The sequence below is a fragment of the Canis lupus genome, chromosome 23, assembly GCF_011100685.1.
Source record: "Canis lupus familiaris isolate Mischka breed German Shepherd chromosome 23, alternate assembly UU_Cfam_GSD_1.0, whole genome shotgun sequence".
In the NCBI taxonomy this organism is placed as follows: domain Eukaryota; kingdom Metazoa; phylum Chordata; class Mammalia; order Carnivora; family Canidae; genus Canis; species Canis lupus.
Window position 1 is genome coordinate 49,828,630 of NC_049244.1, and position 248,390 is coordinate 50,077,019.

The following is a 248,390-nucleotide window of genomic DNA, read 5'->3' on the forward strand; positions in this document are numbered from 1 at the left end:
CCCAAGAAGATGTTAATAATCCTTAATGTGTACACACCTAACAACAGAGCATCAGAGTGAGAACATGAGGAAAGAAAATGAAACAGATGAATGCACTCTCATAGTTAGAGACTTTAATGCTTGCCTATCTAGTCATGGACAGAGACAATAGGAAGAAAACCAATAAGGACATAGTTGAGCTCAACAACATCATGAATCAACTGGATATAAATAATGTTCACTGATTACTTCATCCAAAAACAAAAGAGATGACACATTCTGCTCAAGCTCCCAACAGAGTTCATGGAGACAGACCACATTCTGAACAATAAAACACATCTTAATAATTCTAAAGAATAAATATCATATAATGTCTGCTCTAAAAACCACAATGGAATTAAACTAGAAATCAGCAGTTGGAAAATCCCCAATCCTTGGAAATTAAACACCACACTTCTAAATAACCTATGAATCAAAAGAAAAATCTATATTCATTAAAGAAATTGAACCAATAGGGGCACCTGGGTGGCTCAGGTCGTTAAGCACCTGCTTTTGGCCCAGGTCATGATCCTGGCATCCTGGGATCAAGCCATACGTAGGGCTCTCTGCTCAGCGGGGTGTCTGCCTCTCTCTCTCCCTCTGCCCTCCCCCACCCATGCACATGCACATGTTCTCTCTCAAATAAATCAATAAAAATCTTTAAAGAAAAAGAAATTGAACCAATAATGAATAACTTTCCAAAACACAAAACACCAGGCCCAGATGGGTTCATTGGTGAATTCTACCTAACATTTAAGAAGGAAATTATACCAATTCTCTACAATCTCTTCTAGAAGATAGAAGTAGAGGGAATATTTCCTGACTCATTCTATGAGGCCAGTATTACTCTAACACCAAAACCAGACAAGACATTTGAAAACTATATAGACTAATATCTCACTTCATATCTCTCATGAGCATTGCTGTAAAAGTCCTTGACAAAATATCAGCAAATAGAATTCAACAATGTTATGAGAAGAATTATACACTATAATCAAGAGGGATTTATACCAGGTATGCAAAGCTGGTTCAACATTCAAAAATCAATTAATGTAATCTATCACATCAACAAGCTAAAGAAAATCACATGGTCATATTAATAGATGCAAGAAAAGCATTTGACAAAATCCAGCACCGATGCGTGATAAAAGCTCTCAGAAAACTGGGAATATATATATAGTTCCCTATATTATTGGGGGACATCTTCAACTTGATAAAGAACGTCTACAAAAAACCAACAGCTAACATCACAATGGTGAGAAAATCAAAGTTCTCCTCCTAAGACAAGGAATAAGGAAAGGATGCCCACTCTCACCACTGCTTTTCAATATTGTACTGTAAGTCCTAGCTATTGAACATAAGACAAGAAAAAGGAAACAATAAATGGAATAAAATAAAAAGTAATCAGATACAAAAGGAAGAAATAAAACTCTTTGTTTTATGACATGATTGTCCATGTTAGAAAATCTAAAAGAATTGAGGTAGGGCCTCTTGGAACTAACATGTGATGACAGCCAAGTTGCAGGATACAAAGTTAATATACAGAAGTTAATTGCTTTCCTTATACCAGGAATGAACATATGGAATTTGACATTAAAAATACACCACCATTTATATTAGTATCCCCCAAAATGAAAGGTTTAGATATAAACCTAACATAACATATAGAAGATCTATATGAGGAAAAGTATAAAACTGATGAAAGGTATCGAAGGAGGATGAAATAAATGGAGAGATATTGCATGTTCACGGAAAGATTCAATATTGCCAAGATGTCAGTTTTTCCCAATTTGATCTAAAGACTTGACACAATCCAATCAAAATCCCAAAAATTTATTTTGTGGACATTGACAGACTGATTCTAAAGCTCATATGAAAACCAAAAGACCAAGAATAACCAACTCATACTGAAGAAAAATAATAATACTGGAAAGGATGTGGAGCAATAAGAACTCTTCTTCATCACTGGTGGGAATGCAAAATAGTACAGCCACTTTAGAAGGCAATTTGCAAGTTTCTTATAAAACTAAACATGCTCTTATAACACAGGATCTAGTAATCAGGCTCCTTAGTATTTACCAAATGAACTGAAAACTTATTTCTATACAAAAGCCCACACACGGGGGGTCCGGGTAGCTCCAGTTAGCTAAGTGTCCAACTCTTGGTTTCGGCTCAGGTCATGATCTCAGGGTGGTAAGATCCAGCCCCTCGTCGGGCTCTGCACTCACCAGGGAGTCTGTTACTCTCCTACTCCATCTGCCCCTCCCCCTGTTCATGCATGTGCACACACACACACGCTCTCTCTTTCTCTCTTTCAAATAAATAAGTAAATCTTAAAAAAAAAAAACAAAACCTGTACCCAGATATTTATAGCAAATTTATTCACAATTGCTGAAACTTGGAAGCAATCAAGATGTCCTTCAGGAGGCAAATCAATAAACTATGGTGTATCCGGACAATGGAATGCTATTTAGCACTAAAAAGAGCTATCACACTCTGAAAAGATATGAAAGAAATGTAAAGGCATATTACTAAGTGAAAGAAGCCAGTGGGAACATGCCCTATGATTCCAAGTATGTGACATTATAAAAAAGGTAAAACTAATGGAGAGACAGTGACGAGATCATTGTTTCTAGGGTTTGTGAGGGTAGCAATTAACAGGTGGAACACAAAGGATTTTTAGGACATTGAAACTATTCTGTGATACTACGACGGTGGGTACCTACCCACAATGGCAGACATCTATCATCATACATCCATCAAAACCCACAGAATGTTCAATACCAAGAGTGAACACTAATGCGTTTAAAACTACGAACTTAAAATCAATCAATCAATCAATCTATGAACTCTGGGTGATAATGATGTGCCAATGTGGGTTATAAATTAAAATAAATGTACACACTGTAGTGGGTGATGTAAGTAGTGGAGGTCGTTGTGTGTTATCAGGGAGGGGTATATGGGAAATCTCTGTACGTCCTGTTCAATTTTGCTGTGAATTTAAAACAGCTTAAAAAAACGAAAGCTTAGTAATTTTTTAAAGTGGGTATTCATGGATATCATATGTACAGGGACATAAGTTTTAATTCTTTCCTTATATTTTCAACTACCATATGTAGTAAGTTTCTAATTGTTTGGACATTTGGAACGAAACCAATAGATTATGTCTCAGCATCTCTATCAGCTTATGGCTCCCTAAAGACAAGTCCCTATTGTTGAAATACTAACACCCAGATGAATACCTAGTCCAGAATAGATGTCACTAAATGTTCATTAAAAGCTTTAGGGAGAGCAATGATGGGTAGGGGAAAGGGGGCCAAAGTAGGAGTTGGATTAACCTCGTGTGGCTATTCCTTAGCTTCTATGACCTTGGGCAAATCATGTGTTCCCTGAGATTCATTATTGTAATCTATAAAATGGAGATAACCTCATGTCTTTGTGAAACTGTTGTAAGGACCAAATGAGATGTTCCACCTGTAAGACTTTTTAAGTTGCATAAAGCTTTCCAAAAAATCAGCTACTTTTACTCATGGTAAATGCCTTAGTAGATACTACATTAAAAGGCAGAGAAAGGAAGGAAGTGCTAGATAGAAAAATTAAAGGAAAACAAAGATAAACTCGGTCATTGCCATTCAAATGACTTGGAACAAGATTCTGAACCTCTTCTTCCTTCCTTCCATGCATATAACAAGCAGATGTTAGACACATGCTTTCTCTCACATCTTCCTCAAGTTCTCTTATTCACCAATTTACCAAATATCTACCCAATAGAAATAGGTATCAGGCCTTGAGCTAGGAAAAGGAGCACAAGGCACAATCCCTGTCCTCAGAGAAGTCCACGTCTAGTGGAAGAGACAGACATGTGAACAGATTGATACAATGGAGTGGAATTGAAGGCCCCCACCCCACAAATCTAGGTAATTCTTAATAAGTTGGGTACAACTAGGGAAAAGGAGATGACAATCAGCAAAGGGCTCTCTAGACGAAAAGATCCTCCAGGATACATCTTGGAAAATGAAGTGAGCAAAGGAGGAAAGAGCATTTTAAGGCAGAGGGGATCAGGTAATGGAAACAGACAGGGGCAGCAAATCAGAGAAGACCTTGGATGCAAGGCCACGGAACTTTATTTCACACGTGATGGGAGATCCACTAAAGGGATTCACGATGGCTTGCTGTAAATATTAAGAAGCTTTATTTCTACCCCCTGTGGATATGCTACTGCAGCAGGCAACTCTCTCAGCCACCTGTTGCTGCTCAGCCGTGGCACCGTCTATCTAGCCTCTAAGGAAGGAGTCAAGTGGGAAACTCTCACACTTCACAGGGCCTGCTCTAGGCAGACTTTGCAGAGACTGGGGGCTCCCTGCTAGCTCTCAAAACAAAAGAAAAATTAGAAAATCTGTTAATATATTCCTTGAGATCTTACTTGCTGTGCAATTTCCTTGTGACTGATGAGTCCCCGATCCAACCTCCGAACAAGTGAAACCCTGATTAGGAGTCTAATCCGAACACTCAAAGCTTGCTTCCTCTTCTTTATTAGCAATCCCTAGATAGTAATCACGAAATCATTTGCCTGTTTTCCTAAGTTCTATCGGTGGAAGAATGGGCAACAGATGCACATGGTGTGCATCACTTGGCATCAACCCATCACTTGGCATCAACCATTTATGTCACTATTAGATCACTCTGAGACAGGACTGACATCCAAATGTAAACTCTTGGATTTTTGGTTAAAGAATATTGATTCTGGGACACCTCGGCGGCTCAGTGCTTGAACATTTGCCTTTGGCTCGGGTCATCATCCTGGGATTCCGGGATTGAGTCCTGTATCGGGCTCCCTGCAAGGAGCCTCCTTCTCCCTCTGCCTGTGTGTCTGCCTCTCTCTGTGTGTCTCTCATGAATGAATAAATAAAATCTTAAAAGAAAAAAAAAAAAGAATACTGATTCCACCTAACAAGGCAGCAAAATTCTATCCCTCTGCAAATGAATTTCAACTACTTTCAATCTTTTTTAAGAGGAGGATACTTTAAAAACAAGCCAAGGTCTAAGGATAGAACTTTGTGGGTTCTGAAGCCCCAAGAAGACAGATCTCTCAGGTTCACTAAGGGAATGAAATTGGGTCCTTCTCCCTTCCACCATTACAGTCCTACACCAACCAGCAGCCCAGTGTTCGTCCAAACAGAGGAAGATCCTCAGCCCTGGGGAAAAGTCCAGAGCTGGGTACGGAAGGTAATCAGGATCTGACTGCTTTCTTCCCCACTCTTCCCCCAGACAACAAAGCTTCAAGTAGTCTGACTTGCCAAACACAGCGTTTTGGCTGCCCTCACCCCCAGGGCAGGATTTGGGCAGGATTATTTTTAAACAAGCAATATCAACACAAAATGCAAAGAAACTAAAAAAAAAAAAAAAAAAAAAAGCAAAGAAACTCATTACATTTGGTTTCTTTTCAAGTCACCTTACAAATACGGTCTTTAAAGCATAATGAAAACACTCGGAGACATAAAGTGCTGTAGAACCCATCTCTTCCTCTACGAAGAGATGAAAAAGGAAATAGTTCTGAGTGTGCTGGGTCCCTTACCCAGCAGTCATTCTATGACGTCAGTTGAAAAAAAAGTTCACCAAGTGCTTAAAAATCTGCTTTAATTATATTTCCATGAATTCCAAGAAGGACATCATTGCAGTTAATATTACAAAAAAAGCAAAGAGGGACATCTGAACATGCAATAAAAAAATGGATTCACAGTGAAAATAACGTATGTCGGTACTAAAATATAGTTACTTGGCTCCATGAAGGGAAAAGGTTTCCTCTAATTTATCTGTTTACTTGGATTTCATTATGAGAAATTTCTTTTTTTTTTCTTTCTTTTTTTTTTTCTTTTTTTGCTTGACAGCTTTGGGGATGTTTTCAATCTGTGCTATTACTGTCAGTATTTGACAGAGGTCCCTCGTTCTGAAAGCCATTATTCGCAGTCTATAATTTAATCAGAAAATCCGAAAGTACAACAAATAGCTTGGCAACTGTGTTCTTGTTACATACAAAGCCCATTAGCAAAAATATGTAACAAAATTTATGTAAAACAAACAATTTTGTGTTTATATACAGAAGTTTGCTTTATCCTCAGGCTACTCGAAAATGAGAGGGTGTGTGTGGGGGGGGGTAGAAGGGAGGGGGACAGCTACCAATCTCCTTTGGACTTATTCTGCACAGGATAGAGAACTCTTAAAACGTAGGGGGACTATTTTGATTTTTCTTTGAACTGAGTCCTAAAAATGCACGACGGCTTCTCAACGAAGAAGGGGGGAAGCTAGGAGTGATGATGATGGCTTTAAAATAAAGAACTTATCCCTCCGTCCTTTGCAAGGTCTCCTAAATGACCTCCGCGGGTAGAGGGTAAAACTGAGCACATTTGTGCCTGTGACCCGAGGGCACAGAGTGGAGGGCGCGGCGGCGAAGCAAGCAAGGGGCTGGAAGCTTCGCATCTGGGGCATGCACGCGTTTCCTACTGGGAGCGTTTACACCTGGGAGCAGAAAGATCACACGCACACGGGACAGGTCACCCTGGTCTACACACACACGCACACACGCATGCGCAGCGAGACTCGTGGAGGTGAAGGGAGGCCAAACTACGCGTCTAGAAGTACATCTTGAAATCAGGTCGGAGCCAAGGGCGCGCTTCCGGGGCTGACAACGCTGCGGGGCGCCTTGTAAACTCCGAAAAGCTGCAGCTTCGCGGCATTCAGAGCCTCAAGATAAAATAGATCTCAGGCTTGTCGTCGCCGCTGGGCTGGGTGTGCAGGGCGGAGCCGGGGGAGCAGAAGCTGCCTCCGGGGGGCGTGGCCTCCATGCGGGGGCGTGGCCTCCATGCGGGGGCGTGGCCTCCATGCGGGGGCGTGGCCTCCACGCGGGGGCGTGGTGCAGCGCTGCGCAGGCGCCCTCGGGGATGCCGCGGTCCTCGGGCCACCCCCGCGCAGGAAGCCCTGGATGTACGAGCCGGTGGAGTGCCGGGTCCCCGCGTTTACACCCGGGGGCAGAAAGATCACACGCACGCGGGACAGGTCACCATGGTCTACACACACGCATGCGCAGCGAGACACGTGGAGGCAAAGGGAGGCCAAACCACGCGTCTAGAAGTACATCTTGAAATCAGGTCGGAGCCAAGGGCGCGCTTCCCGGGCTCTAGGACAACGCTGCGGGGCCTTGTAAACTCCGGAGAGCTGCAGCTTCGCGGCATTCAGAGCCTCAAGAGAAAATAGATCTCGGGCTTGTCGTCGCCGCCGCCGCCGGGCTCGGTGTGCAGGACGGAGCCGTGGGAGCAGAAGCGGGCGGCGGGGGCGGGGCCTCCGGGGGCGGGGTCTCCGGGGGCGGGGCCTCCGGGGGCGTGGTCTCCGGGGGCGGGGCGCAGCGCTGCGCAGGCGCCCTCGGGGATGCCGCGGTCCTCGGCGCCCCCGCGCAGGAAGCCCGCGATGTAGGAGCCCGTGGAGTGCCGGGTCCCCGCGGGCGGCGGGGCGGCTCGGTGGCGGAGGACCACCCCCGCCGCGGGGCCGGGCTTGGCGCCCCTCTGCTTGCCGGCCTCCTGCTTCTCCCGGGCCCGGCTGGCGATGTTGCGCACCCTGCTCTGACTGCGCGACGACAGCTTCCGGACCAGCGCCCGGGGCAGCGGGCTGGCGTCGCGCTCGGCGCGGAGCACCTGGCCGCCGTCATCCTGCTCCAAGGACACCAGCCTCCGCAGCTGCTCCGTCAGGGCGTCCATGGGCTCCAGGGCGGCGGCCGCCAGCGCCACGGCCTTCTGGTCGCGGAGGCCGGTGGCGACAAAGCTCCTGCTGATGCACTGGTACTTGCTTTCGAAGTTGCAGGCGATGTCCTCGGATGTCAGGTCGCCCAGGCTCTTGGACTTGCAAGGGCTGGGCAGCTTGAGGGCGGGCCCCGGGGGCGCGTGGCGGGGCGCGGGCACGCGGGCCTGCTCGGCGTGGGCATCCGGGTGCGAGCAGCGGCTGCGCGTGGGAGCGGCAGCACCTGGGCAGGTGAGGCCAGAGGTGCTTTGGGGAGCGCTGTGCGGCGCCGCGGGGACGCGGGGGTGCGGGGTGTCTGGGCAGCGGCCGTTTCCCCGAGCTCCGGGGACGTGGTCCACCGCGTGCGGGCTGCGCCTGGGCTGCAGAGGAGCCGCGAGGGGGCCTGCGTCGTCGCCGGGGCGTTCAGCGGCAGGTGCGGGCAGGTCCGCGGGGCCTGCGGCGCCCCCCGCCCCCACGACACTGCGGTCTCCAGGATGGAAACGGGGCGCGCGGTCGGCTGGCGGGGCCGCGGGGGCCGGGGCGGGGGTGGGGCTGCGGCTCCCGGGCGCTCCTCGCACCTGCCCGGCGCCGGGGCTTCGCGGTGGCGGGCAGGGACACGTGGCCGAGGCCCCGGGCCGGTGGCTTCCCGCGGCGAGCTGGTCCTCCGGGGGCGGCCGCGGGGCAGTGGCGCAGGTGGTCTGGTGAAGCGTGTGCGCCGAGGCCTCGGGGCCCTTGGCGGGAATCCGGGCGGGGGATGCGCGCGCGAAGCAGGGCTTGCATTTTCCCGCGGCAGCGTCGGGCTCCACGGCCGGCTCGGGGTCCAGGGCGGGCAAGGGAGGATGACCTGCCGCCACGCAGGTGCTGTGCGGGGGAGGAGCCGCGGCGAGGCTCCCCGGCTCCCCGGCGTCCTCACACTGGCCGACCAGCGCCGAGATGGAGCTGCCCGGGTCGCCCTCGGTAGCGAGAGGGACAGTGTCAAGAAGATGGGAGATGTCGCTCTCCTGCAGAACGGCCGCGGAGTGCGAGTCGGGGTGCGCAGCACACAGCAGAGACACGTCGGACAGAGAGAGGGACGCTGCGGCTCGGCCCGTCACCCAGCTGCCCTCCAAGTCCCTGCCCTCCAGGTGGCTTTGAGAAAACCTGCTTCCTGACCGGGGGCTTCCGTCCTCCCCAAGGCCTCCAGCGCGCGCAGGTGCCTGGGTGCTCACACCACCTTGCGCTGCGGTAAGTGCAGGTTCCAGAGCCAGATGCTGCCTTGGGGAGCGGGGTTTGCGGGGACACTCCTGCTCCTGGCAGTCACCTGGCGCAGGTGATCTGGTTCTCCCGCCCCGGAGGCCCGGGGCTCCCAGCTGTTCCCCGGTGACGGATGCGCTGGATGCGCTGGCGACAGAAACAGCGGAGCCCCCTGGGCGGGGGTCTTTGTGGAGGAGAGCGCTAGAGGAAGAGGATAACTTTTTGTTGAAATTTGGAAAGTGTTGGTCTTTTATACTTGCCTTCCCTTTTCTTCTTCCATCCTTATCTTCTGCTGAATGAAACAAACAACATGTTAGGTAACGCGCATCACTCTTTCGCAGAACCTGCAAACACTCATGTTTTGTCTTCAGACAGACAAATGGAGAATGTAGGTCTGTTAACGTTGTGACAGAGTTATGGATCGCAGAGGTTTGCAACAGAGTGTCTGTGTGATGAGTAGATGGCGAAATATATTTATAGGAATTTCACTGAAGCTTCCCTTTGGGCGTCTATTACATCAGCTGAGGATGTAATATTCATTGTCAAAAAAAAAATGTCAATGAGTTACCATACTTTTACAGTGAGGATTACCTTAAGTTGTTTCCTATTCAGATTTGTACTACACAGAAGCATGGCAATAAAAATAGAACAAGACAGTTCTGTTAAACAAAGTACTGTGGTACCTGTAAGCAAGATACTATAAACTTTCAAAGTTACACATGTATTAGTAAAAAACCACAAATCATATTACTGAGAAAAAAAAAAAAGGCAGAAGAACTAATTCAATCAGTTTCTAAAGCAGATTGGAAGGGGCAATAAATGTATTAAAATACCAAAAGCTGTTGACTTTGAGATGTGAAAATAAGAGTTGGTCACCAGTTCTATGCCATTGCTAGTTAATTTTTTTGTTAATCATATTTTTGTTTTAAGTACACAAATTTCATATTGCGTTCTCTCCTTCTCAAAGAGGCAGTAAGATACCAGGCACGGTATGGAAGGCTATAAAAACACACAGTTCACGGTAATTTGGAGTATCCCATCATGCTTAGGATAATGCTAAGACAATATGGAATGTTCAATTTTCCTGACCTCATTATTTTAAGTTTTTTTAAGATGTTTTCAGACAGAATATACAAGAAAGGAGAATTTATGTAACTCATTAAATATCTTCCTAACTAAAGAAAAATTCATCCTATAAAGTTTGATAAATCCTAAAATCATCAAGAAAAAAATTAAATATCCTATGATATTACCACTCAGAGATAGGTACTATAAGCTCTTTTCGGGGGACAGAATTATATACAGAATTTTGTATTCCACATTTTCTCCACTTATTTTTCACCTCCGTTTAACTTGAATCATTGCATGTCTCTGTTCTGTATTTACCACAAGCCTCATATAACATATATGAGAGTGACAAACTTATAAAGCTGTTACAGGGAGGAAATAGGCATCAACTCAATATTGCTTTCTGGATTAACCATTGTTTATTTCTATTGAGGAGAGTTTTATTTCCCCCCCAAAATGGGGTTTTTGAAATAAACTTTAAAGCACATATTTTTATCTCTTCTCTGACATTGCTCTTGGCAAAATTTCAAAGTTTTAAACTTCCTTTTTTCTCTTCAAATAAGCTATTCAAAAATTTGTCTCCTTAGAATATCTTATAACAAAAATCAATATAAGCAAAATGGAGTTTGTGAGAAAACAGAACACTGAAATTAGATTGTATGATAAAAGGAGAATTTTGCTAAAGTAAAAAGGTATCACATTGTCCATGTCTGAGGTGATTCTGATTTAATTAAAACACTTTTGTTGCGGAGACCATTGAAAGGACAGAGTTTGGGTACTTAAGTTACCAAGGGCAGGGGAAAGAGTCACTGACACAGCTCGGGAGCTCTTTGGTACCTTGCAAAGCAGGCATCATTCTTTATCAAGTTTTTGATATGAGCGTAGCATCATGCTCAAATTAAGGAAAAGGGCAGGTAAAAAAAAAAAAAAAAAGGAAAAAGGCAGGTAAGGCTTGGACCCTATGCTTGTGGAGACTGCAACTGGACAGGAGCCACAGACATGCTTCCTTTCCTGCCAATGTCCAGGGATCAGGGAAATGAGGCCACAGGAAAACATCACCTGGGCTGCCTCCTGAGGAAGCAAAGATTTCTCAAGTGGAGAAGATGACCTGCTTCTAACATCTGGCTTCACTTCTTTCTCCATAAACATTTCTAATCATGGAAATGTGTTATATGTTGGGGAAAGAAATACAGCTATATTCAACCCCAGAAAAATCAATAGAATTCTATTTATCCTCAGAACAATAGTAAATATTACACCTGCTTGGAAAACCAAGATCTCTGCTCCTCTTTTGCAGGTTTCACCTCCCTAGAGGGCACCTCACAGACTGTGGGCTCCATACCATCAAACATGATTATCCCCCTCATCCCTCACTACCAATTCCAATTGTCAACGTTATTTTGAGGCTGTAGGGGATTAGGAAAGAGTTCTTCCACCCTCTTCCCAAAGTTTGAAATCTGGCCTAAAGAGAACATTAAAAATTATTTTTATTATTCTTTTGTATATTTTTACTTCGACTGTGGAACGTCAACCAGGTCACAATGGTAACCAGGGACCAAACTACGGCTTCAAAAGATTTATTCTTAGAGAAACCTAAAGCATCTTACCCAGAGAGTTTTCTTTTCCTTCAGTGTCTTTCGCTGTTTCAGATAGGGGCAGTGACAAGGCCCCCAGAAGACTTTTGTCAACAGGTAGAGAGACAGGGCGCTCTTGCAAGCTCCGTGTGGTCCTCCTCAGGACACCATCCTGATCTCTCGCAGCCTCAGATACGGAATCCTTTATCTCTACCATCTCTTGGAAGCCCATTTTGCTCTTCTTTCTGCCTTTGGCTGGAGCGCTGGCTGTGCGGCGTAGAATTCTATCTCCAATTGATCGTTTCCGAACGTAATGGGAATTGTTCTCTGAAGAACCATGCCTGGGATTCTTATTGAACAATCCCTTCAGACCTTGGAGCTGTCTGCTCTGAAGACACAAAAGAATGAAGCACAAGTTAGGCCAATCCCATTGTGTTGACAACTTGCCTTTCCAATGACAGCTCCGTGAAAAATGGACACGAAACAAAATCTGACGGCCACTGGAGGATATTCCAACCAAGAGAACGGCAGCTCACAGCATGTCTGCACAGTATCATGCACGTCTCAGGGACCTTACTTTGTGGGGAGGTAGCCTTCCGTCTTCACAACCAAGCTACCCAGAAGCTTCCTACCCAGAGATGACAAGGTGACAGGAACATTTTCCACACTTAAGAGACTGTTACGAACTTCAGCCATCCTAAAGCAACAGATGCATGTTTCAAAGTGGGAAGCAGGAAATGGAGTGATGAGAGAGCATGCTGCCATAACCATTTAAAAAAGAAATGTGTCAGCAACAACAAAGCACCATGCTGAGAAACTACCTTTGTAGCTCCTAGAAAGTGCAATATAGTATAACTGGGGTTGAGTATTAAAGGGCTCCACTGCAAGGGAAGAAAACAAAACACAATTTGGGCTCATTCAAGAAAGTGGCACAAGTAAAAACAAAAGAATGCATATGCTTCCATAAACCCTTTCTTCCACCTTTGGTGATTTTTTAGTCACAGGTTCTTTCATTGCTCAACTCATCACTACCACATTGTGCACATTATGCATCTCAACATAAATACGCCTTGAAAGTGATCTGTACCGCGACTTAGCAGTAGACCTGTCTTTAGGAGGATGGAAATCCCAAGGGGATGCTTTCTTTTCATATTTTAATTTCTTTCTGGCTCAAGTTTTAAATAGATTCTGAATTGTATTGTTTCTCTAGAGTAGGATAAAATGCTAGAGTTGCTACTTAGTTAACCTGGGATTCCTGGAAATCCAAGAATCATTTTCAATCATTAAAATGGACAGTTTAAATCATTAAAACTTCAGTTGTGTGCATTTATGCCAGAGGAAGCATCCCAACAAGTAGCAAAGGCAGAAACCAAGGACGAAACATAGAAAGTCCTAGAATAAAACCTCATTACTCTTAGAATATTGAGCGTCCCTCCCATACCAGTTGGGGATGGGACCAACTGATGTAAGGACAAACATTATACCCCCTAATCAGCCTGAATTGGCCCACTCCCTAGAAATTGGCTTGTAGTCATAAATTATTAATATTAGCCAGTATTTTTGAGCATTTACTATTATGCCAGGCAGCTTTCTAAGGATAACATAGCTTTTTATGATGACAGGTACCATTTCTGCCTTACATTTAAAGATGGGGAAGCTAAGGCACAGAGAATGTCTATAACTCTACAGGAGCAGCTCCAAGCAATGCAGACTTCCTAATACAGAGCACTAGACATTCCTAGGTGCTAGTCAAGCCTCCTATGGTCCCTGAAGATCACATCTGGTCTGGAAATCCATTCCAGTGGCCAAGGCCCCAATTCCTTGGCATGACTAAAGGACAGCCTACTGATTTGTAGACCTCAAGTGAGTCGTGTAAGGAAGAGAGCTGCATCTGCAGAAAACTAGAATACATTTTTGGAGTCTATTTCTTAAAAGTAAGTCCTTCAAAGTCCTGTGAGGAGCTTTAAATTCATTCCCGGAGTTTTAGGGTTATTCAGCTAAATACAATGGCACCAAATGAAGGCATCCTGCCTAGAACTGGCTGGACTCACAGCCTAGTTAGTGCTGGGAATTCATCAAGCATCTGCGACACCCCATCGCCTCCTGCAGCCAGCCAGGGCTCTTCTTAAGCACTAACATACAGCTCAACATTTAAGTGTATATTTATTGTTTTAGTGCAACAACTGATCGTCGGAGAGAATAGCAGTTTTCTCATAAGCCCAGAGAGGTCCCCGAGGGGGAAGGAACAAGTACACGCCCCAAGACAACGCAAGGATCCACAATCCCGTGGGTGGGGACGGGACACTGCACACTGGACCCGCTGGGCTTCTTTCTGGTTTTTCTGCCAAACAACTTTGTCAAGATGTATGTTCCTTTTAAGCAATTAGTCAAATATTGACCTTGTTAAGGACCGTACGATTGCCGCACGTGGCTCTAAGCCCTGTAATCTTTCTCACCTTCCCATAGATTTCATTGATTGTTATGTGGACAAATATCGATGCCTCTGTCAGTCCTTCCAAGTAGACGTGCCGGTAGCCTGAGAAAAGCAGAGAAAATAATTGCCTTTTACTCGGACTTACATTTGGCTTTCCCCTGGGTGCAACTAAATGAAATGTTTGACTTTAAGTCTTTCCATTTCACAAAGCACGTTAACACTCATCATAGAACACATTTTTCGTGTCATATATGCCGTATGTTGTATGTAACACATGTCCTATATTAAGTCTTTCGAAGAACCCCCCCCCCCAAAAAAAAAAAAAAAAAAAACGGTCAGCCTAGAGAGGAAAGGCCGGCCCATGCGTACCAGGCACTAAGCTGCTGAAGGTCACAGTTCTTTGTCCAACGAAGTCTCGTCCAATCGGATCGTGATCCCACACAAGGAACCGAACCAAAGCTATGTCTGGCATGTGTACTGTAAACGTCAGGGTTTCTTCCCACACAGGGTTAAATCCTCCGAGAAATAGGGAGAGAAGAATCAGAAAAGCAAAGGGCTTGGCTAAAAGGAATTGACAGCAGCATCTGCAGAGCCAACTGACAATTGCTTGCAATGGTTATTAAACTCTTGAAGATGACCAAGCCACTCCGGGCTGCCTTATTGAAACAAAGTCTTGGAATTTGTCCCATTGCTAGAAAATAATTGGTAGGAAGATTGTCCATCAATAATTACATCAATTCTATTAATCTCTGACGCCCAAATCACACGGTAGGGAACATTTCTTTAGGCAATTTCAGGATGCTTCAATAAGCTCAAAAAGTATCTTTAGTAGTGATCTAAGAATAATGTTTTAGCAAAAAACTAAACTAAAAAAGAAAGAAAGAAGGAGGGAGATCCCACCTTGCCAAAAACAGAAAAAAAATTATGCTTTTCACCCACAAAAGATTCTGAAGCTATAATAATCACCAGCAAACATTTATAGGGTGCTGCACAGGTTTCAATACTACTGTACATATAGCATCTTATTTATTCTTAGAGCAATTCTCTAAAAATGTCAAGACAGAGTTTTTTCTAATTAAGAAAAGACACATTATTCTTGGCTTTCAGAACTATATAACCTTTTAAAATTACACAAGTAACAAATGCTTTAAGGTAAGAAATGTCAGTATTTATAAGTCTTCTTGTTGAGAAAAAATTGATACTCAGAGTACATAATGCACCTAAGGTCACACAACTAGTTACAGAGCAAAATTAAACTGTGCACTATTGTTTCCCAGTGGCTTTCCATGAAGAAGACCTTAAATACATCAACAATAGAGTTTCATCGCTATTGAAAATAAGTAGGAAGATATGTGATTCAACTCCTATTCTGAAAGGTAAAAATACATTATTTTCTTGGTAAAATTTTCTCAGATAAAATAATTACATAAACTGATAAAAATTCACATACTTCGTTGGACAAGTTTGTTTTTCTTTTCTACAAATGAAAATAAATTTTATTACATACATGTATTAAGAGGCATCAGCTACTTAATCTTACTGTTAAATGCCTCAGCTAAGGAAATAATTATGGACTCAAGTCACTGAAATGTCCCTCCTAAACAAGAGAAGAGATCATGTTTTTATTAATAGTCATGACCTCTCAATTACTTCTGAGACAAAAAAAAAAAAAACAACAAAAACGGAACAATGGGCACTGGTGGGAGGAAAATGCAATATAGGAAGTCTGCTTCCTTTAAGCATGTTATTTCCTAATAGGTTTATGCTATTCTTGAAGCCTTTCCTTAAACTAGCACTAAAGAAAAACTCCTCCTAAGGGGGCGCCAAGGTGGCTCAGTCGGTTGAGTGTCTGACTCTTGATTTTGGCTCAGGTCATGGTCTTGGGGTCGTGAGGCTGAGTCCTGCATCTGGCTCTTGCTCAGTGTGGAGTCTGCTTGAGATCCTCTCTCCCTCTCCATCCACCCCCCCTCCCTGCTCATGCTGGAGCTTGCTCTCTCTAAAATAAATAAAATCTTAAAAAAAAAAATCTGAAACTAGTGCTGTACAATATGTGGGCTAATTGAATTTAAATTTAAAAAACAGAAAAGAAAAACTCCTCTTAAGGTTTCACTATGGACCTCTAATTTCTTAAATGTTTTGAGGCTTATGGTTTAGATTTGGAGTATTAATGACAAGAGATTGAGAAAAATAGGTATGCCATAATGTTTGTCAAATGTATGAACAGACACCATTTAAGAAGATTACCAAGAGAAAGACATGAGGCTTAGGTAAAGAAAGTTCTTTTTACATCATGGCCAGAATAAAAGAAGGCTGCCTATCCACCATATGTACATATTTAGAAGGAAAATTGCCGGAGCCTGCTGCACTTGCCTTTAGGGTTTTACATGCTCCAGAAAAAAATGAAAAATCCTCAAAACATAGAGGCAACATGAATGAAAGCTTTGAAGTAACTTACATCATGAAAGCACAATATAAAAACTGTAATGGAAGCATTTTCCTAAGTTTTAACCCTGCCCTTTAAAATATCATTAATTCTTCATTAGAAAAAAACATGCTTCAAAAGCATTTAAATAAATAAATAAAATAAAATTTAAAAAGCAAAGAATTTAAAAGCCTAGATTACAAATCCACCAAAACATACCATGTATCAATCCCGCATTTACTCAATTTTGTTTAAAAGATTTTGACATAAATTCAGATGGCAGTTATGAATTCTAGGAATTTGTTTCTCCTCTATATAGATAAATTTTTCTTTTTCATTGCAAACTTTATTTCTAGGGCATCTTTTTTTTTAAGATTTTATTTATTTATTCATGAGACAGACAGAGAGAGAGAGGCAGAGACCCAGGCAGAGGGAGAAGCAGGCTCCATGCAGGGAGCCCAACGTGGGACTCGACCCCAGGACTCCAGGATCACGCCCTGGGCCGAAGGCAGGTGCTCAAACACTGAGCCACCCGGGGATCCTTCTAGAGCATCTTGATTAAAAGTAAACAGATTATCATCTTACCATTGTCATCTACTACACGGGTTTGATCTTTACAGCAATCTACTGGCAATCCAATAATTTCAACTTCAACGAAAGGATCAATGATCTATTAAATAAAGAGAGAGTATTAGTACAACCCTGTGGTAAAACTAGACCATCGGGTATATCAGATTTTGGGGGGCGAATCTAATGAGTATGACTTCTATTCATAAGGAATTCAAGAAGACCATAGCCTTGAAGAGTAACTTCCTGCTTGGAGACTGGGCTCCTGTGTCACCCTAGGCAAGCTATATATCCGGGCTTCAGTTTCCTCATCTGCAAACCTGAGACCCCAGTGTCAGCTTCCTCAGAGCGTAATCCAGGTGAGATGCTGGGAGAATGGAACTGGATGGTGGCAAATATATTTCTTTTTATTCCAGTCATGAAGAAGCAATCAGGTAAATTCAAATTGGAGGACTGAAAATAACTGGCTTGGACACTTTGTAAAATGTCAAAGCCACGAAAACAAAATAGGAAAGCTAGAGAACTGTTCTAGATTTTAAAAGGACCAAAGAGAAATGACAACTAAAAGCAATGTGTGATCCTTTACTGGATCCTGAATATATAAAGCATAAAAGAAGAAGAAAAGAAAGAAGATATGAGGGCAATTTGGGGACACCTGAGAAAACTGAATATAGATTTTATATGAAATAATATTACTATATTCAATATTAAATGTCATGATTGAATCATGCTTATAGAGGAGAATGTTCTTTTTTTTGAGGAGAATATTCTTATTCTTAGGAGATAAATGCTAAAATATGTAGGTATTGAGGAGTCAAGGTGTTAACTTATTCTCAAATGACTCTATAAAGAAATGCGATTGTGTGTGTATATACATGTATATAATTTTTGAATTTTGTTACATTTGCTTCATCTCTCATGTATGTGTATGTGTATACATATGTACAAATGCGTGCACACATCTATACATAAACAGACATACACATACACATCTACACGTGAAGGAGAGAAAGTGTAACAAAATTTAGTGATTTTATTGGTCAATCTAGATGCCGGAGACATGGCATTAATTTGACTATTCTCACAACTTTTTCTGAGGTTTAAAATGTTTCAACATAAAAGGTTTGAGGGAGAAAACAGAAAGCGAGTCTTCACTTTTGCAGACAATGAAGAAAAGAAGAAAGGAAAGAAAGGGTAAGGGATACATTTTCTGAGCCTGTCCGAGCATCACTCTTGCTGCTGCTAAGGGGAGGACAGATGGGCAGCGGGGAGACCAGTCACCCGGGGGGCGGGGATCTCAGCGGGGCGGACGAGAGACCGTGGTGGTGTGGGCTAGGCTGGAACGGTCCCTCCCGTATGGAGCCCCTACTTTCTGAGGAGTAGGACACGGTGCCATCTGTTGAAGACAAGAGGGAAGCCTGGAAATAGCCCCTGCGGAGGACGGGCTCAGAGGCTGACGGGGTGAAGCGGGCGGTCACACGGCGTCGTGGGCCAGCTGAGATTTGCAACAAGGAGCCTCCGACGGAACCCAGCAGCAGGGCTGTGGGTGTCTCCCATCCGCAGCCAAGACCCCAAAATGCCAGGTTGACAAGCAGGAGCGGCAAAGAGCCTGAGGATATAGACCGCGCCTGCGAGGAAAGACATGCCCTGCCTCCCAAACAGGTGATGCCCTGTACTCCAGGGCAACCAGTAAGCCGGTGGGTATCTGATGAGCTGACATCAGTATTCGTTTATGAACACATACGCGGGGCGGGGGCGGGGGAGGGACCCTGAAGATATCTCAGATACAACACAAACACCATAAAATCATTGTGGCTTACCTCGCCTCGGTCTCCGAACATGGAGTCTGGAGGTTTGGGGAGCTGCTGTCCACTGATCACTTTCAGGATGAGCTGCTTTTTGGGGTTGGCAGGAAGTGGGTCACCAGAGTAAGGGTTGAAAGTACCTAAACCAAGTAAAGCAGAGTTTAAAAGCTGAGGCTCGTAACATGGGAGAACCCAAACACACACACGCACACACACACACACACACACCGTTTAAGCATGTAGAACAAAGAAACAAGTGCTGAACTACTACAGTGTTTCTTGGAGCAAAGAAATGATCACATAACGATCAGTGTGGCTTTTACCTGAGGGCAATGCCAGCTGGCATTTCTGCAGCTGAGGTTTTTGCTAGAATCCATGCTCCCAGAGGCAAGGGCCTGGGACAACTTAAAGTGTCTGTGGTGCAATTATCAATCCCGGCAAGGGGGGGGAGAGGCATTTTCTTGAAATGCCAACAGTGGAGGGAAGGGGAGTAGTTATGTCAGATTCACATAATTTTCTGACTTAAACTATCATAGGGACGGAGGGTGGATATAACAGAAGACTTGAAACGAAGTAGTAAACAGCAGAGTAAGAAAACACGCGAGGCATCAAATCCTAAAGGCACATTTGTCGCCACTTCTTTACCTGAACTGTTAAAAATCTGATTTGGAAAATGTTTAAAGAATTTTAATGAGCAGAACCCAAACAAGAGTTTTTTTCGATCTAACACTACATTCTCTTTTTCCTTTTTTGTTAGCGCTATTCTGTAATGGGACTGCACGGACTAAAGGGGCTCGATGAAGTTGTTTCGGGTGCTATTTTAATTTTGCTGGCGGGTTTCAGACTCCTCAAAGACGGGGCTCAGGCCTTACAAGGCAGTACAATGTAGAAGTAATGCCCAGGGGGTATCAGGCTGGGACTCTGGAGCTCAGAGGACAATCCCTTGCTACCCGTGTCCCTCTTTGTGTGCATCACCACACAAGACAACATTCTAAACGTCACGCTGCCCACGTGTAAAAAAGTTGTGACGAGAGTTCTACTTTAGACGCCAACACCTTAATCTAACGCTTTTTATACAATCATGTTGCAAAACGCTGACGTATCACACTTTCCAGAGAGCTGCTCCACTCAGGCGACCTGCATTCAGAGAGAGGACGATGAAGTGGACACACACCTTTGCACATTTGCTGGGGTTTGAGGACGTAGCCACAATTGCCATTGGTCTTGAATTTGGCTCGATTTAATTGCATCATTCGCCCTTCGGACTGGTAGTTCAGAGCCACTGCGCAAGTTCAAAGTTTGAGAGAATTAGGCAAGGCAGCAGCGTGGAGCCAGGGCCTACAGGGAAAGGCTCCGAGGCATACGCACCTAGCTGGCAGCCTGCGTTCCAGTAGGGCAGAGGGTTGAAGTTACTGGAATCGATGCGGTAGGCAGACGGGTAAATCCTCGTGAGCTGCTTTTGGTTGTAGATCATGAACTGCTCCGATTTCTGCTGAACCACCTGATGTGCTCTTGTTTCACTAAATGATAACACGTTTCCTGTGGTTCCTGGCAGTTTGTAATAAAGAAAAAAGAAAAGCGAGAACCTCAGTCAGGGAAACAGCACCCACGAAAGACTTTCTAATACATCAGATTATGCCCATAAGAAAATGCAGAGCAAAAGACTGAATTCAGACCGGACTAGAAGTAGCTTCTGACCAAGAAAGATCCATAAAATCCCATTCTTGAGACTCTCTTCATGGTTTTGAGGTCAAATCTGAGCTGCTCATCTTGCAAGGATAACTGCATGTTTCTGAGTCCCGCGTTCTCCCAGAAATTCAATCATCCCACTAATTCACGTCTATCTGGCTAGTATGAGGAGGGCTGGCAGGAAAATTATCTTCTAGGGGTGTGATTCCAACAGACTCTCTTTGCCAAAGATACAGACAGTCATGGATGAATAAAACTATGTAACTTATTCCTGATATTCATTGACAGCATTCATCCTAAAAGCACACATGTAAAGCACCTATTAACTGACAGCAGAAAGAAAATAAAAGACCAATTCCAAAGGAGAAAAACGGAGTTTCAACGTTAATTTGAATAGAATTGTGAAACTAGTCAAAAGCTATTTGGATAAAAGGCATAATAATGGAGAAAGATTTTGAAAGAGCATTATAAATACATAAAATCTCAGAAACAAGAATAATCACCCACCATCCACATAAACCATGGGAAAAAAAAATAAAGGGAGGTAAAAGAATAGGAAGCCCGTGCTAAAGTTTCTGCTTGGACTGTCATCAGAAGGTGTCGATCCAGGGCCAACGAGGCTCCAAATCTAGGGGTCGTGATGGATGGAGTTAACCTCCAGGCATTCAGTATCCCACCCTTGTCTCCCAATCCCGGGTCTACAATGCCCCTACTACTCCTACCCCTTCGCCAAACGTCCTCACCCTACCCCCAAAGTGACCCCTCATAAGTCTTCTGGACATGCTGGGCGCAGCCGGCCCGAATAAAGACCCAAGCTTGCCCAGAGCCTCGTGTCCATTCCAGAGTTTACTGACAAGCTCAGTGTGTCTGAACCCAGACGGAGGGACACGGCTCATGACGGCAAGGAGCTGAACCCTACGGCCCTGCTGGGCCAACTGGGCCTGAATGGTATCCACACGGTGTGTTAGTTGGAGCACGTAGCATCATCCCAGGGCCCCTGGCGTCCTCAGGACTGTCTGACCTAGGACATTAAACGCTGGCCAGATGACTACTGACTACACTGTAGAGATGGATCCTGGGATGATCGTGACTACCAGACGGAGGCCAAGAGATTAGGGAATTACAGTTTTTAATCTGACGATTTCCCTCAGGGACACTCTTTCCTTACCACATATATTTTATTGACACACTTACAAACCATAGTTTCTGTTTGTCAAGCATACGAAAAATAATCTTACTTGCGGGTTTTGAGGGGCAATGCCTTAAAACATGACAGGAGAAGGTATACTGTCTTTTTGACAAGCCACAGTCAGATGCAGTGACACCAGAGCCAGTGCCACTCTTCTGTCTCTCCACATAAGTATGTACACCACATCCTCCAGAAGGTGACCTTGCTAATTAGGCACATGCCAATTAGCATATGAATAGATCTGCGTTGCTTTGCATTGGGATAAGGCATGCATTCATTATTTATCGCTCACTTTGCCACGCGACACGGCGGTTCAAGAGCTAGAGAGTACTCAATACTATTTTCCATTAAGCTAATAGAATTATGGTTTCTTAAGGTATTTATTAGAAATCATACTCCTGGGGGAACCTGAGTGGTTCAGCTAATTAAGCATCTGACTCTTGGTTGCCACTCAGGTCATGATTTCCAGGTCCTGGGATTTAGGGGACCTCCTGCCTGAGGATTCTCTTTCTCTCTCTCTCTCTTCTTTCTCTCTGCCCACTCCCGCTCATGTTTTTTCTCTCCCTCTAATAAATAAATCTTTTCCAAAAAAATTACATTCTTCTAAACCAAATACACCTTTAGCTCCACTAGACCACTCACTGGGTTGATTTCCTAGCTATGGACGGTTATTATAAGGACAGGTTCTCATGTTCTCGCATGTGAAATCATTATTTTTTTTATTGTCTCCATTTGAAGAAAGAATCAATATCACACGTAGGACAGAAAAAGATACACTTGTGGAATGGTAAAAACAAAAAGGAGAGACCTGAAGGGAGGGATCCTGGAGGTTTGACACAGAAGACTTGGCACGACGTCATCTTTCCTTTACTAAGATTTGTTGGAAAATGGGAGATTTTTAAATTTGCATTTCACTTCCACTAAAACTAAAATTAGATTGCAAGGCCGCACGGCTGTCGTTTATTTCTATAAGCATTCAGTAACTGAACAAAACAGAAATGCTAAGGGAAGAGGATAAAGGGAAGAAGAGGAGCTAGCAGGAAGGTGCAGGGTAAGAACACTTGTGACTAGGATCTCTCAACGCAACAGGATGCAAATAATAGATGGAAAACAGTGAAAGAATCAGTGCTTCTGAAATTCCCGCTCTTTCTGTTAAATCTTCAATCCGTGGGCTAAATCATTTTCACCAAAGTCAAACTTTCCAATCAGAAAATATGGGACTTTTCAAGGTGTTATTTTTTATTATTATTATTATTTAAGCTCAATTTGCCAGCATATGGGATAACAAGGGCGCATCGCGTCATGTGCCCTCCTTAATCGAGGTGTTATTTTAGCTTTCTGCTTTCTTCTGGTCATTCACACTGGCCACGTCCATCTGCGACCTGGCCGCCAAACCAGGTCAGGTCTCCACAGTTCACGCCTTGGGCGAGACGTTGCAGTAATGCACTTGTCCTTATACAATCATGAAGTCTTCCTCTGCCCTCCCTGTGAGCTAAGCAGTGTTACACTGGCGGTCAGCTTCCTGACACATCGGACGCTACGCAGTTCCAGAAATGTGTGCTGATGATCTGAGTGAGAAGAGATTAGTAAACGGCTGACCAAGAAAGGTCAAGAATGTCTACCCAACAGAGGAACTCACTCCTTACCATCATCCACGATGTCCTGGGCGGCCACGGAGTTTGTATACACCACCAAGTCAGAGAGCTCTCGGCAGAGCTTCATGGTTTTCCTGCGCCGACCCAACCTGGGAGTACACAGCCAAGGACTCGTGTCACTGAGAGCTGGGAGGGGTTGGGGTTTGTGTTTACTCCACCTTCCCTACCTGCTCCTAATGGAGCCAGGATTAGAACCCAAGGACGATTCCCAGCTCAGCCCTCTCTCCACCACAAAATCCTCCTGATGTGGTTTTATTCACTGCATGGCCAAGAATCGGTGCCTTCTCGTGCATGTGTGAGTTCTGTTGGGAAGGGCTGGACTGCCACCGATCCCCCGCTAGCCAGTAACACCGGACGTCACCGGGCATCTCGTCCCCGTTGGCAGGAGGAGAACCTGGACTTCTATTTGAGAACATTCACGGCACAGGTCCCCTGGGAGGTGACCCCATTCCTCTTACATCCTTTACCGTCCTTTACCGTAAGTACATATTGAATTTTGTGTACCCTGAGGGTAGGAAGCACACACATCCTCTCTGCCCTTACTAGTTACTATTTTATGTATGGACATTCTGTTGAAGTGAAGCTAAATATAAAATTTAACTGGGTGCTAAATGCCGTCCATTCCTACAAGACCTCCCTCTATGCTTCTAATTTCATATAAGTTCAGTCTTTCAATAAAGGCACAGGGCTGTGTGTGCGTGTGTGCATTTATCTGTATATAATTTCCATTCCTCTGTGACTTTATTGTATACACAAGCTGCCAGAAAATCATCTTATTCATCTCAAAATCCATCTGCAATAGGGACGCCTGGGGGGCTCAACAGTTGAGTGTTTGCCTTCAGCTCAGGGCGTGACCCTGGGGTCCCAGGATCGAGTCCCGCATTGGGCTCCCAACATGAAGCCTGCTTCTCCCTCTGCCTGTGTCTCTGCCTCTCTCTCTGTGTGTGTCTCTCATGAATAAATAAATAAAACTTATATTTAAAAAAATCTATCAGCCATAACAAGGAAAACAGCAATTAATATTTTTGAGTGCTTAGTTAATTGGAACAGGGCTTATCAGGCTAAGCAGTTTAATTCCTTTAGTCCTTACAACGACCCTAAGAAATAGAAACATGTGAGAAGCCTGACTCATCCCATGTTAGTGTTGCGGGAACAAGAGTTTCAAGTCGGCCTGATGTGAGGTGCTAGCTCTTACCACGTGCTCACCGTCCGTCTTTTCCGCTAGCCTCCTAGGAGAGCCCTCTGTGCTAGCTCTTGCGGCCCCTCTCTCCCCTGAACACGCTTGCCTCTTACCTGACAGCAGCCACAGCTGGCGCTCAGGAGGCGCTCGCGGTGTGCCAGGCCCGGGTAAGTCCCCCACACGTATTCTTGTCTCCGCCTTGGTTGATTTTCACATGTCCTGCTGCACTGAGCCCCTGACCTCGAGACCCACCCCACTTCTCTAGACACATGCGACTAAAGCAGCCCAGCTGATGGGAAGGAGAGGGCCCAGGAGCCTAAGCCAGGAACGGGCAGACGCACTCTTACCTGTACAGCTGGCCGGTTTCCTTGCCGGGATTCTGCTGTGTGTCCTCCTCATCGTCAGTACTGTAAGACTTAGATCGTGATTTTGTGGTTTTCTGCTGGAAAGTCACAGTGAACTTAACAACAAACTCCCCACATCAGGTCCCTCCACAGCATACAGAGAATGGGTGGGGTATTACGATATACGCAAAAAGGACAATTACTTGGAAGAAAACACATTAACCATTAATTCATTGCCTTACCATTAATAATAATCGCGTCTATGATCCTAATTATAATATTAAGGCAAAACTGAGGGTTTCTTGCTCTAAAGCTGACTTCTAAGCCACAGAAGATGTAGGTTTTAGAAGGCTATTTAGTTTTGCACTGAAGGTCTCTATAAGCAGGAGGGTCATAGTTGTAATATCTATTCAAATGACATTAAGGAGATAAAATGTTCTTTTCTTTAGGAAATTTACTATTCCTGCTGACTTATAAAAGACAGGTTTGACAAAAAAAGACAAGCAGTATTTTTTTTTTTTTATGAACGACTTTTTCCTGCTTTTGATTGGCGTCCACTCAAATAACTGTCTAAATCAAACTACGCTTGGAGATTTTGACCCATTTTAATTTCTACCAACAGAAGAGAAATTATTACCCACAGGATTCAGGCTGAAAGGCGGCAGGACTAAAGGCTGTCAGAAATAAAGACTTTTTGGAAGGATGCAGTTGTGTCCCAGCACATTAGAGATAACCCCAAATATTTGGCAATACGGAACAGAAAAACAAATGATGGGGAGGGACCCCATAACTATAGAAAACCCTGCCACCAAAGAAAACCAGCTTCCACAAACAAAGGTTAAGACCTTTAGATAGAGAACCCTGGACATCTGAGGACTGCGGCTTAGAAAGGAAAAGGGAGCCCACTCCGAGGTAACTGTGGGACCACATCACCCTCCAGAATTTTTCTTACTCAACAAATAAAACGCCCGGCCATACTGCCGGCATAAACACACTCAAGTCCATTGCACTGACAGGAAGGTGTCAATTTGGTCTAGAACCTTCTCAGGTATTACTGATGTTTTGAGAACCTCAGAGTGCACGGTGTGGGGACACTAGCATCTGATGATCTCACGTTCCAGCTTGGCCTCTCACCCAGCGGGTAGGTTTGCTAACCTCTCGCTCCTTTGTGTGTGTGTGTGTGTGTGTGTGTGTGTGTGTGTGTGTTTAAAGGAAAGGGCAATAACTATTTTAAAGGATTATTGTTATGATGATTAAATAACATGGTGTGGAAAGCCATTCTCTAAGCTACAAAATACTGACTTTCTCTTTTTCTTTTTTCTTAAGGATTGTATTTATTTGTTCATGAGAGACAGAGAGAGAGAGAGAGAGGCAGAGACACAGGCAGAGGGAGAAGCAGGTTCCATGTGGGAAGCCCGACATGGGACTCGATCCCAGGACCCTGGGACCACGAGCCAAAGGCAGATGCTCAACCACTGAGCCTCCCAGGTGCCCAAATACTGATTTTCAATATAAATATTCCTCATATTTAGAAAAATATTACTTTATGTGAATATACCATAATTTTTATTCATTCTATTGTTGACAGATATTTGAACTCTTTCCTGTTGGTACTATTACGACTAATGCCACTATAAACATTAGGTATATGCCACGAGGCTGAAACACAACAATGGAACTGATAAGACACGGTACGTAATACAGCTTTAGGAGATAGTGTGAATTAGTGTGAAGTGACTGCACAAACGCACACTCCCATTAGCAGTGTATAAAGTTGAAGTTGCTTGGCGTCCTCACTAACCCTTGGTGCTGTCAATCATTTTATTTCTACTATTGTGAAGGGTATATACGAAATCTCATCATCATTTAATTTGCACTTCCTAGAGGATTGATAAGGGTGAGCACCTTTTCTGTACTAGCCTTTTGGAAATCTTCTTTTGTGAAAGGCCACTTAAGTTTTTTGCCCTTTTAATAAAAATTATGGAGGCGCCCGGGTGACTCAGTCCAATAAGCATCTGACTCTTGGTTTCGGCTCAGATCTTGATCTCATGGGTTGTGGGACTGAGCCCCTCCCCCCCCCCACATCAGGCTCTGGGCTCAGCAGGGAGTCTGCTTGAAAATTCTCTCCCTCTGCTCCTCCCCCTGCTTGTGCATGCTCTCTCTCACTCTGTCTCTCTAAAACAAGTCTTTAAAAAAGATTATGGTATCTTTTTATGGATTTGTAAGAGTTCTTTATATATCCAGGATAGAAGTCCTTTGTTGGATATGTGTATCAAAAATACTCTTCCCAAGTAGGCTACTTGCTTATTAAGTAACAGTAGTTTCTCAATCTTTATCTTTATCAATTTTTGTCTTTTCTGGGGTCCTATTTAAGAAATCATCAGTTATTCCAAGGTTATGATGATACTGTCCTGTCCAGTCTCTTGTTTAATTGGGTTATGCACATTTGTCACTCTTAATTCATACCTTATGTTTTCCAAAGTTGGTCATGAGGGATCGTCCATGTGATTTCTTCCCATTTTCCTTCACATCTGGATGCTGAGTAAATAAAAACATGATATGACTATTTTTCTTCCTTGCTTTTGTTTTTTCCTTAGTTCTGGTGGAATGGCAGGGAACCCTCTCTGCCTTCTGCCTTAGGTAGAACAAGCAGGTCCTGTTCATTTTTTTCCTGTCCCACACCATCACTACCCCAAAAGTTGTGGAGTCTGCCTCAAGAGAGGGAGACGCTGGAATGGAGAAGTGTGGGCGCCAACCGGGAGATAGTAACTGCCAACAGCTTCCCCAAAACTGGTGTCAAGGGCCTCTCAGGAATGTCCAGCTGTGCAGGATCTCTACAGCACACGATGTATTCTTTTGAATGCTCTTAATGGGGATAAGTCATTTTGAGTTAAAAATAGATTAAATTTTGAAAAATCACCAAAAGTCTTTAAGTACCAAGTCTGTTGAATAAAAAATAATAATAACAATCGCATTGATCGAATATTGCTACTTGGGATTTTAAAACATTAAAAATAAATAAAACCCACGTGCATCTACTAGGTAGTAAGATTGCTTTTGTTTGTTTAAGTTAACCACAAGAGAGCTTATCTGTTCATTGAAATTAACTCCTGTAGTTGAGCATTTGGAAGAGGTATTTGTAGCCTCTGACATTTTCTTCATGTGGCTTAATTTTCCAGGGTAGAGATCTCATCGCTCAAGTCTATTTCTCATTAGGGGAAAGAAAAGGCCACTCTGCCAAAAGGGTTTAGACTCTTTCTCAATTGTCATCCCTAAAACTCTGTATTAGCTGGTTCGTGGCTAATGACATGCTGCAAGGAGAGATCGGCAGGCCCCATCTTCCTGGGACTTCTGGCCAAGCAAAGAAGCAGAGACAACCACAGAAATGGAAATAAATGTGTGTGAGCAAAACTACCTAAAACCAAAAGGCCAGGGAGGCGCTGACATATATCCATAGAGACTAACTGAAGATGTAACTGGCAGTGGGGACAGGGGAAGGTTAAGAATTGGCTGGGGAAAGGGACAGTTCAGAAAATGCGGGGCGGCTGGGAGGGGGTTTTTACAGGGTAATTTCATTTGCCTGGTTAATGTGCATGGACTGCTTTTGAAGATCTACTCAAGCTGATCATCAACTGTACAAAAACCCTGGAGTTAAGAAGGTAGCTCGATATGGTCACAAGAGCCACACTGCAACAGCAGTGGTAAAAACCTCAACACTCTACAGCCCAGTGTATTAAAGTCACAGGCTCCACTTTATGGGTCTAATGCATTCTTAGAGTCACCCAGATTTAACGGAAAGGAAAAAATAAGAAACAGGGGGATGAGGTTTGCTCCACGACATCTTGGAAATTTGAGATCCCTTACCATCTTACCTGATAGGCAAGTTATCATTAGGATTTCTTAACGTGAATAACAAAAGGAAGGTGGGTTTAATTTGTTTCATCCCAAATCTCCAAGACCCGCGGTGGCCTGTCCAATTGGAGTGATCTAGGAGGATGGAGCAAAGCCTTCTCCAAAAGCCTTCAGGGGAAATGAGTGGCCCAGATTAGCCAATGAAAATTCACTAAGAACAAGAAGCAGAAATTAAGGTGAGCCAGCTGAATGAGGTAATTTTACAGACATTGGTGTGGTTAAAACTAAATGGTTGGAAGGGGAAAGTGGAAGGGAAGGAGTTTATTGCTATTTACAGAAATTTTTAAGAAAATTCAGAGCGGGGGGCACCTGGGTGGCTCAGTCAAGTTAAGCGGCTGCCTTCGGCTCAGGTCATGATCCCAGGGTCTTGGGATCGAACCCACGTCAGGTTCCCTGCTCACTGGGGAGGCTGCTTCTCCCTCTTCATCTGCCCCTCCCTGTATTCATGCTCCTTCTCTCACAAATAAATAAATACATAAAATCTTTAAAAGAAAAAAAAGAAAGAAAATTCAGAATTGTATGATCAGTGGTAAGGGCAGTCACACTGTAATTCATATTTCAGTTGCCTCCCCAGTGTTCCATTCTGCCTCTCTAACATGTAGCGTCAGAGGGCCTAGCTAGCCTCGGCACCACTTCCAGGTAACTTCTCTTTGACACTAACCAGCCAATATTATCCTATATCCTTGGCAAGCTATTGTTCCACGTGTTCGAGGCCACGGTGATTAGGTTAGGGGTGGGTGCATGAGCTAAGCTGCCCAACCAGAGCTCAGCACAAACTCTAGAGAGGAAGGGTGGTCACCCCATATGGTCCTCCCTCTGCCTGGTGATCCCTGAGTCCAGGAGGACAGGCCGCAGGAGCAGGGATGTCTGCTACTAGCTGAGCCAGTAACTTCCCAAATCTCCTCTGGGCCAGGATAAGAGCCCTCAATGCCCTGCAGTGATAATATCAATAAGCCCACCCTCCTTTTTCCTTGTCCATTTCGGATATTTCTATTAGAAAGCAGAGTTAAAATATCAGCCAGAGCCCAAATCATTTATTCACTCAACAACATCTTCTGGAAGCTGTACTACGGCCCAGGCACTATAATGAGTTGGAAACATAATGGTCATTTAAGACTGGCGTGGTTCTGGTCTTCATGGAACCTATAATCTAGTTGAGAAGATAGATATTGAGCAAATAATTGCAAATGTGTTAAAGTGTTAAAAACAAAAAAAAGCTTCAGAAAAGAGAAGCTATCACAGGCTATCACGGACGATGTAAAGTGGACAACGAATCCAATCCCGGGTCAAGGCAGGACTCATTCGGGGCTTCGCACTGAAGCTGGAATTTACAGGTAGGAGTGTCAGCCAGAGCAGATGTAGGAATGGAATGTTCCAGGCGGAGGGAAAGGCCGTGAGGAAGACCATGGCACACAAACAGCTGTGGTCGGTGGGGCGACTGTGGGAAGCAGCGTGACAGGAAAAAGGGAAGATCTGAGCAGGAGACAAGGATGCAGTGACGCAGGTCCCTGAGAGCCTGGTTAGGGTTTGTAGTCACCCTCATCACAACGGAAGCCACTGAACACTCTGAACGGTCGAGGGACGTGAGCAGATTCACATTTTTAAGACATCACGCTAGTTTCAGAGCGGAGAGGAGACTGAAGGAGGGCAAGAAAGGCGCAGGTGACGGCTGACACGGGCCTAGACAGGGACCCAGCCACGGACCCGAGGAGTGAAAGGGATGGAAGATGCGCTCAGGGTGCACAACCAATGCAGCACGGAGAGCAACGGGTGGGGAGGGGTGGGGGGCACCTGGGGGTTCGAGCCCGCCCCCCAGCTGAGCAGGCAGGCAAGCAGGGTGCGGGGCCACTGTGTTTGGTCCCCGGGGTCCCGGTGAAGCAGGTTCTCCGGTAACTTCCACCTCCCGCCCGTGCGCGTCTAGTAACTTCTCGCATCCTTTTGCCACAGGGGGTTTTCACTTCTCGAGGGGTATGAGGATGCAAACGGAAGAGACCGGAGAGGTTCGCAGGTGGCAAATGACCAGAAACAGGAGTACGAGGTTCTGTCTTTTTTTCCTGCTGGAGGACACGTACGGGCGGGAGTCATACACCTGTTTCGGGTGTGCGTACCTGCTTCAGGTGTGCATTTAGGCCTTCGTGTGTGGCCCTCAGTAGCGCCCTCACTGTGAAGCTATCGGGATCTTCCTTGTCTCGGATTTGAGATTCTTTCAACAGTGACTCCAGTTTTTTCCTTATGAAAGACTCCACCTGATGCTCAGTGGTCCCATTATTCTGCAAAGAATCAAGCAGCAGAAATTATTTCCCTTAAGAAACACAGAATCAGAACGCACCCTACGTTCACGCCGACTTGGCTTCTATAATCTGATTAGCTTTCAATTGCCTGTAAGAGGGTAAGCACATCGTATCGTTTTTGGTCCTTCCCGCTCCTCCCCGAAACAATAATCCCCCCCAAAAAAGTAATGATTTCTATGACCCTATTCCACCCTCAAGAACCTGGCAAGGTCTCCTTTCAGAGATGCAGCACCTGATGTTCCAAGAAATTAAGTTGCTCGAGGTCACAAAGCTAGTAAGGAGCTGAGGCAGGATTTAAGCCCAGGCCTCCCAAGTCCTTCCCACCAAGCTACGTTGCATTTTCGAGAAAGAGAAGGTGAAGGAGAGAATTTGAAAACTAAGTTTTCTATTTCTACATAGGTAACTTTGAGCAAAAAATAGGCTACTTAAAAAAAAAAAAAAAAGCTGCTTTGTTCACTACGGGAGTGAAAAGAATGCGATGGAAATCTCCGGAATTGAGGATTATTCTGAGATAACATTTTCTTTCCTGTGTCTGATCCCAACGTGTAACTAAAGGGAACTCACTACTGACCTGTGCCACGATTCGGCATTCACATTACTTTAAGATCACAAATAACTTCAAATGTTTTGGACGATAAAGCGGTGCTCAGGTCCAGATGGCAATTTAGGGGATCTTGAGGTGATCAGGGGACACAGATTTCCTTGAAGCCTTTCTTAGCACGACCTTTTGGCCACCCTGCCCTGCCCGACACCGGCGGCCCCGGGCTCCTCAGCTCCTTTCATGTCCCCCGGGACCCAGCCCCGCCGACAGTGAAGGAAAGCGGTCCTCCTGCACGGCCACAGCGCCCGCATTCCTCGCCCAGAGCTGAAGGCCTGTCTTCTCCTCGCACGTCTGTTGCTAAGACATCATTCTATCTGAAACCTGTAGAACCAGGCCGCTGCCTAGCCACGTCTTCTATTCTCACGAAGTCTTGTAAGAGGAAGCCCTATAAATGCCCAAAGGGGAAATCTGGGAGAATAAGCCTACATCAGAAGAGGTTGCTGGCCGTCCCTGTGTTACAATCCCACTCGTGAGGGTCTTTAAACTTAGCCAGCTAACAAGGCACCTCACTGCAGCGAAGGCCCTCGCGTCCCGGAGGCGATGCGGAGACGGAAAAGCTGATTTGTCTGGACGCCAGTGCCCGCACCGAAGCACGGACGGCCAGTCCAACTGCAGTTCTGAGGAGCACCGCGCCCCTGCCCGGGCGGCCAAGACGATCTCTAAGCAGAGGGCGAGATGTCTAGGGCTCCGCAGCAGCGATGGAGAGAGCGGCTCTCCGTCGTCCAGGGTTCCAGGGGCGCACAAGTGAACTTGGAGCACAAGGCCACGGAGCAGCCAACTGGCAGATAGAGCTGGAAGTGTACTTTAGGGCCCAATGGCAGAGGTACGTGAGTGCCGGAGGCACAGAGCTGCTGAGTAGTATTTTAGAAATAGTATTAACCTGGCCACGTGTGCAGAAAAACAGGACAGGGGCCTAGGGAGGCAAAGCCAGACACGCTGGCTCCCGCTCCCAGCACCAAGAGCACCTAGCACCCAGCACCTAGGCCAGGGTGCTAGGGAGGGATTTAACAAAGATGAGAGCTTGAGAGCAAGACTTCAACAAACCCACGCGGCTGCTAAATGCCAGGTGAGGAGCCAGGACTAAAGCCCAAGCTCAAAAAAAAAAAAAAAAAAAAAAGGCCAAGCCCACCGTCGCAGAACCCTCGCTGTCACGGAGAAGACAGACGCGTGAAGGGCTAACTACTCAGGCAGGTGCAAGCGATGGACGTAAGGTGCAGCGCACACAGAGGAAGGGCTCGTCCTCCAGCCTTGGGGAGGACTTCCAAGAGCCGAGGAAACTGAGCCACGTCTTAGACGATGGGTATATTAATTTCCGGGGGCTGCTGTAACAAGTTGCCACAAATCTAGTCGCTTAAAACGGTAGAAATATGTTGCCTCGCGGTCCTAGAAGTCAGAAGCATGACATCAAGGTGTCAGCAGAGGGAGACTCCTCCCGCCCCCTTGCTTCTTCCAATTTATGGTGGCTCCTAGCGTTCCTCAGCTTGTCAGCCTGACTCCAGTCTCTGCCTCTGTCTTCACGTGGCCTCGTGCGGTCCCTGCTTCCGCTGCGTCCTCTCCTCTTCTTATGAGGACGTTGGGCCTGTCATTGGATCTTTAAAGCCCACCTGGTGAATCCAGGGTGCTCTCATCTCCACAGCCCTCACCTAACAACATCTACAGAGACCTCTGTTCCAAACAAGGCCACAAATCAACCTCCTACAATGAAGGAGGGTTGATTATAGGGCAGAGAGTAGAGTGACAGCATCCCAACACGAGTGAGAGCGTAGGGAAGACAAACAGGATCAGTAAGAACTAGGAAATCAGATGGACACGGGGGGGGGGGGGGGGGGGGGGGGAAGCACAGGAAAATACAGAAAAAAAGCAGCTAAGACTGTATATATCGTGCAAGGATTCACAAAATACAAGCATACGATGACACTTCGTGCAAGCTGCCCAACACCTCTAAAGTGGCGGCCGCTGGGTTAGCCAAACTTAGTCATGACGTAGAAGCAGAAAGATTCAGAACTTGTCCAAACACACGTGCCCGGGAAGCGGCCGCAGACGGACTCGAACCTAAGGCTCCCGATTCAGAATTCTGGGTGCATCTCGCCGCATCATGCTGCAGCCACCCCTCGGATACTGTCACAGAGAAAGACCAATGCCTGGGGCAGAGGAGTGGCGAGCAGGCTCGTATGTCGACGACCGTTGTTCCTACAGGACATCCGGGGAATGCAGCCCCGCGATCCCTCTGGGGGAATGGCAGGCTTCACTTAAGATTGGGAGGAGGAGAATCCCAGGGGCCCGACTCCCAACACAGGATCGGGTGAGCGGGGGGCCCGGCGGGGAGCACGTCTGTTGGGGGGAGCAGCTGGCACGCCCAGGGCACGCGGCGGCCCCCGGGAAGCCTCGGTGTGCTCCCCCGACTCCGGGGTGCAGGGAGGCTTAACACCGAGGCCTGGGCTATTCCTTCACACCCTCCAGAGTCTGGGCGCGCTCGGGGACCGCATCCCGCTGCCCTCGGGCCCTGGGGTGGCCGCTGGGCCCCACGGGGCCGTGGTGCACCTGCAGCGCCGGGCTTCTCCCCTTGGCTCCCTGAGCCAGCGGCAGAGGAAGGAGGCTGCAGCTGCCGGGGGGGTGGGGGGAAGCAGCCCCTTATCTGCGTGGGAGTAGTCACCACCGGAGAAGAAATCAGGGTCCCTAATTCCCGTGTCTGCGAGGTCACTCTCATCTAGGAGAATCCACCAGAAAGCTGGAATTCCCCCAAACGTGTTCTGGTTTTTTCTCCAGGGTGAGATTGACAGGCGCCCAGGAAGGCGGAGGGGGGCGGCGGGGGGAGCCCAGAACCACAGGCCTGGCTTGGGGCTCAGGAGCAGCAGGGAAGGGGAGCCGGCCCCGGGCTGCCCCCTCAAGAGGGGCCCTCCTCAAGGGGAGCCCCCGATCCCACGGCCAGGCCCAGGGCCCTCGGAGGCCCCGGGCCTTCCAAAAGCTCCCCTGTTGCTCTGCCACCCAAGCCGAGGACCTTCACCCCGAAACCAAGCAGGAATTTGGAGGATCTCACCTCCCCGGATGCTCTGTCCCCTGCCCCAAGGCTAACGCCCCGGAGACACAGCACGTGTGTCAGCCCCCCTGGGAAGGCCTCAGGGCTTCCCGCGCCTGGGATCTCGAAGTCTTGGGCTCAACGACGGCTTCTCTGAGGTTCACATCCGGGCGTCGGCTCCCTCGCGCCTTCAGCTCCCTCCGAGCACCCTCTGGCCCGGCCTGGCCGGGACCCACGTTGGCAACCACGGGGCTGCTCCTGCCGCTCTTGTCACTGATGGTATCTGATGTCACGTGCCAGGAGTCGCTCGGGGTTCTCCACAGGGTGACCGCACGAGGGCTCACTGACAACCTGTCGGGAGGCCTGGTGTTTCTGGGGTGGGCGGCACGTACAAGACCCACCGAGAGCTAGGACTGGGGCCTACGAGACCGGCCCCATACAGGCCCCCGGAGCACAGGGAGGAAGACAGTGAATGACTCGGCGAAGGGGAAAAGAAATACAGGGGTGGAGTCTATAAGTCACCCTGACATGAGAGGACCCCGTAGAGATGAATAATGGTGAGCGGGCCCCACCGAATCCGATCTGTTAGATAACCGTGCCGCGCTTGAAAGGAAGCTGCTTTCCCCTGTGTTTTTGAGCCGTTGTGATTCTTGAGGCACTGAACACACTGGCTTGTCCGTGGAGCTTATATATCACTGCCTGGCTTCTCTTGATGGCTGAAGCCACAAAATAATATGAGGCAGAAGCTTAAAGGGTTCAACTAATTCAACAACAAAGAGAATTTATTACACGCCGCCTCTCCCACCCCACCCCACCCCGGTCGTGGGATCGAGCCCAGCGTCCACTCAGCACATAGTCTGCTTCAGATTCTCCCTCTCCCTCTCTTGCACTCTCTCTGTCTCTCAAATAAATAAGTAAAATCTTAAACACAAAACACTATTTAGGAAGTAACAGCAGACCAGGGGGAAGAAGAAGCCCGGAAGGAACCTCCTGCCTCCCATTCTGCTTCTAATGCTAGAGAATGTGCAGGAACCTCAAGCGTGTCTTCTGACCTTTGCATTTGCTGTTCCCTCTGCCTGGAATGCTTTTCCCCACACATCCACATGGCTCGCTCTTCACTACTTTCGGGTAATTGCTCTTCTGTTATTTTCCCAGTGAGACCGTTGCTGGCCATCCCATCTTCAGTAGACTTTTCACACTGTACACACAGGCACGCCCACACCAGCTCCTTCCCTCCCTTTTATAGGGATTTCTTTATTTTTATTTTAAAGAGACAAAGAGAAAGCGTGTGCAAGTGGGAGGAGGGGCAGAGGGAGAGAGAGAGAACCCTTAGGCAGACCGCCTGCTGAGCTCAGAGCCGACATGAGGCTGATCCCAGATCCCCGAGATCATGACCTGAGCAAAATGAAGAGTCGGATGCCTAACCAAGCAAGCCGCTCCTTACCCCCCCTTCTTTTCCTTTGGCACTTGTCACTTATCTGTCTTATTTCTTGTTCATTCTCTTCTTCACCCATTAATGCATAAACTTCATGAAGGCAAAGATTTTTGTAGATTTTTGTGTGTTTTGTCTACTGATAGGTGCCCAACACCTACAACATGATGGCTGCGTTTCCAAAAGGAGATGCTCGGTAAAAAAAAAAAAATGTGTTCAACACGCCCAGGAAGCTTGGATAAGCCTCATGAGGGTTAACAATCTGATGCTCATGAACGCTAAGCTAAAATTTTTATTTGTGGCAATAATTCAGATATAATTTGTAAAGCTAATCGCATTCTGTTAACTTAAAACTGAGGGTAAGAGCTCCACTACGGTAATTATTGGTTTCACATAAGCTATGCACAGTACATCCTCTTTTGCAAAACTGCGATCGGGCAATTTACATTCGACACTCCGATAAGGCATTTGAGCCCTGTGCTGATAATAAGACTATAAATTGCCTGATTACAGAGTAACTCTTTGGCTTTCTAAGCACAACACTGCCTTTTCTCAGAAGAGCTCAAAAACAAGGAAAAGGGATTCGAAAGTGGAGCAAAAACTTTATATATCTCCACTAGAATATTTGTTCCTAAAAAAAAAAAAAAAAGAATATTTGTTCCTTTATGTATATTCTCTTCCTAGAGTCTAACAAAGAGATAACCTGTAAAACTTCACAATTTAGGTGCTCTTTGCTTTTACTAAAGCCCAAATCAAAGGATCCGCATGAAGGATCATACCTATCTTTACAGACTCATGTTCTGAACTACCTACCTGTGTGGCTTGCTAGAAACCAACCAGGAGCCTTTGAAGACGGGAAGAATCAGCGGGGTTATTGCACAGGTGAGGTTAGTGACGTGTTTCCATAAAACGACAGCAAGCTCTCCTTCATAGTCACAGATACTTAACATGAAAAGTTAGGAGCTCACTGATATTAGAAGAAAAATTATATAACTGGGTGGATTTAGAAACCAGGACGACTTGGCTTTTACTCAGAGCAATAAATGACTATGTTGTGATAGTAGCTAAACTTCCACTACTAGTTTTCACCAAAAACAGCATTCCCTAACTATGTAACTTAGTCAAGCCGCTCTGTTCCCTGCTCTCAAACGATAGGCTACTCTGAGGCTGGCAATCAAGAGATTTTGGAAATAAGATGCAAAGATAATGGAGATCAGAGGCTAAAATTTGGTTTATAAAATATAGCTTAAAAAATAGAGCTACATTATCCATAATTGCATATTGAGTGATAATAAAAATAGTAAGTTTCCGGAAGGGTAAAAAAATCAACAATTTAATATATTAACCATTTTTGCTTGTATAAAATCTATTCAGATTAATCTTCTGCAACCATAGCCCTATTAGTGGTATTTGAGCTGATATAAACTATTAAAAGGCAACAAATTAATACAGATGGTAATTTTTCCTTTTCAATTCAAGCTGAATCTTCCCCACTTCATCCTTTTTGAGTCGCACTAAAGCCAAGAAAAAAAAGTGTCTGCTGAGAGGTTGGCCGTCTTTAGACTCATGTCCACTTTGGAGTAAGGCTGGCTCCTTCGGTAACCACAGGAAGCCATATTAGTTACTATTTCAAAGAGAGTGCACTGTTTTTAGCAATGTAATAGCTGAATTCAGGGCAATGATGCAAATTAGAAAATTCTGTGTAAAATTTCTCTGTTTCAGAGGGAAGAATGAGTCCCGGTCTCTAGAGGAATACAACTTTTCCACAAAAGTCAAACTGCAAACACTACAAACAAGCTAATGTGAGGGGGGTACTGCTCTCAGGCTGCCCTGTGATCCTGACAATCCTAGGAGTCATAGAGGTGGGGGAAGGGTAAGAAATCCCAAACCCTCCACGAGGAGATGAGGGGTATCTCTTCAAGCTTTACATTTCCTCTAGGTTTGCATAGGTTTGCATTGCATTTACTTTGGATTCCCTGGTTAAATGATGCTTTTTTTCTTTCTTTTTTTTTTTTTTTACACAAAGGTACCGCCTTGATCCAGCCACAGGGGTCTGAAGCACCATGCAGAGAGCAAACTATCCGGTGCCACTTTATCTAAGACGTGGCAAACTAAAGATTTAGCCAAGGGTCTCAATTCTGGAAGAGCTTGGAAATCCTCTGATCCAAGGTACATTTTCCTAGGGCAAGAATGGGCATCCTAGAGGAGCAGCCCACGCATCGCTGGGTCCTGCAGGCCGGCCTTGACAAGCAGCATAGTAGGGCTGCTAGCAAGAGGCAGAGGAGATCACGCTAGGGCCAGCTCATTTCATGTCACCATGACATTTCCAGCAGCAATTTGAGTTTTGACACAGCTGAAATGGGGAGAGGATTTCTCCCTCGAGACAGAGGGTCAGACAGGTTAATCATGAACATTCCTTCTAATGCAAAGCCCTTGACTCAATAAGCATCTGAGTGTCTTGCCCCAAAACAAAGTAACTTTCCAAGACTATCCCTTTTGCACCACGGCCACCATATTGTGAGGATTCCAACACAGCAGCAATTTTTACTGCCGCACTTTGGGGTCAACAATTATAACTAAATCTGTGACTCACGTAATGGAGCTTGAACTTGCACTCATCTTCAATTTCATCTGCGCTGTCTTCGTCGGAAACTTCCCCCTCCTCTGCATCATCCCCAAGATGATAAGGCAGCTTCTTGCCCTGAAATGGAGCAACACACCCAATTTAAAAATGGAAATAGTGCAGGTGTCTGATATCCGGGGCAGGTTCATTTGATTGGGAGATGCATCTAGATCATGTGCCTACATCCTAGTTCTGCGACCAAGAAAAGCAAACATCTAGCATTTTTGGCCACTATGAGGGGATTCCTTAAAATACAGGGATGGAGGAGGATGGAAGGACGTTCATATATGTTTGACAGCCAAAAATAATGATGAATTTTTAAATATCATCAGCAGACTGCTATTGAGGCTGATGTTTTCTAAACTCTAACCCCAGTGACTTTTAGTATTCCCACTCTCCACACCATCAATGGCTTTCTGCAGCATGCTGGGTTTTCCCTCCACCTACTCCCTCCCTGCACAGGGTCACCAGCATAGTCAGGTTTCCAGAGAATTCTCTGTCCCCATTCTCCTGCACCTTCCCTGATACCCAAAGCTCTTGACCTTGGGTCCTCAGCACACTGATCATTTCAAAGCTGATTAAATCATTTACATAATGAGAGCAAGATGTATATTAAGACTCCAAACTCTTAGGGTTTGTATATTTAAACATTTTCTTCAACTTACAGAGGGTCGCTTATAGGATTAAAAGTGTGAGATTTAATTTCCCTTTATACTGATATGTATTACACTCCTTATTTGTACGCGCGGTCTACAAAACTGGAAACTACACTCTTCCTTTTTCACACGAACACGTTTAGAGATAGATGCAGATACGTGGGTAATACTTACCTATAATTCTAAGTAAATGTAACAGAACGTTTTTTCACTTCCTCCCATGTGTTGTTAATAACAAAACAGCTCAGAATTAAAGAATCTCTGCCTATATGTTATTTTAAGTCTTTTCTGATACAGAAGGCTTCTATAAAATGAATTTATTTTTCTTTATTTGAGAGGGCACACTATGGAGTAGCTATGTTAATATAGCAGCCCCAGAAATAAGGTTTTCAACTAAGCAGCGACCAGACACGTTCAGGAACATAGACGTTGAGGTCACGACCTCCTTCATTTATTCACCACCGATTACTTACTCAGAGTCATCTTTTGTTTTGGGCACAATGACCGACAACCAAGATGGACCAGTACATAAGACATTTAAAATGTCATGATGGCAATTCCCCCTTTTGAAATAGAACGGAGCCAACATATTTTTTAAACGTTAAAGCAGAACACAGCTAACAAATATGAGAAGTAACATCCACAGGGAAGGAGTAACAATCCTTGAATGACAGGAACAGTTCTGATACCACAAGATGGAAACAAAACTGTAACCGTGATGGGCACACAGTGATGAGCTGATAGGGCAGCCACACCAAGCTCGAGCTTCCTTTCAGGTACGTGTGGTGGTAGGTGAGGGGACAGAGAGAGAAACTGGCCTGCTCTGAGCACCAACGGGTGCCCTAACTTTCCATCCATTTAAAATTGAGTTAAAAGACACGAGGGCCATATTTTTTTTTGCCAACTCTTCCACATTCCTGGTTCTCAAAAGATAATTTATCCAGGCAGACAGGAAGAAAAGCAATGCAACAGAACATGGTTTCTTAAAGCTTCTTATCAACGGGTACCCCTAAGGAAAATTATAGAATAAATTAAGGCACAACTTAATGACTCAAGGACCTGAGTCAAAGAATGTCCGGGTGTCTTGAGGGGTCTCTTTCTGATCTATGGACTATTGCATGCAGGAGTGATCAAGAATTAGATTCATTGGTCCATGATACATGGAAATATTCTAGAGACTAGAACCATAGCGGCCGCTCACCTCCACGCTACATGATCCAAGGAGTGTGGTAATGACGCTATGATTTGTATCTGTAAAAAGTAAGAAGCCTGGACCAGATACAGTTTGTTTCAGCAATAAAAGCCTATGGAAAATTACTAAGTTTGTTATAATTTCTGTTCAAAAGCAACTTTTTATTTGCTTTTCAGGAGATAAGTGTGGGGATATAGATATATAGATACAGATATGAATATATGATTGGAAAGTATGTATATTATAATAATAAACAACTTGTCAATCTCTAAAGTGGTCAGGAGCTGCTAAAATGGTGGCTTTTGGACCAAAGATTGCTCTCGGCTAAAGGAACATAGGAAAACCAGTTCTTTTATTTTTGCTTCAAATGGAAACATGTTGGTTCATAGATCTGGGAGGTCTCTTTAAAGTCTGAAGAACGTTGCTACCAGCAAATGAACCTTAAATGCCCTGAAATGCTTGCAGGCCCATGCTGTTGCCACTCCTCCCAATGAGTGTCCCGGATCATCTGGTTCTGGCGCACCCAGCGGCCCAGAAGCCCCAGGACATTGTAGGACAAATGGCCCAAAGTCCAATCATGCAGAAGGGACTCAATTCATATCAACCTTCTACCTTAAGTTCCACTGTCCAAAAGGGAAGCATTTCGATCAAATGGACTTACTCTGCATTTAACCTTCTGACTACTGGCTAAAGACTATAGGAAACAGGAAAACTATTAAGCAAAACTATTAAGGTGGCATTTAGCTTTTTTAACCCAGCAATTAGTTTTTACCACAAGAGTTTGTTTTATCAAGACTTCAGGAAAACTGACCTTCATGCTATCTCTCACATTATTTGGAGCTTTTATTCAAAATGCTTTCACACGTACAAATGCCCGACAGATTCAGTCTATGATTCTCATTTAACTGATAGAAAAACCAGTTTTGACCAATTCCAAAGATAAGTACTTCACATTTTTCCCATTTGCTGACCTCCCTTAGAGCCCCTGTTAAAGTATTCCTAGGAAATTACAGTTTGACTTTCGTATGCCTCCTTTGTGATATTTGATTTTTTTGGTACACGTTTCTTTTAAGTAAAATGTAACCCAATTTGAATATTAATACCCTGCTGCTCTTCCTTGGATTTTTAGTCTCAAAATAATACAACTATCCAAGATGGATTTAATGCAAACACACAAAATTAACTGGAATTAAGTAAAATCACAGAGTCAGCCATGTGAGATCTCAAATAACTGTTTTTTTGGGTTCTACTTTGTATGAAAAAATATTCATTGCAGGTAGTAAATTTCTTCCCTTAGAAAATCTGTTCATAAAATGTCATTCTATTCACCTACTGCTCCTTCGCATACACACGAGTCCTGTGGGCATTTTGTCTGTGCCTATGCTCTGCTTTGAAGCAAGCTCCTCTCACTTACATAACCAAGGCTGATCAACCGTAAAGACTGTCGTTTGTTTGCTTTTTCTTTTTCTTTCTCTTGTTTTGGTTTTTTTTGTTTGTTTTTTTTTTTTTTGACAGACAGTTATTGGAGCTTGAAATGGGAGAGAAGAATCTGAAAGAAACACTTTCAGATATGGACACAAAAAAAAAAAAAAAGAAAAGAAAAAGATATGGACACACAAGGAGCCTTCCCTTCCCCTGTGCCCCATGCACCGATACATATACTTCTCGCGAGTGTAAACTATTACAGACTAACATATTAAACATTTGGTTTACAGTATCGATCTTCTCACTCCACAAAAACAAATCCCAGAATACGTGATCAGTCAATAATAAGCTCTTTCTGGAGGTATAATTATTAATAAATAGGAACAAGGTGCATACACAAACTTAGAGGATCCTTCAAATATTGATTCTATTGTCCTCTTGATAAACCAGTTTTCAGGCCTTAAGGGAAGAAGGGCTTCTAAATGCCTTTTACTGCATTCCATGAGGTAATTACCTTCACTAGGATTTTGCCTTTCAAACTTTGAGGGCTTGGAAGCTGTTTGGTCTCTCCGGTGTCTACAGATGACAGGTCCAGTTTGTCTCCAAATATTCCTTTCAGGTACTGAGCAATCTTCCTCTGCTGCTGGACACTGCAGTGATTCTCAATGGACAGTATGACCGGGAACCTAAGAGGACAATGACATATTCTAAAGGCATCGAGTACAGGCAACTTCCAGGGGTGTTTGAAAACCATTCTATTTTATTATGTTCTTACAATCCTAGTGACAGAATTTGTGAAAGCGGTGGTGATTAAAATGAGAAAGATGGAAGATGCATTTTTAAACAAACTCTGCTGACCAAATAAATATATTTTGCCTGGCATAATGGCTGCACAAAATACCAACCATGTGGGATGACTTCCATTAATATTTTGCTTTAAAAAAAATGGTATATACAGTATGTCTCTTTTAAAAGAAAAAAAGAAAATTTTGAGAGATATGCCCAAAGAAAGAAAGCTCATTTAACGTAAATTCATCTTATTTATTCAAAAATCTAAAGGAGCCAAAAATATATAATGGAGAAAGACAGTCTCTTCAATAAATGGTGCTAAGAAAACTGGACAGCAGCATGCAAAAGAATGAAACTGGGCCACTATCTAACACCATGCTCAAAAATAAACTCAAAATGGATTAAAGATCTAAATGTAAGGCCTCAAACCACAAAAATCCTTGAAGAGAGCACAGGCAGTAATTTTTCTGACATCACCTGTACCAATATTTTTCTAGATATGCCATCTAAGGCAAGGGAAATAAAAGCAAAAATAAACTATTGGGACTACATCAAAATAAAAAGCTTTTCCACAGTGAAGGAAACCATCAACAAAACAAAAAGGCATCCTACTAAATAAAAAAATATTTGCAAGTGATACACCCACAAAGGGGTTATATCCAAAATATATAAAGAACTCATATAACTCAACACCAAAAGCCTCCAAAAAAATCAAATTAAAAAATGGGCAATGGACCTGAGTAGTCATATTTCCAAAAAGATATACATATGGCCAACAGACACAAAGAAAGATGCTCAACGTCACCATCAGGGAAATGTAAATCAAAACCACATAAGAGATCACCTTACACCCATCAGAATGGCTAAAACGAAAAACACAGGACACAAGTGTTGGTGAGGATGTGAAGAAAGAGAAAACCCTCAAATGCTATTGGTGGGAATGTAAACTAGTGCGGCCACTGTGGAAAACCGTATGAAGGTTCCTCAAGAAGTTAAAAATAGAACTACCATATGATCCAACAATTCCATTACTGGGTATTTACCCCCCAAAAAACCCAAAAACATTAATTCAAAAAGACATAAACCCCTATGTTTATTATGGCATTATTTACAATAGCCAAGAGATGGAAGCTACCGAAGTGCCCACTGATAGACAAATGGGTAAGGAAGATGTGATGTACACACACACACAGAAATATTACTCAGCTGCAAAAAAGGATGAGGTTGTGCCATTTGCAACAACATGGATGGACCTAGAGGGTATCCTGCTAAGTGAAATAAGACTGAGAAAGACAAATGCCTTATGATTTCACTTATATGTGGAATCTAAGAAAAAAAAAAAGGATAAACAAACAGAATGCAGAATCAGACCTGATAAATACAGAGAATAAACTGCCAGAGGGCAAGGGGCACGAGGGGCTAGGCAAACTGGGTGGAGGGGGGGTGGGAGGTATGTGCTTCCAGTTATGTGGAATGAATAAGTCATGGGAATAAAAGGTAGAGCATAAGGAGCGGAGTCAATGATACTGTAATAACATTGTAGGGTGACAGCTGGGAGCTATACTTGTGGTGAACACAGCATGATGTATAAACTCAAATCACTACTAAGCTCTACACCTGAAACTAATGTAACCTTGTGTGTCAGTTATACTCAAAAAATAAACTTCAGTGTAAAAACTTAAATAAATCCAATTTAAAGAGTGTCTAATAACATCTAACAGACCACTGAGCATCCCTAAGAGCAGATATTTCAAAATCAGCCCCCAGCTTGAAAATCACTATTGAGGATAAGAGATCTTAATGGAATTTGGTGACTTAGAGCATCCTATCCCAAGCACTAAAAAATCAGCTGTATAGAATTATATCCTAGTCTTCATTTGCAGAAAGGAAAAAAGGCCAAGCATTCACTGTCCCCCAGCCCTTGGGCTGCTGTGCGCAGAATGTGAACCTCAACCAGACTGCTGATCTTACTCTTCTTCTGACTTCATTCTTTCTTCAGAATAAGAGATTATTCCAAATTTAGCTTGTTGCTATTTCTTTCTACTTTTCCATCATATATCTTCTGGAGCAATAGGCCATATATATTTTCCAGAGTATATAAAGCAATATTTAAATTGGCTCATATATATACTAGGGAAAAACAATTTTACTCCTGGGCTGTTGTGACGAGGACCTCCTGAAATTACTCTCTCCTCTTTAGTAAAACTGGATGCCAAAGGAAATACAAGAGATGAACCTTTGTGACTGGAGTGTGTTACCCTCCTATAACCTGTTGGCTCTTGTGTTCACGTGGGTTTCATCCTGGAGTGTCAGAAAGAGAGAAAAACACGACAAGCTAGCAAGAGATTGTCTATGCAATCACATCAAGGAGTTTGAACAATGAATATATTTTTTAAAAGATTTTATTTATTTATTCATGAGAGACGCAGAGAGAGGCAGAGACACAGGCAGAAGGAGAAGCAGGCTCCATGCACCGGGAGCCCGATGTGGGATTCGATCCCGGGTCTCCAGGATCGCGCCCTGGGCCAAAGGTAGGCGCCAAACCGCTGCGCCACCCAGGGATCCCCTAACAATGAATTTTTAAGTCATCAGTCTGTTTATAAAAAGCCTCTCAGTGTCTAACGATACTCAAAGTAAAGCAGCGCTTCTCAACTGGGGACAAGGGAGTCTGTGGGGCCCTTCCCAGGTAGATATTTGCCGATGTCTGAACACATTTTTGGTGGTCACAAAATGGGAAGTTGAAGGGAATGCTAATGACACTCCACGTGTGGAAGTCAGGACACCGCTAACCATCTTACAATGTATAAGCCAGCACCTCGCAGCCCCAACAAAGAGTTCTCTGGTCCAAAATGTCATTAGTGCCAAGGTTGAGAAACCTGGGTATAAATAAGGTCTGAGAAAGAAAAGAAAAAGACTGAACTTTTAAAATGGGCTAAATATTAATTAATTGATTAATTAATTAATTAATCAATTAATTTTAAAAATGGACTAAATAAGCATATTAACTTTTAAGTAAAGTGCTTTTCTCTTCTAAGTATTCCCAAACTTGAAGTAAGCACCAAGTCATCAGAGGATCCTCCAACGTGGCAGCCTTTTCAGCACCCAAGGTCACATTTTGGAAAACAACGGCAAAATCATTTCCTTGACTTTGCTAAAACTGGTAGCAATCAGGGTAGAAAAGACCTGTCAGATTCCAGTGCTTGGGATTCCTGCATGGGGCAGATAGCACAAAACAAACCTGCCACGCAGGGCGCATCTTTCATTGTAACAGCACTTTAACCTCATGTTTTTTGTTTTTTTTTTTTTTAAGATTTTATTTATTTATTCATGAGAGACAGACAGAGAGAGGCAGAGACACAGGCAGAGGGAGAAGCAGGCTCCAGGCAGGGAGCCCGCCGTGGGACTTGATCCCAGGTCTCCAGGATCACACCCTGGGCTGAAGGTGGCGCTAAACCGCTGAGCCACCAGGGCTGCCCAACCTCATGGTTAATAAATATGAAGACTAAATATTAAAGATTTTAAAGGCTATGAACTTTCATTAAATTAATTTTATGCAATTGTAGTTTTGTTTCTTTTAATTACAAAAAAAAAAAAAAGCATTTCTTAGCTGTCCAGTATGTTGCAGGTACCTGCTAGGCAATAAAAACATGAATAAGATACAGACCCATATTTCCAATGAGCTCAAGGTCTTAAAGACTCAAAAGAGGGACGCCTGGGTGTGGCTCAGCGGTTGAGCATCTGCCTTTGGCCCAGTGCATGACTCCGGGGTCCCAGGATCGAGTCCCACGTCGGGCTCCCTGCATGGAGCCTGCTTCTCCCTCTGCCTGTGTCTCTGCCTCTCTCTCTCTTTCTCTCTCTTTCTCTCTGTGTGTCTCTCATGAATAAATAAATAAAATCTTAAAAAAAAAATCAAAAGGAGGCAGGAAACCAAGAGCTATAAAAGTACTTACATAGATAAAATAGAAATATGCTCAGGGTGCCAGGAACAGAGAAAAGAGCATTTACATCAGCTGGTGTATCAGTAAGTTTGCCAGAGGGACAATGTCTAAGCAGTCTGGAAAAATGAATAAGGATTAGGTAGGTGGGAAGAATGTACCAGGCAATGAGGTAAGGAGTTGTGAAAGAACCGGGGTCACTAGGGAATCCAAAAGACAATAAAGGCAGAAACCTCCATCTCTGTGGAGCAATGATGGAAGATCCTGGAAGAGAAAGGAGAGGCCAAGCCCTGAAGGACAGGAAGACAGGACTGTACCACAGGGAGCTTCTGAAGGACTTTAAGAATTGTAACATCATGCGTTAACTTTTTAGGAGGGGAAATATCGCACCTGTGTAGAGGATGACCCAAAGGGAAATGAAAATGGAGTCAAAAGATAATTTAGGAGGTACAATTGCCAAGAATTGGCTGAATCTAGGATGATTTGGTTTTTGGCTAACGACACTGGTAGACAGGGCTGCCCCTAAATAAATGGAAATAGAGCCAGAGGAGATTTGGCATTATGAGACGCTGAGTTGAGTTTGGGATGCAAGCTCCATGATGGTAGGGGTCTTCTTTGATCTGTGCCGTGGTTTGGTTTTCTGCACCTATTGCAGTAGGCCTGGCTTAGAGCAGACACCATTAAACACCTGAATAAATAATGACATTTCTAGATTTTGAGGTACCTATGGGATACTCAGGTGATTTTTTTTTTTACTAAGCATTTTTCTACATAGCTCTGAAACTTGGGGGAAAGTTCTGGACATATAATTAACCCAAAGGTAGAACAATGGCAACAACTTAAGAAACAGTGACTATTATAGAGGAATGGGGAAATGGATTAGAAGACCACGAGCCAAAAAGAAAAAAAAAGAGTGCGAATCAATGACAGCATAGAGGGGAATATTATAATAGAAGGCCCCAAAAAAGCAAGTATTGAGGAGAAAAGAGTCACCACTATCCCATGCTAAGGAAGAGACGAGTGACACAAGGATGCTAGACATTTCAGTATGTTTAGGACATTCAGCAAGCTGATGAACCAAGCTGTTTTACTGTATTGTAATATAATATCAATAAACTATTTATCATGCTCAGGAACCTACATTTCCAGACTTTCTGAACACTCTAGAAATGCTGAAGTCTATCTTTGCAAGAACATGCTTCAAGGAACCAATGTTTTGAGATAGAATGGGGTAAGAAATAAATGGAGCATGAGGAAGTACAAACATGGAGCCCATTTTATTTGCTCACAATGTTTTGTTGGGAAGGAAGGAGGGAACTAGGGTCATAGGAAGGGAGATGAAGGCTCCCAAGGAGGGTGTGTGGTGTTATAGTTGTGGTGCATCAGCCAATGCTCTGTGTGCAGGCTTAGCTCCCAAATGTTGCTGTACTTACTCGTTCTTCACAAAGGCATGCTTGTTGATGGTCTCCACAACATCTCTGAAGAGAATTTTTGAAGTCAGAGTGTAACCATGGTGGACCACTGGCTCTCCATCTGGGCCATCCCAACAGTCAACTGCCAAAAACAGAACTTCACATCAACAATGCAAAGCTGCTGGTATTTGCTAATGTTTCTGGAACTATCAGGCGAATGTTATTTTAAGTTTATTATTTGAGATTATACATGTTACGATCACAACAAAGATTATCAGACAGACAGATGGGTGCTCTGGCATATTTATCAGAATAAGGAATTAAAGATAATAAATGATTTCTTTCTAAGTGCTTTTAGTTAGCAAAGATGTCATATTCACAAGCAACCAAGCATTTACTAAGAAAGCTCATTAGAAATCAATCTAAATCCAATCAAGAATGCCCAAGGACAGTGACACTTCTTAACAGGTGGTTTCTCCAATTTCACTTCTTCATTTTCAGTTTACTAAAGTCCTTTAGTAAATTGCAGTGACCCTCCCAAATCGGTAAGAGAGTTTTTCATTACTATTCTCTTAAACTCATCGTGTATCTATTAGATTTTCATTTTATTAATCTACAGTAGCTACAAAATACGGGCAAATGACTGAATCATTTAAAGCCTTGCTTTCCCCCATTGATAAAAGGAAATGATGGTCGCATTTGCATCATAAGCTTGAGTGGTGACTATGTAAAGCTGCTTATAATCCTGCATGATACATAGTAATTGTGATGTTTTTTTTTTAAGATTTTATTTATTTATGACAGACACAGAGAGAAAGAGGCAGAGACACAGGAAGAGGGAGAAGCAGGCTCCATGCAGGGAGCCCAACATGGGACTCGATCCTGGGTCTCTAGGATCATACCCTGGGCTAAAGGTGGCGCTAAACCACTGAGCCACCGGGGCTGCCCCAGTAACTGTGACTGTTATTGATAATATTGATATGGGGTTTTTAAAAATATTTTTTTTATTTATTCACTAGAGGGACAGAGACACAGGCAAAGGGCGAAGCCTTTTTTTTTTTTTTTATCTTCAAAAAAAAAAAAAAGAATAAAGATGCTATTAAGAAGATTGAAGGTTTGGGGATAGGAGCATAAAGAGCCACACTGTCCCTTTGGGCCTTGCAAATGAGGTCAAATGTACCAAAGACATTTTCTTTTCTTTTTTTTTTCTTTTTCTCCCAAAGACATTTTCTAAGAAGAGAAGCTCTGTCCATCTTTTGACATGTACTTGACATTCTTTAATTTGTCTTTGGATATGGGTATAAGAAGAAGGAACAGAGGTTTCAAAAGTATGTATTTGAATAATTTAGACCCTGAGTTAGCCCCGTTGTGGAGGAAAAAGGGCATAACAGGGTTTCTCATGAACTAACATCCTGACAAAAAGAACTGCTGTGGACAAGGCAGCGCCATGCCTGACTCGATCACCACGTGTACATAAAAGGAGCCCCTAAAACTACACTGGTCATGCGAGGAGGTGCTCTTTTGCTAACATGTATCACAAAGAATAGCCATAGTCGGGGACGGTTCTTTCTAGATCTAACTTCATCACCCGCCTGCTGAAGAGGGTCACACCACTCCCAAATTGTAACTGGCATCCAAACACGTGGCAATCGTAGCCCAGTCCAAAGGACAGCGAAGGTTCCTGTAAGAGCTCATGCTGTGATGGCCATGCTGGCAAGATGGAAATCCTCTAACCAATCCTCCTAGCCACCAAATCACCAGGGGCCCGTTTTTCAATCATGTCACATATTAGAGGCCCCTGAAAGCCCCGACAAAGAGTTGGTCAGTCCCGCAGGCCGGCCGAGCAGCTAACGTGACAGCTTTTCGTAATGGAACTTCGAATGTTCCATTCTGATAGCGCTCCCGGAGGTAACAGGAAAGGTTGTAAACCGATTACAGCAGTGATGCGACATCGGTTCCATAATGAGGGTGAAAATCCCCCGGACAGAACATCCATATTTATTAGGCAACCTGGGCTGAAAATCAAGGGAATGAAAGGCCATGTAAAAAAAAAAAAAAAAAAAAAGTTATCCAGTTGACTTGCTGACAAATCCACTTCACCAAAAAAGACTTATTAGTCTTCCCAAGACACTATATATATCCTGACCAAGGACATTCCTACAGCTGAACTAATGGAGACAGAAAACACAACATTATCAAACTAGAAGCTTGGAAGTAGAGAGAGTCTTCAGGTCACAGTAGCATGAAGGGCCTGTCCAGAATCATTACTCTCTACCTCTAAGTGCTATGCTTGGCAAAAGCTGCTTCCAAAAAATATCTGTGGGACCTGAAATATTCAATCCATGACCTGCTACATTCCATAAATCACATTCTTTAAATATTCTAGCTATAGCTATTTAAGGGTAAAAACAACTTCATCTGGACCCGTGGTAGAGGACATAGCACTGGGGGTAGGTATGCCAGTGCCTCTGAAGCCCAAGCTTCTTCAGCTGTGAACGCTGATCTTCAAAGCACACGGCTGACAGAAGTAGGTAGGAGAGCACAGAAGACCCTGTCATCAAATTCTCAGTCTTCAGGAACAGATACATATTTAGGTGGTAGTCCTAATCTCAAACCAAGCAAATTTAAAGCCAGCCTCCCCTCAGTGCCGCACTTCACCTTCTCTCTAGCCTTCCTTATGTGACCTGGTGGTCCTCAACTGATCCCTCCTAGGGCTCATCACGCCATTTGATGTTTGCTCCTCCAGAAAGCACATAGACTTCCCGGAGAACTGCAGAATGGGGGAGTTAAGTCAATTTGAGTTCAAATCTCTGGTCCCAAACTTCCTTGCTTATACGAACTTGAGCTGCTTAAACCCCTCCAAGCTGGGGTGTCCTCTTAAGGCAATTATTGTATCTCCCTTAATGTCATAAGAATCAAATGAGAATGTATGGAAAGCACTCCATCAGGTCCTAGCTCACAAAAGGGGCTGAAAACATGGTAGTTCTCCTGTTCCTTCCTATAGTACATCCAAAGCCAAAGGGATAACCATAATTTTGAACAGAAAATAAATCCCAGACAAAGATGACCAAGTCTCTCAGATAAATAGAATTCTTCTCCTCAACAAAAACCTCCCAGAAATAGTAACTGGACTTTCACTGCCCACATATAGACTATTCCAGTAGTAATAGCTTCAAGGAAACCAAATAATAGGGAAGAAATCTGCTGATACAAGCTGGTAAGGGAGGTATTGGAGAGATTGCATGTCCTTTAAAGTTGCACCATAGCTGTGCATAGTCTAAGTTTGTGGGAAGAGCTGGAGCTAAGTAATCTTTTAGAAAAGGAGAACCAGGGCAGCTCCAGTGGCCCAGAGGTTTAGCATCGCCTTCAGCCCGGGGTGTGATCCTGGAGACCCAGGATCGAGTCCCACATCAGGCTCCCTGCATGGAGCCTGCTTCTCTCTCTGCCTGTGTCTCTGCCTCTCTCTCTCTCTGTGTCTGTCATGAATAAATAAATAAAGTCTTTAAAAAAAAAAAATAGAAAAGGAGAATCAAGTAGCCTCTTTCTATTACTTTGCTCATCGGCAGTTAGGAAGAAAGAAGGGAGGTACAAGAGAAGGCCCATGTCCAATATCATCTACCGTACACAATTAAAAGCTCTCATGTTAAAATGAAAAGACCCCTAAAAAAGCTAAGATTAAAAATCCTTTGTACCTTGAAAAAAAAAAATATTTGTATCTTGCTTTGAATTATCTCAATCAGATAACTTCCCTTCTAATGCCCGAAATAAAACCTGGAAGATTCGATGTTCTGATTCAGTACAAGGAGCTGATCATGCGAACATGGCTGGGCTTGGGTAGGACACTGATTTTGGATAGCAAACCAAAAAAAGGGAAGACGGGGTACCTGATGGACCTGGAAAGCAAAAGAAATACTGCACAGGACACAGCCAAACTGGGTTCAGCAAAACTGCAAAAAACGGTCTGGAGCTAACGATCGCGTCATGGAGTCATCACAAGTCCTGCTCCATACTTGGCCTCCAAGGAAATGTCACCATTTAATATGACAGGCAACCATCACTGTGACTCCAATGAGGGTATGTGCCCAGGGAAGCTCCAAGCACGTCAGACATGTGGAACTTCTGGAATGTTGAATGAACAAAGGGTTGAATAATGGCTGAGAGCGGAATGTCATCTCGAGACCTCCTAAAAGGTTTTTATGTTAATATTTTATAAGCTTCTTCATTATTCAGTTGCTTAAGCTACTCAATTGTCAGTCACTTGTGTCAGTAGATGTTCTCTGCATCAACCGCAAACATGCCAGGGCTTAAAGCATGAATTTCCAGAACACGGAATGTGCAGTGTCCTGATTGTTCTGTACGTAGACACTTTTTAACGCCTGTCCAGTTTTTTGTAAATTGACCCTTAAAACATGCCAGAAACTCTGACAAAGACCCGTCCAGTTACTAGTCTTATGGCCCTACTGCTCTACCTGTTCCCCCCCCACTATTCCACCCCAAGAACCTGTTCTCTACCAGCACACACACCCCAAAAAGAGATGCCCCTTTGCTCCATGGAATCTCCATCCCATCCCAGACAGACCCCCTCTTATCATCAGACTCTTTTTTTTTTTTAATTTTTTTTTTAATTTTTATTTATTTATGATAGTCACAGAGAGCGAGAGAGAGAGGCAGAGACATAGGCAGAGGGAGAAGCAGGCTCCATGCACCGGGAGCCCGATGTGGGATTCGATCCCGGGTCTCCAGGATCGCGCCCTGGGCCAAAGGCAGGCGCCAAACCGCTGCGCCACCCAGGGATCCCCTCATCAGACTCTTTTTGGAGTTCTCTTTAACCTCCTTAGGACAGTTGCCTCGAAGGACACTACCTTTCTCTGCAGATGCTTTTTTTATATAAATCACAGACCAGGAAGCATTCTCTAGGACTCTATAACTACTTTTAAATAATAATTCTCCTACATTCATTTACAAAACAAACAAACAAGCAAACTTTAAACTTTATCCAACTCTACCTTTTTGGAATCTTCCAAGTGACTTTCCTATAGCTTGTTTGTTTTTGTTTTTGTTTTTGTTTTTTTTGCACTTAGGTATCTGGATTACAGTTTTTAATCTCCAACTTTAATCTTAAAATTTTTAACATTTAATCTACCTGTCAACATCCTTTGTGAGTTAAAAGTCCATTGGGGGCGATTTACTCTTAGCTTTGACCCCCCAAGTGCTAACGATCCCATCTCCACTCTATTTCTTTTTTTTTCCCCACTCTGTTTCATTCATGCTCACCCAAGACACGCCGTGGATACAGTCATCACCTGTAACTATATCCAAAAATCCCACTCTGTGATAACAATTCTCTGTTCTTATTTTTTGTATGTCTGATGACAGCTTTCTCCATATTTCTAGCTCTTGGAGTCTTCTAGTCCCTTTACCTTATCCTGTGGCCCCTTATCCACTTCTTTTCCTTTCTTAGACTCATGGACCTCTGACTAATTCCTTAAAAGAGCTCTCACCAACACCTCGAAGATATTTTATGTGACCTAGAAATCTAGAGGCTTGGATCAATTCTACAATCTATCTTCACTGCTCCTACATCTAATCTGCTGGGAATGGGGTGGGAGGAGTCTAAGCATGCAGATTTTGTATAACAAAAAGACCGTTTTAAGACTATTTTTGAAATTAATTAGGACTTCCCCAGATTATCTTGTCAACTCCTTTCTCATTGTTTGTTGATCTTAAGCCCCCAAACCAACTTCCACCCATTTTACACTTAATAGATGGTGCTCTCTTCCCAGAGAAAGGAGAGGCTATCAGGTATGGACTCCTTCAAAATCTCATCCCCTTGTCCCATCTAAAAATAAAACCCATGTCCTCATTTCTTCTTCTTCCAAGTCCCAAAACCTCCCCAAACTGTATCACTCAGTTTTCTCTGAATGCAGAAAAATGCCAAGTGACAACCCACAGCAGCTGCCCCCAACTTCCCACTAGCATGTCTCCAAAACTACTCTAACAAGAGACACCAATAAGTTTCCAGCTGTCAAATGCAACCAGATTGGATAAATTAGTCTTTACCTTATTTTACTTTTCTGTTGCATGGGACATTTTTGATCATTTCCTCCCTGAGGTCCAGGTGGCCATTCTCTGTTAGTCCCTGTTGGTTCCCCTCGCTCCTCCTACATCTAAATGCTGGATCGCTTACCCCCTCAGTCCGCTCCTCTCGGTAAGTGATCTTATACACTTTCAAGATTTTTAACTCTCACTTACAAAACTCAGAACGATGGAATCTATATCTTGCCTGGATCTTTTCATTGAGTTCAGATGTTATTATCCAACTGACTGACAAAAATGTCCACGTAAATGTTACAAAGTCACCACAAACTCAAGTGATGGAAAACCAAACTCGCGAACCCTCTTCTTCCCAGACTGCCCACAGTGTGTGGTGGCACCATTCACTCATTACAGCTCTCACCCTCATTCCTTACATCCTTCACTTCTTGCACCAGGTCCTGTTGAGTTTGCTGCTTTAACATGGATGGAATCGTCTCTCCCCCTCACTTAGTCCAAGTTTTTATAACCCTCCCTTTGAATCATTGTTAATAGCCTTCCCACCATTCTCCTTGCTCTATCTAGCTTCACCCCCCTTTCCCTCCACAAACACGTGTTCTAAAAAAAAAAAAAAATGTCCTCCTACACGGTGACCCAAGTGATCTTTCTAAAGTTCAAGTCTGATCCTATCACTATACGTATTAAAACCCTTAACTGGACCCTTGTTACCAAAGGCTAGATCTGGAATTCCTCAAACCCTTTAACCCTTTATGACTGACCCAAGTTTACCTTCCCAGCCTACCTATTTCGTATCACATTTTATCTCACACCTTACTCTCCGTACCACCTTTCTTTACCATGCATATGACTGGCCTGCTGGAATTCTCACACTGTACTGTTTTTAAGGGTCACCTGTTCTGCTAGACCATCAGCGCCTTGAAGACAGAAACCAATATTCACATCTTCACGATCAAGATGCCACTAGAAATTTAATAAATGTTGTTGATTGATAGACCATGAGGTGTCTTAAAAACAAAGAGTTATCCTGAACCACTTTTGCCATTGTTTAGTCAAAAATATCTTTCTAGGAAAATGTCCATTTTCATCACAATTTTTCAGCAATAGCAGGTATGTTTCCTAACTTCCAGTACATCCCTCTCTCCTTCCTGACTGGATAATAAGGAGGAGCCAGAGGGCATTATGAGTTAAGGAGGACTCTATTATGAGCAGAAAAATGGTTCTGGTTGGTGTGAGTGCGTATTTCAGGTCTCCACTATTTATACTAGACTTGACTGGCCGACTAAAGGACACGGTCACCAACACGCAGCAGAGCTCAGGCAAAGCACAAACCTTCCACGCAGCGACAGCCCTCCTGTAGCACCCGTGCATACATGTCCACTTTGGACTGGGAAAGGAGCTGGTCCCCGGTCAGGTATGTGTTGTGAGAGGAAGCGATGTAGTAGTTGCACAGAGGCTGATCCATGTCCTGGTACACCTCATGGTGCAGTGGGTTAAATATGTCACAAGCAGGACTACGCATGAAATTTGTGAACCCTGTGGAACAAAGAAAGAGTAAAATACTATAGCTTTCAAAGCATAGGTACTTAATTGACTCCAACAGAGACAACAGAGATTAAAGTATGTTCGTAGCCACCAGCTTACTTATGCTCAGGACAGCTACTGCGAGGAATACTAAAGCGATGAGATTTGCCTCAGGTCAAACTGTGTCAACAATTTGAAATATGACTGGAGAACAGCAGTTTAAACATAACCTACAGAAAAATAAGTCGACTTTTCAAGAGTTTTGATTGAGTGAGGGAGAGGGCTTACTGCAAAGCCACTCAGGAATTAACTGAGCTCCAGCTATGATCAGCCAGCGTGAGCTAGTGGGTGACTGAGGCAATGTTAAAGCCATAGTGACACAAAGTGCTACACTGATCAACCAGCCACTATACGTGATTAATTTAAAAAACAGTATTGTTAGTGCCATAGTTGAGGTCGCAGGTCAAAAGTTAGGCACAGCCTAAGTGTGAGTGTCATCGTTTGGCTACGAAATTGGTTTGGGCCGGCAACTTTTTACAACTTTAAAATAGTGTTTAAAAAAATAAATAAAATAGTGTTTACAGGGCAGCCCGGGTGGCTCGGCGGTTTAGTGCCGCCTTCAGCCCAGGATGTGGTCCTGGAGACCCCAGGATCGAGTCCCGCGTCAGGCTCCCTGCATGGAATGGAGCCTGCTTCTCCCTCTGCCTGTGTCTCTGCCTCTGTGTGTGTGTGTGTGTGTCTCATGAATAAATAAATAAAATCTTTTTTAAAAAAATAAAAAATAAATAAATAAATAGTGTTTACAGATTATGCAGAAATACAGAGAACAAGCTAACAGTTGCAAAAGGGGAAAGAACGAAGGGGGATGGGCAAAATGGGTGAAGACAAGGAGGAGGTCCGGGCTCCCAGTTACGGAATGAACAAGTCACAGGAATAAAAGGCACAGCACAGGGACTACAGTCGATAATATTGTAATAGCGATGTGACAAGACAGACAGTAGCTACAGTTGTGAGCACAGCATAACGTACAAACTTGTCAAATCACTAAGCGGTGCACCCAAAACCAATTTAACAGTGTGTATCAGCTGGACTCAGATAAAGAAATAAACAAATACATATTATGTAGAAAACACGATCCGTTTTCTACAGTTTTGCAAAACAGAATACCGGAGTAGAAGAGGCATTCGTTAATAGAGGAATAAATACAGGAGGGACCCACAAGTACCTACGACTTGTTTCAAGTCTTCAAGAATCATGTGGTAAAGCTGTATCTGTAAATATCCTCTAAGACTCTGGAGAATTTCTTCATGCCTATCCGTATTTCCACAATGTAGAAATCATGTTTAATTCCATTTGCAGGGTCGGGGGGAGAAGGGCCACCAAGGAAAACATTTATTTCTTAGTAAAGGCCCAAATTAGTTTATCTTTTCTAGTTCTTTTAAAAATGGTTCTTATTGATATAAATTTTAAATTATTCCTTTCTTTTAATTACCTCCACCCCAGGAAGTAAACAGGTGGCATCAAAACCCTCTTGTCCACACTGAGCCTGAAAGAAGAGGGAGGAATAGAAGGCCAACAATCTAAAATAGTAAGAAGACCATGGCTTTGGATGCTCTTGAGGACAATGGGGTGCCTCAGTTTTCTTCCATGAAGATTGTTGGTTCTGACTCAGACTTGATCTCTTCTTGGATACCAGCCTGCTGTTTATTTTCCCACATATTTTAAATATATATAACTTACACATACATGTAGCTATATTCACATTCATGTGTAAGATCCTCGAAGCTAGATTCTAAGTACATAACAGTGGGCAAATTACTTAATGTCTTTGAGAGCCTCACTTTCCTCAACTATATAATGAAATAGTTGTATTAACAAAATTTGTGGTTCCAACAACCTCTCCACTGCTACCAGCTAGGTAAAAGAAAAGTTCTTTGCAAATATTTTTAAAGAGACATGTACTTTCAAGTCGCTAGTGTCACGGATCAGTTATTTTAAGATCAAATTTCCTTTTTGAAATTACCAGGTTGAAGTCTTCCAAAATGAGCCATTTGAGAAAAGTCTAAATATTTCTTGACATCTATCATATACATGGTGGGATCAAGCTGACTTGGAGTGGAAAATGCATATCATCATTACAAAACGAAGAGAAATAGCAATGTCATGGCATCTGTTTTGTAGAAAGATAAGACTGTATTGTGAGTTTTATTTGAATCATCTGTAATCCATGAACATTTCTGGATTTTTTTTCTACAAATTTTGCTAGAATGTAATTTAGTACTAACTGCATTGAGAAACAAGAAATTAAGAATATTGGTTATTTTAAGGGAGGCAGACCATAAGAGACTCTTAACTACAGGGAACAAACTGAGGGTTGCTGGATGGGAGAGGGCCAGGGGGATGGGGCAATTGGGTGATGGACATTAAGGCAGGCACATGATGTAATGAGCCCTGGGTGTTGTATGCAACAGATGAATCACTAAACTTTACCCCCAAAACTAACAATACACTTTATGTGAACTAAAAAAATTTTAAATAAATCTTGAAAGGAAAAGAAAAAGGAACATTAGTTATTTTACCTTCTATGCCAAGAACATTTTTTGCCTTATTTTCTTCTGAAACTTCAAATTTTCTTACGATGTCAAGACAATAGTCTGTTGTCACATTACTCATCTAAACGAAACAGAACATTAGTAGAGCACCTGCAATTTCATGAGATACTTTCCTCTGCTAAAAAGGGCACACTTTTTAAGCATCCCTGATACAGTGCAAAGTGGTTAAATGAGCAATGTTTGAGATTACTGGTGTCATAGCAACTTTGGAAAATGATCATCTCAATCTTCCCATGTTATCTTTCAGATTTAATCCGTAAAGACATCCCTTCAGGTACTAGACAAATGTACTCTATGAAGCAAAATTAATAAAATTAAATCAATAATCAATGCAAACCCACTGCCAAAATCTACTTATCGAAAGCTAATAGCAATCTGCAAGTTAATGTTTTCTACACAAACACTAAAATTTGCCAATCATAAATATATAGAGAAAAAAATGATTCCCTACCAAAACAGAATGCTCTAGGTAAATCCACACATGTGTGTAGATCTATAGATCTTCCCACTGAATCACAAGAGCAAGGTGCCATGATGATTCAAGATCCCAAAGGTTAGCAAGAGAAAGTGAAACCAGAAAGCTAGGTGAAGCACCCTAGCCTAACAAAGAACTCTGGAGCTAAGGGCTTGTGCTCAAATCAGCAAGCTTATATTATTATTAGTGGGATCTTGAACGAGTCACTTACCTTCTCTGTGGCTATCAGGTAGTTGTGAGAATTAAATGAATTACTATCAACATGTGACATCACAAAGGCAGTGCATGCTATTACAAGTTGTTCTCAAGGTTGCCGCATTACATACTTAGTGTCACTGGGAAACGCAAACTCTTCGGGAATAATTTCTTTAATTAAATAGCAACATGTAGGATGTGATGGTTTGATCAAAATTCCTTTGAGCTCCAAGGTCTAACAGTGACATTTAAAAATACTAATAAATAGTGATAGAGGAAGCTAATCCTGTGAGCCCGTATTTCATATTTCAATGCTGTTTCTCAAATATTCTATTATCTCTTAGGTTCAATATTTATGTTTTAGTGAAATCTAATTTTTCTAAACTGTCATTTAATGGCATTTAAATCTTCTGCAAGGGAACAAAAGCTCTGTTATTCAGTATTTTTTTGTCTGCTAGAAAGAACATAGAATGCTTTTTTCCCCCAAACTAGCCACACAATGGTTGATGCATCCGTTGAGTAAACTTTACAATCCTTACTACACTCAGAGGCTTATATTATCATATAGCATCAGAAAATACCATAGAATAAGTGAAATCATGCGACCTATAAGAACTCTGTTGCCCTACTCAGGCTTTGAGCAGGTCATTAATTTGTCTACTATATACTAGAGAGACTTACCACATGCAATCTAAAAAACAAATAATTTCCCACAAAATAAAAAGAGCCAAATTGATAACAACAACAACAAAATCCATGTGCCATAGGAAGCCTGAGTTTACACTGCAATTATTTGGTTTATAAGGCTCTTTGTTCAGAGACGTAGGGGCCTGTCCCGAACAAGGACAGGAGCCCCTGAGATCTAAAAAACAAATAACAAAACACTGTCATCCTGGGATAGAACTAACTGGAGATGAGCGAGAACATGTTACTAGTTCAAGATACAAAGCAGAATGTGTTAACAAAAAGCAACCTACTTGGGAAATATTCAGTAAATTGGCAAAAAATATCAGTAGATGTTCTAGGAAGCTCACAATTTTCTGGGCACCACATAAAAATAAATGGGGGACGGGCACCCGGCTGGCTCAGTCTGTAGCACATCTGACTCTTGATCTCAGAGTCATGAATTCAAGCCCCATGTTGGGTGTGGAGCCTATTAAAAAAAGAAAGAAAGGAGGGACGCCTGGGTGGCTCAGTGTTTGAGCATCTGCCTTCAGCTCAGGGAGTGATCCTGGGGTCCCGGGATTGAGTCCTGCATCAGGTTCCCCCCATGAGCCTGCTGCTCCCTCTGCCTGTGTCTCTGCCTCTCTCTCTCTGTGTCTCTCACTGAAGATAGATGAAATCTTAAAAAAAAAAAAAAAAAAAAGGAAAGAAAAAAGAGGTAAAAGGGGAAATAATCTATTTTCCACCCAAATTCTTATTTTTATTTTTTTTAACTTTTATTTATTTATGATAGTCACACAGAGAGAGAGAGAGAGAGAGAGGCAGAGACACAGGCAGAGGTAGAAGCAGGCTCCATGCACCAGGAGCCCAATGTGGGATTTGATCCCGGGTCTCCAAGATCGCGCCCTGGGTCAAAGGCAGGCACCAAAAACGCTGCGCCACCCAGGGATCCCCCCAAATTCAAATATTAAGGATTAACTCCATGAAATACAGGAAAATCTCATAATCATGAGAAATAAAATATACAGTTCATTCAGCTTCCATGCGTCCTCCATCCCTTGGCCTAGTTTATTAACCTTCTAATGGCAAAATCCTACATTTCATAACTGAATTTTTCAGACCTTACTTTAAAAATTATTGTGAGATTTTACTATATGAATGAAGGTTCAACATAGGTTATTGCTCTTTATGGTTCCTTTCCCCTTTGTTTTGTGACATAGCTAATAGGGTGAAATAGAAAACAATTTCTCTCTACTCCTATTTCTCATGGAGCTCATTTAAAAGTTGTTGTTTTTTTTTTTTTTTCTTTGCTGTCAATATCTGAACCATTTGCTGTTTCCAACACAGAGAACTGTTCTTTCTGTACCAGGCAATTGGTGATAAAAGAGCTTTAAAAAAAACTGAATATAATAATGATGCTTTACATTTATATAATGCACTAAATGCTGTGCAGTTTATAAAGAGTCTTTGCACACAAAACCTTACATAGTTCTTACAACAAGTAAATTGTTCTTGCAAACTTGGCATTTTAATCCCCATTTTAAAATATGAAAATTGATGTTAGGAAAGGTTTATTATCTCAAAGTCATAAAACCAATAGAAGGCAGGACCCAGGATCAAATTTCAACCCTCTGACTTCAAATCCAAAGCCTTTTCTTTTACACTATGCCTATCTTCTAGGAGTTTTCTTTTATTTGTACTGAAAACTTGAAATTGTTTTTTCAAGATAGCTAAAACTCCTAAATCTTAACTTCTTAACTTTTGAGATGTTTTAAACTCTCAAGTTAGTTATTATAGCTCGACTTCTTTGATTATTCAGGTTGGACTCCATCCTCTTTTCCTTGTTTGCTACAATACTTACTTTCATTCAAAAAAGACTAACCGGCCCTCATATCAAAGGTCAATCCACTTCAGACGAACTAGTAGAAGTCAAAGTCATAGGTCTCCACATAACACACTAGTATTCGGATACTGACTTTTCATCCCCAGACTTCTTGTAAGTTGTCTGGCAAAGCTTTGACAGTGAGTGGGAATTTCAAGACAATGTCAGAAGTAAAATAATTCTATTTCTTATAGCTGTGATTCCCAAAGCACACCAAACACAAAAATCATAATATAATTTGCAGAATTTTCATATTGCTAAATTCTTTTCAATTCATTTTTTATCAAAGTAGTATATTCTTAATTAAGAAAGTCAAAACTAAGATGCTTATGATTGGAAACAGAATTCCTTCCCTCTCCTTTTTAAAAGATTTTATTTATTCATTTGAGACAGAGACACACAGAGAACATAAGCAGGGAGAGGGGCAAAGGGAGGAGAAACCGGACCCCAACCCCCCTGCTGAGCAGGGAGCCCGACATGGGGCTCGACATGAGGCTGGATCCCAGGATCCTGGTTTCATGACCTGAGCCAAATCCAGACACCTAAACCAACTAGCCGCCCAGGCACCCCAGAATTCCCCCTTCTATACTGAGAACCACTCTCCAAAAAAAATAATGTCAATATTTCGAGATACTTCCATTGGAAGGAGTCTTTATATTCCTAATTATTATGTTAACGATGCTATTTTTTGTTTTTATACATTGTAAGCATTATGTCTTGACTTTTTTATTGTGTTAAAGATTTAGCCCATCTGGGCCCGCAAACTTTCTCCCTCTCCCCCTCCACCCAGGTTAGCTATGTCTTACTTTTTATTAAATTACTATTCAGTGTTGAATTATTCTGATTGTGCGAATATTCAACACTGAGTCTACAGTATGATGACTGTGTTTCTTATAAAATGTTTTTTTTCCAATCTATTAGTGCAACTCCTACCTGTTTGGTTAATTTCTAGTGTCCTCTCATAAATTTTTCCCAGTGACTCTAAAATGGCCTCTCAGTCACCAAAGGCAACAAATAACCCATGAACTCCAATTTTTTATCCCATATCAAGGTCATCCTTCCTCCAGGACGGTGGGATTCCAACACTTGGTTCAGCTTCTGTTCTGACTTCACCCTGTCACGCTCCTCAGAGAATGCCTGGGAAGTAAATTATTTATTTGTTGCATGTGTTTTCGTCTTCTTCCATGTGTCAGGTAGAACATTCTAGGTCAAAAATCGTTGTTCCTGTGTTTTTGATTTGCAGAGTTGCTGTTGAGAAGTCTGATGCCATACTGATTCCAAACCTCACAGGAGCTGGTTTTGCTTGTTATTGGTCAATGGTTCCCCCCCGCCTCTTTCTTTATGTAAACATTTAGAGTTTCACTTTATCCTTGGCATTGTGAAATTTCAGTATGATTTGTCTCTGTATGGAGAGAGAGAACCTGTGCAAGGGGCAGGGAGGGGCAGAGGTGGGGATGCAGAGGATCTTGCAGTCTCCTTGCTGAGCACTGAGCCCGCCTGGGGCTGGATCTCACAACCCTGAGGTCATGATCTATGCCAAAATCAGGTCTGATGCTTAACTGACTGAGGCACTCAGGTGTCCCTCTGTAGATCTTTATATATTCACTGCACTTGACACTCAGTGGCCCTGCCAATCTAAAGAATTCTAACTTTCCATGCTAATCATTTTTGTATTATTTATAATTTCCCCCCTTATATATTTTTTTTATCTTTTTCTGTAACTCTGATTATTCAGAGTGGACCTTTGGATCAATCCACTAATTTCCTTATCTTTTCTATTTTCCATTTCTTTGTTCTGTTTTACAGGCAATCTTCCCACTTTATCATCTAAGCCATGTATTGAATTTAATTCTCTGCTCTTTTCTGCCTCTGAACCGTCTTTTGCCAGAGCACATTGCTCTGGCTTCGTGGCTACAATTTTGTGTTTCATCACTCTGATAGATTAATGGCAGTTTTAAAAATTTCTTTGTCCCTGCATTGCCTCTATTCTCTCCAAGTTTCTTGATGTTATTTGTTTACCTTGGTCTCTGTATTTTTATAATAGAGGAGTTCCTCAAACATGCGGTAAACTTGCCTATTTAAAATCCATTTTTTAAATTAGCTGTTTAAAAATGTATTTAAGACCAAGTCAGTAATAGATTAGTTGGAAGCTCTGCATTCATGAGCAGAGCTGATTGACTGGTGGGCTTCACTGTAAAATTCCCTGGCTGTCCTATTTTACTAGATGCCTGATATAAATATCTTCAGGTTTGGGGTTTTTTTCTTGGGGTTAGCTAGTACATTCATTTCCTAGGGCTGCTGTTAACAAATTGCCACAAACTTAGAAATTCATTCTCTCACAGTTCTAGAGACCAGAAGTCCAAATTCCAGGTGTTGGCAGAGTCGGTTCCCTCTGGAGACTGTGAAGGACCATCTGCTCCACGCCTCTCTCCTTGCATCCGGCGGCTGCTGGCAAACCTTGGCATCGGGCTTCGTAAGCACAGGCTCTGCCTCCACGGCCACCTATGGTGCATCTAGGTCTTCTTTTCTGCCACTTATAAGAGCGCTCACTCATCATTAGATTTAGGGTCTACCCTAAATTTCAATTATCTCATCTCAACATCCTTAACTTTAATTACATCTACAAAGACCTTATTTCCAAATAAGGTCACACTCAAGGTAGTGGGAGTTAGGACTTGGGCATATCCTCGGGGGCCACTATCCAACCCACTATAACTTGTAACATTCTCCTATTTCCTATTTGTAATGTCCCCTACAGAAACCGAGAGCAGAGTATTAGAAGAGGCTTGTGGTTCTCCCACTTTAATACACAGATGTTCACTTTGTCCTTGCACTCACTACCCATTTCTCTGAAATAAGACACCCAAGGTTTAGAAGCTTAAAACAATGACTACTTTTTTTCTTTAATCACATTTATGCAGGATGGCAAGTGGGACTGAGTTTGGCTAGACAGTTATTTTGCCTTTCTCACCTGGGGGTTATTCAAGTGACTATAGGCACCCAGTCCCGACTCCAGTTGAGTGGTCTACGATGGCCTTGCTCACATGTCTGTGGTTGGTGCTGGCTGTTGGTCCTGGGCCTCCTTCTCTGAGTGGTCTCTCATCCCCAAAAATGCTAACCCAATTTCCTCATGTGGTAGTTGCACAGTTCCAATAGGGCCGGTGTGGAATCATCAAGCTCCCGGAGGCTCCTTGTTCATCATTTGTGCCACAATCTATCAGCCAAACAAATCCTGAAGCCAGCCCAGATTCAAGGGGCAGGAAAAGAGAGTCCACTTCTTGATGGGAGGAGAGGGAAAGTCACATTGCCAAGGGGCATGCATACAGGAATGGGGGAATTACTACAGCCATCCTCACAGACCATCTACCATGACCCCCGCGTTTCCAGTACTCAGATGTGCCCGGGATGCCTCGGGCTAGACCCTTCTGGGTCATCCTTCACCAGTTTGGACTTTCACGGCTATGCCAGGATGGAGGAGGGACAGTTGCACTGCTGCGTGCGGTAGGACAGAGGATCTAGAACCCTACTTCCAACCAATGCTTGTGTTTTTCACCCCTCCTCATCTCCTATTTTCAAGAGCATCATGTGACTTCAATTCTCAAGCTTTTCTGGTGTTTACCTGGGTGAATGGAGTTGCTTTGTGTTTCTTGCCTTGCGGGCTTGAATTTCAGTGCTCTTGGGTCTCCTTTGGGTCAGACAAATTTCACGGTTTTGTTGTTCCTGTCTCTTCCCCTGTTGTCTTTCTCCTTGCAGTTTTGCGCAGAAGAAAAAAAAGGCTTTTTTCTGTTTTTTGGGGTAATTTCAGAAGGAAGTGGAGAAGCATCTCTAAATGAATGGTCCTTCAGTTATCAACTGAATAAGTAACAATTTACCTCTCCAAAATGGCTACCTCTAACCCATCCTAAAATTAAACCTCATATTTCAAAGCATTTCAAAGTATGACTATTTCACAGAAAATGTCATTTGGGAACTATATTCAAGGCAGGAAAAATATTATAAGATGTAATTACTCTGAAAAGTCTCTCAATTGCTTTAACTGTGAATAATTAAGTAAATGAAACAGAAACTCAGGAAGGACTCTGAAAGGAATGCTTTTATGATGAGGAAAATGCTTTTTTAAAGAAAGATAAAGCTACGCTAGCACCAAAAGGGGTAGTTCTAAACAAAGAAGAATTTATAATTATTTCTCATTGAGAGATAAGGTTAGAATGACCATGACTCTCACCAAATCATTCTGGAGTCAGTAAAGGATAATGAAGAGAGATGGTACAAGTGACACTGGTAACTGATGGGAAGAATTAAGGAATATTTTAGCAGAAAGAACAAAGACATAAAAGGGGTAACTGTTAGAAGCATCACAATGAGATAACGTATAGATCTATGTCAGATAAACACGGCAATAATAAGACCAAGGCCCCCTAGCATGAGATCAGTAAAGCCCCGAAAATTCCCCTGGAATTAACCATCCATATGCATATTTCAGATGAAAGTGCTGCATAAACAGAAGTCTGCTTTTGATTTATCCATGGAAGTGTAGCCTTTGCACTCGGTAAACAGCAAGGTGGTTTTTCAGACTGCAAGGATGCTTCAATAATCCTGCCTTCACTTACTCTCTCCTCAAAAAGGAAACAAAAGGACAGAAAGAAAGTAGAGGCTTGTTAAGAAAGGCTGTCAGGGGGGAAGGGGGAATGAAATCCAATTATCGCTCCTGAACCAAAACTCTGAAAAGCACTGAACACAAAACACATTCTGCTCCAGTGCCAGGAAATGGATAGTAAATCTGGAGGAGACACAGATTGCTTTTTTGGCAAACACGAGGGGACAAATGAAACCAAAACACCTCAACCAGACCTAGTACTTTGGAATCACAGACTAGTGGGTGTCGGTGATCTTTATTTGTGGTTGCAAGGAAGTAGTGAGAGAGAAATGTCAGCAAGCTGGTTTCTTCGTAACTGGCACTTCTTCATGGATATGAAAGAGAGAATTTCCCTTAGCACATCATTTTAAAAATGATGATGTTTTAAAAATAAAAGACTTAAATCATACAGCAGTTAGACCTGTCAAAGGTATGAATTCAGGTTTCAAAGAGCTTCAGTGAAACAAAAATCTGGCCCGTGGGCCAATATTTGATTTCACATAATCTCTGACAACATATGTGACCAGTAACATATGAAATGATATTTCATTTCACAACTGAGTAAATCCATAAAAAGTTGAATACTCTGGTGTCTACACCAATCATATGCCATCAGAAACGAATGAATTACTGCCATATGAATCGTCAAATTGCCTCCAATTTGTTCCATTGTGAAAATCCCCTTTTAAAACTCAAAATCCCACAAAACTCTTAACTAGTGACTCTCTTGCCGCACATTTAGATTGTGCCCAATTTTTCTCTATTTTAAAGAATGCTGAAATGCAAAACTTCATATGCTTTTTTTTTTTATGTATACAATTATTTCCTCACAATGAACTACCAGAAGTAAAACTGACTGGTCAAAGTCTTATAAATCATATAAAGTTTGATAATTAAACTATCCCAAAGAAAGATTATACCATTCCACAACTTCAACAGAAATGTAAGAAAATGGACATCATGTCTGATAGTATTTATTTTATATATTTTTTGAAATTTTATTTATTTACTCATGAGAGACACAGAGAGAGAGGCAGAGACACAGGCAGAGGGAGAAGCAGGCTCTATGCAGGGAGCCTGACACAGAACTCGATCCCAGGTCCCCAGGATCACACCCTGGGTTGAAGGCAGGTGCAAAATCGCTGAGCCACCCAGGGGTCCCTGATAGTATTTTTTTTTAATAATTTAGTAGATGAAAAATGGTCTTCTCATTTTATTTCATATATTCGAATCACTAAATAAGGGTGAACTTTTCAATAGGTTTATTGACTTTTTATGAAATTATTTGTTTCAAATGTTCTGCCCATGTTTCTATTGGGTACTCATTCAGTAGTGTGCGACAGCACTTTCCATATTAAGGAATTTCACTGTTTCTCCCTTTGTATGTTACAAATATTTTCCTAGTTTGTGCTAGACATCAATTTTACGGTGTTCAATAAATTGAACCACATATAAACTTAAAAGTTTCAAGACACTGATATTTTCCTTTATGGGTTATGCGTCTTGATGTATGATAATGGTTTAAAAACTTCTTTCAGATTATGCCCATATGTAGCCTCAAGCTAATTGAGCAAATTAAACTGGATACAGGTAATCACCTGCCAGGGGCATATGTCATAGAACACTGGCTTCTGTTTTCCCCAACAAAAATTTCCTGGTTGAATGTCAATATAACCAAAACACATGCCCCTTAGCAAGTGACATCCACTATTGCTATTCAAATGGGCTGGGTTAATTTCACGTGTCCAAATGAATTTGAAGTCAGTAGATTTAAATATTGTACTTTTAATTTGTCACATTAATGCGATGCTTCTGAACATCTGTCAAAGAGCCTTCACATTCATCATTACAATCAATGTTCAATTTGACACTGTGAGATTGTAAAAGCAGATATCAGCTTCCTTTTATAAAGTAGGAAACAAAGGCTCGGAAACAGTAATAAATGACCTGCCCAAGATTCTCCAACCAATAAAGCCTGTAGGCTGTGGGTTGTAGGTCTTCTGGGCCCCTGGTCTAATGTTTTTTCTACTGTGTTGGAGGAGTTCTCCAGGTGAGAGTGGAAAAGTAGTTACAAAAACAGAGAACGGAGGAGTAGAGATGTATGTAGTCGGGCATATTTTCTGCAAGGGGAAAAAAAATTCTTCTAGTACTCCGTCCCCATGTTCTACTTGTGTTATAGGAACTTTGTTAATGGAGAATTTCTGCCTTTAACAAATTAGCAAACTAATCAAAACAACTGATTTTGATAGAAACATTTTGCTCACACTCCTTAAGAAAGAGACACCAATGGGCAGCCCCGGTGGCTCAGCGGTTTAGCGCCGCCTGCAGCCCAGGGTGTGATCCTGGAGACCCGGGATCGAGTCCCACATCAGGCTCCCTGCATGGAGCCTGCTTCACCCTCTGCCTGTGTCTCTGCCTCTCTCTCTCTCTCTCTCTGTGTCTCTCATGAATAAATAAATAAAATCTTAAAAAAAAAAAAAAGACACCAAAACCTATCAAATCTGAATCTGTTATTCCTTAAATATATGTGACTGTGGAATGGGGAAAGTAAATCATGACCAAATCTAGTGTATCTTTTCCTGACACCAACCAGGTTTTCGATTCTCCAACACTAACTGGGTGTCCAGCAATGCAATTTAGTTCTGACACTAACTACCTGGAGTTAGGATTAGACCCCTCAGCTTAAGTTTTCAGTCCTATGGACCGTTCCACATCAGATTCTAGTTGCAAATGCACTGTTCAGGCTACCCCCGTTTCTGCTTGGCCTACTACAAATTTAGGGGTCTGTCAAAGAAAAAACAGACAATGGAGCACCTGGGTGGCTCAGTCAGTTCAGTGTCTGCCTCTTGGTTTTGGCTCAGGTCATGGGTCCCGAGATCTCACGGGTCCTGAGATCCAGCCCTGCATCAGGCTCCACACTCAGCAGGGAGTCTGCTTAAAGATTCTCTCCCTCTGTCCCATCCCCTACTTGCGTATGCACACAGAGGCCTATTCTCTCTCTCAAATGAATAAACAAATCTTTAAAAAAGGAAAAGAGAAAAAGAAAAATTAGACCTAGAGAACATTTAAAGCAATAAAAACAGATTTTAATCAGTAACTATTTAATCAGTAATAGTAGGGGGAAAGGGGACTCATCAGTATATAGTACTGGTTCAGTTCCAAATACAGGGTGGACAAGGGGGATTTATGCGCAAGGAGCAGGGTTGGGGCCAGTGGAGGAAACATCAGGGAGGCTAAACCTACCTAACGGAGTTCTTGCTGAAGGAAAAAAAGAGTGACCAGATATCACCTGGGAGATGGTGAAAAATAAGGAATGTTCTCAGATATTAAGGTGATCAAGTATCAGAGATGCAGGTTTCGGTTAAAGGGACTTAGCAGGATTCTAGCTACAGCTGGACTCTTGAGGACAAAACCCAACATCAAGATCTAGTCACAAAAAAAGGACTCAGAAGAGCCTGCCTAGAGTTTAGTCAAGGAGAAAGCCTCTGTAGGTCCCCATGATTCACTAGAATGACTCACAGAACTCAGAAAATTGCTTTATTTACTAGGACTAGTTTACTACAAAGTAGACAACTCATGAACAGCCAAATGAAGAAATGTACAGGGCAAGTATGTGGGAAGGTATTCAGAGCTTCCATCCCTCTCAGGGCACACACCTTCCCCTTCCCAGTATGTCCATTTAGCTTCCCCAACCCAGAAGCTCTCCGAACCTCATGGTGTAGGGGCTTTGGTAGAGGTCCCATTACACAGGCATGATTGATTAAATCGTTCCTGCCATTTGTGACATCTTTAAAACCTAGAGGAAATTATGCTACGTGAAGTGACAAAGACAAATCCTGCACGATCTTGCTGATAAATGGAACCTAAAAAAGTCAAAAATCATAAAAGCAGAGTAGAGTGTTGGTTGCCATGGCCTGGGGGGAGGGTGGAGGCAGGGGGGATGTTGGTCAAAGAATGCAAAGGTTTAATTATGCGGGATGAATATGTTCTGGAGATCTACTGTACAGCACGGTGACCATAGTCAATAATATTGTGTTATATGCTTGAAATTTGCTAAGAGAGTTGATCTCAAGTGTTCTCATGACACACAAACAAAAAATCATAACTATGTGAGGTGATAGGTATGTTAATTAGCTTGAGTAATCATTTTACAATGTATACATTGTTTCAAAACCACATATTGTACACCTTACGCACATAAAATTTTAGTCAAATATAAATAAAGCTAAAAAATTTTCACTTATTCTGTTAGCAAGAAACAGAGTTTAAGGCAATATTAAAAAAAAGCAAGTATGAGAAGACTAGCCTTGTTGACCACAATTCAAACCATACAGTACGAAAATTAAAAGGTCTTATTTTAAATATATTTAGGGGTTCTCTTTGCTAATCAGGACTTAATTAGTCTCCTGATATGATCAAATGTCAATTTCCCATCAGAATTATCAATGAATTTACTCTATTGCTAGTTAAGAATTATGTCATAGTTAATAGCTACCTATATTATTAGTGTAAAGAAAACATAACCTCCTATCTAAAATGAAACACATAAGTTAACATCCATTACTTTGTGGAAAAATGTGCAGACCCATATTCAACATATTTAAGTTAATTATGTTAAGTGTTCAATTTATCACTCCCTCATAAAAGCTGCTAGAAACACATTGTAAATAATTCATAAATAAGATTTTTTTTGTGGAATTGTGATATTTACTCCTCTGTCCTAAAAATAGGCCTATACCCAACAGAAGCCTGTATATTCGAAAGCATTTTTAAATAAAACTTTAATTCCACAATCTAATGATACCTTTTGCTCCACCTTCAAAAACTGAGCCAGTTCTTCCAGAGTTAGGTGATCTTTCTTGTCACTGTAGTTCAAGAGCAACAAATAAAGGTCCCGTCTCAATGACATCATTTTGTAAAAAACACAAAATTCTTCAAATGTCAAAGTTCCCTGATTCTCATCTGTATCTGCTTCCTGAAAGAGGCATAGAAAAACCAAGGCAGTATGAGAGTTTGAAAAAGGAAATTCAGTACTGAGAAAATCATATTTACTATAAAAAGGCTAGAACACAGTTCACAAATGGTACACACATTCTTTTTAAGCACACGTGAGTTGATTTAAATTAACTATTATTAGGCCACAAAACAAGTTTCGTGTTATAAAGAATCAACCTTATAAAAACCAATTTCTCTGATCAACCACAGTAAATTTATAAACCAACAAAGAAAGCTTTAAAAAAAAAAAGTCTGAAAACACCATAATACATTTCTAAATAGGAAATGAAACAGAAGTGACATCCATATTAACATTTGTGTCATTTAGTTAAAGCAGTAATTAGAAGGAAACGGAAATTGCAATTTATTAGAAAGCAAGGTAGACTGAAAACGGGTAAGATAAAAATTCAACTCAAAAGCTAGAAAAAATTAAGCTAAAGAAAATATACAGAAATAAATTATAAACAGAAGCAAAAAGCAGTGAAATAGAAAACAAACAGATATACCATCAAAGGGTGAGCAATTAAACCGAAAGCTGATCTTTTGAAGAAACTACTGAAAAAGAAATGTTGGACAAGATGAATCATGAACAAAAGGGAAAAAAAAAGATATTTAACACAGTATGAAAATACCAGTCTCTAACCAGTTTCTGAACTGTAATTCAATCAAATATAATTTTTAAATATAACAATCTCTCTTCAGTATAGGTAGCTTATTACTCTTAAAGCCATCAGGATCATTGGTACCTCCTTGTTTTCCCTCCATAGAAGTATGAAAAATCCATTTGGACTGATTTCTCGTTGAAATCATTTGTTTCTAGCAATTATTGAGCAAGAATCTTTCAACATGGATTTTCCTTCTGACTGGTTGAATTTTTCAGAAAACCCTAAAACTGCTGGGGATATGTAACGAGCAACCAATCCATTTCCACGATCTTCATTTTAAGTGAACACAGTTGTAACTGAACCAAAACTGACTGGGAATGAATGGCTTCTTGAAATGCGTGGGTTTTGTGACATATATTCAGCTGTTATGGGGTTTTAAGCATAGCTTTGAAAGTCAACGTGCTCATAAAAAAATGTATTTTTAAAAACTCTGCTAACCTTCAAATAATTATGAGCACACGCTTTAACCAATATTTCAATCATACATAATTTGGTTGTGGAGCCTTCTGTCCTCTTAAAGGTAGAAGGAGAATGGTCTATAGAATATCCACATTTTTGGTGTGTGAGATGCTTGTTTGTGGAGTCACTCACTGCATCTTAAGAAGCTGGGTCTAACCTTCAAATTTCTGCCATAACTTTGTTTCAAAATATCTAACCCTGGATACAGAGAAGAAGCATTTTTCAAGATTTCTTTATAAATGCCTGAATAGCTATGAGCAGAGAACTCTGACATTTAAACAATAGCATCTAAAGTCTTCAAAAGTAGCTAACCAGACTTAAAAGATTAACAAACTTTAGTTGAATCTTGCTCTGCAACAAAAAAAAACAAAGAAAATTCTAGGCAGGCTTCAATGTCTGCACCAGCAAATCAGCCAGAAGAAGGATGTTCCTGAAATAATACTAATAAGACCTTTGGCCCTATCACTCCTGTCAAGAGCATTTACACAACCCTGCTGGGTACCAGGCCTAGAGTGGAAATGTTCTTCAGCAGGTCCTACTGCTTATCCAGTCACTTCTGGCTTGATAAGTCTTTAAACCTAGGGCCACAAAAAGCGACCCCTCATGTTTTCTTAAAACTTGTCTGAAGGATTTACTTTGAACGCATAAGACATTTGACACAAACATCTCCTGGTTGGCAAAATGCTTAGTGCATTAGAAATAAAAGGTGTCTGAAGGGGGAAAAATCCAGACATATCGAACTTCCAAAAAGTACCCCCACATCATTATTTTTGTAGGCAGAGACTTTGCCTTCCTCTTTAAGCTTGGCCTCTCTGACTTAATCAGCAGCTTTAAATGCGCAATGAGCATTTTCTATGGAAAGGAACAGCTGGGAGTGTGGGGTTCACAAGAGGGTAAAGGTGAGATGTCACAGGGAGTGCCAGGAATGTGGCAAAGCCTTCCATATAGTTGAAAGACAGTTTGCTCTACTTGTGACAACACATTTCCCCCCCAAAGTCCCTCACTCCATCTCTGGGGTTCCTTCTCCAGCATATGCCTTCCTCTTCTCTCCTTTCTCTTATGCTGCTCTCCAGTGCAATGTGACCAAGCTCCTCTCATTGCAAACCATGTCCATCTAAGAGCTTCCCAAGGACAGGGCCACCGTAAGAGGTCACAGAACGGAACCAGCCTCCACCTTGAAAGCCATTATGGCAACTCATCCTTCATGTCGTTTCTGCCCTTACCACCTCTAAGAACAAATGGTTAGAAAACAAAAGAGGCACAAAACATTAACCGTCATAAAATATCACACCCTCTGCTTATTTTTACATGTACAAAATACCAGCCGATCACTTAGAATAGAAAATTATTGCAAAACATGGATTGTGCATATGACTTATGTCCAAATAAGAGCACTTCCTAAATTAATATATTAGCAATTACTCATAATCTAACATTGTCTTGGCAGTCACTTAACGGAGCTCACTTCTGCACCTTGGAAGGAGGACTACTAGATACAACCCCAGCTGGGTGCCACAGGGGAACTTCGGGCCCAAGGATTTTCCTCAAGGGCTGACCAACAGGGAAAGAGCATCTCATCTAATACCAACAGGCAGTTGGAGAACTTCTGGACAGCTCCCTAAATCATAGGAGTGAGTAATACAGCAGCACGTGTAAGCATCATGGATTCTAAATCTTAAACTCCTCTGAAATGAAACAGAGCCTCTTGAAGACCAGTAAGTACTGTTTTCTCATGTCACCTCGTCTTTATTCTAATCCTCACAAGAGCTCTGTGAGGTAGGCACATGAGATGTGATCACTCCCTCGAAGGGGCCTTGATCGAGTTCACTCCATTACCTAAATGCCAGGTAACGCGCTTATAATTACCCTCTGAAAACAGCAACAATTAAAAAAAAAAAAGTTTAGGAAGTGAAATTATGGATATATGTTAAGTTTATGAAATTGTTTTTTTTCCCCCTTCAAGAAACAAAATGCCTCTTTTCATCAAAGGAAAACAAAACAATACAGAACAGGTAAGATCAACTTTCAATGAAACAAAATAGCCTTTGAAACACCCCCAAGTACAACAATAACCTCCAATGTGTTGTTGTTGTTTTTTTCCAATGTGTATTTTACATAAAGTCCAACTCAACTGTGAAAACGTACCTGAAACATTTGTCTGACTTTTCTTCGGGGCAGATTGACATTTAACTTGTGCATCAGTTGGTGTATCTCTTCAATATTCAATAAGCCATCACCGTTCTTATCAGCCTCCTCAAAGGTCTGCTTCACCCACATGAAGAAAGGTCAAGAAAAACACTTTTTTCATCGAAATAAAAACAGCTCTCTCACAGAATACTCACAAAGAGGTTTACCACGAACATGGGACTTGAGAAGAAATTCTTTTGAGGAGGCCCTGCCTGCAACCACAGGCTCGTGAGCTGCCAGTAGTGACAACCACCGCCAGGGGAACGAGCACTTGTACGTCATTCCCTTCACTTTGAAATGAGTCAAACCGTGTTCTCCTGAGAGCTTCTTTAACCCACACGTTCTTATCCAGTCCATTAAGGAATATGATGTGATGAAACTCCAAATATTTACGCCTTATTTTCTTTCTCCATGACCTTCCATTTAGTATATTTTTACCTCCACAACACCCCACACTAGACAATTTTTTCAGTTCCCTTTGCTTGGCCCACTCCTACCTTTAGAAACTTAGACTGTCTAGTTCAATCTCCTTATTGTCCATGAGAATATATAGCCAGAGGAGAAGGGGAAATCTGTTTAGGATAAATTAGTAAGAGATCCAGATTTTTGCCAACCTGGTCTAGGACTCGACTCGTATACAGAAGGCCTCTCTCTCTAGACTATGTTCATCTTCCTATTACTAGTCTTGAGGTTCTTACCTATTAGCACCAAACTTCTAACTCCAGGGCAAGCCTGATATGCTAGAGGTTACCCTCAAAAAGCCAGTATGATATTAGGTGGCTGAGGGTAGGAAGCTGAGTTTAGATACAAAAGATTTACATCATGTGAACTGAGGTTTTAAAAAATCCTCAGGGGGAATGACTCTTGGGTTGCTCTGCATAGTAAGGAAGCAGAATAAATGGTAACCAGTGGGTGAACTGAAATTTTTTTAAGAATGGATGATTCATAGTTGTTGGGGGTAAATCACAGAAGGCAAGAATCATGTGTATGTTTAGAAAACCAAACTGAGCTTCAAAATTTGAAGGCGGATGAAGAATCAAGAAACAATGGTGGTGGAAGAAACCAGAAAATCAAAAAAGGGAAAGGCATAGGTTTAAAACCAACAAATAGGAGGATGGGAGTAGGTGACAGAAAAGGGTAAAGGGTTAATATTTCCTTATCAAGAAGATGATGTCAGACTAATGTCCAAAGTCAAAATATTAACAGTCTTCCCAGGGGTAGCACAGCTACACATTTCTTAGGTGATTCAAATTATGATTGTAGGAGACTATACCTCAGGAAGTAAAAACAACCAGAAAGTCTTATTTCTTCTAATTTTATATAGATAGGTCATTTTCATACAGTAAATACCTTGTTTCACATTTTGTTCCCTTTATAATATTTGAAAATGACCAGCCTCATTCTTTCTAATTCAATTTCTCCTCAGGTAGGAGCTCATTATACATGACACCTGGAAGTTAAGTGACCCAGGATGAGGGTAAAAATAATTGAAGAATCAAAAGAGTGAAACATTTGAGCCAATTACTAGTATCTGATTCTCATTTTTTTCTGTTTTCTGGGCACACAGTGCCCATCCCTGTCTATTTCTTTTGACTGTGGACACTGCTCTGTACCCAACAATGTACTTTGCCAGAGTTCAAAGAAGTGATGAAATGAGTTCAATAGTGATAATACTCTCATCTGTGGGATCCCTGGGTGGCTCAGCGGTTGAGCTCCTGTCTTGGGCCCAGGGCGTGATCCTGGAGACCCAGGATCAGGTCCCATGTCGGGCTCCCTGCATGGAGCCTGCTTCTCCCTCTGCCAGTGTCTCTGCCTCTCTGTGTGTCTCTCATGAATAAATAAATAAAATCTTTTAAAAAAAGAAACCTTTAAAAAAAAATACTCTCATCCGTTTATTTTATACTTTTTTACCAAAGCCTCTCAAAGACTTCTCCAGAGAAGAGGCAAAGACAAGCAAACCCTAAGTATGAGTATTTTGCTGATATAAACCCTAAGGGTGGGCCTGTGTCTGCAAGGCCTTCCGTGTCAACGCACAAGCTGGCCTTGACAATTGGTTTAGGGGATATGGAACTAGTACGGCATAAACAGAAGTAGAAGCAGACCTAGTGCTGATTCCTTGTTGACCTGGCCCTGTGACAAGGGGTCACTTATGTCACTTCTTGGGCCTTCCATTTCTTCATCTATAATGTCAGTGAACACAACTAAATGACCTTGACGCCCCTTCCAACTCTAAGATTCAATGAAAGGAAAAAGCATTCTCTTCCAGTAATAGTACACATGGTATACGATACAATTACAGGTAAAAGTATTCTGATACCTTAAAGCTATTCTTCATAATTAAGATATGAATGCCCATGAAAGCTCTATATTAGTGACTTGCATCATTATACAGGACAAGTTTGAGAAACTATCATTCTGTAAAGAAAAACTGGGAGAGTAAAACACAAAACAAAACAAAACAAAAAAACTGGGAGAGTAAAAACTGAATGACAAGTTATGGCCTAGAAATTTCTATCAAAAACTATAGGAAAATGTAAAGCATTGAATGGTATTTTCTGTAGAGGTGGGCAAACTTTTTCTGGAAAAGGCTTCATAGTAAATACTTTAGGGTTTGTAAGCCATTAGGTCTCAGTTCCAACTATTCGATTCTACTCCTATGACACAAAAGTGGCTATGGGCAACACAAAAATTAATTGGCATGGTTATATTTCAATAAAGTTGTATTTATGGACACTGAAATTTGAATTTCATGTAATTTTCATAATTTCACAAAATTCCTCTTCTTTTGATTTTTTTCAACCATTGAAAACCAATTCCTAGTGTAGGAGCACATAGGAAAAGGGTAATGGAAAAAAGAAAAAGAAAAAGAAAAAGAAAAAGAAAAAGGGTGATGGGCCAGATATGCCTTACAGGCCACAGTGTGCAGGATTCATGATTTATAGGGAAGATGTAGTAAACCTTTGGTTCACAACATCCGTAAGGGACTGCCTAAAATCTTCTAGGGGTAATAATTTCCCTTGTAGGTTCAAGAGATAAGGTGGGAAATCATGGAGGAGAACAGACTGATGGAAAAAAAACACTGAGGCTTACAGGCTGGGGCCACTGAGATTCCAGACTTTATCTGAGTAGGAAAGCAAAAAATTTGTCAGTCCTTACCTCTCTTTAGCAATAAAAAAAGTAGCTATTATTTTAAGTGCTTAATATGTATTTAATAACAGTGTTCTAAGTACTTTGTGTATATCAACTCATTTGATCTTCACACAGCTACATAAGGCACACACTATGATTAATATCATCACCAGGTGACAAAGACTCTGAGGAGAAAGAGTTTAAGTGACTTAACCAAAGTTACACGGTACAGGCCAGAATTGGGGGCTGAATGCCAGGCAGTGCAATGCCAGTCTGAGTCTGTAAACACATTATATTGCTTGTAATAGATAGAAGTACTGCATCTAACTCCAAGGAACATAGCCCTATTGCAGAAATAACTTGAATTACATTTTACACTGGATGGATTTGCTTTTCATACAGCCTCTTAAGATTCATTATGCTCAGTATTAATTCACAGTGGAAAGTTTCAGACCTATTTGAAATGTAATAATAATGAACATCCCAAAGCTGTTCAACTAATGTAATTAATGTGTATGCTCAATCAAGGATGTTTTTCTGTTATTAAAATATTACCTAAAACCCTATCAAATTCTGAAAAATCTGTATGGAGAATCATTCCCTGATTCAACATAACTTTCCTTATTTTTGACATCAGCTTCTTTTTTATTATTTATTAATTTCCTCTTTCCTTTTCTCTCCTTACTGACACAAGCATCAACTGTTTCTATATTTCTTATAAAATTGTTCCCTGTGCAGTTCTGGGGTTTACTTGCTTTCCAGATAGCATATTTTCAGAATATGAAATCCCTCAGCTGTCAACCTGGTTAATTCAAACATGAAAACTTTCTACTGCCAGTGAACATGGACAAACAAAATCAGGTTCAAAAAGCTATTGAGCTAGGCTGGTGTAAATTCAAATTAGAATATTATAACTGTAGGATGTTAAGTGTAATCCCCAGGGTAGCCATAGAGAAAACAGCTATAAAATATACATAAAAGGACATGAGAAAGGAATTTAAAATTCCTCTACAAAAAAAAAAATCAACTAAACAAAAAACGTAATGCAAGAAACAAGAGACATCAAAGCTATAAGGCATAGAGAAAGCAAATAGCACAATGACAGAAACCCCTTCTTATCAGTAAGCACTTTAAATATAAACGGATTAAACTCTCCAATCAAAAGACAGAGATTGGCAGAATGGATAAAAACACATGACCCAACTAGAAGAGATTCAATTAAGATCCCAAAACCCCAAACAGGTTGAGAGTGAAATGATGGAAAAAGATATTCCATGCAAATAAGCAGAAGAGAACAGAGGTGGCTCTCCAAATATCAGATAAAATAAACTTTAAATTAAAAAAAAATTCTTAAAAGATAAATAAGGACATATTATATTGATAAAAGGTTCAAAGATATAACAATTATACCTCTGATGGGAAATGTATTCAGTTCTACATAATAGTTGGAGAATTCAATACCTCACTCAAAGTATGGATAGAACAACCAGATAGAAGATAAGGAAATAGAGAATGTAAACAACACAATAAACCAATTAGGTCTAACAGACATGAACAGAACATTCTAACCAACGACAACAGCATACACATTCTTCTCAAGTGCACATGGAACATTTTCCAGATAGATCATATTTTAGGCCATAAATTAAGTCTCCAATTTTAAAACAGATCTCATTCAAAGTATCTTCTTTTCCCACCACATGATGACGTTAACAGCCAATAACCAGGAAAACTAGAAAATTCACAAATTTTAAAAATTAGACAACACACTTTTAAACAACCAATGAATCAAAAAAGAAACCATAAAGGAATTAGAAAACACTTAAAGACAAATGAAAATGAAACACAACATACTAAAATTTATACAGTGAGAGCAGTGCTAATGGGGAAATTTCCAGCTAATACACCTGAAGCTAATGTAACATTGCATGTCAACCATACTGTCATTAAAAATAATTTTTTAAATAACAACTAAAAATAAAATTTAAGAAAGATCTCAAAATAGCCATCTACTTTACAACTTAAGGAACTAGAAAAAGAAAAACTAAATCCAAAGTTAGCAGAAAAGGAAGAAAATTAGAAAGATTAAAGAGCAATGAAACAGAGATAGAAAAAAGAAAAACAACAGGGAAAAATCAATGAAACCCAAAGTAGGTTCTTTGAAAAGATCAACAATATTAACAAACCTTTAGCTAGCTGGACTAACAAAAAAAAGTGAAAGGATTTAAATTACTAAGATCCGAAACAAAAGTGAGGATATCACTACCAATTTTACAGAAATAAAAAAGGATTATAGAAGAGTACTATAAACAATTGCATGCTAACAAACTGCATAATCTAAATGAAATGGACAAATCCTAGAAACACAAAACCTACAGAGACTAAATAACAAAGGAAACAAAATGTGAACAGATCTGTAACCAGTAAGGAGCTTAAATCAGTAACCAAAAATCTCTTAACAAAGGAAACTCGGTATTTAATACTTGAACTTGATAGCTCCACTGAATTCTACCAAACATTAAAAGAACTAACACCAATCCTTCTCAAAAAATTGAAGAGGAAGGGACATCCCCTAACCCATTCTATGTGGCCAGCATTACTCTGATACCAAATCCAAAGATACCACAAGAAAAAAAATACAGACCAATAAACAGCATAAAAGTCCTCAACAAGATGCTCGCAAACAAAAATTCAGTAGTATATTAAAAGAATTATACACCGTGACCAAGTGGAATTTATTCCTGGAATATACAGATGGTTCAACATATGAGAATAGATCAATGCAATATACCACATCAACATAATGAAGGAAAAAAACCACATGATCATTTCAATTGATGCATAAAAGCATTTGAAAAAATTCAACAACTTTTCATGATAAAAACACACAAAGCAATAGGAATAAAAGAAAACTACTTCAACATAATAAAACTCACATATGAAAAGAACAGTAAATATCATATTCAACAGTGAAAGACTGAAAGGTTTTCCTCTATAATCAGGAACAAGGAAAGCAAGGATGCCAGCTTTCACCACTTTTATTCAACACAACTAAGTTTTAGAGCAACTAGGAAGGAAGGGAGGAGGGAATGAGGAAAAGTAGGATGGAAGGAAAGAAAGAAGGGAGGAAGGAAGGAAGGAAGGAAGGGAGGGAGGGAGGAAGGAAGAAAGGAAGGGCCATTTAATTTAGAAATATAATTATCTACATACAGATGATATGATCTTATACACAGAAAACCTTAAAGACTCCATAAAAAGCTGTTAGAATAAATGAATTCAGCAAAGTCGTAGAACACAAAGTCAACACACAAAAACTAGCTGTATTTCTATATATGAACATTAACAATCTGAGAAGGAATTACAAAAACAATTCCATTTACAATTGAATCAAAGTAATAAAATACTTAGGAATAAAGGAAGCCAAAAAACTTGCACAATGAAAACTACAAAACGTTGTTGAAAGAAATTTAAAAAGACACAACTAAATGAAAACACATCCCACATTCATGGATTGGAAGACAATTTAGTTAAAATGTCAGTACTATCCAAAGCAATCTACAGATTCAATACAATTTCTATCCAAGTCCTAATGACGCTTTCTTTAGAAATAGAAAAATCCATCCTAAATTCATATGGAATATCAAGAAACTCTACATAGCCAAAACATCTTGAAAAGGAACGAAATTGGAAGACTCCCACTTCTTGATCTCAAAACTTATCTCAAAAAAAAAAAAAACTTATCTCGAAGCTACAGTAATCAAAAACAGTGTTGTATTAGCGTGAAGACAAACATATGAATCATTAAAATAGCCCAGAAATAAACCCTCACATCTATGGTCAAATGATTTTTGACATGGCCGACAAGACCTTTATATGAAAAAAGGACAGTATTTTCCACTAACGGGCCTGAAAAACTTGGATATGAACATGCAAAAGAATGAAGTTGGATCATTAGCTAACACTCCCCAAAAAAATCAACTCAAAATGGATCAAGGACCTAAATGGAAGACCTGAAACAATAAAACTCTTAACAGAAGACAGAATAAAATCTTCACAACATGGGATATGGCAAGGATTTCTTGGGTATTAACACCAAAGCACCCGTGAGAGGAGAAAAAACAGACAAATTGGACTTGATGAAAACTTAAAAATCTTGTGCATCAAGGACACTATATCAATAAAGTAAAAAGACCAGCAGGATGGAAGAAAGTATTTGCAAATCATGTATCTGATAAGGGATTAATATACAGAACTCTTAAAACTCAACAGAAAAACAGATAACCGGATTTAAAAATGGGGCAGGAGGGATAAGGGGGTGCATCAAATTGTTCACATCAGTCACCTTGAAGAAGAAGGTGCAAAAATTCATACACAGGGATAAAGACTATTGATCTTTCCCTCATGCAGCTCTGTATTCTTTGGCTTACCGCAATGAGCATGCATTTCTCATGTAACTGGAAAGATCTGATAAAGGGGTAAATTTTGCTGCCACTTAGAAAAAAACGACAATATGCCCGTTGCTCTTACTGGTCTACTTCAAGGCTTATGAGAGGCAGTTACATACGTGGTTAAAGGCTCTGTGAACACTGTGAATTTGTCCTAGTTAACTGGGTGAGGATAGCAACTTCTAGAATTGACTGTCTTCCCCTACAGCCATGTCCCTTTCTTCTTCCTTGTTGGAGAACCTCGGTTGTGTTCAGGTATTCAAGAACCAGGTGCTCCAATGGAAGCGGAAGGTGAATCTTGATTGGCCTTAGGACAGCCATCCCCAAAGTATAATCCAAAGGGTCCCCATAACCATGAAGTCCCCGCCTTTTCCAACTATTTACCTGGGTGAGGCTAAGTTTTCTTCATGCATTTCCACTAAAACAATATAACATATGGACTGAATGCAGAGGCAGACAGGAAAATACTTGGGTTCTATTCAGGTAGATGTTAAAAAGACTTGCAAAGGAGGAAAGCCACTCTACTGTTCCTCACTAATTTGTCTTGAAAAATAGTTCTCATAAAAATATGTTAACATGTGGGATGCCTGGGTGGCTCAGCGGTTGGGCATCTGCCTTCAGCTCAGGGCGTGATCCCGGAGTCCTGGGATGGAGTCCCACATAGCGTTCCCCGCAGGGAGTCTGCTCCTCCTTCTGCCTGTGTCTCTGCCTCTCTCTGTGTCTCTCATGAATAAATAAATAAAACCTTAAAAAAAATATATGTCAACATGTAATAGTTCATTATAATTGTAAATGAATTGACAAATATCATTTTTAATTTTCAGATTTAATTTCTAATATGACAGTATCAACAGCTGAAACCCACATAAACAACAAACTCTTTGGAGTCTTCAGTTTTTACGAGTGCAAGAGTCCCGAGCTCCAATTATGCTCATTATTTACCTTGTTGAAGACTGGCTTAGAAACGGGCCTATAACAGCAATTCTGGCCAATGATGAGACTTAGTCTTTTGGGGGTAGGAGGGGAGGGGTGTCCTGGGAAGATTTACTTTGCTCTTAAAGAAAAGGGTTTGTGAGGGGCACCTGGATGGCTCAGTCTGTTAGGCATCTGCCTACGGGGCCGTGATCCCGGGAGTCCCAGGATCTGGCCTGTCCAGCGGGGAGTCTGCTTCTCCTTCTGCCCCTCACCCACTTGGGCTTTCTCCCTCTCACTCTCTCTCTCTCTCTCACTCACTCTTTCTCATAAATAAATAAATAAGTAAGTAAGTAAATAAATAAATAAATAAATAAATCTTTGAAAAAAAATTTTTTAAAGGTTTGTGAGAAGAAACTATGATCCCTCTGAGCAGGGCTGTTTGGAGCTGTCACCAGAAGCAGCCATACGTCCGTCTGACCAAGGGGCATCCCACTGAGGACTGCACCAACCACCTGGGCCTCGTCGAACCCCGGTCTCTGATGACATCACTGAGCCACTGCCTGACCAACCCTTGAACTGCCCCATCTCACATCTCCTGCTCATGAAAAATGAATATTCTTTTAGTTCCAGGCACTGTTGGTACAGTTCTGTGGCTTATACCAGAAAGCGATTTTATTCGGTATTTTTGTGGGGCTTTTTTTGTAAACCAAATGTTAAGGAGTGAAGGACTAAATTAACGGAATAAAGCACAGAAAGTTAGTTTCTATGTTTGTTTTGTTCATTTATGAATCCCAGGTGCATCTATCCGCATGCTGTGAATATTGATGAAAAACATCACGGCTCATCAGCTCAGACATTCACACTGTCAAAATTCCTTTCATGGGCTGAATATTTCTGCTCTGCTCAAACAATACCCTGGGTGAGGAATTATAACTAGAGCAGCACAAATTTATCACTACGCTGGGGGGAGAAAAATCAGGGCACACATTCCAATGACAGCAAGGAAGTGGTACTATTCTCTTCATACACAGGGACACATGTATTTTAAGACCATTCAAAATTTGAGAAAGGGAACCAAAGCAGTCAACAGCTCCATTGCCCTCACTTTACAGATAAGGAAATTGAGGCCAGAAAGGCCATGGCAGCTGACCAGCTCAATACCAGCAGTAGAAGGGCCTTCAGACCAAGCATGTTGACTATTTATCTTGTCAGTATTACAGGACCTCAAGAAAGGGCTTAATCAAGGAGACTCAGATGTGTCCCCAGTGTTTTAAACAATTGAGAGAAGGTAAATGGTATGAAGTAGAAAATAACTTGTCCTTCTGTGTCAATCAGTTTCCAAACTGTAAATTAAAGAGAGAGAAGAAGGAGGAAGGAGCTTAATATTCATATGTAATAAGAACTCAAAAAGTACTTGTTGGGACACCCGGGTGGCCCAGGGGTTGAGCATCTGCCTTCGGTTCAGGGTGTGACCCCGGGGTCCCGGGATCGAGTCCCACGTCAGCCTCCCCACAGGGAGCCTGCTTCTCCCTCTGCCTGTGTCTCTGCCTCTCTCTCTCTGGGTCTCTTGTGAGTAAATAAATAAAATCTTAAAAAAAAAAAAAAAAAGTACTTGTTAAAACTAAACTGATTTGATCATAAAGCAGGATTTTCTCTAATCCAAATAAACTCTTTCCCAGCTAGCTCATCCCTCCTAGGAAACCTTAGGCTGCACGCAGAGGCCTCTCAGATCGTGGTGCTAAATTCAGGCTCCTCACCAGAATCCTGCTCCTGCGTCCATGCAAGCTTGTCTCTCTACGTTGTGCGCATTCATCTACTTGGGGTCAGAGGGAGCAGAGGGCAGAAAGGTGCTGGGGGTAAAGAGGAAGAGAGGAAAGCAGCTTTACGCCTCAAACTTGTAGGAGAGAATAAAACACGGTCTAATACACACACACACACACACACACACACACACACACACGCCGAGATCAAAGTTAACACTCCGGGGAGGATATTGGTCGTGGGTCCTCTGCCGCTTGGCAAGGGAGTCCTCATCACTGATGCCAGCCATCAGGTACTTGAGGCCTGTGATCCAGGTGCGGGCCTCCTCGGGGTTGGAGGTGATGAGATCCAGAGACTCCATGTGGTTGCCATGGTAGATGGTGAAGCAGCAGCTGGGATCGAAGTGCCCCTCAGCTTGTCTGTGGAATATCTCAGACTGCCGGCCCTCGGTCACTTTGTAAATGGAGTCAATAAGTACTGGGAGGAAAGTAAGGCACACAGTTACGTGGCAGGTGAAGGTATGCATAGTGGATTAAGGGGGAAAAGAAAGAACAAAGCCATCATAAATTTTAAAAATAAGCATCGGGATCCCTGAGTGGCGCAGTGGTTTAGCGCCTGCCTTTGGCCCAGGGCGCGATCCTGGAGACCTGGGATCGAATCCCATGTCGGGCTACCGGTGCGTGGAGCCTGCTTCTCCATCTGCCTGTGTCTCCGCCTCTCTCTCTCTCTCTGTGACTATCATAAATAAATAAAAATTTAAAAAAAAAATAAGCATCAACAGGGATGCCTGGGTGGATCAGTCAGTTGAACGTCTGCCTCTGGGTTTCAGCTCAGGTCATGGTCTCATGGGTCATAAGGTCGAGCCTTGCATCAGGCTCTGCACTCCGCATGGAGTCTGCTTGATGATTCTCTCCCTCTGCTGCTCCCCACACTCGTTCTCTCTCTCTCTCTCAAATAAAAAAAATCTTTAAAAAAAATAAGCATAAACAAATTCACTGTCTGTGAATTGCAGTATTATGTTCAATTGTGAAATACAAGCCCTGTTATTTCCTGCTAGGAACCTTCTCCACATACCACTTTATCTTCCTGGGCAGCCTGGACAATGCCTTTCCAGGCCCTGCATCAGGAGATGTTGAAATTTATGATACGGGGGCACCTGGGTGGCTGAGTTGGTTAAGCAGGTCCCTTCGGCTTGGATCATGATGCCAGGGTCTTAGGATCGAGCCCTTCGTCGGGCTTCCCATTCAGGGTGGGGGGCCTGCTTCTCCCTCTGCCTCTCCCTCCAGCTTGCGCTCTCCCTCCCTCAAACAAATAAATAAAATCTTTAAAAATAAAATAAAGCAAAAATAAAAAAAGAAATTTATGGTAGGAAGATCAATATACACATCGGGATGAAAAGACTGGTAGAAAAGGAGACTATGAATACAATCAAATTTATAGTTTGCACATTTGCACAGGCAAAACATACAAAAGTACCTAGGACCAACTCTAGAGTTATGCAGAAGATGAGAGTTCAAAATTGGAAGGAAAAAAAAAAAAAAACATGTGGTGATAACTGAGCAGCACTGATAAATGTGATCGGCATTTACAGAAAGAATGCTAGGATGGTAAAGGTGAAGCAGGGCTTAGAGAGGTACAGAGGAATAGGGTGGCATCCCAGGAGAGAAAGCATAAGATACGGAAACACGAGGTCCACACTAGGGATGGTAAATAGACCATTTATGCTAGACTGGAAAGCTCGAGAGACAGAGAGAGACAGAGAGAGAGAGAGCGAGCTGGGAGATGAAGCTGGAAAGGTAGGTGGAGGCTAGATCACAGCCTAGTATAAGAGTCAGAGATAAGCACCATTTAGGTAATGGAGCAGTACTGCAGCTTTGGATCAGTGAAGCACTAGCAGGGACGATTACTTTAGATTAAAATAGTACTTTTTTATTTGTTTGCTTGCTTGTTTTAAAGCATTGAACCAGAAGTGTTGCAAGTTTACTGACTGCCTCTATGTACCATCTTTTCTTCCTCCTCCTCCTCCTCCTCCTACTCCTTCTCCTCCTCCTCCTCCTCTTCCTCCTTAATAGCAAAGTCACAATTTTCTTCTGGTATCAACTCATTCCCTGCATGATTCACAAAGAAACGAGCCGAAGCCCACCCTAGAGCAAGTTTTGGTGAGTCTAAGCCATTGGGGTTGGCCCATTCCTATTTCTTATGACTGATTAAGGTATGAGACGATAACTCAGTTTTAACCAAGGAGACATGGGACTGTCTGCTTTGAGAGAAAATACTGGAAAGTGGTTCCTCTCTCCTAAAAAAGGAAGCATCATGTTGCTGTTGCCTTGACTACAGGGCCAACACACAAGGGACAGAGCCAAGAGCACTGAAGAAAACCAAACTAGAGAATGTCCCACGCCTGGACCTGCCGAGCTCTGAGTTTCCTGTTGAGTGAGACGTTATATCCATTTATCATGAAGTCTAGGTTAGTCAAAGTCTTCTGCTACTTGAAGAGGAAAGCGTCTTAACTGACAAAAGCAGAAGAAACTAGCAAAATGGATATGGGTTAGGAGACATCTCAACAGGCCAGAAAGGTGAAGAGACTGTAGACCAGGGCGGTGCCTTTGAAACAGGAAGGAAGGAGATGAGAGAGCCATTACATGGGACCTGACACCGACTTGGTGACTGTACAAAGTGTGGGACAGAGACTTTAAGTAGGGCTGAGATCAAGGCTCTTTTGCTTGATATTATCAAAAGTCAACTCACTAATGAGTTAACCGTGCTCAGAATATGGCCGTACACTTTTAAGTCCATTGGATTTATGATACCCTTCACCTTTTCTTGAAAAATAAAATAAAATAAAAGGTCTCACGTTATAAAACCTCATATCCCAACAACAACAACAACAACAAAAAAAAAACGATGCCTCCAATACAGGGGAAATATTAACATTCACAGCATTCATGGACAAGAAAACTTTTATGGATTGAAATTCCCAAAGAATTAAAAACGCAAAAATGGTCCTTACTTATTCAGTCTGTCCACATTCTTTAGCAACAGACGGCAAAACTTACAAAAATACCAAGTTTCGTAGACCTGAAGCTTCCACAGAGCACAGCAAATATAACTCATGCGTTACTATATCAAGTCAAGCAAAGAATTCAAAGGCTGGTCTTACTTTTTGCCTTCTCGCTCTTCCTCGAGGGTCTCCATCGAAGGCGGGTCCGATGCTCATCCAGGTAAAAGAGCCGGACTAGCCCTTTGGTTCCACGTTTCAGTTTGATCATCTGAGTCCCAGACTGCATCACACTCATGCATCTTTCAACTGCAAAAGAGATGAGAGGATTTTCAGCTCGTAGTGCACATGCAGACTGGCGTTCAGAAAATTTACTATCAAATAAAACCTCGGATTCACTCCCCAAAGATTCCAAGGGCCAGAAGACAAAGTTGGTAAAGGTAATCTGGAAAGAGCTACTGGGGAATTGATTTTCCAGTCTTAGGTTAGTAAAAAGCCTTCCTGATTGAAATAAAATTGTACTTCCAGATAAACAGCGCATTAATGCTACACAAGGCCATCTTCTGTCCTAACTGGCAACATGTTTTTTGGTATGAGGCTAATCATTTGATGCTTGGATGTATGTCCATAAAGCATTTCTCAGACTTCATGGTAAATCTTTTGAGCTTCTATATAGTCAGCTCTAAAAACATGTCAATCCTTTAAAATGCAATCAACTAAAACAAGATTGACAAAATGTTAATAATTTTTTAAATTGAATAACGATTACTGATGGGTTCGTATTATTGCATTTTTGTGTACATTTGAAAACAGGATATGAAAACATTTAAATAAATAAATATGAAAATAAATACCATTTTTAAAATGTGATCAGAAAAATAAACACGTATTCACAATTCAATATAAAACATTTGCTGATTAATGAAGTAAACTGCTAAGATTTTCCACCTAGAAGAATAACTTAGTGATTGAATTCAGGCACTGTCCAAATCTCTCATTGTTCAAGTTGAAACTATCATTTAAATTCTCTCTGCTTTGAGAGGAACCTTGTTAGAAGTGGGCATCTGGGGACGCCTGAGTGGCTCAGTGGTTGAGCGGCTGCCTTCGGCCCAGGTCGTGATCCCAGGGTCCTGGGATCGAGTCCTGCATCAGGCTCCTGCAGGGAGCCTGCTTCTCCCTCTGCCTGTGTCTCTGCCTCTCTCTCTGTGTCTCTCATGAATAAATAAATAAAATCTTTTAAGAAAAAAAAAAGAAGAAGTGGGCATCTGTCAGTGTTGCCTGTTTCCCCTTCTTAGTAAGAGTAAGTAAGTAAGTAAGTAAGGGGAAATACCCCTTTCCCATTTCATGTGTTTTTGGTGGCCTATCAATCACCCCAACTAAGAAATGCGCACCTGACTAACTTAAGCTAAGAACAAATGTAACTCCCTTCCAAAGAACACAAATCCTAAGCTGTGCATCAAAAGGGAACAGAACGGAGCGCTGGAGTCGCCGCGCGGCAGCTCGCTCCCGGCCTGTCTCCGCGCTCCCTGCTACAATGAGCTTCCTCAAAAGTTTCCCGCCGCCCGGCTCGGCATGGACCGAGGCTGTGCTGAAGGGCAAGGGCCTCGGCACCGGCACGCTCTGCACCGCGGAGAGCCGCCTGTCTTGGTTAGATGGCTCTGGATTAGGATTCTCACTGGAATACCCCACCATTAGCTTGCATGAGGTGTCCAGGGACCTAAATGCCTATCCACGAGAGCATTTGCATGTTATGGTGAATGCTAAATTTGGAGAAGAATCAAAAGAATCTGTTGCTGAAGAAGAAGAAGACAGTGATGATGATGTTGAACCTATTGCTGAATTTAGATTTGTGCCTAGTGATAAATCAGCATTGGAGGCAATGTTCACTGCAATGTGTGAATGCCAGGCTTTGCATCCTGATCCTGAGGATGAAGATTCAGATGATTACGATGGAGAAGAATATGATGTGGAAGCACATGAACAAGGGCAGGGGGACATCCCTACATTTTATACCTATGAAGAAGGATTATCCCATTTAACAGCAGAAGGCCAGGCCACCTTGGAGAGATTAGAAGGAATGCTTTCTCAGTCTGTGAGCAGCCAATATAACATGGCTGGAGTCCGGACAGAAGATTCAATCAGAGATTATGAAGATGGGATGGAGGTAGACACTACACCAACAGTTGCTGGACAGTTTGAGGATGCAGATGTTGATCACTGAAGATGATTTATGCTGCTGTGGGATTCTGCTCATAACTAGGAAAGGACTAAAGAACTTGGTGCCTCTTCTACTGTGGAGTGGGTGTTGATGAAAGTCTTTTTCCTTCTCCAAAATTTACCTGAACCAGTTCTTTTTTTGAGACAGACTATATACTGAGACAAAAAGTTGTCACCAGCAGAAGAAACTATGACCTTTATTAACAAAGGTGAATTAACTTAACCAAGAGGGTATTTGTAGTTTATCATCTACCCAAAACTTTTGTGTATAGGTATCCTCTGAGTAGGCCTATAGTTCCTGCTTTCACTATATGCATCTGCTGTAACCTGGCAGGCCTATGTGGTGAGAATGCGCAGGTGCTTGAAGACATAGGTAGACTGGATGGGAAGGAAGGAGGCTGAATCTAAGATATATCCTTTAGAGCCTAAGGATTCCCTTACCCCTTAAAAAGAAAGACAAAGAGATCTCAGAGAAATCCTGGCCACTGCTTGTTCTTCACAGGGATTAGGGTCTCTTTACTAATTTGGGATCCAGGTTAATTCATTTAGGCATCTATAGAGAGCCTCTTGGGAAATATCCTAGCCACATGAAATACCACTAATATGGATGCTTCTGATTAGCTTTTACTTCTTTCACCATGTTTCACCAGTCTGTTTTGTTATAACCTCTTAGGTTATAGCCTTTAATTTCTAACCTCTTAGGTCAGTTTCCATAACAAATGGAATTGGGATGAAGTCCTCACAGTACTTCAATGATAATTGTTTTGTCTTTGTAATAGTTTAATGAATAAATCTAGGTTTTCTAAAAAAAAAAAAAAAAAAAAAAGGAACAGAACTGGGCCATTACGATGGCCAAGACTTAAGAGATGCTCCTGCCCAGCCTCCCAAAGATGCCAGAGTTGTTACAGTTAGCCTTAAGGCTGACATTTTCCGCTTGATTCTGCAAGTTATTCAATACTCTTTCAACTACTTTCTTATTACGTTAGCCAGAGATAGCATCTATCTCGCCAACTAATGCACAGGTACATATATAACCACTAGAGCACTAGAAACATCTGGCTCTGAGCACCTATCTTAGCAAGCTGTTAGAAACAAATAAAAGAAACACAGAAAATAAACTTCAACAACATGAGACTTCAGCTTTTTTTGACCAAGTATTTTGCCTTTATCAGGAGAGATAACATGCCCTTAAACTTAACATTGTACGTACAGAGCACTCACTAAAAGTCACTTCACCATAACCAACTTTCACTCTTCCCGGCATGAAGAGCTTTTTCTTCTCCAAAGAAATCAAGGAGGAGCTGCATAAAATTAAGTATGGTTTTAGGATCTGATACTATAAGGAAAGTGAAATTATAGGTTGCTCTTTCTCATTTTGTATGACACATCAAATAACCAAAAATAATTTTAAAGACTGTGCTTAAGAAAACAAACACACAAAACTTAAAATACTGCCTTTGATGCAGAGAAAAATTTGAGATTCGGTTTCACACTCATTAGTAGTCACCCACCCTGAGTTCGTTTGGGTAACAAAAGCCCGATTTGAATTCTTGGCAACCACATTGACCATCTCACACCACTAATTAGAGGGAGAACAGTGTCAGTGTATCGGAGATAAAACCAAGTCAAACCAACACAGCCAAAACTCCTAGGAAAACCTGAGAACTTGACCGACCACTGATAATAGCAAGTCACATTGGGGCTTCTAGCTGACTCAGTTGGTAGAGCATCTGACTCTTGATCTCAGGGTTATAAGTTCAAGCCCCATGATGGGTGTAGCAATTACTTAAAAATAAAAATCTTTTATGGGCAGCCCGGGTGGCTCAGTGGTTTAGCACCGCCTTCAGCCCACGGCATGATCCTGGGGTTTCAGAATCAAGTCCCACTTCGGGCTCCATGCATGGAGCCTGCTTCTCCCTGTGCCTCTATCTCTGCCCCCCCCCCCACCTCTCTCTCTCTCTGTCTCTCTCTGTCTCTCATGAATAAACAAGTAAAATCTTCTTTAAAAAAAACTAAAATTAAAAATAAAAAAATAAATTTTAAAAATCTTTTTAAAAAATAATAATTAAAAATATAAAATAGTAGGTCACATCAATAAACAGATGTTCACAGAGCAACTCCTTGCTCCAGGCGCAGGGCTATGTAATGAGGTAAAGCAGAGAACAAGGAGATTTTGTCTTTGACTTAAAGAGGTTAAACTTTAAGAGAATAAAACATCTAAAAGGATAATGTATTAATGGTAGTTTAGAGCTGTGGTCAAGAACAGAGTCTGAATCTAGAAGCCTGGGATAGAATCCCAGATCTGCCACTTAACTAGCTATATGGCTTTGGACAAGTTACCTAATCCCTGTGTGTCTCCATTTCTTTACCTATAAAGTAAGAATAATAATCTTGAAATGTTGTTGAGGATTGAGGAGTCAGCTCTTGTAAAGTACTGAAGACACTGGCTGGCATATATCGTAAGCACTAGAAATGGTAGCTAGCTACTATTATGGTTTTATTGTTGAAAACTTTAAAAATAAATGCCAAGTCTAATGTGAAGACAAAAATACTGGGGGATTCCACAGAGAAAGGAGAATACAGTGGGCTAGAGGTATGCTCAGAGGATAGGGAGGGATGGGTCCCCAACTTTGGAAGAGTGTCTCTCAAGGAAGTCGACAGGATATGTGATTCCATGGCCCAGACAAAACTAGGCTGTAGGAAGCCGGGGGTAGAATAAGATCTTAACCGACTAGCATGAGAGATTCACTAGACATTTCTGAGCAAAGGATTGGTGGAATTAAAAAAAAAAAAAAAAAAAAAAAAACATAATTCAGGAAGATGTTTCTTTGGGAAGAGAGAATGAAATAAATTATTTAAGCCAGAGTGGAAAACTGAATTGACTATACTATCAAAGATCTAACAGCAAGCACTGCCTATACATCTGACATAGTGTCCTCGGCTTGTTCACACTTACTCCTTCTCTTTCCTTTTCACAGAATCCCCACTTTTTTTTTTAACCTAAAATGCAACTGCTATGCCCATAACATCTCACTACTTTAACAGGAAAAGCACAATGATATAAAAGTGCAATCAGTCATTTGAGCTAATAAGTACCATCTACTATTTAGCAAAAGTATCATTCAGAGAAACCCAAATATTTTAGAAAGTAGGATTCAATCCCTCACTGAGGAAAGGCATATATATAATATATTAATATTCAGGGACGCCTGGGTGGCTCAGTGGTTGGGCGTCTGCCTTTGGCTCAGGTCGTGATCCTGGGGTCCTGGGATCGAGTCCCACATCGGGCTCCCCACAGGGAATCTGCTTCTCCCTCTGCCTATGTCTCTCCCTCTCTCTCTGTGTCTCTCATGAATAAATAAATAAAATCTTTCAAATAAAATTTTAAAAAATAATAAAAATATATAAATATTCACTAGCTTCACACTGATCCCACCAGCTCAGCCATGGGCTGACTCCAGCTTCATCCACTGCAGTAAACAAGCATATATGATTGAAATGTATTTGCAGAGCTAAGATCTGAAACCCTGTGCTACTTAACTTGTTGATGTCGCTCCTGCACGCTCCTTATCACATGGAAAAGCCATTTAGCTAGAGTCAAAATGAAAAAATCAAGTCCAGGGGAGTCTTGGGAGTGAGTCACCTAAAGTATTTCTCCCTCCCTCAGACCTCACTGTGGACAAGCCACTGAGATGTAAGGCTAACCAGAGAAAGAACATCCTCAGTCATTCTTTGTAACTCATCCAATGTTGGAGGCAAAAATATTCTTCCAATGTCATCTAGATCGCAAAGTGTTAGTTTAAGCCAATTTTCTTTATGTTCTGCCTTCGGTAGAGACAGATGACCGTAGTTGCCACCCACATAGAAGTCATTCTTCAGCCATGCTAGATCAGTAGATTCCATAAAATAGCCTGAGAAACAAGGGAACAAAGGAAGACTTCCAGTGGCAGGTACACAAGGAAGAGTAGGTCCAGGGGCTGAGAATGATAAAACCTCATCACACATATTCCCAGTCCTGGAAGGTGTCTGGGAAAGTCTGCAAATGCAAGTCACAAATTCAGCTAGCTACCACCATCCCTATGATTCCACATTCTGTCTATGGTAGCCTTAATATTTTTTTTAGAAAAGAAACTTATTTTGATATAATGCAGCCGTATTCAGGGATATTAAAAGAGAAAAACCCATAACACACATAGTGTTTTCATCTATTATACTCCAGACCTTGATATGTACCCAAATTTGACATACCGGTTGCAATTACGATATTTAGGTCATTTGGCGTGCTGCTGCTTTTTTTTTTTTTTTTTCATTTGTATAATAAACAGTTTTCCATGTTTCTACACAGTCTTAATAATTATCATTTTAAAATGGCTGCCTAAGAGAATAGCATAAATATTTAAAGAGCAGAACAGATGAGCAGAAGACTGTATTTCTAACTTTATTACGTAATTAGAGTTTTAAAACCCCTCAACGGAGTTTTATCTGTAAAATGAAAAGGCAAAGCAAACCGGTCTACAAGGTCCTTTAGAATTCAATTCTTTAAAAGTATTAAATCAATTTCTGCCATAGTCAGTTTAAAATAAGTAAATATCCTTAAGGGTTATCAGTTCACTAAAACCCTCAAGCAGAAAATGCTGGAAAAAAAGCATTTCTGATTTGAAGTATAAGAGAGTATATACCATAGGAGGAGAGATTCCCAACATTTCCACTAAGTATATATGACATCTAAGAGGGTTTAACTCTTTAAGCCATGCTTGAATTAGAGGTCATCACATTCTGGTAGGAACGTCGAACACACCACCTGATGCTAATTTTTTAACAGCTTTATTGAGGTATGATTTATATATACATTAAAATACATCTATTTTAAGTGTACAATTTAATGACTTTAGTATATCTACAGAGTTGTGAGCTGATCCTATTTTAGAACATCTCCGTCACCCCAAGAAGAAACCTCATGCCCATTTGCTGTCATTCCCCATTTCACACACAGCCCTAGACAACCATTAAACCTACTGCCTCTGTAGGTGGGTCTTCTCTAGATAATTCACATAAATGAAAATTCTTAATCTCCAGTCTTATGTATGTGGCTTCTTTCACTCAGCGTATTTTTGAGGTTCCTATGATGATTGCATGCTTTTCTTTTTTTTTTTTTCTTTTTTTTTTGTCTTCTCTTCCCCCTCTCTCACATCACATTAAACTCTTCCTCTGCCATTTTAGGGTAAAAATGCCCCGGATAGGAAACTGTTTGAACAAAATGACATATACATTTGTTGAAGGATTTCTTTTGCTTCAGTGCCCATGGTTCTTGGTTATACTGCTTCAAAAACTGAAGAGGCACACCAGACGAAGAGTGGTGGGCAGCAAAGCAAAATTTATTGAGCGACAGTGAAGTTTACAGAGCCATAGTCCAAAGCTCCTGAAAAGGAAGGGATCCGAGAGGGTTGCTAATGGAGTTTCTATGTGTAGGGATTTTTATGGGCTTATTGGTGGGCTGTTTTAAACTGATTAACCCTCCATGAGCCTGTCACCCAATCAGGTTTTTGTCATCTACCTATCACATGGGAAAGGGTGGAGGGCTCCTTCCAAGGTGGTGGAAAACCCTTTTAAGGATGATTGCCTCTTAGGGTGGGGGCCCCTTGTCCCTGCCTGCCTGTCTTCCGACAATCCTGCATTACATATACACAGTGGACTACTATATAACTGTAGAAAATGATAAAAAAAAAAAGACCTTTATAAACTGATAAGGACTAATTTCTCAAAGACAGTAGTAAGTGAAAAAGGCAAATTATAAAGCTTTGATAGATAGATAGATAGATAGATAGATAAGTTATGCTACTTTTGTGTAACAAAAGCTTGGGTATTTTTTTAAAGATACAAATATTCACCTTTTAAAAAGAAACACAAGAAGGATAATCCAGACAACAATGAGGCTTGTTACTCACAAGGGTGGGAGATAATCAAGTGGAAGGGATAAGGGAGTGATCTCTCTTAGTGGTACATGTTCCAAATTAAAATTAAGTCGATAAGAATGAGAAGGAGGGGAAACCAACATAGAAAGTAAGCCGAAACACCCACGCACTCGGATTCGTGTCTGTGTTTTGCATGTTTGTGTACCCATGCATGTGTCTACACACACACACAAACACCGGCATATATTTCCTAGCTCTGTTCTTTAAAAGGCCAAGGGGCAACATCACCTCCAGCAGTAATGAGCCAAAGTGGGGCCTCACTCATTCTCGGCTCCGAATGTCACATCAAGACCCGTTCTCACATACGGGGCCAAAGGCAGGCCTGCGCTAAGGCCACACAAGAATGTCACTGGCGCTCTTTTGTAAACACATCTATTCTGGGACAGTGGTCACCAAACTGTGCGTGACCAGCCCAAAAAAGTCCAGGTCCTCTGCCAGAGAGTCTTTCAGCAAAAGGTACATGAAAAATGTGAACTGATTTCTTGCCAGCTTCCACGGATTAGAGTGACTCTGAGTGACGGAAAGGGATTAGCTTCTGAAAACAATTCCTTGTCTATGTGGAAAAAAGTGCCAAATAATGCAGATAATGTGTCTCTCAAAGGAAGGAAAAGGAGATTTCCTAGAATCATCAGAGCGGAAGAAAAGGGTACGTTACATTCTCCGCACAGGCCCAAACCTATTTTGGGGCCCATTACACTGTAAGCACTGAAGCAGCTTGCGGATGGGCCCTGCACCGGGTTGACACGGGCCACAGGCCCAGGAGCAAGAGGAGAGGGGACACCAAGGGTTCTGGCGCGGCCTCTGTCACCAACAGGCTGCGTACACTTCAGAAGGTCACAGGATAGCTCTGAATATCTCACTGCCCTCCACCTAAAAATGAATTTTTCTCTAAATTCTGCAAAGTGTACAAAAGAGCTGATCTAGCTCTCCTAGGTATTATTTTGTCTTTCAAGAAGAGAAAATTCTAGTACATCCAAAAGCCTCTCAGAATAACTTTAAAGGGAGAAAAAAAAACTGATTAACATCTGGATATCTTACTAGAGACATGAATTTTTAAAATGATCTTTATATAAAATATAACTGCTCTTCACAGGGAATGGCTTCCCTTGAAAAGCTCTTCCTTGCCAGCAGTTGAGCCTTAAAGTCAAATCATACCAGCTTATGAATAAATGTGCTTACAAACAACCACGAGAGGCTCCACACTTATCAAGTCCATGATTCTCCCCCGCGAAGAGCAAACAATGCGGAGTTCATTGATTTTTCTTTCCAATGCTTAAGTCACTCTTGTGGGGAAGATAAGATTATTTGAAAGGTTTTCAGAAACTAATTGGTCAGCAGTGACATTGTGGAACTTGTTTGCAAACCTTATATGCACGCAGTCAATATGCCTGCAAAGGTGATAAACACATATGGGGGATTCAGATCAAAGCAAGGGTGAAATCAGTAATTTTTAAATGTCAGAACCTTTTTCTTCTATTTTGTTAAGGCCTTCCACGTAACACTTTCCTTTTTAATGAGATCTATTTTGTATTCAACAATGGTTTCTGCTCCGTAATCATTAGCCCAGGGAAACAAATGAAATTCAAGACCGAATTCATGACAATATGACTCTGTTGGTTTTATTTCATGTTACCCCAGGAGGGAGGGGGATACAAATTAATTTTGAGATTCTAAATTCAGTTCCATCTAATATGGTTTTTTTTTTTTTAAGATTTTATTTATTCATGAGAAACAGAGAGAGACAGAGAGAGAGGCAGAGACACAGGCAGAGGGAGAAGCAGGCTCCATGCAGGGAGCCCGGTGTGGGACTCAATCCTGGGACCCCCGGGTCATGCCCTGGGCCGAAGGTGGTGCTAAACCGCTGAGCCAGGCTTCCCACTTCCATCTAATATGTAGAGTTTTCTGCCTCAACATAAGATAAGGAATGGCGGTGTCGTCACCACTTCCAAATGGTTATGAAATAAATGCATATAAAAGAGTTGAGATTTTGTTCCATAATTTTTCAGTGATATGACATTGTGTTGGATATTTGGAAGCAAAATTCCCAAGCCACAGTAAATCCTGGTCTTTACTTACAGGGACTATTGCTATCTAACCAGGCTTTCCCGTGGTTCTCCACCCTGGCTGTACATCAAAGTCACTGAGAATTTTTCTAGAAGTGTTGAGCACAAAGCCCTACCCCATACCAGTTAGGTCACCGTCTCTCAGAACGGGGCTGAACATCTAGGGTTTTTTTCTTAAGTTTGTTTATCTACCCAGGGGCTCTACTGGGAATCCAGAGTTTAGACGACTGACATATTATCTCAATTATTCCTCTAAACATCCCTGTGAGGTAGAGTTATTTTTTTTTAAGATTTTATTTATTTTATTTATTCATGAGAGACACAGAGAGAGAGAATGGGAATCTGCATTTTAAAAGCTCTTCCCAGGAATTCTGAGGCCCATTTAAGTTTGGAGACCACAGCTCTGGGCACCGTCACTGCTTTGCTTTGCTTTGCATGTGGTCAAGGGGACCCAGTTTTCCAGGCACAGCACTGGGCCTTAATTGAGTCACCTAAATAAAGAAGCAAAGACTTACTGTTCAGTGACCTGTTAGGGTATCAGCACAAAGTTTCTCCCCCTACTGATAAAATATGAAATCTCCCAATTAAAGCAAGGTTAAAAAGATATGAAATTCTGATATTCAAATAATCATTCACAATTGTTTTCTCTATAACCTCTTGCGTCCTTGGCGGCTGCTCAATACGTCACCATCTCAGGCCTATTATGGCTCGCTCGTAGATAGCTGCTGAATAGGACAGAGGTGTTTTCTTAGTTCTGAGCCTTAGGGACCAATCAGCGTTTGACCTGACCTCACCCACACCCCATCCAAAACTTGAAAAACCATCTCTACACAGAGGCTACACATACTAACCTGAGAAAGTATTTGCTGAGGTGGTTAATGTCTCATTCGTTTCTTAAAGTCGCTGTACACACCTTCCTCCGGCCTCTCACATTTAATCACATTTTAAGAGAGTGTCTCTTCTGTACGCCAACAAATTCATATACCCCCTGGTAGCCCTAGTAGTCCCCAGTTCTTACACTCAAGCCCCTATTGCCTTCACTAACTATGGTTTAATGGAGTCAATTCTTTTTTTCTTCTTCTTCTTTTTTTATTTGGTCAAAAACAGAAGAAAAAAAAAAAGACAAGACTAAAAAAGCTTAACTGATTTCATGTAACCTGTCCTGATTTGGTCCATTGAGGTCCTACTTTAAGGCTCTCCATCAAAGAGTCAAATAACAGAAAATGGAACAAGAGATCACATTTCTCTGGAAAACAGTGTCCCTCACTCTGGGCCTTTGGGGCTCTCAGGACAATGGCCTCTCAGGAGGTTTCAGAGACCACCTGCTGAGCTAAAGTGGGCCTGGTGCCTTCTGGCCACCGCCTGTTGGAAATCAAGTTATATGGCATTTAAAGCAGGCAACTTATTTCTGGGGCAGGTGTTTTTGTAGGGGGAAAAAAATCCATGCTAAAAATCACAAAAATAGATCTCTGTGTGGGAAAGAAAATGCCTGGGAAAATCCTCTCAGGTTTATTTTATTACAAAAGTCATTTGTCCTCACCCAAACCCTGGTTCTAATACCATAAGCTTCATTTTTAAAAAAAAAAAATTTAATACCACATAAACATCACTGAGTAACTGAGCATTCACAGCCTATTAGCAGGAATTTTGATTGGAGTTGCTATCCGAAATCACTGCACTATAGATCTTAAATCACTTTTTTAAATAGAAAAATCTAAAAATGGAAGAAAATGAAAAAAATAAAGAATTGAAAGCATCTTTGAAGCTAAGTTGGCATATATAATCAGAGCAGATGTGCTATAAAGTTTTCTAAATAGTCAATCCCAGAAAAAAGGCCAGCATTAAAACCATAACTATCTGGATACAAGAATTCTTGAGTCTCTCTCCATTCAGAAGTAATTGCACACACTGACACACACACATGTATGTGCACAGAAGCATTCACATACTTCTTTAAGCAATGCAAGCCTGACTACACCGAGCAAGAGTAAAGAGTTGAAAAGGGGCACAATTCCCCTATGATTGGTGGAGTAGTTCAAGTAAATTTTGGGAAGCATATAAGAATTGACAAGGATCAGAAAAAATGTCACGGAAGGACAGAGGGAATGGTAGGGATGGGTCAAGAGAGTGAGAAGAATGAAGCAGGACAGTGGCAGTGACAAGAAGTAACTGGAAACAACAATTTTGATGGTGAAAGAGAGAGATAACAAGAAAGAAACAGAAGATAAGAAAGAGCTGTAGTCCAGGAGAAAAAGTAAGAGGCGGACACAGGAAAAATGATGACCACCCAGTAGCCACCTTAATGTCAGAAGTATAGGTTGCAGAGAGAATCATACATGACATTGGTAGGTCAATGAAATCAGAACATCTATGTCAGCCTTTACAGACTCTACAGTTTTTAACATACAAGCAATGCCATATAACGAAGTCTGTCCTCCTAGAAGCTTTTCCAAAGGATTCCACACTTGCTATAATGTACGCAAAGGACAGAAGTCATAATGGAAAAGGATGAAAAATTTAACAACATGCAAAATTAAGTAAATCATAAACAAAATTCAAAGAGCAACAGGCTAGAAGAAATATTTGCAAAGACACATAATGGATAAATGACCACTATCTATGATATAATGGGTTTCTACAAGTCAATAAGACAAAAAATAGCCCAGTTAAAAATAGGCAAAAAAAGTATAAAAAGACAATTCACAGAAGAAATGACCAATACAAATACAGAAAAAAGATGCATACTGTTGCTCATGATTAAAAGAGTCAAGGCAAAATAATATCCTGTCTAAATAAGCACCAATTTTAATGTTATTAATGTCATTGTGGATGAAGCTGTGGGGCTGACAATAAGATTATAAATTGGGTGACAATATTTGAACCAGCTTGGCAATATTATCCAAATCTAAAAGAAATATGCATTTTGACCTTGCAATCCTAATACCAGGGACCTTACAATCCTAATACCAGGGATTTGTCCTGTACAAATACCGGCAGAATGAAGCAAAGAGAGAAACAATATATGGCTAATTACTGCCACCTTGTTTGTAATTGTTTTAAAACAAACTAGAAAAAATAATAAAAAATAATAAAAATAATAAAAAATAAAACTAATCTAATGTTCATGAGGTTAACTATAAAATAGTAAAGAAATTATATAGTAATTAGTAAAGAAATAGTAAAAATATATATATATAATTATTTAATCATAAAATTAAATATCATGGTATCATTAAAAAAAATCATAGATCTAGGGATCCCTGGGTGGCGCAGCGGTTTGGCGCCTGCCTTTGGCCCAGGGCGCGATCCTGGAGACCCGGGATCGAATCCCACGTCGGGCTCCCGGTGCATGGAGCCTGCTTCTCCCTCTGCCTGTGTCTCTGCCTCTCTCTCTCTCTGTGTGTGACTATCATAAATAAATAAAAAATTAAAAAAAAAAATCATAGATCTAAATTTGCCAAAATGGAGAGCTGCCCAAGACATGTTATTAAGGGGGGGGGGAGGGGGGGACTACAAATCTTTATGACATAATGATTCTATCTGAACATATATAGTCTTCGAAAATTTCTGGAATTTGTGAAGAATATAGCACGTAAAGAGGCAGAGACAAGGATACTTACCTTCCACCTTAAAGCCTTTTCTATTGTTGAGGCATGTTTGGTTTTGTTTTGTTTTTTTTTTTTTCTCTTTGCCATGAGCAAGTACGGCTTTGAAACATCTTTTTTAGAAACATACAGGAGATGTTATATTTACTTTAAAATCGCACATAATTTGCAAGATAAAGCAAAGGGGAAACATTGCCACTCCTTTGTTACTCTGCCTACTGCAAACATGATAAAGCAAAAAGCCAGGCAAACGACCTGTATGTGAATTCTAGATTCTCTCCTGGGTCACACTGTCACCTACCTGGCCCTACTCCGCTGACTGAGCCAGTGTCCTCACATGTTAAACACAAGAATCATAAGATAAAGTACAAAAACTTGTCTTGCTCAGCATACATTAGACTTTCAACAAATACTATTTTTCCTTCTTCCTAAAATGATACCAGAGCTCAGAAGAAGCAGTGGCTCAAGGTATTGTCAATAGATTGTGAATCACTGAAAATTCTATGGCAGGACAATAAAACTGCTTCCAAACGTTGAAGGAACTTGAGCTTCTATGCTATGCCAAGCCATGTGGCCCTTCCTGGAGTATTAATTCTGGCCTCCACACAGATGGCTTCAAATGTGACTCCCAAGACCATCCTCCACGGTGGGCTTTAGGCTTGTACGTACAACTGCCAGATGACAAAGCAGGGATGTCTGATAAGAATCTTAAACGTAAGTCCTAAAACCTGTTTCTCCCCCAGCCACTCCATCTCACTAATTGGCTCCACTATCTCCTAATTGTTTAAGCCCCACACCAAGTAGTCATCACTGTTTCCTTTCTCCATCCTTCACAAAGCCTTGACTCCACCTTAAAACACAACCCAAATTCACCATGTCTATCAGGATGGAAGCTCCCCATGATCCAAATCCCACATCAACTCTCTCCTGATGTCTGAGCATTCCAGCTGGCCTCCTGCTTCCCCCCATAAGCAGTTCTCCATGTCATAGCTATTATGATACTTTTTAAAGGTCAATGAGACTTTTTGAAACAATCCAACAGCCTTCCACAGCAAGTACACTTAACCCCAATAGAGTGATTATCCTATCACTCAATCCAGTCTCTACCTATTCATCACTGGGATCCAGGGAGTTCCCCAGTATACTTTGCACTCACTGCTCCTTCTCCCTGGGATACTTCCCCACATCCCCTACCCCTATCCCTGCCCCCAGATTTTTGCATCGCTGATTCCTTTTTGAAATTCAGGTCTAAGATTAAGTAAGCCAGGGGGATAGATCCTGATGATCCAAACTGAACAGGCCTCCTGGTTGCCAATTATTAATAGCCATTTACTTGTTTATTTTCTGTTACTGCTCATTAAAATGTAAGCTCCATGAGGGCAGAAATGTTTTATTCACCCATGATTTCCTGGGTCTAGAAGAGTGCTAGGCACACAACATTGATGCCATACATTTTTGTTCATTGGATTAATGAATTTGGGGTTCCCAATGAACAGATCTCAACAACATCCTCAACTCTTACACGTGGCCATAAAAAACATTACAGAGTATCCTATAAATAAAGGCTGGGGATCAGTCTGTGTTTATCTCATAGAGATTTTTAGCATATAAACCTAAGATTTGACTAAAGGTCAATATAATTGTGAAAAATACTATCAGCTTACATAGTAATCAATGTGTTGTCACTTGTGCAAAATAATTAAGAGCAAGATTTGGAAGTATTTTATCAGGTTTTTCAGAGTATAGTGGAGTCACTCAACTTGCTGAAAAACTTATCCAATCAAAGTATTTTCTTCTCCCAGAACTCCAAGTTCAATGTAGGTAAACTCCCTAAAGTGGGCTGTCCCTGAGATTTCACTGCATTATTATAGGCCCTTTCAGTTTTTCTGGGACTCACTCCCTCGCTTGGTTGTCTACCATCTACATGTGCTTTTTTCTGACTCCTACACTAGGTGAATCACAAAAAAAGTGAGGCTCTAACACTGCATTTGTATACTGTACATCATGGAAAAAGGAGAAAAGACTAGAAGACGGTATACCAAAATGTCAGCTATAGTTGTTCCGGGATTACAGGTTACAGATGACTCATATTCTTTTTTATTCTCTTCTATTTTTTATCTTTTTGCAGTTAACAAGGGATTTTTGAAAATAAAATAATAGGGGCGTCTGAGTGGCTCAGCGGCTGAGCATCTGCCTCTGGCTCAGGGCATGATCCTGGGGTCCTGGGATTGAGTCCTGCATCCAGCTCCCTACAGGGAGCCTGCTTCTCCCTCTGCCTGTGTCTCTGCCTCTCTCTGTGTCTCTCATGAATAAATAAATAAAATCTTCTAAAAATAAAATAAAAATTAAATAATAAAAATAACTAATTAATAAAAATTAAAACTAAAACAATTTTCAAACTATCCAATATGCTATTTGCCCATAAGAACTGAAAAAAGAAAAAAAAAAACTGAAAAAAGATTTGAAAATTAAAAGACAGGGGCAGCCCTGGTGGCTTAGCAGTTTAGTGTTGCCTTTGGCCCAGGGTGTGATCCTGGAGACCCGGGATCAAATCCCACATCAGGCTCCCTGCATGGAGCCTGCTTCTCCCTCTGCCTGTGTCTCTGCCTCTGTGTGTGTGTGTGTGTGTGTGTGTGTGTGTGTGTGTGTGTCTTATGAATAAATAAAATCTTTTAAAAAAAGAAAGAAAATTAAAAGACAAATAGTAAAATGCTTTAACATGACAGAGAAGAATTTTAGAATTCAAAATATTCGTTATCACTCACCACAAAACAACTTCTAATTTTTAAGAGAAAAATAATTTTTAAGGGAAAAATGTGTTATTTCCAAAAGTTATTTATCTAACCCTAAAATTCAGATCTAAATTCATTATCAAAAATTATACTGGTCCCGGGGTGCCTGGGTGGCTCAGTAAGTTAAGCATTCGACTTTTGATTTCAGCTCAGGTTGTGATCTCGGGGTTGTGACACTGAGCCTGGAGTTGGGCTCCCTGCTGAGCATTCTCCCTCTTTCTCCTTCTGCCCCTCCCCTACATTCAATCAATCAATCAATCAATCAATCAATCAATACTGGTCCACATTTATGTTCTACATGCCTGACTTAAAACCAGAACTAAACACAACATAGAAAACAATTCTAGGGCAGCCCTGGTGGCGCAGCGGTTTAGTGCCGCCTGCGGCCCAAGGTGTGATCCTGGAGGCCCGGGATCAAGTCCCACATCAGGCTTCCTGCATGGATGGAGCCTGCTTCTCCCTCTGCCTGTGTCTCTGCCTCTCTCTTCGCTCTCTCTGAATGAATAAATAAATAAATCTTTAACAAAAAAAGAAAGAAAGAAAGAAAGAAAGAAAGAAAGAAAGAAAGAAAGAAAGAAAGAAAGAAAGAAAAAGAAAACAATTCTAGTAATTCGGTAAATTCACAAAAACATAGAGTAGACCCAGAGTAAATATCCAACAAGCAATAATTACAAGCATTAAAAATGGGATGGCGCTCTTGCATGTAAGTGATCGCATTGGCCCCCACATAATGCTAAGATTGTTGCTAAATGCGAGGTAGGCCGTATCTGAACATGAGGCATGTGCCCAAAGCAACAAGACTTCAGTTAAAAACAAAGCACTAGAGGCAGCAGTATATAGATCAATACCCAGGAGATGCACAAGCCTTCCCAGGATGCCTCCTCACCCTGCCCGGGTCACAATATTCAGTCCAGGAATGAACAACCTACAGACCCTCATCCCATAAGGTTTCTTCCCTTAAAGATCTGTTCACAGGACAATTATGTCCCAGTCTGCATGCTATTTTGAATTTGTCAACTGATTCAGCACTCCAATTGCTGATAACTACTGTAATCAGAAATTCTTTTCCTCTAGCAGAACAAGGGCAATTCAAACATCAGAATTTATCCCTACAATTCCCATCTGAAAGATAAAAAAGCACCAACGAGGCCTACATCTTCTTCAAGTCTCAGAAAACATTTGCAGCACTGTGAAAGCAGTGTGATTCTAATGATAGAAGAAGAAACTTTTGATGAATAATGCAAAAGCATCTGTCAGCATTTAGGAAACAATTACCACTATTGGCCATTTAAATAAGTCTATCCTAGGTGAACAAGTGACCAGAAGGCCTCTGTTTTGTTTTAAAAGTTCTCAATTCAGGAACATAAAAATAATCAACAAGGTTCATTTAACTGAAATCACATTTCTGACCAACGTACCCTTCCTTCTATTCTGGCAATGTGGGGATCCAAGGTTTTAGCCACATTGGCCAACTTGACTCACCTAGAGCAGTTTCCAGTAGTTTCACAGTGACCATCAGCTCTGTCATACGGTGGATGTGCCTTGAGAGGCCTGTATCAGCAAATGATAATTTGTGCTGGAAAAGAGCTATTCTCAATGGCAGAAATATTCCAGCTACCAAAACACTACAGGTGGAAACCCCACAAGACCAGCTGATTTGTAGTCAAAAATACCTTACTCCAACCCACGTTAGCACACACTACTCCCTTTGTCTTTATTGCAACAAAAATGTCTTATCTTCTTTAAATCAATTATCATAATTTAATCCAGAATTTTGAATTATTCAGAGCAACTGAATCAGGTACATTACCTTCTAGAGCCATCATCGTATCCATGAACCAATCAGCTATAAAGCAGTTTAGCATTGGAGATTAACAATTTCCCAGTCGAAAATGCCATTTTAAAATACGATTTTCTGCTTTCTCTTCTGTATTCTGAGACAGCTAGATCTAAGTCAATTTAACTATATCCCTATAAAACCATGTCCATGTAGGCACTTTAAAATGCTTGATCACAAAATATTTTTAAGGGCTCTGCTTAAAGGAAGATCTTAGGAAAGAAGAAAAAAAAAAAAGTTCCTGGTTCAGTTTATTTAAAATGAAAAGAATAAGGCACCTGAGTGGGCTCAGTTAAGCATCTGCTTTCAGCTCAGGTCATGATCCCAGGGTCCTGGGATTGAGCCCCACGTCAGGTTCCCCATTCAGCGAGGCATCTGCTTCTCCTTCTCCCTGTGCCCCTCTCCTCCTGTCCTCTCTCTCTCTCCTTCTCTCTCTCTCTCTCAAATAAATAAAATCTTAAAAAAAATAAAAATAAAATGAGAAAGAATGAATAAAAAATATAAAAATAAATGAATAAATAAATAAGTAAATGAAAAGAATGAAGGAAAATAGGTAAGCGGACTTTCTTAAAGTTTGATTTATGGGAATCTTTTATTAGTAAACTAAAGAGGACAGCCTGCACATGATCCATAATATGAATATTATGAATGCTCACGGCAATCACATTAGGGAAGTAATCTCCATTTGGATTTTTGATGTTAATAACATGTTCATTTCTGGGGCACCCGGGTGGCTCCGTCGGTTAAGCCCCTGACTTCGGGTCGTGATCTTAGGGTTATGAGATGGAGCTGGGGTCGGGCTCCGAGTTCAGCAGGGAGTCTGCTTGAGTCTCTTCCTCTGCCCCTTCCCCCCTCAAATAAATAAATAAAACTTAAAAAAAATAATAATGTGTTTATTTCCAACTTGCCAGATTCCTAGGCTGACTTCGTTTCCCTGGCCCATTTAGATACACAGACATCACACAAAGTTCTTTCCAAGAAAAGGAAAGTCACTTTTACTTCTACTTGCCAACACTGTCAATGATGACAACAGGCTACCATAAAACATTTCCAGACTCAGCACTTCCTCCTCCTTGAGTGTGAAAACCCCTTATCTCCTTTTTTACAGTGGTCAGATCTACTGATGGCGCCAGAGGGAGAAGGGGCAGTAAGTGTCGTAGAACATGCAAAGGGTCACCCCCGAGGACGGAGAATGGTCTACAGCTCCCAGTGCTGAAGGTACCAAGAGCTGCCTGTTGTTCAGATGCCTACCTCCTCAAATACATCACAGTCCAAAAAGGCAGATGCCCTAAGGGTCTGTGTATTTTAAATGTCACGATCTTATTTAATTTATTGTCTTTCTCACCAGAATGTAAATTCCATGCAGTTAGGAATTTCTATGTTTTTATTACTGCTCTCTCCCCCCATATCATGCCAATGAAAACTCAATAAATCATTGATGAATAAACTAAAGGATAGATTATAACAGAGACTCCAGGCTGATGCATTCCTAACTCCATTTTTTTTTTTTTAATTTATTTACTTAAGGTAAACTGTGGTTAGGAGGTTATGGGCTAAAATCCATATCTTCTCCAAACTCCTTTGAGATGTTTGAATAGTATTAATTAACCAGTGGCTAATCCTAAAGAAGACTTTTTAACTCTCCACTGCTTATCACCTAGGGGCGGCAGGAAAACGTGCACTTCAGTATCAAATGAGTTCAACTGTTCAATCATCTCACATATCCTTCCTAGATGCAAGCACTGTCCAGGGAGCTCTAAAGAACAGAAGCCTCTTTTCGTCCAAAATCACAAGAGCCATAGTGGCATCAGCCCTCATTTCCCCTTATAAAAGGCTCACAGTGATGAGAGGGACTGAATGTGTGGGCAGCAGGTCACCAGGACCAGCAGTGGCAGTGGGGGCACCATGGGCACCTGCAGGATCAAACGAGGACCCGAGGGAACCGCCCCAGGATGGGGCTCCCGGGGTGGGCCCGCCATCCAGGGTGCAGAGCTGAGCTGTGGCCCTGGGGTCCGGAAGGGGGAAACCTCTTCCAGTCGCTTTCAGAACCGCTGCTGACACAGGCCCAGGAGGCATGAAAAAGCAGGTGGAGCCTCTCCACTGGACACTGAGCCAGACCTCATGCCGGAGAAGGAAAGATCACAGCCCGAAGGAGAGGGGGCCGCGGGGAGCAGGGACACGGGCGCGGGGTCAACTATGTGCGTGTCCTTCAGCGACAGATGGAACACTGGCTGCCTGGTCCCCCTTACGCCATTCTCGGGACTTGTGCGGAAGGAGTAGGGCTCGATGGCAAAGGCACGGCGTGGACTCTGGAAGCGCCCGACCGGGGGCAAGGCCTCAGCTGCCCTGGGCCTGCCTCTCCACCTGGAACACGGGTTGCAGGAGTTAAGGTCGCAACATGCTTACAGGCCTGTGCCTGGTGTGACAACGTAATGTTACATTGTAACAATGTAATGTGATGATGTAATGTTACAATGTTGTGACAATGTAACATGATGATGCCAGACTTCTTGAAGTGCAACAGGATTTAAAAACAATTAAAATCTGGGCAGCCCAGGCGGCCCAGCAGTTTAGTGCCTGCCTTCAGCCCAGGGCGTGATCCTGGAGACCCGGGATCGAGTCCCACGTCGGCCTCCCTGCAGGGAGCCTGCTTCTCCCTCTGCCTGTGTCTCTGCCTCTCTCTCTCTCTCTCTCTCTCTAATTAAAAAAAAAAAATTTTTTAAATCTCCCAGGCTCCATGGCCAGCCCCACTTACACAGCCTGCCTCGGCCTCCTTCTCCTTTTCATCTAATTCTCAAACACTCCAACTTCCTAACTGCTCGGGCCGTAGCTCTTTATCCCCCACTCGCGGTTTCTCAAGCTGAGGGCCCACGGGGCAGAGGAGACTGCGGGGCCCTTAGGGAGAGCCTCAGGCAGGTGCTGGTGCTTGGGGCTGCAGCCAGCCCACAGACTGCTGCTGACTTTGTGCATTTTCCTCCTCATGCAAAAGATTCGGGCTTGCTTTTTTTTTTTTTTTTTTAAGATTTTATTTATTTATTCATATGAGACAGAGAGAGAGAGGCAGAGACACAGGCAGCGGGAGAAGCAGGCTCCATGCAGGGAGCCTGACGCAGGACTCGATCCCGGGACCCCAGGATCATGCCCTGGGCCAAAGGCAGGCGCTAAACCACTGAGCTACCCGGGCTGCCCTCTGGCTTGATTTTAGTTGATCCCATCCCAAAGGCTAGAAATGTTCCATATCTCAAAAAACGAACCAGTCTTTACAGCTACTGGACACCTCGGGTGTTTCTGTTTCTGTTTTTTGTTGCTGTTTGTTTTTACGACATGCGCTGCTGCTTAAAATGGTTGGCTTGTGAGACAAATCCTACAGAGATCATCCATTTATATCCCTTGTAGGTTTTCTGCCCACAAACGTAGGGGCTGCCATCCAAAGAAAAGCCATGCCTTGGGGTGGGCCGCTGCACAGAAAACTGATTTTTAAGCATCTCACCAATTATCGCTTTTCCTTTAAAAATTGAACTCATTATTAAAATTCATGTGTTAAAAAAACAAAAAATAAAAAATAAAATTCACATGTTGCACTACTCTTAAATTACTGTTTACATGCTTCCTGCTACAAGTAAGGAAAGGATCAACTACACAGTGCTTATAAACAATAGGTTTTTTTTCAACCCCACATAATAAAAAGTTTGAAAGGAAGTAACACGGTTAACTTATTTGGCAGTTCAAGAATTCATTAAAACCCAAGTTTCTTCCTAAACTGATAGGTTGCCAGATGGCTATGGTGGCTCCAGGCATCATATCCTTGTGTCATTTCTTTGTATCTTTTTCTTAAGAAGAAAATTTTCTTGGAAGTACACAGATTTTCCTCACACCACATTGACCAAAATTGGTCCCCACTTGTGCCAATCATCTGGAGGAAACCAGAATGAGAGATCTGACCGAGATTCACCCAGACTGGGAATACTCAGACTTCCCTGCGCTACAACGTACCTGACGGAGCACCTGTTAGATAAAAGGAAGCCACTATTGGGCAACCACATTAAAAATAACAACTTTAGATCAAAATACAGTCCTGGGAAGTTTTCTGAACTTCTATTTACTATTTCTAGATAGGATTTAAATGTTGCACCCTTAACTGAATAATTAGATTTTGTGTTTCAAAGTGTAATCTCAGGACCTACGCTAGTCTGCAAACTGGTTGTGATGGGTCCAAAATAAAATGAGTGAAGAAACTGACAGAATTTAGATGCTTTTATAACATTGGACAGATTCCTTTTATGTTGGTTAAGACTAAGAAAAATTGCAGCATTTTTGTGTCTCAGTTTTTATTAGTAGTAATTGATTTTTAGTACATTCTACAAAATTATCAGCCCACAATGGCCTGAAAATAAAACAATAAAAAAATAAACCCACCAGAGACAGATTGCCCAATGCAATTTGTCTAACTTCGGTTTAAATGTTATACATAGAACAATTTAAATTTTATCTTTAACTGTCATAACAAATCTCAACAGCTTTTTCCTCCAAGCCAAATTAAGGTCTAGGACTTTTAGAGCTAAGTGTGTGCTCTGAACACTGCACAATTTCCTTGAATGTAAAATTGCATTATAAAATAAAACTGGCTGGGACCAATGATCCCCAGGACGGAGGTCCTTACCTGGTGGACCAGTCAGTTCCAGAAGAGGTTAGACCCTGAACACAATATGTAGGGGGAAAAAGGGGGGGAGGAGAGTAGGAGAAAGTTGGGTATGAATTTGACCAGCATTCCTGGAAAAACATGTAGATCTCGTCTTTATGATGAGCAAAACGTCGCCGTCGTGAAGGAGTGATTCCAAGTTTATACTACTTTCTTCTTCAAACAGGAAGACTACCTACAGTCAACTAGCACGTCCGCTCTTCTGCTACGGAAATGAGTTTTGTACACAGTCCCACATTTTATCATATTTATTTTCCCAGACAGAAATCCGATTAGTTAACTCTTGCATCTCTCCATAAAGAAGGACAGGACGGGCTTTAGTTAATATTGAAAATTAGGGGATTACCTTTGCCATAATTAGCACACACCCGTAGTCCATTTTCATAACCAAACAAAGAACCTCTCATCTACTTGGGTGTGTTTATCCAGTGGATTTAAGGTAACCTTTCATATCACCAACTGCAAAAATAACTCTCCGTCACAAAATGTATTCAAGCTGAGCTCTTGGATGAAACTTCAGGCAACTATTAACATACCCTCTGCTTAGGAAAAGCTCCAGACGTCCCTGAGAGCATGAACCAGGGCACAATGGAAATGAGGTTAGGGATGTTAAACTGATTCTCAATCGAAGCTTGAGAGTAAAAAATCATCCTGAACTTGAGCACACCCGCTGATGGCATCTGTTAGTAGGCTGCTTACTTCTCCTTATTTGTTTCCCATTGGTTACCACGGCACGGCTCGCTAATTTTTTTAAGTATTCCATTTTAGGAACTCAAGTTCAAGTATGCTCCCTCCCTCATTACGAGAAAGGGGTTTCCAACGTTTAACAAATGGGTTTCACCTACTGGTTTCTTTATAGAGGTCGACGACTTTTCATCTATAATCACCCAAAGAAATCTAGTGACATAATCACTTCAACAGATCCCATTGCTGAACTTTAAAAATACAATATTAAACCTTCAGCCACGCACAAGCCCTCCACCGGTAGCAGTTCTCACAAAGAGTGAAATGTAAGTCTCACCAAGGAAAGAGGCAAAACTCCGTTTGTTTTGGGCTCCGCGACCTCGACTTTGGACACGCAGAACAGCTGACTGTGCCTTCAAAGCTCATCCCTCGTTTCCGGGAGCAGCCAGCTGTGACTTCGTTTTGAACGTGGGCTATGATTTTTCTGATTTTTCTCTTTGCATGGGCATGTTTGTTGTCGAAACTTAAACTTTGAGCTACCTCCAACTCTAGAAATGATTTGGGCATGTTGCCGTGTTCATAATCTTAAAGCCGCCAGCTTCCCAGATTATACAAAAATCTATCTCCTGCTACTTAATTAATGTCAAACTCAATGTCCTGCAACATTGCTGTCGGAAAATTTCTATTTTTCGAACATGTCTATTCTCCTACACATAACTAGAGTGAATAATACTGCTAAGTAAGTCAGAGGCATCTGTACAGGCAAATGATGAAAGAATTTGTCTACTATAATACCGGGACAAGATCTGGTGGAAAATATTAGTGAATAAAGCATTATAACCCCAGACAAGCAAGTAAATAGAGCCTGACTATATAACATTAGTTTCCTCCAAAAGCAAACTAGACTTGAAACTATATATGAGCATCTTCCATGCATCCGTATGTCATAGCACTTTAAATAACCTAGATAAGGGATACCCAGGAGGCTCAGTGGTTTAGCGCCACCTTCGGCCCAGGGCCTGATCCTGGAGACCCGGGATCGAGTCCCACGTCGGGCTCCCTGCAAGGAGCCTGCTTCTCTCTCTGCCTGTGTCTCTGCCTCTCTCTCTATCTCTCATGAATAAATAAAATCTTTTTAAAAATATAAATAAATAAATAAATAAATACATACATACATACATACATACATACAAACCTAGATAATAAATGCCTGTTAAACAAATGGATGAGTGAATGAAAAAATTCACAAGCTATACAGCCTCGTTGGAAAAGTAAATTCTTGGTTGCTTTAAGCTTCTCATAAATAACCAGGCAGGTGGCAATCACAGTTCTTGATACCAAAGACAAAAGCCCACGCCTAAAGATACCTGAGAGTAACTGGCAGGGGTGGGGACATCTCAAATGTTGAAGACCTGAAATGGCCCTGGCATAAAATGGTTTTATCCGGGAGCACTTTGACCACTCCCGTCCAGCAAAATAACAGCCTGCTTTCGCAGCCGATACTACCCATGTGACCACCCCCCAGGCTCAGAGGAATACCAGGGAGCCCATCTTCCTCTTAGTCCATCAGATTCACTTTCCCGGGAACACGCAGTAAGGCCTGAGAAGCTAGTCCCTATCTCAGCTGGTCACCTGCAGGAAGAGATCTAGCCCAGGGGCATGCCCCACGGTGGAGAATGAGCCAGATGGCAGGGACAGCCCCAGGAACCAGAGCTGGGCCTCGAGGACAGCCCGTGCATCCAGCTCCAGTCTCTTGGGAAGCCTGGCCGTCTTCGAGTTCCTGGAGCTGACTTAATATCCAAGACGTCTGGATAATAAAATAGGGGAGGGGAGGATAGAGTAAAATGAAGGATGCAGGAACAGCCTGGACTTCCTTTGAGGACTCTAGGAGCCGCTGAATGGAAGCTTGAATGGAAGCACGAGCGCGGTGAGGAGGCTTCGGGTAAGCAGGGAGCCCATCGGGCCCACGGAAGCATCGCCGCCAACGCGTGGTGCCGCTCGCTGGCCCAGGTTAATCAGAGGGCTGGTTCCTCCGAAAGGTCATGTGTTATGTAACATCTCTAAACATTACATGAAAACTCATTCTCTGTCACGCTGGTACAATGAATTAGTAGTCTGTTAGTCCAAAAGCTCCACGATTATGCAACTAAATCATTAAGACTAGAGATTAGGTCACCAGGGAGCCTCCGTTATCTAACGGTGCCGTGTTTGGGAATCATCCAGGGACAGCATCGCCCTCCTGCTCTTTGAGCGCTCGCTCTAACACCCCCCACCTCAGTGTTGTAGAGCCTGTCCTAAGCCCCTGAAAATAAATTTCAACAAATGAATTCATTAGGTAACACTTGGTAGCAGATGCTTTTGCTAATTTCACAAAATCTTTCTAAATCCTTTAAGGTTTGCAGCTCTCTATGCTTCTTCTAAATATAACTGAATATTAAGCTGCCTAAAGAGAGGTAGAGCAGAAGGTAGGCACTGAAATGGGGACCGCGATGGCTCCACAGTGAGAATGAACTCTGCTTCCTATGGCTACCTGAGCCCCGTAGCAGGTGCATCCCTTGCACTTTCAAAACTGACTCTCATTCTAAAAAAATAAACCATGAAGACAAACAGCTTTTAAGACTACTTCACTAGCCCGGGTCATCTTTTTTTTCTTTTAATTAAAAATATTAATAACTCAAGTCAGTGCTTCCTACAGATCCTTTTCAGATCTTAAGAATTGAACAGTCATTAATGTTAGACTGTCTCATATTTCTATTTGTATAATACACCAAACATTCTCTCATTAAGGTTGATCCATTTTGTGGTCAAAATTTGAAGGTAGGGGGAGATCCTCATCAAAACTCAACATTAGGGCACCTGAATCCTGCTAATTAAAAATTCCCATTAAACCCTCAGAAATGGGATCCCTGGGTGGCGCAGTGGTTTGGCGCCTGCCTTTGGTCCAGGGCACGATCCTGGAGATCCGGGATTGAATCCCACGTCGGGCTCCCAGTGCATGGAGCCTGCTTCTCCCTCTGCCTATGTCTCTGCCTCTCTCTGTGTGTGTGTGTGTGTGACTATCATAAATAAATAAAAATTTAAAAAAATAAAATAAAAAAATAAACCCTCAGAAATACCTACTGCTTCTCTGGCAGAGAAGTTATTAAATACTAAGCCAGAAATTAATCTTATTTAGAGCAGCCAAAAATCTTAGTAAAACCACTAATTCAAAGACTCACCAGCTGCTGAAGGGTTGCATACTAAACAAAATAAAATAAATAAAATAAAATAAAATAAAATAAAATAAAATAAAATAAAATAAAATAAATAAAATAAAATGTCAAGTGTATTATTTTTCCAGTTACAAAAATAGCAAGAGCTTTAACAATAATTTTTTAAAGGATAGCTAAAAATTTAGTGAGCACGTAATATGTACTCACAACGCACTATTCACAGTGCTTGGCATATTTGGAGTCATTTAATTATCAAAACAACCCTACGAGTATGTACCACGCTATTTGCTCTGCATTCACCAGAGGATTTTGAGGCATAAATAAGCTAAGGAACTTCCCCAGGGTCACACAACCAGTAAGTGCTGGAGTAGGATTCCAGGACCCACACGGAGCTACTTCCCAAGGTGCAGATATTACTTTGGATTTAAAATCACTGCATCCAGGGTGCTGGGTGGCCCAGTCAGTTAGGCATCTGCCTTCAGCTCAGGTCGTGATCCTGGGGTCCTGGGATGGAGCCCCACGTCGTCGGGCTCCCTGCTCAGCGGGGAGTCTGCTTCACTGCCCCTCCCTCGACTCGTGTTCTCTTTCTCTCTCTCAAATAAATAAATAAAATCTTTTTAAAAATAAAATCAAAGCACTGCATCCTTTGGTACAATGGAAGAAGGAAAAAAAATTCACCCAAGGTAAATTGCAGTCTCTTCCATGCTCCTTCCACCATCACTTTTTCCTTTTCTGCTACCATTTTCTTCTTTTTTTCCTTTTCTTTCTTTTTTTTTTTTTTTTTTAAATAAACTTTTTTTTTAATTTTTATTTATTTACTTATGATAGTCACAGAGAGAGAGAGAGAGAGGCAGAGACACAGGCAGAGGGAGAAGCAGGCTCCATGCATCGGGAGCCTGATATGGGATTCGATCCCGGGTCTCCAGGATCGCGCCCTGGGCCAAAGGCAGGCGCCAAACCGCTGCGCCACCCAGGGATCCCTCTTTTTTTTTTTTTTTAACCAACAAACCAGGCAGTATCTGCTAGCAAGCCAAGGAAATGAGGTGGACATCTCCTTGGTCATTCTTCCATCTGCTTCAGCTGCTGTTCACTTCCAGTGGGTACACCTAGGGGCCTCTTCACAAGAGACTAGGGTCATGTCATGTGTGTGTGGCAGTCCTACAGCCAGGTCAGCACGCCTCAGGGGCACCTAAGTGTCTGTGTGGTGGGCCGGGCTTTTACGCAAACTAAAATGGCCCTGCGCATTCTACAGTCTGCAGCTATATTATCTATATTCTCATTGATTTCACCCTAAATTATCCAACTCACTTCATAACCTTACTTACAAGTTATACGGCTCTTTATCAGTATATCCCAGAACATGACTGTACTGTCTAAAACATGTTCATCACAATCTATCTACCGCTTTGAGGTACATCTTTATCTTTACCAGCAAGGGCAACATCCCTTCCATTGAAAGAAATCTTGGGGTTGGGGGTGTGGGGAGAGGCGCCTGGCTGGCTGGCTCTGTCGGTAGAACGTGAAACTCTTGATTTCAGGGGCCCGTGGTTTATAAACACTCTACGGAAAGCCAATTGAAAGAAGACAAATGTAAAAACAAATGGCATCTTGAAGACTTCCATTGTACATCATTTTAATATAGGAACATCCCTGTGGCACCCAGAGCTGAAGTGCATTTCCCAATTAAAGGTCGTGGGAAGGGATATCTGGGTGGCTCAGCAGTTGAGAGCCTGTCTTCAGCCCAGGGCATGATCCTGGAGACCCTAGATCGATCCTGCATCGGGCTCCCTGCAGGGAGCCTGCTTCTCCTTCTACCTGTGTCTCTGTCTCTCTCTGTGTGTGTCTCTCATGGATAAATAAATTAAAAATCTTTAAAAAAATAAATAAATAAAAATAAAGGACATGGGAAGCTCCACCCCCAAGCTGGGAGAGACTATCAGGACATGGTGGGATATGGGGGCAGAGCAACACCAGGCAGAGCAACACCAGGCTCCTTCTGGGACACAACCCAGGCTCTTTGAGGAGTCCTCATACGCCTAACTCCGTCATACACGTCAGCCATAAATGGCTGTCAACAAAGAAATGTCAACAAAGACATCAACCAAGTGTGGGATCAACTATTTGAGTTTTCCACATTAATACTGTTGGCTGCTTGTTCCTTTGTCAGTGGTCTGTATTTAAGTGAAAACAGACCCCAAGAAAGCTTTTTATTTAATGCTTAAGAATATCCTTCCACTTAATTTTTCTCCAATTTGTGTAGTAGATGTTGGGGGAAGCACCATTATTCAGATTTCAACAAACTAACAAATTTTGCTTCGTTTCATGGAAATACGCTTTAAAAAAAAAAAAAAAAACACTGATCTAAAGCTCTCCTCATCCCTAGTTAGATTAATCTAACAATTTATTCTAAATAACTGTCTATCTCCCATGCTAACTAGTAGAGAAGTTTTGCCTTTTCCCTCATCTCCTGGACTTTGAATTTATGTTTGGGCTTTTTAAATTATCGGGGAATTAGAACTCAATGTAGAACTAGGACCAAACATCCTATTTTCTGTTTCGGGAAGATAAGGCCTTAGGCAAACAAGCATTAAAAAAAAAAAAAAAAATTCCATGATAATTAGCTAACCCAATTACAAAAGAGGGAACAGAATGCACACCAATTCTTTGTCCAATTTGGACGGTGCCAAGCACTTCGTTGGATAATGGTAGAAAACTCACATGGAGAACTGCTCTCATTAACAAGAACTTCATCTGTAGTATCCAAATGTCCGTGGGAGAAGGGAAACAAGTTCTCCTGGGGAAACGGTTCTCAAACCCTGGGACCCTAGAGATCATTTCATCCAGGGAAGCATATATTTTGGCTTTATTTTGTTGTGTTTGCCTAAAAATAATGGCCCATGTGATCAGAAATGCACATTTGCAGGCCCCATTATTGATAACAAAGATGGGTTTATGGCAATCAGCGATCGATCTACACAAGAAGCAAAAGAGCATGAGAGGGTTTGGTTCGTATTTTGTTTGTTTGACCTCTGGCAGACACTTCTCATTGCCATGTGCCTAGCTTAAAAAATACTTCCCAGCCTCCTTCGCACATATGGGAGGTCGTGTGATGACATTCTGGCCAATCTGACGTAAGTATAAGTTCATGAGTGGATTTCTATGAAAGGTAGGTCAAAAGGCGGCTGATTCAATCCACAGGTTCCCTTTTGTTCTTGACCCTTCCTGCTATCTGAATATAGGTTTGATGGCCGGAGCTGCAGCAGCTATCTTGTAATTACAAGGCTTCCTTGAACAAGGAGGCTAGACTCTCCCCCTTACACCACCATCCTTCTCCCTTATATCACGCAGCTTAGTTTCCAGGAAAGAAAATTCAAATCTTGATTTTTCTGGGCAGCCTGGGTGGCTCAGCAGTTTAGCGCTGCCTTCCGCCCAGGGCCTGATCCTGGAGATCTGGGATCGAGTCCCACATCAGGCCCCCTGCAGGGAGCCTGCTTCTCCCTCTGCCTGTGTCTCTGCCTCTCTCTCTCTCTCTCTGTGTCTCTCATGAATAAATAAATAAAATCTTAAAAAAAAAAAATATCTTGATTTTCTGCTGTCATGTTTAGTGTACTCTTATTTTACACCACCAATTACTATCTCTGGGTCATAGCAAAGAAAAAAGTATTCACTTCCTAACAGTCCCCTTTTCTGTTGGTAGGACAGGCTCCCCTTTTTAAAAATCAAGCCCAAGCCACTGCAGTGGCAACAGTGACATTTAGCCAGTGGAGCTCCTGTAAAAGTTTCTGTCTGAACAGAGATTTGAAACCAAAGGGATAGAGCAAAATTCCTTTTTCATTTACTCTCAGTGAAGTAGAGCTATTTCAACAGTACGTAGCCCTAGACTGTAAAAGAAAGTGGTCAATTAAGAATACTGCTGGGACACCTGGGTGGCTCAGCAGTTGAGTGTCTGCCTTTGGCCCGGGGCATGATCCTGGAGTCCTGGGATCGAGTCCCACATCGGGCTCCCTGCACGGAGCCTGCTTCTCCCTCCGCCTGTGTCTCTGCCTCTCTATCTATCTGTCTCTCATGAATAAATAAATAAAATCTTTAAAAAAAAAAGAAAAAGAAAAAGAATACTCCTTATGTAGTAGTCCTTCGTAATCTTCATAGCCCTTTCTCCTGTCTAAGCTCACCCGTTTTCCACAGTGACCTTATGAGAAAGAATGGGAAAGGAATACTGAGACATCTTCCCTAGAAACCCCAATCCTCGGGTCTGATCGCTCCCAGGCATCTCCATCCAGATATCCCAGGGCCCTAACACATCGAGTGTAGGATAAAAGCTCTTCATCAGCCCCGCTGTAGTAAGTGCACCCAGGTACACTTAAATCCTATTGTGCGTGTAAGACACACAGACACGGGAAGGGCTGCCAAGAAGGAAAAAGTTTTAAGTCTCTCCGGTTCCCACAGGAGGCACCGTGTGCTGCAGGAAAGCCACACGGGGAAGCACAGGGCTCAGTCAGGAGGCAGTGGGATTGAGGTGGGTATAGGTGGGGGTGAAACGAGGGCAAAAGCCTTCAGTGTGGTTTCCACAGGAGGAACAGGCCAAGCAGAGTACGCAGGTTTAGCTTGGCTGGTCTGGATCCTTTTAGCGGGTCGAGGGCTCACAGCCTGTTTCTAGCTGTCCGGGACTTGGCCTTGGGGCCATTAGGGCAGGTGACCGGTGACCCGGGCGTGAGAGACGGATTAAGGAGGGGATTGGGTGGGGGAGACTTCTGGACTGGTTGGTCAGTACATGAGTCGAATGCTAACAGGTGCGTCGTTAACCATCCGGAGGAATTAGCTAACCCTGGGCGGGGCAGTCCCTCCGCAGTCAGTAAGGCCCTGGATGTGACAGCGTCTGAACACAGCAAATAAAAAGAAATGCTTCACACCCACCTACCTATACACTGTCCCCCGCCTGGTTTCGGTGCCGTGAATGGTGGCAACTCCAACCACCGGTGGCTGAGGCTAGATGCGTTGTCACAATGGACGTCTCTATTCTCCTACACTACACAGCCTGGCCTCCCCCGCCTGGTATCTCCCCTCCCTCCTCTCCCTCCTCTCACTGCTCAGTCCTTCATCTCTAACCCTGGCTCTCTCCAGAACCTTTTAAGTGACACCCTGGAGGCCAGCTAGTGCCACACACCTCCCTCACCCTTTCCCCTGCTCCGCGCTGACAACAACAGCCCCTCTCAATGTGCAGTTCTCCCCACCTAAATCCCATGTTCAAACCCTTTGAAGATTTTGTTTTGTCCTTTAGGAATATGAGAAACCTTACCTTCAACTTCCTAATAAGAGCTCCCAAACACTCTTGAGTCGAATTGGCCCTCTAGGAATAGCCCCTTTATCATCCAACACTCCTTCAAACGACGGAGGGGATAAGGTCATCAGGATTTGGAAAACACAGGCCTAAGGACAGAACCTAAACCAAGTCCTTCCTGGAGCAGCCCCCCTAACTGGCTAGCCTCAGTTCCTGCACAACCTGCCTCCGGCCTCATCCTCATGCCCTTGACGTGCCACTAACTCTGCAGATGTTAGCCTGTCAACATACCTGCCTCTGACAGTCTTTGCCTTATTCTGCTGGGCTGCCTTTGGATTAAATAGCTCAGGGAAGCAATGAAATAAGTACAGGGGACATCACAGTACAAACCCGTGGTGGTTTTAAAACATATCCACAGGGGCACCCAGGTGGCTCAGTGGGTTAAGTGTCTGACTCTTAGGATTTGGGCTCAGGTCGTGATCTCAGGGTCATGAGACGGAGCCTCTCTCACGCGAGATGGATTATCTCTCTCTCCCCCTGCCCCTACCCCTACCCCACTATGGTGCTCCCCCCGACCCCCACACGCTCTCTCTCTCTCTCAAATAACTGAACAAATCTTTTAAAATTAATTAATTAATTAATTATAACCATAAATTCTTGGACACTCCTGTCATGGAGACATGAAGTCCAATTCTTCAAACTCTGGATATGGACTAGCCTTAGTGACTCACATCCAACAAATAGGATGCATCACCAGAACAGATGTGACACAGAGCCAGGGCTCTCTGCAGCTGTGCAAAATTAACCATCACCTTCATTCTTGATTTCCAACTCTCTTCCCAGAGAGTGAAATAATTTTGTATAAATGCGGTATCATGCAGGGCCGGCCCCATTTGCTCTTCTTGCTTAGCAGGCTGAGGACGTAAATGCTTAGCTGATTTGAAAAAAAAAAAAAAAAAAAAAAGCATGTATTCTTAACCTGAGAGTCAAAAAGAAAAATGAATGTGCTCCCCCACCCAGCATAACAACAAGCATTTGTGCGCCTAACAATTAAGTGACTCCCTACATACACTTTAATAGTCCCACGATGGAAGATGCTTGACTGCTTCATTCAAAAGTACTTGAACAAGAATGTTCCAGGGGAACAGCACTATCAAGCCAACGCGCATTCCCTAAACCTCTTTCTCCCAAACTTGCAGACTCTTTTAGATAGCTCAAAGGATGCCATTAACAGGAAACTGCATTTCCTTTGCAGGTCAACAAAGCAGCCAATTTAGGAGATCACAGAGAAAGAAGAGATGTACAAAGAGCTTTAAGAAACAATACCTGGGGACACCTGGATGGCTCAGCGGTTGAGCACCTGCCCCTGGCTCAGGGTGTGATCCTTGGTCTCAGGATCGAGTCCCACATCAGGCTCCCTGTATGAAGCCTGCTTCTTCCTCTGCCTGTGTCTCTGCCTTTCTCTCTCTGTGTCTGTCATGAATAAATAAAATCTTTAAAAAAAAAAAAAAAAGAAACAATACCTGGTAAAGCAATGCCCACATGGTCTTTGACAGGGAAAAGGTTTTGACTGGTGACGAGCAAACACAGTTCACCTGCACTCTCACTCGAAAGCTTAACCTAAGAACTTCAAAAAGTCTTCAAAAAATAAATTAGAAATCTTAAAAAAAAAACAAAAAAAAAAAACAGTAAACCCCTGAGATAAGATAAAAAGAAATGATTGCTTGAAGAAAAGGGAGAGTCAACATGAGTTCATCTCTCCACTCAACAAGTAGTTTTATGCATCTATGGAACATCTCACCGAGTTCCGAGAATTTCTGAGCCTACGGCAAAGCTAGAGTCTTATATCCCGGGCACTGAACTTGCCCTCTTCCAACTCCTTAGTACTGCCTGTCTTCACTATCTGTAGCAGAGAAATTTTGGCAGGGTTCTGGGAAAGAGCAATTTGTGTCTTCAACCTGCTGGGTTTACTGCAAGGCAATAAAAGAGGAACTGGCGCATGCTTTCAAATGGAAAGCTGAGGCCACTTGAAAATTTGACTCTTGGATCAAATGAGAGAAAAAGCTTAATTTAATTACAGATAGAGTCACCTAGGGAGGCCTGGGTGGCTCAGTGATTGAGCACCTCCCTTTGGCTCAGGGCATGATCCCGGAGTCCTGGGATCAAGTCCCGCATCGGTCTTTGTGCATGGAGCCTGCTTCTCCCTCTGCCTGTGTCTCTGCGTTTCTCTCTCCTCTGTGTCTCTCATGAATAAATAAAATCTTTAAAAAAAAAAAAAGTCATCTAAAAATCCCCTGGCACAGGAGTAGCTTAGCCCCAGGGTCAAGCCCAGGGGGCAAGGATGGTGGTGGGCACTTCCTGGCACCCAGCTTCAATCCTCTCCCATTCATCAAACCAGATTAAAAACAAAGAGACAAAACAGAAAGACCCATCACCCATAAGGTGTGGGTGTCCAGGTGGCCTTGAGAGAGATAAGACACTTTTTAGGCAGCTTTAGGGTAGGTGGCACCATTCGCAGCCTAGGTATGTTTACAGGCCTCCGTCAGGATGTCCTTGGCAAAAGGAGGCTCCTCCTTTGCAAAGGCCCCACTTGCCTGGCCAATGCCCAGCTTCCAGCAGGACAAAAGCCTGGTCACATTTAAATTTCCTCAAATTGTCACAATTGTTGATATATCTTGCAGCAGATAAGTTCTGGGTGCCTAGCGTGTACCAGGTGTACTTCTAGGTGCTAAGGATACGGACAGACACAATGCCTGTCCTCATTAAGCAACAAAGTATTTCATCCCATTTGTCATAAGTGCTAGAAAAAGAGCAGGATACAAAGAGGAAGCAAATGACAGGGGATCTGACAGGCTGGCCTGTCAGGGGAGGTCTCAGAGGCAACTTTCAATCTGAGCAAGGGAAAAGGTGAGCGGGAGCAGCCCCTTACGGGGACGAACAGGTGCAGGGGCTGCGACCATGCGCTGGGAGGGGAAAGAGGGCCCACCTCAGAGGGCCCCTGAGGCCATGCTAAGGATTGTGGCTTCCATCCCAAGAGCTACAGAAATTCCCTGAAGGCTTCCAGGCCCAGAGGTGATATGACCAGTGGGCCTTCTCTACACATCAGCCTGGCTGTGACAGTTGGGGGGACAGGAGTGTGGCTGAGGCACATGCGTGCTGGGGCAGACTGAAGGGCCAAACTGAGATACATGTGCTCATAATTTGGGGTCTCCTTGAGCCAGCGGTCTTCCCGTATTTGTTCAACGTGGATTTAGAGACACGTCTGAAACCGCTCAAGGAATATGAGGCAAAGAAGCAAAAATAAATAAATAAATAAATAAATAAATAAATAAATAAATAAATAAATAAATAAATAAATAAATAACAGACCTCTCCTCCACTGCCCTGCAGAACTGTGTTTGGCCCCCAAATACCCCATCAACAGAACAAAACACGACAATCAGGAGACCTGGTGGTCCTTGCAAGGACAACAAGCCCCGGGGCCATCTGACAAGGGCGTATCCTTCAGACAGGCCCATGCCACAGGGCGCGCTGGTCCAGTAGGCCTTAAGTAGCTCAGTGCGCACCCTGCACCACAGCACAGAGCAGCGCCCCTGGGGGAGGGCGAGAGGCAGGGTCTCACCTCTCTACCCCCAGCAGCTTGCAACTGGGTTTTCTGCATCTTAGCACTCCCTTATCACCCTGCTCGGCGGCCAAGCTGACTCATCTTTGATCCAGCTCTGATTTGAATCAGGATGATTATAGTAGGAATGGAGGGACAAAGGAGAACTCCAGTCTATTAAGAAGTAGAACTGGGGGCCACCTGGCGGGCTCCGTCAGTAGAGCTTGTGACTCTTGATCTCAGGGCTGTGAGTTCAAGCCCCACGTTAGGTGTGGAGCCTACTTTAAAAAAAATTTTTTTTCCTCTAAGTATTCATCCACTTGACCATAAATCAAAAAACAAATGAGTATAAAAGTCGAAATTAATAAGACTCAGAATGTGTGACCTGGGGCAGCGGGAGGCCCGGGGGAGGACACGCTTTTACCACTTCCTGTGGTCTTCCTCAAAGACCTGTCACATAATAAAAATAGGTGCGGTGCCCTTTTATAGCTTATGTCATTTTGCTTCCGTTATATCCTGTGACTATCACAACAGTCCTGTGAGACATGACGGGTTTAATCCTTGCTCCTAAAGGGAAACTCACCGAAAATCACACAATCAGTATACAGCAAGGAAAAGAAAGAAACCAGCAAGAAATAAAACCCAAGAACTTCTAAATCTAAATCCATACCTTTGCCACTAAAACATTGCCTGTAAAAAAAAATTAAATAAATAAATAAATAAATAAATAAATAAATAAATAAATAAATAAAACCCTGCCTGTGAGTGACCCAATAATCCAAGAGCACCACAAACAAGCCATCACTGAGCTCCTCTTCTCTCGGAGGGCCTGCCGGAGGAGCAACCGGGCACTCCTGGCAGGGGGACTGCTAAGGCCGGTGGGGGGGGGAGGGGAGCTCCTCACACCAAATGTTATTTAGGAGCCTGGAATTAGCCTCAAGTCATCCAACTGGAATATTTCTTTTAAACTGCAAAAGAGGTGATGGGGGAGGCCTGGGTGGCTTAGTCGGTTGGCCAGCCGGTTCTTGGTTTCATCTCAGGTCATGATCTCAGGGTCATGAGATCGAGCCCCGGGCAGGGCTCTGCGCTGGGTGTGCAGCCTGTTCAAGATTCTCTCTCTCCCTCTCCTTCTGCTCCACCCCACCCCCACTTGCACTCTCTCCCTCTCTAAAATAAATAAAATAAAATAAAATAAAATAAAATAAAATTATAAAATAAAATTATAAAATAAAACAAAAATAAACTGCAAAAGAAAGGACAAAACACACTGTAAAAGGCAGAAACTGAAAGGAAATGGGTACATATATTTTCAGTACATGTGACAGACAGTGCATTTGTCTCAGCCTCCGTGACCTCTTACAAATCGGTAAGAAAAAAGATAAACTGATGTAAAAATGGTTACAGAACTTAGACAATGTGGAGAAGAGAAAATCGTTATTAACATGAGAAAACGCTCAACAATGCTAATGATTCAAGAAATGCTGATTAAAACAATGCTATTCTATTGCTGACTGGATTTAAAAGGCTGGTGTCATTCAGTGTCAGCTGGAGGAGGGTCACCAGGCATTCCCATCCACCGGACGGCTTTAGCCACATCAGAATTTTCCTGTTCTTCTAGCCTACGACTTTAACTCTTGACACACCCTGCAGGAGCATAGGAAGGCAAATGTAAATAAGTATCTGTTGTAGCATGGTTTGTAAGAGCAGAGAACTGTCAGTAGAGACCTAGTTTCTTAAAAATCTGGAACAACGATAATATTGAAAATACATTTGGGGGGATCCCTGGGTGATGCAGCAGTTTGGCGCCTGCCTTTGGCCCAGGGCGTGATCCTGGAGACCAGGGATCGAATCCCGCGTCGGGCTCCCTGCATGAAGCCTGCTTCTCCCTCTGCCTATGTCTCTGCCTCTCTCTCTCTCTCTGTGTGTGACTATCATGAATAAATAAATAAAATCTTTAAAAAAAAAAAAATACATTTGGGGGTAACTGGGTGGCTCAGCCGGTTAAGCATCTGACTCTTGGTTTCAGCTCAGGTCATGATCTCAGGGTGGTGAGATCAAGCCCCGGGACAGGCTCTGTGCTGGGCATGGAGCCTGCTTAAGATTCTCTCTCTCTCTCTCTCCCCTCTGCCTCTGCCCTTCCTCGCCCCACTAGCGTGTACACATGTGCTCTTTCTTTAAAAAAGAAAAGCGCAGCAGTTTGGCGCCTGCCTTTGGCCCAGGGCGCAATCCTGGAGACCTGGGATCGAATCCCACGTCCGGCTCCCGGTGCATGGAGCCTGCTTCTCCCTCTGCCTGTGTCTCTGCCTCTCTCTCTCTCTCTCTCTCTCTCTGTGAGACTATCATAAATAAATAAAAATTTAAAAAAAAAGCATAGAGCTTTAAAAAAAAAAAAAGAAAAGAGAGGAAAAGAACAGTTCTTAGGAAGAATGGGGCAGATGGGTAAATAACAATATGTATATACATATGAATGTGTTTTTAGAGAGCAAAAGAGAAGAAAATAAAGCAAAACCAATTAATTGAATAGAATTTATATATATAATAAGATTCATTTTTTTGTTAGAAGTACGTTTGCATGTACGTGGGGTAAGCGTCAGGAAAGCTACACACAGAGCTGCCATGAGTACCTACAGAGTGTGGAACAGCAAGCGGGAGAGTCTCCAAGAGGACTTTTACATTTTACACCATATACCTCTGCATCGTTAAAATGTCTGGTGATAACCACATATTAGTATTATAATTTCTCAAACTACTAATATTTTAATATGGAAAAACTTCTGGAGCTCAATGTCTTTTCGGCACGTAGACTGAACGCGGAGCACACATGACTCGTTCCTACTCGCTTTACTTCTGCATCGCTCTCTGCTCCAACACGGAATTACCTTAACCAGCCTGATGTCGCGTGAAACATCATTAATAAAAGAAACCCCTGCTTCCCTCACTCTTGCTGATAGGCCGACTAAATGTTCCGGTTACCTTCGCAGATGCGCTGCTTCTGAAGCGGTCCGTGGAAATGATCAATATTCCCTAGGACAAACTAGAAGGAAACATGAATATCTACTGGTCTCCGTGTTTCAAGTCCTAACTTCCCAGGCTTTCCTCCCTCCAGGAATCTCTAAAAATACGTAAGTTATGCCTCAGAGCCTTTGGTACCATGCAGTTAACCAGGCAGAACAAGCTTATTAATTGGACTTTCTCGGTGAACATAATGATCAGGTCATCCTCAATGCGCAGGAGGCCGGGCCAAAGTCCGAATTAGATGTCAGCACTTACTTGACTTTACGTCTAACCCTCACGCTCACGTTCCCCAGCTTTTCCAGGAGAGTTTGGGCCATGGGAGCCGGTTAACTTTAATCACTCATGCTGCTGGATCCCTCAAAGAGCTTTAACATTTAAACGAAAAGGCACCACGTTAAACTCCCTACGTCTGATCATGTCACAGATGCACCTGCGCTGCTCGTTCCTCTGACGCGCTCGCAGCCTCTGGCGCCGCAGGCCCTGGGCCACCCTGGGCCACCCTGGGCCACCCTGGGCCACGACTGCATCCCGCGGCCCCTCTCGCCGGGACGACAAATCCCCAGGCGGGCGCAGGGGCCAGGCTCCCCCTTCAGTGCATAAGGGGCGCGGTGCGGTCTGGGACCCTGCTGAACACTTTCGCATTTCCTGAGCCCACTGTGGACGCAGCTTTGCAATGTCAAGACCGTGCGCTCCGCACGCACCGAGTGCGAAGGACCAGCCAGCACTTAGCGAGCGCTACCACGCAGGGGGAGCCCGCGGCCTTGTCCTGGCCACCGCCACCGCCACCAAAACCACACACTGCCTGGGCCTGGGCCCCCTGCCCCCTGCAGTCGCAACCTGCCCTTGGGGATTCTGGCAAGGGCCTCGTCCCGACCCCTGCCATCCTTCCTGGGGACACGGGCAGACACTGAAGGACGCATGCAGCGCCCTGGCTTCTGTTCCCGGCCCCCCTCACCTCCAGGAATCTTTTCCCCCACCTGCCTCAGCCTCCGTTTCAACGTCCCACCTAGACCCTGACCCGACGGCCCCCCAGCTGCACACCTGGGGGAGTCTCCACTTGAAGCCTCCACGAGCCGAGCACAACTGATCCTGTTTGTTTCCTCTCCTCCTCTGGTATCCCAATTATTCGCCTCCATCAGGAATTCAAACTTACTGGTTTTTTGGGGGTCCCCATGCCCTGCCCTCTTTACTCAGCGCCCCCTCTACCTCCTGCACTCGACTCCCCTCGGCCTTTCTCCCTCCCGCCGTGGCTGCTGCAAAACGCAGGGAAGGGGCTCACTGGAAAATCTGTGCCCGCCCCTTCCCAGCGGGACCTCATTTCCCTCCTCAGTTTAGTCCGTCATCCTTCGACAAATGACTTCAACAAAACTTCTCACTCGAGGTCTCCGATACCCTTTCCACCCTCAATAACTTTGCTTCTCATTTCACCAAAAGCAGAAATAAGTGGAGAAATTCTTCATTCCACCTACCGTCTTCATCTCTGTTCACATGTACTATTTCCTCTCTCTCCTGCATCATCAATTTGTTTTCTTTCTAGAAGATCATAATAGTCTTCAAATACAATATAAAAATCCCTTTAAGAAACTCCACCCATTGGGATCCCGGGTGGCTCAGTGGTGGAGCATCTGCCTTCAGTTCAGGGTGTGACCCCAGGGTCTCAGGATTGAGTCCCACATCGGGCTTCCCCGCATAAAGCCTGCTTCTCCCTCTGCCTCTGTGTGTGTGTGTGTGTCTCTCATGAATAAATAAAATCTTTTAAAAAAATGTTTTTAATTTAAAAAAAATAAGATATAATGAGAAAGAAGATCCCAGAAACAAAAACAATCACAAACTTAATGGTTCTGCAGCTAGACAAGCTGATCCTTCGGTAAAAAAGAATAAACATGGGGATCCCTGCGTGGCGCAGCAGTTTGGCGCCTGCCTTTGGCCCAGGGCGCGATCCTGGAGACCAGGGATCGAATCCCACGTCGGGCTCCCGGTGCATGGAGCCTACTTCTCCCTCTGCCTGTGTCTCTGCCTCTCTCTCCCTCTCTCTCTGTGACTATCATAAATGAATAAAAAAATTAAAAAAAAAAAGAATAAACATGTGAGCATAGTTCAGAAAAGAGACTTCTGCTTTCGACCAAAATGGAATAAAACACCAAATAAATAAACAAACAAACAAGATATATGAAATGATAGTTTTCAAGACTTTGCATATCTTTTTTCCCCTACCCTCGTAAGTTCTCAACTGGGATCCCTGTAACAAAAGATCAACAAGGGAAAAATACATAAATTTATTTAATATAAGTTTTATATAACATGGGAGCCTTCATAAGGAAGTGAGGACCCAAAGAAAGAGTTAAAAGAGAGATTTTATGCTAGATTTGATCAAGAGTGGAAACTCACAGAAAGATATTATAGGACCAAGAGCATAAGGTAACTGCAGTCAACTGTGGGAAACTTAGCAATGCCTGTTTGCTCAGATTCCTCTGTGTTCCTTCATTTTCAGAGATAAAGATGCTGGTGTCCTCTGGTTATATGGACACATCTCACATGAGGGTTTTATGACCTACTTCAGGGGAAGGTCAGAAAGTCTTTCTTAGGGAACCCTCTCAAACTCATTTTACAAGGCCAGCATTACCCTTATGCAAAGCTAGAAAAGGACATTATGAAAAAAAACTATAGGCCAATATTCCTGACAAATATAGAAGGAAAAATTCTCAACAAATTATTAGTAACAGAATTCAACAATACATGAAAAGGATCGTACACAATGATCAAGTGGGATTTATCCCCGGGATGCAAGGATGATTCAACATCCACAAATCAATGAATGTGATTTACCACATTAATAGACTGAAAGATAAAATCATATAACCATCTCAATGGATGCAGGAAACGTATTTGGAAAAACGACAACATTCCTTCGTGATAAAAACACCCCACAAATTGAATATAACATAATAAAGATCATATATAACAAACCCACAACCAACATCGTATCCCATGGTGAAAACTTAAAAGCCTTTTGTCTGAGATTGCAAATAAGACAAAGGTGCCCACTTTCACCTCTCCTATTCAACACCATACTGAAAGTCATAGAGCAACCAAGCAAGAAAAAGAAATAAAAGACATCCAAATCAGAAAGGAAGAAGGAAAACTATGTTTGCAGATGATATGATCTTATATAAAGAAAATCCTAAAAGACTACCAAAAACTATGAGAACTAATCGACAAAATTCAGTAAAGTTGCAGCATATAAAATCAACATACAGAAATTAGTTGCATTTCTATACATTAACACAACATCTTTAAGATTTCTTAGAATCCCATTAATGATTGTATCAGAAACAACAAAATGTTTAGAAATAAATTTCCCAATCATTTCGCATTATTTACTCCTTAAGCTTTATCGGTAAAGCACAAAATAATTGAGTAAAGAATGCTCCTTTTAAAAATAAAACTTGGAAAAAATTAAAAAATAAAATAAATAAATAAAACTTGGGGCAGTCCAGGTGGCTCAGCGGTTTAGCGCCACCTTCAGCCTGGGGCATGATCCTGGAGACCTGGGTTCGAGTCCCACATGGGGCTCCCTGCATGGAGCTTGCTTCTCCCTCCACCTATGTCTCTGCCTCTCTCTCTCTCTCTCTCTCTCTCTCTCTCTCTGTCTCTCATGAATAAATGACTAAAATCTTTTAAAAAATAAATAAAATAAAAAATAAAACTTGATTTTAAAGAAGTTCATTTCTACGGTTCATCTCTAGTCATCTTTGATGCAGCTGCTTCAGTCGGTCTTGATCCAGTGGTTAAATAATCCTACCTCGAAGTATGCCTTTCATAGTTGGAAAGAAGTAGTCACACATTTAATTGTGCTTTCTCCCTGGCTGCCTGCCAAAAACAATCACAGTTCAATACCGCAGCTTCTCCTTCAGAGGTTAATTAAGAAGTTAATCTTATTTAGAAGACATAATTACCCGGCAGACCACAGAATCGACTTATCTACTTGTCATGAGTTAAAAGCTCAACGAGGCAGTATCACAGGGAAAGGCGAAATCCAAACTGTTTCCCTGGCTATCCCATTCAGGAAGGTGTGGAGCCCATCACCACCCACCAGTCACTGGAAACCAAACCTCCTCAGCTTCTTTGAAGAATCAAGAAGCAATAGAGCTGAAGACTCTGAAGGATGCCGGGCACAGGACAAGTTCCTAGGCCATCAGGATCACTCCTACGAGATATCTCAAGAACCATGGAGCCTTCTGGAGCTGTACTCTGCAAAATATTCCTTTACTGCTCAGGAGCCCCTACCAGGGGGTCAGATGTCCATTCACACCTAATCTTTTTCAAACATCGATCAATCAAATCTGCCTCATTTGACCCGGGCATGCCAAGGGCCTACTCTGTGATTTACCTAACGGGGAGAGTATTTCTTAGACTCGTTACCTCTACCCATGGATGGGGGAGCCAGAAGTTTTCTAGAATGTATGGACCCTTCAAGAAAGCACCTGCACCTGGATTATGAAGGCCCTTCCCACTCAGTGTCACGGTCCTCAGGGCCTAAAAGGCCGAAAACAATAAAAAGTCAGACTTCTCTTAAAACTGCAGACCTGTAACCATCTGAACGCACCGTCTCTGGAACTGTGTTCTTTTCAGAAAGTCAACAGCTACCTTCCTGACCTCTTCTCTCTTCAAGCTAGCTCTCAGAGCAAATTCTGAAATTCTTAAGAATGCCGCAGAAACTAAAGGCACCTGGAACTGAGATTGCAGCAGGAAACTGCAAGGCTATTTCCAGCCGGCAGTAGTAGGTCTTAGGCAGTAAGGACTTTTCAATAGTTAACAGCTCCCAGAAACCTGCCATGTACACAACACTGTACTAAGGAGTGTAGAGATTTATGGAGGAAACCAGTACTGTTTCTGTCCCCCAGAAACATATATTCTCTCTTAACATCCTAATATCAGAGGTGCTCTAACTACAGCTGCACCCGAACTCTAGCTCAGTTATTTCAACTACTATAGGAATAGACTGGTGGAGGGAGGGGAGGGTGGCTAAAACAATTTTTCTACCTGTTTACCCATATTGGTCTCATGAGTTTTGTCTCATCTTTTGTGCATTTGGATTTTACATTATTAAAAGAAAATCAACATGCTCCTTTTAAAAAAAAAAAAAAAAAACACCCGGTGGTAAATAAATTGAAAATATTCTTTTTCCTATGTTACTTCAGGATGAGTGGCTCCCCTGGGGTGACTCTGTAGGTAATTCAATTTCATATGAAATTTACCGAATAACACAGGTCTGATGTGTTCTGCAGAACATTCCATATTGCCCGAATCCCTACCTGCCTGCGGTGTTCAAACATAATGCCACATAAAGGACTGGCATGTTGAAGAAGAGGTGAGGATGGTCCCCTTAGTGAATCAGCAGAATTTATAGAGAAAGTCTAACAACTGACCCAAATTGAAGTTGTCATCCTTCCTGTCCCAGCTGGGGGCCTATCGCCTGTGTAGTTCAATAAAAGACCTTGAGAGCGAGCACTGCTCAGGAGAGCTTATGATGGGGACACTCACAAGAATTAGAGGAACGATTACCATCGTCTGAAAACTTTTTTTATCATATGCTTCACACTAGGCAAAGCAGGAGGCCGGAGGGAACAGAGAACGTATTGCAACCAAATATCCCAGCCCCGATGGGAACTCTGAACTGTTCGCTGATCTTTGCCTTCTATGTTCATGTATTCCTTTCTCCCTTTGTCTTGTAATTTTAAAGGATATTAAATCTTTCATTGCAATTGCAAAATCCCCAATATTTTATCAGTAAACAATTACTGACCACAGACTCCGTGTAGGACATTGCGTATATTCTAAGGAGGCCAAGGGGAATGAGACCCTGTCCCGGTTTGCAAATTTCATAGAGAAACAGTACCAGGTTTCCACAAAGATTTTCTAGGTACAGACCCTGTGTTTCCTTATCCTTTTAAAATCTAACTGTTCTGAACAAAAAGACAAAAGAGAAAGATATAAAAATGTCTGGACTAAACACAGGTGCAAAAAAAAAAACAAAAACACCTCTTTTGTAACGTGTGATTTAATCAATTTAGACAAGTGCCTTTGGTTAGATTTGGGTGACTTAAGAACACGCGTGGAGAAGTAAACCTTGACCCAGTTCTATCATTAACTAACTGCGAAAACCTTTTGTTCCCTCAATCTCTCTCCTCTTCTGCTCCTCTCCTCTACTTTTCCATAAACCAGCTGAAGTATGCAACCTGCTGATTATTACAGTTGGAGAAACTGCTGCTCCAGATATTAATGTCTATAAAAGTATCTCCCGGCAAAAACTCCCCCCTATCTGTCAAAGGTGAGGAGAGATCTGACCGTTCTTTTTGTGTCTCCTTTCACTAAGCTGTACGTGCCTCAAGCAGGGATGATGGGCTTATCTATCCTACCATCCTCGGCACCTAGGACGATGCACGATGCTTAACAGCTACTGAGCATTAATAAATATTAGCTCAATGAACACCCCCTCCAACATCCAGCTACATCCATGTAGTATCTCTACTTGCCAAGTGCTGAATTTGTATTGAATGGCTGATGGAGATTCTTATTTTACCAATTATTAGAGGAAAAGAATCACTATCGGGATGTCCCTTGGGTGGCGCAGCGGTTTGGCGCCTGCCTTTGGCCTAGGGCACGATCCTGGAGACCCAGGATCGATTCCCACGTCGGGCTCCCGGTGCATGGAGCCTGCTTCTCTCTCTGCCTGTGTCTCTGCCTCTCTTTCTCTCTCTGTGACTATCATAAATAAATAAAAATTTAAAAAAAAAAAAAAAAAAAAAAGAATCACTATCAAGTTTGCACCACTACTGTTCAAGCTGTTATGTCTTCAAACTAGCAAAAGTCAGGCTATGTAATAAGCAGAAACCAACATTAATGAGACAGTGCACTTGTGATATCGAAGCATTTCTCAGTCAACTGTCCATTACTCTGCCTTTTACTTCCTGCAGTAATCATTCACTTTAATATTTGCCAACCATAATGAGTTCAATAGTGGTGCATTATAAACAGTGTGATGACTATACCAATTATAATGATGTTCCAGAAAGGGCATTTGCTTATGTTTGGAAAAGAACCTGGCAAAGGCAGCCCAGTAGAGGGGATTCAGCTGGGACTGAACTCAGGGTGCCTGATTACCTTGGCTATTTGGCTATTCAAAGAGGAACCAACAGTGTTCATCCACTCTGGTGGAGAGGCATCTTCCCTACTGAAATTGCCTTCCCGCTGCATAATTTCTGAACTACATGGCTCTGAAAAGAGATTTCAGTCCCTCGGTAAAAATTCCCTGGGCCTATGCCATGTCTCAGGCACTACTAAATACAAACGAATAATACCTCGGATGCTCACAGTCTGGTCCAAAGGTTAGCAAGTTTCTTTTGTAAAGAGCCAGACGGTAAAAATTTAGGTTTCCCAGGCTATAAGGTCTCTGTGGCGCTCACTCACCTTTGCCTATACTGCAGAAACAGCCTTAGAAAATACATAAACTACAGAACATGGCTGTATTCTAATAAAGCTTTATTCACAAAAATAGGCAGCTAGCCAGGCTTGGCTCGCAAACTGTAGCTTGCCAATTCTTGGTCTAATCTACAAGTCAGGTACACATTTTTTAAAAAGCAAAACTGGGGGGTGGGAGGGGAGTATCTGGGTGGCTGAGTGGGTTAAGCATTTGCCTTCAGCTCCGGTCATGATCCCAGAGTCCGGGGATGGAGACCTGCATCAGGTTCCCCCAGATGGGGCTCCCTCCCCAGCAGGGAGTCTGCTTCTCCCTCTCCCTTTGCCCCTTGCCCTCCACTCATGCTCTCTCTCTCTCTCTCTCTCTCTCTCTTAAATAAATAAAATCTTTTTTCAGAAAAGAAAAAAGGCAAAATGCTGAGACCAACATTCACGAAAGTGTCCTCCTTGTATCTGCACAACATCTCAGAATTTATGAAGCTATTCCATGTATGAGGACTCAAAATTTAATCTTCATACCAACACTTTGTAGTAGATAGGTCTTATTGCACTCACTCTATAAATTAGAAAACTAATGTTCAAATAAATTCAAGAACTTTAAGACATTACACACCTAGGGGTGGAACTAGGAGTTGGGCCTCTACCTATTAAGGCAGCAATTACTATGTGTTCATCAAAATTCACTTCCTGTTCCTCCAGGGCACACACCAGAATACACTTCCCAGGCTCTTTTGTGGTTGGATCTGGCCATTTGCTTAGGCTCTGGCCAATAGAATTTAGGCTTTGCCCATTAAAACTTCCTCATAAAAAACCTGCACGATTCTCTATTTTCTTTTCTCCTTTCAGTCGGCTGGAGAGGAGAGACACCTCGGGCAACCTTGAGAGTCAGAGGTGGAAAAGAGCAGAACCACAAGGCAGAAGGAGCCTGAGCCCCTGAATCACCACATGGAAGAGAGCCACTTCCCCAGGAACACCTGTGAAAGCAGCATGAAATGTGTATTAAGCCCTGAAGATGCAGAACCTTGATAATTTTAGAATGGCTAGTCTGCTTAACTCATACAGCAGAGGGATTAAAGATGGAGTTTACCAGGCTAATGAGGCAGAAGAGATCATATTTCTGAGGAGGGATGTGTCAAGAAAAACAAAGGATGCATTCAAAAAAGAACAAATTGTTCTAAATGGTTTGATAGTTAACTGTGTGAGCCATGGAAGGAGAGGCAGCAAAGAATAATACTGGGAGAGGACAACACTGAAGAAAACAGACGGCAGGAACAGGGGACCTGCTGTGAGCACATCTGGCCAGAGGGCAAGGCTGGAAGCAGAGGGACCACCTCAAGGGTCTCAGCACAGCACTGGCCTAATGGGAGCACAGCCGGGAGCCAGCAAAAGGCTGTTCTGTTTTATTAATATATAACCATATTTTTTAAAGTAGATTTGATTTTTATTTTTTAATCAATAGAATATATGCTGATTACGAATGTGCAAAGAATTATGGAGAAGAAAATTATGCACAACCCTGTAGTCAAAGATAACCAGTATTACTAGTTCTAGGCATAAACTTCTGAGCTTACTTCACCTTTTGTTATGCACATACCTTTAGGCAGTAAGAAATAATTATATACTCATGCCCCTTTAGGTTGTTTGCCTTTCCTTGCTATTACAAAAAAAAAATAAATAAAGTGCTGCAGTAAACATTCCTATCACTATATCTTTGTGCAAATGTGCAAGTATTTTTATAGGAATAGTTTCTGGAGGCAAAGCCACTGAGCTGAAGGTTCTGTCCACTGTCAAAATGCCATCCAGAAACACTAATTCAAATTCCCACCGGCAGGATAGAAAAGTGCCCATTTTCACACACCTCTGCTGACACTACATAGCATCTGGGCTTTTTTGGTTTTTCTGTTGTTTGCCTGTCAAGTAAGTTAAAGCAAAAACAAAACAAAAAACTGTATTTCATTCTTTTAATTTTTGAAAATACAGTTAAACAAATTTTTGGTCTTCTTTGTACTTTTTAAAGCATCCTCTCTGGCCTCTGGAAAATCCTTAATACACAATACTTACAAGTTATCTTTAGTAAGGGGACCGTATGCTTAATTTATGCAACAGTGTAAGTGATCAGATGTAGAATAACTTTTGGATTTGAAAAGCAGCATGAGGGCAGCCCGGGTGGCTCCGCAGTTTGGTGCTGCCTTCAGCCCAGGGCATGACCCTGGAGACCCGGGATCGAGTCCCACGTCGGGCTCCCTGCATGGAGCCTGCTTCTCCCTCTGCCTGTGTCTCTGCCTCTCTTTCTCTCTGTGTCTCTCATGAGTAAATAAATAAAATATTTAAAAAAAGAAGAAGAAAGAAAAACAGCATGAAAGAAGTTAGAACAAATTACCAAATATTAGTTCCTTCTCAGGGGATACTGAGTATTGTGGATAAACTGCAATTATCAGAACTGAGTGGGAAAGGTGTCTCCACATTTATGTACTCTAAACAATAAGCTGTCTTGCTCATTAAAATCAACTAAGGATTTATTTAACTTATTGCTTCCTTGGGTTTCTCCTTCGTACCTCTGTCATATGTTTGAGTTTGGTTTAGTTGTGCAGTAGCTAGGCGAAAGGGTTAGTGCACAAGGACCTGAGAAAAAAATACAAACAGAAAACTGATAGAGATTGTCAATCCTGAGAGAAAGAAAAGTGTGTGTGTGGGAGAGAGACAGACAGACAGATATTAAATAAGCAGGCATGTGTGATTAGGGGAAAGATGTAACATCTACAAAAGGCTTATGTACCAACCACTGGGCAAGACTTGCCACTCACATCATCTCATTAATCTTCAAAATTCTTTGAAAGGCAGAAACTCAGTGAAGGGCACAGAGGAGGGCACTTGATGGGATGAGCACTGGGTGTTACACTATGTGTTGGCAAATTGAACTTCAATTTTTAAAAATTTTTTTTAATTAAGAAAAAAATGAAAGGCACAGAATCAGTATTTTTCAAATGAGGAAAATGAGTGCCAGAGAAACTGACCTCGGTGATGACCTAAAGAGCTAAGCTATTATTAGAACTTTTGGTTGTCTCCTGCTGCTATTTTACTCCAAATCCCATAATCTCCCTCCCCTGGACTAAACCAGGGCACTGAAAAAATCCTAGATTAGAACTTCTGGGGCTCTTCTTGACACCAGTGTCCCTCTTCTCTCACTGGGGATATAAAGAAACAAAGAAATGATAAAGAAAAAAAGAGAACAGGTTGGGTGTGAGAATGGGAGAAGATCCCGGCAGTATGAATTAAAAAACAAGAAAACAAATTTAAATGCTGAGTAAATGAGAAGAAATTGAACACAGAAGTGTAAACTCAGAATTATATCCAGAAGACAACAATAACTGAGTATAAAGAAGTAGCACAAAAACAAAGGCAGAGAAACCATCCTCCACATGTATGTACTAGTCAAAAGAAATTTAAAAAAAAGAAAAACAATAGCTAGAAGCCACAGAATCATGAAAGTGGATGGTTCAACCAAGAAATGTAACATCCAGCCTCTGAAACTTGACCTGTTCCTAGGGAAAGAACCCATTTTCCATCCTGTTCCTATTCATTATTATACGCACCACCTTCCCCACTACCATCTTTAACTGCAATGACCAAAACTGAACTCTCTCTTCAAATAAAGGTGCTATCCCCCCCCCCCCCCCCCCCCCCCCCCCCCCCGGTGAATAGAAAGAGAATGTGAACCGAGGCCTGGTGACCACTGACGACCTTAGAACTTTACCACTTTGTTGCTCTCTATGATCTTCAGGGCTTTTGCCAATATTTGTGTTGGTTTGTATGTGTTCGTAATGATAGTTCTCTGAACTTAGAACAAGAAAAATCACGAAAAGCATCTTAGAAAGATCCCCTAGACCAAATAAAGGATGGGCAACTGCTCCAACGTCTTCCAGCTAATACACAGCAGAGCCAGAGGAATACCCAACCATGGATTCTTATCTTCACGGACTTACATGTGGCTTTATAAATCAAATACAGCCTAGATCTTATTTCTGTGAAAAGAGAAAGGAAATGAGAAAACTAGAGCAATAAAGTTTAGAAATAAAAAGTAAGGCTTTATGGAGGCGAGATCACAACCAATAGAAGAGCGGGTGCCCAGAGTGGGAAAAGCAAGAAACGCAGGTATAAGGAGAACGGAACAGATTCATTCTTGGTTCATTTCATTCTTTCTTTGTCCCCTCATTTGTATCTTGCTTCCATTCACCCTGTCTTCAGGAAAAAAGGCATAAATTTGAGACAGGAAAAAGTAATGGTGAGAATATAAGAAATAAAGTTCAGAATGACTATGCACTAGGAGAAGACTGGCCAATTCTTTGTATCAGATTAAAATTAAGTGACAAATAAGAAACTTGAGACATGGTCCTTCTTCCTCCCCACCCCACCACCAAAATTTGTATATCCCTATTTATTATGCTCCCCATGCCTGCCTTCTCTCATTTTCTGAGTTGGTTTTCTGGCCTTTTCATTTTTCAAAACATCGATAAGAACACGAGAAAAGAAGGACACCTGGGTGGCTCAGCGGTTTGGCATCTGCCTTTGGCCCAGGGCATGATCCTGGAGACCTGGGATCGAGTCCCACGTCGGGCTCCCTGCATGGAGCCTGCTTCTCCCTCTGCCTGTGTCTCTGCCTCTCTCTCTCTGTACCTATTTCTCATGAATAAATAAATAAATCTTTAAAAAAGAAAAAAAGAACATGAGAAATGACTAAATTTTACAAATGCAAAAATGAAAGAATAAGGAAAGCACAAAATAACTGAAATTAAGCTTAAAGCCTCAATACCAAGAGAGTGCTCACAATATAAGAGGCATTTAGTTACTAAGTCCAGGCTGAGTCCTACCTTGTCTTTCTAGGGGGGCTCGATAAGTAGCAACAGGAAGGTAGGTTATGAAATGGCCCACACGATTTATATTTTTCACTGTCCTTCTTGATCACATAAAAGTGTAATTTCCTGACCCGTGAGGCCTGCACTTGGGTGTGGCTCCTTTCTGTACACATTTTTATGCGTGTACACACACTCCTGCCAGTCTAATGCCAGAGTATCAGCTATGGTCACATCTAAGGAGTGAGAAAGGCAAGAAGAAATTTTATTTAGTACTTAATAGAAGCCAATATTGCTTGTTCTTTTTCTAAAAAATAGTCATCAGATATCATCTTGGATATTCAAAATGAATTTTTAAAAAAGGACAAATGATGATAAATGAACTTAGGAAAGAAAAAATGTGCAAAGAGATAGCATAAAAGAGAGAGTAATATAACTGTCCTTTAAACCATCCTTAATTTTGTCCCTTCTCTTCTGATTTCATAATTGCATTTGGGGAGGTGGGGGGGGGTCGTCTCAGACTCCTGCCTGTATATTTTCTCAAGGTTTATCTTTTCACACCCTACCTGGAAAAATAGACAAATTGGAGGCTGATTTTTAAAAAACAAGAAGCGACAGGTCACTGAAGTAGTTGAAAACCTTATATTACACACACACAACCAGGCCTTACTCTTTAAACAGATCAATAGAGACAATCATTTACCTTTCTTCAAAGAGACAGCTGAAGTAACCCGAGCCCACTCATGATGGCTTCTGTTTTGTGGACGAGTAATTAGAGGTAGGAATGGATCATTGGTCAAAACCTCAATGACTAGGGTTCATGGCCTTGATTTGCCTGAACCAATTTCTCAAGTAGATTCCAGGACCCTTTATCAGTCCTTCACAGAACCTCTTTTTTAACCCCGAAATACCACTTTTTTCCTTAAATTACCACTCTTTTATCCTGAAATATTACTTGTACATCAACCAACCACGCCAAAGCCTACCATCTTCTTTCCTCCTCCATTCGATCCAGCCTGAACTCCTCGGAGCTTATTAAAACTCTTGCGTGATCTGGTCCCTCCCTAACCATTCTACCCCACTGCTATCCTACACCAAACCCTATGCCACCTACCTCACAGCTCCTCTTTCTGTTAATCAGGAAGTACTCACTTGCAGGTCCATTTACTCAAGGGAACACCATATGCAGAGAGAAGAAATTAAACTGAGATGTCTTTATAAAAATGGTAATGATTTTTTTTTTTTTTTTTGCAAAGAAGGCAGTCGATTGTTCCTTGCCTGTGTATCTTATCAACTCCAAGAAAGTTAACAGTATGAGAGAGAAGAGGACCGCAAGTCCAAGCTCTGAAGTCCACCAACAGTATTCAGATGTCAGCTCTACTGATTGCAAAATTACACTATGACTTGGGGCAAGTTATTTTCTCTCTGTATCTCAGATTTATCACCCTCAAAGTTGAGATAACAACCTTACTCATCTCGTCGAGTTATGGTGAAGATTGCTACTTGTCAAAATTACTTGTAGGTACTTCGATTTTTTTCCTAATGAATTAATTGATGTTGTCATCTGGTATAGTCATCTCCAGAATCTAACCTTTTCCTCAGATACCACGTTCTGAAGCAGTATCCTTAATTAAAATTAAGCGATTAAAAATTAAGTTAGGTGATTACCTGCTCTGGTGAACCTTTATATAGTCACAATTACATAACTTTACGTGGTTGTAGTGTGTAAGCTTTGCTTATTGATATTAAACTTTTAAAATCAACCTAGGAGGGGCAGCCTGAGTGGCTCAGCGGTTTAGCACCGCCTTCAGCCCGGGGTGTGATCCTGGAGACCTGAGATCGAGTCCTGAGTGGGGCTCCCTGCATGGAGCCTGCTCCTCCCTCTGCCTGTGTCTCTGCCTCTCTCTCTCTCTGTCTCTCATGAATAAATAAATAAAACCTTTAAAAAAAATAAAAAATAAAATCAACCTACGATTGAAATGTGGAAGGAGCAATGAGGAGTACTGGGGGTGGGGGCGAGAATGAAAGAATTATCATATGTAAGAGAAGGAGGGACAAGTAAGAGAAAGGATTGGTAAAAAAATTTTTAAAAAATAAAAAAAATAAAAAGTAAAAAGAAAGGATTGGTGGAGGGAGTACGATGGTCACTAGGTAGGATATTTCTATTTGGCAGAGCAAGACAAAAAAAAAAGCATAAGTGCATTTTTAAAGTTCCAAAGATAGCCAACCAGTGAAGTAGCTGAACGCGATGTCGGGGATGCTACTAGTGAGCTAATTCCTCATCTATCATAGCAGAAAAATCAATAGATGATAACAAAAATTGAAAAAAAAATCAACAGATAGTAGTATAAAGACACCACTTAGATATGAACCAACACTAAAACCCTACAAAAGGGGTAGTAAGGGAGTTAAAAGCAATTTACTTAGAAAGGGGTGAAGATGGTTAGGAGAAGAGCACACGCTTCTTGGACTAGCTCTTCCCTGGCACACCCAGCGGTGCGCGCCCACCCAAGGCATCTTCCAGACAAGAAGTGGGTCTTGCCTGGAGAAACCGGCAAGTAGGAGTCCCCAGGATAGCACAAAAGCACGGGCCTGGACTCCACGACGCCCAAGGAGCCCACCGGGGCCGTGATGGACAGGCGGTGCCCCCGCACTGGCCAGGCCTCCGTCGAGGACACCGAGGACCACGTCAGCCACCAGCACGGCCCCCCACGCCTGACAAGAGCCACCCGAACGGGTTTCCCTGCTCCAGGGGTGGCCACACTGCTAACCTCTGCCGTGGCGCGTGGGTGCTGGCCCTTGCGCGGACGGTGGCCTTCCCACCTGCCCCACGCCACGAACCCGCGGGCGCGAAGACGCGATTCCAGAAATTCGGAGACTAGACATCTAGCCACACCCCCAGGGAAAATAAGGCGATTTCCCCAGGAAAAGAAAAAAAAGAAAGGAAGACAGCACGACTGACCAAAACCTATCCACGGTGCCGACTAAACCTGACAAGAAACGTGGACACTCTACATGAGGAGCCCGAGGGGCCCTCGGGTGTCACCATGGCTCTGGCGTCCGACTCTTGGCTCCAGCTCAGGTCATGACCCCGGGGCCCTGGCATCAGGTGGTCAGGCTCCGTGCTCGGCGCCACGAAGGCTCCAGACTCTCTCCCCTTCGTCCCCTCACTTGTGCCCTCGCTCGCTCCCAGATAAATCTTTAGAAAAAACCCAAAACTCTAAAGCTTTGCTGACACAAAAAAAGACTTAAACTTGGCGGGTCCTACTGTGTTCCCGTAAGGCGGAACTCAGTGACTTAGTTAGTGATTCACCTCAGTTATTCTCTAATCAATGCAATTTCAATGAAAAAAAAAATCCCCAAAGAATTACTTTGGGGAACTATCCACACTATTTCTAAAACTTATCTAGAACAGAAAACACATGAAAAGAGACAAAAAAATTAAATAAGAAAAAAAAATTAAATAAGAACAGCAATAAAGAGCTTGCCCTACTAAATAGTTCAGGACACGACTAATTGATCTATGAAACAGAATACCCAGTATCAGGACCTTCACATTCTTCATTAAAGAGGGAAATAGTAATTTTTAACAATGTTAAATACAAAGAAACGGCCACTGACCTCCCTACTCTGTTATATCTGGACTGATTATGCAAGCAACATGACAACTTTCAAATCAACGTCTTATAAGCTAAGAAAGGCTGAATTTGGAGTTCTCTGAGCTTCTAGGGGAAAATATTTTTCATTCTCTATAGAAGAAAAACAGAGCTACTCAAAATAGGCACAATTCGGTCTAATAGAGGACACCTGGTGGCTCAGCGGTTGAGCGTCTGCCTCTGGCTCAGGGTGTGACCCCAGGGTCCCAAGATCAAGTCCCGCATCAGGCCCCCCGCAGGGAGCCTGCTTCTCCCTCTGCCTGGGTCTCTGCCCCTCATGAATAAATTTTTTTAAAAAATCTTTTTAAAAAATCCTTTTTAAAAATTTTTATTTATTTATTCATGAGAGACACAGAGAGAGAGAGAGAGAGAGGCAGAGACACAGGCAGAGGGGAGAGGCAGGTCCCATGCAGGGAGCCCGACATGGGACTTGATCCCGGGACTCCAGGATCACACCCTGGGCCCAAGGCAGGCGCCAAACCCCTGAGCCACCAAGGGATCCCCTAAAAAAAAATTCTAATAGAAAAGAGGTTGTAAACTTAGCAAGAGCAGAAGTGTTACATTTCACATCCAGTAGTTACCTACTTGCAGCTAATATATTCCTATGGCAAGACGGTGATTGGATAAAATGTGTACACAGAGGAAGCAGCAGCGGAATTCTAAGGAAGCTTCGATCAGGGGCGAAGGACACTGATGTAAACCTCAGAGTCCAAGATTTTCTCATGAAAGGTCTAAGCTAAGAAACTTGAGACCATCATATTCTCTTGCTCTGGTCTCATCCCTTCCTTGGTCTCTAAACTGTTGGCAGAGAGGCCTTCTGAAATTCAAATCAGATTCATCTCTCCCCAGCTTAAAACCTTCTCTCTTGGGTGGGGGCGAGGAGAGATAACGTCCAAATGACTTAGCCTGGAGTATGAGGTGTTTATAATAACACCCGGCCCTTGCCTACTCCTTCATCTTCAATCCTTGTTTATCTACCAGATACGATCCTAAGTCTTCAAGGCTTAGCTCAAATGATACCTCCAGAAATCCTGTGTGTACTTCTCCACACTCAAGCTACCACTGGAACGTTCCTCTATTCCTCTGCTACCATAATTACAATAAATATAAGCATTTGTTGCACTATACCGTGAATTACTGAAAAAAAAAAAAAAGGTTAATACTTTTATTCACTTTCATATCCCCCACCAGTACTTTGTATATGAAGCATGCAATATATCTTTGACTGTACCAAGTCATTATCAACAGTTACGGATTCCACAGGAAGCTCTCAGGGCCCCTGGGAGGCTCAGCTGTTGAGCATCTGCCTTTGGCTCAGGGCGTGACCCTGGGGTCCTGGGATCGAGTCCCGCGCCGGGCTCCCCGCAGGGAGCCTGCTTCTCCTTCTGCCTGTGTCTCTGCCTCTCTCTCTGTGTATCTCTCATGAAAAAATAATAATCTTAAAAAGAGGAAAGGAAACTCTCAATTTTCCCCTCCCTTGTGCAGAGAATTCAAATGACATCAAGAGAGAAATCACATGTATCTAAAATGCTTAGCATCTCCTCAAAGCAAAAATCTGTATGATCAAAAAGAGTAGATTTGGCCATCATGATGTGGGAACTGGAGGGCTCAATTCCAGCCACAGATCCAGTCTATGCCTTAGAGAAAAATGTGCAGCCTATGTTGTTGTTGTTGTTGTTGTTTTCCTCCTTAAGAGAGGAAGATGGCTATGGTTTCTTCTTGCTCCGGAAATCTAGGACTCACTCCTACACCGACATCAGCATAGGGCGTTCAATACACAGGGTGCACACAGCTCTCATGGAAGGTTACACTAAGCCAAGGGGAAAATCAGTAGCAGATGCTACCAAGGTTCTAGGTCAACGTGTTTTTTATTTGCACTCTAGAACAAATACAACTTCCCTTCAATTAAAATAGAGGAAATGTGTATTACCCTTATTTCTAGAATTGTGTCATTTTACATTTCTGTGATCCTTTCATCTCCTAAATGCTTTAAGAGGCAGTATATCAGTAATTCTTACAACAACCCTGTGAGGTAAGGGGTAGGAGCATGCCCTCCTGGTGCTAAAAGGAGGCTGGGGTTCATAGACATAACCAGATTATGAGAATGTTTGCCTTACATGCCTTGAAGCTTCCTCTGACTTCTGTTTTTATGTTGCAATTCAAGTACCTTAGAGTATCGAGTGTTACAAGAATCACTGAGATGACTGCCAACTCCGGGGCTTAGCATATTATACTAAATTCTGAGGCTAATAACATTTTTCTATGTATGTGCATAAATACACAGTGTAGGAGCAAACATGGGTTTTACACGTAATACACAGTTCTGTACCATCAAAACTCAGGTTTCTTCTCTTTGGTCTGGTCTGGTTCTGAGTGAACATTTTTATATCCCCGTCAACTGAAACCACTTCCACTAACACTGTTTAATAATAAATACAACCCAGGTTTGATGAAAATTAGAATCAACTAATTTTATGCCCTCTGAAATGATCTGTATAACTTAAGGTATTTCACTTAAAACTGTTCTGGAATTCAGAAGAAAGATTTCTTTAAAAATGCTCTTGCCATCCACTGAGATTAATACCAAGATGGGCAGTCAGAAAAGAAAATGTTTCACTCAGCCAAATGAATCATTAAAACAACTGAAAATAAGTAAAATATGAAATATATGCTCATGAAAAAGAAAATCTCTGGTAAGACCATCTGTATATATGAAAACATCCTCCCTGAAACAAGATACCTTCCATTCATCCAGTCTAAAAGCCTAGATGAGTAGAAAAATTCATTCAGACTCCCAAGATGTTTCATTTTAACGTTAATTCAATCTTAAAGATCACATATATGGTCAAAGTAATGGAAGTCATTTTCACCATTACTTCCACGATGTGCAAAAAGCAAGACAATCCGGACAGTAGGCTATGCAATTCCAACTTACTCTTATATTCAACATACAGAAGAGTTTCCAAGCACATTAAGACAAAACTCTAAATGGAAAATCCTTCTGACAAACTGCCCATCGGGCTAATAACCAAATCCCCAAACCCTACCCTATTTCTATGTAAAAGGTCCATCCCGGGCTTACAAAATTCGGTTGTGCTCGGGAAATCTCATCCATGGTCTAATTTATATTTTGAATAAAAGGCAGGCTTCGATGCTGGTGCTGTGACCGTGACACGTTGAAGTTGATACCATAAACTAGCAACGATCTCAAGACAGGCTCTCAGGAGGAGCACTGGCATGATAAAGTTACATTTGAGTAGACACGCATGAATAATCTGAAATGACAGGCGAGTTTCAGTTTGAGGACAAGTTTAGAAGACATTTCTTGACATGCCATTTCTTCTGTCTGACCAGGCAGGACTATTTCTTATAATACAAGAACAATCTCCATATATTTTCAATTTCTGATCTCCTAACTCAGACTCCCGAATGTCTCTGTCATGCCACAGAAGCTGACAGATTCCAAGAACATGATACATGCATCTGCCTCCATTTTATCTATGCTGAATACTTATTCCATTTCATTTTGTGAAGCTAATTATTTTCACTGTCCGTGGCTGTCTTTAATTGGTGCAGATTGGGAATCATTCTGTCCAGATTATGGTAGAAAGTTAAAATACAGCTTTACTCATTATTCAAACTGAATCAGACTTGAAATGTTTACATTTAAATTCACTGGTCATGGGTGTCAGACAAATAAAATTTTTAAGCACGTCTATATACTTGACTTGCAACCTAAGAATACAATGGTTTTGTCACTGACCACTTTATTACAAGGCACTTCCAATTCATCAGCATGCAAATTCTACTGTCACAAGAGTACACATTTGCTAGGAAAAAAAAAAAAAAAAAAACAAAACACTTTTTGCCTAATCAAAAATACTTTACCTTTTCATCTCAGACTGAAATATAATACCTCAAATATGTTGTCAAGAGTTCAAATAAATATTTGAACTCAACTAAATACAAAATAAAATACGAAATGCATACCATCTTTCACCAGGACTATTACACTTACCTTAAAATCAGTAGTATGGCTCTTACCTTTTTCTGGACTTAAGTTTTTATACACTTCAAGGTCTGCCATTAAATTTAATATTGTTACACATTATTGGCAAGAGCAGTAAAATTTCTCTCTAAAGGCAGAGCCTTTTTCTGATACACATCTCCAAAAAGGAAAAGGAGGAAAAAAAAAAAAAAAAAGGCAAAGAAATCCTCAGCAGCCCCCAAGAACTTGGCTCATGCTGCCCTTTATGGCATGATGAGATCTTCACAATTCAGGCTTTACAGTGTGGAGAAAATAAATCCATGAGGAATGATTATAGAACTTTGTCCCAAAGTGAAAAGCACAGCCAGATAAGAACACTGGAAGCATCTGCTCAGGGCTGCCGCTATTGTGGGAATGCAGGCGCTGTGGCTACTTTGGGTATGAGACAAGCATGCTTAGTGCAGGGCTTAAAACCCTCAAGGCATTATGCACATTTAATGTCTGGGAAGTGGAGGTCTTTAGCCATCAAAGAAACCCTCCTCACCTACAGAGGCCACTGAGAAACACTGATTACCGTGGTAGTGACGCAGGCTGAATGCAGAAAATGAACATGCACACACACACCCAGACACACAGAAGCACACACACAGACACGCACACTCTCGGGAGCAAACATCACTCCATGTGAGGCAAAAACAATCCGTCAGGAAATAAGCTGTCTGCGGTCCTCTGCACCGTACACCACGTTAGTGCCAGGCGTGTTAAGCACACATTATTGACAGCGTTGAAGCGCTCCCTTGATTCTTGTCCTGATTCCACACGCAAACATAGCAATGATTAGAGGAGACTGGCAGGTTGCCAACTTAGAATGAAAGAGGCTCCAGTTTCAAAATACCTGGGCAGTGACGGTTACCTTTCAGGTAAAAATCACAGCCCAGGGGGCAAGTTAGAGAGCAAGAACGGGTCTGAAAAAGCCAGTTTTTCATGAACGAACCAGCATATGATTAAAGTACGATTTTCCCTGAAATATACATGAGCATTATTTGCATGTTTTATCAACTTCTTTACAGGGCTAGGTAGCCAGACAAAGGGGCAGCCAGGTCTTTCACAGGCAATTTACTGGAGTCTTGCATTTAAGAGTTGTAACGAGGTCTCTCCATCCTGAGCATTAACTCCCTTCCTCCCAGAATTCTCTAACATCAGTGCCTCTTGCCGTTGCCTTCTCCCCAGCTTCCACGGGGCCCCCCAAGACTCCCAGCACCACCTTTTCTGTGTCAGCATCAGCTGCTCTACTCCACTCCCATCAGGACCACCCAGCCCAGATCACTAACCCATCCCTCTCCTCTGAGGTATCATGCTCTCCCCCACTTCCCATTCACCCGTTTCCCAATTGGCATGGCCCTCATCCAATTTGCAAACCCCACTACTTACTCTGAGGAATCTGAATGTTAAGAAGATGTGTGTGCAAGTACACATAATTAGGACATCCTTCTTGCAAGGAGATAGATATCTGACATACACACACACAACTACACAAAATAGCAGTTAAGAGCTTAGGAGTTGGGCAGCCTGGGTGGCTCAGCGGTTTAGCACTGCCTTCGGCCCAGGGTGTGGTCCTGGAGACCCAGGATCGAGTCCCACGTCAGGCTCCCTGCATGGAGCCTGCTTCTCCCTCTGCCTGTGTCTCTGCCTCTCTCTGTCTCTGTGTCTCTCATGAATAAATAAGTAAAATCTTAAAAAAAAAAAAAAAAAAGAGCTAGGAGTGCATCTGCCTGGGTTCAAATCCTGCCTCTGCCACCAACAATCTGTGTGACCTCAAGCAAGTTACTTGAAATGGTCTGATCTTTGGTTTCCTTATTTATACAACAGGCATAACAATAGTTCCCACTTCAAATGCTATTGCAAGAATTTAATACACATAAAGTGCTTAGAATCAACTATTTTATTTTTTTTAAACAGAAAGGAATTTTTTTTTAATTTTTAATTTATTTATGATAGTCACACAGAGAGAAAGAGAGAGAGGCAGAGACACAGGCAGAGGGAGAAGCAGGCTCCATGCACCGGGAGCCCGATGTGGGATTCGATCCTGGGTCTCCAGGATCGCGCCCTGGGCCAAAGGCAGGTGCTAAACCACTGCGCCACCCCAGGGATCCCAGAATCAACTATTTTATATTATTATTATAACGATGGTTATTAGTCTTGAAATCCTTTACATCAACCTAGAAGTGCAGTGGAGTTCATTGTTTAATCTGAGTGAACCAGTACTTTAAAAATGTAGAGTGATACCCCCAAATTGGAGGTATCTCAGGAATACCCAGTCCTGTTAAATAATTCAAATGATTCACACTCCCAGATAATCTCATACAAAAAGACAATAGAGTTCCCAGAACACAAAACTGGTGCCAAATGATGGGTTTCTAGTTCCTCTGACTTGCCAGAACCAAAGCTATCTGAAAAACAAAAGGCATCTTTAGGTCAACTTCTCACTCATTCCAGAAAAGAGATGGAGACCAAAGTGCTCCCAAGTGAGACTGGCAAATTTCCACTTCCCTTTTCTTCCAAAGTTTCCATAACAGGACCCTGGGAGGGTCAGGAGAGAGGAAGGGAGCAAACTGCTCCTCCCCCTCCTCAACCACAGGAGTCTTCTCCCAGTAGGTTCTTCATGCTTCTTGCCCTCTAGCCCTCAAAGGGCTCCTTCCTGGAAAGGCTGACCTATGGCTCCACATGAAGCCCGACACCTCGGCAATGGGCAATGCCTCGGGCTTATCCAGAAGGGCAGGGTGAGCAAGCAGGAGGGCGAGCTTTTAGAAAGCAGGCATGGCCCATGAGTATGCATTCAACCGCCAAGGAAAACATGGATTTTCAAGAGGCCAGAAATATCTACACCTTATGATATTCTTATGGCATCCAATTCTTTAGCAGCAGAAAATAATTCTCTGTGCAGCCCCTTGGAAAGACTTAGACTGAAACTATTCTAGGGTCCGCAGAGACACTGGACGACTGACACATTGCCCCTAGTTCCTCCCTGGAGTTCTCCCAGCAGAAGGTCAGGTATTATGTCAAGTTTAGGTCAACAGGCACCTCTACAACCACACAGCTTTAGAATTTTTAACTTTAGACTGAAATCCTCATTTGAAAAGATTGGGCTTTTTCCCAAGTAGTTCTAGCACCGTACTTGGCATATATAATAGGTATCTTATAACCTCTCATTAGCTGTCTCTATTTCTAACCATTAGACCTAACAGGGAATTATCTTCCACCAATCAGGTAAAAGAGTAAAGTGTCTCTGAGTTCAGCTTCTCAATTTACCAGCGAAAGGACTTTAAACCTCATCTGACGACAATTTCCTTACTTTTCACACCTGAGTTCTCTGCTTTCTCAAAGACACATCACAGAGTAACAGCCTACAGAATGGGCTTCAGGGTCAGGTGGAGGAAAATCTAGGTCCCAGCTCCGTCCATTCACTGCATCATCCTGGGGAAGTTATGGGTAGGGTGGCCAAATAAAACAGAGTACCCAGTTAAATTTGAATTTCAGATCTCATGCACTATATTTTTATATATTACTATATATAATATATATTTATATTACTATATTTTTGTTAAATCTGACAACCCAACTGAAGGGAGCCTCTCGAAAGCTAAATATCCTCACGTGGAGACTGTAGGACCCACCTCACAGGGTATTTCCGAAGAGTAAATAAACTAGTGTGGGCCAAGAGCCACCTCCCAGCGCTTGGACAAATAAGTATTCAATATCCAGAAGTTACGGGAATGGCCACTCTCATCGCTGGTTGGACATAACTTTATTTAATCAAGTCACATGCTGATGAGGTTTTACACTATCCGGTCTCCACACATACCTCAATCTCACCAGTCACATAACTCCAAATGGAGATCAACTCAGGGCAACAGCGTGGCACATATCTGCTCTGACACCCCCAAGTCCAATTAGAAAACCTACTGACACAAACATGGGAGCCACATCACTTTGTGAGGCAATTATTATAAAAGCTACCATTAAAAAAACAAACAAACAAACAAACAAACAAACAAAGCTACCATTCACCAAACACCATAAACGTTACCTTCTCTAATCTTCATGAAAATTCTGCAAGGAGATAAATCAGTAGTCTTATTTTAAATTTAGCTAAGGAAACAGATTCAAGCTGGACAAGATGTCCAAGACTGCACAGCTGTGCTAGAACCAGGATTCAAACCCGAGCTAACTCCAGGTCTAGACCCTTCCCACTGGCTCCAAGCTTCAGGTCATGGAAACCGTCTACAAGATTCCAGGCCTAACTTGAGAATTCCTCACTCTTCCCAGTCAGAGGATATTCCCACAATGGCAGAAGCTGGTTGGGGCCTCCGGCTTGGGAACATAGAGATCCTAGTAAGTAAAATTATCCGGAAAACCATAATCTCAAATTAGCCGTTCCATTTTTAAAGCATATTCACAGTTTTATGTGCATTCAAAGCAGTACAAAAACAAATGGAGAGAAGCAGGATCTTCACAGTGAAGGAGCCTCTGGGTGGTAGCCAACCACACCACACCCCTCCACAGACCCTGTCCCCCAAGCCCTGCACTCAAAGCACCTAGATCATTCAGGGAGGGGTTGATTTCTCGGGCCTTCTCACACACTGCTGATAAACTGTAGATTAAGAGCATAAATTTTAATAAAGCTATCAAAACTATAAAAATCAACATACACAGATATTTCATTAGTACCAATTATTACAAAAACTGCCAACAATCTAAATGCCAATCAACAAGGGAATGATTAATAAAATATGCATTCGGGATGCCTGGGTGGCTCAGTGGTTGAGCGTCTGCCTTGGACCCAGGGCATGATCCTGGGTCCCGGGATCGAGTCCCACATCAGGCTCCTTCAGGGAGCCTGCTTTTCCCTCTGCCTGTGTCTCTGCCTCTCTCTCTCTGTCTCTCATGAATAAATAAATAAAATCTTAATAAAATAAAATAAATAAAATAAAATAAAAAAATAAAATAAGCATTCATATTTTAAAATACTATCTAGCCATGAACAATGTTTGAGACATCGCCATTATCTGAGGAATGTCTGACATACTATATGAAGACAAAAAAGCATACAATCTAAATAGACAATGATTTTAATTATGTAAAATATGTGTTTATAGAAACAGAATAAAGAACTAGAAAAATATATGGAAAAGATTAACAATGCGATCTCTAGGTATTTTTCTTCTGCAATTTAACTACATTTTAAGTTTTTAGAAACAGCATTTCCTTCTTTTATTTAGAAAAAAAAAAAATAACATTTTTAAAGTCTAGCCAGTTTAGTAATTCTCAACTAGAGAGGAAATAATCCCTTCCCATTGGTGTACTGAAATGATGGAGAACTTTCTTTGAGAATTACTGACATTTATGAAGCACTGACTATATTTCAGATACCTCTCCTGCCATCGTACGGACCTTATGTAATCTTTACAATGCCTGTATGCGTGAATTAAGTATAATCCTTTCTCTAGTTTCAGATGTGGAAACTGAGACAGAGAGAAGTCAAGTAACTTCCTCAAGCTGGCCCAGCAAATGAGTGATAGACCTGAGATCTGAATCTCCACAGTCTTCAGGGCCAGTGCTCTTCACCAAATAAGGTAGTATGGAGATCTTGAGCATGTTATTTATATCCTGTAATCTATTTTTTCATCTGAAAGCCTCATAGAGCAACAAGCAGAACTGTTAGAGCTTAATTCCTTTTATGAAATTTCACTGTGCACTCAACTACACAGCAAACCCCAAACCCTCAATATCCTAGAGAAAAATCGCCAATATAACTACACAGACAGATGAAACCCCAACAAGGATCCTATACATACATACAAAATCAAAGAGCTCAATTTCAGGAAACTCCCATGTCGATGCTCCCAGGATGAGCAAGCACAGTGGCTTTCATAAAACAGAGGGTATCCCCCTATCCACTGTGGCACTGTTCGAAGCCTCCTGTCCTCACCCCAAGCTGGTTCAGGCCACTCTGGGGACGCTGGACACCAGTCCTTCACCGAAATGCCCTCACCACTAGGGCTGTCTGAACGTACTGGCCCTCCTGAGTGACAGCTGGCTCTGAAGTAGGCACAGCCCCATCCAACAACTTGGTCTACGCAAATCACAGAGACGAAAGAAGACCAGCTAACTGAAGGGTGGAGACTTTTGCCTCTGAGCGTCCATTAATCTATGGGATAGCCCTCGGGTCATATTTACAATGGACTCAACTCACTAGGTTAAAGCTGCTGCAGTCATTGCAGATTTGAAGTTAAATGGATTAACGACAGTAAGGTTCATAGAACAACTCAAACAAACCAGCACAGTACACACCTACAGCCTATTCATCACCAATGTATTTAAGGAGATCACTATTATATGAAGCTCAGGAAGCCCCGTCAAGGACTATCCCACCAAACGGCTAGAACTGTTGCATCAAGTTCCACGGACCACAATGGAACACACCATGAGTTCATTTTCAAAGAGAAAGTGAAGTGCTCCTGAACGGCGTCCACAGCGGCACCTGCTTCCACTCTAGAGGACACAAGTAGAAGAAGGTAAGGTGGAGCAAGAGGTCGGAAGCTTATAGCGTTCATTCGGGGGAATGCTATAGCTGGTGCGCCCGTTATTAGGGGCACGGGTCAGTTTCCAAAGGCTCCAATTATACTTGGCATTACTATAAGCAAGATCATTACGAATGCACGGAGCAGTAACCTTTACGTTGGAAATCTGGTCGTTCCCTAGCACGGCTCTTTCTGCCAAGCTGTACTTAAATGCTCAGTGGCAGAAATCACGGTAGCCCTGCCACTCCGGCATGGTACTACATTCTGCCCCTTACAAAGTCCCCAGTGAACTTGACATCAACTACATGAAGTGCGCAAAGGCACCATGATCATCTCGCCTTCACGGGCGAGGAAGCTGAGCCTCAGAGACTCTTCGTGATTTGCCCAAGATCACAAGGCTAACGGAGGTGGGATGGGGTTGGGGGGGTGGGGATAACCGGAACCCGGGCTTTTCTCATCCAAACAGTGTTCTTCTCACATACCATGGAAACACGGTTAATCAACATTATTGCCAGCAAAAACCAATTGCTAGACAACAGAGTACACCCAGGAGCTGTAAACCGCAAAAATGTCACCTGAGAGCCCAGGGAGAGTCCAATGACTGCTCAACTATGCTGAGAATGGCAGAAACAAGGGTTCTAGGCAGACAGCAGGCGTAGCGGGGCTGTTTATTCATCACTGGAGAGCCAGAACTACATATTCCAATGATATGGAACATGCCCTATAGATCACACAGGCTCGTCAAGTCAACCAGTTTAGACTTCTCCTTCATTAAAAACCTGACATGCATCAGTGGGCAGTAATTGCTACGCATTTTTAAGCATCTGAATCCCAAAACAAACAAAGTATTATCCATATTAAACATTGCTATGTTCCACAGGACAAAGATGAGCCACCCTTTGGCCCGACAGCCTCTTTGAAATGATGCTTCCTTGATGATTTATTCATCTCCCCTTCAAGACTCTTGGCGTTAAAATTAAAAATCCTCTTTTTTTTTTTTGTTTTTTTGAAAGATGACTATCGGTCACGTCGCTTCAAATTTTATAGGTTAGCATAAAAATTTACGGGCACGTCACTATCAGTTTGATGAAGATGTCGATATAATTCAAAATCAAATCCGTGGTAGGCTCAGGGCTTGATGTCAGCTTGAGCTACCCGCAAAAACAACGGAGACCTCACGGGCAAGATTTTATGCGCAGGCCCTGTAAGAAACCCAGGAGCTGGCAGCCAGTGAACACATACAGCACTTGAAATGCCTTTGGTAGAGACCTTGGAGGATGTGAAAATTCAATCGACATGTGAGTTTTGTGAACTCATATCCAGATAAAAATAAAGGTACCCCCCCAAAAATAAAATAAAGTAATAAAATAAATAAAGTAAAATAAAATAAAATAAAATAAATAAAATAAAGTAAAATAAAATAAAATAAAATAAAATGAAATAAAATAAAGGTACCCAGACTTTATAAATCGCCATCAGTCGTTTTAGAGATCTGCCATCAGCTCTGATCAGTGTTAATTATAACATCAACAGAGGAGATTTAACTAGAGGTAGGCGCATGGGAATCTCTAATAGTTGTTGACAATGACATATATTAAAACAAGAATCTTCTCTCGGGGCTGAAGCTTTAATTAAATACTCAAAACTTAAGTAGTGACATATTCAAACTCCCCCGGAGCACTCAGGAGGCACTTGTAGACCCTTGAAGAGAGAAGCCCCTTTACCTTCCCCCCTTGGGGAGCTGGGGCTGGACAGATGGAGCAGAAGAGTCCAGAATAAACCACATGGACTTGTACTCTCCAGCACGCCGGCCAGAGCAGGACTGCTTGCTTAGATAATAACCATGCTGTGCAGATCGGATATTCCAGTGGACGGCATTTTACATGCCTTAATCTGACATCTCTGGGTTTAATAAAAAAAAAAAAAAAAAAAAGGCAATGATATTATCTGCCCAGGCATGGCTTGGCTTACAGTCAGTTGAACGAGAATTACAATACACGCGTTCAAGTGGGAAGCCAGGCGGGCCAGGCGGTTATCATAGGGCGAACCCCCTTATCTGGCCACAGCGAAGGCCCCAACCCTCCGCCCACAGGGTGGTCCCACGAGGAGTGCAAACACCGAGATAACCAAGGGAGGGAAGGGAGAGGGAAAGGGGAGAAGGAGAGTCTAGATGATTAAAGTAAATAAATAAAATAAACAGCCCTGCCGGGCACAGAGTGGAGAACAACTCCCATCCCCCGACTGTCTGAAGTCAAGGAGCCACGACGGCTCCTGCCAAAGAGACAGCGGCCACTTCTCTGGAGAAGTCACAGGCCAGCAACGCCAAGGCCTGGCAAGGAGGGACCAGGCTACCCGGCTCCTCCCTCACGGCCAGCTGGCCCCAGCCGCCTTCAAGGCCCTTGGCCGTCGTGCAGCTGACCAGCCTCTCCTGAGAACAGGAGGCAGCTTTCAGGGAGAACTGGGGGCCATAAACCCCTGAAGGACGGAGAGGAGAGGGGTCCTCGGACCATCTAACCTTCTAGCACCATCTAACCTTCTAGCACCATCTAACCTTCTAGTGTCTGGGGAGGGCATTTTAATAACAAAAGATGACCTTGAGGGCAAGGATGACCTTCAAGGACCCAGGCAGGGAGATACTGGCCCTCTTTCCGGAAGAAAACCAAGGAAAAGGGATTGTGCTGACTTGTAACGATTCTCGATATGTCCCCTGTGCGAGCGAGCACTATCACAACAGTCTAAGGTCCTAATAACCTAAATGACTCGACAGAAAAAAATAAAAAATAAAATAAATAAAATAAATTACTCGACAGAAGTGAAAAATCGAGTCCTTTGTCACTTTCTGGATGAGACAGAAAGGGGTCGTCCTCCGCAAATTCGATAGTGCGTTTTCCGCATATTCTTTTGCAGTTCCTCTTCCCCGAATCTAGTGACTTCACTTTTTTTTTTTTTTTTCAGGATTTTATTTATTTATTTGAGAGTGAGCACGAGCAGGGGGCGAGGCAGAGGGAGAAGCAGGCTCCCCACTGAGCAGGGAGCCCGATGATGCGGGGCTGGATCCCGGGACCCTGAGATCATGACCTGAGCTGAAGGCAGACGCTGAACTGGCCCAGGCGCGCAGGTGCCCTGGGACCCCACTTTCCTTAGCCTTCCTCCTCATCTTATCCTCCGCAGCCCCCAACAGTAAGCTGGTTCACCAGTCTTGCTTCTGCCCCCTCGCCTTTCCATGTAGACGGGACGTGGCCACCGGGAGGACAGTAACGGTGTGGGGCGCCCGGGTGGCTCGGTGGGTCGTGTCCACCTTCAGCTCAGGTCACGATCCCAGGGAGCCGGGAGGGAGCCCCGGGTCGGTCTCCCCGCTCAGTGGGGAGGCTGCGTCTCCCTCTCGCTCTCGAATAAACAGACTCTTTTAAAAAACCAAACGAAAGCCTAGTAACAGTGTCCGTGGGCGGATGCCTTGGTGGCGCCTGGAAAGCATCGGCCAGCACTGAGCACCGAGGAGGTCTGACGGCAGAAGACCCCCGAACACAGGAACTGCGAGTGTCCAGAGCTCCCCAACTCCCAGCTGAAGACTCTGGGAATAAAGCAGGACCTCGGGTGCCAAAGGACGACAGGAGGACCCCGAAAGCTGGGAAGGGCAGAAACCGGCCGCTGCGGTCGGGATGCAGGCGGCGAGGGAGGGCGCGGCGGGGGCGCAGCGCCCCATAAACCCGGGAGGAGACGGAGATGGAACTGCTCGCGGCCAGTTCCCTGAGCTCACTGCGGTTTCCCAAGTGGCCGGCTAGTGGCACCTTAGCCCAGCGATTTAGGACGAGAGACACAGACAGCCTGCGGTGACCAGAGGAGGTAGAGCTCCTTAGGGGGAGCAGCAAGCGCGGGGAGGCCGGGCCCCGACAACTGAGTGGGGGGACGGCCGTCAGGTGTGGAACCAGAGGACCCAAGTCCAGATCCGGCCCCACAGGTAGCTCAGCAACCTGAGCCAAACTGTTCTAAATCCCGCTAAGCCTCAGTTTCCCTCTCTACCACACTGCCCACAGGATGAGGTTCCCAGCCCACCGCGTAAGCACGCAGAGCGGGACCAGCTACGTCGTCTCCGGGTCAATGCAAAAGAAAATATGAGGCTTTTTTTTTTTTTTTTTTTTCAAAAATAAAGGATCTCCAGGTGGCAGCAGCAGAGCAGGAAACAAGCACAAGTCCCACGCACACATCAGGCCAGTCCCAGCTCTAGTTTTGATGATGTTTATTAGTTTCCTTCCCCCAGACCTGATTCCCTAGAGAGAGAGAGAGAGAGAGAGAGAGAGAGAGAGAGAATCCAAAAATAAGGACCTCAAAAAAATGTGAAGGGCCTTATCAATTTTAAATTTATGCAAGGGATCCCTGGGTGGCGCAGCGGTTTGGCGCCTGCCTTTGGCCCAGGGCACGATCTTGGAGACCCAGGATCGAATCCCACGTCGGGCTCCCGGTGCATGGAGCCTGCTTCTCCCTCTGCCTATGTCTCTGCCTCTCTCTCTCTCTCTCTGTGTGACTCTCATAAATAAATAAAAACTTAAAAAAAAAAAATAAAAAATAAAAAAAAAAATAAATTTATGCAAGTTGGTAACTGTGCCAGGATTCTATGAGGTAATATCCCTATTCTGAGGACATATGCACTGAGGTATTTAGGGGCAGAGGACCACGAGGTCTGAAACTTATTCTCAAATTATTTGGAAAAAATAATTGTGTGTGTGTGTGTGTGTGTGTGTGTGTGTAAGGAGTGCGTGTGCAAGTTTGTAATGAGAAAGCAAATGGCGTAAAGGTGAACAGTAAGTAAATCTAGGTGGAGAGACTAAGAAGTTTCTTTGTGGGCAGCCCGGGTGGCCCAGTGGTTTAGCACCTGCCTTGGGCCCAGGGCGTGATCCTGGAGGCCCGAGATCGAGTCCCACGTCAGGAGCCTGCTTCTCCCTCTGCCTGTGTCTCTGCCTCTCTCTCTGTGTCTCTCATGAATAAATAAATAAAATCTTAAAAAAAAAAGGGGGGGGGGGAGTTTCTTTGTTATATTCTTAGCCTTGCGATTTTTCTTTGAGGATAAAATCATTTCAAAACAGCCATCACGCAAAGGTCCTCCCATGTGAGCTTGGGAGGAGCAGAGAGAAGGAGAGGCAAGGCTGCCAGCTGTGTACACTCAGGGACCGCCCCCCCCTTACCTGCTGAATCCCCAGCAGGGCACCTAGGCCAGCACACATTTCAGGCAGGAAGCAGAAAGGGGAGCAGCACCCTGTGTTCCCACTAGATCGGGGAACAAGGACCCGGAGGCAGGGACACATGGTTGACAGTGACACCAACCCTCGGGAAGCAGCAAGGAGCCTCCTGCCCTTAGCCTGAGGCCTCGAACTGTGCAGCGGGGCCTGTACCACCCGGCACCGCTCTGCCCAGGGACTCCGCTCCCAGCACCTGCTAAGGGCTCGGGCAAGCTCCCCCCGGGCCCTTTTCACCTTCCCATGCCTTAGGGTCCTCGCTGACCAAATGCAGGAGGTTCACTCACCTGCTGGACATCACATTCAGCTCATTCATTCACTCCCCGGACAACTCTCACATCCCAGGCCCTAATGTCACGTTCCCTGTCCTCTAGAGCTTTCGTTCTAGAAGGATCTCGCAAACTGGCTGTGTTAATTTTCTGGAGATCTCTTCCAGCCCTGAAAATTCTATATGACAACTCTGTGGATTTTTTTTTTTAACTTCAAAAACAGCATGAATATTATGGTATAACCACTCTCTAAAGTACTCCTAGAAAATACGCAGACTCTCCTAAAGGTGAAAATATAGTCAAGATGGCCTGTGTTTAACTTTTTCAAAAAAAAAAAAAAAAAAAATGGACACATGGGCAGTGAAATGCTTGAGGGCACATGCAATTAAGCCTTCTGCCAATAATCAGGTTCATTTTCAGCTGCCAAAATTCTTGTTCCTTGACAAGGTATACAAATACTAGGAATTTCAAAAATCTAACAAAGCTCTGAAGCTAAAAAATAATAATTATAAAAAATGGAAATACTCTGTAAAGCAATAAATTTATGAATGAGAAAAATAACTATGAAGTGTAGATTAATGATCAGTATTAAAATTAAAACATCAAAAGTATTTTAATTTTCTGCTTCATTAGTCCTCCTCATTCAGAGTCAACTAGCACAAAAATGGTTACAAAGGCTAATTTTGTTAAAGACCTTGGAGAGGAAGGAACTGCTCCTTCATGAATACTAAAGATGATAAAATAAGAAACCAATAACATTTTATCACTTTATACGAATTAATCTAATTTAGAAATAAGTTAGTACTAGGCTTTATGCAGAACGTGTTATGCATCCGAGAAACGATGTTATAGGACTAGTATCGTGGCACCTATAGTTGCCAGATATTAAACATCTGCACTGATTTATATAATTTAGGATAAATGATAGGGGAGAGGGGATCAAAAATATAATTAAAGATTCAACATAAGAGGCATATGAGAATATTATTTCCCGGGGGGATTCTCAGGAGCTAAAATAGGAACACGCATCCATGAAAGTCGGTCTCAATCACAGGCTGCAAATTGAGGTTCTAAGTATTTGTCCTTCAAAAACCATCCTCCTGACATCATTCACAAAGACCTGGATACTCCAGCTATTTCCTGGTGGGAGCAGAGGGCCCACTTTCACAAGGTAACTTCCGTAACTAAACGCCATTCAGCTGTGGTTTTACGGGGCGGCATCCGCTTTATCCTTAGAAATGAAAAACGTCCTAAGTGTCCTTTGGATCCACGGAGTCAACACTTCACCGGGTAGCAAGTTACCAGACAGTGAAATCATTACTTGATCCAAGTGCTACACGGATTATATTACTGTTTGCAAAGTTCAGCATCTGGCTCCCCATAGAGAGTTCATAATCACTTATGAAGACACGCACACAAGTCACTTGGATGCCACCAGGCGGGGGGAGCCCGGTCTCGTGGAACCCTGCTGCCCTCGGGGGTGGACGAAACGGGGCCACTTCCCAGGACTCTCCGCCCCGTGGCAGCTCTGCAGTGAGTATCTTCATGCTCGCGTGGCCAACACACTTTGAAATGCTTTCGGGTAAAATTCCTTTTGTGTCAACAATATTCCGATGCTATAAAGATCCAACCTTGGGCAGCCCGGGTGGCTCAGAGGTTGGGCGCCTGCCTTCGGCCCAGGGCGCGATCCCAGAGACCCGGGATCAAGTCCCACATCGGGCTCCCTGCATGGAACCTGCTTCTCCCTCTGACTCTGTCTCTGCCTCTCTCTCTCTCTCTCTGTCTCTCATGAATAAATAAGTAAAAGCTTTAAAAAAAAAAAAAGATCCAACCATTTCCAATAATCAGAAAACGCAGAGATGTGTAAGATTTATCCCACAGAAAATCCACTTAGCATTGCATAATATTTAGCTCAGATCATAAAGGCCAGTTGAGCTGGAATGGCCAAAGATTGGCATTTAGAATTAACTCTGCCAGTAGCTGATTGGCATGAATATGGACCAGTCACCTCTTTATCTGTAAGGGGAGACTGGTCTTAGTCAGAGGTTTATATCAGATTACTTTAAAATGTGATTAAAAAAAAAAAAAACTAAGGACTGTGTTCACAGAAGGATGCACAAGTGTACGTGTACATACATAAGAGTGTTTCGAATAATGGTCAGTGATTTCACTGATGTCCTAAAGCCCAGTTACGGGTTCTGTTTGGCATCCTTCAATCAGATGGCTTCCAAGTCCTTTCTAGTTCGGATACGTCAGGCATCATTGCAGACCAGGGTACTGCTTATACCCTGAGCTGTACCTTCCTAGGTTTTAGACACAAGAGGTTCACATTTAAAAAAAAAAAAAAAAAAAAAAAAAAAAGATTTTATGTATTTATTCATGAGAGACACAGAGAGAGAGGCAGAGACATAGTCAGGGAGCCTGATGCTGGACTCGATCCCAGGACCCCCAGATCATTCCCTGAGCCGGAGCCACTCAGGCATCCCAGGAGGTTCACATTTTTAAATCCATTCTACAATGAAAATTAGCTGGGCGTTAATAGCCTTCATGTCTCCCACTTGGAAATCTGAGCATTGGTCTCCATCTTTAGCTGCCCCCTCACAAGTTTCCACCCTCTAAATGTGTTGTTTGATGGGAAAGTTCCTCCCTTCCCCCTAGCTCCTCTCTCTCCCATCTGTTCCTTGGAAGTAGGACCTAATCCCTCATGCTCAGGGGCTCGCACCCAAGCCCAGTGGATCTTTCAGAGAAGTGTTGTATGACTTCTGAGTCATGACTGAGCCTGGGTGGCTCAGTGGTTTGGCTCCTGCCTTTGGCCCAGAGCTTGATCCTGGAGTCCCGGGATCGAGTCCCGCATCGGGCTCCCTGCATGAAGCCTGCTTCTCCCTCTACCTGCCTCTCTCTCTCTCTCTGTCTCTCATGAATAAATGAATAAAATCTTTAAAAAAAAAAAAAAAAAAGGAAGTGTTGTATGCAAATCAACTGGGAATCTTTTTTAAATGAAGATTCTAATTCAGTAGGTACCAGGTGCGACTCAGAGTCTGCATTTCCAACATGCTGAGGCAGATGAAGGAGGATGGAGGATGAAGGATGGAGGATGGAGGATGGAGGATGGAGGGAGGCCGGAGGACCACTCCAGATGATACAGTTCCCAGCCCCCACACCCGGTTCCCTACAGACCCCTCCGTGGAGTCCTTTAGTGGCCTCTAAAGCCACTTGAAGCTCTTTTAAAACACTCAACCCACACCCTCAATCGCTTTAAAAGAAGCAAGTTTGTTTAACACATCATTGCATCACAATGGAGAAAACCTAGGTTTGGACACCATAATCTAACCATGTGTTTTGTAGGCAAATTGTTTACCTCTCTAAGTTTCATCTGTAAAACCGTCTCACTGAAGGACTCAAGAGAGATGAGCGGGTAAAGCAACCACCATCGCCAAGGCTAGTGGCAACTTCGATTCCAGATCACCCCTAAGATTTCCTGACGGGGCCCCAAGAATACGCTAACGTAGAATCCACTGATTCCTCCCGACTAGGTCTCAATTTACTTATCTTAACATCAGCCCCAAATTCCTCTCTGTGTCCCCCCTACGGCCCCACGCGCAAAGAAGGAGGTCACATGCAACACAAGAGCAACCTGAGACAAGATTTCTCCTCTCTAAGTCTGAAACTTCCAGGAATAACAAAGGGGTCCTGGGCATTGGTTTGCTCACACGCAGGGTGATGGGGGTACAACACGCGTCTAACGAAGTCGGCCTTCCACAATAAAACGTGTGTGCTCCTCTCAGCCTCTAGGTAGCCCTTTCACCAAGGCAGACAGGCAAACAACTCTGATGATGTCACGGTTCCTCGTGATGTACTCCAGTGATGGTCCTGCTCCCCCGGCGCCTGGGGTTCCTATTTATTTCTGTATCAACCCTCAAATTGTCGTGCCGCGAACTGCAGAGTCCTAATCATGGGTTAATCAAAACAAAACACTATTTTTACGTCCTTTGTTGCCTGTTCTTAAGAACCTTCCCGAAGCATTTCTGTTCACCACCAGGAGGCCATGGATGACATTGTGAGATCGGTGAATGCGCAAAGGTTTATTTTTGTGTCATGTAACGGATCTATTGGCGGTGAGACGAACCACATTTTAAGGACACTGAGAAAGTGAGGTGTTAAAAAGAGCATGAAATACATCTGTTAGGAAAGAAAACAGTGAGCATATCACCTGCTCCCCCATCTGCATAAAATTCAAGATTTTCACGTATCCCTTTTGCCCAAACTGAAGAATAGCTGATTACATACTGAATTAAATCAGTAAACTAACGCCTGATTTAGTTTACTGATCGATGTTTGAGTCAATCAACAACCTTAGTCCATGGATTCTTTTTTTTAAGACCTTATTTATTCATGAGAGACAGAGAGAGAGAGAGAGAGGCAGAGACACAGGCAGAGGGAGAAGCAGGCTCCCTGCGGGGAGCTGGGCTGAAGGCACCGGCTAAACCGCTGAGCCACCCAGGCTGCCCTAGTCCACGGAGTCTCACCCCTGCCAGCGCATCAAAGTCACTTAAAGATAACTACATAGAGATACAGAGGTATAGAGAGACAAAAATGGAGCTATAAGGAATGAGTGAATGAGGAAGACATGTGGGTCTCACACCTAAGAGATTATTCTACTGGACTGGAGTAGAACCCCAACCATCAGTATTTTTTAAGCACCCCAGAAGGTTCTAATGTAGAACCAGAGTTGAGAATTGCTACTTAATCTTTGGTTGTTAAATCATTTTAAGAAAGTGCAGGCTATGGGATGCCCGGGTGGCGCAGCAGTTTAGCGTCTGCCTTTGGCCCAGGGCGTGATCCTGGAGTCCCTGGATTGAGTCCCTCATCGGGGTCCCCGCAGGGAGCCTGCTTCTCCCTCTGCCTGTGTCTCTTTCTCTGGGTCTCTCATGAGTAAATAAAATCTTAAAAAAAAAAAAAAAAGTGCAGGCTATAAGTAAAACACATACTGAGGGGCACCAGGCGGGCTCAGCCGGTACAGCATGCATGGGAACTCTTGACCTCAGGGTTGTGAGTTTAAGCCCTGTGTTGGGCATAGTGCTTGCTTAAAATAAGACATATACTGAGATTATCTATTGTTTTCCCTGTTTCTTTGGTCTTTTCTGTACTCTCCAACTTTTTAACCTGAGCCTGTATTGCTATCATCAGAAAAATCAAGTGAAAACATTTTTTTAAAGAAAACCAGCATCGGGGCAGCTGGGTGGCTCAGTCAGTTAAGCGTCTGCCTTCGCTGGGCTCGGGTTGTGATGCCAGGGTCCTGGGATTGAGCCTCGTGGAGCATGGGGCTCCCTGCTCAGCGGGGAGCCTGCTTCTTCTTCTCCCCCTGCTCATGCTCTCTTCTCTCTTTCTCTCACACGCCTGCTGTCTCTCAAATAAATAAAATCTTAAAAAAAAAGAAAGAAAAGAAAAAGAAAGAAAGAAAAGAAAGAAAGAAAGAAAGAAAACATAAAGCAAAGAAAGAAAGAACAAATCCATACCCCCCCCCCCCCCTCCCGCCTCCCACAAGAAAGAAAGAAAGAAAGAAAGAAAGAAAGAAAGAAAGGAAGAAAGAAAGAAAGGAAGAAAGAAAGAAAACCAGTATCCACAGGATCCCAATCATAAATGACCCTTCTGCATTTTCCTGTCTCTACGCTCACGCTTTTGTATCCAGATCCTTCTTATTAGATGCTCCTCTTCCCATGCTTTTAAGATTTAGTACAATGCAGGCTATCACAGAAAATACCCATTACCAAACTCATGAGTTCTGTGGCTCTGTTGAGACAACACGTATTTGTCACCTTAAGTCTGGGGTTTTCAACCCACCAGAATCTAACTGGCTGCCCAGTGGCATCTCCTGGAGAGATCTAAAACTTCTCTCACGCCCTGGCCACACCCCAGACCAATTAGGTCGGAATCTCTGAGGGGGACACACGCAACAACTCCATATCCCAGGCGATTCCGAAGTGCAGCAGAGGCTGGAACCACAGGCCCTGAGAGGTACCGGATACAAGTCTCCACATCCAGGGATAAGCTCCTGTGAGCTTAAAAAAAGCACAAGGCCTTGAAACTCTGGCACTGGCGGTAATTTCCAAGAATGCTCATTTGTGAATATACACTGATGTTCAATTCCGCGTCGGCAAGGAATAAAAATAGGCACTTGATTAATAAATGCGTTCACTGTTCTCCCTTTTAATTGGGCGTAAGTCAGCATCGTTGATATCTAAGTACGAAAAACAATCTGAGCAGGCTGTGACATGGTCACATATTCTGACCAGGATATGGAATAGGCAAAACAGAATTGGACAAAAAATGTTTTCACAAATTCCACATTTACCTTACCCGGGTAGGTAAGATATTATTATTATTATTATTATTATTATTATTATTATTATTATTATTATTTGAGTGACTTTGCTACCTGAAGTCAGGCGTGTACTCTTGCATCGCTTGGGATTCTCAGATGAAAGGCCTAGATGCTGACCATTTTTTCTTATTTGCAAATCTGGAATAAGAGTGCATCTTCTTAAGTTTTAAAGAGGCCCTATGCTGTTTGGTTATTCTTCTCATGTAGCCCCAGCCCTCCTATTCTCCTCCTTTACAGAGGAAACTGGTGCTTTTGTTTTGGTGCAGGTCTATTCTATGCTCTCTGGGGTAAGAATTAGCCCACAGACAACACTTACTTCTGCGGGCTGAAGATTCTTCAGACACAAGCAGCAGAGAATTTTAATAACATGCAAAACACTGCAATTAAGCAGGTCTTACTGATAGTGTGATTTTAACGAGTGAAACCTCCATATTCAGAGCTGAATAAAATAAACACACGTCTAACCAACATGGAAATTCTGGAAAGTGATATTAAATGAATTCAAGAAGTCTAAAGTTCTTTTAAAGAATGTAAGAGTTTGTCCTTTTCCATTTCAAGGCACCATACGGTTGTAGTAATCTTTTCTAAAGCACACCAGAAAAAAAAATAAATAAAATTAAAAAAAATAAAGCACACCAGGATTCTCAGCAGAAGTGGCCTTTTCCTCCTCAGTCTCAGGAAGGAATGTGTTATGGGTATTCTTTTGTTCTCCAAGGCAAAAACCTAAGTGAAGGAAAGAAGAGGGTCTGCAGCCGGAGAACCGATGCATCCAACGGCAAAAAGACTAAAAGCCAAACTCGGAGTGCAAAAATAATGAAACAGTAAAGGGTTCTTATCTCCCCTATTGAGTGAGTAACGTCATTCAGTAGTGGTTCACTGAGCACCTACTATAATGCATGCAACGCACTGGGGAGAGAAGTCAGAAAAGTCTCTGTTCTCCTGGAACACAGAAGGAATGGGGAGGGAGACAGAAATCAAACTGGTTTTCAGGAAACTGTTCTATCATAACAGTGATAATGCAGTGAGGCGGCCGTGCTGGGGGACAGGACGGCCTAAACCAGGGGCCCGACCTAGTCTGGGAAGTCAGACTTCCGCTTCGCTGCAGAAGGAACCTTTACTCTGGGGTCTGAAGGATGAGTTGAAAGCTAGACGAGTGAAGAAGTGAAGTTGTGGGAGCGAGGAATGCAAAGGTCAGCACAGCTGGGGCATAATGAGGGAGGGGGAGGACAAGTTGAGGCTGGCGAGGCTGATCTGTCAGTCGGAAGAGGGAGTTCCGCTTCAGGTATGATGAGCCTGGGGGCCCATCTGTGGAGTGATGGGGGAGAGGGTGGACATCTGGGTCGGGACCCTCTAAGCCAGGGTGTGCGGGTGGGAGTCACCAGCGTGTGCACAGGAGCTGAGGTGGAGGGAGGGTGAAACCGCTTCACACCAGGCCACCAGCCTTAACTCTGAATCAAATTATCTATCCCTTTGACACCCAGGGCTTGCAAAATATAAAGTATCGCAGGTCCATTGGGATGACTTTCCATTTATACAATATAAACGGACAAACTGCAGTTTTTTAACCTCTGTTTTGATGGATGTGAAATAGGAAGTTTTTGTGACCACAAATGCAATCACTAATAATCATTACTGTGGGTCCAAGAAAAAAAAAAAAAAAAAAAAAAAAACCTGGATCTTTTGTGCAACTAAATAATCACGTTGCCCTGAAAGAACCCTGAATCTACTCACGGAAAGATATTTCATCCTCCCATCAATCTCTGTGCATACATGAGGCACAGAGTAGAAAACGACAATTGGGAAAATGAGGGAGCAGGGGAAAATTAATTATAATTATGGAAATGCAGCTTAAAGAACAAAGGCTTAAATTTGTAACACAGGTCTAAGGGGAAATAATTCTCATAAGCAGCCATTTAAAATGTGAGAAGTCTGCAAATCTGAAGGAAACGTTGACTGTTTATTAGACGTGTTATTTCTTCTTTCCAATTTAGTAATCAGAAAATTGGTATTCCCAAGCATAAAGGAATAAAACAAGCAAGGGCCTTTCTGCCTGGCTGGACTCCCAGTGGCCATGGTTGAGGAGAAAGAGCTGGAGTCCAACAGCAAAGGCCTGCCGGGTCTCACTTCTCAGCACCAGGCCCGTGGCTTCTAACAACTAAAGCTTGACCGTTGTTGCTGCTCACGCACCTGGGCTTCCCAAACATCCAGACCTTCTATTGGCCGCTTTGCACTCTACCTGGATCTTCTCATCCCCTCGGTCCTTACAGAATGTGAGTGGCCTCGACATAGAAAACATGACCAGCAAGATCACAGAGGACTCAGCTCCCCAGAGAAATCTCCCCGTCGTTGGATTCCGGGATGGGGGAAAAGAGACTAACACGTCTCGGCGGGGACGCTCGTGGTTCTAGATCGTCACTTGGCTCTGGTCAACCCAGTGACATAACCTTGCACAAAAAGCAAGCACAGTGAACACCAGAACCTTGGGGGAAGTTCGGTCACCCTAATTCAAAATCTTAGCGGGCAAGAACCAGAGTGGAGTGTCTCTGGGAGGGGGGGGTCCAAGGAGAATTATCAGGGGCTGGGGGATGGCATGGCATCCAGTCGAAGTCCCCTTCGCAGCCCCCTATGACGTGCAGAGCCGAGAGCCTGGAGAGGCAGGATGGCAGTCCGAGGAAGGAAATCGGAGGCAGTACCCTCACCCCCCGAGACACGCAGGGGAAGAGCTGCCAAAGAGTGAGTCCGGTTTCTTGAGGCTTGTGGGAGTCGCCCCTATAACAGGGTGAGAAGGGGCAAGGGAAACCACAGCCAGGAGGTCTGGGGAAGGCAGGCGGTAACTTCAGGACCCCCCTCCTCCTCCTCAGCCTGCAGCAGTCTGCGTGGAGATCTAAGGGCAGGGGCTGGGCAGCGTCCTCAGGGCAAGGCAAGCCAGGCCTCAGCCAGAGGGAATCAGGAAGGGACCAGGGGTGGGGCTGGGGGGGGGGGGGGGCCTCGCTGAAGGAGCCCCTGGTGAGGAGCCAGGTGAAATTCAACACTCACAGAGGATGGACCCAGAGGGGCTCTTGATCACCGCACACCCACTGCCCCACAAGCCAGGTGCCAGGAACTTTGCTTCCCCATCTCTCATCCATCTCGGCCCAAATCTAAGGAGCTGAGCCTCAACCCTTCTTCAAGGGGAGGATGTTCAGAGCCGAGTCATGCGAACCTCCACCCTCAGGCCTGTGTTGGGGGTTCAGGAAGGAGACGGGACATAAAGGAGTTTGAGATTAATGTTTTAAATTGGATTACAGGGCAGCCCCAGTGGCTCAGCGGTTGAGCATCTGCCTTTGGCTCAGGGCGTGATCCTGCAGTCCTGGGATGGAGTCCGGCATCGGGCTCCCTGCATGGGGCCTGCTTCACCCTCTGCCTGGGTCTCCACCTCTCTCTGTGTGTCTCTAATGAATAAATAAATAAATAAATAAATAAATAAATAAATAAATAAATAGGATTAGAGGGCAGCCCGAGTGGCTCAGCGGTTTAGCGCCAGCTTCAGCCCAGGGTGTGATCCTGGAGACCTGGGATCAAGTCCCTCATCGGGCTCCCTGCATGGAGCCTGCTACTCCCTCTGCCTGTGTCTCTGCCCACCCCCCTCTCTCTCAAATAAATAAATAAAATCTATAAATAAGGGATCCCTGGGTGGCGCAGCGGTTTGGCGCCTGCCTTTGGCCCAGGGCGCGATCCTGGAGACCCGGGATCGAATCCCACGTCGAGCTCCCGGTGCATGGAGCCTGCTTCTCCCTCTGCCTGTGTCTCTGCCTCTCTCTCTCTCTCTCTCTGTGACTATCATAAAAATAAAAAAAGAAAAAAGAAAAAAAAGAAAACAAAGCCATTCCTTAAAAAAAAAAAAAAAAAATCTATAAATAAATAAATAAATAAATAGGATTAGACCTTCAATAACCAAAAAGTAGCCAGAAAGTATAGAATCTGCCAAAGATGTTGCAAAGAGTGCTTTTAAAGGCATCAGTTGGAGAAAAATTCAACAAGTTCTTGTATGTGCTACACTAAGTTGAGAATACCCAATAAACAAGCCGCGGATGAAATGCCCATCATTAAGAAAGACAGAAATTAACCTCACCTTTTAAAATATAAAATAAATAGCATTTCATTGAGAATTTTTTGTAATTCCGAGAAATGAAGGAAGAGCACCTGTTCCCAAAAAGCTATAGAATCATTCTGTTTCATACGAGCTCATATAAAAGGTCATTTCCTTGGTGTTGTAACTAGCACGTAAGTATTTGTAAGGCTGGCTGCAATTGGTCTCAGACAGTGGGAAGAGGGAAGTGCATACATCCAGTGCATTCATCCACAGCAAATTCTCCAATCACCCTCTGTTAAAAGTGGGATGAGGAGAGAAGGTTAAAAATAAAATAAAATGTTTTTAATAAAATAAAATAATAAAATAAAATTTAAAAATTTTTTAAATAAAACAAGCCCTTGGAAAGAACTTGTCCTGAATCACAGCATTTTGCTGACATGACAGCTTGATCCCACGGGGAACAACTCACCCAGAGCAACCCAGCTGGAGGGCAGCACCCATAAGGGGCCACGCCTGGATCAGGCCGCGCCTGCCACCGCCTAGGCCTCCGCTGCCACTGGCATGGCTGCAAGGTGCGCCTGAACACCACAGGCCTGAAAGAAGACCTCACTAGATGCTTTGTGCCTCAGTGGCCATCCTTTAGGGGTAGGGGCGGGGGGAGACATGAGGAGAGGGCTAAAGAGGAATTCACTGGGCAAGGCCGCTTCCAGGATCACTTGTATTACAATTTATAAAATTTATTTTTTTTAAGATTTTATCTATTTATTTATGAGAGATACAAAGAGAGAGAGAGAGAGGCCAAGAAACAGGCAGAGGGAGAAGCAGGCTCCACACAGGGAGCCCGATGTGGGACTCGATCCCGGGTCTCCAGGATCACACCCTGGGCTGAAGGCGGCGCTAAACCTCTGAGCCACCCGGGCTGCCCCAATTTATAAAATTTAAAGCACTCAATACATTTTCTCCCTTACCGTCTACCTTCCTTTTTTTTTCCACCCTCTTTCTCAACTTGTGCTTGCAATTTTTTGCATGCAGTGTTACTCCCCAAGAGATAATACTTTTTTTTTTTTTTTAAGTAATCTCTGTGCCCAATGTGGGGCTTGAACTCATGACCCCAGGATCAAGAGTCGCACGCTCTACCGACTGAGCCAGCCAGGTGCTCTCAGGAGATGATGCTTTTGATCTTAATGATGCTCACAAAACTTGACCGTCGCTGCATTGAGTAATTCTATGCGTACTCGTATTTTCTGGACCTGGAAGATGTTTATACAATTGTTGGATGGAAAAAGCGTCATTTGCCTCAGCAATGAAACTAATATAAGATCTAGTAATGCCCCAAACCCCTAAAGCTGCTGCTGAAGTCGTAGCATGTTAATAAAACAGCCTCATTAACGAGAACCATAATTCATTCCTGGCATTCTTCCTTCTTTTTCCAGGAAAGATGGAATTCCGTGTAAGGGGAGGGAACTTCTCCACTCTGCTTTTTTGAATATAATGACGTTTGTCCTGAAAGCTCTCCTCTCAGTCCTAATTCCTGGTCTCTCCATGGTCAAGGGAACTCAGGAGCACCTGTAGGTGCGTGCACACACGTGTGCACACACGTGTATACACACACACCCCTCCTCCCAAAAGAGAAATATAACTTTCTTCTTTTTTTTTTTTTAAGATTTTATTTATTTATTCATGGGAGACAGAGAGAGAGGGGCAGAGTCACAGGCAGAGGGAGAAGCAGGCTCCATGCAGGGAACCCGACATGGGACTCGATCCCAGGAACCCAGGATCACGCCCTGGGCCGGAGGCAGACGCTCAACCCCAGAGCCCCCAGGGGTCCCGGGAAACATAACTTTCTGCCAGTGCAAAGCTAACTACAAACTTTACAGTCAAAAGAGCATCTTACTGTGTCTTGATCACCATCTTGCCAGCCTTACCTTCCCACATCCCGGCCTGTAGGACACTCGCATTCACCACATACCCGTCCTGACGTCTGACTACACGGAGACCTCAAGCGTTACTGCTAGTGGGAACTCTGGAAGCTGGCCAAACCCTCGTTTTGGAGAGAGAGAGAGAAACTGAGGCTCCCCAAAGGTGACAAAGGCAACACAAGTTAGTAGTGAAAATAGGAATAGAACTAGTCTCCAGGATCCCACCCGAGCCCACCTTCTCTTACAACTAATAGTCGAGTCTCTAAATTCACGTCACTGAGTAGGCCTCTGGCCACGAAAAGGAGGGTAGGTGAAAAGTAACCCATTAAATTAATTAACTAAATTAATTAGTTGCATTAGAGGGTTGCTTGAGGCAAAGTGAAAGTACATATAAGGCACTTTTTGAGAAGACATATTACGCACTTAATAATAAGAGAACTGTCACCTTATCCCTAGGTAGCAAGAGAGACTCCTAATAGAGTCCAAAACCTTTCGACTGTAGATTTGTGATGGTCATTCAGAAACATTCAATATAACATCATAGCAACAGAAATAAATTTCAATATAAGCTGAAATGATACCATAATAACTTAAAGGAAAGCAATTAATAATTCTTTCCAACATCACAAGTATAATGGTGCATGAAAACAAAAATTAAGTCACCTCTCAATTTATTCTCTTAAGGGACTCAAATGTGTGGAAAACCTTATGTGCAAAATATATATACATATATATATATTGCAAATACACTGATTATTGGTTTAAGAATCTGTCTCAGGGGCGCCCGGGTGGCTCAGCAGTTGAGCATCTGCCTTGGGCCCAGGCCGTGACCCCGGGGTCCCGGGATCGAGTCCCGCGTCGGGCTCCCTGCATGGAGCCTGCTTCTCCCTCTGCCTGGGTCTCTCATGAATAAATACATAAGGATCTGTTTCAGGTCAGAAAAAAAAAAATGCCACAATTCACTACAACCAAGAGAAACAACAGACAGTGAAGGCAATTTTCAAATAAGAATATTTCATGCACGTATAGTCTATTACAACATGTTAGAGGCCCCTGACTGGCTCAGTTGGTAGAGCATGTGACTCTCGATCTCAGGGTTATAAATTTGAGCCGCACATTGGGTGTAGAGGTTGCTTTAAAATAAAATCTTAAAAACAAACAAACAAGATTCATACTACACAAATACCAAGTGAATAAATGCCAAGCAAAAAAAAAAAAAAAAAACTCAGCAATGGGCTTCTTCGGCAAAAACACAATCCCTTTTGGATCAACAGATTCCCTAAAAATCTGGGCAAAGGACGGAGGAGTGGGAAACGAAAAACACAGCTTTTTGTAATTCCTATCAGGGTTCCTCTCATCACTGAACACAGAATTATGTCGATTTAACTGGGTCATTTTTGTCAGCCAATTTAGATCATTTCCTAACTTTCCCAGCTATTTCGTTCCTACCATTAGGATTGTTGCAAAGATGAAAGAGAAGATAAAACACTGAACAAAAACAGACTCTTAGCAGTGTTTTCCTTTGGGTTGTGGGATTGTGGGTAATGAGAACATATCACCCTCCATACTCAGAAAATGAGGCTATAAGTATGCTTTAGGAACTGTGAAACAACATACAAGGGCTACCATTTTTTTTTTTTTTTTTTTACTTTTATTGGCCCATTGTAGCCCAAATAGTCCTCTTTTTAATGTAGCTCTTTTCTCCTGGAGCTACTGATTAAAACTGTATGTAAAGGACAGCCCGGGGGATCCCTGGGTGGCGCAGCGGTTTGGCGCCTGCCTTTGGCCCAGGGCGCGATCCTGGAGACCCGGGATCAAATCCCACGTCGGGCTCCCGGTGCATGGAGCCTGCTTCTCCCTCTGCCTGTGTCTCTGCCTCTCTCTCTCTCTCTCTCTGTGACTATCATAAATAAAAATTTTAAAAATTTTTTAAAAATAATAATAAATAAATAAATAAATAAAGGGCAGCCCGGGTGGCTCAGCGGTTTAGCGCTACCTTCAGCCCAGGGTGTGATCCTGGAGACCCGGGATCAAGTCTCGCGTCGGGCTCCCTGCATGGAGCCTGCTTCTCTCTGTCTGTCTCTCTCTCTTTCTCTGTGTCTCTCATGAATAAATAAATAAAATCTTAATTAAAAAAAAAAAAAACTACATGTAAAGAGTGACCAGCACCATTTACACAGTAAAGTCTACGTAGTCCAAGTCTATTATCTTGCGGAGGAAGTGGGGTGGTTTTTTTTTTTTCCTGTTTATAATGGAAGAGATTTTCTTTGTTTTGGTTAATTTGGTTATATAAGTAAAGTTATCAACATAGACAAGGAGAAGCCAAGCTAGTGGACAAAACGCCTCCAAATGCTCATCCCATATTCCAGAAGCCCCCTTCCGGAAGATATCTGACATCTCTGACCCAACGTGGTGTCCTGCCCTCGCTCTCCTCTCAGGCACGTTCTGAAATCCTCTACAAAGATGTTATCACTAGAGCTCCCCTGGCCTCCCAAGTCTCCCTTAAGTCAAACAGGTTCCTGTCTTGATATTCCTGTTTGCAGAGGTAAGTAAAGAGGAAGAGTAGAGGCCTCACTCTTTACAGAATTACACATCCTTAGGCGTAGAAATCCATAATACTACCTGAGCTCCGTAAAGCTTTTGCTTTCTTGTAAATGAATAACATCACGATTCTAATGGGCTTTAGTGCTTTTAACCTTGGGAAGATCTGGTATCTCTAATTCCTTCCAGAAGAATCCTAAAAATGCGAGCAACCAAACCATATTTTAGGTGTTGTACTGCCCCCTTGTGTATCTCGTGTTCAGCAAAAAGGCAGCTCACAGAACACCCGTGATCTTAACTCTCAGAAGTGCTTCAGTAGGATCTCAGGTATTAGGACTAGAGACAACCTCGAAATCATCAAGACCGGCATGTGCACTTCGCAAGGAGAGAACGGAGCTCTTGAACGATGGTATTGGGGACGCCCGGGGGGCTCAGCAGTTGGGTGTCTGCCTTGGGCTCAGGGCGTGACCCCGGGGTCCTGGAATCGAGTCCTGCATCGGGCTCCCTGCATGGAGCCTGCTTCTCTCTCTGCCTGTGTCTCTGCCTCTCTCTCTCTGTGTCTCTCAGGAATAAATAAAATAAATAATAAATAAATAAAATCTTCAAAAAAAAAAATTTTTTTTTTTTAATTTAAAAAGGATGGTACCAGTTGCTCCAGACCACAGCCTGGCTAGTTAGTAGCGAAGCAAATACTGCTGGACAGGACTTTAGCCTGTGATAGAACTTTTAGCCTCCGTTTCTCTCTTGCAATGGGGATGAGCAGACTGGGAGGAGAGAAACGATGGGGTTTGGGGGTTCGAAAAGATCAGAGTTTGAAATTTAGCTCCCGCTTCACGACGTCGCGGAGCCTCCGCTTCCTCTGCACGAAACAGGATAAATAATGGGCATCGCGATGGTGTCAGAGAATGCAGGCCGCCGGGTTCGTCAAGGCCGCGGCCCGAGATGGCAACCTGCTAAGCGACAACACGACTGTAAAAAATGCATAGAAAATGGTGTTTAGGTCGTCGTAGCTTTTGAGATCTCCGGACGAGGCTGTGGAGGCCTTTGAATCTGCACTTTGTCTCGTCGGGCACAAGGCAAGACTTGAAAAAAAATAAAGCTAGTTTTCCTGACGCCTGGTTTCCTCAGCCATCATATCTATTCCTTCTTATTACAAATACAGAGCCGTAGCGGAAAAGACCCCACGGCACCTCCGTGACAGCGAGCAGGAGCCGCGCGTGCAGTTCCCAGGAGCCCGGCGACAGCTCAGGGCCACCCTGAGGGTCACAGCCCCGCCGCCCTTGGCCGAGGAGACGCCGGGCCTGGGCCCTGACCTTGCCGGGGTTACCTGGGTCCACGCGGGCAGGTCACCTGGCCCCGCTCCCGTCCCGGGGAGGGACCTGGAGGTGAGGGGCCCCTCACCTGGTGATGCCCGAGGGCCGGGGAGCCGGACGCAGAGAACGAACACAAACACACGTCGTGTCCTTCCATAAGGCAGGTCAGGCCACGTTCCTCTTAAACGTAATGTAAAGCGGTAGTAAAGCGCGGGACTGTCACCACTGTCACCGACTGGGAGGCAACAGTAACCGGGGAGGGTCAGAGGCCCGGCTGGCGGGATGGGGACGCGGCCCACCGAGCCCGGGGCTCCCCCTGGGCCCCACGCAGCCCGCGGCCCCTGCTGGAGAGGTCCCCCGACACCCCGGGCCCCCGCACAGCCTGGGCTCCTAAATGCCACTCGGGGCACAGCAGGACTGCCGAGGCCCCCAGCCCTGGCCCGGTCACTAGGCCAGCACGTGGCGGCGGGGACGGTGGCCGTCCCGAGCGGGCCCGGGGACACCGAGCTGAGCCCGCGTGAGGCCCTGGAGGGGGCAGCCGCTTACGGCCGCGGGGCTCCGGGGCAGCTTGGCCACCAGCGAGGTCCCTGAAGCCCGGGGTCCCGCCGACGGCCCCGCTGGCCACACGGCGCCGTGGGAGGCGGGACAGGACCCCAGGTCCCCGAGGCACGAGAGGCCGCTCACCGTGAAACACGCTGTTGTCCACCAGGAAATGCCGCCGGTACTGCACGCGGCTCCTTCCCTCCGCGTCCCAGTAGCTCATGGTCGGGGGGCGTCCGGCACAGCATCAACGCCGAGTCTGTCGGGGAAACGATGCGACAAACATGAAGACGGTGGCAGCCACACGCTCGGGGCCCAGGTCACGCGGGGCCGCGGTCTCCCAGCGCTCCGGGTTGCACGGGCCGCTCGCAAGCTGTCCACACGCGGCCCCCAACCCCCGGCCTCAGGAGTCTCCCACAAGCCTCCCCGGGGGGCAGGAGGTCACTTCAGACGCCAAAACCGTAGCTTTGGCCAACGAACGGCACCCTTCGGGCCTCGGGGACTGCTGTCCCGGGGCCTCCCGGCGGGGAGTACGTTTCGGGCCTGGTCTACACGCTCCGGGCCTCACCCCCGGGCGGCCAGGACCCAAACCGGCCAAGGCCCGAACGTCTCAGGAATCTGGAGCGGACCCTCATTCTCCGTTCCCGAGTTCTGTCCCCGCACCCCCCGGGCAGCCTCCACCATCAACCCCCAGGAGCCTCAGAAACCGGGACGGTGTCCAGGGAGCCACGGGTAGGCCGGCCACAGTCCCGGAGCCTGCTCCCTCTTCCCGCTGCACTGGCCGTTCAGGACCACTGAGGCCTAGGTGGGCCCTCAGGGAACCCGCGGGGGTGAGTAGAACTGGTCACAGGCCTCGAGCAGGGTGCATGAGCAGCGGTGTCCAGCCCTGGCCACGGCTTGCCCCGCCCCGGGGAACCGCAACGCTAGCTAGGGCAGGGGCTGGAAAGGCCGCGATCGGAGCTGATGGATGAGACGCCTCCAGAAGCTGGTGTGCGTGACCCTGAGCAAGGCCCCCGTTGTTCACGGGATCTGGCTAAGGCAACTCTGCAGAACGCCAGCTTCTCTTCGTCACAGAGTAAGGCCGGGCAACCCCACGCAGGGCTGGCAGGGAGGAAGACCCAGAGCTGGGGAACGAGTCGTTATCGGTCCTCCTGGAACAATCTAGAGTCTTGCAAAGATACTCCAGGATGAAGTCGGACACTTGGTGACAAAAACTATCACTCGGAGCTTTGTCTGTTCATCAGTGGAACAACTGGTGAGGGCTCCTGAAGCTCTGGCCTGGGCTCCTCCTGGGCTCAAAGGCTCATGCTGAAGCCCCTCCGACGGCAATGCTACCGGACTCCAGCTACCTCACCTGTCTTCGGGCTCCATGCCTCACCTCCCGGGTCCTCCGGCCTCCTCCCCACCCGGCTAAGTCAGGCTGTCACTCCTACCCCCTCAGGCTAACGATGAGTCCCACTACTCTCAAGTTAAAATCACCCACGGGTCCAGCTGTAAGAGACGACAGCAGGCAACTGGTTACTGGCAGACAATATCCCCTCCTACCCAGTGCTCAATATTACACACAGATCTTCCTTAAGAAAGTATTTTTAGTTAATGTGAGTAAGGTAGTTGTATGTGCTCATTAATTTTTTTAAAGTCATCACTGAAAATCATCAAAAATCCTTAAACATTTAAACACCCCTCTTATAAATTAAATAAATAATAAATAAATAAAAATAAAACACAATAACCATGTAAATTTTAAATAAATAAATAAATAGATAGATAGATAAATAAATAATAGATAGATAGATAGATAGATAGATAGATAGATAGATAGATAGAGATCCCTCTTCCCTCATTCATGTCCCTCTCGTGGAATGACCCCTTTGTTTGGTGGGTATCATTCCAGTTCTTTTTCTACGCATTTACATATATATATGTAAGTAAATATGTATATAAAATACCTACACATACGTGCAATTTTAAAGATATCTATGTGTTTTTTTTTTTAAATATCTATTCAAGAGAGTGTGCATGCACAAGCAGGAATAGGGACAGAGAATCTCAAGCAGACTCCCACTGAGCACAGAGCCTGACACGGGCCTCGATCCCACGCCCTGAGATCATGACCTGAGCCGCAATCAAGAGTCAGACGCTCAGCTGACTGAGCCAGCCAGGCACCTCAAAGACATCTATACTTTTTTTTAATAGTACCTTTTTGCATGAATTGGAAATAATTTCTGTATTATCAGTAGTACCTATTGCCTATAAAATTGTATTGATTTTTCATATTAGAAATATTTGGGGTTACACAGGATAAAAGAGAACCCTGTTTCTATTCATGCTCATTTTTCCTTGCTCACTTGATCTTACGGTTTACCTTTGTCGTTCTTTCTTTTGCCCCCTTGTTTGATTCTCAATCCAGGGAAGGTTAGTGGAATCAGAAGAGGAAAGAATAATGTGCATTTGTGTATCGTGAGCAAAACATAAGAACATACCTGTCTCTCATTTGCCTTCCTCTAAGGGTAGCAACCGGACTTGAAGTCACATCTTCGTATTCCAAACCCAAGATTCTAGCCATGACAGGCTAGAAGGAATTAGGCTATTCCATACTATGGTGGGTTTGTTTTGGGGTTTTTTAAGATTTATTTATATGAGAGACAGAGAGAGGAGAGAGAGTGACAGAGGGTGCATGCATGCAAGCAGAGGGGAAGGGCAGAGGGAGAGGAAGAGAGAGAATTTTCAGCAGACTCCCCCACGGAGCACAGAGCCCACCTCGGGGCTCAATCCCATGACCCTAAAATCATGCGCTGAGCTGAAATCAGAGTCATGTGCTTAACGGACTGAGCCACCCAGATGCCCTAATATGGTGGGTTATAAATATGTCCTATAGGGCAGCCCTGGTGGCTTAGAGGTTTAGCCGCCTTCAGCCCAGGGCGTGATCCTGGGGACCCGGTATCAAGTCCCTCATCAGGCTCCCTGCGTGGAGCCTGCTTCTCCCTCTGCCTGTGTCTGCCTCTCTCTCTCTCTCTCTCTGTGTCTCTCATGAATAAATAAATAAAATCTTAAATAAATAAATAAATAAATAAATAAATAAATAAATAAATAAATAAATAAATCCTATAAATCCTTGTACATTCCTCCCACCCTTCAAATGGTGGAATCTAAGGGGAATCTAATTCTCCTTCCTTTGAATATGGGCTGGACTCAGTGGCTCATTTCTAACAAAATCAGTCGTAATTGATGCTATGAGTCTTCCAAAACGAGATCATACAAAGGATACAGCTTCTGTCTGGCTCCCTATCTCTCTCAGGACACTCACCCTGATGTAAGGAAGCCCGGATACGAGTGTTCCAACTGATAGCACCAGCTAGGCCCTCAGCCAACACCCAACACCGACCAGAGACATGTGAGTGAATGAATCTATAGGCCACTCTATCCTATCTCCAGTCTTCACGTCTTCTAGATGAAGCTCTGGATACAGAGGGAAAGAGATAAGCCATCCTCTTTGTACCTCATCTATATTTCTGACACACAGAAACAATGAAAGACAATAACTATTGTTGCCTCAGACACGAAGATTTGGGCTAATTTGGTTACAAAGCAATAGATAATGAACACAGGTGACATCCTTGGATACGTTCAGTGAGGAGTGAGACCTTCGACTCTTTGAGGACAGAAATGCAAACTCACACAGATGTATGTAATACTGAGACACCTGAGTTCTGATCCTCGATGGACCCACCTTTCCAACTTCCAGATCTTTTTGTTCACACTGTAATTGTTGACCTTTTCTTTTAAGAGCTGGTTAAAATACCACTGCCTTCCTGGGGCGCCTGGCCGGTTCAGTCAGTGAAGCATACAACTCTTGATCTCGGGGGCATGAGTTCAAGCCCCATGTTGGATGTAGAGATTACTTAAAAAAAAATCCTAAAAAAAAAAAAAATGATACCACCTTCCTGAAATTTCACTAGGGTCTCACCCTCCCATTTACCTAAAACTGTCTCATGCTCTGAACTACCATAATCCTACACACCAATTATTGATTATCTGCTCTGTATCAGGAACTGCGATAAGGCTTTAACATCATGGGTCTCAACCTTGACTACACATTAAAGCTAATCGCTTAAAAAATAATTAATAAATAAAAATAAATAAATAAAACCAATCGCTTGGGAACCCATAGAATCCTGGCTCCCAGGCCGCACCCCAGACCACTCTTTATGGATATTGTCTCTACTCCTTGAAGAAACTCCTCTGGGTGGGTAGTTTTAGGAAAAGGAGGTTCAGAGAATGTAAACAGCTGAGCTAGAGCACAAAGGTATTAAGTAATTGAGCCCTATGGCTTCCAGGCTGTACGCCTCCCTACTTTGCTTCATTGCTTTCACGTCCTACCTCTCTCTCCTGGCATCTGCTTGCTGCTGGAGGGCAACGGAAGACTGTACGCTGCCTCTCATGCCAGCCCTCGGCCCTGCACACACTGCAGGCCCTTAGAAAACGTCAGTGGCGCCTCCCTTATATGCCCCATTTCCTGGATTCCTGTCCATTGGATACCGAAGGAAGAAAGGGCTCTCTCTGGCCTCCAGAATCAGAGCAAATGATTTCAAAATTCAGAGATGATGGAGGTGGAGACTAATGGAATTAGTAGGGCTGGGGCAGGGAGAGAGTTGGGCGATAAACCCAATCTCGGCTTCCACCAGATTTAGGTGATCCCAAGGCCCAGTGCTCACTAAGGGGAAGTCACTGAAAGGAACCTCAGAAATCGCCTAAGCTAAACTTGTCCTGGTGAAGCCAGAAAAAAATCCGAGGCCCCAAAAGGATGCATACCTTGCAATGCATCCTTTACATAAAGCTGGTGGGAAACCCGGCGTCAGGAGTCTCAAGGCGGGGATCCCTTGAGTACTTCATGGTCCCATTTGTGTGAACACAATGCATAAAAATATCTACTAGAACATACTTTTCATTGATTTTTCAAAAAAAATACCAATGTAGATTACATTAGAGATGTGCTTCCATCGCACCATGTACTCAATTTGAAGTGGTGTGGCCAATATCCAAGTAAAAGCAGAGATGCTTAAAAATTGATTCAATTTTTTTTTAAAGTCGCACGTCGGGCTCCATGCAGGGAGCCCGACGTGCGACTCGATCCCGGGACCCCAGGATCACACCCTGGGCCGAAGGCAGGCGCTAAACCCCCACGAGCTACCCAAGGATCCTGATTCAATTTTCTTTTCAGACTTATAAAACACTCATTGCCCTCCACCTCAGGTCTACGGAATATACATGTTCTTATAGAACATATAGATCCCCAATCCTTGAAATGATTCACAAAATTGATAACAGTGACTAAGAAACATTATATGGGGAAGTAACTCATTGTTATTAAAACTAGCTTCAGATTCTGCCTCCAAAGCAAGGTCAATACATTTTTTTTTTTTTTTTTAGTGGATGGTAAAGTTATAGGAAATGCTATATAAATGCATGTATCTTTAACAATTTATTTTTATCCATTTTTAGAGCTTGAAACACACAGAAAAGCTCAAAAAACATAGATAGTGATATCACTCACCCCCTCAGAGACAACTGCCATGGACACCGTGGCCTATTTTCTTTTTTTAAAACACAAATCAGGAGCGCCTGGGTGGCTCAGACAGGTAAGCATCCGCCTTCAGCTCAGGTCATGATCCTGGGGTCCTAGGGATCCAGCCCTACATCAAACTCTCTGCTCAGCAAGGAGCCTGTTTCTCCCTCTCCCTCTCTGACCCCTGCTCCTGTGCTCTCTCTTTCTGTCTCTCAAATAAATTAATTAAATTAAAATAAAACACACAGACATCTGGGTGGCTCAGCGGTTTAGCACCTGCCTTCGGCCCAGGGCATGATCCTGGAGACCCGGAATCGAGTCCTGTGTCGGGCTCCCTGCATGGAGCCTGCTTCTCCCTCTGCCTGGGTCTCTGACTCCCTCTCTCTGTCTCTCATGAATAAATAAATAAAATCTTTAAAAAATAAAATAAAACACAAATCAGATCCTACTATTTTGCAGTCTACTTTTTATTTAGTAACTTACTAATAGATCATGATGCTCAAGCCATATCCACATATTTCTGTAAAATAAATATAATTTGAAAAAGAAATTATAACCAACTCTGCTCAAAGACTCCATACTCGAAAAACTCAGCAAGAAATAGGAGGCAGCCGTAAGAAATGGGAAGAACCCACGTACGCATGCAGAGGCGAGTCAAAGGCCAGATGGATTATAAGTATCCACAAAGTTTAAGTGCCCCAAAGTTTTGTTGGATGATCAGTCACTTTTATAATCGCTCTACGTGTGTTTATTTTTGCCATTTTATCTGTAGGTTCGTGACTCAAACGGCCAATGTCAAACTATAGGGCGGCTGGAAAGCTACGGCTGTAGGATACCGCCACCAGCGAAAACATTAGAAACGCCAGGGCGACACCTGTAAGAAAAGCAGGAAGTATATTCAGTAACAAGCAAAGATGTTTAGAAACGGTTTTAGCACCTACAAGGGAAAAAGAAATCCTTCACACAAACAACTGCTTCACTAAAGTCTCCTAAGACAAAGCTCCAGGGCGGCCGGCATCTGCTGGCTGCCATGCCCCCCCCCCCAGCTCTCCTCCAGGACACCCCACCATGTCCACAGATTAGCTGGTGTCAGGCTTAGCCCCTGACTCGGGGGACCATGTGGCTTAGGGCCGTCAGGTGGGAGCTGCATCCTCCAGGCCCGAGACAGGAGGTGCGCACCTTTCCGGACCACGGAGAGTCAGGCATAGGCTTCTGCTTGGGCCGCTGCGAAGAAGAAACTTTTCTGTGGGACTTGAAGTTGTGAGGCCTCGAAACCTAAAGTTCCTGGCACCCATCCCGTCACTAGAGGGTCTTGTAAGACTGGATCCCACCCAGGGGAATGGAAAGAAACTCTAAGTCCTATTGATGCCATTTAGGTCACACCTGAAGCTGGATCTACCCCTGCCCTTTTTTAGTTAAACGAGACGGGATATTCCCCTTTTTTGTTTAGTTGTGTTCAGGCCACGTTGAGTTGAGCTTTCTGTCACTTGCAACCAAGGAGCCTTGACTGGCGAAGTCTGTCGGCAAAGCAAAATGGAAAGAGACCCCGCCTGGCAGCCGCAAGCACACTATTCCAGTTTCATCCCCGATCCAGGGGTGACCCTGGGCAAGTTCTTTTTGACGGGTCCTGAGCTTCAAAATACAATTCTGTGTTTTCTTAAGATTTCCTTAGAGAGGGATCCCTGGGTGGCGCAGGGGTTTAGCGCCTGCCTTTGGCCCAGGGCGCGATCCTGGAGACCTGGGATCGAATCCCACGTCGGGCTCCCGGTGCATGGAGCCTGCTTCTCCCTCTGCCTGTGTCTCTGCCTCTCTCTCTCTCTATCTGTGACTATCATAAATAAATTTTAAAAATCTAAAAAAAAAAAAAAAAAGATTTCCTTAGAGACATACCCCGTGCAAGGCCTTTGTCCTGGTAGAAAAGGACTCCCCACACACCCCTTGAAGGTATATGAGGCAGAGCAAAATCTGAAACTTCTTCTTCAGCTTCCACATTCCCTTAGTGGCTTTCCAATGCGAGGCGAACCTGTATCGCTGCTTTAACGTGGATTTTATGAAACGCTACAGATCTACTCAGGTCACTCGGATGGCTTAATAACAGATGACTCTTTGAGTTCACAGGCGGAAATCAGAGTTGTAACACTGTGCTAAGGGAATCAGAGGAAATGGGAAAATCTTTAAAAGTACTTTGCGACTAGGGGTGGTGGAAGGGGAGGTGGGTGGAGGGTGGGGGTGACTGGGTGATGGGCACTGAGGGGGGCACTTGACGGGATGAGCACTGGGTGTTATTCCATATGTTGGCAAATTGAACACCAATAAAAAATAAATTTATTAAAAAAAAGAAGATAAAGTATAGGAATGCAATAAATAAATAAATAAATAAATAAATAAATAAAAGTACTCTGCAGGGTGGAGGTGCACATGTACACATACATAGGCAAACACATACATATATGATTTTTAGACTTTTTAAATTCCAGTAGAGTTAACACGCAGTATTTAGTTATGGGTCTATAACGTGGTGCCTCGAGTCCACGTATTGCTCAGTGCTCATCAAGGTTACATGTGCTCTCCATCCCCATCACCTGTTTCACTCATCTCCCCACCCACCCCAGCCCCTCTGGTAACCAGCAGTTGGTTCTCTTAATAGCTAACAGTAGGGTTTTTTGTTTGTCTCTTTAATTCTCTGATCATCTATTTCTTAAGTCCTCTTTTTTTTTAAGATTTTAATTATTTATCAGAGACACAGAGAGAGAGAGAGAGAGAGAGAGAGAGAGAGGTAGAGGGAGAAGCAGGCTCCACGCAGGGAGCCCGACGTGGGACTCGATCCCGGGTCTCCAGGATCACACTCTGGGCCAAAGGCGGTGCTAAACCGCTGGGCCACCCGGGCTGCCCATGTTTCTTAAGTCCTACATCGGAGTGGAATCATATAGCATCTGTCTTTCTCTCACTGGCTTATTTCGCTTAGTATCATACTCTGTAGCTTCATCCATGTCGTTGCTTTTCTTTTTTTTCCTCCGTTAAGGAGAGGGATTTGCCTACCACATGCTGACTACTACCCCTACCTCTTCACCTACTGCAACCACTACCACCACACCCCCTTCTCCTTTGGCAACCCCTCTGCATAAGAGCTGCCACCGTTCCCACTCTCATTCCTCCCATTCTCTCTTAGTGATAGATTATTTGCAAATCACTTTGTGGTCTACATAATATGTATACATCGCCTTTTTAAAAAAGCGGACACCCATTAGGGCAGCCGGGTGGCTCAGCCGGTTAATCATCCAGCTCTTGCTTTCAGCTCGGGTCATGATCTCAGGGTCCTGGGACGGATCCCCACAGCCAGCTCCGTGCTCAGTGCACTGTCCACTCTCTCCTTCTCTAAAGTAAATAAATATTTTAAAAATAATAAAATTGAAAAAAAAAACTGACACTTGGAATAGCCCTCTGAGTTATGGATTATTAAGCATGAGTTCAAAGAGGTAAATAGGGGGGATCCCTGGGTGGCGCAGCGGTTTAGCGCCTGCCTTTGGCCCAGGCCGCGATCCTGGAGACCCGGGATCAAATCCCACGTTGGGCTCCTGGTGCATGGAGCCTGCTTCTCCCTCTGCCTGTGTCTCTGCCTCTCTCTCTCTCTCTCTCTCTCTCTCTCACTGTGTGCCTATCATAAATAAATTTTTTAAAAAATTAAAAAAAAATTAAAGAAAATAAGATCAAAGAGGTAAATAGGAAACAAGAGCTTACAAACCCAGGTCTTCTGACCCCAAAGCCACGGCCTCCAGTGCGAGGCTCTCCTCCGTCCAGCACCGCTGCCTCCCCGACACTCTGCTTCCCCACGGAAAGACCCACAGCTGTGTTCATCCTCCTGGCCAGCAGGGCTGCTGCCCCACCCACCCACCCCCAGCCCTTCAATCCAGTTCCACCAGGGACCAATGAAGGAGAAGAGGCAGGAGGAGAGGCTCAAATGAAACGTTACTTCGAAAGCCCGCCTACCTTGTCCCTCCAGCCAGGAGCCTAGGCTGCAAGGCAGCAGGGTAAGGTGTCCGTCCTCTGATTAGTAAGTGGTGGGGGGTTTCTTTGCAATGAAATCTGGGTGAGCTCCTTGGACCGAGGTCAGAAGCACCAAGGCCCAGTTTACAAAAACCATGTGAGGGACCCGTGTATCCTCCAAATCGCTGACAGGGAAGAAGGCTGGAGCCAGAAGTTAAAACATGATGCATAAACTCATCGTGCTCTTGGAAAAGAAAGAACTAATTCACTAGTTAAGAGGTAAGAGGTGCAAACCCGTCCGACCCCCAACTAAGCTGTCAGGTAAACCTCTTCATACCCCTACACTTCAGCTGCACCCGTCCGACCCCCAACTAAGCTGTCAGGTAAACCTCTTCATACCCCTACACTTCAGCTGCACCCGTCCGACCCCCAACTAAGCTGTCAGGTAAACCTCTTCATACCCCTACACTTCAGCTGCCTCATCTGTGCAACAAAAAAAGGGGTGAATGAGATTCTCTCTCAGAGCTTCCAACCCTTAATATTGCACACTCTACTAATAGGGATTATGGGCAGCCCTTCCCTGATAAACCAAGCCCTTTAATTATGAATTAAGCGAGCCCTGCGAAAGCGCCGAGTTAATTCCCGTTAGTAGTATAGCATTTAAGTTATATGGAGAAGTACTGATTTCCTTTTTTCTCTTTCAGCCTTACTGAGCGATAAAAACCATAATTAATAGGCTCTGACAGTAATATCCATAAAATAATAAGTGCTTAGAAACAAGAAGGCCTAGGTGTGCCTTGGTAGCTCGGTTAAGGGTCTGACTCTTGGTTTCAGCTCAGGTCGCATCTCAGGGCCCCACGCGGGGCTCCGCGCTCAGCAGGGAGTCTGCTTGGGATTCTCTCTAAAGCAAATAAATCTTAAAAAAACAAACAAACAAACCCAAGAACGCATAGGGGGAAAACTTCCCCAAACTGCATCCTGTACCCCATGGCCTTTAACAATGCATTTGGGAATTTCTGTATCCTTACAAGTTGAGAATTCAAACCAAACCCAGTTAAAAACCTAAGATTTCAAAGAAAGATGCTCCTTTTGCATTTCCCCACTACACAGGGCAGGGACGGGGAATGAAGGGCCGCAGCTCTTCCTCTGGACCAGACCCAGACTGACAGCTTTTAAAACAGTTCAGAGGGACGCCCGGGTGGCTCTGTGGTCGAGCATCTGCCTTTGGCTCAGGGCGTGACCCTGACCCTGGGGTCCTGGGATCGAATCCTGCACTGGGCTCCCTGTGGGGAGCCTGCTTCTCCCTCTGCCCCTCTCTCTGTGTCTCTCATGAATAAATAATATCTTTTTAAAAAATAAAAAATATATTAAAATAAAGCAGTTGAGAACCCCGCCTGGCTGAGGCGTGGCGGGCCCTGGTCAGAGGTACCCCTCTCCACTTCTCAGCTGGCCAGCCACTGCCCATCTCTGCTGCTACACCCCCCCACACACCCCCTCGCCACAGGCTCCCTCCCCCACTTTCCCCAGGTTTCCAAGCACTGCCAAACTGGTTGTTAAAGGGCTCTACAAACAGCCTAATTCCATAGCTAGCCCCCTCCCAGCTATGTACACAAAGGGAAAGAAATAAAAGGGTACTTTGTTCATTTTTTAAGGCTCTCAGAGGATACCACTAAACCCTAAGTTCCTGGTGTGTTTTATTTCTTTACAGCGATCAGGAGCTGAAAGTGCTCTGAGCTAGTTGAGCAATGAGATACAATCCACCCTCCAAAGACACATGGGTGCTTCATTTAAAAAGATTGGTTTATTTTTATTTCTTTCATTTTTAAAAAGAATTTTTTAAGATTTTATTTACTTGACAGTGAGAGGGAGAGCAACAAGCAAGGGGAGCAGCAGGCAGAGGGAGGGAGATGCAGGCTCTCCAAGGAGCAGTGGGCCCGACCCAGGGCTCCATCCCAGGACCCCAGGATCATGCCTGAGCGGAAGACAGATGCTTAACCCACTGAGCCACCCAGGCGCCCCGAAGACTGGTTTAAATATACTGCATTCAGCACTTGACAGAGGCCCTACCTTTTGGTTCAGTAATCAGTCTTCTGCAAACACATCAGAAAAAAATAAATAAATAAAGATTCAGACTAAACCATATACATAAAAAATGTTCAGGGATCCCTGGGTGGCTCAGCAGTTGGGCATCTGCCTTCGGTTCAGGGCCTGATCCTGATGTCCCTGGATCAAGAGTCCCTGGATCGAGTCCTGCATCGGGCTCCCTGCATGGAGCCTGCTTCTCCCTCTGCCTGTCTCTGCCTCTCTCTGTCTCTCATGAATAAATAAAATCTTTATAAAATAAAAATAAAAATAAAATAAAAAATGTTCACTGCATCATTTTTTAGGACACAGAAAAATCAGAACTGTAAATATCCAACTATTGGGTTAGCACGGACAGTCGTGGAGATAGTTAACAATCGTGTTCGCAAAGACTTCGTAAATGAGTGTAGAAAAATGCTCATGATATAATGCTGTGTGAAAAAAAAACAGGATATAAAACACCAACTATGAACAACTGAAATAAATGTGATTTTTTTTTGTCTGATTAAAAAAAAAAAACACCAACTATGAAAAACAATATTGCATAGAATAAGGGATCCTGGGGTGCCTGGGTGGGTCAGTCAGTTGGGTCTCCAAGTCATGATTTTGGCTCAGGTCCTGATCTCGGGGTCATGGGATCAAGCCCCAAGTTGGACTGCGCACTCTGAGCCAAGTCAGCTTGTCCCTCTCCTCGCACCCTCCCTTCAAATGAAGAAATAAAAATAATAACAGATCCTGATCTTAATAACAAACAAAATACTTCAATGTTTCATCATTAACAGTGACGTTTGTTGTATGTTATTTGTAAATTTTATCATATTTAGAAAGCTCCCTTCTATTTCAATTTCTTAAACAGTTTTTTACACGACATTAAACATTTTAACATACTTTCCCTGAATGTGATATGATCTTTCACCATTAATCTGTTAAACATGGTGAATTTTCTGATGTTAAATCAACCCAGCAATTCCAGGATGAATCCAATCTGTTCACAATGTATGGGCTTTTTCATACATTCATGATTTTGCTTGCTCATGTTTATGATTTTTACATGTATGTTCCTAAGGTTGGCCTATAATTTCCACTTCTCATATTGTTCTCAACACATTTTGTATTGAGGTTTTTACAGCTTTATGAGATACATTCTACTCCGTAGAAGGATTTATGTAAGTTTGAAATTATCTTTTTCATAAACATTTCATAGAATTTGCTCAGAAATCCATGTCAGCCTAGACCCTCCTTTATTTTTTTTTTTCTTTTTAAGATTTTATCTGTTTATTCCTGAGAGACTCAGAGAGAGAGGCAGAGACGCAGGCAGAGGGAGAAGCAGGCTCCATGCAGGGAGCCCGATGTGGGACTCGATCCCAGGACTCCGGGGTCACAACCTGAGCCAGAGGCAGATGCTCAACCACTGAGCCACCCAGGCGCCCCTAGACCTTCCTTTAAAGAGAAATATTTGGCTACTGGTTTATTTTACTTAGAAATTCTAGGATTATTTAGCTTTTCTACTTTTTTTCAAATTTAGTTTTGGTAAGTTATATTTGTCTAGTAATTAATTTCCTCTAAGTTTTCAAATGTTTTAGCATAAATTAGTTCATAATAGTCTTTTTAGTATCTAAAACATCTGCTTTTCCATTCCTACTATTATTTGTACTGTTCTATTTAAGTCAACCTCACCATATGTTTATCAACATTACTAGCTTTTACAAAGAGCCAAAATTTGTCATTATTGATCCTAATGAATACCATGAAATTATTACTATTATTCTATCTTCTTTGTTTCTATCCTGCGCCTTTTTTGAATCTTCCAACTTCAACAGTTAGCTAGCTAATCTTCAGGCTTTCTAACATAAGCATTTATACATGTTTTAGCTGCTTTCCCCAACTCCAAATTTTGACTCATAGTATTCTCCTTATCTTCCAGTTTAAAACTTTGATTTCCACTACCATTTCTTCTTTGCTGCAAAGGTCATTTTGAAGGATTTCTATGATTATTCATAATTACATTTTTATCTGTTTCTAGCTTAATTGCATTGTGGTCACAGATCTGGCCTGCATGATACCAATTATTTCATAATTGTTAAAACTTGCCTGGTACCAAAGTTTGAAGTCACTTTTTATACATGTTCCGTGTGCGTTTAGGAAAAAAAAAATGCACATTCTGCAGTTTTGAGATACAGTGGTCGTTATGTCTACAGCTCAAACTTATTCAAAGTATACTGCTCAAATCTTGTATATGGTCACCGAGCTTTTCCCCACTTTATCAAGTACCAAGGAAATATATTAAAATCTCACTAGTAATACAGCTGACCCCCAAATAATATGGGGGATTAGGGATGTCAACACCCCACACACTTGAAAATCTACATAGAACTTATGACTCCCCAAAAACAGTCTGCTGCTCACCAGCAGCCTTATGGATGACATAAAAAGTCAATATATATTTTGTATGTTATACATATTATATACTGTGTTCTTACAATAAAGCTAAGAAGACAAAATATTAATAAAATCATAAGAGAAAATATATCTACAATACTGCACTTCTTGAAAAAAATAATCCGTGTATAGTGGACCTGTGTAGTTGGAACTTGTGTTGTTCAAGGGTCAACTGCATATGTTTCTCATTAAAAGTCTTCTCAAGTTTTGCTTTATATTGAGCATACAAGTTTATCATTTTGTGCTAAACGGAGTAAGTCAGAGAAAGACAAATATAGGATTTCACTCATATGTGGAATTTAAGAAACAAAGGGGGGAAAAAGAGACAAACCAAGACAAACCAAGAAACAGACTCTTACCTAGAACAAACTGATGGTTACCAAAGGGGAGGTGGGGGGGAGGGTGGGAAATCGGTGCCGGGGATGAAGAGTACACTTACCATGATAGCACTAACATATGGATTTGTTGAATCCCTATATTTTACACCTGAAACTTAACACTGCATGCTGTCTATACTGAACTAAAATAAAATTTCTAAGGGTTCATCATTCTGATGAGTTGAAACTTTTTAACCAATATGATCATTTTCGTTTCTAAAAACGCTTTTTCCAGAATTTAAAGTCTATTTTGGGATCCCTGGGTGGCGCAGCGGTTTAGCGCCTGCCTTTGGCCCAGGGCACGATCCTGGAGACCCGGGATCGAGTCCCACGTCGGGCTCCCGGTGCATGGGGCCTGCTTCTCCCTCTGCCTGTGTCTCTGCCTCTCTCTTTCTCTCTCTCTCTCTCTCTCTCTCTGACTATCATAAATAAATTTTTAAAAAAAAATTTAAAAAAATAAAAAATAAAGTCTATTTTGCCCAATGTCAATATCACAAGCTTTCTTTTGGTTTTTAATCATCCATTTAGCTTTCTCTAGTCTTCCACTTTTAACTTCTCTGTATCCTTATGTTTCAGACATATCTTCTATAAACAGCAAATAGCTGAATTCATTTTTCATCCAGTGTAACAATCTTTGGTTCCTTCAGCTTAGAATTACTGCTAGGTTTATTTCTATTTCTTTTTGTACTTGCAAATTATCTGTCTTATTCTATATTTCTTTTCTCAGCTTTTTTTAACTTCGAGAATTAGTTTCCTCATTTTAATTTTCCCCATTAGCTAGAAAGTCGTTCAGTCATTTTTAGTGGTTGCTTCAGAAATTTTAAAACACACACTTTCTAACCAAAATCTAGATGTAACCAGTATCTTTAACTCCCTCCCAAACCATGCAGGAACTTTTTAAGCTATTAACTCCTTTTGCTTCTCCAACTTGTCACTTATCTAATTCCCCCTGAAGACACTGTTATCTTACCCAGTCAGTATGTGCTTTAACTTAGAAATTTTTCCCTTTCTTTTCTCTCCATTACTTTTTTGCTTCCATCCGGGAACCATTTTCCTCTCCCTGAAGTGTACCCTTTTAGTGACAATCCGCTAGAACAAACTCTCAGTTTTTGTGAAGTCTGCAAAGTCTCTGCTCTCATTTTTTAAAGATGTTTTTAATGAAAATAAAATTCTAAGCTGACAGTTATCTCTGTCAGTACAAGAAAGATAATATTTTAGTCTCTTCTATCTTCTGTTGTGGCACTATCAGGATAATTTATCACGTCTTTAAAGATAAACTGCCTCTCCTTCCTGACCTTGCTTAAGATTTTCTGTACCTTTTGTATTATACGATTTAATTACATTTTTATCAACGTGTGGATGTCTTTTTACTCATGATAGGGATTCATAGGACTTCATGATGTTTTTTCTGGGTCCTTGAAAATTCTCAGCATTATCTCTTTAAATGTGGCTTACTCTCATTTTCTCTCTTGTCTTTCTGAAACTATAAAGTTAAGTTGGATCTGAATTCTCCAACTTCCACAACGATTAATCTCTCTTTCGAGGTTTTCATGTCTTTGCCTCTCTGTGTTGCCACTGAAAATTTTTTTCAGATGGATCATTCAGTTAACTATTTCCTTATTTTGGTTTGGATTAATCTGTTGTTAAATCAATCCATTCACTGAGTTCTGATTTTCAATTACTCTGTATTTTTTCAAGCTCTGTGTGGTTCTTTTTCAAATCAGGTTGGTTCACCTTTACAGTTTCTTATTTGCAGCTTACACCTTGTTTAGTCTTTTTTTTTTAACTATGCAATCCTTATTTTCATTCAAATTATATTGATGGGGATTCTCTGAGGTCTAAGACAAACATAGATTCATCCAAAAGACAGGTAGAAATTGGCTTTTGTGCAGGGACACTTCCAATGTAGGAACTTTTTTATTTTTTTAAAGTAGGCCCCATGCCCAGCATGGAGCTTGAACTCAAAACCCTGATATTAAGAGCTGCATGCTTTACAGACTAAACCAGCCAGTTGCCCTGTAGGAACTACCCCCCACCCACCCGTAGGAACTCTAAATCAAATTTTCATCTTGCGCTTTTTCTGACCACCCAGTTATTGTGATTCTAGATGCACATCTGTATTAGAACTGGTTTTGGTTCACTAATTCTCAGGACCAAATACCAAGCATTTGTTCAGAACCACAATTTTTGAGATTTGATTTTTCTTACAGTCTCAAACAGTTTGAAAGAGAGAGGAATTTTTCGGGTTTTGGTTTTTTTTGTTTTGTTTTGTTTTGTTTTGTTTTTTCCTAATCACCCTTATATTGAGGGAGAAGACTTCTGAAGTCCCAGCTTTATGGCTAAAGGGTCCCACTCAGATGTCTTAGTTTGTCTCTTATCCCTTGTGTCCTCAAGACCATGGAAAAAAAGAAGTACAGGTTAAACTTGTTTGGCAAATGCCCTCAAGGAAAAAGCCAGCTTCATTGCAACAGACCCCTTTCACTTAGCTTTTGGCCTGAATATTCATCACTTCCATACTGGTTCATTGCATTTAATATCCCATTGTATCCAACATCGTTAAATTATTTCAACTAGAGTACTGGTAAACTGTATTGCTGGAAACAGAATTCAACCCTGGGAATTCATATTTAAAGCCACAGAGCCAGGCAGCCCGGGTAGCTCAGTGGTTTGGCGCCGCCTTCGGCCCAGGTTCTAATCCTGGAGTCCTGGGCTCAGGGCCTAATCCTGGAGTCCTCCCTGCACGGAGCCTGCTTCTCCCTCTGCCTGTGTCTGTCTCTCTCTCTCTCTGTGTCTCTCATGAATAAATAAATAAAAATCTTTAATAAGATAAAAAATAAATAAAGCCACAGATCCTTGCAGTTTGACAGCCAAATCAGGACATGATCTGGCCCAAAAATCTATCAGTTCACTGCCTGTCACTTTGTAATAAGTGCTGATATTTTAACACTTCCTATGGGCCAGGTATTGTGGTAAATATTTTATTTTATTTAATCCTTACAATGATCCTAAGAGCCAGGTATACTTACTATCCCCGTTTTACAGAAGCACAGAGATAACTAATTACCTAAGGTCCACAACTATCAAGTGTGATTTATACTCAAAAAAAATCTAACTCCAAAGATCAGACTCCACCCCCCTCAAAAAAAAAAAAAAGATAACACTCTTAAGATCCATGTAATTTTGCTTCTCAATAAATAACGTAAGAGAGGGAGAGAGAGAAAGAGCACATATTAACCAGGTATGACTGAGTCACCAATGAAATACAGACTTTCCTATTTTTAATCCTTTCCACTTCTGCTCAAGTCAGGGATGGCATATTTCCATCATTTTTTATATATTCCAGAATTTTAAAAGTAGGCACAAAGTGCTGATTGGAAATGAAGACTACATTGATAAAACAACACCCAAAGGGAGGACTGGTAACCAGACTGCAACACCAGTGGTCATCAATTCTGCAATCTAGCCCAATATTAACGCCTCTGATCAAATCTGAAGACTCTTGCTGAGGATACTCTAACAGATTTTTTTTTACAATTCTAATTTCATCTTCTATGTGTAGGTCTAACATCCAAAAAAACCTTGATTCATTCTAATAGTCTCTAAACCAGAAATTTCCAAAAATTTTTTTAAGTTTTTATTTATTCATGAGAGACACAGAGAGAGAAAGAGGCAGAGACACAGGCAGAGGGAGAAGCAGGCTCCATGCAGGGAACTCGATGTGGGACTCGATCCCGGGACCCCGGGGTCACACCCTGGGCTGAGGGCAGACACTCAACCACTGAGCCACTCAGGCGTCCCTCCAAACTTTTTAAATATTGAAAAGGGAAGGATATATATTTTGATACACATATATATATATATGTATCAAAAATGGACTTCCAAAATTCAGTCTTAGAAAAGGCATCCCCAAAGAAAGACAGATCTCCCAGCTTTCCTGAGTTCACCTTACCCTCTTCTTCTGTCCACTTCTCTACTCAACAATGGAAGAAGGAAGCTTACTTATCACAGGGAATGTGTTGGATTCTATTTGCCTGCTTTCCCTACCGCTTCCACCCAGCAAGGATTTCACTTCCAACAAGAGATCTACCTTCAACTGGTCAATTAAACCTCCAGTCAACATCCCCTCTCCTTCCCAACTAGACAGCAAGGCAAGTAGGGAAGTGCATCCCCTTTTTGTGCCCAAATATAGAAGTCCAGGAGCCTTTGAGTTGTAAAAGGCTGTAAACTGCCCCCAATTTACGAATCAAATAACCCACAAGTATGCTCTGGACCCTACTATGGGCACTATGGTTCCTGAGGGGATGGAGAGATGCCTAAACATAGTACCAGTCATCAGGAAATGAACAATCTAGGGGGGGCCTGGCTGGCTCAGTTGGTAGAGTATGCAATCCTTGATCCTGGAGGCCAGGAATTCAAGCCCTACTTTGACATTAGAGATCACTTTAAAATAACATTAAAAGTTGAAAAGAAAAGAAAGAAAAGAAAAGAAAAGAGAAAAGAAAAGAAAAAAGAAAAGAAAAGAAAAGAAAAGAAAAGAAAAGAAAAGAAAAGAAAAGAAAAGAAAAGAAAAGAAAAGAAAAGAAAGAAAAGAAAACAGGGATCCCTGGGTGGTACAGCGGTTTGGCGCCTGCCTTTGGCCCAGGGCGCAATCCTGGAGACCCGGGATCGAGTCCCATGTCAGGCTCCCTGCAGGGAAGCCTGCTTCTCCCTCTCTGCCTCTCTCTCTCTGTGTCTGCCATGAATAAATAAATAAAAATTTTTTAAAAAAAAATTTTTTTAATAAATAAATAAAAGAGGGGAAGAGGAGAGGTACCTCACTGGCTTAGGTGGTAAAGTATGGGATTCCTGATTTGGGGGGCTTGAGCTCAAACGCCACACTGGATGTAGAGCTTACTTTAAAAAATAACTTCATAATAATAAAAGAAGGAAGAAGCGAAGGGAGGGTTAGTTAGGTGGGAAGGACATCATAGTAGAAAGGAATGGTAGGTGTCCAAAATACTGCTGTTATCAAGGTAAAAATTACTAACATGCATTATTAGTATGCTGTGTAAGTGCAATGTGATAGGGACGCCTGGGTGGCTCAGCAGCTGAGCGTCTACCTTTGGCTCAGGGAGTGATCCCAGGGTCCTGGGATCGAGTCCTGCATCAGGCTCCCTGCATGGAGCCTGCTTCTCCATCTGCCTGGGTCTCTGCCTCTCTCTCTCTCTCTCATGAATAAGTGAATAAAATATTTAAAAAAAATATATATATATATCAGAAATTATAAGAAGGACATATAAAAGGTCCTCAAAGCAATAGTTACCGAAGGAGATGGGATAGTAAACCTGAGGTGGTCATAAGAAATGTTAAGCTCAAGAGAGCAGGGAAAAAAAAAAAAAATCTAGTCAAATATTTTTAAAGTTGTGGAAAATCAGCTTTGTTTTTCATGTGCTGAAATCTTAATCCTTAAGAAGTTCTTGGAGGGCGCCTGGTGGCTCAGTCACTTGAGCACCGGGACTCTTGATTTAGACTCAGGTTGTGATCTCAGGGTCATGGGATCAATCCCCAGTGAGGGGCTCCAAGCTCTGCCTGGGATTCTCTCTGCCCTTCTCCCACGCATGCCTGTGTGCACAGTGTGCTCTCTCTCGCTCTCTCTCTCTCTCTAAAATAAATGAAACTTTTTTATTTTAATTTGTCATTTATTTATTTTGTTTTAGAGAGAGAATGTGCACAAGCCTGGAGGGACAGAGGGAGAAGAAAAGAGAGAACACCAAGGAGGCCGCATGCTCAGTGCGGAGCCCGAGGTGGGCTCAGTCCCAGGACTCTGAGGATCACACCCCTCGCTGAAATCAGGAATTAGTCGCTCAGCTGAGCCACCCAAATGCCCCAGTAAATAAAGCTTTAAAAAAAAAATTTTAAATACCAGCTCCGGGAAAAAATAGGAAGCTGGTGGAGGTACTGCAAGAGAAATACATCTACTGAACTTTGCAGTAACTGATCTCTTCAAGCTTGCAAGGTCTTCCTTCTTTTAAAAGTCCAACAACCAGCTTGTCTGAAGTTAGTTTTTTTGGTCAAAAAACTCTTCATTTCTTTTTCAAAGTTGATCTTTTGATCTATACTGGAAAGAATGAAGTGACGCCTTTTACTCTGACACTCCGCTCACCCACAAGTGAGTAAGAGAAAAGCAAGTTTCATCTATACCAAGATGCTATTTTTTACCTATCAGATTAACAAAAATCAAACCGTTGGTGACAAACAGTTGGTGAAAAACTGTTGACACTGTTGATAAGAATGTGGAGACGGTGCTACTATCCTACATTACTGATAGGAGTAAATAACATACAAAGTCTGTGGAGTCCAATTTGGCAATTTTTATCAAAATTACAAGTGAAAAGAAAAAGCAAAATTATAAGTGTACACATTTTTAACTTAGCAATTCTACTTCCAAAAATATATCCTGTAGGGGCAGCCCTGGTGGCACAGCGGTTTGGCGCCGCCTGCAGCCTGGGGTGTGATGCTGGAGACCCAGGATCAAGTCCCACATCGGGCTCCCTGCATGGAGCCTGCTTCTCCCTTTGCCTGTGTCTCTGCCTCTCTCTCTCTGTGTCTATGAATAAATAAATTAAAAATCTTAAAATATATATATATCCTGTAGCTGTACTTAGATGTACGTAATATGTGTATATTTAAGGCTAATAATTGCACCTCTGTTTTCAAAATATCAGAAGCAACCTAACTGCCCATTAATCTGGTTAAGTCTCAGTACATCCAGAGGCACCTGGCTGGCTCACTCCATGGAGCACACGATTCTTTATCTCAGGGTTCTGAGATATTGTGTATAGAGATTACTTAAAATATTTCTTAAAATTTCAGTATATCCATTCAGTGGAAAATATGCAGGGGTCAAAAAATTTAAAGAACCTAGAACATCTAGGGATCCCTGGGTGGCGCAGCGGTTTGGCGCCTGCCTTTGGCCCAGGGCACGATCCTGGAGACCCAGGATCGAATCCCATATCAGGCTCCCAGTGCATGGAGCCTGCTTCTCCCTCTGCCTGTGTCTCTGCCTCTCTCTCTCTCCGTGACTATCATAAGTAAATAAATAAAAATTTAAAAAAAAAAAAAAAAAAAGAACCTAGAACATCCAACACGATATTTAAAAAGAACAAATTTACAGGAGACCTGGGTGGCTCAGCGGTTGAGTGTCTGCCTTCAGCTCAGGGCGTGATCCTGGAGTCCCGGGATTGAATCCCACATCAGGCTCCCCATGAGGAGCCTGCTTCTCTCCCTGTCTCTGCCTCTCTCTCTGCGTGTCTTTCATGAATAAATAAATAAAATGTTTAAAAAAAAAAAAAAGAACAAATTTGGAAGACTAACACTATCCAACTTCAAGACATATTCTAAAGCTACAATTTAGAAAGACTATCTGGTATTGGCAATAAATTAAATAAATAAATAAATAAATAAATAAATAAATAAATAAATAAATAAATGGAATAGAATAGACTGTGCAGAAAAAGACCCACATAAATAAAATGAACTGATCGGGGCGCCTGGCTGGCTCAGTAGTAGAGCATGCGACTCTCAATCTTGGGGTCATGTGTTCAAGCCCCACATTGGGTGTAGAGTTCACTAAGGAAAAAAAAATAGAATCAACTGATCTTTGACAAAGAATAAAGGCGATACCATGGAGCAAAATCAGTCTTTTCAACAAACGGTGCTGGAACAACATCCACATGCAAAAAAAATGAATCCAGACACAGATGTTACATCCTTCACAAAACTTAATTCAAAATGAATCACAGATCTAAGTGTAAGACGCAGGGCTATAAAACTCCTAGAAGATAACACAGGAGAAAACTCAGATGACACACCTTGAGTGTGGCAATGACGTTTTAGACGCAACAGCAAAAGCACTGCCCACGAAACAACAAATTGACAAGCTGGATTTCGTTAAAAGTAAAAACTTCTGCTTTGTGAAACACAGTGACAAGAGAAGGAGAACACGAGCCACAGACTGGGAGAAAATATTTGTAGAAGGCACAACCAAAGGAGAACTGTTACCTATAATATACATAACACTTGAAACTCAACAAGAAAATAATCCAATTAAAAATGGGCCAAAGGGGGCTGCCCGGATGGCTCAGCGGTTTAGCGCCACCTTCAGCCCAGGGCGTGATCCTGGAGACCCGGGAACGAGTCCCACGTCGGCCTCCCTGCATGGGGCCTGCTCCTCCCTCTGTCTGTGTCTCTCCCTCTCTCTGTCTCTGTGTCTCTCATGAATAAATAAATAAAATCTTTAAAAAAAAAAATGGGCCAAAGATCTTAACAGGTACTGGCCAAAGAAGACATGCAGATGGCAAACAGGCCTATGAAGAGATGATCCCCGTATGTCATCAAGAAAATGAAAACGAGAATAATGATGAGATTCCACTACATACCTAGTAGAGGGGCCAAGCCCCAGAATACTGACAATAGCGCATGATGGCAAGGATATGGAACTCAGGAGCCCTCATTCATTGCTGGGGGGAAAGTGACAGGGTACAGCCACTTTGGAACAGTTGCGATGGTTTCTTACAAAACTAAACATACTCTTACCATACAGTTCTGCAGTTATGATTTCCTTGCTATTTACCTAAAGGATTTAAAAACTTATGTTCACAGGAAAACCTGCACATAGACGTGTATAGCAGCTGCATTCACGCGTGCCAAAAGTTGGAAGCAACCAAGACGCCCTTCAGTAAATAAATGGGTAAATACACTGTGGTCCATTCAGACAATGGAATTTTATTTGGTGCTAAAACGAAATGAGGTGTCAAGCCCTGAAAAAACGTGGAGGACCCTCAAATGCAGATTACTGAGTAAAGATCCGGTCTGAAAGGCTACATATTATAGGAGTTCAGCCATAGGGCATTCTGAAAAAGACCGAACAGTGGAAAAAAATCAGATCGGTGCTTGCCAGAAGTTGAAAGGTGGTGGAGAGCACAGGATTTTTTACAACAGTGAAAATATTGGGGGATCCCTGGGTGGCTCAGCGGTTTAGCGCCTGCCTTTGGCCCAGGGCGAGATCCTGGAGTCCTGGGATCGAGTCCTGCACCCGGCTCCCTGCATGGAGCCTGCTTCTCCCTCTGCCTGTGTCTCTGCCTCTCTCTGTGTGTCTCTCATGAATAAATAAATAAAATTTAAAAAATAAAAAGGAAAAAAAGCATCCATGTATATTTGCGTATATAGTAGTCCCCCCTTTTGCACACAAAATATGTTCCAAGTACCCCAGTGGATGCCTGAATCGGTGGGTATACTGTGAGCTCTCTATCTGCTGGTTTTTTTCCTATACATACCTATGATAAAGCTTAGGGTATAGATTAGACATGTAAGAAACTAACAACAGGGGCCCCTGGGAGGCTCAGCAGCCAAGCGTCTGCCTGTAATTCAGGGTATGACCCCGGGGTCCTGGGATCGAGTCCCGCGTTGGTCTCCCTACAGGGAGCCTGCTTCTCCCTCTGCCTGTGTCCCTGACTCTCTTTGCGTCTCTCATGAATAAATACATAAAATCTCTTTAAAAAGAAAAGAAACTAACAACAATAACTAATAAAGTATAACTAGGACAATATACAGTAATGAGAGTCACGTGTGTGGTACATGTGTCTCTCTCTCAGACTATCTGGTACTGCACTCACCTTCCTGCGAGGAGGTGGAGAGGGGAGTGACACAGGCAGTGTGACGGAGTCTTAGGCTGCGACCGACCTGCTGGCCATGTGTCAGCAGGATCTTCTGCTTCCAGTGACTGGAGCAGCAGAGAGCGACACCGCAGACAGGGGACACTGTATGTATTCTGTACGTGATTACACATATATGTTGCTTAGAAAAAATATACAAGAAATGAGTAACACTGTCGGTCTATTAGAGAAATAGCTGGATGGCTGACGGACGGACGTGAGGGAGAATTTGCAGTAAAAGCCCTTTTAAGTTTTTTCAATTCCTAAGAATCAGAACATACGATCTATTCAGTTATTCTTTTCTAACAAATAAAAAATAACAAGAGCAAAGAGAATTGCGGTGGGGGTGGGGGCCGAGGGGATGTGCCCTAGTGGCTCACTCGGTGGAGCAGCCAACTCTTGATTTGGGCTCAGGTCATGATCTCAGGGTCCTGAGATCAAGGGGCTCTGTGCTCAGTGGGGGAGTCTGCTTGAGATGCTCTCCCTCTGCCCCTCCTCCTACTCATGCTCTTTCTCTCTCTCTCTCTCTAAAATAAATAGATAAAATCTAAAAAAAAAAATTGAGGGGCAGCCAGGGTGGCTCAGCGGTTTAGCACCGCCTTCAGCCTGGGGTATGATCTTGGAGACCCGGGATCGAGTCCCACATCAGGCTCCCTGCATGGAGCCTGCTTCTCCCACTGCCTATGTCTCTGCTTCTCTCTCTCTCTCTCTCTGTGTGTGTCTCTCATGAGTAAATAAATAAAATCTTTAAAAAAATAAAAATTAAAAATTAAAATTTTGTAGGCTGCATCTGGGTGGCTCAGTCAGCTGGGGGTCTGACTCTTGATCTCAGCTCAGGTCTTAATCTCAGGGTCATGAGTTCAAACCCTGTGTGGAGCTCCACGGTTGGATGTGGTGCCTACTTAAAAAAAAAAAAAAAAAGGAAAAGAAAAAGAAAAATAATTGACTTTAAAAAAAAAAAAGAAAAAAAAAAAGAATTTTGTAGTCAGATATATACTATTTTACTTCACCAAATTTGAGAGGAGAAATTTATGTATCTGTTGAGAACTGGTCCTGACTTGTGTTTTTGCTTTTGACTGAAACTTGGACGCTAAATAATAGACGTCACATTTCCCTCTTTTGACAAGTGAAAAAGAAGTTTGCATACAGTTTGTGTTTACTCTCTTCCAAGACTGTGTTTTAATGACTTACCCAGTAAACAGAAAAATACTTCCAATTCGCAACTCATTTAAAACAAATAAACAAAGAAAGCTATGGTTCCGAATAAAACATCCGTATACAAGCTTTTTTTTTTCCCTTTCCAATTTAAGAAAACACTCCTCTTACATTCACATTTAGGCACTACTCAGAAAAATTTTTTTAAAAATCACATTGCAGGGCAGCCCTAGTGGCTCAGCGTTTTGCGCCGTGTTCAGCCCAGGGTGTGATCCTGGAGACCGGGGGTCGAGTCCGTCAGGCTCCCTGCATGGAGCCTGCTTCTCCTTCTGCCTGTGTCTCTGCCTCTCTCTCTCTCTCTCTCTCTCTCTCTCTGTCTCTCTGCGTCTCTCATGAATAAATAAATAAAATCTTTAAAAAAAATCGCATTGCAGAGATTTCTCTAGGAGAGAAAAATAATAGAGTAGGAGGTGAAGGGTACCAGCCTAAGAGACGTTGAGTTGGTCAGGAGTGGGACAAGCCTGATTCCCATGGTCCAGGGAGTCTGGCTGCAGCCAAAAGGTGATGTTATATGAGAAGAAAGAAAACCACACACACACACAAATTTCAGAAACTTCCAGGGCACCTGCGTGGCTCAGCAGTTGAGCGTCTGTCTGCCTTTGACTCAGGCCATGTTCCCGTTCATGGAGCCTGCTTCTCCCTCTGCCTGGGTCTCTGCCTCTCTCTGTGTCTTTCATGAATAAATAAATAAATAAAATCTTAAAAAAAAAGAAAAGAAACTTCCCCAGCCCTGTTATTGAAATCCAAAAGAGCTTAAGGAAAATTGCTTTTACAAATTACTAAATATGAACTTTGGTGAGACTTGAAAAGATACTAAGAAAGAATTCAATTCAAAACCACAAACTAAAAAAAAATAAAAATAAATTAAATAAACCCACAAACTATCACCTCACCCCTGTCAGAATGGCTAAACTCAAAAACATAGGAAACAACAAGTGTTGATGAGGATGTGGAGAAAAAGGAACTCTTGTGCACTGCTGGTGGGAATGCAAACTGGTGCAACCACTGTGGAAAACAAAGTGGAGGTTCCCCCAAAAAATTACAAACAGGGACACCTGGGTGGCTCAGTGGTTGAGCACCTGCCTTCAGCTCAGGTTGTGACCCCGGGGTCCTGGGATTGAGTCCCACTGTTTCTCATGAATAAATAAATAAAATCCTTAAAAAGAAAAATTACAAACAGAACTACCATATGATGGTCCACTACTGGGTATTTACAGGAAGAATACAAAAACACAAATTCGAAAATATATATGCAACCCTATGTTTATTGCAGCATTATTTTCAATAGCCAAATTATGGAAGTAACCCAAGTACCCATCAAAAGACGAACAGATGAAGAAAATGTGGTATCTATATATACAAGGGAATATTACTCTTCCATACAAAAGAAGGAATCTTTCCATCCGCAACGATGGACGGATCTAGCGGGTATAACACTAAGTGAAATAAGTCAAGGAAACAAATATTATACAATTTCACTCATACATAGAATTTAAGAAACAAAACAACAAAGAAAAAAAGACAAACTGGAAAACTGACTCTTAAAAGAATAAACTGGGGGTTACCAGAAGGGAGGTAGGTGGGGGGATGGATGAAATAGATAAAGGGGAATTGAGAGTACACTTATCGTGATGAGCACTGAGTAATGTATCGAATTACTGAATCACTACATTATACACCTGAAACAAATATAACCTTGTATGCTAATTACACCGGAATTAAAAAAAAAAAAAAAAAGATAGTGAGAAAGAAAATTGCTTTTCTTTAAAATTTCTTCCCAGTCTCCTACTTCTCCCAGTTAGGAGTCAGAATGTCATTACTATTCATTTATTTTATTACTGAAACCCAGGCGTTCTTTCTTTCTTTCTTCTTTCTTTCTTTCTTTTAACTTTATTAAGTTTACGTTTCAAAATTCAAAAGGCACAAAAGCATTTACAATAATGGTTTATCTCCTATCTGTCTCCAGCAACCGACATTAGTTTCTTGCATATTCTCTTCCAGAGATATTCTATATGCAACGAGGAAACCCTCCCTTTTCTTTCCTCCACCTTCCCGCCTCTTCTCTTTTGCACAAATGGTTGTATGGAACCAAGTCCTTAGACTGAAATAAAAATCAAGGGATCTTTCCATAATATTAACTCCTTCTATGAACACATTACTCTTTTCTATCAACAAGTCTTCGAAAAAGCTAAGTTTCTTTTCCATATCTCCCATATCGCTCAAGGTTAAGAAAGAGTTGTTTGGAAGAAGAAGAAAAAAAAAAAAAAGATCTACAGAACTAAATTGCATCCAATTACATGACAAAAATCGACTCACTGAATTTCTGGTCCAAGATTCTGATTCCTGAAAACAAAACAAAACCAAACCAGTATATAGATCTTCAAAGTTCCCACCAAGGGCAGTGGTGCAGAGGTGACATTAACACCCCGCGGAGACCCGGAGACCCGTTCCTCGGTCCAAAGGCTCCTCCCGCGAAATTCAAGAGGGAAGTAGGAAGCTGAATTTGAATGTCTGGTTCTTGTGGATTAGCAACAAGGAAGTGAAGGCAGATGAAAAGAAACCAAGACTGCCTCAGGTCTGTTAATCAGTAACCAAGCTGTGCCAGCCCTAAACCAGATCCTTCTGGCTTTCGGTGGGGATTGATAATTAATGTGCACCTGAACGGCCGGGCAGGTGCACAAGTCCCTTGGCGCGCACGGAGAACCAGCCGCAAAGAGCAGAGGCTCCTGGGCGGACAGGCCCCAGACACGCGAACCCAGAGAGCCCTCCAGGGCCGATTCCCCAAGTGGATCCACCTTCCGTCTTCTGAAACCCTCAAGCCTCTCTTTCCCTCTAGGGCCCGACACAGGGAGTAAAGGCCCAGGACAGGGGTCTGCTTGTGAAGCCCGGTTTGCTACCAAGAGCACAGGACCCGAGGTCTGCCGGCGAGGCCAAGGTTCAAGTCCCAGCTGGGCCCTGTAAGTATGGACATCCCTAAGCTCCAGTGTCTGCCTGGGGAAACCAACTCAAAAATACTACAAATCAGCAACCAGCTCAGTACGATCCAGTTTCAAGTTCCCAACCCCGATGCGGAGCTGTTCGGGAGCACCAAAACTCCAGCTGGACTCCAGAAATTTTCAGCAACTATCCGAGATAATTCTGATCTCTAATTTGAAGGGCATTACAGGAAGACACCCGCTGGTCCATTCAAGCAGTAAGTCTCTCAATACTATCTCAGGAAAATAAGGACACAAGGGTTATATGCGATAAAGTCAACATCTACGTCTGGGGAGGCCAGAAAACACACATTAAGATCACGAGGGGCCACCTTCGACCACCGCAATTCGACAACAATCTAGAAGTGATAAAGAGCGGGCCGCTTTGATGTGGAAAAGCCTTTGCAGAAGACCACCAGTCGCTTCTAAACAAATAGCCAACACGGTTTATAAACAAAGTCTTGACTGTTTTTCTGGAGCCAGGCCTGAATTTATAACCTTCTAAACTCCACATGGCGAATGCAGCTTCTCCGCTCACCGAAAAGCAGATCAGAAACACTTCCAGCCATTTGTACTTTGGATAGAATGGTGAGCCTGGAGAGAAAACCAACTCCATATTCTTTGTAAATTGAGTCTTTTAAATAAATAAATAAATAAATAAATAAATAAATAAATAAATAAATAAATAAATAAGTAAATAAAAAATGTCTTTGTTTCCTGAGTGGCAATGTGACATGATAGACCACACGGGCAGTAGGACCGCAAATTCCATGTCCCTTCCAGGCTGGCTTAGATCGTGGGCTGAGAAATCAGTGATGGGAGAGAACTCCTGCCTCTGGGTTATTGTGGGCTTTATTTTTTATTTATTTATTTATTTTTAGATTTTATTTTTATTATTTTTTCACAAGAGTCACAGAGAGGGGGGTGGGGGCAGAGACACAGGCAGAGGGAGAAGCAGGCTCCATGCAGGGAGCCCAACGTAGGACTTGATCCTAGGACTCGATCCCAGGACTCGATCCCAGGACTCTGGGGTCACACCCTGAGCTGAAGGCAGGCGCTAAACCGCTGGGCCACTCGGGCTGCCCTATTGTGGGCTTTAAAAAGACTGACAGGAAATGTCTAAGCCCGTGGTTGGAACATGCTAATGTTCAGTTTCTCCTCTTCTTCCAGAACTCCTTAAGATATTTACTAAATAACCAGAAGTGTTCCCCATTACGTTAAATCATATTGATGTCAGAATTCCTCAGGCCAAAACAGACTAAAAAAATAGAAGAAAAGACTTTTGCATATATGCAAACCATGCGTTCGTCAGATACGTCCATGTATATAATCAAACATGTAATCAGAAGGTGCCCACTGTCGATCCCACTTGATGAAATCAGATTAGATCATATGACACTGCTGCTGCCCACACCTACAGTAATTCAAGTCTAGAGCGCGGTTTCCTATGAGCCTGCCCTTGGTTTTCGGGGAACAGCAGGACTGTTAGAACCTTGCCCTGTAATTTTCTTTTTTTTTTTTTTTTTTATTTACTTATGATAGGCACACAGTGAGAGAGAGAGAGGGGCAGAGACACAGGCAGAGGGAGAAGCAGGCTCCACGCACCGGGAGCCCGACGTGGGATTCGATCCCGGGTCCCCAGGATCGCGCCCTGGGCCAAAGGCAGGCGCTAAACCGCTGCGCCACCCAGGGATCCCTGTAATTTTCTGACTGTAAGAGGGCGCAGGTGCATAGCTTAGCGCATCCAAAATGCAGAGTTGGTGAGAAAGTTTTTAACCTGGCTGTAATAAAGGTTCTCCTGGTTGTCCCCTCTGCGCCCACCCTGTCCTCTTCTACTTTGAAGCACAGAAGACAGAGACCCTGATGATAATAAGACCAAGCTGTGTAAACTTCTTCGTGGGCTTCTTAAAATGCACTTCTAATTCGGCACACCCTACCACAGCAGTACTGGATTTCTCCTTAAACAAAAATGGTCACGGGTGTCAAAGAGATGTGAGTGAGTGTCCACTGAACTGTGTCTAAATGATTTTCCTTGTGAGCGACGCCAGCCTGGAATAAGCCCCTACGAGTGAGAAGAGAAAACATGCTTCCCAGGCAGAGGAGGCATTGTTCAAAGTAATGAGTTCTGCACCACTTGGTCCACACTCCACAGCTGAGTCTGATTTTCCTAGACAAAGAGCAATAACCAAATGGGGATGCTCTTCAGCAAGATTCTCTGAGCTGATAATTGTTAAACCCATGAGGTGGTGGGGGAAGAAAGGAGACGCCTGTCTCCCTAACTTTCCATGTTCTGCGAAAGAGGAAGGGCTTCTCAACCTTGGTCAGTGTTACACCAAGGGAGGTGTCATTGCCATAATGGATTTCAATAGAGTCTAAACTCACTAAAAATGCCTAGAATTAGGCCAGCTCAAAAGTTAAAATGTTTAAATGCCCTACTGTACTCCTTTATTCGTTTCCCCCCTTCTATCATAATTTTCCTTTTTTTCCTCCCCACAGAGAAATAATAGTCATGATCCTTCAAGCATGCGGACCAACACTATTCTTAGAAAGGAGCTGCAGGAGGTTTATTATGTCATGAAACATGGAGCCAGAACAAAGGACTACTGAATCACTCACCTTATCTTCATCTAAGAAACCTGAGAATTACAGGGTTTTTCTGTTCCTCCTAAACTCAGTACTGTACTTCGGAAGACAGCAAATGTTAGGGCCCAGTCTGTACTACAAAAATGTAAAAAAAAAAAAAAAAAAAAAATTAAATAGAATTGGTGTACACAATGCTTCTCACTATACATGTATTTTTTTTTTTAATCTAAAATACTCAAAAGCAGTCTTTGGGGTATTTTTTTAAATCCCAGTTTAAGCGTTTGTTTCTGAATCTAGATGTAGGACTGCTCAACACTTAGGGAGAACAGTTGATTTAGAGTACTCTTATCTGCTCTGAAAACCTGAAACAGCATGAGAATTATTTCAGAACTCAACTCTGAGTTTATGGAAGGCAGGGCTCCGGATTGATTTATCTGGCCTTATAGATAGTATTCAATAAAAATTTGACTAAATGAATAAATTAAGCAGAAAACATTTAATTAAGAGTTTTCCCAATTACATCATGGCACACTAACACAAAGCACCACTATAATATTCTATGTTTACAATTCTATCCTTCTAATTATTTAGAAGACTGATTCTAAAAATAAGTTTAATTGATACTGATGCTGTGAGAAAATGTATCTAACAGAAGCCAGGACTTTTACGCTTTTATGCAGAACCTGGTGCAGCTATAAATCCCGGCTCTGCCCATCAGCCTTCCCTCCCTTTGTCTCCTTCCCATGCCTCTCCCCCGGCCTTCCCCCAAGCACTCCCAATCTCATTATCCCATGATCTGCTAAACTGCAGTTTACCTCCTGGAACCAGCAGAAACACATGTCACTGAGAATTAGGGAATTGGAGCCAGTTACAAACCACCAAATAGGGTCACAAAGTATCTGAACCTGAAAATTAAAGAGTTTTTCTGTTTTTTTTTTTTTTTAAATTGTGAGAAAAGGGAGGGGGGAAAAAACTTAATTGGACTTTTTTTTTTTTTTTTTTAACGCGGGAGCTAGATGGATTGCATAATGTCTAGGCATTTATAATGAATGGGATGGGAGAGAGAACCTTAACAGCGTGTTATTTGCTAATCATCTGAAAAGTAGAATTACGTTGACTTCGTGGGCTGACGGCGGGGGAAGGACATTGGCTGAAAACTTCCACCGCTGATGAACATTTGCTATTCTTGAAAGCAAATGGTTTAAAAGTAGGATACAGCAGGAGGGAACCCCTAGTGCTTCAGCTCCTGTATTTTTATGCCACGCTTCATTCCAGGGGGGGTAACTCCATTTTCAAACTTTTATTGGTTATGTTGATGTTAATGCATGCTTATATGTTAACCCTGCTAACCACCGACGAGCAACTGAGATGATGCACGCAGCTCCTGCATCCCCCGTGAGGCCTGTGCCCGCTGCCAAATGCTGACCTGGGCTAAACAAACGAGATCCCCCACCACCACCACCACCACCCCTCGGAAGGGACAGAGCTGTCAGGACTCACGATTTCAAGAAAAGGAAAAGTGACACTTTTAACGGGAGGCTTGAGAACTCGGACTGGTTCCCATCAAGGCTTCTGGAAACATTCCCTGCAGATTAACCCCAGAAGTGACCAGCTGGGGCAACTGGGCAAACCACCCCTCCCCACTTCTGGCAAAGCCTTTGTTTCTCTGCGCTGGCATCTCCGTGGGCGGGTCCTGCAGCTCGGCGCCTCCCGGACCCGGGCCGCTCGGGGGACACAGGTGCCCGGGCCGCGCGCCTCGCCAGGTGCAGGGGAGGCGCAGCTCTGCAGCCTCACTGCTGGGGGCAGCCACCGCGCTGCAATTGTTTTTTTTTCATGCCTCACCTCCAAGGAAATGAGCTGTATGGGGGGCGGGGGGCGTCCCCGCGGCCGCCCCAACGAGCAAGCTCTCAGCCTTTCCTTCCCGTCTGCGCTCAAATCAGTAAAGCGCGGCGGCGGGGCTGGGGACAGGCTTCTGCCCCGGGGGCTTGGTCGTGGCTCCAGTGCCGAGCTGCTACCGTGAAAGCCCCGTCGGAAGCTCGCCCCGAGGTACGGACAACAAAGGAGGAGGAGGAGGAGGAGGAGAGAGGGGGCCGCGGACGCCGCGCGGGGGACCCGGCTTAGGGGCGAGCCGGGGGCATCGCGGGCTGGCGGCGCCGTCGCCATGGGAACCGCGCGCAGGCGCAGAGCGGCGCCGGCAGCCGGGCCCCGCCCCGCCCTGGCCACGCCCCCACCGTGGCCACGCCCCCTCGCTCCCGGCCCCGCCCCCCGCCGGCGGGCCGCTCCGGGGCTCCCGTCCGCTCCCGGGGAGGGTAATGGGGTAAATCCTCCTCCCCGCGCTGAGCCTACAGGGCTCCCCCACCCACCGCGAGGGGTCCTGCGTGGGCTCCCTGGGCGCAGGGGCAGCCGCGAGACCCCCCAGGTGCAACGGGCAGTGCACCCCGCGCGCTGGGAGAGGGGGGCCCGCCCGGGGGTCGGGGGTGCAGGGACGCGACCCCGGGGACCCCGCGACCCCGCGACCCCGCGTGGGGGAGGCCTCCCGCTGCAAAGCTCCAGCCTCCGACGGGCGACCCGACAATGAGATCAGGCGCGGGCGCACGCACAGGCACATCTCAGGGGCCCCCCTCTGAGCCCCCCACCGAGCCGGTGCAGGGCCCGTCCTGCAGGGGGGGCTCGGGGATCCCCACGCACCGCAACCCTGGCTCGCCGGGTCCCGCCCGGGCTGCGGACCGAGCTCGGGCCACCTGCTCGTCCGCACACCTGGTCTGCCCGCCAGCAGCCCCTCTCGCCGCCGGGGTCCCCCCCCCCGCCCCAGCACTGACCTGCTCAACTCCGAGTGCTCAGCAGTTGAAGGATTCCTGGGGTCCCGGGCACCGGAGCAGCCTGCACGGGGCGGCCTGGGGGTCGAGGGCCCGTCCTCCCGGCCCGAGCGGCCCTGCCGGGGGGCACCGAGAAGCGCACAGCCCCCCGACGCCCGCGGAAGCCCCGAGCCGCCCGGGCAGAGCGGGGCGCCGCCGCCGCGACCTGCTTTCTCATTCAAATCCCGACGCGCTCGCCGGAGCCCCCTCCCTCCCGGCCCGCAGCTCCCGGGCAAATCAGGAACTGGAGCTGCGGAGCGCGGACCGGAGCTCCCGGGGCCTCCCCGCGCCGCAGCCCCCCGCGCCCCCCGCGCCCCCGGGGCACCCGGCCCGCCAGCGAGGCCCCCTGCCCCGCCCGCAGGTCCAAGCCTCCCGAAGCGGGGACACCTCCTCGGGGCTCCGTCTGGAGCCTCGGGGGCTGCAGGATGCGGGGCTTCGGGGACGCCAGGTCGGAAGCGGGAGCGCAGGGAGCGGCGCCGCTTGCAGCTGCAGCTCAAGGGTCAGAGCCTCACCGCGAAGGGCGTCGCGGGCCGCCCACCTGGCCTTACCTGCGCTTACCTGAGCTTACCTGCCTGGGCGCCCCTGGGTGGCTCGGCGGGTTAGCGCCTGCCTTCGGCCCGGGCCGTGACCCCGGGGTCCTGGGATCGAGTCCCGCGTCGGGCTCCCCGCATGGAGCCTGCTCCTCCCTCTGCCTGCGTCTCTGCCTCTGTGTGTGTGTGTGTGTGTGTGTGTGTGTGTGTGTGTGTGTTTCTTATAAATAAATAAAATCTTTAAAAAAAGAAGAAGAACGAACGAACTAGGGGTGGTAGAAAGGGAGGTGGGGGGTGGGGGTGACTGGGTGGCGGGCACTGAGGGGGGCGCTTGGCGGGATGAGCACTGGGTGTTATGCTATATGTTGGCAAATTGAACAGCAATAAAAAATATTTATTTTAAAAAAAATTTTTAAAAAGAAGAAGAAGAAGATAGCATCTATGAAGCTGCTGTGACCGAGGGGACCTGCCCTAAGAGGGAGTGTGGGCAGCACTCTTGCTCCCCTCCCCGTGCCCCGCACATCTCTTCTTCCAGACGCTTCTCCTACACGGCTCAGTGACTCAGTGGATTGACGGGAGGCCCAGAGCGGCGGCGGAGGGGAGCGGGCACACAGTAGGTGCGCAGCTAGCGAGGAAGCGCGGGCCCGGCAGCCGCGGGGGGATCCGGCCCCTGGATTCCAGGATTTGCAGTTCTCAGCCTTCATTCAACCTGCCCCATTGTTAGTTCAAAGCCTGGCTGGGAGGGACTTGGAGTCTCCGCTCCTCGCTCACCTTCAATTTAAAACTCTCCACCAATAAGAAGGTCCTAGGAAAGCTGGCAGCCCCGGGTGCGCAGGGATTTTTCTGGGCTTAGTGACAACATAAACTAAAGTCATTTTCTTTTTCATGCGTGAATTTGCTCAGGAAGCTGCAAAGCGAGCGGCCGGGCGAGGAGAGTAGGGCGGTTAGTGCAGGGGGGTGGGGGTGGGGGTGGGGGTGGGGTGGGGGGTGCACCGTGACCTCCCAGCGCAACATCTAGGGTTTCACCTTTTCATCCCACTTAGCCGATGCCATAGAAACAACCCATTTGTATTATTCAATTCAACGGAGGCAATTACAATGTCACAGCAAAGCACCATGGGCGAGGAGAAACTTTATCCTGAAAGCAATCCTGGACTCTCAAAAAAAAGAGAGAGAGAGAGAGAGAAAGCCACCAGAGTAGTCCCTTGAATTTCTTCATGCCAGGGTACCAAGAAAAATCCAATTTGGAAAACAGACATATAAGGTTCCTTGGCTCCAAAGAAAGAAAACTTCCTAAGTCGTTTTGTTTTTTTTTTTAACATGTCCAAAGGAAAATCCTCAATGTATAAGAAATTAAACAGGTAACTCCTCTCCTACCCCCAAATTGCTTCTCGCTTTGCATACAAATAGATGGTTTTTAGAGGTTTGTTTTGCTGGTCATCTCCATGGTGAACAGGAAGGCCAAAAAGAGAATAAGACACACACACACACACACACACACACCCCAAGGCGACCCCGCACACAACCACGGAGGTTACCCACTCCAAGCCTCCCGTCTTGTCTTTCTTATCCCTGAAAATCCACAGATGCGCGCCTTAAAATAAGCCCAGACACAAAATTCACAGCAGGAGCACTTGTTTGTCAGAGTCTTTATTTTGAAAGTGTTAATCGATGTCCGCAATTTTACGAGCTTCAAAACTTTCTCTCTAGGCAATACTTCAGACCTACCGAAATCGAGGCAAATACCACCCAACACTCCCGCTCCCCACCCCTTCTTTTTCAAATCGAGCATTGGAGAAAACAGCCCAAACCCCATCTGCTGGCCCTTCTCCCTCCCTTCGTGTGAATCATACTTAATCATGGTCTTAAGTGTTGAAGACACATGAAGATATCCATAAATCTTTTCATGTAGCTTCTCCCTCTGAGGTTTTTTTTTTTAAACACCATCAATCAGAGAAAAATCACTAACTAAAACCAAGAAAATATTGTCACACTGCTAAGTGTTTGGGAGCCAGACAAGAACTACTTTTCCCCGCCGGTGACTATCCCAGGGAATGATAACAAAGGGATTAGACAGTGGGTAGTACGCAGCCTCTCCAGGCTACCCAAACCCTTCCATGGTTACCGAATAGTCAATAGAAAAACAAAACAAATAACACCCCCTTCCTTCACCCGTTACAAGGGAACTGGGGAAAACAATGGGATTGGGATTCACACTTCTTTGGGCAGGTCTTATAGTGTAGTACCTTTTTTGGGTGGTCTCTGGGTCACCCAAACTACAGGCGTTTTTTTAAGGACTCACCCCTTTTCCTACTCCAGGAGTATAAGGGACTCCTGCTGGCAGCTCAATTCAAGGTTGAAATCAGACCCGCTGGAAAGCCTGGGGTTCAACCCTCCTGGCTTCCCCAGGCGGCGGCTCGGGGACCCCCCTCCGTGCAGAGAGTTCCCCAAGGCCCTTTACAGCGGTCCTTTGACTTAACCTCGTCTGTGCAGTAAAAGGGCCATGAAAGCACCGATTTTTCTTAAATGCCATTTACTGGTGAGAGACCTCCTTCCCCACCCCCACTCTCCTCTGGCTTCCAGAGCGATGACTCTCATTAATTATACTGGCACAGCACGGCCTGGCCGCCCTTCTAAATCGCTGCCCGACTTCCACCCGTCACCCCTGCCCTGATCACCAGGGCGCCTGACACAGGATCACGGCAACTCCCGTAAAGGTGCCCGAGAGCTGGCAAGGGTAAGCCACGGCTGTGCTCGGAGGCGGGCCCGTGTGCTGCGCGGCATCAAGGGCTTCTTGGAGAACCAGATTCTTAGGAATCTGGGTTGAAAGCTGATGTTTCTGGCGGTACAAAAACGGGGCTTTCAGTTGCAAATACAGTGGTACTGGACACACTGAGATGGAATCAGCAACCATCTGCAAGTCCCATCCGTCAAGCGGGCGAAGGAGATAAATATTCTATTTCAATCGATGCACCAACAAGTCAGGTAAAACCACCAAAGGGCTTAACGGGGACGGAGGCGGAGTTCTCTCTCTCTCTCTCTCTCTCTCTCTGCACATATTTCGTGAGCACTTGCATGTTCCAGACACTGCACGATGGTAAGTCCCAGCTGGGGCTCACCCGGTACCCCCGATGCACCGAGCAGTAGCTGTCCTCTCCTTCGGGCCCACCTTTACAAATAACAAAATACAAATACAAACAAGATACAAATAACAGAACCGCAACCCACTCACTTGAGGAAGCGCCCGGGGACTGACTCCCATCTTGCAACAGAGAGGAGAGGATCAGTGCTTCAGCCAAGCACCATCATCGTTGCTTTCCCACATTCATTCTCACTCTTGAGCCTACTCTTTTTCTCCCTGGTTTTGTCAATGTTTTGACCTTATTCTTTCCTATTATAGATGAGCTTTTCCACAGGCCGGTGGGTGGAGAGAGCGTTACCAGGGACAGCTCCATGACCTCAGCTCGTGATCCCAGGGGAGAGGCCTTGTGGTGGCGGTGGGGAGGGGATGGTGGTGTTGGTTTTGGTGGGGGGGGGGGGTGTCTTGTTGTTTTGTTTTTTGATTTTACCATCTGTAAATACGATTGTAGGAAAGGATCCTAACTGACCTGGTTCAGGTCACGTGTCCATCCACAGGTCAACGAAGGCGGTCAACACCAAGTAGAGTATATGTGTGGCCAGTCTCTGATTACACACCCAGCCCTACGGCCAGGAGCTGGGGCACTTGGGGTAGCAGCCCCCCCAGAACTGTGTGGAGTTAGGGAGGATCTGGCCCCCATAGGAAGGAAGCTGCTCTTCCCAAATGAAGGTAGCAGTGGAGTCTGGGAGATAAAAAGAGCAAGGGTCCCCAACGGTGCCACCTCCTGAACCTGCCACCAAAGAAAGCCCTGAACACCTTTGCACAGATTTCTATGCGTATGACAGAGATTTATATAAAAAAAGAGAGAGAGAGAGAGAGAGAAGAAAATTCCTGTGTGCGTTTGGAAGAACTGGGTGGGGGGGTGCAGCATAAATGCCACCAATCTTTCTGTCCCCGGCTGCAGACACATTCATCCCCGCAAGTAAGCCACTGTTACCCTCAGCTGGAAACGTCCAGAAAGGAACATAGACAGGACGGCTGATCTTGGGAAGAGTTCCCCAAAGTAGAAGAGTATGATGAAACCCTATGCATGGATCCCCCCAGTTTCAACAATTATTAATATTTTGATCATCTTTTATCTATTCAGGAATGTGAGAAATTCACTGAAGTACTTTGCTTCATAAATTAACACATTCTGGCAGTGCTGTGCTCTCGGTTAATGGAAGGAACGCACGCCTGCAAAATAGCTAAAGGAGACTACAGATGAAGCTCTTAGCAAAATGCCTCGCGCCAAATGAGCGCTCAGAGTTGTCGGGTGCTGTTTTAGGGGTGCCTGGCTGTCTCAGGTGGTGGAGCATGCAACTCTTGATCTTGGGATTGTGAGCTCGAGCACCACGTTACAGGGGAGAGATTATTTAGTAAATAAATTACTACTGTTACTGGTAACCTATTTAAAGCTTTTATTTTTTTTTTTTTAAGATTTTGTTTATTTATTCATGAGAGACACAGAGAGAGAGGCAGAGACACAGGCAGAGGGAGAAGCAGGCTCCACGTGGGGAGCCGGATCCCAGGACTCCAGGATCACGCCCTGAAGGCAGATGCTCCACTGTTGAGCCCCCCAGGCGTCCCTATTTAAAGCTTTTAAATGCTAGCAAAGTCCACACATTGAAATGTATTTGGCCTCCAGAGGAAAACAAATGTAGGGCTAACCCCTTGCCAATAGACAGTAACATTTTTAAGCGCTCCCTCATTTTTTTAACGATTTATTTATTTGAGAGAGAGCACAACAGCGAGAGGGGGCAGAGGAAGAGTGAGAATCCTGAAGCCGACTCCCCGCTGAGCACAGAACCCAATGTGGGGCTTAATCCCTGGACCCAGAGACCATGACCTGAGCCAAAATTAAGAGTCAGCCACTTAACTGAGCCACCCAGGTGCCCAAAGTGCTCCAATTTTAAATGGCCGTTTCATATTTTCTCTAGATCAAGCCTATACAATTGTTTGCCCTTTCTATATGGAAATATCAAAAATATTACAAGCAGGGGCGCCTGGTCGGCTCAGTCAGTGGAACATGTGGCTCTCGATCTCAGGGTTGTGGGTTCGAGATCTCTACTCTGGGTGTAGAGATTGCTTATAAGTAAAAATCTTAAAGTGCATCTTTTGTTATATTTGTTATATATTTGTTATCTATTTCGCCTTACAAATACAGAGATGCAGTTTAAATTGTTTGCCAAGCTCAGGAAAGAGCCCGGACTAGATACTGGAATTCAGAACTCCAGGCTTCCTACTTTGATACCGTCTAGGTGAAGTCCTTCAATTCAACTAAGATTTTCTTAAACCCCAGTTATACTGGGTTTTTTTTTAGCAATCTCTACACACAAAGCGGGGCTCACTCTCACAACCCCAAGATCAAGAGTCGCACGCTCTTCCCAAAGAGCTAGCCCGGCGCCCCAGAACGAGTACTTTTTAAAAGGCAGAAATCATGCTAATTAAAGTGAACTTCTGGGGATCCCTGGGGGGCTCAGCGGTTTAGCGCCTGCCTTTGGCCCAGGGTGTGATCCTGGGGACCCGGGATCGAGTCCCACGTTGGGCTCCCTGCATGGAGCCTGCTTCTTCCTCTGCCTGTGTCTCTGCCTCTCTCTCTCTCTATGTCTCTCATGAATAAATTAAATCTTAAAAAGATTAAAAACAAAAAATATATATTTTTTTCCATTTTCTATTTTTCAACTGGTTTCTTTTCTCCCAGTGGTTGGGGGGCAGGGAGTAAAGGCAACAGTAGTGTCAGAGAAAGACAGAGCCGAGCCCCCTTTCCTTTCTCCTAAGAGCTTCACAACCCAGCTCTGTGAGTTTGGTTTCCAGAAAGACCTCCCACAGAGCTAGTATCTACAACTTTCGAGAGGTCAGAGCCTGCTGGGCAGGACCAACATGACTCGAGGACTTTCCCGGGCCCAGGAAATAGTACTGAAACTTTGAGATTACATTTTTTCATGATGGAATATACTGGGTTCCTCCTCCCACGCTACCATTAAAAATTCCTGCAGAATCCCATAATATCACTGAAAGAAAAATGGATCTTCACAGCCTATCCAGTTGCGGCCCAGTCGTCTCCTGGAGCAATCATTGCATCATTGCTGTAGACTTGAACAGAAGCTCAGGCAAAGGAGCAAATTGTATTGTGAAGAGGAAAAATAAAAGTGCTAAGCCAGAGCGCAATCTCTGAAGCTTTGAAAGTTGAGGACGGGGAAGGCGATTTATACCATAAGGAAAATTCTCCTGTTCCTGTACCATTTGGGATCCTAATGGCGTATACCCGCTCTGTATTACTAACACCTGTTTTTTTAACCAGAAGACAAATGTTTAGGTTTTTCCACACAAACATAGTAAAAGGAAAAATTTCATTTTAAAAGCCATATGTTGGGCAGCCCGGGTGGCTCAGCAGTTTAGCGCCACCTTTGGCCCAGGGCGTGATCCCAGGCTCCTTGCGTAGAGCCTGCTTCTCCCTCTGCCTGTGTCTTTGCCTCTCTCTCTTTCTCTCTCTGTGCCTCTCATGAATAAGTAAAATTTTAAAAAATTAAAATAAATAAATAAACGTTATATGTTAGTTTTGTTTCATTTATGTGTTTATGCTAAATATGTATTTAAGGGCTTGATTTGCCCAAAATAACTATCATTTTCAAATCTGACACGTTTTAAAGTTGTTCTTTCAGACCACTAAAGGCAAATGAATCTTCACAGTGTAGGATCATGAGATGTATAGAGGAAAAGGAGACTGGGAAAATAGATCCTAAAAAAAAAGGAAAGAAGAAAGAAAGAAAGAAAGAAAGAAAGGAAGGAAGGAAGGAAGGAAGGAAGGAAGGAAGGAAGGAAGGAAGGAAGGAAGGAAGGAAGGAAGGAAGGAAGGAAGGAAAAGAAAATAGGTTCCTGGTCAAAATGAATAGGCAATACAGGAATGGTTCACTTCATTCTATTTTTTTTTATATATTTTTTTAAGATTCTATTTATTTATTCATGAGAGACACAGAGAGAGGCAGAGACACAGGCAGAGGGAGAAGCGGGCTCCATGCAGGGAGCCTGATGTGGGACTCAATCCCGGGACCCCGGGGTCACACCCTGGGCCCAAGGCAGACACTCAACCACTGAGCCACCCAGGCGTCCCTAAGATTTTTTTTTTTTTTTTTAAGTAATTTCTACACCCATTGTGGGTCTGGAACCTACACCTCTGTGATCAAGTCACATGTTCTACCAACTGAGTCAGCCAGGTGCCCCCGTCTACTTCATTCTTTATTTCATTCCTTAATTTAACAAATATTCATGGAGTTCCCAACGAACAAGAAACTGAACTAAATGCTGTGGAGAAAGCAGAAATGCTCCAATATTTAATAAGGTATGATTTGAGTTGCAGGATCCATTCTACTTTGGAAGAGAGAGGACAGAGAAATAATTATAATGTGGCAAATGCTAAAACAGATCTGTGTTCAGTGTTTGTGGAAGAACAGAAGAGGGCACTAATTTCTCAATTTCACTGCCCAAGTGTTAAAGCTATGTTTTGATAACCAAAACAAAACAGAAAATAGAAGTAATTATCCCATTACCTCAATTTTTTAAAAACTCTACTTCTGCCTGAATTATATGCCCTCACTTTAGTTATGGAAATCTTTTCATCAGGCCTCTTCAAAAGAGTGCTAGAAAACGAGATCCGCAGTGATTTTTCAGTAACCCTCGCACTGCAGGCCAGTACATGTATTCAAATATATTTATAACAAATTTAACAACAAAAAATAACAAAATAACATGTATTCAAATATATTTATAACAAATTTAACAACAAAAAATAACAAAATAACATTTATCGTTGCTATGTGCAATGCCCTCCAATATATTTTATTCTGTTCTGTTTTTCTTAGCCCAACATGGGACTCAAACTCAGGACCCCAAGATCAAGAGTTGCACGTTCTACCACTGAGCCAGCCAGACGCCCCTGTTCTGTTCTTTTTTCTTTCTTTTTTAATAGATCATGGCAACTCAAGAAATTGATTTCACATCTCACTGATGCTTCATGGCCTACGGCCAAAAAACACTGCTCCAGCATGTCCTTTAAAAAGCAAAGTAATAGGGCAGCCCGGTGGCTCAGCGGTTTAGCTCTGCCTTTGGCCCAGGGCGCGATCCTGGAGACGCGGGATCGAGTCCCACGTCGGGCTCCCTGCAGGAAGCCTGCTTCTCCCTCTGCCTGTGTCTCTGCCTCTCTCTCTCTCTCTCTCTCTCTGTGTGTGTGTCTCTCATGAATAAATAAATAAAATCTTTAAAAAAATAAATTAAAAAACAAAAAGCAAAGTAATAGTGCTCAGAACAGAAACAAGTATGGTCAGCAGGACCCCACATGCACCTTCTGCCCTGCAAACCAACAGATCTCCAAGCCACATGGGATTAAATCTCTGGGAGAAAAAAAGGGTTGTGATTGCTCAACCCTTTGACCACGAAGCCACATCAACCAAACGGGCTACTAAAGTTGTCCAGCCCTCAAAGGGTGGATCCTCCTCCTAATGGAAGATCCTTTGAAGAGGCTATGGAAGATAAGGAAAAACCTTCTGGAGAGAAGAACTGGAGCATCCAAGGCTGACCAAGAATTTCACACACTGCAGGCCTGGGTGTCACATTATCCCTGTCTGCCTGAAGAAGACACATGCTCACAACTACTGACATCCTATTTTCCCTCCATATCATGGATTGGGTGCATTGACATTTGGCCTTACGCTTCCAGGTCATCAAGAATTAATCTGGACCTGACCAAAAGGAATTCGGATCACTCAGAGATCCCAAACTAGGGCATGGGATTAATTTCTAGATGAACAACGCCTTCTTTCCTGAAAAACACTGAACCATAGAATCATATCTTAATCCAATTCCACTTCATCATAGTTTACAAAACTATCTAGCTAATTAATAACATCTTCCCCTGTTTTCTGTCATTGATATCATCTTTTCTATTTTAATATTTGATATCTCGAGGCTATTTGAATGGAAGTTAAAAGAATCTGTGGAAGATGTGAGACCTTACTGAAAATTAATGCTGTTTCATTAGAAAATGTTGGGGAATCTACTTTATGTTTTCACCAGCAGTCAGGAAGCAGCAATAAAGTTCTCATGCTGTATTACTGAGTCTAACAGGAGTCAACTGGGGACGCCTCGGAGGCTCAGCAGTTGGGCGTCTGCCTTTGGCTCAGGTCGTGACCCCAGGGTCCCAGGATCGAGTCCCCGCATCGCGCTCCCGCAGGAAATCTGCTTCCCCGTCGTCTGCCTGTGTTGCTGCCTCTCTCGCTGGGTGTCTCATGAATAAATGAAATATTTTTTAAAAAATTAAAATAAAATAACAGGAGTCAACTACTTGGACCTCATGATACCTCTGACTTTTGTCGGCATCACAGATCATCAAGAAAACCTTCTACAGGGGGATCCCTGGGTGTCTCAGTGGTTTGGTGCCAGCCTTTGGCCCAGGGCCTGATCCTGGAGTCCCGGGATCGAGTCCCACGTTGGGCTCCCGGCATGGAGCCTGATTCTCCCTCTGCCTGGGTCTCTGCCGCTCTCTCTCTCTCTCTCTATCATAAATGAATAAATAAAAAATCTTAAAAAAAAAAAAAAAAGAAAACCTTCTACAGACATCGTGGATGTTAGGGGATGATCACTGCTGTTATGCAAGAAGCTTGTACATAGTGTTAGGATGATTTTAGCAGCAAGTAAATGTACAGATCAGATCCTCAAACCAACTCAAACTGGCTTCATAAACAAAGAAATTTACCATGTCACACGAGGAATTAGGCAAGATATCTCAAAGATTGGCTACTTCAGGAGCTCAGCAATGTCCTAAGTTATATCCCTACTCTTTGTGTCTTGGGTGCTGTCACTGATCTCAGCACGTTGCTTCTTGTCCTTATAATTATTCTCATGTTTCTGCCCAGAGGGTTATCCCCTTCATCTAACAACAGGTAGAAATTAGCCGTTCTTTATTTATTACTAGAAATGAGACCTTCTCGTGTACTCATGTAGCTTTTCCCCAAATTCACCAGCAGTCAGAAACCAGATAGGGGAAAAGAGTAGCCTCAGACATGATGTATAAAGAGTTATTTTATTATAAGTAATCAAAACTGGAAGAATAAACAGATATTCTCTTTCAACAAAAATTAAATTTGGCTGCCCCAAATAACTAAAGTAACAGTATCCAATAGTTAAACTCTCTCTTCAAATATTAACACTACAGGAATACAAACTTTATCCTGGTAACATTATAGAGTATGTCGTTTTTCCCAAGGCATAGTAAGCACAGTTTGCTTAAATTATTCTGATATTACATTTAAAACAATCATCTCTTAAATATTTAAATTACCGTTAGAGTGCAACTTCAATTATTTGGAGAAATTTCCATTTCAACTCAATGAAAATGTATTTTGCTCTTTTCTGGGTGGGTCACCTCCAGACCTCTTGGAATATTTCATCCTTTTCTACGGAAGTGTATGCGATTCATAAGTTCTCTGAACTTCAGTATTAAGGAGTAGTTATTTATGTTGTCTTTCCATGCTTCATAAATCCTTCTAAATTTGTCATAATAACTTTCTTTTTTCAAATTGAAATCTGACCCAATTTTTTTAAAATAACTGTCTTTTTTCCATATTTCTCTCCAGGAGCCTTTGAATTTTTCCAAATAACTTTCTTCAGATTCTTCCTTCCATATTCCTTCTCCTTTTCTTAAGGCTGTTAATTCAGCTTTAAGTAATTTTTTGTGAATTGTCCAATAGATTTTAGAATCGTAATCTAGCCCTTTAACAAGAACAGTTTTGCCAAGGCCTCTTCTCAAAATTTCTTCATTCAGACTCACACTAAAATATCTACCCTTGAATAAAAAAAATAACACAATCCAATTACTTAAGAAAACTGCTACTACACCCATAACATCTTCTTAACTTCAGAATTTATATTATTTACAAGCAGTTATATTAAACCATTCAGAGGAGTTCCTGGGTGGCTCAGTGGGCTAAGCACCCAACTCTCGATTTCGGCTCAGGTCATGATCTCAAGGTCATGAGATGAAGCCCTGGTCGGATTCCATACTCAGTGCACAGTCTGTGGGAGATACTCTCTTCCCGCACTTGCTGCCCTTCCCCCCCACACACACATTCTCTCAAACATAAATAGATATATAAAATCTTTAAAAAAAAAAAAAAGTCATTGAGCAACTTTTCCTCCAGAGAAAAGCCAAAAAACATAAAGCAAAAGAATCCCCAGGAGTTTAAAAACACATAATGCTAAACCCAAGATTTTCATTACTAGAAGAGATCCTTGTTCAAAGTTAATTGCCTCTTTTTTTTTTTTTTTTTTTTGAGATCTTATTTATTTATTTGAGAGAAAGAGAAAAGAGAGCAGGGGAGGGGGGCAGAGGGAGAAGCTGCCTCCCCGCTGAGCAGACCTGAGGCAGGGCTCAGGCTCATCCCAGGCCCCTGCCACCAGAGCCCCCCCCCGAGTTGCCTCTTTTATAACATATAGTTCTCCACAGACTCACAGGCCTTCTAACCCAAAGAGGCTAATAAAGTATAAAAAGTGTTTTAGTTTGTTTGCAGTTTGGAGAGGGAAAGGAGCACACAATATAGGCAAAACCACAGAAGGCCAGAGACAACCCGAGAAGTATACAAATGCAAAATGAACTGAATCATCACTGAATTATTATTTTTTAATTATATTTATTTATTCATGAGAGACACACACACAGAGAGAGAGAGAGAGGCACAGACACAGGCAGAGGGAGGAGCAGGCTCCATTCCATGCAGGAAGCCTGACGTGGGACTCGATCCTGGGTCTCCAGGACCACATCCGGGACTGAAACTGACACTAAGCCACTGAGCCACCCGGGCTGCCCCATCACTGAATTATTATATTAGGTTCAGAATTCCAGTGTGTAGGAAGGTGCTGGTTTGTAAATACACTTTTAAAAAACTTCCCACAAAATAACATTAAAAATAGTCCTGGACCTTGACTCTTCATCCTTCAGGAAATTTCCTTCATCTCACTTCCTTTTTTTTTTTTCATTTTTTTTCATTTATTTATTTATTTATGTATGTATTTATTTATTTATTTATGATAGTCACACAGAGAGAGAGAGAGAGAGAGAGAGGCAGAGACACAGGCAGAGGGAGAAGCAGGCTCCATGCACCGGGAGCCCGACGTGGGATTCGATCCTGGGTCGCCAGGATCGCGCCCTGGGCCAAAGGCAGGCGCTAAACCGCTGCGCCACCCAGGGATCCCAAAAAATACAATTTTAAAGGGCTTATCATATATTTCTCAATGTTTTGAATTTTAAGAGCTCATTCACTTAAACCAAAATCAGAATAACTAAAATTCAATCTCACACATTAGTAAAACTGAACAGATGTAAATTACCAGAGTCTGCATACCGCATAGTTGGGTCACGTAGGAAGCAATACAAGCTAAAGTATGTAAGGTGAAGTGCGAGCTCGAGAGCCAGAAAGGAGCTAGGCTGCATACAGCCTCTTCCACTTCATTACCCTGAGTCCCATCTGCAAACGGGAGTAAAAACAGTGACTCCATAGGGTGGTTTTGAGAATAAATTATATACACTTCTGAACTTAAAATAGTTTTTAATTTTTTATTTGTATTTTTATTTATTATTATTTTTTGCTTTTTTTTTTTTTTTTTTTTTTGCTTTTTAAAAAAAATTTTTTTTTTTTTTTTTTTTTTTTTATAATTTTTATTTATTCATGATAGTCACACACAGAGAGAGAGAGAGAGGCAGAGACATAGGCAGAGGGAGAAACAGGCTCCACGCACCGGGAGCCCGACATGGGATTCGATCCCGGGTCTCCAGGATCGCGCCCTGGGCCAAAGGCAGGCGCCAAACCGCTGCGCCACCCAGGGATCCCTAAAAAAAATTTTTTTAACGATGTTACTTGGGGCACCTGGGGTTCAGTCAGTTAAGCAGCTGCCTTTGGCTCAGGTCATGATCTCAGGGTCCTGGGACAGAGCCCCACATCAGGCTCCCTGCTCAGCAAAAGCGGGGAGTCTGCTTCTCTCTCTATCCCTCCCCCTGCAGCGCTTGCACCTGCAGGGGAAGGGGCAGAGGGAGAAGCAGAGAATATCAAGCAGACTCGCTGCTGAGTGCAGAGCCCAATGCCAGCTGGATCTCAGTACCCTGAGATCATGACCTGAGCAGAAATCTGGAGTTGGATGCTTAACCTACTAAGCCACCCAGGTGCCCCAATATTTCTTTAAAAAATTTTAAGTATCTCTACACCCAAGGTGGGGCTCTAATTCATGACCCCAGGATCAAGAGTCACACACTCCACCAACTAAACTAACCAGGCGCCCAGAGAAGATAACGTTTTTGTAAAACCTTTGGCATCTTTATATATTTTGTTTTACCAACTTACTTCAAAAAAAAAAAAAAAAAAAGGTTATTTGTAAGTAATCTCTACACCCAACATGAGGTTTGAACTCACAACTCCAAGATCAAGACTTGCATGCTCCACTGACTGAGCCAGCCAGGCACCCCTACCAGCTTACTTTCAAACGTAAACCATTTCAACCTATCAGTGTGGATAATTCTTATTTTAAAAGAACTAAATGTGATCTGGGCATACAGAGATTAATGAGTTTCGTTAGGCTTTCTTTTTTTTTTATTTTATTTATTTATTCATGATAGTCACAGAGAGAGAGAGAGAGAGAGGCAGAGACACAGGCAGAGGGAGAAGCAGGCTCCATGCAGGGAGCCCGACGCGGGACTCGATGCCGGGTCTCCAAGATCGCGCCCTGGGCCAAAGGCAGGCGCTAAACCGCTGCGCCACCCAGGGATCCCTAGGCTTTCTATTAATAGTTCAAAACGTTCTGAAGAATTAAAGTGGTTACAATTTTAGTCACCTTAACATGAGGTTATTTTTTCCTTCAGATTATTTTTGTTATATAATAATGGACTTTAAAAATAAAACTGTTCTTGGGGGATCCCTGGGTGGCTCAGTGGTTTAGCACCTGCCTTCAGCCCAGGGCGTGATCCTGGAGACCCAGGATCGAGTCCCATGTCGGCTCCCTGCATGGAGCCTGCTTCTCCCTCTGCCTGTATCTCTGCCTCTCTCTTTCTCTCTGTCTCTCACGAATAAGTAAATAAAATATTTAAAAATAAAAAAATAGGGGCAGCCCGGGTGGCTCAGCGGTTTAGCGCCGCCTTCAGCCCAGGGCCTGATCCTGGAGACCCGGGATCGAGTCCCACATCGGGCTCCCTGCGTGGAGCCTGCTTCTCCCTCTGCCTGTGTCTCTCTGCCTCTCCTTCTCTCTGTGTCCCTCATGAATAAATAAATAAAATCTTTTAAAAAAAAATAAAAAAATAAAAAGTAAATAAAACTGTTCTTAATCCTGTCATAATACTTTATTTTGTACTTTCTTTTTTCAGTAATCGTCTACCAAAATTAGCATAAAGTAAGGGACACACAAGGACTCAGGACAGTGACACAGCAACAGTGATGAAGCTCCGGGGTACACGGTGGCCATGGCCAATCATAACAGTAAGAATACTCTGAGACAAAGTTTAGTTTTCAGATGATGCATTACTGATCATAAACAGTATTTAAATATGCTCGACTTTAAAGTTCAAAGACTGAGCAGTATTTACTTCAGAAAACACCCTTCTTTGTGGTTTCCAGTTGACAGGGTTCACCCAACAAGCAGTTTCTAAGCACAAAGATGATATATTTTTTTAAACATTTTATTTATTCATGAGCGACACACAGAGAGAGGCACAGGGAGCCCGATGCGGGACTCGATCCCAGGACCCTAGTGTCACACTCTGAGCCAAAGGCTGAAGCTCAACCGCTTGAGTCACCCAGGCGTCCGAACAAGGATGATGTATTATACTCAAGTACATGTAAATACATCAAGATCATCCTTAAATTAGCAATGTCTAAAGTCATTAATAATTTTAAGTTTTTTCCATTTTCTTGATTTTCTGTATTTCTGTATTTATATATTAATAAGTATATATTAATATATAAGAAACAAAATTTATACATGCATGAAAAGACCTGGTTCTCTAAACATAATTACTATGACTAGCAGTGAAGACCAGAATTCAGTCCCATTATAGATTCAAGGTTCTGGTTAATGATGTTTATGTGTAAATACAAAGAATATAATGTGGCTCGTTATTTCCTCACACTACTTACCTTATTCACTAGAAGATAGCAAAAGAGGGCTGAATTCTCCTTTCCAAGAAGTTGAAACCATAGCAGTTGGGAAGGCTTCAACTCTTCCTGTAACCACAACTTCCCAGTTTCAGTGAGTTCTACTCCTGCCAGCTTAACCAGCAGAACACCACAGGGCTCCTCTAAAAAGGTTAGGTAGAAAATTGTCTGGCTTTAATACCACGTGGCAAAAGCAAATTTCAAAGTCACGTGCCCCCCACCAAAACAGCTGGATCATGTTTATGTACAAACACCCAGACTCCTCTAGATTTGTATCTGTGTTCAAGTTTTCTTTTACAGCAACTCAAGCATGTTACAATGGAATAATGTAAAAACTCCATCCCAGGAAGCTCCAGAACAAAATGGAGAACCCATTAATAATAATAACACACGTATGGCAATTTACAGTGCTGTGGCACTGCGTGACCCCCGGAAGTAGGTTCCCCCTGAATACCCCCCCGGAGTTGTGCAGTGTACAACCTGGACAAACCCAGTCGGTGCCTTTGCTGCCTGAGCATCTAAGAGTCCTCACTGTTTCAGAGAGAAGAGATTTAGATTTTTACAACAGAACTACAACTGAGAAGGTAGAGGACCCAGGAAGTCTCGATCCTGCTTAGATTAAAATGGCTGACAGACAAACATCCCAGGTTCTCTCTCCTTAGGGAACTGGAGTCATTCAAATTATTTAATTCCTGTTTGATTTGTTAAAAGAACTGATCATGTTAGGCATGTTGGGGGGAAAAGAAAACCCAATCTTATTCCTTTATAGTCATACCTTGTTGGACAGAGTGATATTCATTCATTTGAAGGTAAAAGATAAGAGCCCCTTTCTTTATAAAATTAAAATGATATGGAAAAAAATGATATGAAGAAGAACTTAAAATATAACTAAATTTATTCAACGAGTTTTACCAAGTCTCTGTCGGCTAATAATCATTTCTCTAGGGACTGTGAATAACGAGCTAAGTAGGAAAGGGTCCAAGCCCACCAGATGCTTAGCGCAGGGGGAGGAGATAAACCTAAACGCAGGATTATAGGAAAACGTGTTTAAGTACTAACTGCAGGGTGTATAAATTATTGTGGGTGCAGTAGAGAAAGAGGCTAATTCTGCTGGGGAGTCATGGAGAGCTTCCGGAAGCCACGCTCACGCCCACACAGGCCCTACCTAACCCCCCTCATCCTTCAGGTCTCTGATCTCGGAACAGCCCATCGAGGCTTTCTCTGACCACGTACAGGCGTGTGTTCCCCGCACGCATGACTCCCGGTTATGCTCAGACTAGTACCTGTCCCTTCTCATAGCTCTTGGAACAATTTTCACTCGTCTGCTGTCTATTTTCCAGTTAAGACTGTAAGCTCCAAAGAGCAGTCTTGTTGGCTTCACCCCATGCACAGCTAGCGCATGGCCCAGAACATCGCAGTTGCTCAGGATTTGTGAATACATTTGCCTGAATGAAATAGCGAACGGCTGAATAAAAAGAGGAAGCAGGAGAGAAGGAAATCTGGAGCCAAATTAAACAGTTCCTTGTAGTATCTAAAGCCAAGAGTTTGCACTCTCTCACAGACAATGGAAAGTTATTAAAACTTAAAATGACGTTTTTTGCCATTTTACAAATAACTTCTAATTAACAAATACCAAAATAGCTGTATCATTTTCTTGCACTTTACTTACTTTTCCATGAAGATATAATAGGTAAAGTAATGGGAATATGCTCAATTTCTAAACCATCTTCAGTTATTCGGCGTAATCGTCCACGTAGTTTAACATTCTTTCTTATAAATTCTACTGGAATATCTGAAGAACTTGTAAATTTTGATGTCTGTTAATTTATTAAAAAAAAAGGTATATGACATTTTATTATTCTTTTCATTTTAAAATTAAGTATGTCAAATTGTCATCTAAACATTTAACAAGAAGACATAACCACTGAAAAACTTTAATTTGGTCCTTAGTTTTATACCGATATCCTAGTACAATTTAATCAAAGTGTTTATAGGAGGGGGGCACCTGCCTGACTTAGTTGGTAGAGCATGCAACTCTTGGTATTAGGGTTGTGGGTTAGAGTCCCACTTTGGGCATGCGGATTACTTTAAAATTAAATCTTTTGAAAAAAAAAGTATGAATACTAAAATTTAGATTTAGTATTTTAAAAGACGTTGACAATTAGGATGATGGCATAAAATGTAAAAGTCTTCCCCTTACTCTCCAAAACTAATGAAGGATAGAAGAGAATAAACTGTAGCATTTTTGAAAAAGATTAAGACGTTCTAGTTAACCGTGAACTCAAAATGAGTGAAGGTGTGGCAAGGCTACAAAAAAAAAACCACACAAATTCCTTCTCTTCTCCACTCTTCTCTGCTCCCTACCAAAGTCCAAACACCAAGCAACTGTAAGGAACAGGATCCAAGACAAGAGAGGGTGAGGAAGACATTGCTCCAAACCAGGCCCTAATGGAAAATACCGCATGTTTCATAAAAGACTGGGTATTGCATTTCAGAAAAGACTTCCGCCAACTGGAACAAAGCTAGAATAAGGGGGAAAAGATGATAAAGAGCCTGGAAACCACATCACATGAGAAAACCAAAACTATTTTGCATAGGGAAGACAAGACTCAGAAGAAGTAGAGAGGCTCATTCAAGATCTCTTCAATTACCAAACGTCTCCCCCTTTTAGTTTTTATGTGTTTTCATTAAAGGACATACATAAAAAGACATAAGAGTGCCTGGATGTTTGGAGTTTTAGAAATTATTAAGGAGCTGAGGGAAGAAACTGAAGTAGAACCCATGTTCCCATTCTCAAGGAATTCACAGTGGATGCGAAGAACCTTTGAAGGCAGATCCCACTGCATCTACTTTTTCCAGATCCAGTAATCCCTCAACTGCAGAAAGTTCGGTGCTGTGTTTCTGTGACCTAACAGGCACTATCTGGAAGGTGAGCTAACAATATACATAAAACCAGAATACAACTGCAGAGCAATAAAGAGGTTTAAGATAAAGTGTAAGTGCTAAAGGGTTGGGGCCGGGGCTCCTGGGTGGCTCAGTCAGTTATAAATCCAACTCTTGATTTCGGCTCAGATCATGATCTCAGGGTCATGGGATGGAGCCCCATGTCAGGCTCTGCACACACTGGGGAGTCTGCTTGAGATTCTCTCTCCCTCTGCCTCTCCTCCCCACTCTCTAAATAAATAAATAAAATCTTAAAAAAAAAAAACACTGCTTCATAGGATTATTCTAAGTATTAAATGAAATTATATATATCAAGTGTTTAATACAGTGCTGAACTCAATCATCATTTTTTTAAAATATGAAAGTTGGAATTTTCTACCAGAAATTGAAAGAATATGAGAGTTTGATAAACACTGGAGGAGGAAAAAGGAGAAAAACAACAATATAAAAGAAAGCTGAGGAGGAGCTATTAGGGTGCCTTGTGGCAGGCCCGGGGTTGGTTAATGCAATATCCATTCCCAAGCCTCTCTCCCTTGTCATCAAGCACTGTAAGGGATGGAAAAGCTAAACGCTTCTTTCCCAACTTCCTTTCCCACTACTGGTGGCTATATGATAAAAACATGTAAGCAAAAGTCTGCTGAAGGCTTCTGGTAGACCTTTTGCTTTCTAGACAAAAGGAAAAGACGTGGCTGGCACCTTCCTTTTCCCTCTCCTCCTGCTTTGAACATGAATATGCTATTTGGAGATAAAGCAGCCACTCTGTGCCATGAGGACAGACATCCAGAAGCACACAGACCTAAAACTCTGTCACTGAGCCAGAGAAGCAATGCCAGCAGCACCCTTGTCTCCAGAAGTCTTGTGACGTGAGAAAAAAGGCTTTTTAACTCGGTTAAGCCACTATGGTGTGGGGTTTCTCTTACTTGTAGCTAAAGTTCTCCAACTGTTACACCACAGAATTTTTGGTTCCCTAATGTTCCAATGTTCTTTTTCTACCTCCTTAGCTTGCTCTTCTCATCAGTAGTCACTATTTTCAAAAAACATAAAATCTAAGAAAAAAAAGACACCAGAACCATAGTCTAAAATGAGTAACTTCATAACATACCAATATGATTTATATTAATCAATAAGTAATTTGCATTAATAACATACCTAATATTATATGACTTAAAACAACCTATAGTTGATTTATATAATTTCTAGGGGCTAAAAAGAGAAATAATCCCTCCGCATTATTTAAAAAAAAATCCCTCTGCATTATTTTTACCTAAACTCTTAATCAGATCATTTCATATTTTGACAATTTTGAGACCTTCAAAGTATAAATGTCATGGAACATAGGTTGTAACATAAAGAAAAAGGTGGAATGAAAAGAACCAACGTTTCAAAAGTTCCATGCTAAAAATATATATATAAGCTAAAAGCAAATGACTTACAAATCATGGAGGTGTTAAAAGAAAAAACCCTATTATATTATTAGATATAAGGTTAAAAATGAGTTCAAGGTACTCAATAAAAAAAGAAGATAAAAGTTCTGATACTGGAGTCAGGGGGAAAAAGCAGCAGTTGGAAGACATGAAGGAAGTAATAACACGCCATCAACGATAATATAAAAACAATATAGAGATCAGAAATGTAGGACATTCATATACGCAGATGCAGTAAACCCATTCCAAATTGTAACATGACACTAAAATTACACCCAGTGACAAGAATCAGTCATATAAAAATACTTATAAATCTTGAATCATCAAATGGGTTTTTCCACAATATCTATTATAAAAACATTACTGAAGCAGCAAAAAAAAATATGCTAATGGAAAGCATAGATTATTTTTTTTACACCATACTTCTTGCTCTATTCATTAAAAAGATCTCACAGATTGTTGCAAATCAGAGAAAGCATAAATTATTCAGTGCTAAAGGACATAATTTGACTGTGATCTAAATCTAAAACCACTATACAAAACGGTTTTGAGACATTCCAACACGTCTGAAATGCAAATTTAGTGATTACAGCGTTCTAGCCAACTAAATCCTTTACAGATTCCTTTTTTAAGCACGAAAAAAAAAAGTGATTATGGAAATACAGTCTAGGCCATCATTTTCCATAAAATCCTGTGGATGGATGTGTTACTTTTAAACCAAGATCTTAAAATAGGTTTGTTGTTCCAAAATAATATTTTAAACTTCTAATGAGAATAACACGATGACGCACTGCTTGAGAGAAAAATGGTCTTGAAACAAGAAGAGGAAAAAAAAAAAAAAGAAACGAGAAGAGATTAGCTGTTGCTTGCGGATCACAGGGCCTTCTTCATGTTTTAACTTACCATCCGGATGCTTCTTAGAAGTAACATTGTTCCAGCTACGGCCATTACGGTGCTGATGTTCTTCAAAAAGAGATTGAAGGATTAATTGTTACTGGTTATTATTCATAATAGCAAAAGTACTAATTAGAAGCGGGGGGGGGGGGGGGAGCAGACTGACCTTCCCCCATCTGTCCAAATAAGGCACGTCCATCAACTAAAGGCCCATTTCTCTCAACAAACTTTCTTATCTGCCCACCTACTCATTACCCTTCCCCTTTTCCTCCCAAACAAGCTGGTGTGCACAATAATTATATACGTAATATTGTATTGTTCTCCATTGACTCTTCCCTTTAACCATGAATTCCTTAAACGCGTGAACGAGCCTACAGCAGGAATGTAAATGACGGGTAGAAAAACTTGACCATCGAAACCTCACAATCCAGGGCCTCAGATGTGTATGCGGTAAACGGTCGGGAAGGAAGAGCGTATCAATGGTTTCAAAGTGCTTCATTTAAACTGAAATAGACCTAAAAGAGTTTAATTTAAAAAGAAGAACCCTGCGACTCCCTCAACAAGAGGGACAACCTGACACGCTTCCCTTCAATAAACAGGACGCGGTGTGTAAGCAATGAAGCTGAAAATACACACATGGAAAGAAATGAGGATGCGAAGATTCGTCTTCGTGTTGAAGTGAAGACACTTAGATCCACCTCTGATCTTGCCCCAAACATCAGGGAAACATAAAACAAGGCAGTGTGGGACGCCTGGGGGGCTCAGTGGTGGAGCATCTGCTCAGGGCATGACCCCGGGGTCCTGTGATAGAGTCCCACATCGGGCTCCCTGCATGGAGCCTGCTTCTCCCTCTGCCTGTGTCTGTGTCTCTCCTGAATAAATAAAATCTTTAGGGGATCCCTGGGTGGCTCAGCGGTTTGGCACCCGCCTTTGGCCCAGGGTGTGGTCCTGGAGACCCGGATGGAGTCCCATGTCAGGCTCCCTGTGTGGGGCCTGCTTCTCCCTCTGCCTGTGTCTTTGCTTCTCTCTCTGTGTGTCTCTCATGAATAAATAAATAATTTTAAAAAACAATAGTAAAATAAAATCTTTAAAATAAAATAAGGCAGTGAAAGCTTTACAATCACCAAGGTATCATGCCTTGTGTTTGTTCTGTGCATTTCCCATTTGTAGAAAAACAGGAAATACACCTAAGGATACATTCTGTGATCAGGGTACTTGGAGTAATACAGCTGTGTGCCGATAGATTTTATTTTGCTTTTTTAAAGATAGCAGGCTCCTCGCAGGGAGCCGGATGCAAGACTTATTCCGGGGCCCCAGGATCACACCCTGAGCTGAAGGCAGATGCTCAGCCCTGAGCCATCCAGGGGTCCCCCCAGGTGCTCATTTAAATAGTTTCCTCTCTCAATCTATTGAAGTCATTTTTTTTTTTTTACTTGAAATAACTCATGTGCCAATCTCTGCCTCCCTGGAAGAAGCGAGGCCTGGTCACTCAGCACGGGTGTCCCTATCTTCCAGGACCGCCACCAGCCACCACCGACTGCAGCGCTTCCCACGTGGAAAGCAGGAGCCTGGGGACCCGAGCTGAGCTGGAGGGCAGGCGCCGGGGTGCTGGCCGGGGTGCTGGCCGGGGCTGCGGGGTGCACCCGAAGCTGGTGGCCCCTTCTCACGACAAGTTCTGGAGCTGATCAGTCCCTCCGCAGTCTCTCCACCTGCCCCCAGGACACCGGGTTTTGCTGATTTCCCCGCCGCCCTCCGGGATTCTCCAGGGGAGACTCCTGGGCCCAGGCCTCGGCCCAGGTCACCCCGGCCTCACCCGCTCCCTAAGGGCCACGGGGGCTCGTTCCTGAAGGGCCACGGCCAGTTCCCGCGGCCCAGGTGACGTCCACATCGTCCCTTAGGGTCCCTCACCTGTGCGCAGGGCCCTGCGGACGACCCCACGCCCCACGGACCCCAAGACCCCGCTGAAGCCGCTCGGACCACCAGGGACCCAGGGGCGGCCCCATCGTCGGAGCGGCCGGGCCTTCGGGGTCACCGACCGCCAGTCCCGTCCCCCCCCCGCCCCCCCGCCGCACCCGCTCAGGGCACCAGGCCCACAGGACCGCGGCCTCCCTCCGGCGGGCCCCGAGGGCTGGGGGCCACCTGGGCTGCGCCGGGCCCGTCTCGCGGCGCCCCCTCCCCCGCCGGGCCCGTCTCGGGGCGCCCCCTCCCCACTCCGGTCTATCTCGGGGCGCCCCCTCCCCCGCCAGGTCCGTCTCGGGGCGCCCCCATCCCCCACCGGGTCCATCTCGGGGCGCCCCCTCCCCCCGCCGGGGTCCTTCTCGGGGCGCCCCCTCCCCCGCCGGGCCCGTCTCGGGGCGCCCCCATCCCCCACCGGGTCCATCTCGGGGCGCCCCCATCCCCCACCGGGTCCTTATCAGGGCGCCCCCCTCCCCCCACCGGGTCCGTCTCGGGGCGCCCCCATCCCCCGCCGGGTCCTTCTCGGGGCGCCCCCATCCCCCGCCGGGTCCTTCTCGGGGCGCCCCCTCCCCCCACCGGGTCCGTCTCGGGGCGCCCCCATCCCCCACCGGGTCATCAGGGCGCCCCCTCCCCCGCCGGGTCCGTCTCGGGGCGCCCCCATCCCCCGCCGGGTCCTTCTCGGGGCGCCCCCATCCCCCACCGGGTCCTTCTCGGGGCGCCCCCTCCCCCCACCGGGTCCATCTCGGGGCGCCCCCATCCCCCACCGGGTCCATCTCGGGGCGCCCCCTCCCCCCACCGGGTCCGTCTCGGGGCGCCCCCATCCCCCGCCGGGTCCTTCTCGGGGCGCCCCCATCCCCCACCGGGTCCTTCTCGGGGCGCCCCCTCCCCCCACCGGGTCCGTCTCGGGGCGCCCCCATCCCCCGCCGGGTCCTTCTCGGGGCGCCCCCATCCCCCACCGGGTCCTTCTCGGGGCGCCCCCTCCCCCCACCGGGTCCGTCTCGGGGCGCCCCCATCCCCCACCGGGTCCTTCTCGGGGCGCCCCCATCCCCCACCGGGTCCTTCTCGGGGCGCCCCCATCCCCCACCGGGTCCTTCTCGGGGCGCCCCCATCCCCCACCGGGTCCTTCTCGGGGCGCCCCCTCCCCCCACCGGGTCCATCTCGGGGCGCCCCCATCCCCCACCGGGTCCATCTCGGGGCGCCCCCTCCCCCCACCGGGTCCGTCTCGGGGCGCCCCCATCCCCCGCCGGGTCCTTCTCGGGGCGCCCCCATCCCCCACCGGGTCCTTCTCGGGGCGCCCCCTCCCCCCACCGGGTCCGTCTCGGGGCGCCCCCATCCCCCACCGGGTCCTTCTCGGGGCGCCCCCTCCCCCCACCGGGTCCATCTCGGGGCGCCCCCTCCCCCCACCGGGTCCATCTCGGGGCGCCCCCATCCCCCACCGGGTCCTTATCAGGGCGCCCCCTCCCCCCACCGGGTCCGTCTCGGGGCGCCCCCATCCCCCGCCGGGTCCTTCTCGGGGCGCCCCCATCCCCCACCGGGTCCTTCTCGGGGCGCCCCCTCCCCCCACCGGGTCCGTCTCGGGGCGCCCCCATCCCCCACCGGGTCCTTCTCGGGGCGCCCCCATCCCCCACCGGGTCCTTCTCGGGGCGCCCCCTCCCCCCACCGGGTCCTTCTCGGGGCGCCCCCATCCCCCACCGGGTCCTTCTCGGGGCGCCCCCTCCCCCCACCGGGTCCGTCTCGGGGCGCCCCCATCCCCCGCCGGGTCCGTCTCGGGGCGCCCCTCCCTCCCTCCCCGCCCCCTCCCGCGCGGCGAGCCCAGCCCAGCCCGGCCGCGCTGCAGCCCCCGGGCCCGCCCGCCCCCCTGCGCCCACCGCGCGTCCTGCCGGCGGCTGCGGTACCCGGACGAGGCGCAGGTGGTCGTCCGCCCACTGCGAGACCCGCGCCACCACGTTGGGCGCCGCTCCGTCCGGGTCCCGAGGCCGCGAGGCGGTGGCCACAGGCGGGCCCGCCATGTTCCCGGCGGGCGGCGCGCGGGCGGGGCCTCCCGGGGCGGGGGCGGGGCTCAGAGGAGGAGGGCGGGGCTCCGGGGGAGGGGGCGGGGCTTCTGGGCCGGGGGCGGGGCTCAGAGGAGGAGGGGCGGGGCTCCAGTGGAGGCGGGGGCGGGGCTTCTGGGCCGGGGGCGGGGCTCCAGGGGAGGTGGGGGCGGGCTCCTGGGTGGTCCGCGGGGGGCGGGGCTCCCTGACTCCCCCGCTGCAGGGTCCTGGTCTTGGCCGCGGGGGAGAACCCCGGCGACCTGCTCTTTGCTCCCCGCTGGCCTGTGGGCGGGGGCTGCACACCTGCGACAGTGACCCCCCCCCCCCATGCCCAGATGTCCGCCTCCCGGGGCAGGTACGGGGCGGGGCCTGGGGCCGAGCAGGTGCGGAGCCGATCAGCGGGCTGCAGGCAGCGCGGCCTCGGTGCGGCTTGCACACCTGCCACGCGCAAAGGCCGTGGGTCATCCAGGACGCCCCCCCCCCGCTCCCCAGTATAACCACACACAGTATCTTGGGATGTGCCCTGAAGTTTGCACAGTCGATGCCCCCAGCAATGGGCACAGTGGCCAAGCGGTGGGAGGAGCCGGGTGTCCTCGGGCAGAGGGATGGATACCGAGGTGCGTACCCTGGGCAGGAAGGACCCTACCGTTTACTTCCATGTGGTTGGAACTGGAGGGTGTTATGCTGAGTGAAATAAGTCCGTGGGAGAAAGAGAACTATCATATGGTCTCACTCGTGGGGGGAATATCAGAAATAGTGACAGGGACCTTAAGGGAAGGAGGGGAAACTGAGGAGGAAAAATTAGAGAGGAAGACAAACCATGAGAGATTCCTAACTCTGAGAAACACACAAAGGGGTGGGGGGCAATGGGGTGACTGGGTGACGGGCACTGAGGAGGGCACCCGATGGGATGAGCACTAGGGGCGTTATATGATGTGTTGGCAAACTGAATTTAAATTGTTTTTTAAAGTTTGCACAATTGCTTTGTAAGCCTAATACAACTGTGCTCTACATTATTGAACTGTTAATTGATTAAATTTAGAAAGCTGACTATATTAATATATTATTAGTAGTATATATTAGCACATATATTTTTAAGATTTATTTATTTATTCATGAGAGACACAGAGAGAGAGGCAGAGGCACAGGCCGAGGGAAAAACAGGCTCCATGCAGAGAGCCCGATGTGGGACTTGATCCAGGACCCCGGGATCACATCCTGGGCCCAAGGCAGACACTAAACAGATGAGCCACCCAGGGCTCCCTATATTAGTATATTTTATTTTTTTTAATTTTATTTATTTATTCATGAGAGACACAGGGAGAGAGAGAGGCAGAGACACAGGCAGAGGGAGAAGCAGGCTCCATGCAGGGAGCCCGACGTGGGACTCGATCCCGGGACTCCAGGATCACGCCCTGAGCTGGAGGCAGGTGCTAAACCGCTGAGCCACCCAGGGATCCCCTATTAGTATATTTTATTTTTATTTTTTTTCATATTAGTATATTTTAAAACATAATGTAGGGCAGCCCCGGTGGCGCAGCAGTTTAACGCCTCCTGGAGACTTAGGATCAAGTCCCACATCAGGCTCCTTGCATGGAGCCTGCTTCTCCCTCTGCCTGTGTCTCTGCCTCTGTGTGTGTGTGTGTGTGTGTGTGTGTGTCTCATGAATAAATAAATAAAATCTTTTTTAAAAAATGTAGAAGCAGGACAGAGAACAGTAATGACATCATAACATTTGTGTGAAAAAATGTGTATGCGTGTGTGCACCATGAAAAGCTATGCAAAAAGCCTGCAACAGTGACTGTCCCTGGGGAGAAGGGCTGGGCCAGGAATGGTTGGGAGGTTTAAGTACCTGCCAGCTTTAATAGAACATTTTGTAATAAGGGGAATGTTGTGAATCCACTTTGTTCAGTTTCATAGCTCTAGCCACATGCGGCTACTCTGTGCTCGACGTACAGCTAGTACAACTGAGCAACTGAAGTTTTATTTTTTTAGAGTAAACTCTAAGCCCAATATGGGGCTTGAACTCATGACCCCCTGGGGCTTGAACTCCTGGGATCTTCTGACTAGGCCAGCCAGGAGCCTCAGGAACTGACTTTCTAACTTTATTAATTTTAATTAATTCCAATAGTCACACGTAGCTAGTGGCAACAATATTGGGCAGTGCAAGGATATCATTGGAAATTTTTTTTTTTACCTTATGCACCTATTACCTTTAGAAGTCAAGATGGGGGGGATCCCTGGGTGGCGCAGCGGTTTGGCGCCTGCCTTTGGCCCAGGGCGCAATCCTGGAGACCCGGGATCGAATCCCACGTCGGGCTCCCGGTGCATGGAGCCTGCTTCTCCCTCTGCCTATGTCTCTGCCTCTCTTTCTCTCTCTCTCTCTCTCTCTGTGACTATCATAAATAAATAAAAATTAAAAAAAAAAAAAAAGAAGAAGTCAAGATGGGGGCGTGATCCTGGAGACCTGGATCCAGTCGGGCTCCCTGCATGGAGCCTGCTTCTCCCTCTGCCTGTGTCTCTGCCTCTCTCTCTCTCTCTCTCTCTCTCTCTGTGTGTGTCTCATGAATAAATAAAATCTTTTAAAAAAATAAAATAAACTGAGTCCAGCCAGCTATAAATCTAAATATAAATTTTTTCATCATAAAAAAAAAAGACACTTGTAGAAATTAGGAGCCCTGCAACCTCAAGCCAATTACCAGGCAATGATCAGGAATGGTGATATAGCTGGGTCTTCGTCTACAGTGTAGTTTGGGAACCAAGACGTTGTTCCGGAGCTAACCTGCTGTCCAGCGAGCCACCAGCAGCGCCCCCTTTCCCAGGAGCAGTTCGTTGAGCCCCATGGATAATATTTTTCACCTGTTGCCAGCAACTCAATTTCTGCCTCACTGTGTATTTGGGACCCTCCTCCCACTACCAACACACGTTTGTCCGTCTCCCACATAACCTCCCAGAAAAGCTGTGAGCGCTCCAGGCATCATCATCCTCCCTGAAGGGGCCTGGGACAGGGCCCCCCCTGTGCCGCCCCCCCACAGGATGTGCCACTTTGGTGCATGGATCATTTTGAGCCGAAGGGCTTTGAAACCCTATGGGCTCAAAAGAAATGTTTGTCTCTCCCTTAACCACATGGAAAAATCTACGTTGGGAATCTTTCCCAGAATAAGGGTCACCGACGGAGGTAAATACATCTGAGCGCCCCGTTTGTATGTAATTGCCAACCATCTGGCCTTCTCGTCACCCCGTGGAACCCATTCCTCTCCTCTAGAATCCCAGAGCCCGCCCCTTCTCAGGTGAGAACCGCATCCTTCCTTCCTTCCACCTGCCTTTGGAATTCCCGGGTCTATGCGGTCCCCCTTATGCCTGCCTATTCAGTTTCATTTTCTCCTGATTTTAATGTGTCTCCCGCCAATTTGATTCTTTGTCCGGAAATTCTTGCCCCTCACCATTATCAAGCAGAGCTTTCATCCCAACCCACCTATGGGATTTTTTTTTTTTTTTAATTTAAGCAGTTTTTTATTTTTCCAAGGGACAGGTAAATCAAGGATCTTATGCTGTTGTTGTTTTTTGTCTTTCCAACTCAAAGCTCCTATACCTCTGCAAATATGAGGCACAGACAGACTAGATGATGAATGTTATCAAGCTAGTTACTGCCAGAACTGTGAAACCTAACCCCTAAATAAATAAATAAATAAATAAATAAATAAATAAATAAAAGAAACCTACGTCCTAAAAAAAAGAAAAAGAAACCTACCTCCTCATCTCAATCAGCCCAGCGCCCCTTTCACGGTATCCTTGTGCCTTCCAAGTATGGATTTAGGTGTAGGGAGAGGGGAAGCATGGACATATAATATGGAAAAATTCTCCCCAACTACTGCTGAGAATAGGCAAGACCAGAAATGGCACCTGCCCCCCACATGGTAGGCCAACCTGTTAAAAATAAAAGGATGCAAAAGACAGCTTTGTGTTTCACAGGTATGTGAGAAAGTCCGTAAAGCTTGAGAAGGGTTGAGATGCCGCAAATGGAAGCCATGATGGTAGCTCTGAGGACACTTACATGGGGAGGGTGATGTGGTAACTCTTCCTTGGATTTGTTGAATTCTTTAGTCCATGAGCTAGCTGATAGCCAAGATCTCTTATTTCCCCCCATATTCTGTTTGAGGTAGAGTACTTTTCAATCGTTTTTCTCCTCAAAACTTCATAATAAACCTGAGCCCCCAAAGTCATCCTCTCATCTCCCATATGCAGCTCAGCATTTTCCTCTTCCCTTGCTCCTCATTCCTACAGCGACGTCTGGCTCTGGGACTCAGAGTTGACTGCTCAGCCTCTCAGGTCTTCCAACTGAGCTGAAGACGGAAGGAAAAACGAGGGTAGGTGAATGGAGGAAACATCCAACGGCTCTCAGCCTGCATGGCCAGCACCTTCTTGTGTCCTGGCCATCTTAGTCTCGAAGCTGTCATTCAATCTTCCTTTTCTTTTCATTTCCTCTTGTCCTTTGGCCAAAAAGAAGTAAGAGATGCAATACGCCTGTAAGTAGAAAGGGACGGTGGCTTCATGACTTAAAGAGACTTCATGTTCTTAATGTTCTCTGTTGATCGGTACACACAGGTCTTGTAGGATGGAACCTGTCCTGAAAGTCATAATCTGGCGATTTGTCAAGAGTTGGCTATCTTAAAAAAAAAAAAAAAAAAAGATTTTATTTTTTCATGAGAGACACGCAGAGAGGGGCAGGGATCCAGGCAGAGGGAGAAGCAGGCTCCCTGCAGGGACCCGAGGCGGGACTCGATCCTGGGACCCCGGGGTCACCCCTGGGCCCAAGGCAGGTGCTCCACGGCGGAGCTCCCGGCGCCCCTGCCTGGCTCTCCTTTAATCGGGGGCTCACTCCTCCAACACCAGCTGCCGTGCCACGGGGTAAGTGGCCGAGCGCAGGCCACTGGGGCGTCAGCAGCAAGCCGGGCGCTGGGCGGCGTCGGAAGGGCTGGAGCCCGTGTCAAGCTGCTCTGCCGAGCCTGCCCCTGAGCAGCACTTCCTCCGTCCCCTCCCTGCCCCTTCCGGGCTCAGCCAGTCGGGAAACCCTAGAGGGGAAGGACGAGCCTCTGTCCTCTCCTCCGAGCAGGTGCTGCAGTGCAGGTGGTCGAATCCGTGGGGGGGTCACCAGGTGCACGAGACTCAGCCACAGTGTCAGGAGGACGTGCGTGTCCTCACGGTGGGAAACCGGGTCCTGGTGATCTCGATGTCACCAAAATCCTTTTTTTTTTTTTTTAAATAGCCAGCGCAGACCTCAGCTATCAGCCCCGTAGGTGGGTTGGCGCGAAGGCTGTGCTTGCAGGTGGTGAGGGCGAGAATCCCTGGGGTCTCCATCTGCGGTGAAGGCCAGCCGACGTCAGTATCATTCTGGACACGAGGCATCAGACGTAAGGAATACGGAGACCAACGTCACAGCTTGCTTTACCTCTCAGATGACTTAGCATCAAATATATGAATCGAAATTACAAAATATTGGGGCACCCGGGTGGCCCAGCGGTTGAGCGCCTGCCTTCGGCCCGGGGCATGACCCTGGGGTCCCGGGATCGAGTCTCGCTCACGTCGGGCTCCCTGCATGGGGCCTGCTTCTCCCCCTGCCTGGGTCTCGGCCTCTCTCTCTCTCTGTGTCTCTCATGAATAAATAAATAAAATATTTTTTAAAATTACAAAATATTAACAAAAACCATGGAACAAGTGAGACTCGGTGTTTGACAGATGGCTCCGTCTTTACAAAACAAAAGGAGCTGTTTTTATTTGAAAGCCACAGCTTCCTTCCAGGCGGTGGGCTTTTGTTAAAGGAAGGTTCTCTGCGCCTTCGCTGTGCGCAGGGCTCGATGGGTGCGGATCTGTGAGGCCGGGCCTGCCCCTGCCCCGGGTGTGCAGAGCGCAGCCTCTCGGTGGGATAAAGGCCGCCACTAACACCGAGACGCTCGGACTTGCTCGGTGTCACCAAGCACAGAACCGAACACTCTCGACCCTACGGCCTGCGCGGCCCCCTTCTCCGCGCCCTGTGGCTCCGAGCCTGATGCAGGGAACTGGGGGGTAAAACCCCGGCCTGTCGCCCCGGGGTCGCACCCAGGACTCCGTGCTTATGAAATGCACTTGCACAGCATTGACAGTCTCTGGGGCATCGGTGCCCGTTCCAGACACGCCCGAGCCGCGCTGGCGTCTGGGCCTTCGCTGGGCATCTTCCAGCAGGTGGGCATCTGGAGCAGGCGAGCGGCTGGCGGGCTCTCCTCCCGGCGGCGAACAGGGTGCTGTGTCCACGTCGGGCAAGAGCAGCCACATGGCAGGAGAGGAAGGGACCTCACAAAACCAGGTTAGGAAATCCTAACACAGCAGGTGGCCGGACACCGCACATCTGGCAAAGCCTGGGGCTCACACCCCGCCACCCCCCCCGCCCCCCGGCTGGTCGTGCACCTGTTCATTACCAGCATGACCTTGCTCTTTCTCCTTCTCCCATTTACATCCCCTTCTTCCGATTCCCCACACTGGGCAGTTGGGTTCCTAACCCTCTTCTCTATCGCTAGGGTGGACCGTGCAACCTAAGGCCAAAGCCAGCACACTGTTCATTGTATTAAAAAAAGAAAAAAATCTCGGTGAAATTTTTGCCAGGGCCGCGGACACAAACGGGCTTCGTTACAGAAGCACAGGAAACTCAGTTTGTCGCCTGCCTCGTGGTTTGTGGCTGTCCCAGCTCTGGTCCCGCTTCGCCCCTGGGGTCCAGGCCCACGGCAGGGAAAGCCTTGTCGGGGGAGGGAAGGAGGGCCCCAGGTTTGATGATGTCCCAGCAGGGACTCGCGACACACCCGGGGAGGGACTCAGGGATGTGGGGCCCGGGAGGCAGGCCACACGGCCCGTGGGCCTCCTGGGGAAAGACGCCAAAACCCCCGTGTCCTGCCCGCGGGGACGGTTCCTGAAACAAGGCCGCAGCGGGCCCGCGGTGAGCGGCTGCAGGTGCTGGAACCGCCCGGGCGGAGCGCCGAGGAGTGGTGGGTCAAGAAGGAAGATCACGCTGCTGGGGTGGACCTGGGACGGGACCCCACAGTGTCCCACAGCTGAACTGCTTCCAGGCGGGCCCAAGGGACACGACCTCAGGACATGACCTCTGCCAGGGCCAGGGCGACGGGCTGCAGAGAACAGGGGGTCAGCAGCCCTCCCGGCCGGCCGAGGCTCCTTGGAGCCGCAGCGAACCGCCGGGAGATCCTGAGCTCCCCCACCCGGACAGTCCCAGTTGCTCAGGAAAATGAATCTGCAGACCCCGTCCCTTTCCACCCGGCTACGAGCGCCTCTTTCAGAGCGACTCTCCCCCTGGCATTTCCTACCATCACCTGCCCGCAAACACTGTGTCCCGGCCTGGTGGCAAGCAGCCGTCCCCGTGAGTCCACCCCGTACTCCCCAGACCCCAATTCCTCTTTCCCTTTGCCGCTGCTGACTGTCCAGCCTCGACCCTGTTGACTTCGAAGGTCTTTAACTGGCCTCTCCTCCAGCCTCCTCCCACTAGAAACTGGCAGCTATGGGCCGCCCGGGGGGCCAGCGCCTGAGCACCTGCCTCGGGCCGGGGCCTGGGCCTGGAGACAGACCCGGGATCCAGTCTGGCGTCGGGCTCCCTGCGTGGGGCCTGCTCCTCCCTCTGCCTGGGTCTCTGCCTCTCTCTCTCTGTCTGTGTCTCTCATGAATAAATAAAATCTTAAAAAAAAAAAAAAAGAAAAGAAACTGGCAGCTGAAGAGGTCATCACCACCAAGGCAATGCTCATCACCTGCCAGACCTTGGCTCCTGCGTGCTCCGAGGTACATATGGACGGATACGTCGTGACCCGTCGGTGAGTCGGGCTCTCAGCTCAGGCAATATTTGATCAGCATTTTTCTGAAGATATTATTGATTTATTTTGAAAGAGCGCAAGCAGGGGAGGGAGGAGGGCAGGGGGAGGCAGAGGGACAAGCAGGCTCCAGGCCGCGGGGAGCCCACGGCCCGGCCCAGCAACCACCACGACCTGAGCCCAAATCAGGAGCCAGGGGCTCAATCAACCCGGCCACCACCAGGCACCCGGCTCGGTGTCTTTAAATGACCTGAGGGGGCGCCCGGCTGGCCTACTTGGGAGAGCATAGGACTCTTGATCTCACGGTTGTTGGTTTGAGCCCCACTTTGGGTGTAGAGATTACTTAAAAATAAAATCTTAAAAAATAAAAAATAAAAAAATAAATAAAATCTTAAAATCTTTTCTTTAAAGGACTAGAAAGAAATAAGAAATGGAGGACCAAAAAAAAAAAAAAAACCAAAAAAAAACCCAAACCCAAAACCCTCCATTTTTCCTTTTGTCAGAAGTATTAACCTAACAAAAATGTTAAAAACCCATGGAAGTGTTATTTTGAAATGGTTTTACTATTCTTTCTAAAACTACAGTGGTTTCTTTCTACCTCTGTGATAATTTCCATTTCCTGACTTGTAGGGTCTGATTTCTTCAGATAAACCCTCCAATTTTTGCTTCCACTCACACCTCACTAATGAAATAATGAGATTTAAAATTTCTTCTAGGGATCCCTGGGTGGATGCAGCGGTTTGGCGCCTGCCTGCCTTTGGCCCAGGGCGTGATCCTGGAGACCCAGGATCGAAACCCACGTTGGGCTCCCGGTGCATGGAGCCTGCTTCTCCCTCTGCCTGTGTCTCTGCCTCTCTCTCTATCTGTGTGACTATCATAAAAAAAAAAAAAAATTTTTTCTTCTACCCACAGGAGTATACTTTTTGTTATCATTTTAAATTGAACTACTTGGATAATTTGCCCTCTTTATTTATGTATTATTTATTTTATTTGGGAGAGACAACACAAGCAGGGAGGAGGGGCAGAGGGGGAGGGAGAAGCAGATCCCCCTGCGGAGGAGGGAGTCCACCGGCGGGGCTCGATCCCGGGACCCTGAGATCATGACCTGAGCCAAAGGCACAGGCTGGCCTGACTGAGCCACCCAGGCGCCCCTAATTGGCCCCATTTAAACTAGAAAATATAAAAGGAAACCCCTAGTCACTTGAGACGGGACTCCTGGTTCTAATACCCAGGCTTCTAAAAACACAAGTTTTTTGGTGACGATGTGGGGAGAAAAAAGGAACCCTCGTGTACTCTTGGTGAAAATGCAAATTGGCGGGCTACCGCATAAAACATTATGGAGCTTCTTCAAAAATAAAAATAGAATTACCATATAGTCCAGTAATTGCACGATTGGGTATTTACCCAAGGTATACAGAAACACTAATCTGAAAAGAAAAAAGCACCCCTATGTTTATTGCAGCATTACTCACAAGAGCCAAATGATGGAAGCAGCCCAGGTGTCCGACGATAGACGAATGGATAAAGAAGGCGTGGTGTATGCACACGCACGCACGCGTGCACACACACACACAGGGGAATATTATTCAGCCACAAAATAGGAAATCTTGCCTCTTGCAACATAGATCTAGAGTATGACGCCAAGCGAAATAAATCAAAGATAAATACCATATGATTTCAGTCCTTATGTAAAATTTAAGAAGACAAATGAACAAAGGGCATAAAAAGATACAAACTAAAAACCAAACCAAACCAAAACAAAAAAACCTAAAGACCAACTTTTTTTCCCAAAAAACTCTGAACTCTAGAGAACGAGCTGATGGTTACCAAAGGGGAGGTGCGGGGCGGGGGGGGAGGGGGAAGGGTCAAGTTGTTGAAGGGGATTAAGAGTACATTTCATTTATCTGGATGAGCCAGATATTGTCCAGAATTGTTGAATCACTGTATCACACACCTGAGCTACTACAACACGGTATGTTAACTATACTGGAATTAAAATAAAAATACAAAAAAAATAAAAAATAAAATTAAAATACAAAAATAAAGTACCTGGTTGGCTCAGTCAGAAGAGTATGTGACTCTTGATCTCAGGGTCGTGAGCTGGAGCCCCGCATTGGGTATAGAGATTACTTAAATAAACTTTATATATATATATTTTTTCATAGATACAAAACAGGGACACCTGGCTAACTTGGCTGGTAAAGCAGGCGACTCTTGATCTCGGGGTTTTAAGTCCAAGCTCCATGTTGGAGATAGAGATGACTTAAAATAAAACCTTTAAAAAAAAAATTAAAGGGGCACCTGGGTGGTTCAGTCAGTTGAGCATCTGACTCTTGATTTCAGCTAAGGTCATAATCTCAGGGTCTTAGGTCATGATCAGCGGGGAGAAATCTTATGCCCTTAATATAAACAACTTCTCCTTGGGAAGGATCTGGATTCTTATCCTGGAATGTAAATATGTCTTCAGAGGAAAAACAAGATTTATGGCTTCAGATTTGTACCCACAGATGTGTCCGTGTTCCCAGGTTTCATTCCCCCCACCCCGGAATGTGTATACCAGAGGTAAATACCTCTTGTGTTATGGACTAAGTTGTGTTCCCCCCAAATTCCTATGTGGAAACCCCAACCCACAATGTGATTATATTTGGAGTCAGGGCCTTTACAGAGGTACTTAAAGTTCAGTGAAGTAATAAGGGTAGAGCCCTAATCCAATAGGGCTCAGTTATTCCTAATAAGAGGAAGAGACATCAGGGGTGTGTGTGCACAGAGGAAGGTCGTGCGGATATAGGAGAAGTGGCAGTCCTAGACCAAGGAGATGGGCCTCAGGAGAAACCCAACCTGCTGCCGTCTTGATCTTGGATTTTCCATCCTCCAGAACCACGAGAAAATAAACGGTTGGTTGTTTCAGCCACCTGGTCTGTCGTAGTTTGTTACGGTGGCCCCCAGCCGGCTAATACTCTCTGGATAGTTTCTCACTCTCAGTCACAATTTAGCTTCAAAAAGTTTTTCAGCACAGGTCCCAAGTTTCGGCAAAATTTGCTCGGAAAGTTCTAACTGTGCAGAAACGAAATATTTTCTCTATAATTCCAAACCGTCTTTTAAGTAACTTCTTCAAAACTGTGACTACTAAAGAAGCCAATATCCAGTAACAAATGTTTAAAAACAAAAAGATTTCATAATAACGTTTCCCAGTGAAATTCTTTATAATCCCAACTATCCATATGGTTTGTGCCTCCACCTGGTCTCCCTTTTACCCGTTACTATTGGAGGATGATAGTTCAGGCTGGCTTCATTTAGGAAAAAAAGGTTTGATAGCAAGTGTACAGCTTCTGAAATTACCTCACTTTTAACTGTATAATGTCTAGTATAATCTGAACATGGATGATTTGCAGGTAAATTTGGCTTGTGTTTAATAAGCATGAAAACAAGAATATTTTGTTAATGCTTTATTTTTTAGAGATCAATTGTGAAGCAATCATTTTCAGCACTTAAGTAATCCTTTATGTAAAAATCCGGAGAATTTATTTCAAATATACTCCAAATGTTTAAACACTGCATATTTAATAAATATTACATATTTGAAAATAAATTAACCAAATAAACATTTCACATATACTAAAACACTTAAATAACGCTAAACTGTCAAAGCTAAAGTTAGACCTTCCAAAAGTGGCAACAGAAATGGTTTTGTGCTGTGCATTTTTAATTCAAAGCTGTACATGGGTGCAGTGATTTCATAAAGTTCCCAATAATGACGACTTTCAACACTGAGTATTTTTTCAATTTTACACTAATTTTGCAAAAGCAATTATCAGAGGACAACAGCAATATCAGAGTTATTTTTTTCAATTTTACACTAATTTTTGCAAAAGCAGTATCTGAGCAATATCAGATTCACTGACAAAACTTGACAGTGATACTCTATCAATTTACCAAATATGCCAAACTTTTTGAAATATTAAATTTTTGCCCCAATTTTGTATTTTCCTAATTTTGTAGATGCATATGGTGAAAATTTCAATTTGATTAACTATAAGGCTATAAAAAGTAAACTTTTCCCAACATATAAGGTCATTTTGATGAAAATAAGGATAGGCTTTAATATTTACATTTTATAATAGTGACTAATTGTAATTGCCTAGGGTACTAAATCTAAGAGATTTATAATTCCCTAAGAATTATTCCAGTACCTTCCTCATTTCAGTCATGCTAGTTGTTACTCTTCACAAAACTATTATGAAGTTATTTTTGTATTGCCAATAAAAAACTATTGAAATGTAGCAACCTTTCTCTCAGTGCTTCAAGACTTCACATAAATGATACAAATTAATATTGATGTTTTATATAATCCTTTAAATTATATGCTTCATAAATTCTTTAATAATTATAATTAATCATAAAATTTTCATTTTGTTCCATAAAACTATTTCTAAATATCTGCCACTTCACAATAAAAAAAAAAAATCCTTAAAAGCAATCTTTATCGTGTTTCTATTCACTTAAGGAGGGGCATGAGTCCTGTGCATTAACTACTATTTCCTGATACAGGACTTTCCTCTACTGAAACAGAATTCCAGGAAAAAAATACAAGCTCTCCCTCCATGCCCATTTATATTGCCAACAATTTAAAGAAGAAAAATGAAGATTTTTTTTAAAGATTTTATTTATTCATGAGAGACACAGAGAGAGAGAGAGAGAGAGGCAGAGACACAGGCAGAGGGAGAAGCAAGCTCCATGCAGGGAGCTCGACGTGGGACTCGATCCCAGGTCTCCAGGATCATACCTTAGGCTGAAGGCGGCGCCAAACCGCTGGGCCATCGGGGCTGCCCTAAAATGAAGATTCTAATAGCAGTTTTGACAGGTAGGAAATGAAAAGGCTCCCAGTCCCAAATTAAATAATGATTGCATTAAAAAATTTGGCACTGTGAAATCAGGCAGACATTAAGCTGTAGTAGAAAAAAAACAACAACAAAGTCTGTAACAGGTATTTTAAATCTGCTCAGAGAAAAATCAATTAATTATGCCTTGCTATCTACCAAAGACATGGGTTAAACAAAGTCTCAGCAGTACAATACACTGTATCACCTTTCCTTCTGTGATGAAAATGGCTATTAAATATATTAATCCTAGCTATAATAGAATCATTTCTTAAACCTTATTTTCTTTCTCTAATATTAAGGTAAAATACATTTTGGAAATCTACATGGAATGTTCCCAACAAATTGGTTCTTTATTTTTAGCAGGGGTGATGTCACACAGTTTTATTCATTCTTTCAACTACATGAAGAACCATGACCCCACAAAATATAAAAAATGAGTCTAGTCTGCTGTTATATTGAATACTGATCTCAACCGTTTAATATAAAACAACATACCGTTTTGGATTTCTGTTAACAGGGCAAAATAGAAATTATTCATAGGAAAAAAGGATTAAATGGTTAAGATATGTCTTTTTGGGGACAGAATTTACCCTTATATCCCTCCCCTACCAGTAACGTCTTACCTGCTCTAATCCGTTCAGGTTCAAGTTCACTACCACAAATGCAGACACATTTTCCAGTTTTCATCATAGATTTTTCTTTTAACATTGTTTTTAGGATGCTTTAAGCAATTAGTTTCACAATTATTATTTCAAATTTATGTTTACAATTCATAGTTAGCCCACATTCAATAAGGACATGGCCTTTACACTTTTTTGGCTCATAGACCATTTAAGATTTACATAAGAGCTCTCTCCAGAAAGACAAACAATTTAATTACATATCCACTTTTGCTAGCAATTCAGGGGTTTCAAGGCCCCACCGACACCTGTTTAGGATAATAATTCCTGTAATAAAGAGATGAAATCAAATAATAGATTTGTATCTTGAAGGTTTAATGTTAAAAAAAATAGAGAAATCTATTTTAGGTATTGAACAAATTTTTTATGATTGGTCAAGCAAAATTAAAATATTTATGAAGGAAGGAATTTTTCGTTTTACTCTTAGCTAATCTTATATGATTGTAAGACTTATAAGAATATTAGCTAGTAAATATACAATACAGTAACTGGAGTAGTTAACGTTCATACTTGTGGACAGG

At 43.7% G+C, this 248,390-nt stretch overlaps 2 protein-coding genes, 3 long non-coding RNA genes and 1 pseudogene across 12 annotated transcripts; 4 read left to right on the plus strand and 2 right to left on the minus strand.

Moving 5' to 3' along the window:
• Positions 1–5,638: 5,638 nt before the first annotated feature.
• Positions 5,639–208,674, minus strand: PLCH1 (phospholipase C eta 1). The gene is made up of 27 exons (XM_038571271.1): positions 208,373–208,674; positions 206,564–206,665; positions 175,762–175,876; positions 87,984–88,130; positions 85,057–85,300; positions 74,532–74,661; positions 71,072–71,242; positions 58,384–58,477; positions 55,613–55,816; positions 48,251–48,371; positions 42,608–42,779; positions 38,791–38,898; positions 30,966–31,127; positions 27,412–27,483; positions 24,949–25,040; positions 23,413–23,510; positions 20,257–20,436; positions 20,063–20,170; positions 18,904–19,028; positions 17,102–17,186; positions 14,464–14,610; positions 14,117–14,196; positions 12,482–12,541; positions 11,694–12,048; positions 7,415–9,310; positions 7,070–7,082; positions 5,639–6,834 (listed from the first exon to the last, which is right to left on the minus strand). The coding sequence occupies exons 3-27, from the start codon at positions 175,838–175,840 to the stop codon at positions 6,753–6,755; spliced, it is 5,025 nt and encodes a 1,674-aa protein (XP_038427199.1). The 5' UTR covers positions 175,841–175,876; positions 206,564–206,665; positions 208,373–208,674; the 3' UTR covers positions 5,639–6,752.
• On the plus strand, positions 17,297–23,121 carry LOC119877442. Of its 2 annotated transcripts, XR_005377249.1 has the most exons (4): positions 17,297–17,442; positions 18,182–18,277; positions 18,467–18,780; positions 19,646–23,121. It is a non-coding gene; the product is annotated as an uncharacterized LOC119877442 (long non-coding RNA). The 2 variants fall into 2 exon arrangements; XR_005377248.1 differs by having other exon boundaries at positions 18,182–18,780.
• On the plus strand, positions 26,372–29,150 carry LOC119877443. Its single transcript, XR_005377250.1, has 3 exons — positions 26,372–26,433; positions 26,534–26,636; positions 28,125–29,150. It is a non-coding gene; the product is annotated as an uncharacterized LOC119877443 (long non-coding RNA).
• On the plus strand, positions 55,546–83,808 carry LOC119877441. 4 transcript variants are annotated; one of them, XR_005377247.1, is made up of 4 exons: positions 55,546–55,694; positions 73,834–74,101; positions 74,350–74,398; positions 83,462–83,808. It is a non-coding gene; the product is annotated as an uncharacterized LOC119877441 (long non-coding RNA). The 4 variants fall into 4 exon arrangements; XR_005377244.1 differs by lacking the exon at positions 83,462–83,808 and adding an exon at positions 74,508–74,937; XR_005377245.1 differs by lacking the exon at positions 83,462–83,808 and adding an exon at positions 74,565–74,937.
• Positions 89,356–90,376, plus strand: LOC477122 (annotated as a pseudogene).
• Positions 208,675–211,549: 2,875 nt separating the features above from the next.
• On the minus strand, positions 211,550–234,469 carry C23H3orf33 (chromosome 23 C3orf33 homolog). 4 transcript variants are annotated; one of them, XR_005377251.1, is made up of 6 exons: positions 234,307–234,469; positions 230,492–230,551; positions 226,891–227,038; positions 225,204–225,364; positions 222,429–222,551; positions 220,735–220,873 (listed from the first exon to the last, which is right to left on the minus strand). XR_005377251.1 is itself a non-coding variant. In XM_038571274.1 (5 exons), exons 1-5 carry the CDS (start codon positions 234,445–234,447, stop codon positions 213,031–213,033), a joined length of 564 nt encoding a protein of 187 aa, XP_038427202.1. In that variant the 5' UTR covers positions 234,448–234,469; the 3' UTR covers positions 211,550–213,030. The 4 variants fall into 4 exon arrangements, 3 of the variants coding, with proteins under 3 accessions (XP_038427202.1, XP_038427201.1, XP_038427200.1); XM_038571274.1 differs by lacking the exons at positions 220,735–220,873; positions 222,429–222,551 and adding an exon at positions 211,550–213,084; XM_038571273.1 differs by lacking the exon at positions 222,429–222,551 and having other exon boundaries at positions 220,093–220,873; positions 234,334–234,469.
• Between the last annotated feature and the right edge of the window lie 13,921 nt (positions 234,470–248,390).

Excerpts from the sequence above, each read along its gene's own strand:
- PLCH1 (XM_038571271.1), bottom strand. The coding sequence starts at position 175,840 with ATGAGCTACTGGGACGCGGAGGGAAGGAGCCGCGTGCAGTACCGGCGG. Across the intron at positions 48,372-55,612 it reads GGGCTGTCGCTGCGTGGAAG|TTGACTGTTGGGATGGCCCA; the intron begins GTTTGTGCTTTG and ends TGTTTTTGGCAG. Across the intron at positions 12,542-14,116 it reads TCAATGAAATCTATGGGAAG|TGGAGCCCTTTAATACTCAA; the intron begins GTGAGAAAGATT and ends CTTCCCTTGCAG.
- C23H3orf33 (XM_038571272.1), bottom strand. The coding sequence starts at position 234,447 with ATGGCGGGCCCGCCTGTGGCCACCGCCTCGCGGCCTCGGGACCCGGAC. Across the intron at positions 230,552-234,306 it reads AGCCGCCGGCAGGACGCGCG|AACATCAGCACCGTAATGGC; the intron begins GTGGGCGCAGGG and ends CTCTTTTTGAAG. Across the intron at positions 220,874-225,203 it reads GCTATCTTCTAGTGAATAAG|GGTAGATATTTTAGTGTGAG; the intron begins GTAAGTAGTGTG and ends TTTTTATTCAAG.